This window comes from Bufo bufo, chromosome 3 (assembly GCF_905171765.1).
Source record: "Bufo bufo chromosome 3, aBufBuf1.1, whole genome shotgun sequence".
NCBI lineage: Eukaryota > Metazoa > Chordata > Amphibia > Anura > Bufonidae > Bufo > Bufo bufo.
In genome coordinates, this window is record NC_053391.1 from 706436048 (window position 1) to 706698051 (window position 262004).

The window sequence follows — 262004 nt, forward strand, 5'->3', positions numbered from 1 at the left end:
TTTTTAGTTGCCTGCTTGTATTTGCCTGTTTGTTATGTTTGCCTATGTACCGTCGGTACCTTCTGGTACCTGTTGTCCGTTTGCTCCTGTTGTCACTGTCTAGTTCACACTCCAGAGTGGACCCTGGCAACTCCCTGCGGCAAAGCCTAACCCTACCATCTGGGGCCCTAGTGAATACCAGGAGTTGCTTAGTCACACCCCTCTGGAGTATTGCTAGACAGTGGCGCAGTAGGGGTTTTCCTCCCACTGTGCGGACGGTACATAGAGCTCTCAATTTCCCTGTGTTTCCCTCCTTGGATTCTGTTTGTGCAATAAACTCTTGTGTGTCTGTACCTGATTTCCATTTGTTTTTGCTTGACGACGCAGAGGTCTCTCCTGGGACCTCCAACTCATGACAGGAAACAGCATTAAGAGGATAGCTTGATGTGTCTTAGACTCCTATTATGTACAACATACAATAGACAACCACACAAAGGCTATATGCCAAAAGACAGGTATGTACAAGCCATCAATCTATCCATGAGACAGATGACAGTCAGCATACCTTACAATGGCATCCTTGTGCACTATGAGACATTCCAAACCAGCTCTCATCTGACTGAGGGCTCTTTCACACCTGCGTTCTTGTCTTCCGGCATAGAGTTCCGTCGTCGGGGCTCTATGCCGGAAGAATCCTGATCAGGATTATCCCAATGCATTCTGAATGGAGTGAAATCCGTTCAGGATGCATCAGGATGTCTTCAGTTCCGGAACGGAACGTTTTTTGGCCGGAGAAAATACTGCAGCATGCTGCGCTTTTTGCTCCGGCCAAAAATCCGGAACACTTGCTGCAATGCCGGATCCGGAATTAATGCCCATTGAAAGGCATTGATCCGGATCCGGCCTTAAGCTAAACGTCATTTCGGCGCATTTCCGGAGCCGACATTTAGCTTTTTCTGAATGGTTGCCATGGCTGCCGGGACGCTAAGGTCCTGGCAGCCATGGTAAAGTGTAGCGGGGAGCAGGGGAGCAGCATACTTACCGTCCGTGCGGCTCCCGGGGCGCCCCAAGCGCATGGATCATGTGATCGCATTGGACACGTCATCCATGCGCATGGGGCGCCCTGACGTCATTCTGGAGCGCCCCGGGAGCCGCACGGACTGTAAGTATACTGCTCCCCCGCTCCTACTATGGCAACCAGGACTTTAATAGCGTCCTTTTGAAGACGGTTCCGTCTTCAAATGCTTTCAGTACACTTGCGTTTTTCCGGATCCGGAGTGTAATTCCGGCAAGTGGAGTACATGCCGGATCCGGACAACGCAAGTGTGAAAGAGCCCTGAGAGCCAGTAAGCCTCAAAGTTATTTTGCATCTGTTGGATAGACCTGCGCACCTAGATCAATATCATTAGGGCGACAAAAAGTTTTCAAATTGTCCTAACATAATATTCAATAACCTTTCTATACAGTTTTGTCATGTAAAAACGAATTTGCATAAACATGGGCTTATGGGAAATACATGCAAATGAGCAGAATCTGCCTTGTTTTTCAGCTGTCATAAGACTATGAAAACCAATAGATGCGCTATTGAGTTATGAACAGCGCCCTCTATTGGTTTCACAGTCTTATGACAAGACAAACATTATTTATTTATTTTATGCACTTATATAGCACTACTATATTCCGCAGCGCTTTACATCCAACTGTCCCCAATGGTGCTCACAATCTAAGGTCCCTATCAGTCTGTCTTTGGAATGTGGGAGGAAACCGGAGAACCCAGAGGAAACCCACGCAAACTCCATGTAGATGTTGCTCTTGGTTGGATTTGAACCTAGGACCCCAGCGCTGCAAGGTACCAGCACTAACCACTGAGCCACCGTGCTGAATATTATAAAAAACTAATATAGAGCAATATAGCGAATATTATGTAATAATTATGTAGTAAGTCAGTGATAATATCTGACACTGGAAAAGCTGGGTAATAACTCAGTGTAGATAGCGAGTTATTACCTAGCTTTCCCAGTGTCCGATTTTATCACTGAGTTATTACCCAGCTTTCCCAGTGTCAGATATCATCCTTGTGTAGATTGTGAATATTCTAATCACAAATTTTCCATGCAAAAGGCTACACTAATAAGCTTGTCATAAGAATCAGTCTAATATTCTTGTCAGAAGACTATGAAACCAATAGAAGGCACTATTGAGTTATGGATAGCGCCCTCAAATGGTTTCATAGTCTTCTGACAAGAATATTTGTCTTGTGATAAGACTGTGATACCAATAGAGGGCGCTGTTCATAACTCCATAGCACCCTCTATTGGTTTCACAGTCTTATGACAGCTAAAAAACAAGGCAGATTCGGCTCATTTGCATGTCTTTCCCATAAGCCCATGTTTATGCAAATGAGTTTTTACATGACAAAACTGTATAGAAATGTTATTGAATATTATGTTAGGACAATCTGAAAACTTACCCTAATGATATTGATCTAGGTGCACAGGTCTACCCAAGCCATCCAACAGATGTGAAGCAACTTTAAGGCTTACTGTCTCTCAGTTAGATGAGAGCTGGTTTGGAATGTCTCATAGTGCACACGGCTGCCATTGTAAGGTATGCTATCTGTCTCATGGATAGATTGATGGCTTGTACATACCTGTCTTTTGGCATATAGCCTTTGTGTGGTTGTCTATTGTATGTCATACGCAATATGAGTCTAAGACGCATCCAGTCATCCTCTTAATGCTGTTTCCAAACCATTTGATGGGGTTTTCATCAATTTCTAACCTTTTTTTATGTAAACCAGACATCCTTTTCTCTTCCGGGCAGGGGTGCCTGGTTGTCTCCCGTTGACTTCCATTATACTTGGGTGCTCAGCCGAGCACACGAATATAGCAATGTGTTCAGGCCAAACACCCGAATACTTTGGTGCTCGATCATCACTAGAATCTACCATCAACGATGGTCCCTTGTGCCTTCCTACACTAGGTATACACATCTCCCCCAAACAAAGGAATTATTCAAACTTAACTACATCCCTCGATTACAGCACATAAAGCAAGCCCTCCACTCTCGGTAATGCTCTTCTCCTCTTGGATTGGACGCAACACCTGATCTTCAGCTTAATACCACCCACATCACAGCTTCTATCTTTGATAAAGTCAAAAGTACTGTTCTGTCATTTATATGACGTTCTATATGGCCCCGCATTGCCTATTCAATGCTGTGGGGATTTGCTCTGGTAGACAGGCTGCGGACGCAGTATAGAGGCAACGACAACGTCTTTACTTAAACAGTTCGGTGTTTATTCACACATAAGGATAAGCAAAACAAAAAGTCAGTTTCAAGCAAACAGTCACCTTGACACATTTTTGATAGTCATCTTGGATGGATTTATTGGGTGGCTCCTATGAGTACCAGCATACTTGTTTCACTTATTTATTAGGAAGAAATTTCCCGTATCTTACTAATTGTCACTTTTCGTTTATAAATAAAAAATAAAATAAATTTTTTTTTGTATGCCCATATGATAGTTCCTTTTTTAATAATAATGAATATATGATGTTGCCCTGAATTATCATGTTTTGATGAATAATTATATATATATATGTTTTTTTGCTCGAATCTGGGCGTTTCATGGCATTTGATCATATGTTCATTATATATGGTAGTAACTTTATTCATTCTATACGGATTATGTCTTAATTATGTGATATATTGCTATTTATTGTGTACTGTACTGCTAATTTTGGCTATCCAATTATGTACCTGATATTTATTATTGATCGCATTGACAATATATATATCACTGCATGGCGTATGCATTTATTTATATATAATAATTTTTGTCTTTGTCATAATGTTTTATTTCACTATGTATTTATGGCACTTTGGCTCCATTTATTATGGTCCCTCTATATATGTCCTTTTCATTCACTTTTTGTTTCATTGTGTGGGTGGGCCAGAGTACCTATTTGCATATAAATGGGCTCTGCCCTATACACACACATACACATATTATATATTATATTTTATATAGTATAAATTTTTAATTTTCACTTCACTTGCAAGTATTTTTGCTGGTTCCAGGCCTTTTTTAACTTACATGGGACTCAATATGGATATACGGAGTGTGGATTTCGGAACACCGGCTCTGTCACTCACGTGATCACGTTGTTCATCGGCCCTCTATTCATCCACTGGGAGTTGCGGGTCACCTGCGTTCCACTGGGCCGCGAATTGTGCATGCGCTGCACGGCGCCATCTCGACGCGCTCGGTACGTCTGTAAGCGCCGCGCATGCGCGGTGAGCAGATGTGGACCCGCTGAGAGATGGCTCCGTGCATCATGGAGCTTTCCGTGCCCGATTATGTGGACCACAGGTGCCTCACATGCAGGTAATTCCTCCCTACCCACCCACCCCCATTTCAGCCTATATATACCCTGCTTGCACATCACTTAGTACCTCCTGACGAAGCCGTTGAGGTGAAACGCGCGTCGAGGTCTCGCGCTCAGGGTCTGGCATTCCATCCACCACCATGTCCTCAGGTACGTCCTGTCATTAGTACAGCTCCACACTGCCCATAGGGACCTCTGCTTATATCCATAGTGGGTCCCTTATATTCTTGTGCATGTTGTTATTATTTCTTTCCGACTGAGACATTGATTCTTATTTTGAGCACCGATTATTACATTGGTCTGTCTCGGCACCTATGCATTGTGGTATGTGTGGGATAGCTCATGGATCACCAGGTATGGTCACTTGTACTTGTTGTGCATAGCCTTATTGCGGCGACTTTGGTGTCCTGCTATCCTGGTCATCCTTGAGCTTTTATCCTGATTTATGGACTGTACCTATCTGTGTGCTATATTTCACAGATTTATTGGTGACTGTTTGGTGTCATTGACCCTGTGCTTCTCCGTATTTTTGTATGCCATCCTGTAGTTTCCCCATATTTTATATTTTATAATAAACAATATTTTGATAAATTATTTCCACTTGTTTGTTTTGGTCTAAACAGTCACCTTGAGTCTGGTGTTTGTTGACACCATGCAGCAAAGCAGAAGTCCTTGGACATAGCAGAAACCGCCTGCTCTCGCGCCAACAAGGTAGCAGGCCTTTACCCAGGCCCAAACTCCCAGGTCCTAACACAGAGACTGACAGAGCTTCACTGTCCGAGAGGAGTAAATTCTCACCACCTGACAGTGCTGCCTGTGTTTTATAGCCCAAACCAAGAATCGGCCTGGAAGGTGGGGAGCAGCCACCCACCCTGCACTTTGGCTTCTCCCAATAAGAGCCGGCCCGGATCGGCTTTACAGCCAGGGCCGGTGCCACCCATAAGCAGAGTAGTCCACCGCGTAGAGCGCACTCTTGCTGGGGGTGCCGCCGCTCTGGAGTCTGGCCGCAATAGAAGTCACAATAGCAGACTGCTACTAGCAGTGGCGTTGCGAGGGGGGTGCGGTGGGTGCGGGCCGCACCGGGTGACATGTCTGATGGGGTGATCCCGATCCGGACCCAACACGTACGCCTGTGCAGCCAGCCCCGCCCCTTTAAACTTACACTGTCCCAGTTCCCTGGCGGCAACGGTCCCGGCACTGCACTATCCTCCTGAGCGCGTAAAGCGTTAGGACGTAGTGTGCGCACTATGACCTGACGCTGCACACTGTCAGGTGACAGTGCATTGCCGGCGGGAAGACTGGAGCGCGAGGAAGAGGAACCGCAGCGTTCTAGGTAAGTATTGTAGTATGTAGTTAGTTCTGCCTGCCGCGATGATTTAAGTTTTGATGGGGGCATTGGGGGCTGAGTGGGGGGGTCTTTGGGTTTATCTGAGGTCTGAATGGGGGAGGAGTGGGGGTCTTTGGCTGATGTGAGGTCTGAAGGGAGCTGAGTGGGGGTCTTTGGGCTGATCTGAGGTCTGATGGGGGGTCTGTGGGCTGATCTGAGGTCTGATGGGGGGCTGAGTGGGCTGATATGAGGTTTGATAAGGGGCTGAGTGGGCTGTTATGAGGTCTCTCTGCAGTGGCAGGGAGACTCACTAAGGCCAGCAGCAGCCATTTTAGTCAGATTACAGCCACTCTACAGCTCATTATTTTGGCTCCTGTTGTATCACCAAGCATGAAACCAATTGACGTTCTGGGCTATGCTGTCAGGAATGGATTTGCTCCAAATGTAGCAATCGCACTTCGAATGCTGCTGACACTCCCCATCACAGTGGCTTCAGGTGAAAGAAGCTTCTCAAAACTGAAAATCATAAAAAATTATCTGCGGTCTTCAATGTCTCAAGAACGGCTGGCGGGTCTTGCCATGCTGTCTATTGAGAATGCCTTTGCTCAAGATATTGATTTTGAAATATTGCTGAAGGACTTTGTTAATGCTAAAGCTTAATTGTATTTAGTTTTGTACCGTTATGTTAGGGTTTGCACTTTGTTGTTTTGCACTATAATCTAATCACAATTTGCACTTTTGTACTTGTTTATTGACATTTTTATTTTTTGTACTATATTTGAGGTCTTTAATATCTATTTTACCATTCTATACTGTTTTAATATTTCTATTTATAATGGAATTTTTATGTTATGTTTGGAAATCTTGTTGGCACTTTATATATGTGCAATGCTGCTATTTTATGTTTTGCATATGAGAAAATGTTTACAATTAAAATGTTTTAATTAAATGTTCTATTTTACTATTTTATTATTTGATCGAAAGGCTGATTGGGGAGGAGGGGGGATTGTAACGGGACTGCTGTAGAATATCTAAAATTAGCTGGTCAAGTAAAATGTTGCATGCAACATTAAATAGGTGGCCGACAAAAAAGGGGCAGATCAAAGGGTGTGGTCAATGGGCGGAGTCAAGGGGCGGCAAAATTAGCTTTTGCCTAGGGTGGCAAAAATCCTTGCACCAGCCCTGTTTACAGCCACACTAAATAGCAAAACCATGTCAGCCAGCACTAGCTGCCGCTGACACATGAAATTACCGGCTCTTACCTCACCGAGGCCAGGAACCTCGGTGACACATACCTTCCGTCAATGACGGACCCTTGCGCCTTCCTACATACCTCCCCCTTTGTTCAACCCTGAGGGGGTGAACACCCGCCAGACATTGTACCCGGGACAGGGCATCTGCGTTTCCCTGTAACCTGCCTGCCCTGTGTTCCACGGAAAACTTGAAGTTCTGTAACGACAAGAACCATCTGGTGACCCGAGCATTCCTCTCCTTGGCCTGGCTCATCCACTTGAGATGGGAGCAGTCGGTCACCAGACGGAGCTTTCTCCCCAACAGATAACAGCGGAGAGACTTGAGTGCCCACTTGATGGCCAGGCACTCTCTCTCCACTATACTGTACCGGGTCTCCGCTGGGGTGAGTTTATGGCTGAGGAAAACAACAGTATGTTCCTCCCCGTTGATGTCCTGAGCGATTACAGCTCCGATTACAGTTCCTGCAGAAGTGGTAGCTGCAAATACAGTGAAGGAGTTTAAGCATGCATGGGATAGGCTTAAGGCCATCCTTCATATAAGATAGGGCCGGGGGCTATCCATAGTATTCAGTATATTGGGCAGACTAGATGGGCCAAATGGTTCTTATCTGCCGACACATTCTAGGTTTCTATGTTTCTATGTTTCTATGAGGCCTACTTCAGAGTCATCGGTCTGTACCACAAACTCCCTCTAGAAGTCAGGTGTCACCAATACCGGGGACCCGCACAGGGCAGACTTCAAAGCGGAGAAAGCCTTTTCCGCCTGGTCATTGCACTGAACCGTCACTGACTTGCGTCCCTTCAGAAGGTCTGTCAATGGTGCGGCGACTGTAGCAAAGTGGGGGACAAACCTCATATAGTACCCCACCATACCCAGGAACGACTTTACTTGCCGAGTAGTGACCGGTCGGGGCCAATTCAGAATTGCCTCAAATTTGTTCACCTGAGGTTTGATAACTCCGCGCCCAATTACATACCCCAGGTACTTGGTCTCTTCTAACCCTATCGAACACTTTTTTGGGTTATCGGTTAAGCCAGCCTTCCTAAGGGAGTCCACTACAGCCTGTACTATAGGTAGGTGACTTTCCCAGTCGGTGCTGTGGATAACGATATCGTTCAGGTACGCCGAAGCTTACCGACGATGTGGACGGAGTACAATGTCCATTAGCCTTTGAAACATGGCGGGAGGGCCATGTAAACCAAAGGGTAATACCTTGTACTGATACAGCCCCTCTGGTGTGACGAAGGACATTTTTTACTTGGCAGCCTCCGTCAAGGACACCTACCAGTACCCTTTGGTGAGGTCCAACACAGAAAAATACCGGTATTGGCCTAATTTCTAAATAAGCTCATGCACTCGGGGCATGGGATATGCGTCAAACTTGGAAACCTCATTAAGTTTGCGGAAGTCGTTACAGAACCGCAATGTCCCATCCGGCTTCGGTATTAAGACTATCGAACTGGCCCATTCACTTTTTGACTTCTCGATGACACCCAGCTGGAGCATTAGCTGCACTTCCTCTGCAATGGCTTGTCGCCGAGCCTCGGTGTCACGGCCTTTGGTTTGCGCTTTGACACTGTTGCCACACTTGCGGTTGCCCGCGGCAACGTGTTGCTGTGAGAGCATGCGGTGGCAGTGTCTCGGACTTCTAGGTGATTGCCGTGACATGGTTGCCATGCATGCTGTTGCCGGTGGTTATGTGTTTTGGTATGCTTGTGTGTGCACTTCCCCTTTAAGTTGTAGCCTCCCTCTGCCTGGTGTTGTAAGGGTTAACTCCCTGACTGGGTGCGGTCACTTGTGCTTCTTATACCTGTGGCTTTAGGTCAGGAGTCAGTGGTTCTCCAGCCTTGGTGTGTGCTGGAGTCATGCTCTGTCTGGTTGTTCCATCTGTCCAGTGAGGGCCACCCTTGTGGTCATAGATGTTCAATGTTATCCCGGTGTCTCCTTCCCTTCCTGTCCTTATTTGTATGGAGTGGGTTATGTTCAGGGTGTTGGTATGTTTAGTTTTGTGTTTCATGTCTGGTGGTGTTTGGTGTCCAGCATGTTTGGCTAGACATTCCCCTGTCTCACGTTTATTGCAGCTATGGTGTCCTGGGTTCCTGTGTGGTTTGTGCTGTGTCCTTTAATGTTGGTGTGGACACCAGCACTAGTGCACGGGTTCCAGTCAGTGTGTCTGTGGCAGGTAAGTGTGTTACTGGTCTCACTTACCTGCCATCTCTATAGCTGTATGTGTTCCCCTCTCCTTGCAGCCTGGCCTCAGATAGAGACTCCTCTTCCTCCATGACTGGGATGAACAGGTCGTCTCTCCCCTGCTTCTAAGTGAGGGATTTCCAGGGCGACTCAGGATATTAGGTATCCATGGTATGAGCCGTCCAACCATCAGGGTCCGTTCATAAGGTGCGGAGTCAGGGAGAGGATTAGGGATGTTGTAGGAGGTGACCTGCTCCCTTATTACTCCTTTTGGCCAGGCTGTCACCCCACTCCCCGCGGTGACACTCGGGCACCCGGTATGGTTTTAACAGGACTTTTGCCTGAGGCTCACTGATAATGTCATTCCGGATTATAGACGTGCGTCCAGGGAGGTCTGAGAACACATCCGTGTTCCGACTAACGAACTCCCTGGCCTCCTGAGCCTGTTTAGAGGAGAGGCTGTCAGCAACTTTCACTGTGACAGCCGCTTCCCCTGCTTCAGACTGAGGGACCGAATCTGCTTCCCCTAGGAACCCCGGCCGCGGGCTGTCTTCTGTACAGGTTTCCCGATCTTTCCAGTGTTTGAGCAGATTCACATGGTAAACCTGCTCCGGCTTTCGCCTCTCTGGCTGGTGTACCTTGTAATCTACCTCTCTACCTCGTAGGGCCCCTGCTACCTAGCTAGGAACTTATTAATAATATATACAGTATTTTTAGAATTCTTATATGTAATTTTAATAATTGTTGGATGATTTGCACCTTACATAAACGGTACTGATGAAGTGTTCCACAAAGAACATATTGGATATCCACTATAGGGACCCAATTACAATTTGGTCCCTGTTGTTGAATATCTGATATTCTCTGGATAACAAATTATCGCAAATATATATTGCATACCTACCTCATCTATTGTATTTCTACCTCATATATTGATACCTACGTGTATAAATAAATCATTTAACACTACAGGAACCTACGCACGAACGTGTTGGATGTATCTTTCCTAATGTACTTTTCCTAATGAGGTGTGCACAACCATTATATATTTTATATCTATTTACTGTCTTATAGACTGGGTGAGTCTATATTGGTTGGGGCACCCATTCCATACACAAATACCAGGTGAGCCATCACAAATTGCTATTGTTCTTCCTATTTGATCACCCACTGTGTATTGAGCTCCCCGGTTCTTGTAATATGGACATTTGGAAGAGAAACTGTCCAAGGCAGACTCATTCCAATTAAATATTGAAAACACTAAAGATAATCAATATTCAAGTCCCTTTTCAGCAGCAGAGATTTTAAAAAAACTAGAATTTCTCATGCATAAACAATTGGGACAACGGTGGGAGATTAGATCACTGAGTATATACAGTATATACAAGGTCAAATACCGAAAGGTTTGCAATTAATTAAATCCCCTGCCCAGGATCTAACTGATGTTGAATTTGACAAAGAATGGGACACATTCCTCAGGACCCAATCCATTGGTCTGATGGAGCTAATTATCAAAAGGAGATCCCAAATTTTGGAAACATTGACAACACAAATTGAACAGATGAAAGAAAAAGTTGAAAAACTCCCCAAAGATGAGGAGTATAACAAATGGCAGGAGAGATTATGTCATAGTTTAGATAAATTTGAACTAGAAATTATTTTTAAAAAAAAACAAAATTTTTTTTATAACACACTAAAACAGAATCCAAAAGGAAATATGAACAATACCACACATCCCTTAAGTTTAAGAAAGAGAAGAACCTTCAGAACCTACTAATAGAAATAAAAATGTAGATTATGACTCCCAGCCAACACAGGAAAAAATCATAATACCTACTAATAACCGTTACGAAGCATTATTGGAACAGCATTTTTTAGATTATACCCCTCCCCATCACAGAACACAGACACGACAAATATCGAGACACCAATCCCACAAACACAAATACGAATCCGACAGACACCACCAAGGCACAATCCCCCATACAATTTGAGACGACGTCACCACAATCCAGATCTTTATCACAACACAGATCAATATCAAAACTCCAGAGAAATGAGAAATTCAAGGACACAGCCCCAACACTGCCAAACACCGAGGAGGAACCACTTACCATACCAACACAGAGAAAGAGAAAACTACGGACAGGGAGACGATACATCGATGATGTGATTTTTAGATGGAAATATTATATGATTGCCCTCAATACCTTCTTGAAAGAAATCAATAACAATGCCTATAATTTACATTTCTCAGTGACCATTAGTCAGACATCTGTAGTGTTCTTGGATATAGAAATTTTAGTTGACAATAATAATCTTTCTTGTAAGACATATCAGAAAGAAGTTTCTAAAAATAACTATATACGGTTTGACAGCTGTCACTTACCTTAATGGTTATTAAATATCCCAAAGGGCCAATTTAGACGTATCAAGAGGAACTGCACTCACACTGAGACCTTTGAAATAGAAATGAAAAAAATGAGAGATCAATTTCAGAAGAAGAAATATCCACCATTACTATTGGACAAATCAGTAGAAAAAACCCGTCAGTTAGAACATCAATCGCTTTTTTTGAAGACAAAAACAGTAAATCCCAAACTGATACTGATGATATTAACATTAGATCGATTTTACCATTCAATCCACAATACAAAAGAATAAAATCGATTATTCAAAAACACTGGCATTTTGTCCAAGTTGATAAAGTTATAGGTCCACTGTTACCAAATATACCAAATATTATATTTACCAAAGCCCCGAATCTAAATTTATTGGTAGCTCCCACAGTTAAAATGAAAAGCACCAATAATATAAGGACATCTACTTTGACTGGATGGATGGGTCTCTCGTGTTTCCATCGATGTGGTAGATGTATGGGGTGTCGTCTGACCAAATTTCCGAAGACTACCCATTCTATAACATCCTCCACTAATAATCATGTACATAAAATTAAAGATTTCATAACATGTGATACTAACAGTGTGATATATGTGTTTCAATGTCCGTGTAAAAAGCAGAACTAAGAGGCCCCTCCGGAAACGTATTGCCGAACATATTAACAACATAAAAAAGGGATATGATAACCATTCTCTATCCAAGCATTTCAAAACATTTCATAACCAAGATCCCACAGGTTCAATTTTCTCTGCGCTCGAAAAGGTCCCCCTGCATTGGAGAGGAGGTAACCATATTTTAAGGATGTCCAGACTTGAATCAAAGAGAATTTATGAACTGGGCACCCTCCTCCACAATGGACTGAATGCAGACCTGGAAAATAAAGATGTGATACGCTCTTTGTTGATGCGAGATGGTAGTCAGGATGTTTTACCAGCACTGCCATCTCCCCTCGATACTTAGCGTACACATCCATCCGTCATATCTAACGCCCCACTATTCCCTTTGCCTGGTGAAAACCTTCTGAAGAATAATTATACAGCAGTAAAAACCACATAGAAAACGCAATGGATTTTGTTAAAATCGCATCGATCCCACATAAATCGCATCTACTTCATATATAGTGTTGATCACGAATATTCGAATTGCGAATTTTAATCGCGAATATCGGCACTTCGAGAATTCGCGAATATTTAGAATATCGCTAAATATATTCGTAATCGCGAATATTCGTTTTTTTAGGCGAATTTTATGCGACTTTTCGCAATCAAGAAAATAATGCCTGTAGATCATGAATTTGCGAATTCTCGAATATATGGCGAATATTCACCCAAATATTAGCGAAATATCGCGAATTGGAATATTGCCCCTGCCGCTCATCATATGAATCATATATAGTCTACAACAACTCGAGTGGAAGAACGAATCCACACCAGTTTTTCCACCTGACTTAATGGACTGACGCAATAGGACTACAAAAGGCTCATTATATCTGGGGGTCTCCGAACCACTGAGGAAGGAGACTGAGATCTCCGAAACGCGTATGGTGAGACAGGACCCCCAGCCAGACGCCATACACCAGCCGGACTTCTATTTTCTTTTTTATATCTTTTAACCTCTTCAGGACACATGACGTACGGTACGTTATGTTGTCCTGGTACTTAAGGACACATGACGTACCGGTACGTCATGTATGGTTCCGATCACCGCCACTGAGCAGGCACCTTGGCTAGATGCGCCGGGGGGTCCTGTGACCCCCCCATGTCAGCGATCGCAGCAAACCGCAGGTCAATTCAGACCTGCGGTTTTCTGCGTTTCTGGGTTATTCGGGTCTCTGGGGACCCGATAACCCAGAACAGGATGGTGATGGTGGTGTGATTTTACCCCACCAATCACCATCCTGCGATCCTGAGAGGTGATGGTGACATCACCTCTCAGGATCGCCTCTGATTGGTTGGTAGGCGGGCCGGCGGGAGATTCAATAGTTGCCAGCACTCCTCTCCTCCTCCTTTTGTGTTCCGGAGCCGGAGGAGAGAGGAGCTGCCTGCAGGTCGTCCATCGCTGCCATCATCACCCCATCTGTGCCCCCCAGGACCCGATCTGTGCCCCAGCACCCCCCATCTGATTAGCAGGTTCTTAGAGAAAGTCTAGGGAAAGGTTGGGCTAGGCAGGGATAATAAAGGGAAAGTTAGTTTGAAAAAACTTTTATTGCATCACGCTAAGTAGGGTGTCTGGGGTCCACAGCACAGCTGTGTGACCCTAGACCCCCCAGGGGTGCTGCCGCTTGCCCCCCCCCCTGCCCCCCCAACTTTTTTGGGGTGCAGGATTTTTTTTTCTGTGTACACTGACTGTGGCCGACACTCTTAGCGTCCGGCCACTGTTAGTGCATCCCAACACTGATCATCTTCGGATGGGTGATCAGCGGTTCAGAATTTTTTTTTTGCACATTTTTTGCCCTTTTTTTTAGTTAGTCTTTTTTTTTCCTGTTAGTTTTAGGGTGAGTTCGCGAACACCCATGCCCCCACACACACGCACACCAAATATAGATTTACACGCACGAACATACACACGCAGACACACACTCCCCTATGGCCCGCCGGACGTTCTCGGCCGAGGAGACATACGCCCAGGTTGCCTCCGACTCCGAGAGTCCCAGAGAGGACGAGGATGACCCCACTTTCCTGTTGTCATCCGCGTCCTCTTCATCATCTAGCGATGATGATGAGCCCCCAAGGCGTCGGAGGGGACGCCATGTTAGGAACCCTGTGGCCCACCCTAGTACGAGCAGCTCTGGGGCTCGTACTAGTTTTCCGGCCCACCAGTTAAATCCACCAGAGCCCCCTGCCGGTGAACTAGTCTGGTGTAGCCCAGTGCGATACGAGCCCGCGATTCCTGATTTTGTATTCCAATCAGGAATCCAGATTTCCACAGTAGGCTTCACTGAATATGACTTTTTTGTCATTTTGTCAGTGACCCACTGGTAAATCTGATGGTGGAGCAGACGAACCTGTACGCCCAACAGTTCGTTGCTCAACACCCGGGCTCCTTTTTGGCCAGGCCCGGTGGCTGAACGCCGGTCAGTGCAGCCGAGATGAGGACATTTTGGGGCCTCGTGCTGCATATGGGCCTGGTCAAGAAACGAAGTGTCAGGCTGTACTGGAGTGGGGACGTCCTCTACCAGACCCTACTCTACAGTACGGCCATGACACGCTCCCGGTTTGAGGCCATCCGGAAATGTCTGCATTATTCAGATAATGCAGCATGTCCCCCCCCCCCGAGGTGATAAGATACGGCCGGTCATCGATCACTTTGGGGCCAAATTTGTGCAGGCCTATGTACCTGGAAGGGAGGTCGCGGTTGATGAGTCTCTCATTGCGTTCAAAGGGAGACTCATTTTCCGCCAGTATGTTCCCTCTAAGCGGGCGAGGTATGGCGTGAAGCTATACAAACTTTGTGAGAGTACCTCAGGGTACACTTACAAGTTTTGTGTATACGAGAGGCGAGATTCCCGTATTCAACCCCCAGAATGTCCCCCACTCTGGGTGTTAGCGGGAAACTTGTGTGGGACCTTATGCACCCACTGCTAGATAAGGGTTACCACTAGAGTTGAGCGAACACCTGGATGTTCGGGTTCGAGAAGTTCGGCCGAACTTCCCGGAAATGTTCGGGTTCGGGATCCGAACCCGACCCGAACTTCGTCCCGAACCCCATTGAAGTCAATGGGGACCCGAACTTTTCGGCACTAAAAAGGCTGTAAAACAGCCCAGGAAAGAGCTAGAGGGCTGCAAAAGGCAGCAACATGTAGGTAAATCCCCTGCAAACAAATGTGGATAGGGAAATGAATTTAAAAAATAAATAAAAAATTAACCAATATCAATTGGACAGAGGTCCCATAGCAGAGAATCTGGCTTCACGTCAGCAGAGAATCAGTCTTCATGTCATAGCAGAGAATCTGGCTTCATGTCAGCAGAGAATCAGTCTTCATGTCATAGCAGAGAATCAGGCTTCACGTCACCCACCACTGGAACAGGCCACTGTCACATATTTAGGCCCAGGCACCCAGACAGAGGAGAGAGGTCCCGTAACAGAGAATCTGGCCTTATGTCAGCACAGAATCAGTCTTCATGTCATAGCAGAGAATCAGGCTTCATGTCACCCACCACTGGAACAGGCCACTGTCGCACATTTAGGCCCAGGCACCCAGACAGAGGAGAGAGGTCCCGTAACAGAGAATCTGGCCTTATGTCAGCACAGAATCAGTCTTCATGTCATAGCAGAGAATCAGGCTTCACGTCACCCACCACTGGAACAGGCCACTGTCGCACATTTAGGCCCAGGCACCCAGACAGAGGAGAGAGGTCCCGTAATAGAGAATCTGGCTTCATGTCAGCACAGAATCAGTCTTAATGTCATAGCAGAGAATCAGGCTTCACGTCACCCACCACTGGAACAGGCCACTGTCACACATTTAGGCCCCGGCACCCAGGCAGAGGAGATAGGTCCCGTAACAGAGATTCAGGCTTCATGTCAGCAGAGAATCAGTCTTCATGTCATAGCAGAGAATCAGGCTTCACGTCACCCACCACTGGAACAGGCCACTGTCACACATTTAGGCCCCGGCACCCAGGCAGAGGAGAGAGGTCCCATAACAGAGATTCAGGCTTCATGTCAGCAGAGAATCAGTCTTCATGTCATAGCAGAGAATCAGGCTTCACGTCACCCACCACTGGAACAGGCCACTGTCACACATTTAGGCCCAGGCACCCAGGCAGAGGAGAGAGGTCCCATAACAGAGATTCAGGCTTCATGTCAGCAGAGAATCAGTCTTCATGTCATAGCAGAGAATCAGGCTTCACGTCACCCACCACTGGAACAGGCCACTGTCACACATTTAGGCCCAGGCACCCAGGCAGAGGAGAGAGGTCCCGTAACAGAGAATCTGGCTTCATGTCAGCGCAGAATCAGTCTTCATGTCATAGCAGAGAATCAGGCTTCACGTCACCCACCACTGGAACAGGCCACTGTCACATATTTAGGCACAGGCACCCAGGCAGAGGAGAGAGGTCCCATAACAGAGATTCAGGCTTCATGTCAGCAGAGAATCAGTCTTCATGTCATAGCAGAGAATCAGGCTTCACGTCACCCACCACTGGAACAGGCCACTGTCACATATTTAGGCCCAGGCACCCAGGCAGAGGAGAGAGGTCCTGTTAGCGGTTTTCTTCCGGCAGGTTTATGCTGGTATAAGATGAGGCATCAGACCTCCAACCCGTGAATATTTCCCTGTGCAACGAATATCCCTTTGCTTCTGATCAGAGAGATAAATATCAGCCCAGACTGAACTTAGGTTGTTAAATATCTGACATCTTTATTTTTCATCACATACTGATAGGGCTTTTTGGGGGTGGGCGCATATTGTTTCTCAAGGTCCAATTGGAACAATCCTGGGGTATTTCTAAAGAGGCTCTGGGAACATGTGTCACCAAATTACAGTTGAAACTTTGTTAAACAATGCTGGTATCTGCTGTATACAATACTTGCAAAAGAGCTATTTTACATTGAACAGGTTTCCCTCTATATGCTAACAAGGTGAATAGGCTATCTTAGTTTGTTTCATTGTATGTGAGGTGAGATGTTAAATAGCTCCTTTGTTCAGAGATGCTGCTATTGTGTCCAGCACTGGCAGAGGGTGTGTTACGTGCTAATTCGATGTGATGCATGCATAAGAGATGAGGCTTGTATAATATATGTCTTATCTGTGATGTATCAAACGATTTATGAGAATCCCTTTCAGGTCCCGTAACAGAGATTCAGGCTTCATGTCAGCACAGAATCTGTCTTCATGTCATAGCAGAGAATCAGGCTTCACATCACCCACCACTGGAACAGGCCACTGTCACATATTTAGGCCCAGGCACCCAGGCAGAGGAGAGAGGTCCCGTAACAGAGAATCTGGCCTTATGTCAGCGCAGAATCTGTCTTCATGTCATAGCAGAGAATCAGGCTTCACGTCACCCACCACTGGAACAGGCCACTGTCACATATTTAGGCCCCGGCACCCAGGCAGAGGAGAGAGGTCCCGTAACAGAGATTCAGGCTTCATGTCAGCACAGAATCAGTCTTCATGTCATAGCAGAGAATCAGGCTTCACGTCACCCACCACTGGAACAGGCCACTGTCACACATTTAGGCCCAGGCACCCAGGCAGAGGAGAGAGGTCCCATAACAGAGATTCAGGCTTCATGCCAGCACAGAATCAGTCTTCATGTCATAGCAGAGAAACAGGCTTCACGTCACCCACCACTGGAACAGGCCACTGTCACATATTTAGGCCCCGGCACCCAGACAGAGGAGAGAGGTCCCGTAACAGAGAATCTGGCCTTATGTCAGCACAGAATCAGTCTTCATGTCATAGCAGAGAATTGAGGAATTTACTAAGTCATGACGTAAAGTCATGATTTTATGAAAGACACGGAGGCGAGTATTTGCTTAACTCTTTCTTTACTGAAATTTAGCAGCAAAGACAATTAAAGAAAAAACCATCAGAGTAACCATGGTAACAACTCCACCCCTTCAGTCCCTATATAAGGAGCATCACTGGCCGGACACTTCCTCTTTCTTTGCGGACTTCAAACAGCCGGAACCTCAGCCACGGAACAACCAAAACGGCACCTCTGGAAAATCGTGAAATCAACCTGGAAGGGAGAAAAAAGAACACATCATGGTGGTAAACTATAAAAAGTTTTGTTTTCTCGGACAATTACAGCCAACCAACCCGCAGCGCATAAGGAAACAACAGATAAATAATATCATACATTAAACATATGAGAGAAACAACACCACAGACCAGATGGGAGGGCGAACAAAATGTAACGGGAGGGAAATACTCGCCTCCGTGTCTTTCATAAAATCATGACTTTACGTCATGACTTAGTAAAATCCTCAATTTTATATCAAGACACGGAGGCTCATATTTGCAAGTTAAAGCTGAGCAATGACGGAGGTAAAAACGTGAGGATCAGGTCTGAAATAGAATTCCCGAAAGGTAGAGACCCGGGACCAATCTGCCAACTTCATGACATCCTCCAAACGAGCTCCGGCCACCGACATTGAGGTAGCCGCAGCCCCACGCACCGAATGCGCGGTAAAAATGGAAGTGTCAACTCCAGAGAGAGAAAGAATCCACTTCACCCACCGGGAAAGTGTAACACTGGTTACCGGGGCAAAGGGGCGCCGAAAGGAAATGAACAACTGAGGGGAATCCCCAGAGCGAAAAGGTAGGGTGCGAGACTCGTATTCCCTCAAGCAAGCAACGGGGCACAGTTGCAGGGAAGAAGGAAAAGACGGAAAGGTAACCGACTTAATACCAGTTTTAGTGCGCCGAGATATGTTGAACATAACGGCTTGCAGGGTAAAATAACACGCGTCAATGTCCAAAGCTCGGACGTCCGAGACGCGCTTACAAGACACCAAACAAAGAAGGGTCACTAACTTGGCTGAAAGCTGCCGAAGAGACAGAAGAGAGTTGAGGGGCCAACCCTCCAGAAATCGGAGAACTGTAGCGACATCCCAAGTGGTAGAGAAACGAGGTCTAGGAGGGCGCAACAAGCGAGACCCACGTAACAACCTACAAACCAAAGGGTGTTGACCGGCGGGACAACCGTCAAAACCGGAATGTCTAGATGAAATAGCAGAGCGGTATACGTTTAAGGTACGGTAAGCTTTACCCGCCTCAAATAGTGAAGTGAGGAACTGAAGAATAGCGGCTACAGGGGCATGAATGGAATCCAAGTCCCGTGAATCGCACCAACGTACCCAGACGTCCCACGCAGACTGATAGGCTCGTCTAGTGTCTGGAGCCCAAGCTGACTCCAACAGCTGCCTGGTTGCTGCTGAAAAATCAGAGGAATCCCAGGAACCCCTGAAACTCGGCAAGCTAGAAGCCGTCCAGCAGGAGTGGATGTTGGCAACCATAAGGGTCGAGTAACAGATGAGGAAAAAACGGTAGAAGACGAGGTACCTCCGTGAGAAGATTCAGTAACTGTGGAAACCACGATTGTGTCTGCCAGAAGGGTACCAAAAGTACTAACTGCGCCTGCTGGCGACGAACCTGAGCGAGTACACGAGGAATAAGTGCGAATGGGGGAAAGGCATAGTGGAGAGAGTTGCTCCAGTTCTGGAGGAAGGCATCCACGGCCTCCGCTTGCGGATCCGGACGCCAACTGAAGTACCTGGGTAGTTGTGTGTTCAGGCGTGATGCGAACAAATCGATGCAAAACGTGCCCCAAAGAGATAAAATATCTCGGAAGACCCTCGGATCCAACCTCCAGTCGCTGGAGTCCGAAATGTAACGAGAACTCCAGTCGGCTAAGGTGTTGTGGAGGCCTGGAATGTATTCCGCCACCACTGAAATTCTGTTGGAAAGACAAAACTCCCAAAAGTCCTTGGCCAGACAAGACAAAACCCTGGACCGAGTTCCCCCCAGGCAGTTCACGTACCGGACAGCAGAGACATTGTCCATACGTAGGCGAATACACGCCCGAACCGAACCCTGAGCGAAACTGCGGATCGCAAAAGAACCCGCTAAGAGCTCGAGGGCATTGATGTGAAGATGAGACTCATCCGGAGACCACGCTCCACCCGTGGAGATTCCCTGACAGTGCGCTCCCCACCCCATCAGACTGGCGTCGGACTCGATAACCATATCTGGCTGCGGGCCGAATATAGCCCGGCCGTTCCATACCGACAAATTGTGTATCCACCACACCAATTCGTCTCTGGTCTCCGTATCCAGAACCAGAGTATCTGAGTATGAGGCTCCCGCTCTCAGGTGAGCAATTTTTAGTCTCTGCAGAGCACGATAATGGAGGGGAGCCGGGAATATCGCCTGAATGGAAGAAGTGAGAAGACCGATCAGGCGAGCCAGGTGACGGAGAGATAATTGAGGGAGCAATAACGCATGATGAATCTCCTTGCGGATCGTTTTGACTTTGGATAAGGGGAGACTGAGAGATTGATCGAAAGAGTTTATGGCAAAACCTAGGAACTCTACAGTGGTGGCTGGTACGAGGCAAGACTTCTCGAAATTGAGAATAAAACCTAACCCCTGAAGAAGGGATTTGGCCATCTCCAAGTGATTCAACAGAAGAGGAGGATTCTGGGCCATGATCAGGATGTCGTCTAAATAGATGATTAGACGCACTCCTCTCGTTCTGAGCCAAGCCACTACCGGTTTCATGAGTTTTGTAAAACACCATGGGGCGGAAGATAGGCCAAATGGGAGGCAGGTAAACCGCCATGTCTGGCCGTTCCATAAAAACTGAAGGAGATTTCGAGACGAAAGAGCTACTGGGACCGTAAGGTACGCATCCTTTAGATCTAACTTGACGAACCAGTCTCTTGGAAGGAGCATATCTCTCAGAAGATGAATGCCCTCCATTTGAAATGTCTGTAACGAACGAAGACATTCAAATGTTTGAGATTTATGACTGGTCGGAATTGGCCACCTTTCTTCTGTACCAGGAAGATACTGCTCAGTACCCCCGAGTGGGGATCGGGAGACAATTCTATGGCCCCCTTGAATAGAAGGGATGAGAGTTCTGAATGCAGGAGCGTTTGGTCTGAAACTGGACCCCATAAAATAGTGGGAAGGTCCTTTGGGGTGGATATCAGTTCGATGGTAAAACCCCGGACCGTAGAAAGAACCCACTGGTCTGAGGTGATGCATGACCACACACGGGAAAAGAGACGGAGTCTTCCCCCAACCCGCTGGGAAATCAGAGACGACACACAAAGACGACTTACCATATGGGCGTCTTGATCCAGAAGCGCCTCGGAACCCTCTGAAGCGAGAAGGACCTCCGCGGGACGGGAAGAAAGTAGGTTGGTACTTGGAGTCCTGCAGCGACTGGCGGTAATTAAAGGAGCCACGGCCCGTACCTCTGGGCTGGAAATTGGATCGGCCGGACAGACTGCCGGCCCTGGAGGAAAAACGTGTTTGGAAAACGCGGCGCATGGAGCTTTGCGCCTTATCAAGGGCCGTAAAAGCACCCACATACTTTTCCAATTCTTTTATGAATGGGTCACCAAAGAGAAGGCCTTTCGCCTCTTTCCCAGATTCTGACAGGGATAAATTGGCCAATTTGGGCTCAATCTTCATTAAAATGGCCTTTCTCCTTTCTATGGCAATTGAAGTGTTCACATTGCCCGCCATACAAATAGCCCTTTGGGCCCAGCCACTGAGGGCCTCAGGGTCAACTTGTGTGCCCGCTGCTCTAGCAGATTCAGCGAGATCAAAGATTTTGGCTAAAGGCCCAGTCAAATCAAGCAGCTTGTCCTGGCAAGCCTTCAGAGCTGAGTCCAACCCCTTGCGCGGGTTGAACCCCGTCTTAGCAAGAAATTGAACCACCTTAGGGTTCACGATCGGGGTTTCACATATCTTGTGAGGAATCAGGGGTCGCGGACATTCAGCCCGTAGCTTACTGCGCGCCTCTTTGGAGAGAGGAGTACGGATCCTTGCTTCCAGGTGCTGAGCCACATGAGTGGCCGGAAGCCACTCTGAGGATCTCGGGTGGTGCAATTGGTCAGGATTGAATAGAGGGTCACCCATGGGATCTAGTATTGCGTCTTTGTCAGACTTCAGAGGGTTTAAACCCATCCCCGTTTCATTAGACGGGTCATCCTCAATAGCAGGATCAACTGCCACATCAATCAAATCATCCTCACCAGACTGGTGGGATCCATCATCATAAGCCTCCTCAACAGACTCTGCGTCTGAATCAGAAACCGGCTCCGGTTGGGACCGGGCGGTTTTCCATTATCGCACCCTTTCTGCCGGGCGCGGATTAGCTCTTTTACGCGACTTGATCGCGCATTCATTAGATGGGACAGAGCCCACATTCACATGTGTTCTGGAGGCAGGAGGGGGCATGTCAGTAATAGGTTGAGCCCTCAGGGCTTGGGATATAGAATGAGATAACGATACTGACACAGAACCCATAGCAGCTACTATAGCTTCAGAAATAGACTGCTGTAAACTAGCAGCCTGTAACTCCTGAGCAGAGGCTTCATTAACCCTATGAGGAGGGGATGGTGAAACCTGACCTGAGTGTCTCACCTGAATAGAGCTGGCTGGGGACACAGGGACGTTAGACATGATGAGGGAAAATCTGGAGGAGTAAGTCACCCCAACAGATAGGAATATAAATCGGCGCTGAAGAACTACAGTGATGTACAATCAGATCCGGAGACCGAAGTGAACGAACGGAGCAGAGCGGGGAAAAAGCAGGGACAAGACTCCTCCCTCTACACCCTAAGCATCCAATGAGGTGACTGGGAGAACCAAGATGGCGCCCGAGAATCTCGCTCAGTAGAGCGAGATCTCGGCGCCTGAAGAGATCTGTGAAGCAGAAGCCCGGGAAAACGGAGCGGGAACCAAGACAAGGTAATGAAGAAGGAAAGGGAGGGGGGGAAGTAAGGAAAATGGCCGCAAGACTCTCAGGGAAGCGAACGAAATCGGGTCACCGGAATGGGGTACTTAATCATGCGCGAACGGCGCGATTAGCCAGACAATAAAACCCCAAGTGATTAACCCTACAGGAGGAGGGAAATAAAAGGAAATCAAAAGGAAATCTAAGGAAGATAGGGGACAAAATCTTTGGAAAGATAGAAAGACTCCCCAGCAAGGGGTCAGAGTAGAAATACAACCTCAATAAAAAGGAATATCAACCAAATTCCCCCCAGAAAATTACCAAAAATATATATATACAATCTTAAGCAAGTGAGAACAGCGTGTAAAATTGACTACTTATCTGAGCTGGAGCAGCAAAGAAAGAGGAAGTGTCCGGCCAGTGATGCTCCTTATATAGGGACTAAAGGGGTGGAGTTGTTACCATGGTTACTCTGATGGTTTTTTCTTTAATTGTCTTTGCTGCTAAATTTCAGTAAAGAAAGAGTTAAGCAAATATGAGCCTCAGTGTCTTGATATAAAATCAGGCTTCACGTCACCCACCACTGGAACAGGCCACTGTCACATATTTAGGCCCAGGCACCCAGGCAGAGGAGAGAGGTCCCGTAACAGAGAATCTGGCCTGATGTCAGCGCAGAATCAGTCTTCATGTTATAGCAGAGAATCAGGCTTCACGTCACCCACCACTGGAACAGGCCACTGTCACACATTTAGGCCCCGGCACCCAGGCAGAGGAGAGAGGTCCCGTAACAGAGAATCTGGCCTTATGTCAGCACAGAATCAGTCTTCATGTCATAGCAGAGAATCAGGCTTCACGTCACCCACCACTGGAACAGGCCACTGTCACACATTTAGGCCCAGGCACCCAGGCAGAGGAGAGAGGTCCCGTAACAGAGAATCTGGCCTTATATCAGCACAGAATCAGTCTTCATGTTATAGCAGAGAATCAGGCTTCACGTCACCCACCACTGGAACAGGCCACTGTCATATATTTAGGCCCCGGCACCCAGACAGAGGAGAGAGGTCCCGTAACAGAGATTCAGGCTTCATGTCAGCAGAGAATCAGTCTTCATGTCATAGCAGAGAATCAGTCTTCATGTCACCCACCACTGGAACAGGCCACTGTCACATATTTAGGCCCAGGCACCCAGACAGAGGAGAGAGGTCCCGTAACAGAGAATCTGGCTTCATGTCAGCACAGAATCAGTCTTCATGTCATAGCAGAGAATCAGTCTTCACGTCACCCACCACTGGAACAGGCCACTGTCACTTATTTAGGCCCAGGCACCCAGGCAGAGGAGAGAGGTCCCGTAACAGAGAATCTGGCCTTATGTCAGCACAGAATCTGTCTTCATGTCATAGCAGAGAATCAGGCTTCACGTCACCCACCACTGGAACAGGCCACTGTCACATATTTAGGCCCAGGCACCCAGGCAGAGAGGTCCCGTAACAGAGAATCTGGCTTCATGTCAGCAGAGAATCAGGCTTCATGTCACCCAACACTGGAACAGGCCACTGTCACATATTTAGGCCCAGGCAGAGGAGAGAGGTCCCGTAACAGAGAATCTGGCTTCATGTCAGCAGAGAATCAGTCTTCATGTCATAGCAGAGAATCTGGCTTCATGTCACCCAACACTGGAACAGGCCACTGTCACATATTTAGGCCCCGGCACCCAGACAGAGGAGAGAGGTCCCGTAACAGAGAATCTGGCCTTATGTCAGCACAGAATCTGTCTTCATGTCAGCAGAGAATCAGGCTTCATGTCACCCACCACTGGAACAGGCCACTGTCACATATTTAGGCCCCGGCACCCAGACAGAGGAGAGAGGTCCCGTAACAGAGAATCTGGCTTCATGTCAGCAGAGAATCAGTCTTCATGTCATAGCAGAGAATCAGTCTTCACGTCACCCACCACTGGAACAGGCCACTGTCACTTATTTAGGCCCAGGCACCCAGGCAGAGGAGAGAGGTCCCGTAACAGAGAATCTGGCCTTATGTCAGCACAGAATCTGTCTTCATGTCATAACAGAGAATCAGTCTTCACGTCACCCACCACTGGAATAGGCCACTGTCACATATTTAGGCCCAGGCACCCAGGCAGAGAGGTCCCGTAACAGAGAATCTGGCTTCATGTCAGCAGAGAATCAGTCTTCATGTCATAGCAGAGAATCTGGCTTCATGTCACCCAACACTGGAACAGGCCACTGTCACATATTTAGGCCCCGGCACCCAGACAGAGGAGAGAGGTCCCGTAACAGAGAATCTGGCCTTATGTCAGCACAGAATCTGTCTTCATGTCAGCAGAGAATCAGGCTTCATGTCACCCACCACTGGAACAGGCCACTGTCACACATTTAGGCCCCGGCACCCAGACAGAGGAGAGAGGTCCCGTAACAGAAAATCTGGCCTTATGTCAACACAGAATCTGTCTTCATGTCAGCAGAGAATCAGGCTTCACGTCACCCACCACTGGAACAGGCCACTGTCACATATTTAGGCCCCGGCACCCAGACAGAGGAGAGAGGTCCCGTAACAGAGATTCAGGCTTCATGTCAGCAGAGAATCGGTCTTCATGTCATAGCAGAGAATCAGTCTTCATGTCACCCACCACTGGAACAGGCCACTGTCACATATTTAGGCCCCGGCACCCAGACAGAGGAGAGAGGTCCCGTAACAGAGAATCTGGCTTCATGTCAGCAGAGAATCAGTCTTCATGTCATAGCAGAGAATCAGTCTTCATGTCACCCACCACTGGAACAGGCCACTGTCACATATTTAGGCCCCGGCACCCAGACAGAGGAGAGAGGTCCCGTAACAGAGAATCTGGCTTCATGTCAGCAGAGAATCAGTCTTCATGTCATAGCAGAGAATCAGTCTTCATGTCACCCACCACTGGAACAGGCCACTGTCACATATTTAGGCCACGGCACCCAGACAGAGGAGAGAGGTCCCGTACCAGAGAATCTGGCTTCATGTCAGCAGAGAATCAGTCTTCATGTCATAGCAGAGAATCTGGCTTCATGTCACCCACCACTGGAACAGGCCACTGTCACACATTTAGGCCCCGGCACCCAGGCAGAGGAGAGAGGTCCCGTAACAGAGAATCTGGCCTTATGTCAGCACAGAATCTGTCTTCATGTCAGCAGAGAATCAGGCTTCATGTCACCCACCACTGGAACAGGCCACTGTCACACATTTAGGCCCCGGCACCCAGACAGAGGAGAGAGGTCCCGTAACAGAAAATCTGGCCTTATGTCAACACAGAATCTGTCTTCATGTCAGCAGAGAATCAGGCTTCACGTCACCCACCACTGGAACAGGCCACTGTCACATATTTAGGCCCCGGCACCCAGACAGAGGAGAGAGGTCCCGTAACAGAGATTCAGGCTTCATGTCAGCAGAGAATCGGTCTTCATGTCATAGCAGAGAATCAGTCTTCATGTCACCCACCACTGGAACAGGCCACTGTCACATATTTAGGCCCCGGCACCCAGACAGAGGAGAGAGGTCCCGTAACAGAGAATCTGGCTTCATGTCAGCAGAGAATCAGTCTTCATGTCATAGCAGAGAATCAGTCTTCATGTCACCCACCACTGGAACAGGCCACTGTCACATATTTAGGCCCCGGCACCCAGACAGAGGAGAGAGGTCCCGTAACAGAGAATCTGGCTTCATGTCAGCAGAGAATCAGTCTTCATGTCATAGCAGAGAATCAGTCTTCATGTCACCCACCACTGGAACAGGCCACTGTCACATATTTAGGCCACGGCACCCAGACAGAGGAGAGAGGTCCCGTACCAGAGAATCTGGCTTCATGTCAGCAGAGAATCAGTCTTCATGTCATAGCAGAGAATCTGGCTTCATGTCACCCACCACTGGAACAGGCCACTGTCACACATTTAGGCCCCGGCACCCAGGCAGAGGAGAGAGGTCCCGTAACAGAGAATCTGGCCTTATGTCAGCACAGAATCAGTCTTCATGTCATAGCAGAGAATCAGGCTTCACGTCACCCACCACTGGAACAGGCCACTGTCACATATTTAGGCCCCGGCACCCAGACAGAGGAGAGAGGTCCCGTAACAGAGATTCAGGCTTCATGTCAGCAGAGAATCAGTCTTCATGTCATAGCAGAGAATCAGTCTTCATGTCACCCACCACTGGAACAGGCCACTGTCACATATTTAGGCCCCGGCACCCAGACAGAGGAGAGAGGTCCCGTAACAGAGAATCTGGCTTCATGTCAGCAGAGAATCAGTCTTCATGTCATAGCAGAGAATCAGTCTTCACGTCACCCACCACTGGAACAGGCCACTGTCACTTATTTAGGCCCAGGCACCCAGGCAGAGGAGAGAGGTCCCGTAACACAGAATCTGGCCTTATGTCAGCACAGAATCTGTCTTCATGTCATAGCAGAGAATCAGGCTTCACGTCACCCACCACTGGAACAGGCCACTGTCACATATTTAGGCCCAGGCACCCAGGCAGAGAGGTCCCGTAACAGAGAATCTGGCTTCATGTCAGCAGAGAATCAGTCTTCATGTCATAGCAGAGAATCAGGCTTCATGTCACCCAACACTGGAACAGGCCACTGTCACATATTTAGGCCCAGGCAGAGGAGAGAGGTCCCGTAACAGAGAATCTGGCTTCATGTCAGCAGAGAATCAGTCTTCATGTCATAGCAGAGAATCAGGCTTCATGTCACCCAACACTGGAACAGGCCACTGTCACATATTTAGGCCCAGGCAGAGGAGAGAGGTCCCGTAACAGAGAATCTGGCTTCATGTCAGCAGAGAATCAGTCTTCATGTCATAGCAGAGAATCAGTCTTCATGTCACCCACCACTGGAACAGGCCACTGTCACATATTTAGGCCCCGGCACCCAGACAGAGGAGAGAGGTCCCGTAACAGAGAATCTGGCTTCATGTCAGCAGAGAATCAGTCTTCATGTCATAGCAGAGAATCAGTCTTCATGTCACCCACCACTGGAACAGGCCACTGTCACATATTTAGGCCACGGCACCCAGACAGAGGAGAGAGGTCCCGTACCAGAGAATCTGGCTTCATGTCAGCAGAGAATCAGTCTTCATGTCATAGCAGAGAATCTGGCTTCATGTCACCCACCACTGGAACAGGCCACTGTCACACATTTAGGCCCCGGCACCCAGGCAGAGGAGAGAGGTCCCGTAACAGAGAATCTGGCCTTATGTCAGCACAGAATCTGTCTTCATGTCAGCAGAGAATCAGGCTTCATGTCACCCACCACTGGAACAGGCCACTGTCACACATTTAGGCCCCGGCACCCAGACAGAGGAGAGAGGTCCCGTAACAGAAAATCTGGCCTTATGTCAACACAGAATCTGTCTTCATGTCAGCAGAGAATCAGGCTTCACGTCACCCACCACTGGAACAGGCCACTGTCACATATTTAGGCCCCGGCACCCAGACAGAGGAGAGAGGTCCCGTAACAGAGATTCAGGCTTCATGTCAGCAGAGAATCGGTCTTCATGTCATAGCAGAGAATCAGTCTTCATGTCACCCACCACTGGAACAGGCCACTGTCACATATTTAGGCCCCGGCACCCAGACAGAGGAGAGAGGTCCCGTAACAGAGAATCTGGCTTCATGTCAGCAGAGAATCAGTCTTCATGTCATAGCAGAGAATCAGTCTTCATGTCACCCACCACTGGAACAGGCCACTGTCACATATTTAGGCCCCGGCACCCAGACAGAGGAGAGAGGTCCCGTAACAGAGAATCTGGCTTCATGTCAGCAGAGAATCAGTCTTCATGTCATAGCAGAGAATCAGTCTTCATGTCACCCACCACTGGAACAGGCCACTGTCACATATTTAGGCCACGGCACCCAGACAGAGGAGAGAGGTCCCGTACCAGAGAATCTGGCTTCATGTCAGCAGAGAATCAGTCTTCATGTCATAGCAGAGAATCTGGCTTCATGTCACCCACCACTGGAACAGGCCACTGTCACACATTTAGGCCCCGGCACCCAGGCAGAGGAGAGAGGTCCCGTAACAGAGAATCTGGCCTTATGTCAGCACAGAATCAGTCTTCATGTCATAGCAGAGAATCAGGCTTCACGTCACCCACCACTGGAACAGGCCACTGTCACATATTTAGGCCCCGGCACCCAGACAGAGGAGAGAGGTCCCGTAACAGAGATTCAGGCTTCATGTCAGCAGAGAATCAGTCTTCATGTCATAGCAGAGAATCAGTCTTCATGTCACCCACCACTGGAACAGGCCACTGTCACATATTTAGGCCCCGGCACCCAGACAGAGGAGAGAGGTCCCGTAACAGAGAATCTGGCTTCATGTCAGCAGAGAATCAGTCTTCATGTCATAGCAGAGAATCAGTCTTCACGTCACCCACCACTGGAACAGGCCACTGTCACTTATTTAGGCCCAGGCACCCAGGCAGAGGAGAGAGGTCCCGTAACACAGAATCTGGCCTTATGTCAGCACAGAATCTGTCTTCATGTCATAGCAGAGAATCAGGCTTCACGTCACCCACCACTGGAACAGGCCACTGTCACATATTTAGGCCCAGGCACCCAGGCAGAGAGGTCCCGTAACAGAGAATCTGGCTTCATGTCAGCAGAGAATCAGTCTTCATGTCATAGCAGAGAATCAGGCTTCATGTCATCCAACACTGGAACAGGCCACTGTCACATATTTAGGCCCAGGCAGAGGAGAGAGGTCCCGTAACAGAGAATCTGGCTTCATGTCAGCAGAGAATCAGTCTTCATGTCATAGCAGAGAATCAGGCTTCATGTCACCCAACACTGGAACAGGCCACTGTCACATATTTAGGCCCCGACACCCAGACAGAGGAGAGAGGTCCCGTAACAGAGAATCTGGCTTTATGTCAGCAGAGAATCAGTCTTCATGTCATAGCAGAGAATCAGGCTTCATGTCACCCAACACTGGAACAGGCCACTGTCACATATTTAGGCCCAGGCAGAGGAGAGAGGTCCCGTAACAGAGAATCTGGCTTCATGTCAGCAGAGAATCAGTCTTCATGTCATAGCAGAGAATCTGGCTTCATGTCACCCAACACTGGAACAGGCCACTGTCACATATTTTGGCCCAGGCACCCAGGCAGAGGAGAGAGGTCTCGTAACAGAGAATCTGGCTTCATGTCAGCAGAGAATCAGGCTTCATGTCACCCACCACTGGAACAGGCCACTGTCAGATATTTTTAGGCCCCGACACCCAGACAGAGGAGAGGTTCATTCAACTTTGGGTTGCCCCGCAATATAATGGTAAAATGAAAATAAAAATAGGATTGAATGAGGAAGTGCCCTGGAGTAGAATAATATATTGTTAAGGGGAGGTAGTTAATGTCTAATCTGCACAAGGGTATGGACAGGTCCTGTGGGATCCATGCCTGGTACATTTTTATGAACGTCAGCTTGTCCACATTGGCTGTAGACAGGCGGCTGCGTTTGTCTGTAATGTCGCCCCCTGCCGTGCTGAATACACGTTCAGACAAAACGCTGGCCGCCGGGCAGGCCAGCACCTCCAAGGCATAAAAGGCTAGCTCTGGCCACGTGGACAATTTGGAGACCCAGAAGTTGAATGGGGCCGAACCATCAGTCAGTACGTGGAGGGGTGTGCACAGGTACTGTTCCACCATGTTAGTGAAATGTTGCCTCCTGCTAACACGTTCCGTATCAGGTGGTGGTGCAGTTAGCTGTGGCGTGGTGACAAAACTTTTCCACATCTCTGCCATGCTAACCCTGCCCTCAGAGGAGCTGGCCGTGACACAGCTGCGTTGGCGACCTCTTGCTCCTCCTCTGCCTTCGCCTTGGGCTTCCACTGGTTCCCCTGTGACATTTGGGAATGCTCTCAGTAGCGCGTCTACCAACGTGCGCTTGTACTCGCGCATCTTCCTATTACGCTCCAGTGCAGGAAGTAAGGTGGGCACATTGTCTTTGTACTGGGGATCCAGCAGGGTGGCAACCCAGTAGTCCGCACACGTTAAAATGTGGGCAACTCTGCTGTCGTTGCGCAGGTACTGCAGCATGTAGTCGCTCATGTGCCCAGGCTGCCCAGAGGTAAGGACAAGCTGTCCTCTGTGGGAGGCGTATCGTCATCGTCCTGTGTTTCCCCCCAGCCACGCACCAGTGATGGGCCCGAGCTGCTTTGGGTGCCACCCCGCTGTGAACCTGCTTCATCCTCATCCTCATCCTCCTCCACCTCCTCCTCATCCTCCAGTAGTGGGCCCTGTCTGGCCACATTTGTACCTGGCCTCTGCTGTTGCAAAAAAACTCCCTCTGAGTCACTTCGAAGAGACTGGCCTGAAAGTGCTAAAAATGACCCCTCTTCCTCCTCTTCCTCCTGGGCCACCTCCTCTTCCATCATCGCCCTAAGTGTTTTCTCAAGGAGACATAGAAGTGGGATAGTAACGCTGAGAACGGCGTCATCGTCACTGGCCATGTTGGTGGAGTACTCGAAACAGCGCAACAGGGCACACAGGTCTCGCATGGAGGCCCAGTCATTGGTGGTGAAGTGTTGCTGTTCCGCAGTGCGACTGACCCGTGCGTGCTGCAGCTGAAACTCCACTATGGCCTGCTGCTGCTCGCACAGTCTGTCCAGCATGTGCAAGGTGGAGTTCCACCTGGTGGGCACGTCGCATATGAGGCGGATGAGTGGGAAGGCCGAAGTTACGCTGTAGCGCAGACAGGCGTGCAGCGGCAGGGTGTGAACGCCGGAAGCGCGAACAGACGGCCCGCACTTTATGCAGCAGCTCTGACATGTCAGGGTAGTTGTGAATGAACTTCTGCACCACCAAATTCAGCACATGCGCCAGGCAAGGGATGTGCGTCAAACCGGCTAGTCCCAGAGCTGCAACGAGATTTCGCCCATTATCGCACACCACCAGGCCGGGCTTGAGGCTCACCGGCAGCAACCACTCGTCGGTCTGTTGTTCTATACCCTGCCACAACTCTTGTGCGGTGTGGGGCCTGTCCCCCAAACATATGAGTTTCAGAACGGCCTGCTGACGTTTACCCCGGGCTGTGCTGAAGTTGGTGGTGAAGGTGTGTGGCTGACTGGATGAGCAGGTGGAAGAAGAGGAGGAGGAAGCTGAGTAGGAGGAGGAGGAGACAGGAGGCAAAGAATGTTGCCCTGCGATCCTTGGCGGCGGAAGGACGTGCGCCAAACAGCTCTCCGCCTGGGGCCCAGCCGCCACTACATTTACCCAGTGTGCAGTTAGGGAGATATAGCGTCCCTGGCCGTGCTTACTGGTCCACGTATCTGTGGTTAGGTGGACCTTGCCACAGATGGCGTTGCGCAGTGCACACTTGATTTTATCGGATACTTGGTTGTGCAGGGAAGGCACGGCTCTCTTGGAGAAGTAGTGGCGGCTGGGAACAACATACTGTGGGACAGCAAGTGACATGAGCTGTTTGAAGCTGTGTGTGTCCACCAGCCTGAATGACAGCATTTCATAGGCCAGTAGTTTAGAAATGCTGGCATTGAGGGCCAGGGATCGAGTGTGGCTAGGTGGGAATTTACGCTTTCTCTCAAATGTTTGTGAGATGGAGAGCTGAGCGCTGCCGTGTGACATGGTTGAGATGCTTGGTGACGCAGGTGGTGGTGTTGGTGGTACATCCCATGTTTGCTGGGCGGCAGGTGCCAACGTTCCTCCAGAGGCGGAGGAAGAGGCCGAGGCGGCGGCAGCAGCAGAAGAGGCCGAGGCGGCAGCAGCAGAAGAGGTAGCAGGGGGAGCCTGAGTGACTTCCTTGTTTTTAAGGTGTTTACTCCACTGCAGTTCATGCTTTGCATGCAGGTGCCTGGTCATGCAGGTTGTGCTAAGGTTCAGAACATTAATGCCTCGCTTCAGGCTCTGATGGCACAGCGTGCAAACCACTCGGGTCTTGTCGTCAGCACATTGTTTGAAGAAGTGCCATGCCAGGGAACTCCTTGAAGCTGCCTTTGGGGTGCTCGGTCCCAGATGGCGGCGGTCAGTAGCAGGCGGAGTCTCTTGGCGGCGGGTGTTCTGATTTTGGCCGATGCTCCCTCTTTTGCTACGCTGTTGGCTCGGTCTCACCACTGCCTCTTCCTCCGAACTCTGAAAGTCAGTGGCACGACCTTCATTCCATGTGGGGTCTAGGACCTCATCGTCCCCTGCATCGTCTTCCACCCAGTCTTGATCCCTGACCTCCTGTTCAGTCTGCACACTGCAGAAAGACGCAGCAGTTGGCACCTGTGTTTCGTCATCATCAGAGACGTGCTGAGGTGGTATTCCCATGTCCTCATCATCAGGAAACATAAGTGGTTGTGCGTTAGTGCATTCTATCTCTTCCACCCCTGGGGAAGGGCTAGGTGGATGCCCTTGGGAAACCCTGGCAGCAGAGTCTTCAAACAGCATAAAAGACTGCTGCATAACTTGAGGCTCAGACAGTTTCCCTGATATGCATGGGGGTGATGTGACAGACCGATGGGCTTGGTTTTCATGCGCCATCTGTGCGCTTTCTGCAGAAGACTGGGTGGGAGATAATGTGAACGTGCTGGATCCACTGTCGGCCACTAATTGACTAATGCCTGTACCTGCTCAGGCCTTACCATCCTTAGAACGGCATTGGGCCCCACCAAATATCCCTGTAAATTCTGCTGGCTACTGGGACCTGAGGTAGTTGGTACACTAGGACGTGTGGCAGAACGGCCACGTCCTCTCCCAGCACCAGAGGGTCCACTAATACCACCACGACCATGTCCACGTCCGCGTCCGCGTCCCTTACTAGATGTTTTCCTCATTGTTCCCGTTCACCACAATTTTGAAAATGGCAAATTTGGGAATAGTTTTGCAACCCTGAACAAAAACTGTGCTTTTACGGTCACTACAAATAACTTGACCAGCTAAAACTGTGCAGATTTGGTTGAATAGAAATGTGAGGCCTGTTTTTTTTTGCGCTGTGTGACAGGTATACGTTTAATCACAGAATTAGACTTCTATCTGGACGGTAGCGTGTGTCTTAGGTTTTTCTAGTTTTTCTGAATCAGCACCTTCAATGTAAGATATCCTTTTTGGGATAGATTTCAAGTAGGCCTCATATAGCAGAAACTAGTTATTTTGAGAATGTCAAATTTGGGAATAGTTTTTCACCCCAGAACAAAAAGTCTGCTTTTACGGTCACTACAAATAACTTGACCAGCTAAAACAGTACAGATTTGGAGGAATATAAATGTCAGGGCTATTTTTTAGGCGCTGGGTGACACAGGCTCAACCTGCACCAGATGTAGTATATGGCCAAAAAATAACCAGACTGTTGATGGTTAAATGCACTTCGGTGACACAGGCTCAGCCTGCAGCTGATGTAGGATATAGCACAAAATAACCACACTATTGATGGTTAAATGTACTTGGTGGTAGCTTGTGCTGGCGCACCACAAGTCACAAAATGGCCGCCGATCACCCCAGAAAAAAGTGATCTAAAAACGCTCTGGGCAGCCTAAAAAAAGTGAGCAATTGAATATCAGCACTTCAATGATCCACAGCTGGAGATCGATCACAGAATTAAGTCTTTTGGAGGAGTTAATCTGCCTAATCTCGCCCTAACGTCGCAGCTGCAACCTCTCCCTACACTTGTATCAGCAGAGTGACGTGCAGCGCTACGTGACCCAAGCTTATATAGAGGCTGGGTCACATGGTGCACTGGCCAATCACAGCCATGCCAATAGTAGGCATGGCTGTGATGGCCTCTTGGGGCAAGTAGTATGACGCTTGTTGATTGGCTGCTTTGCAGCCTTTCAAAAAGCGCCAAGAAAGCGCCGAACACCGAACCCGAACCCGGACTTTTACAAAAATGTTCGGGTCCGTGTCACGGACACCCCAAAATTCGGTACGAACCCGAACTATACAGTTCGGGTTCGCTCATCCCTAGTTACCACCTGTACGTGGATAACTTTTATACTAGTATCCCCTTGTTCCAGTCCATTGCCGTAAAAATCAACGCGGCCTCCCTGCCCACCCCCTCCAGGTACCTATCCCCAGGGGTGCAACCCGTGCCCTTACCAGTGGAAACCTGTTGCTGGTCAGATATAAGGACAAGAGGGATGTCCTTGTACTGTCCACAATTCATGGTAACGGCATCACCCCTGTCCCTGTGCGAGGTACCGCGGCAACGGTCCTCAAGCCCGATTGTATCGTCGACTACAATCGGTATATGGGAGGAGTTGATCTCTCTGATCAAGTCCTCAAGCCATATAATGCCATGCGCAAAACCCGGGCATGGTACAAAAAAGTTGCAGTCTACTTGGTACAGGTTGCCTTGTACAACTCTTTTGTGCTGTCCCGGAGCGCTGGCAGCACAGGGACATTCCTCCAGTTCTATGAGGCAGTCCTCAAGGCCCTGATCTTTTCTGACCGGGAAAGAGCAGGCCGGAGTACTTCGGGAACTGGAGGCGCCCGGATCGTCCCTGGCCAACACTGTCCAGGTGTGGTCCCCCATACTAGAAAGAAGGGACGAACCCAAAAAAAGTGCAGAGTGTGTCACAGGAGGGGGATACGGAAGGACACCACCACTCAGTGTGACACGTGCCCCGATTATCCGGACCTCTGCGTTATCGATTGCTTCAGGGAGTACCACACTTCCATGGAGTACTACATTTATATCCCAATTTAGCACTGACATCGGATAAAAAACTGGTTCTCAGACTTGAGACACCCAAAAAAATTGTAAAAACTAAAATAATTTATTAAAAGTATACAAATTAGGTATCTCAGCTTTGGTAATAATCTCCTCTATAAAAATACCCCATGACCCAACCCCCAAGATTAATACGGTCCAAAAAAAAAAAAAAACGGTGCAAAAAAAGATTTTTTTTTTGTCACCTTGCATAACAAAAAGTTTAATAGCAAGCGATCAAAAAGTCATATAGCCCCCAAAATAGTGGCAATAAAACCATCCTCTCATCCCGCAAAAAATGAGCCCCCACATAAGATAATCGGGTAAAAAAAAAAAATAACTCTTAGACTTTAGAGATACCAAAAAAAAATTTTTGTATCAAAAAGGATAATATAGTCTAAAACCTAAATAATTGTAAAAAAAAGTAGACTTATTAGGTATCGCCGCGTCCATAAGAATCTCCTCTATAAAAATACCCCATGACCCAACCCCCCAGATTAACGCGGTCCAAAAAAAAAAAAACGGTGCAAAAAAATTATTTTTTTGGTCACCTTACATAAAAAGTTTAATAGCAAGCGATCAAAAAGTCATATAGCCCCCAAAATAGTGCCAATAAAACCGTCCTTTCATCCCGCAAAAAAAATAAATTAGCCCCCACATAAGATAATCGGCTAAAAAACAAAAAAAAATGACTCTTAGACTTTAGAGATACAAAAAAAATATTTTTGTATCAAAAAGGATAACATAGTCTAAAACCTAAATAATTGTAAAAAAAGTAGACTTATTAGATATCGCCGCGTCAGTAAGAATCTCCTCTATAAAAATATCCCATGACCTAACCCCCCAAATTAACACGGTCAAAAAAGAAATTAAAACGGTGCCAAAACCGCTATTTTTAGCACTTTTCCATTTCAATCCGTTTTTTCCGGTAACAAAGCAAGGGTTAACAACCAAGAAAAACTTAATATTTATTACCCTGATACTGCAGTTTACAGAAACGCCACATTTGTGGTCGTAAACTGCTGTATTAGTAAAAGGGAGGCCGCAAAAGGAAAGGACCGACATGGTTTCTGGAAGGCCGATTTTGATGGCCTATTTGAAGCCCCCCCCCCTGATGCCCCATGTCCCTAAAAGTGACCCCATCTAAGAAACTACACCCCTCAAGGTATTCAAAACTGATTTTACAAACTTAATTAACCCTTTAGGTGTTCCTCAACAGTTAATGGCAAATGGAGATGAAATTTCAGAATTTAAATTTTTGGTAACCATGCCTCACAAAAATGTAATATAGAGCAACCAAAAATCATATGTACCCTAAAAATAGTCGCAACAAAACTGCCACCTTATCCCGTAGTTTCGAAAATGGGGTCACTTTTTTGGAGTTTCTACTCCAGGGGTGCATCAGGGGGGCTTCAAATGGGACATGGTGTAAATAAACCGGTCCATAAAAATCAGCCCTCCAAAAACCACACGGCGCACCTTTCCCTCTACGCCCCGCTGTGTGGCCGTACAGTAGTTTACGGCCACATATTGGGTGTTTCTGTAAACGGCAGAGTCAGGGCAATAAAGATACAGTCTTGTTTGGCTGTTAACCCTTGCTTTGTTAGTGGAAAAAATGGGTTAAAATGGAAAATTTGGCAAAAAAATGAAATTCTCAAATTTCATCCCCATTTGCCAATAACTCTTGTGCAACACCTAAAGTGTTAACGATGTTTGTAAAATCAGTTTTGAATACCTTGAGGGGTGTAGTTTCTTAGATGTGGTCACTTTTAGGGAGTTTCTACTCTAGGGGTGCATCAGGGGGGTTGAAACAGGACACGTTGTAAATAAACCGGTCCATAAAAATCAGCCCTCCAAAAACCATACGGCGCACCTTTCCCTCTACGCCCCGCTGTGTGGCCGTACAGTAGTTTACGGCCACATATGGGGTGTTTCTGTAAACGGCAGAGTCAGGGCAATAAAGATACAGTCTTGTTTGGCTGTTAACCCTTACTTTGTTAGTGTAAAAAATGGGTGAAAATTAAAAATTTGGCAAAAAAATTTAATTCTCAAATTTCATCCCCATTTGCCAATAACTCTTGTGCAACACCTAAAGGGTTAACGACGTTTGTAAAATCCGTTTTTAATACCTTGAGGGGTGTAGTTTTTGAATGGGGTCATTTTTGGGTGGTTTCTGTAACTGATCCCCTGGCAGCCCGACCGGGTACCTCCGTCAATAGATGCTCCAAGTGCTTCGCGAGGACTCCAAGCACTCCGCTCTACACCAAAACCACCACAGGAACCAGGAACAGCTCTTACAAGAGCTAGTAGTTATAGCCAAGGGAGTATAGCAAATCTTCAGCGTATAGCAATCCCCAGCGTTGATCAGTTACCCAAACACCAGCCTCAACATGATGAAGGGTAAAACAGGAACTCTTTATTGAACACACAGCATTGACTTATATACACATGACATACTGTGGACATGACATAGCCGCCAGCTGTCCCCAGCTGTTGAGTGGGCATCTGCTACTCCTTGCTTCATTGTTGTTCTCTAGCTTTGAGCTGTAGGTACTTGGTGGGCCGAGGCCGACTGCGCTCTGCCCAGATGCCAGCTCTTCCGCTGGGGCAGCCAGTGGGGAGTCAGGCTTTGGACAAGAGGATAGGGGAGGGCAGAGGCCGACTTCGCTCTGACCAGATGCCAGCTCTTCTGCTGGGCAAGCCTGTGGGGAGTCAGCCTCTGGACAAGAGGATAGGGGAGGGCAGAGGCCGACTGCGCGCTGCCCAGATGCCAGCTCTTCCGCTGGGATGGGGTCAGGGAATCCTGCCCCCAGGACCTTGTTGCGGATCAGCTGTGGAGAGGAGGGATCGTTTACCTCCTCCTCCTGGCATTCCTGCGGGGTTGGTGGGGGATTCGTACCGGCCGTCCAGCATCCCGGTAGGCCTGGTGCAGAGACTGCGGTCTCATCTGCACCATCGGAGTTAGGGGTGCTGTCCCCCTGTGGTTGGGGAGAGAGACCGATTGTCTCCTCTCCCTTCAAGGTACACTGCCGCTGGGGAATGGAGACAATGCTCTCCTCTCTCTGCAAAACATACTGCCGCTGGGGAGCAGGACCGACTGTCCCTAGTTCCTGATACTCCGGCTGCCGTTGGGGATCTGGACCTCTGTAGCTGGTACTGAAGCAGGGGATACTTCAGTCGGCTCTTCCCAGCTGTAGGGTTGTAGGTCTGGGACTGCCACCGAGCTCTCTGGCAGTGTACATATTGTATACCTGCCTCATCTATTGTATTTCTACCTCATATATTGATACCTACGTGTATAAATAAATCATTTAACACTACAGGAACCTACGCACGAACGTGTTGGATGTATCTTTCCTAATGTATTTTTCCTAATGAGGTGTGCACAACCATTATATATTTTATATCTATTTACTGTCTACAGTCGGTACCAGAACCAATACCCGATCATCCAGGACCAGAGGACTATGGAAATGTGGCTGGGGGCTGGTTATCTGGCAGGTTGGGCAAGACTTGCAATACTCTTCCACCTCTCAGAACACTCTGGGCCAGTAGAACCGCTGTAGAATCTGGTCCTGCGTTTTCTGCTGGCCCAGGTGTCCCCCAAGAACAACACAAACTTGCGATATGCCTTGGGCACCACCAGCTGTTCAATATGCTCACCACATAGTTGATTTACTCGGTACAGCATCTCCTGTTGAACCGCAAAACGGGGGAACATAGTCTCGGCCCCCGGTTGAGTCCGGTCCTGGTGCTGTGCTGTACAAAAATTATCCCCAGACACATTGAGGTTTGCCAGCTCAGGACCCGGCGGCAAGTTCTCCACGTCTCCCACCATCACACTTTGCTGGGTTGTCTCCCCCTCTTCCACCGAAGCGGCGGTCACCCCTACCGATGGCCCTTCTGACTGAGGCTCCCAGGGTTCTGGTCTTGCCCCTGAGCCAGGCCACTCTGCTAGTGTTACATCTGTCTCCCGGGTATCGGTAACTTTCATTTTCGGCCCAATTATGAGTTCATACTGTAATTTTGTGGCGATGGCCACCTCATGGGTCCATCTGCCAGCCACCATTGATAGAGAGACCAGGGCGGTGGGATAGTCCTTTAAGTCTCGATGATTACACACTATGCCGACCCTTCGGCCAGTATACTCAGCGGGCCGCACCAGGGCAGCTCTTACCAGGGACACCAGGCTCCCTGAATCCAGCAGTGACACCGCCAGAGTGTCCCCCACTTCCACCTGGCACAGGTGGCTATTGTCTACAGTCTCGGAGGTTCCTGGCATATAATGAGTGGCGGAATCCATAGTTGGTGTCCATGGGTTCACCCCGATGGGGACAGTCGGCCCTTATGTGTCAAGGCTCCTGACATCGGCAGCAGACCACCGGGGCAAAGCCCTCCAGAACACGTCCGCCAAGAGACGGACCAGCATAGCAGTGGGGGTTAGTACGTCAGGCTGCAGCCATTTTTTGGCATATAATGAGTGGCGGAATCCATAGTTGGTGTCCATAGGTTCACCCCGATGGGGACAGTCGGCCCTTATGTGTCAAGGCTCCTGACATCGGCAGCAGACCACCGGGGCAAAGCCCTCCAGAACACATCCGCCAAGGGACGGACCAGCATAGCAGTGGGGGTCAGTACGTCAGGCTGCAGCCATTTTTGCAAGCAGTGTAGCAGACCATAATACTGCGGTCTGGCGGGTTCAGCCGGGTTAAATTCCCACTGATGCACTTGCTGAGCCTGGACCAACACATTCACCCCCAGTCTCGCCAGGATCTCACCTTTTACGTTCAGGTAGTTGGCCGCTTCATCATCAGGGAGATGGAAAAAAACTTGCTGGGGTCCAGATGCCAGGAACAGAGCGACAACCTCAGCCCACTGGTCTCGGGGTAACTTTTCCCTCACGGCCACCTTTTCAAACACCGCCAGATAGGTCTCAACGTCATCCGAGGGGGTTATCTTAGGGATCGTCGTACGGACAGCTTTCCGAGCATCGTGGACGTTCTGGGACGCTCCTGCCGCTTGTAATGCCATTACATGTTGCAATAGCAGCTGGTTAGTTTCCTGTTGCTGCTTGTTAGCCTCCGGCTGCTGAAGTTAGCCTCCACAATGGCCTTCACGACCGCCTCCATTTTGTCAGGAGACACGGGTCGTAAGTTTGCCGGCTTAATGTAGGACATGCACTTGTGTCAGGGAAAACAAAAGCTTTTCGGCCTTCAGGCCTGCCTCACTGTGTTTGCCCGCATCCTCCACCAATTGTGGGGATTTGCTCTGGTAGGCAGGCTTGAGGACACAGTATAGAGGCAACGGTGTTTATTCACACATAAGGATAAGCAAAACAAAAAGTCAGTTTCAAGGAAAACAGTCACCTTGAGTCTGGTGTTTGTTGAAACCATGCAGCAAAGCAGAAGTCCTTGGACATAGCAGAAACCGCCTGCTCTCACGCCAACAAGGTAGCAGGCTTTTACCCAGGCCCAAACTCCCAGGTCCTAACACAGAGACTGACAGAGCTTCACTGTCCGAGAGGAGTAATTTCCCACCACCTGACAGTGCTGCCTGTGTTTTATAGCCCAAACCAAGAATCGGCCTGGAACGTGGGGAGATGCCACCCACCCTGCACTTTGGCTTCTCCCAGTAAGAGCTGGCCCGGATCGGCTTTACAGCCATACTAAATAGCAAAACCATGTGAGCCAGCACTAGCTGCCGCTGACACATGAAATTACCGGCTCTTATCTCACCGAGGCCAGGAATCTCTGTGACACATACCTTCCATCAATGACGGACCCTTGCGCCTTCCTACAATGCTTATTAGACTCCATACTTTGGGACTACTAGATATACGATTGTACTATAAGGCAGAACATCCAACTAGAATTATAGACTGGCTACGACAACCGAGATATAAATACTGGGTCTCAATTGAGGAAGGTATTGCACAACTACCCCTCAGATGCCTTTATAATTGCCCTCCAGTTTCCATACCTCACAGCTTTTTACCTTTCACACTTGGAACATATGGAAGTCACTCAACCCCATTCATAAGTTCTTGCCAGAAGATTTACCTTTGCTTCAGGTTCTAGACATAGTGAACCCAGACATAGGCTGATTAATTAATGCTACACTGCCACTTCACTCACTCCTGCCCCAGGGGCTACTACCAACCATGGAAGAAGCCAAAATACTCCTTAATACCCCCTCACTGGACTTTCTCACTTACTCTACGCTCCAACATGCACTTAGCTCCCTACTCAAGAGTGGGGACCATATTAGACCACTAACTCGCTTTGAAACTCTGATACAACAAACTGCACCTCCTTCTCTTATTTCTACCATACCCTTTTATTGCATTATATAGCTAGACCCGCAGATCTCTCATACATGGAGGCATGGGAGGCTGACCTGCAGATAACGTTCTCTGACACCCACGTCTAGATGCGCACGTATACAAGAAAGCGGTTTCAAAATCATCTCATACCCTGCTACATGTTAGAAACAGGGTCCTACTTCCACATGTGGTGGTCCTGCGATAAATTATCAACATATGTATGCTGTACTTCTTTGAAGTGCTCCCCAGAGGTTTTCTTGTTGCTCCTACTGCCCGAGGACATCCCCCTCAACATCAAACCCCTTTGCCCTCTTATTGCAGCAGCCAATTCCTAAATGGATTGCAAAAGTAGATGAGATTTACAGAATAGAAGAATTATCCTTCTGGGAATTTCACGATCATGCTAAATTTGACGCACTTATAGAGGCTTCCAGGCAGGAGATACCAATGAGACAGCCCCATAGGGCAATACTACATAAATAATATAGCCTACGGCTCCAAGCCTAGACTTCGGCACGATATAACATACCTGAGGCCAGGTGTGGGATCTTTCATATTACGCAGCACATCTGCGGAAGCCTTCACTTCGCCTATAATGCCTTACCCTCCCTTCTTTCATGGTTCTGTTCAAGTTACCAATATTCAGCATTCTTTCATATCTTTACAATAAAAACTGAAAATACTGTTTACACAACTACAGATGGTCACATGTAACCCCCAATGTAAGATGTACATTGCCTATATTGCTAGGACTCACCAGATCATATAGTAATTAGTAGACTGGGAAGAAGTGTTTGCATAGACATTCACTGTACAAGCGTCCTGCGTGACGTCATAACATTTCACCCTATGCTTTAATCATCTGTGATATTGTTCTTATTATTACAATAAAAAGAGATATAAAAAGAAAAAAAATAGCTACTGATAAATTAACGTTTCCTGCTTGCACTTTTTGTTCTTGCCACAATTCCACCGTGGATAGCGCCTTTCAGTACTTGGGCCCCGCTCTTCTTCCTCGTTTCTGGAGGGTGACGAGGTTTCCTAGTGCGATTATTATATGTTTTCCTAAACTTAAACAAAAAAATAATGATAACTTTGTGATGATGCACCAACATGGGCTTCTGCCTAGTATTTCAGGTGTTTTTACTGATATTTTAAATGCTACATCTATTGCCAGGATAAAAAGAAATAGTGTTATACAGATTAGAGCTACAACACAACACACAAAATGTATTCCTGTTCTGTAGCAGCTGCAGCTTTGTTATGTGGCAGTGACTGCAGCCAGACTGTACTCAGCTCCACGCCTTCACCGACATTCTACACAAGTCTTCTTTCTAATTATGCCTTTCCCTTCACTCTCTCTGGCAGGAGAATACAAGCCTGACCGATTTCTGACTCTCCCTGATTGATCTCTGACTCTCCCTGATTGATCTCTGACTCTCCCTGATTGATCTCTGACTCTCCCTGATTGATCTCTGACTCTCCCTGATTGATTTCTGACTCTCCCTGATTGATCTCTGACTCTCCCTGATTGATTTCTGACTCTCCCTGATTGATCTCTGACTCTCCCTGATTGATCTCTGACTCTCCCTGATTGATTTCTGACTCTCCCTGATTGATCTCTGACTCTCCCTGATTGATCTCTGACTCTCCCTGATTGATCTCTGACTCTCCCTGATTGATTTCTGACTCTCCCTGATTGATCTCTGACTCTCCCTGATTGATCTCTGACTCTCCCTGATTGATCTCTGACTCTCCCTGATTGATCTCTGACTCTCCCTGATTGATTTCTGACTCTCCCTGATTGATCTCTGACTCTCCCTGATTGATCTCTGACTCTCCCTGATTGATCTCTGACTCTCCCTGATTGATTTCTGACTCTCCCTGATTGATCTCTGACTCTCCCTGATTGATCTCTGACTCTCCCTGATTGATCTCTGACTCTCCCTGATTGATCTCTGACTCTCCCTGATTGATTTCTGACTCTCCCTGATTGATCTCTGACTCTCCCTGATTGATCTCTGACTCTCCCTGATTGATCTCTGACTCTCCCTGATTGATCTCTGACTCTCCCTGATTGATTTCTGACTCTCCCTGATTGATCTCTGACTCTCCCTGATTGATCTCTGACTCTCCCTGATTGATCTCTGACTCTCCCTGATTGATCTCTGACTCTCCCTGATTGATCTCTGACTCTCCCTGATTGATCTCTGACTCTCCCTGATTGATCTCTGACTCTCCCTGATTGATCTCTGACTCTCCCTGATTGATCTCTGACTATCCCTGATTGATCTCTGACTCTCCCTGATTGATCTCTGACTCTCCCTGATTGATCTCTGACTCTCCCTGATTGATCTCTGACTATCCCTGATTGATCTCTGACTCTCCCTGATTGATCTCTGACTCTCCCTGATTGATCTCTGACTCTCCCTGATTGATCTCTGACTCTCCCTGATTGATCTCTGACTCTCCCTGATTGATCTCTGACTCTCCCTGATTGATCTCTGACTCTCCCTGATTGATCTCTGACTCTCCCTGATTGATCTCTGACTCTCCCTGATTGATTTCTGACTATCCCTGATTGATCTCTGACTCTCCCTGATTGATCTCTGACTCTCCCTGATTGATTTCTGACTCTCCCTGATTGATCTCTGACTATCCCTGATTGATCTCTGACTCTCCCTGATAGATCTCTGACTCTCCCTGATTGATCTCTGACTTCCCCTGATAGATTTCTGACTCTCCCTGATTGATCTCTGACTATCCCTGATTGATCTCTGACTCTCCCTGATTGATCTCTGACTCTCCCTGATTGATCTCTGACTTCCCCTGATTGATCTCTGACTCTCCCTGATTGATCTCTGACTCTCCCTGATTGATTTCTGACTCCTTCTGATTGATCTCTGACTCTCCCTGATTGATCTCTGACTCTCCCTGATTGATTTCTGACTTCCCCTGATAGATTTCTGACTCTCCCTGATTGATTTCTGACTATCCCTGATTGATCTCTGACTCTCCCTGATTGATCTCTGACTCTCCCTGATTGATCTCTGACTCTCCCTGATTGATCTCTGACTCTCCCTGATTGATTTCTGACTATCCCTGATTGATCTCTGACTCTCCCTGATTGATCTCTGACTCTCCCTGATTGATCTCTGACTATCCCTGATTGATCTCTGACTCTCCCTGATTGATCTCTGACTCTCCCTGATTGATCTCTGACTCTCCCTGATTGATCTCTGACTATCCCTGATTGATCTCTGACTCTCCCTGATTGATCTCTGACTCTCCCTGATTGATCTCTGACTCTCCCTGATTGATCTCTGACTCTCCCTGATTGATCTCTGACTCTCCCTGATTGATCTCTGACTCTCCCTGATTGATCTCTGACTCTCCCTGATTGATCTCTGACTCTCCCTGATTGATCTCTGACTCTCCCTGATTGATTTCTGACTATCCCTGATTGATCTCTGACTCTCCCTGATTGATCTCTGACTCTCCCTGATTGATTTCTGACTCTCCCTGATTGATCTCTGACTATCCCTGATTGATCTCTGACTCTCCCTGATAGATCTCTGACTCTCCCTGATTGATCTCTGACTTCCCCTGATAGATTTCTGACTCTCCCTGATTGATCTCTGACTATCCCTGATTGATCTCTGACTCTCCCTGATTGATCTCTGACTCTCCCTGATTGATCTCTGACTTCCCCTGATTGATCTCTGACTCTCCCTGATTGATCTCTGACTCTCCCTGATTGATTTCTGACTCCTTCTGATTGATCTCTGACTCTCCCTGATTGATCTCTGACTCTCCCTGATTGATTTCTGACTTCCCCTGATAGATTTCTGACTCTCCCTGATTGATTTCTGACTATCCCTGATTGATCTCTGACTCTCCCTGATTGATCTCTGACTCTCCCTGATTGATCTCTGACTCTCCCTGATTGATCTCTGACTCTCCCTGATTGATTTCTGACTATCCCTGATTGATCTCTGACTCTCCCTGATTGATCTCTGACTCTCCCTGATTGATTTCTGACTCTCCCTGATTGATCTCTGACTATCCCTGATTGATCTCTGACTCTCCCTGATTGATCTCTGACTCTCCCTGATTGATCTCTGACTCTCCCTGATTGATCTCTGACTTCCCCTGATAGATTTCTGACTCTCCCTGATTGATCTCTGACTATCCCTGATTGATCTCTGACTCTCCCTGATTGATCTCTGACTTCCCCTGATTGATCTCTGACTCTCCCTGATTGATCTCTGACTCTCCCTGATTGATCTCTGACTTCCCCTGATTGATCTCTGACTCTCCCTGATTGATCTCTGACTCTCCCTGATTGATTTCTGACTCCTTCTGATTGATCTCTGACTCTCCCTGATTGATCTCTGACTCTCCCTGATTGATTTCTGACTTCCCCTGATAGATTTCTGACTCTCCCTGATTGATTTCTGACTATCCCTGATTGATCTCTGACTCTCCCTGATTGATTTCTGACTCTCCCTGATTGATCTCTGACTCTCCCTGATTGATCTCTGACTCTCCCTGATTGATCTCTGACTCTCCCTGATTGATTTCTGACTATCCCTGATTGATCTCTGACTCTCCCTGATTGATCTCTGACTCTCCCTGATTGATTTCTGACTCTCCCTGATTGATCTCTGACTATCCCTGATTGATCTCTGACTCTCCCTGATTGATCTCTGACTCTCCCTGATTGATCTCTGACTCTCCCTGATTGATCTCTGACTTCCCCTGATAGATTTCTGACTCTCCCTGATTGATTTCTGACGATCCCTGATTGATCTCTGACTCTCCCTGATTGATCTCTGACTCTCCCTGATTGATCTCTGACTTCCCCTGATTGATCTCTGACTCTTCCTGATTGATCTCTGACTCTCCCTGATTGATTTCTGACTCCTTCTGATTGATCTATGACTCTCCCTGATTGATCTCTGACTCTCCCTGATTGATTTCTGACTCTCCCTGATTGATCTCTGACTTCCCCTGATAGATTTCTGACTCTCCCTGATTGATCTCTGACTCTCCCTGATTGATTTCTGACTCCTTCTGATTGATCTCTGACTCTCCCTGATTGATCTCTGACTCTCCCTGATTGATTTCTGACTCCTTCTGATTGATCTCTGACTCTCCCTGATTGATCTCTGACTCTCCCTGATTGATTTCTCACTCTCCCTGATTGATCTCTGACTTTCTCTGATTGATTTCTCGCTCTCCCTGATTGATCTCTGACTCTTCCTGATTGATCTCTGACTCTCCCTGATTGATCTCTGACTCTCCCTGATTGATTTCTGGCTCCTTCTGATTGATCTCTGACTCTCCCTAATTGATCTCTGACTCTCCCTGATTGATTTCTCACTCTCCCTGATTGATCTCTGACTTTCTCTGATTGATCTCTGACTCTCCCTGATTGATTTCTGACTTCCCCTGATAAATTTTCACTCTCCGATTGATTTCTGACTCTCCCTGATTGATCTCTGACTCCCCCTGATTGATTTCTGACTCCTTCTGATCGATTTTCACTCTCCCTGATTGATTTCTCGCTCTCCCTGATTGATCTCTGACTCCTTCTTATTGATTTCTGACTCCTTCTTATTGATTTCGGACTCTCCCTGATTGATTGATTTCTCTCTCTCCCTGATAGATTTCTGACTCCTTCTGATTGATTTTCACTCTCCCTGATAGATTTCTGACTTCCCCTGATTGATTTCTGACTTCCCCTGTTTGATTTCTCTCTCTCCCTGATTGATTTCTCACTTTCCCTGATTGATCTCTGACTCCCCCTGATTGATTTCTGACTCCTTCTTATTGATTTTGGACTCTCCCTGATTGATCTCTGACTCTCCCTGATTGATTTCTGACTCCTTCTTATTGATTTCGGACTCTCTGATTGATTTCTGACTTCCCCTGATTGATTTCTGACTCCTTCTTATTGATTTCGCTCTCCCTGATTGATCTCAGACTCCTTCTTATTGATTTCTGACTCTCCCTGATTGATCTCTGACTTCCCCTGATTGATTTCTGACTCCTTCTTATTGATTTCTGACTCTCCCTGATTGATCTCTGACTCCCCCTGATAGATTTCTGACTTCCCCTGATTGATTTCTCTCTCTCCCTGATTGATTTCTCACTCTCCCTGATTGATCTCTGACTCCCCCTGATTGATTTCTGACTCCTTCTTATTGATTTCGGACTCTCCCTGATTGATTGATTTCTCTCTCTCCCTGATAGATTTCTGACTCCTTCTGATTGATTTTCACACTCCCTGATAGATTTCTGACTTCCTCTGATTGATTTCTCTCTCTCCCTGATTGATTTCTCACTCTCCCTGATTGATCTCTGACTCCCCCTGATTGATTTCTGACTCCTTCTTATTGATTTCGGACTCTCTGATTGATTTCTGACTTCCCCTGATTGATTTCTGACTCTTTCTTATTGATTTCGGACTCTCCCTGATTGATCTCTGACTCTCCCTGATTGATCTCTGACTCCCCCTGATTGATTTCTGACTCCTTCTTATTGATTTCGGACTCTCTGATTGATTTCTGACTTCCCCTGATTGATTTCGGACTCTCCCTGATTGATTTCTCTCTCTCCCTGATGGTTTTCCGGGCAGACGGGCGTTCTGCTCGTTCCGCTCGGTCACCTTTCTGCTGCTGCAGCACTGATTGGCTGATCCAGACTGTCTGTCTGAGAGCCTATCAGATCAAGCCCCTCCCCCACTTCCTCTCAGGGTCATGTGAGACTCCGTCTTCTTCCTCCCTGGTCTGGTTAATATCCGAATACTTGGCCTCTTCCTGAACTTACTATATGAGGAATCCATTTCACAAGTGCCATAGATCTAGGGGGCGTTCAGAATGAATAAGGGGCAGGGAGCAGCTTCCTTAAAGGGGGTGTGCCGCCAAGGGGTTTTCTGTTAAATCTGGCCACACGCCTTGTAGAACGAGCTCCGCTGAATGTAATGACTTCACTTCTGATTCATTCTGCAGAAACAGTCCTTTGAATCCATATATAAGTGAGCAGTTAAGTGCACTGAGGGCGGCCCCAAGCCAATCTGTGCACCCTTGCTCTTCCTCCTTATTCTGTAAGCCTCTCCCTTTCTTTCTTGAAGGATGGACCAGGTGAGATGACAATGGAGGAATCTTGTTCTGTCAGTCAAGAAGGACAGAGGAGGGTGGCAGAGGAAGAACGCGGATCGAGGGTGCACCGAGTGAGTTGGACCTGTCCCCAGTGCACTTAAAGGGGTTGTCTGAATTCAGCAGATGGCGTTAATCATGTAGACACAGTTAGTACCAGGCCCTTACTAATATATTATCATTCTCCATATTGCCTCCTTTGCTTCATTCATTTTTCCATCACATTATACACGGCTTGTTTCCATGGTAACAACCACCGCTGCAGCGCAGATACGAGGGGGCCACAACGGGACCTGCTGAGCATGTATGGATATGCTAGCTTTCATAGTCCCGGCCACCAGAGAGGCTGGCGCCTTTATCTATAGTGTGCAAGCTTGACCACCGCTGAGGATTGCAGGGTAGTCGTAACCATGGAAACGAGCCGTGTGCAATGTGAAGGAAAAATACATGAAGCAAAGCAGGCAATATGGAGAATCCCAATCCATTAGTAAGGGTATCACCTGCGTCTGCTGGGGTGAGAGGGCCCTTTAAGGCGTTTTCTGGGCATTTGCTCCACTGCAGCTGAACAGGAAACGAAGCGGCCACATCCCGTCAGCACCCGATGAGAGAACTGGCAGCCTGCGGCAGTCAGTCCCATGTAAAACATCTTCCCTCCACAGGGGATTTCCAAGCACTCCATAGACACTTGCATGGAGAACCTGCTTATCCGGCCGGGCTACACTGCGGCCATTTGTAGTGCGACTGCTTGATTTTAACTATTGCACTACCGCTGCAGTCCTGATGAAGGCTTTCCTGTGGACTGCTGCTGTCGTATATGCATTAAAGGTCCTTCTGCAATACACTGCATTACAGTCAGTGGAGTTCACCCTCCAAGGCAACGGGCCCTCGGGGTGACAGGGCCCCTTTAATGGGACCTCTGCTCACCATATGTTAGTCGATGACCCTGGGTATCCTACTTTCAGGTCAGTGCAGATCCTCTGATACAAGTTCACCCCATCACGTCCAATGTGTGATATTTTGAGAACCCAGCCCTCATCCAGCCTGCTGCTCACAGATTATGGGCACCTTGCCCTGGCATGGAGAGGCTTCGTGCTCGGTCCTAGGACATACATTGTCTTCTCCTCCGACTATTGACATTGTAGGAGAGGAAGATACACGGAAAATGAATTGTGTCTGGCACCAGCAGAGTGTACAGGAGCTATGAATGTGCCAGGATGGTGGCCAGAAGTTTACACAAGAGCTTTCCTTCATTTACCCATCAGTGACAGCTTCTTCCTGTATGACAACCCAAGAGGAAACTGCTGCTGCCTACCTCGTGGCACAGGGCGCGGGACTTCCCGGATCGTTAGTGGAGCAGCGGGGCCAAAGTCATTTGTATCATTTATAGGGAACTTTCCCTTATTAGTCACTGAATAATGAGACAAATGTTTATTCTGAGCCTGAAAAACAAGGCTGGAAACTGAGGCCAGGATTCTCCTATTACTGGTTCTTCAGACAGTCCCATCTCTGTACAATTCTTTACTGGTTAAATGACCAGTTCCCTGGTGTTCATGGGTTTACTGACCTGTACCCTGGAGTTCATGGGTTTACTGACCTGTTCCCTGGAGTTCATGGGTTTACTGACCCGTTACGTGGAGTTCATGGGTTTATTAACCCGTTCCCTGGAGTTCATGGGTTTACTGACCCGTTCCCTGGTGTTCAGGGGTTTAGTGACCCGTTCCCTGGAGTTCATGGGTTTACTGACCCATTCCCTGGAGTTCATGGGTTTATTGACCTGTTCCCTGGAGTTCATGGGTTTATTGACCCGTTCCCTGGAGTTCATGGGTTTACTGACCTGTTCCCTGGACTTCAAGCGTTTAGTGTCCCGTTCCCTGGAGTTCATGGGTTTACTGACCAGTTCCCTGGAGTTCATGGGTTCACTGACCCGTTCCCTGGACTTCAGGGGTTTACTGACCAGTTCCCTGGTGTTCATGGGTTTACTGACCTGTTCCCTGGAGTTCATAGGTTTACTGACCTGTTCCCTGGTGTTCATGGGTTTACTGACCCGTTCCCTGGAGTTCATGTGTTTACTGACCCGTTCCCTGGAATTCAAGTGTTTTGTGACCTGTTCCTTGGAGTTCATGGGTTTACTGACCCGTTCCCTGGACTTCAGGCATTTCGTGATCCGTTCCCTGGAGTTCAGGGGTTTACTGACCCATTCCCTGGACTTCAGGCATTTCGTGATCCGTTCCCTGGAGTTCATGGGTTTACTGACCCGTTGCCTGGAGTTCATGGGTTTACTGACCCGTTCCCTGGAGTTCATGTGTTTACTGACCCGTTCCCTGGAATTCAAGTGTTTTGTGACCTGTTCCTTGGAGTTCATGGGTTTACTGACCCGTTCCCTGGACTTCAGGCATTTCGTGATCCGTTCCCTGGAGTTCAGGGGTTTACTGACCCATTCCCTGGACTTCAGGCATTTCGTGATCCGTTCCCTGGAGTTCATGGGTTTACTGACCCGTTGCCTGGAGTTCATGGGTTTACTGACCCGTTCCCTGGAGTTCATGGGTTTACTGACCCGTTCCCTGGAGTTCATGGGTTTACTGACCTGTTCCCTGGACTTCAAGCGTTTTGTCACCCGTTCCCTGGAGTTCAGGGGTTTACTGACCTGTTCCCTGGTGTTCATGGGTTTACTGACCCGTTCCCTGGACTTCAGGCATCTCGTGATCCGTTCCCTGGAGTTCAGGGGTTTACTGACAAGTTCCCCAGTGTTCAGGGATTTAGTGACCCGTTCCCTGGACTTCAGGCATTTTGTGACCCATACCCTGGAGTTCATGGGTTTACTGACCAGTTCCCTGGTGTTCAGGGATTTAGTGACCCATTCCCTTGTGTTCAGGACTTTAGTGTCCAGTTCCCTGGAGTTCAGGGGTTTACTGACCCGTTCCCTGGTGTTCAGGGGTTTAGTGACCCGTTCCCTGGAGTTCATGGGTTTACTGACCCGTTCCCCGGTGTTCAGGGGTTTACTGACCCGTTCCCTGGTGTTCAGGGGTTAGGTGACCCGTTCCCTGGTGTTCATGGGTTTACTGACCTGTTCCCTGGACTTCAGGCATCTCGTGATACGTTCCCTGGAGTTCAGGGGTTTACTGACCAGTTCCCCAGTGTTCAGGGATTTAGTGACCCATTCCCTGGACTTCAGGCATTTTGTGACCCGTTCCCTGGAGTTCATGGGTTTACTGACCAGTTCCCTGGTGTTCAGGGGTTTACTGACCCATTCCCTGGTGTTCAGGGGTTAGGTGACCTGCCCCCTTGTGATCAGGGGGGCAGTGACCCCTTTCTTAGTGTTCAGGAGTTTAGTGACTTGTTCCAAGGTGTTCAGGGGTTTAATGATCCGTTTTGTCTTGTTCAGAGATTTGGTGACCTATTCCCTGGATTTCATAGGTTTATTGACCCATTCCCTGGACTTCAGGCATTTCAGGACCCGTTACCTGGTGTTCATGGGTTTAGTGAGTCCTATCGATGTGTGTATATGTACCAGTAAAGAATTGAAGATTTTTATCCATCATTTTTATAATTTTATTTTATTTTTTTACAGATTTAACCCTTTCAGCCATTTTTCACCTTAAAGGGTTTCTATCACTTCATTTCACATATTTAGGTGTCAGACACTGGCGATCCGCTAGTGTCTGCTCTAACAAACCATCCTAATATAATAGGTTTTGGGGCAGCCGTTTCGCTAAAAAAAGAACTTATATCTATATGCTAATGAGCCTCTAGATGCTATGGGGGCGTCATTAGCACCTAGAGGCTCCGTCTACCTTCACAAACTGCCGCCGCCCAGCGCGTCCCTCCAGCCCGCCCATCTCCTCCTGAATGCGATCCTCCCCGTGCGCGTCTCTATTCGGCGCATGCGCAGTGAATGTCTGACCGCTTCCCTGCTCAGACATCTCCACTGCGCATGCGCCGAATACAGGCGCTCACAGGGAGGATCGCATTCAGGAGGAGATGGGCGGGCTGGAGGGACGCGCTGGGCGGCGGCAGTTTAGGAAGGTAGACGGAGCCTCTAGGTGCTAATGACGCCCCCATAGCATCTAGAGGCTCATTAGCATATAGATATAAGTTCTTTTTTTAGCGAAACGGCTGCCCCAAAACCTATTATATTAGGATGGTTTGTTAGAGCAGACACTAGCGGATCGCCAGTGTCTGACAGCTAAATATGTGAAATGAGGTGATAGAAACCCTTTAAGGATCAGGCTGACACGTGTCACTTTATGTGGTAATAACTTTGGAATGCTTTTACTTATCCAAGCCATTCTGAGATTGTTTTCTCATGACACATTGTACTTCATGATAGTGGTAAATGTCAGTCAATATTTAACATTTTTATTTTTTATTAAATCCCAAATTTACAAAAAAAAAATTGGAAAAAATTGCAACTTTCCAAATTTCAATTTCTCTGCTTTTAAAACAGATAGTGATACCTCATAAAATAGTTATTATTTTACATTCCCTATATGTCTATTTCATGTTTGGATCATTTTGTAAATTCAATTTTATTTTTTGGGACGTTATAAGGCGTAGAAGATTAGAAGCAAATCTTAAAATTTTTCAGAAAATGAAGGGAAGGAACGCCATGTGGTTTTTGGAGGGATAATTTTAATTTGCCATGTCACATTTGAAGCCCCCTGATGCACTACTAGAGTAGAAACTGCAAAAAAAGACCCCATTTTGGAAACTACGGGATAAGGTGGCAGTTTTGTTGGTACTTTTTTAGGGTAACAAAAAATAGCACCATTTTTATTTTTTATAGCTTTCATATGACAGGTTAGATCATGTGGTATTTTTATAGAGCAGGTTGTTACGGACGTTACAACACCAAATATGACTTTTTTTGGTTGTTTGTTTCAGTTTTGCATGCTAAAGCATTTTTTTTTTTATTGTCTCCATTCTCTGAAAGCCATCGTTTTTTTTTTTTTGGGCGACTGTCTTATATAGGAGCTCATTTTTTTGTGGGGGGGGGGATGGGATGATGGTTTGATTGGTACTATTTTAGGGTGCATATGACTTTTAGATCGCTTGGTATTACACATTTTGTGATGTAAGGTGACAAAAAATGGCTTTCTTGACAGGTTTTTTATTTTTGTATTTTTTATGGTGTTAGGTCATGTGATATTTTTATACAGCAGGTTGTTACGGACGCAGCAATAACTAATATGTCAACTTTTTAAATTTATTTCATTTTAACACAATAATAGCATTTTTGAAACAAAAAAATCAAGTTTTAGTATCTCCATATTATGAGAGGCATATTTTTTTTTTTTTTTTTAGCCCGATTGTATTATGTAGGGGCTCATTTTTTGCAGGAGAAGTCTTTACTGGAGGAATTCAGGTGCAGTGAGGCACAGGACTGGCTTCTCCAGTCTCCTCCCTCAGATGAGGTATAGGGCCGGCTTCTCCAGTCTCCTCCCTAGGACGAGGCATAGGGCTGGCTTCTCCAGTCTCCTCCCTGAGACGAGGCATAGGGCTGGCTTATCCAGTCTCCTCCCTGAGACGAGGCATAGGGCTGGCTTCTCCAGTCTCCTCCCTGAGATGAGGTATAGGGCTGGCTTCTCCAGTCTCCTCCCTGAGACAAGGCATAGGGCCGGCTTCTCCAGTCTCCTCCCTAGGACGAGGCATAGTGCTGGTTTCTCCAGTCTCCTCCCTGGCAGAATAAGGGTTTGATGCTGAGGAAAGGCCTGAGCTAGCTGTCCCTCTTTCTCTTCAGAAGGCTGGTACCCTGGTCCAAGGCTGGTGATCCAGGGTTTGTGGCAGCGTATCCCCGTTTCAGCATCTTCTTCTGGTCACTCAGTAGTCTGGTAGAGTCTCCTCTTTGCCTAACTGCAGCACACTATGGGTTCTGACTGTTCTCCTCGTATACAGCTTCTGGATGAACTACAGTTAGAACCTTCTAGTGGGAGGGTGGAGTGGAGAAGATCAGCACAAACAGATACATTGTTAACACTCCCATCTGGTATAGACTTACATTACAGCTTCAGTGACACTCGATGGTAATGACACAGCAGGTTTTCCAGACAAAAACAAGTTTCTAGACATAACAACAGAGCTAAAACCAGACATTCACAAGGTCAGTCTGTCTGGTTCTGGTGGTAAAAAATGTCAGTTTTTTCCCTCCAAAACATGGTCTTCTTTAAACCCTATGGTAGTTGTGGAAAATTAGCAGCTTCACATTCAAAGTCCCAAAAGTCTCTCAGTATTCATTAACCCTTTCCACAGAGCCTCAAAAATACAGGACAAATGAACAGGATATACAGTATCTCACAGTACACTCCTCATATTTCTGTAAATATTTTATTATCTTTTCATGGGACAACACTCAAAATATGACAGTTCGATACAATGTAAATTAGACAGTGTACAGTTTGTGTAACAGTGTAAATTTGGTGTGTCCCCAAAATTTCATTTTGCCCTATATATTTTATTTTTTGTCTCTCTCTGTATATATTTCATTTTGCCCCCTCATTATTTGCTGGCTGCTGCCCCCTGCCCTCATATGTCCGGTGTGGGCTCCCCCTTTCTAGACATTGATCACCCCCACTGATCACCCCCCCCCCCCCCGCATGGAGCCGCTGTGTGCCATACATTAAACAAAACAAAAAATTACTAACTGTTCCTCTCACAGCTCCCTACTCACGGGCTGAGAGCTTCAGTTGTGCAATCCCTTCGGTCACTCTGCAACGCGCCGCTGCGTCATTCCAGCTGTGATACCGCGAGACCGAGACCTGTGACCTCCCACGGCAGGTCTGTCTCGCGCTGACAAGTGAGAATTGAGTGCAGCGCACCGCCCGAGGACCCACCCCGGCGCACTTTTAAAAAAAATCACTTGCAGGGCTGCGGGCCTCCCCCCCGCTGGGCCCGGTCACGGTCGCACCCTCTGCGATCACGATCGTTATGCCCCTGGTGTGGAGCTCCTGGCTAAGTCTCCTATATATTCTCCGTTTACCTGCTGTTTTACTAGACAACTTACCACTAGCATGTGTAGAACTTCTCCCACTGCGACCCAGTACCTATCAGTGATAATATGACACGCCAAAAGTCCAGAGAAAAGGAAGGGAAGAAGTGCAGCCTTGCAACGGCGGCCAAGTAACATGGCACCATGCAAGCTGCGAAGATGTTGGAAGTGGCTGTATGGTTAGAAAAGTTTGCCCGCTCCTCGACACTCTCAGCAAGTGTCCCAGATCTGTAGGTAGACAAGACGCCACTGGAATGTCAGCTCCTGCCCCCATACCACTTACAGGAACAGAGGTCGGTACAGTGGTGGACATGGGAGCCTTCCTAAAATAGAACCCACCATGAAGGATGTCTTTGCATCGGTGGCGCAGTGCAACATGGCGCTTACCTCGATGAATACGCATATGGGGGGTCTCAAGGAGGACATTTTATGTATCAGACAAGACATGAAGCAAGTGAAGGAGTGGATTGGTGAGATGGAGGGCCGACTAAGTGCAATAGAAGACCAGGTACCGCCTGTTAAAAGAGACCTTCAACATGTAATACACAATGTCTCCCTGCTTATATCTAAATCTGATAATCTCGAGAATAGACTAAGACGTAATATTGTCCGAATAATTGGTGTGCCTGAACACGCTGAGGTGCACCCCCCTTTACAGTACGGCCATGACACGCTCCCGGTTTGAGGCCATCTGGAAATGCCTGCATTATTCAGATAATGCAGCATGTCCCCCCAAGGTGATCCTGCCTATGACCGCCTGTACAAAATCAGGCCGGTCATCGATCACTTTGGGGCCAAATTTTTGGAGGCCGATGTACCTGGAAGGGAGGTCGCGGTTGATGAGTCTCTCATTGCTTTCAAGGGGAGACTCATTTTCCGCCAGTATGTTCCCACTAAGCGGGTGAGGTATGGCGTGAAGCTGTACAAACTTTGTGAGAGTACCTCAGGGTACAATTACAAGTTTTGTGTGTACGAGGGGCGAGATTCCCGTAGTCAACCCCCAGAATGTCCCCCCACTCTGGGTGTTAGCGGGAAACTTGTGTGGGACCTTATGCACCCACTGCTAGATAAGGGTTACCACCTGTACGTGGATAACTTTTATACTAGTATCCCCTTGTTCCAGTCCCTCGCCGCCAGATCCACGTCCACTTGTGGGACCGTGCGAAAAATCAACGCGGCCTCCCTGCCCTCCCCCTCCAGGTACCTATCCCAAGGGGTGTGATCCGTGCCCTTACCAGTGGAAACCTGTTTCTGGTCAGATATAAGGACAAGAGGGATGTCCTTGTACTGTCCACAATTCATGGTAACGGCATCACCCCTGTCCCTGTGCGAGGTACCGCGGCAACGGTCCTCAAGCCCGATTGTATCTTCGACTACAATCTGTATATGGGAGGAGTTGATCTCTCTGATCAAGTCCTCAAGCCATATAACGCCATGCGCAAAACCCGGGCATGGTACAAAAAAGTTGCGGTCTACTTGGTGCAGGTTGCCTTGTACAACTCTTTTGTGCTGTCCCGGAGCGCTGGCAGCACAGGGACATTCCTCCAGTTCTATGAGGCAGTCCTCAAGGACCTGATCTTTTCTGACCGGGAAAGAGCAGGCCGGAGTACCTCGGGAACTGGAGGCGCCCGGATCGTCCCTGGCCAACACTTTCCAGGTGTGGTCCCCCATACTGGAAAGAAGGGACGGACCCAAAAAAAGTGCAGAGTGTGTCACAGGAGGGGGATACGGAAGGACACCACTACTCAGTGCGACACGTGCCCCGATCATCCGGGCCTCTGCGTTATTAGTTGCTTCAGGGAATACCACATGGAGTACTAAATTTATAATCTCCTTCCCCAATTTTAATTCTATTTGGCCACAGACAATCGCCCAGAAAAAATAAATAAATATGGCTCTGATGACCTAACCCCTCAGATGAACACAGTCAAAAAAATAAAATGAAAACATGTAAAAAAAAAATTATTTTTTTTTACACCGCTTTTAGTTAATTTTTTTGACTGTGTTCATCTGAGGGGTTAGGTCATGTGTTATTTTTATAGAGCAGATTCTTACGGATGCGGCAATACCTAATACACTGCGTGCAGAATTATTAGGCAAATGAGTATTTTGACCACATCATCCTCTTTATGCATGTTGTCTTACTCCAAGCTGTATAGGCTCGAAAGCCTACTACCAATTAAGCATATTAGGTGATGTGCATCTCTGTAATGAGAAGGGGTGTGGTCTAATGACATCAACACCCTATATTAGGTGTGCATAATTATTAGGCAACTTCCTTTCCTTTGGCAAAATGGGTCAAAAGAAGGACTTGACAGGCTCAGAAAAGTCAAAAATAGTGAGATATCTTGCAGAGGGATGCAGCACTCTTAAAATTGCAAAGCTTCTGAAGCGTGATCATCGAACAATCAAGCGTTTCATTCAAAATAGTCAACAGGGTCGCAAGAAGCGTGTGGAAAAACCAAGGCGCAAAATAACTGCCCATGAACTGAGAAAAGTCAAGCGTGCAGCTGCCAAGATGCCACTTGCCACCAGTTTGGCCATATTTTAGAGCTGCAACATCACTGGAGTGCCCAAAAGCACAAGGTGTGCAATACTCAGAGACATGGCCAAGGTAAGAAAGGCTGAAAGACGACCACCACTGAACAAGACACACAAGCTGAAACGTCAAGACTGGGCCAAGAAATATCTCAAGACTGATTTTTCTAAGGTTTTATGGACTGATGAAATGAGAGTGAGTCTTGATGGGCCAGATGGATGGGCCCGTGGCTGGATTGGTAAAGGGCAGAGAGCTCCAGTCCGACTCAGACGCCAGCAAGGTGGAGGTGGAGTACTGGTTTGGGCTGGTATCATCAAAGATGAGCTTGTGGGGCCTTTTCGGGTTGAGGATGGAGTCAAGCTCAACTCCCAGTCCTACTGCCAGTTTCTGGAAGACACCTTCTTCAAGCAGTGGTACAGGAAGAAGTCTGCATCCTTCAAGAAAAACATGATTTTCATGCAGGACAATGCTCCATCACACGCGTCCAAGTACTCCACAGCGTGGCTGGCAAGAAAGGGTATAAAAGAAGAAAATCTAATGACATGGCCTCCTTGTTCACCTGATCTGAACCCCATTGAGAACCTGTGGTCCATCATCAAATGTGAGATTTACAAGGAGGGAAAACAGTACACCTCTCTGAACAGTGTCTGGGAGGCTGTGGTTGCTGCTGCACGCAATGTTGATGGTGAACAGATCAAAACACTGACAGAATCCATGGATGGCAGGCGTTTGAGTGTCCTTGCAAAGAAAGGTGGCTATATTGGTCACTGATTTGTTTTTCTTTTGTTTTTGAATGTCAGAAATGTATATTTGTGAATGTTGAGATGTTATATTGGTTTCACTGGTAAAAATAAATAATTGAAATGGGTATATATTTGTTTTTTGTTAAGTTGCCTAATAATTATGCACAGTAATAGTCACCTGCACACACAGATATCCCCCTAAAATAGCTAAAACTAAAAACAAACTAAAAACTACTTCCAAAAATATTCAGCTTTAATATTAATGAGTTTTTTGGGTTCATTGAGAACATGGTTGTTGTTCAATAATAAAATTAATCCTCAAAAATACAACTTGCCTAATAATTCTGCACTCCCTGTATGTCTACTTTTTAAAATGTATATAGGTTTTACACTATAATTTCCTTTTTTAAACAAAAAAATATAAAAATTTTAGTACCGTATCTCCATAGTCTGAGAGTTATACAGTCATGTGAAAAAATTAGGACACCCTTTGAAAGCATGTGGTTTTTTGTAACATTTTTAATAAAAGGTTATTTCATCTCCGTTTCAACAATACAGAGAGATTAAAGTAATCCAACTAAACAAAGAAAACTGAAGAAAAGTCTTTTCAAGATCTTCTGTAAATGTCATTCTACAAAAATGCCTATTCTAACTGAGGAAAAAGATAGGACACCCTTGCCCCTAATAGCGAGTGTTACCTCCTTTGGCTGAAATAACTGCAGTGAGACGGTTCTTGTAGCCATCTACCAGTCTTCGACATCGGTCTGAGGAAATTTTACCCCACTCCTCAATGCAGAACTTTTTCAGCTGTGAGATGTTTGAGGGGTTTCTTGCACGTACAGCCCTTTTCAAGTCACCCCACAGCATCTCAATGGGATTCAAATCTGGACTTTGACTTGGCCATTCCAGGACTCTCCATTTCTTCTTTTTCAGCCAATCTTTGGTTGATTTACTAGTATGTTTTGGGTCATTGTCATGTTGCATGGTCCAGTTCCGCTTCAGCTTTAATTTTCTAACTGATGGTCTCACATGTTCTTCAAGCACCTTCTGATACACAGTAGAATTCATCGTGGATTCTATGATGGTGAGCTGACCAGGTCCTGCTGCAGCAAAGCAGCCCCAAACCATGACACTTCCACCTCCATGCTTCACAGTTGGTATGAGGTTCTTTTCTTGGAATGCTGTGTTTGGTTTACGCCAAACATGTCCTCTGCTGTTGTGTCCAAATAATTCAATTTTGGACTCATCTGTCCAAAGAACATTATTCCAGAAGTCCTGGTCTTTGTCAACTTTATCTCTGGCAAATGTCAGTCTGGCCTCGATGTTTCTCTTGGAAAGCAAAGGTTTCCTCCTTGCACACCTCCCATGCAAGTTAAACTTGTACAGTCTCTTTCTGATTGTAGAGGCATGTACTTCTACATCAACAGTAGCCAGAGCCTGCTGTAGTTCTCGAGATGACACTTTAGGGTTTTTGGAGACCTCTTTTAGCATCTTGCGGTCTGCTCTTGGGGTGAACTTGCTGGGGCGACCAGTCCTGGGCATGTTGGCAGTTGTTTTGAAAGCCCTCCACTTGTAGACTATCTTCCGGACAGTGGAATGGCTGATTTCAAAATCTTTTGAGATCTTTTTAAATCCCTTCCCAGACTCATAGGCTGCTACAATCTTTTTTCTGAAGTCCTCTGACAGCTCTTTTGCTCTCACCATGGTGCTCACTCTCACTTCAACAGTCAGGAGCACACCAAACTAAATGTCTGAGGTTTAAATAGGGCAAGCCTCATTCAACATGCAGAGTAACGATCTACTAATTATGTGCACCTGGTGTGATATACCTGTGTGAGATCTGAGCCAATTTAAGAGGGAATACATGTGAGGGTGTCCTATCTTTTTCCTCAGTTAGAATAGGCATTTTTGTAGAATGACATTTACAGAAGATCTTGAAAAGACTTTTCTTCAGTTTTCTTTGTTTAGTTGGATTACTTTAATCTCTCTGTATTGTTGAAACGGAGATGAAATAACCTTTTATTAAAAATGTTACAAAAAACCACATGCTTTCAAAGGGTGTCCTAATTTTTTCACATGACTGTATATTATTTTTTTTTTTTAGCTGATTGTCTTAAGTAGGGGCTAATTTTTTGCGGGATGAGAGGACGGTTTTATTAGCACTATTTTGGGGTGCATATGACTTTTTGATCGCTTGCTATTGCACTTTTTGTGATGTAAGGTGACCAAAAAATCACAAAAAGTGTAATAGCAGGCAATAAAAAAGTCATATGCACCCCAAAATATAGTGTATACATAGTGTAAAACCTAAGTAAATGTAAAAAAGTAGACATATTAGGTATTGCCGCATCCATACAAATCTGCTCTATAAAAATAACACATGACCTAACCCATCAAATGAACACAGTCGAAAAAATAAAAAAAGGTGCCAAAACAGCAATTTTTTGCCAAATTTTCCATCTTAATCAATTTTTTCCGTTAACAAATCAAGGGTTAACAGTCAAACAAAACTTTATATTTATTGCCCAGATTCTGTAGTTTTCAGAAACACCCCATATGTGGTTGTAAACTACTGTACGGGCACACGGCAGGGCGCAGAAGGAAAGGAATGCCATACGGTTTTTGGAAGGCAGATTTTGCTGGACTGTTTTTTTTTACACCATGTCCCATTTGAAGCCCCCCTGATGCACTCTTAGAGTAGAAACTCCATAAAAGTGACCCCATCTAAGAAACTACACACCTCAAGGTATTCAAAACTGATTTTACAAACTTTTTTTTAACCCTTTAGGAGTTCCACAAGAGTTATTGGCAAATGGAGATGAAATGTCAGAATTGAAATTTTTTGTAACCTTGCCTCACAAAAATGTAATATAGAGCAACCAAAAATCATATGTACCCTAAAAATAGTCCCAACTAAACTGCCACCTTATCCAGTAGTTTCCAAAATGGGGTCACTTTTTTGGAGTTTATACTCTAGGGGTGCATCAGGGGGTCTTCAAATGGGACATGGTGTAAATAAACCAGTCCAGCAAAATCTGCCTTCCAGAAACCATATGGAGCTCCTTTCATTCTGCGCTCTGCCGTGTGCCTGTACAGTAGTTTATGACCACATATGGGGTATTTCTATAAACTACAGAATCAGGGCAATAAATATTGAGTTTTGTTTGGCTGTTAACCCTTGCTTTGTTATTGGGAAAAAATGGATTAAAATGGAAAATTTGCCAAAAAAATTTAATTCTGAAATTTCATCTCCATTTGCCAATAACCCTTGTGGAACACCTAAAGGGTTAACAAAGTTTGTAAAATCAGTTTTTAATACATTGAGGGGTGTAGTTTCTAGAATGGGGTCACTTTTGGGGGGTTTCTATTATGTAAGCTTCACAAAGTGACTTCAGACCTGAACTGGTCCTTAAAAAGTGGGTTTTGGAAAATTTCTGAAAAATTTCAAGATTTGCTTTTAAACTTCTAAGCCTTGTAACATCCCCAAAAAATAAAATGGCATTCCCAAAATGACCCAATCATGAAGTAGACATATGGGGAATGTAAAGTAATAACTATTTTTTGAGGGATTACTATGTATTATAGAAGTAGAGAAATTGAAACTTGGAAATTTGCAAATTTTTCCACATTTTTGGTAAATTTAGTATTTTTTTATAAATAAAAAAGATTTTTTTAAATTCCATTTTACCAGTGTCATGAAGTACAATATGTGACGAGAAAACATTCTCAGAATGGCCTGGATAAGTAAAAGCGTTTTAAAGTTATTCACACATAAAGTGACACTGGTCAGATTTGCAAAAAATGGCGAAAATGAGCCCAGTCCTTAAGGGGTTAAAGGAGCCACGCACCAATTATGTCACTGTTGCCCATAGCAACACACGCTTAAATTGCAATCTAGCCTGCATTGACCCCTCTAGTCTGGTACAGGATATCAAAAGTCATGTCTGACAGCGAAGACAGCGCCCACTTGGACTGCAGTGATTCACCAGCAGCAGCTGCAGCCGCCTGCGTTATGCAGCTTACTATGCCGTAGTACTTTGGAGCACCCTGGTTCCCACATTATGCAGGAGAACCTCATTCACTCAGGGAATTCCGTGATAAAATGTTGGCTACGTTTAAGCTATATCCAGTATCTCAGGACCAGCGAGTGGAAATCCTGATTGGCCAGTTACAGGGAGCTGCGCTCCGGGAGGTCAATTCCTGGCCTCGGCCAGAGCTAAAAACAGCTGAACAGATCCTAGACCGACTCAGTACTACCTTTGACACTATGACCGCCTCTGAACTTAAGATGTGTTTCTTTGGGAAACGACAGCAGTCCAAGGAGACTTTAAGAGACTTTGCCCTATCCCTGCAAGAAGATTTGCGGGTAGTTATCCACCTAGATCCCCACGAAGAGGGACAAGACTAGACCCTCAGAGCAGTTTATCGAAGGTGTCCTTGACGAACCTCTCAAACGTCAGCTGAAGATGTTGTGAGCTCAGCACTCAGATGGTCCGTTCTTAGATTTTAAGGAGCTTGCTAATGGCATCCTGGGGAAAAGTCCCAATACTGAACCCCCTGAAGACAGGAGGGCATGGCCCGTCCTGCGACCTGCTGCCCATGGCCAGATAGCTGAGTATGGAGCTCAGACACCTGTCCCAGATGCTGTCACAGCCCTGACTGCTCAAGTCTCCCTCCTAGCTGAGAATATGGAGAAGATAAGGAAGCAGCTAGAGCGACTGGAACAGCAGTCCAAGACCGAGAAAGGGACCACTCCACCCGGAGACCGTCTTAAGTCTGGTCCAAGAGGAGATCAATGTCGGCTGAACGGTAGGTTGTCAAACCCCAGGCATCGTAACACCAGCAAACGCAGATGCCTGTATTGTTAGAAGTATGGACACACCGAAGAGAACTGCTGGCAGTTAAACAAATGTCCCCTGAGGCCAAGGACCACTCCTCAGGATGAAGAATACTGAAGGGTTAAAAAGAATTAGCTGTATGATCTGTATGAAGGACAGGAGGTTGGGTGACATCATATTGAAGGGTGACTATATATACATTTACCTCCTGTCTGTATAAGGAAAAGTTTCTAGTCAGCAGTATTATAACAAGAGCTGCTTGTCTGTAGAAGGAACTGCTACTATTGTAATGAGAGCTGCAGCTATTCTTGTATGTATGCATGGATGTATATAAGGCTCAGTATGACAAGCAATAAATAGAACTGTTACTGACATCATACTGCATTTGTCACTGACAAGTTCTCCAGACGTCTGTCTTCGGGGACAAAGGAAGGAATCAAGGTGCATTGAGAAGGAAATAACACTTTAAAATACTAGGTCCCGAAGATCCAGCCTTCATGCCTAGATATGTGGGAAGCCACCCCGTGATCAAAGTTAGCATCAATGGAGTAATGTTTTCTGCTCTGATTGATACCGGATCTCAAGTGACTACCATCCGTCAATTTGCATTTGTAAGATGCCGGAATGGAGCCCAGCTGACACAACCCCCGAAATCCTGGATCCACTTCAGAGCTACTGATGGCCAAACAGTACCCGTCTTAGGCTATTGGGAACCCACCTTACAGATCGAAGATACCAAACTCCTACACCAAGGAATAGTCGTGATTCAGGTTCCAGGTGACGGCGCTTGCCCTGTGGTCATCAGGATGAATGTAATCGGTAACTGTTACACTGAAGTGCAAAAAGCCTTGAAGAAAACCTTTCTAACTGCACCCTGTGTAACTCAACGGGTCATAACCCACACCATCCAAGTGCTGACCGCCCAACAAAAATTCTGCAACTGACAGGGAGAAATCTGCTGCGTTCACATCAAGGATTCTCAACCTATTAGACTCCAGCCTGGAGCAGAGACCCTGATATGGTGTAGGGCTTGCATCGGTGTCAAAGGTCAGGACTACCAGGCCCTCATGGAAACCCTACAGTTGCAAGATCACCCTCTTGCTCGGTCACTGTGTCACGCAGAAATGTACCCATACGCTTGGTCAATCTAAGTGATGAAGCTGTGGAATTAAAGAAGTACTATCCCATGGCGAGTCTACATCATGTCCGTCTGCAAGGCATCCTGGATTCCCCTACTGCTGCTGCACAACAATCGCTTCAAACAGCGGATGCAGCCAACAATCCGCCTGAACAACCCTGGTGGCCTGAACTGCATATTACAGATGCCACAACCTCTGCCAAACACCTAGCCAAGGAGCATCATCAAGTGTTCAGCAAACACCCCCTGGACTATGGTCAAACTAGCCTAATACAGCACACTATTCCAACAGGCACTCATCCTCCAATTAAAGAGAGATATAGGCCAGTGCCTCCAGCCGTATACCAGCAGGTAAAGAAGATGGTTCAGGACATGAAGACAGCTAATGTCATCCAGAATAGTTACAGCCCCTGGGCGGCCCCTTTGGCTCTAGTAAAAAAGAAGAATGGAACCATCCGTTTCTGTGTGGATTACCGCAAGATCAACAACATTACCCACAAGGATGCGTACCCCCTGCCACAAATTGAGGAATCTCTAGCAGCCCTGGGATCTGCTGCTTATTACTCAACCCTGGATCTAACCAGTGGCTATTGGCAAGTCCCCATGGCACCGGAAGATAAAGAAAAAACTGCTTTCACTACCCCAATGGGTCTGTTCGAGTTCAATTACATGCCATTTGGGCTGTGCAATGCACCTGGGACATTTCAGAGACTCATGGAGAGATGTCTTGGACACAAAAACTTCAAGTCCGTTTTGCTGTACTTGGATGATGTGTCTACTCCAAGACCTATGAAGAGCATATACAGCACTTGACGGAGGTGTTCTAGACTCTGACCCAGTATGGATTGAAAGTAAAACCTTCAAAGTGTCATTTACTGAAGACCCAAGTGAAATATCTGGGACATGTTGTGAGTGCGTAGGGCGTGAACACACGCCAGACAGTGTACCCGGGAAAGGGCATCCACATTTCCCTGTAACCGGCCTGCCCTGTGTTCCACCAGAGACAGAGAAGCCATCGGGTGACCCCGGCATTTCTGTCCTTGGGCTGGCTCATCCACTTGAGAGGGGAGTGGTCGGTCACCAGACAGAATTTCCTCCCAATAAATAATAGCGGAGAGACTCGAGTGCCCACTTTACTATACTGGGTCTCGGCTGGGGTGAGCTTACGGTTGAGGAAGACAATGGGATGCTCCTCCCCGTTGACTTCCTGAGACAATACACCACCAAGGCCCACTTCGGAGGCATCGTTCTGTACTATAAACACCCTTTTGAAGTCGGATGTCACCAAAACCGGTGACCCACACAGGGCCGACTTCAAAGCAGAGAAAGCCTCTTCTGCCCGATCATCCCAGCGAACCATCATTGACTTGTGTCCCTTCAAGAGTACTGTCAAGGGCACGACTAGAGTAGCAAAGTGGGGAACAAACCCCATGTAATAGCCCACCATTCCCAGGAATGACTTTATTTGCTTGGTGGTGACAGGTCGGCACCAATTCCATATCGCCTCAATTTTGTTCACTTGGGGTTTGATGACTCCGTGCCCAATGACATACCCCAGGTACTTAGTCTCTTCTAACCCTATCACACATTTTTTTAGGTTAGCGGTTAGGCCAGCTTTCCGAAGGGAGTCCACTACAGCCTGCACTTTGGGTAGGTGACTTTCCCAGTCGGTACTGTGGATGACAATATCGTCCAGGTAAGCCGAAGTGTACCGACGATGTGGACGAAGCACGATGTCCATTAGTCGCTGAAAAGTGGCGGGGGTGCCATGCAGACCAAAGGGTAAGACCGTATATTGATACAGCCCCTCAGGTATGATGAAGGCAGTTTTCTCTTTGGCAGCCTCCGGTAAGTGCACCTGCCAATACCCTTTCATGAGGTCCAAAACAGGAAAATACTGGGCTTGTCCTAACCTCTCAACAGGGCCGAACTGGGACAAAAAATAGGCCCGGGCATTTTTGACTGAGCAGCCCAATCACATGACCCCAAATAGGCCCCACCCCCTTGTCGTCTAGAGGCGGAGCCAAAACCGGAAGCACAATTGAGGGGCAGGGCCAGCCACCAGTAAGATAGGAAGGCTTCAGCCAACACACAAGCTTTCCAACAACCAACATACAGACCTTGCAACAATATAGGAAGCTACTGAAAAGTCTTATAATATCCTCAGTGGATCTCAACCTCCCCATCCTCCACACCCTGTACAGGAACTCACCCAAGTGCCTCCGCGTGATGTCACAGCGCGCGGCGTTCACAAAGGGCAGGGGAGGTCGGCTGGAGCAAGCAAGTACTGTATTAGACGCACCGGCCCATAAGACGCACCTAGGCTTTAGAGGGGGACAATAAGAAAAAAATATTTTTCATTACACCTCAGGTCAGACCACCAATCAGACCCCCAATGATAATCAGACCTCAGCTAACAGCCCCAATAAGATCCCCAATGTTAATAAGACCCCAATAAGACCTCAGATCAGACCCCAATATGAATGACCCCCAATCAGGCCTCAGATAATAGCCCCATGCCTCATAGCAGCCCCCAGTAGCCTCAAAGCAGCCCCCCAGTGCCTCTCCATCAGCCCCCCAGTGCCTCTCATCAGCCCCCAGTGCCTCTCATCAGCCCCCAGCGCCTCTCATCAGCCCCGCCAGCGCCTCTCATCAGTCCCCCAGTGCCTCTCATCAGCCCCCCAGCGCCTCTCATCAGCCTCCCAGTGCCTCTCATCAGCCTCCCAGTGCCTCTCATCAGCCCCCCAGCGCCTCTCATCAGCCCCCCAGCGCCTCTCATCAGCCCCCCAGCGCCTCTCATCAGCCCCACAGCGCCTCTCATCAGCCCCCCAGTGCCTCTCATCAGCCCCCCAGTGCCTCTCATCAGCCCCCCAGTGCCTCATCTCATCAGCCCCCCTGTGCCTCTCATCAGCCCCCCAGGGCCTCTCATCAGCCTCCCAGCACCTCTCATCAGCCCCACAGCGCCTCTCATCAGCCCCACAGCGCCTCTCATCATCCCCACAGCGCCTCTCATCAGCCCCCCTGCGCCTCTCATTAGCCCCCCTGCGCCTCTCATCAGCCCACTGCCCATAATATATATATTTAAAAAAAACACTTACCTCTCCTGCTCCTGGACGCAGACGCTCCTCTTCTCCTGCTGTCGGCTGTGCTGTGAAGTCTGCGCACAGCGTGACGTCACAGAGCGACTCCTGTGCGCACTGCGCAGCCTGCAGAGCCGACAGCCGAGGACCAGGAAGCGGTGAGTACAAAGCATTCACCGCTTCCTTCCTGGTCCTTTTGCCCTGAAACTTTGGGAACAGCGTTCCTGCCATGAAAAAAGTGCAGGAACGCGTTCCCACCCGTTCCCCCTCGACTCGAGCCCTGAGTCAGCCCAGCCCGAAGCACCGGGCAAATGTCCGGTCTGCCCTATGGCCAGTCCGGCCCTGCCTCTCAATAAGCTCATCCACTTGGGGCATGGGCTATGCATCGAATTTGGAAACCTCGTTAAAGTTTTCGAAAGTCGTTACAAAACCGCAACGTCCCGTCCAGCTTGGGTGTCAATACTATAGGACTGGCCCACTCACTTTTTGACTCCTCAATGACGTCTAGCTGCAACATTAGCTGCACCTCATCCGATATGGCTTGTCGCCGAGCCTCCAGCATCCAGTATGGTTTTAATCTGACTTTTGCCTGAGGCCCAGTGACAATGTCATGTTGGATTACGGAAGTGCATCCAGGGAGGTCCGAGAACACATCCGTGTTCCGACTAACGAACTCCCTGGTCTCCTGAGTCTGTTTAGAGGACAGACTGTCAGCAATTCTTACTGTGGCAGCCGCCTCTCTTGCATTAGTACCTCTTCTCCTAGAAAACCCGGCCGCGGGCTGTCTTCTGTACAAGTTTCCCTATCTTTCCATGGTTTGAGTAAATTCACATAGTAAACCTGCTCTGGATTTCACTGCCCTGGCTGGTGTAGCTTGTAGTTTACATCTCCAATTTTCTCGAGTACCTTGTAGGGCCTCTGCCACCTAGCCAGGAACTTACTGTCCATGGTCGGCACCAGAACCAAAACCCAATCAGCCGGGTTAAAGATCCTGACCCGAGCCTGCCGATTATAGACCCGACTCTGGGCTCGTTGAGCTGCCTCCATATGCTCCCTAACAAGAGGCAACACTGTCTCTATCCGATCTTGCATCTGGGTAACGTACTCAATGACACTTTTATGTGGAGTGGGTTCTTGTTCCCATGCCTCTTTGGCCACGTTCAACAGACCGCGAGGGCATGAGATAGGGCAGAAGAAGGTCCCAGTCCCTCCCATCTTTAGACACTACCTTTTTTAACCGATTTTTTTATGTTTGTTTAAACCGTTCTACCAGACCGTCCATTTGCGGATGGTAAACGGACGTCCATAGTTGTTTTATGTGCAGCAACTTACAGAGTTCCCTCATCACCTTGGACATAAAAGGGGTCCCTTGGTCGGTCAGAACCTCTTTAGGTAGTCCTACTCGGGAAAACATCTCCATTACCTCCTTAGCTATGAGTTTGGCCGAGGTATGTTGCAGTGGCACCGCCTCCGAGTACCGAGTGGCGTAGTCTAGAATGACTAAGACGTGTTGATGCCTTCTGGCGGACTTCGGTACTGGGCCTATGAGGTCCATAGGTATTCGGTCAAACGGTACTTCAATAATCGGAAGAGGTAATAGGGGACTACGGAAATGTGGCTGGGGGCTAGTTATCTGGCAGGTCGGGCAAGACTTACAAAACTCTTCCACTTCTTTGAATATGCTGGGCCAGTAAAACCGCTGTAGAATATGATCTTGAGTTTTCTGCAGCCCCAGGTGACCCCCGAGTGGTCTAGATCTAACACAAGCTTGCGATAAGCCTTGGGGAACACCAACTATTCAATAGGCTCACCCCGTAGTTGGTTTACCCGATACAACATATCCTTATGAACCACAAAATGGGGAAACAACAACTCTGCCCCAGGTTGTTGTGGTTCACCATCTACTATTAACTCTTTTTCCCGGGCGCGGGATAGGGTTGGGTCCCGATGCTGGGCGGTACCAAAATTATCCCCGGAGACATTGAGGTCTGCCAAGTCAGGACCCGGCGGCAAGTCCTCCACGTCTCCCACCATCACACTTAGCAGGGTTGTCTCTCCCTCTTCCACCAAAGTGGCAGTCACCCCTACCGCTGGCCCTTCGGTCTCAGGTTCCCAGCAATCTGGTCTCCCCCCTGAGCTTGGCCACTCTGTTAGGGTTACCCCTCTCTCATGGGTATCAGTAACTCTCATAGCAGGCCACAGTGCCGGGAAGCCCGGGAAGTCTCTCCCTATTAGGAGTTCATAATGTAGATTTGTGGCGACAGCCACCTCATGGGTCCATCTACCAGCCACCGTAGTTAGAAACACCAGCGCGATGGGGTAGTCTTTTAAGTTTCCGTGGATGCACATCACCCCAACTTTCCGGACAGTATACTCAGTGGACAGCACCAGGGTAGCCCTTACTAGGGTCACCAGCCTCCGACGGAGTGTCTCCCACTTCCACCTCGCACAAATGATCTAGAGACTCTGAGGTACCTGTTGCACACAGCCTCCTAGCATATAGCGACTGACGGTAGCCATAGTTAGTGTCCATGGGCCAAACCCGATAGGGACAGTCAGCCCGTACATGGCCAGGCTCCTGACACCGCTAGCAGACTATCGAAGCCAGGTCTGCCGTGAGCACATACCGGGCGGGTTTTATCGGCACAAATCTCTGGGCCTGGGGTGGAGATTTACGGGGTTTGCAGACCCCCCCCCTCCTGACAGAACCCTCCTTTAGATTCCTGGTAGCTTCATAGCGTTCCACCAGATCCACCATCTCAAGTGCATTGCCAGGAGACACCTGACCAATCCAGTGCTGGAGAGGGTATGGCAAAGCCCTCAGAACATAATGGCTAACAGACGATCCAGCATAGCAGTGGGACTCAGCACATCAGGCTGTAGTCATTTTTGCAAGACGTGAAGTAAGTTATAAAACTGGGGTCTTGCAGGCTCAGCCGGGTTGAACCCCCACTGATGCACCCGCTGGGCCCGGACCAACACATTCATTCCCAGTCTTGCCAGAATCTCACCCTTGACTTTCTGGTAGTCGGCCGCTTGATTGTCCGGCAAGTTGAAATACACCTGTTGGGAATTGGATGTCAGGAACGGAGCGACGACCTCAGCCCACTGGTCACGGGGTAGCTTTTCCCTGATGGTCACCTTCTCGTACTTCGCAATGTAGGTTTCAATGTCGTCTGCGGGGGTCATCTTAGGAATCGCGGCACGGACTGCTTTCCGGGCATCATGGACACTTGGGGTTGCTCCTGCTGTCTGCAATGCTATCACGTGTTGAAGAAGCAACTGGTTAGTCTCCTGCTGCTGCTTATTAGCCTCGCGTTGCTGCAGGTTTGTCTCTCGCTGCTGAAGATTAGCCTCCATGAGGGCCTTCACAACAGCCTCCATTTTATTGTGGGGCACTGGTTGTAATACAGCTGGTTTAATGTACGACATACACCCGTGCCTGAAAAATGCAGAAACCCCAAAAATCCACCAATTGTGGGGTTTCGCTCTGATAGACAGGATTAGCAGTATAGAGGCAACAACAAATTCTTTGGATCAAACAGTTCAGTGTTTTATTCACACTTTATGCAAGTGACCAAACAAGCCGTCATAATCAAACAAAAAGCCACCTTGCGGTGTTGGTGGTAATTCACACCATGCGGCAATTCTGCCTCAAAGAGTCCTTGCTTATACGGTAGCAGCACCAACCTGTTTTCACGCCAAATAGGTAGCAAGCCTTTATCCAGACACAAGGCTCCCAGATCCCAAGACAGAGACATGGCTTCTGAGCCCAGCTGCCTCTTTAAGGACAGCCAGGTGCTGCCAAAACCCAGACCGGCACTTAAAATCCAGTCTGGTATTTGACCTCACCTGGCTGTAAATCAGGTGAGGAAAATACCTGTTTTCCCAGACAAAACCTCTCACTGTGTCACACCCTGGAGACTCGGAACTGCCCTTGCTGAGGTCTCAACGGACCAATAAAGATAAACCACCGGCCCATTATTGGGAATTCTTTGAAACCAGCGTTTAGCTACAGAGACAATAGGAGCTAAGCCATGGACACATCTGGTTATACTTTGTCTGTTTCCTTGTCATCCACCCTTATGTGCCTGGACTTCATGGACTTTGTTCATCATCCTATGCAGTTTGACACCATACCCTATATGGATTACAAATATCAGTTTTGCGACCTCATCTGGATTACAAATTACTTTTGCATTATATGTTCCAGTTCTGCAATGTTACAAGCCAAGCACCCAAGGAATAGACTCAAACGTATACCTGAACTCTTTGTGATTTCTACTGTTATATTTTTGCACTATTTTTGCATTAACGTTTTAAAGTATCTGCAACGTTTAAGCACTTTAGCCCATTGTGTGTATTTCTTTTGCAGGTTCTGCAATGTGACCTCTTATGCACTTTTTATATGGACTTTGGACTTGCTGTTAGTCAGATAGTTAGCTTCTTTGCTTCAATTGCTCATATGGACTGCCTCTGATGATGTCAATACTTATGGTTCTTATGTTACCTTGTGTTAGTTTAGGAAGCCTAGGCATTGTATTTTATTGTTGCTAAACAAGGAGGACCAAGTCAAAAGCAGGTCTAACGACGCCAAGGGTAAAATGTGTGTTCAAGGGGAGTAATTAACCCTCAAGGGAGTTTTGGGAGAAAACCAGTATCTCCTCCTCTTAGTTTGTACCTTGTGCTTCGCCAAGGTTAAGTATGTCCTAAGGCCTTGCATGCCGCCTTAAGGAAATTTTGTAGCTGCCTGTACAGATATCAAGGTGACAACGCGTAACGCATGATTAGACCTTGGTGCTGGAGGTGAGTACAGAATTAGGCCACCCTTCTATTTGCGGGCGTTTCATTGCATAGTGGCGGGATTACAGAGTAAAGACACCCCCATGCTTTCTTCGGTATTCATGGCCAGAGTACTCAAAATAAAGCCAGTAATTAGCGCTTTTTGCACACCTTTTGGTTCTCTGGTTTATACCGAGAGAGATAGCAGTGAATGCATACCCTACTCCTATGGGCAGAGACCTTTTGGTAGACGTTGCTTTATCAATTAGTAAAAGTACATCGTTTACTGCAGCACCTTAACTTTTATTTGGTACCCTTAGAGCACTTCCTAAGCACAAGCCGAGGACGGCTTGCCTCTTAAGTAAGGGGGAATGTAATGCCCCGAGTGGCATTACCACACCTATTCCCTGTTTCTAAAAAAAAAATCAGGTCCCATATATTGTGCATTTCCTGTTATGCATCTGCTTTTTGTTCAAATATAATGTGCCTGGTTCACCAGTGGGTGGCAGCGAATATGGCAGAGCAGTATGTAGAATAGAATGGAACCTTCCTACACCTGGGTACCACCTATCACCATCACCATCTACTTAAGGGGACTTCATTCCCTGTTGCTGAACTGCAACTGGCGTCATGAAAAATTACATTTACCACATACTAAAAGGACCCTAGTCACACGTCCAGGCGTTGCACCAGCACCGTAAGGTGCAATTAGGTGATAAGTTCGCACAATAAGGAGACCAATTCTCTTAACAAACTCCCAGTACTGAAGCTGATCCAAAGGTCATCAATGTGCGCAAAAGTCATTTACAGCAAGGTGTCTTCTACAATGGCTCAGGTTTCATAAGGGGTAGTTTTCCTCTATAACAATCAATCCCTTGTTTCTCCAGGCTGGAGGGATGGACTATCTCTGCTGTACTGTATAGTCATATACCTCTGTATCCTCTCTAGTAATACTATCTCCTGACAGTTGACCTTTCTGTCCTTGGTTATGGTGGGCAGCTTGTAGCTTAGAATCTCTCCACCTAATGCAAAGGAGACTAGAACCTGATAAATGACAGTTACCTCCCTCTCTGGGTTGCCTGGATCTTCTGTAATCTTTCCCTTCTATGGGCTGGTACATGGAACTAACTCTGGAGTTTAGATAACTCTGAGATGCAGCTTTTCCCTCAGACATCCCACTGTCCTCCTTCTTCACTCCTCAGAGAGCGGAGTCAGCACTGGGTCTGCAGCTTTATGGGAACTCAGGCACAAGCACATTTTATGACACAATATTAGGCAGTGTGTTTCAGGGGGGGTTTTATTATGACCCCTTTTTTCAGCCGTTGTTCTCGGCTAGTTCCTATTATTCTGTACTGAGACAGGTTACAGTATTGAGTCGTGCCAGGTCCCACCGCGGTAGTAGCGCTGTTAGAGCAGATACTCCGCTAGTTCTGTTAGTCTGTATCTACATTCAGGGATCAGGAATTTCTTTTTCCCCAGCTTCTCCACTGCAGAGAGAAATGTCCGTCTGTTTTATTTGGGAGATAGGTGAGACATTTTGTATGTCTTCCATTGGGCTGTGCAGTGGCTCCCTTGGGGTAAGCGTCTCTGGGCTGGTTCTTTTCTGGAGATGGTTTGCTGATGGGTTTCCTTAAGATTATTGCTTGGAATGTGCTGGGATCAGGCCAGACTTCTAAAGGACATGCTGTCTTTCACGCTTTGCGAACGTACCACATCTTACTCCCGACATAACCCATCTAATTCATAAGGCATGGATGACGCATGAGTTCCACTCCACCTATTCCACACATGGCCGAGGAGTTAGTATCTTGGTACATAGAAGTCTTCCCTTTGCTGCTAGAGATACCTGTATCGAAAGTGAGGGGCTGTTTGTATGTGTTGAATGCGCCATACTCCACGTTAGCCTAATATTAGTGGCGGTGTACATCTCCCGCCGTATTCTAGTGAGATTCTGCAATATTCCCTAATATTCCTTAATATACCGATTCTGTTGGTAGGAGACTTTAATATGTATTTGGACAGGTTCCTAGATAAGTTTGACCCAGCTGCCCGTGGCTCTGGTGCCCCCCCCCCCCCCACCTCACTGGCTAGGTTACTGTGGGAGATTGATTTATGGGACCTATGGAGGGTTATGCACCAGGGGGAACGGCAGTACTCGTGCTACTCCTCCTCACATAACTCACTGTCCAGAATAGACCTGGTGATTGGAGCTCCATCTTTAATGGCTATAACTCAGAAGGTCACCTACCTTCCCCGCAGCATCTCTGATCACTCCCCGGCTCTGGTACAGCTGCGTCTGGGAAATTTAGGACACAGTCCGAGGCCCCTATGGCGTCTGAACCCGTTCTGGCTCTTGTGGACACGGGTACTGAAATTTCTCACGCATTGTAGACTTTTTCAGTCACCATATAGGATCTGTATCTGAACCCATGGTATGGGACGCTATGAAGGCATATGTTAGAGGATTATATATAGTATTAGTGTGCACAAGAGCAAGGCTCTGACAGTGGAGCTCTCCAATAGGAGTGTAAATATATTGCATTAACGTCACTGGAAAATGCAGCTAGTTGTGGAACAGTTACCACAGTTACCACTGCTGCACCCTGCTACTGTCTTTAATGGACTAACATAAATGTCATTGTTAGCCCAGCGGTTCGTGCCAGCGCCGCTGCCCCTAACCGCGGACACGGGCGCCGGGCTACCTCTGCTGACAAACGCAGGCAGCAGGTAGCTTAACTATGCTGTCTGTGTTCCATGCCAGAGTTTCCTTCCAGCTGGAGACTTGCACTGGTGTTTGAGCTTGCGTGGATGTGTCTCTCTTCACCTATGAGGGAGCACAAAGACGCCCTCTGTCTCACCAGCCTGAGGCTGGATTGCTGGAAGATGCCTGAGCAACCTCATGTTTTAGCTTGTCTATCTACAGGTGTCTCTCTTGTCTGCTTTGCTGTGTACGGGACCATGCTTATTGACCTCCTGGACTTGGCCTGTTTGCCGCCTGACCCTGACCTCAGATCTCGTTTATAGACTTTGTTTACCGCCTACCTCTGACCTCGGACTTCGTTTATGAACTTTGCCTGTTTATCGCCTACCTCTGACCTCGGACTTCGTTTATGAACTTTGCCTGTTTACCGCCTGTCTCTGACCTCGGACTTCGCTTACTGACTTCGATTGATTGCCGCCTGTCCAGACCCGGAACCTCCTGGCCATGCAAGTCCCCTCGGTGCTTGCACTGAGTACTCTGACCCCCTGGTCAGCTGCCACTGACTCAGGGACTGCTCTGGAGTAGCCCCTGGCAACTACCCTAACGGCCCAAGCCTATCCTCGCCATCAGAGGCTCTAGTGAAGACCAGTTAGTGGCTTAGTTACGCCCCTCCAGAATACACCCAGTCAGTGGCGCTGTGGGTCCACACCCGCTTGCATAACAGTTTGCTCAGGTCATGGACCCCGCTGATCTGAACCCTCCCAGTACCACCGAGTTACACCAGGAGTTGGCCCAGGAGCGTGAGCGTCAGGATCAAATATTGTCTTACCTACGCTATGTGAATATGCGTCTAAACAACCTGACATCTGCTAACCTAACATCATCTGGATTCTCGGCCGCTGTTTATCCGGCTCCTGCTCCACCATCTTCCCTCCTACCAGGATCCGAACCTCATCTCTCAGCTCCTCCACACTTCAATGGTGACCCTAAGCAGTGCCGGGAATTCATAAATCAATGCACCCTTCATTTTGAACTCTTGCCCCACCAATTTGCCTCGGACCGAGCCAAAGTGGCATTTCTTATGTCACGCCTTACTGGGGAAGCACTGGCCTGAATTAATCCTCTCTGGGAAAGAAACGACCCAGTTATAATGGATCTACAGGCCTTCCTAGAAGCCTTCCACATGGTGTTCAACAAGCCCGGATGCACCACCTCAGCCACATCCTCCCTACTGCGGTTGGTTGAAGGAAACCAATCCGTGGGCCGGTATGCAGTCCAGTTTCATACGCTCTGAACTTGGCTGGAATAATTAGGCACTTGTGGCTACTTTTTGAGAGGGCCTATGTGGGAGAATTAAAGACGAGCTGGCCAGACGGGATGTTCCTTCCAGCTTGGATGACCTCATTTCCCTGGCTACTCTAATTGATTTACGGTTCCAGGAGCGTGCCAGAGAAGTGGCACGTGAGGGGAGACCTTTTCGCCTGGCGTCTTCTTTTCAGCAAGCTCCTAACCCTCTGCCTTCCATGTTGTCTGCAGTTCCTGAGCCCATACAGGTCGATCGAGTTAGGCTGACTGAACAGGAACATCATCATCGCCGTGCCAAGGACTTTGTTTCTATTGTGGTGGTTCTGATTATGTGCTCCGTGCTTGTCCCCGGAAGCCAGGAAGTCTCCCGAGCCTAGGGTCCGTTGGAGAGGCGGCCATAGGTGAAGATAATTCCTTTCCACCCCTTACTCTGATGGCAACTTTGTCGTTTGGAGATAATCGTTAATGGAGACAGATTCCGGATCGGCAGGAAACTTCCTGCAGCAAGCCATAATGGATCAATATCGTATTCCAGTCTGACGCCTGCAGAAACCATTGATGGTGTCATCTTTCGATGGAAGGGCTCTATCTGAGTCCGTACAATTTTCTACTGAATCTGTGAAACTACAGAAAATTGTTTGTTCTTGATTCTTCAAAGTCTCTTTCATCCTCTCATTTAGTGGTGTCACGGGGTTCCGAAGGTGTACTCGGTCCCCCATTGCCCGCAGACCTGTTGCTTAACTTTTGGAATGAGGTTCTGTGTTTGACCTCATTCCCAGGGCGGCTTTACTAGCTGGGTGGCTCCCTGCTCCTAGTCTGCCTTGAGCGCCGAGCTGATCACTCGGTGCTCGACTGGTTGGTCTGTCGGTCATGTGACGCTGGCCACGTCACATGACCCTCACTCCCCACTATAAATACAGGCTATTTGTTGGACTGCTGAATACTTACCTGATCCTGTTCCCTGACCATCCTTTTGCCTGCTCCTCCTGTACTGCGCATCCGTCCTGGTATTGTGACTTCGGCTCCCACCTGACTACTCTCTTAGGACTCCTCTAGTACTTCTCTGCTCTCCTGGTATTTGACCCCGGCTTCTCCTGACCATTCTTTGCTTAATCCTTTGTACTGCGTAGCTCTCTTGGTTCTGACCCGGTCCGTTCATGTTCCGTATTTTGTCTTGTCTGTCTTCCCTGCACATATCCTAAGTTAGGGACTGTCGTCCAGTTGTCCCCTGTCCTCAGGACTCGTGAGGCAAGTAGGCAGGGCCAGGGGTGAGGGTGGAGCTCAGTGGTCACTATCCTTCCCCCTGTGTGTGTGTGGACGTGACCGTTACAAGTGGCTACCATGGCTCCGTACCCATGAACCTGTTCTTGATTGGAAGTCTGGAGAGGTGCTTCATTGGGGACAGTACTGCCTTGGGAAGTGTTTTTTTCCTGTTCAGCCTGCTCGGTTGCCTCGGGTACCACCAAATCTTGAAGATTTGCCTGCAGCATACCATGCGTATGTCGACGTCTTTGATAAGAAGGAGGCTGAGACGTTACTTCCACAAAGGCCCTATGATTGTCTTATTGATATGGTTCCTTTCTTCACCTCCCCATGGTCTCATTTCACCTCTGTCACTTGCAGAGACACAGGCCATGTCTGATTATATTAAAGAAAATCTTGACAGGATTTATCCGTAAATCATCTTCTCCGGCTGGCGCTGGCTTCTTCTTTGTAAAGAAAAAAGATGCATCGATTATAGGGCCATGCATCGATTATAGGGCCCCAAATAAAATCACAAACATGAACAAATACCCTCTTCCCCTTATTCCAGAGTTGTTTGACCTCTTCAGAGGAGCTAAGATCTTCTCTAAATTAGATCTGCGTGGGGCCTACAACTTGATTCGAATTCGTCAAGGGGACGAGTGGAAGACTGCCTTCATCCCCCGTGACGGTCACTATGAAAATCTGGTGATGCCCTTTGGACTAAGCAATGCTCCTACAGTGTTCCAAGAATTTGTTAATGATATTTTCAGAGACTTGTTATACTCTTGTGTTGTGGTTTATCTAGATGATATCCTTGTCTTTTCTCCAGATTTGGCTATTGTCTTTTCTCCAGATTTGGCTACTTACCAGGAGCAGTTTCGTTTGGTCCTTCAAAGGCTAAGAAAAAATCATCTGTATGCCAAGTTTGAAAAATGTCTTTTCGAACAAACCTCTCTTCCATTTTTGGGGTACATAATATCTGATACTGGCCTACAGATGGATCCTGAAAAGCTGTCTGCGATTTTGAAGTGGCCTCGTCCTTCTGGTTTTAAGGCTATTCAATGTTTCCTGGGGTTCACTAACTACTACCGCCAGATTGTGCCACACTTCTCTTCTTTGACAGCCCCCACCTCAGCCTTGACACGTAAAGGGGAGAATCCCAAAAATTGGACTGCTGACGCTGAATCAGCCTTTCAAACCTTGAAACAGGCCTTCTCTTTGGCTCCAGTACTCCATTGTCCTGATGCCAGTAAGCAATTTTTCTTGGTGGTGGATGCATCGTCTATTGGAGCTGGGGCGGTGCTTTCACAAAGATCTCCCTCAGGTAAGATGGCAACATGTGGCTTCTTCTCCAGGGCCTTCTCCACTCCTGAGTGCAACTACTCAACTGGGGGCAAAGAGTTGTTGGCCATCAAGATGGCATTGGAAGAATGGCGATACCTTCTGAAGGAGCCAGTCATCCAGTAGTGATCTATACTGACCACAGGAATCTCACCTACCTACAGTCTGCACAGAGACTTAATCCACGCCAAGCTTGATGGTCCCTGTTTATTGTTCGTTTTAATTTTGTTCTTTACTTTCGTGCTGCAGATAAGAACATCAAAGCAGATGCTCTTTCAAGATCATTTGTTTCCACTGACCAGAAGGAGGAGCCTCAATTCATTAATGATCCCGCTAAAATCTCAGCCTGTCCAGTCAAGCTATCCGAAATTCCTCCTGGAAAAACCTTTGTTGCAGAATCTCTCAGAGATCGAATCTTACTATGGTGTCATTCCTTTAAAGTGGCGGGTCATGCTGGTCAAAGAAAGACCTTCAGGTTCATTGCACAGCGGTACTTGTGGCCATTCTTGAGACAAGGCATCCAAGAATTTGTAGCTGCTTGTCCGTCCTGTGCGCAAAATAAAACTTCCAAACAGCGTCCAGCCGGCCTTCTGCTTCCTGTTCCTGAGGTTCCCTGGCAAAAAATAGCCATGGACTTTATCATGGATCTACCCATTTCCTCCGGTTGTTCTATAATTTGGGTACTGGTTGACCGCTTCTCTAAAATGGCACATTTCGTCCCTCTGCCTGGACTTCCTTCTGCTCCCCAACTGGCCAATAAATTTATCGAACACATTTTTCGTCTCCATGGCTTTCCACTCCGTATTGTGTCCGATAGAGGAGTACAGTTCACGTCATCATTCTGGAGAGCTCTCTGCAAGCTATTAAAATACCCTCCTACAAATTGGGTCCACGCTTCATCGGTCCATTTGAAATTCTTGAACAAATCAGTGATGTTTCCTACAAACTTAAGCTGCTGGCCTCCCTCCGGGTACTGAATTCCTTCAATGTCTCTCTGCTGAAGCCTGTCATACTGGATAGTTTTTTCAAGAAACCTGTCTCTGCTCCTGTTGCGGTCAGTGATGAGAACGTCTATGAGGTAAAGGCCATTCTGGGGATGAAGAAGAGTAGAGGGAAAACCCTGTTTCTGGTGGATTGGAAGGGGTTTGGCCCTGAGGAGAGATCTTGGGAACCCAGAGAGAACATCAATACCCCTCTTCTCCTGAAAAAATTATTGTCCAGGACCAGGCCTGAGGAGAGGAGGTGGGGGTACTGTTAGCCCAGCGGTCTGTGCTGGCGCCGCTGCCCCTAACAGCGGGCACGGGCACCGGGCTCCCTCTTTTTCCTCCTGCCGCCATGCTTAACTATGCTATCTGTGTTCCATGCCAGAGTTTCCTTCCTGCTGTAGACTTGCACTGGTGCTTGAGCTTGTGTGGATGTGTCTCTCTCCACCTATGAAGCAGCAAATACACGCCATCTGTCTCACCTGCCTATGGCTGGATTGCAGGAGGTATTTATAGGTGCTTCCTACTACAGGAAGATGCCTGAGCAACCTCATGGTTTTAGCTTGTCTATCTCCAAGTACTAAGGTGTCTCTCTTGTCTGCTTCGCTGTGTAACGGACCTTGCTTATTGAACTCCTGGACTTTGCCTGTTTGCCGCCTGCCTCTGACCTCGGACTTCGTTTATGAACTTTGCCTGTTTGCCGCCTGCCCCTGACCTCGGACTTCGTTTATGAACTTTGCCTGTTTGCCGCCTGCCCCTGACCTCGGATCTCGTTTATGGACTTTGTTTACCGCCTGCCTCTGACCTCGGACTTCGCTTACTGACTTTGATTGATTGCTTGCTCTGACCCCCTGGTCAGCTGCCACTGACTCGGGGACTGCCCAAGCCCAAGTCTATCATCACCATCAGAGGCTCTAGTGAAGACTAGGTAGTGACTTAGTTAGTTGGGCACTGTCTTATGGTTTTTGGTGGAGCGTGGCAGGTAGATGTGGCTTCCTGGTAGATGTCCCGTGTCCCTTCTTTTGGCAATGTCGCCCAGGTGTTCACCCAGTCTCCTGCGCATTTCGCGTCTGGTCTTGCCCACATACTCCTTATTGCAGTCACAGGTAATTTTGTAGATTACAACCTGCGTTTTACAATTAATGAAGTCCCTTATAGGGAATGTTCTTTTCAGGTTGGAACTATAAAAGGTTTTGCCTGTTTGGACAATACTACAAGCTACGCAGCCACTGCACCTAAAACAGCCAGTAGGCCTGCGATCAAGCCAAGTGCCCTGTCGGGGAGCAGGTGAAAAGTGGCTGTGTACGAGGAGGTCCTTAAGATTGCTGCCTCTTCTGAAGGTTATCTGGGGATAATCATGTATTATATCCCTGATATCCGGATCCATCAGTAAAATAGGCCAATGTTTCTTAAGGACCCCTTGCATGCGGTCAGCACAACCATCAAAAGTGGCTAACAGCCGGATCTTTTGGTCATCCATTGTTTTCGCTTTGGGTACCAAAAGATCTGAGCGAGCCATATCGGCCGCCCTATGATAGGCTTGTTTAAGTATATTAAAGCAGCAGTCCCAAAAAAAGGAGTAAGTCCCTTCTCCAGAAAGACAACCAAAGTACAGTACAGACCAAAAGTTTGGACACACCTTCTCATTCAAAGAATTTTTTTTATTTTCATGACTATGAAAATTGTAGATTCACACTGAAGGCATCAAAACTATGAATTAACACATGTGGAATTATATACATAACAAACAAGTGTGAAACAACTGAAAATATGTCATATTCTAGGTTCTTCAAAGTAGCCACCTTTTGCTTTGATTACTGCTTTGCACACTCTTGGCATTCTCTTGATGAGCTTCAAGAGGTAGTCCCCTGAAATGTTTTTCACTTCACAGGTGTGCCCTGTCAGGTTTTATAAGTGGGATTTTTTGCCTTATAAATGGGGTTGGGACCATCAGTGGCGTTGAGGAGAAGTCCGGTGGATACACAGCTGATAGTCCTACTGAATAGACTGTTAGAATTTGTATTATGGCAAGAAAAAAGCAGCTAAGTAAAGAAAAACGAGTGGCCATCATTACTTTAAGAAATGAAGGTCAGTCAGTCAGCCGAGAAATTGGGAAAACTTGGAAAGTAAGGGCTATTTGACCATGAAGGAGAGTGATGGGGTGCTGCGCCAGATGACCTGGCCTCCACAGTCACCGGACCTGAACCCAATCGAGATGGTTTGGGGTGAGCTGGACCGCAGAGTGAAGGCAAAAGGGCCAACAAGTGCTAAGCATCTCTGGGAACTCCTTCAAGACTGTTGGAAGACCATTTCAGGGGACTACCTCTTGAAGCTCATCAAGAGAATGCCAAGAGTGTGCAAAGCAGTAATCAAAGCAAAAGGTGGCTACTTTGAAGAACCTAGAATGTGACATATTTTCAGTTGTTTCACACTTGTTTGTTATGTGTATAATTCCACATGTGTTAATTCATAGTTTTGATGCCTTCATAGTCATGAAAATAAAGAAAACTCTTTGAATGAGAAGGTGTGTCCAAACTTTTGGTCTGTTCTGTACATGTAGATTGGTCCGCGCTAGGTTTCCACAGGCAGGAGTTTCACTCACAGGAAGATTCTATGGAGATTCCACGTTATCACCAGTGCATCTCCAATATCAATCCCGATACCGACCAGCAAAATTTTTTCTCTCCTTCAGGAGAAACAGAACATAGTGCAATACCCAGGGTGTTTAATATACAGTAAGATTTATTGTACTTACAAACATCCATTGGTAGAAAGCGTATATCGATGCCCGACCCGGGTTTCGCCTTAGCCGAAGCTGTGTTTTTATCCCTCCCAACTCTGATGTCATATCTGGTTTCCCGAATCAGGATTCATATATAATCGTATAACTTCATATCGATAAAACATTCGATTATTTAAAAATATCGATAAAACATTATTTAAAATCACAGATTTTTTTTAATCGCCGATTATTTTATTTTAGTCTTTTAAACAATTCTATAATCAAGATTCATATACTGTATAATCGTATACATTCATATCAATAAAACATTCGATTATTTATATCAATAAAACATTTGATTATTTTAAATCACCGGTTTTTTTTTTAAATCACAGATTTTTTTTAAACAATTGTATAATCGTATGTAGACATTGCACACATAAAATCGCCAACACATTGCTACATTCATAAAATAGTGTCTGACTTCAATGCCAATACAAATGTGCGTGTTCTGAGATGAACATGGGCCGCACATGTGATAAGGCGTCACTTTTCAATATCATTTGTACATATTGTATACGATCGGAAGATTGTACCTATTACCCAAATACCTCCATATATATAAACACGCCTACGGTAAGGATACTATTAATCTACTAAGGACCACATAAAACCCCAATATGCTGGATCCTCTGTCAACCCAAACCACCTATTTTCCTACACATACCATACAGAAGCCACTAATGGACACTGAGATCTATCTAAGCTGGTGATTGCATTCAATTCATGCTAACTGCCGTCATGTCCCATTCTATGCTGAGACCGTTAGGTTGTAGGGTGTTTAGTTCATATATCCATTTTGCTTTGATTTTACTAATCTGTTGTGCCGCATCTCCACCTCTCCAATTTTTTTGTACAAGTTTGACTCCTACAAATCTTAACCCTGCAGGATTCTTTTGGTGGACTCGTTTGAAGTGGGCAGATATTCTGTGTGTCTCGAGGCCTCTTTTTATATTACCTATGTGCTCACTGATCCTAGTGTTTTATTTTCTTAAGGCTCTGCCCACATATTGTAGCCTGCAGGGGCCCTGTACAACATAGATGACCCCTGCAGACGCACATGATGGTTGTCCTCTCAGGCGTAATTCTTTTTGATTTGAGGAGGAGGAGATGGTGTTTTGAGTGCTGCGTTTTTTATCCATCATGGATCTGTTTTTACAGGCCGAACAGAAGCCGCACCACACAAACTTATTTTTAGTGGACTTCTTGGTTTTTTCTTTTAGACATCCTCGTACTATTTTATTCCGTACAGTAGGTGCCCTTTTAAAAATGAAAGGTGGTTTATTTGGGATCAAAGGACCAATAACCTCGTCATTCTTCAATACTCTCCAGTTCTTCCTAATTACCTGCTTCCTCTCAGGACATGATGCCGTATGGTGGAAGTGGGTGGTTATTGCTGGATCCTCCTTCTGGACCGGCAGTTATTATTCTCTTCACCGGCGGTTCCCCACATATATATTGTGTTATTATATATGACCTACCTTCGTGATATCTATTGATTTATTATTTTTTATACACTAACTTATGACCATATTGCCTGTAGCCTGTGTCCCATCAGGATGGTGTTTTTCTCTGTCCACTAATGCTCATGTCCTTGATATACATCATGTTTTGTAATTAATAGGGTTATGATATTTGATAATGGTACGGAGTCAGCTTCGTTTCTTCTATAGGTTTTGTATTTTCATGGGAGCTGGTACTCGTGATTGTTTACAGGTTGATCCTCGTACTATTGCCGCAACATGGATTGTATATGCTAATGTTAGCTTGGGCATGAGGATCCCTTTAGTTTTTTTGTTTTTTGTATATTTACCTTGTCGGGATAGTGTAGTTCCTCCTACTTGAATGGTAGGTTCCCAGTAACCCAGTATTGGTACCGGTTTGCCGTTACTGGCTATGAGACTCAGACTGGGGCCTGGGTAAGCTGATTTTGGTCCCAGTATTTCTCAAATGGTGCTTGTTGGATGGTAGTGACTTGGGATCCTGTGTCATCTAGGGCAACAAAAGGAACTCCATTTATCTGAAGGGTCACTTCTCGACGGGATCCTACGTATCTTGGCATCCAATAGGGATCTTCTGGACCTATTGATCTACCTCCCGAGGGGTGGTCCTTGGCCTCGGGGGTCGCCCGTTTAACTGCCAGCAGGTTGCTTCAGTATGACCTGGCTTGTGACAGTATGTGCAGATAGGCCGTTTGGGGTGCTAGTGCGGTCAGGTGGGTGTCCGCCTGAATTTCTGGAATAAGTCTCTTAATGGTCAGGAGAGAAGAGCCTTCTGGACACAGGTTTCTCATCCTCCAGCAATAATGTTTTTAACCATTGTTCCAACTTTTGGTGGACTTTCTCCAGACTTTTAGGAATTGGACTTGCTCAGTGAGGGCAGCAACTGCGTCAGGAATTGGGGCTTGAGTTGCCTGACTGACGACAGGTAAAGGTTTTACAGGGGTGACCGGCTGTGCTACTGGCACTACAGCGGATTTAACGGGTTCTGTTGGTGGACTCTTTCCCAGTATACTGATAGCTAACTCCTTAAAGTCTAGGAAAGCAGCACTTGGATGCTGGGCGGCTAACATTCTTAGCTGGCTCTTTAGATTGTCTGTATTGACACCTTCAATAAACTGCTCTTTCAGGGTTTTGTCCTGATTCTCTGCCTCACGGAGGTCTACTTGGACAACAGCTCTAAGGGCTTCCTGTAAAGATAATGCACAGTCTCTGCACAGTGATAATGTACAGTGACTCACCCGATTGCTGTTTCTTACTGAAGAACCTCATCTTGACCTCTGACACGGTTCTGGGTTCAAAGGTGGTGCAGAGACGTTCAAATATCTGCCCCAGTGTCCTCCTCTCTGAGGTTGGCCAGGACTTCACTTCTCTGAGAGCAGCTCCTTCCAATTGCGCCAGAAGAATCTCCATCTGCTGTTCTGGGGATACAGGGAACAACCTGAACACAGCAAGCATTTTCTCTTTAAAGTCCCACCAGAATAACGTGGGAACCAGGGGGCCCCAAAATAATAAGCCATGGTTGAAGGCATTAAGCTTGGTGCTGCAGCAGTTGGTATTGCGCTGGGACCGGCTGCCGCAGGGGGTCCGCGGAGGTCAGGCTGCACGTTATCCTCCTGCACAGACATGGTAACAGCAAGTGAATTATGGTTAAGTAAGTTAACTGTGGCTGTAGACACTTTTTGTGCGGTGTTGCTATGGGCAACCGCTATCTTGCGGGTGTATGGCCCTTTAACCGCCTCCGGACCGCCTAACGCAGGATCGCATTCCGGAGGCGGCTGATTCATTCCTCCTTGACGCATATATGCGTCATCTGGCGAGACGCGAGATTTCCTTTGAACGCGCACACACAGGCGCGCGCGTTCACAGGAACTGCAGGTAAATGAGCTGATCTACAGCTTGCCAGCGGCGATCATTCGCTGGCATGCTGTAGATGCGATTTTTTTAACCCCTAACAGGTATATTAGACGCTGTTTTGATAACAGCGTCTAATATACCTGCTACCTGGTCCTCTGGTGGTCCCTTTTGCTTGGATCGACCACCAGAGGACACAGGCAGCTCAGTAAGCAGCACCAATCACCACTACACTACACCCCCCCTGTCACTTATTAACCCCTTATTAACCCCTGATCACACCATATAGACTCCCTGATCACCCCCCTGTCATTGATCACCCTCCTGTCATTGATCACCCCCCTGTAAGGCTCCATTCAGACGTCCGTATGTGTTTTGTTTTGCGGATTCACGGATCCGCAAAACACATACGGACGTCTGAATGGAGCCTTACAGGGGGGTGATCAATGACAAGGTGGTGATCAATGACAGGGGGGTGATCAATGACAGGGTGGTGATCACCCCATATAGACTCCCTGATCACCCCCCTGTCATTGATCACCCCCCTGTCATTGATCACCCCCCCTGTCATTGATCACCCCCCTGTCATTGATCACCCCCCCTGTCATTGATCACCCCCTGTCATTGATCACCCCCCTGTCATTGATCACCCCCCTGTAAGGCTCCATTCAGACATTTTTTTGGCCCAAGTTAGCAGAAATTATTATTTTTTCTTACAAAGTCTCATATTCCACTAACTTGTGACAAAAAATAAAATCTCACATGAACTCACCATACCCCTCACGGAATCCAAATGCGTAAACATTTTTAGACATTTGGATCCCAGACTTCTTCTCACGCTTTAGGGCCCCTAGAATGCCAGGGCAGTATAAATACCCCACATGTGACCCCATTTTGGAAAGAAGACACTCCAAGGTATTTTGTCAGGGGAATGGCGAGTTCATGTAAAATTGTATTTTTTGTCCCAAGTTAGCGGAAAGGGAGACTTTGTGAGAAAAAAAAAAAATAATCAATTTCCGCTAACTTGTGCCAAAAAAAAAAATCTTCTATGAACTCGCCATGCCCCTCACGGAATACCTTGGGGTGTCTTCTTTCCAAAATGGGGTCACTTGTGGGGTATTTATACTGCCCTGGCATTTTAGGAGCCCTAAAGCGTGAAAAGAAGTCTGGAATATAAATGTCTAAAAATGCCCTCCTAAAAGGAATGTGGGCCCCTTTGCGCATCTAGGCTGCAAAAAAGTGTCACACATGTGGTATCGCCGTACTCAGGAGAAGTTGGGCAATGTGTTTTGGGGTGTCTTTTTACATATACCCATGCTGGGTGAGATAAATATCTCGGTCAAATGCCAACTTTGTATAAAAAAATGGGAAAAGTTGTCTTTTAGAGAGATATTTCTCTCACCCAGCATGGGTATATGTAAAAAGACACCTGTCACGGATGGTGTACAGGAAACAAGACAATGCAATATAATCAATGACTCACTGGATCCACAACTAAGGAACAAAAGGGAGAGCCCTGCATGGACCTGACAGACTCTCCCTGACTGCTCAGCCTATGCGAACACCCCAAAGGTGAATGGTCGCATATCCACGTACCTCGACTATCTAACACCTGAAGACCCTACAATAGTGAGGCGACACGACCACCGGCTCCCTACACAGACACGGAGGGAGACAGGGTCACCTGGATCCAGCAAACAGAAAATCACAAATACATATACAGCACTTATCTTGCAGACTGGGAACTGGAAACTAGGAACTAGGAACAGCATGCACACACACTCCAGGAAGTTGTATAAGCCGCACACTACTGCATTATGGGGAGGAATTTAAAGGGAAGCAATCAGTCCAACTGCATGACAGCTGAGATAGGCTAACGAGGTGAGGAACTGAAACCAAAACAAGGAAAACTCAAGGAGGAGGTTCTGAACGGTTTCTGTCAGAGCTTCTCAGCTGTCTGGTTGTGACAGTACCCCTCCCTCTACGAGTGGACTCCGGAGACTCAGAGCCCACCTTCTCAGGATGGGACCTATGGAAAGCCCTGATGAGACGAGTGGCCTTAATGTCCGTCACTGGGACCCACATCCTCTCCTCAGGACCATAACCTTCCCAATGAACGAGGTACTGGAGAGAACCGCGGACAAGATGAGAATCCACAATCCTAGAGACCTGAAATTCAAGATTCCCATCAACCATAATCGGAGGAGGAGGCAAAGGCGAGGGTACAATGGGTTGAACATAAGGTTTCAATAAGGACTTATGAAAAACATTATGGATCTTCCAAGTCTGAGGAAGATCAAGACGGTAGGCAACAGGATTGATGACAGACAGGATCTTGTAAGGCCCAATAAACCTAGGACCCAACTTCCAGGAGGGAACCTTCAATTTGATATTCTTGGTAGACAACCACACCAGATCACCAACATTCAGGTCCGGACCAGGCACACGTCTCCTATCTGCCACACGCTTATATCTCTCACTCATGCTCTTTAGATTATCCTGAATCTTTTGCCAAATACACTGCGTGCAGAATTATTAGGCAAATGAGTATTTTGACCACATCATCCTCTTTATGCATGTTGTCTTACTCCAAGCTGTATAGGCTCGAAAGCCTACTACCAATTAAGCATATTAGGGGATGTGCATCTCTGTAATGAGAAGGGGTGTGGTCTAATGACATCAACACCCTATATTAGGTGTGCATAATTATTAGGCAACTTCCTTTCCTTTGGCAAAATGGGTCAAAAGAAGGACTTGACAGGCTCAGAAAAGTCAAAAATAGTGAGATATCTTGCAGAGGGATGCAGCACTCTTAAAATTGCAAAGCTTCTGAAGCGTGATCATCGAACAATCAGGCGTTTCATTCAAAATAGTCAACAGGGTTGCAAGAAGCGTGTGGAAAAACCAAGGCGCAAAATAACTGCCCATGAACTGAGAAAAGTCAAGCGTGCAGCTGCCAAGATGCCACTTGCCACCAGTTTGGCCATATTTCAGAGTTGCAACGTCACTGGAGTGCCCAAAAGCACAAGGTGTGCAATACTCAGAGACATGGCCAAGGTAAGAAAGGCTGAAAGACGACCACCACTGAACAAGACACACAAGCTGAAACGTCAAGACTGGGCCAAGAAATATCTCAAGACTGATTTTTCTAAGGTTTTATGGACTGATGAAATGAGAGTGAGTCTTGATGGGCCAGATGGATGGGCCCGTGGCTGGATTGGTAAAGGGCAGAGAGCTCCAGTCCGACTCAGACGCCAGCAAGGTGGAGGTGGAGTACTGGTTTGGGCTGGTATCATCAAAGATGAGCTTGTGGGGCCTTTTCGGGTTGAGGATGGAGTCAAGCTCAACTCCCAGTCCTACTGCCAGTTTCTGGAAGACACCTTCTTCAAGCAGTGGTACAGGAAGAAGTCTGCATCCTTCAAGAAAAACATGATTTTCATGCAGGACAATGCTCCATCACACGCGTCCAAGTACTCCACAGCGTGGCTGGCAAGAAAGGGTATAAAAGAAGAAAATCTAATGACATGGCCTCCTTGTTCACCTAATCTGAACCCCATTGAGAACCTGTGGTCCATCAGCAAATGTGAGATTTACAAGGAGGGAAAACAGTACACCTCTCTGAACAGTGTCTGGGAGGCTGTGGTTGCTGCTGCACGCAATGTTGATGGTGAACAGATCAAAACACTGACAGAATCCATGGATGGCAGGCTTTTGAGTGTCCTTGCAAAGAAAGGTGGCTATATTGGTCACTGATTTGTTTTTGTTTTGTTTTTGAATGTCAGAAATGTATATTTGTGTTGAGATGTTATATTGGTTTCACTGGTAAAAATAAATAATTGAAATGGGTATATATTAGTTTTTTGTTAAGTTGCCTAATAATTATGCACAGTAATAGTCACCTGCACACACAGATATCCCCCTAAAATAGCTAAAACTAAAAACAAACTAAAAACTACTTCCAAAAATATTCAGCTTTGATATTAATGAGTTTTTTGGGTTCATTGAGAACATGGTTGTTGTTCAATAATAAAATTAATCCTCAAAAATACAACTTGCCTAATAATTCTGCACTCCCTGAAGATGACAAAGACGAGGAGAATCTGTCCTCATCAGGTAAACCAGAAGACCCCTCTCCCGAGAAAGTCCCAAACTGCGGATGAAACCCATATGCACCAAAAAATGGTGACTTATCAGAGGACTCTTGACGACGGTTATTTAAAGCAAACTCAGCAAGGGACAAAAAAGAACACCAATCCTCCTGATTCTCCGCCACAAAACAGCGCAGATATGTCTCCAGATTCTGATTGACGCGCTCTGTCTGGCCATTCGACTGCGGGTGGAAAGCAGAAGAGAATGACAACCGAACCCCCAAGCGAGAACAGAAAGCCTTCCAGAATCTGGAAACAAACTGTGTGCCCCTATCAGAGACTATGTCTGAAGGAATACCATGCAATTTGACAATGTGGTCAATAAATGCCTGCGCCAGCGTCTTAGCATTGGGCAAACCAGGAAAAGGGAGGAAATGCACCATTTTGCTAAAACGGTCCACCACCACCAGAATCACAGTCTTCCCCGAGGAACGAGGCAGGTCCGTTATAAAGTCCATGGACAGATGTGTCCAAGGACGGGAAGGAATGGGTAAGGGAAGGAGAGGACCTGATGGCCGTGAATGAGGGACTTTGGCACGAGCGCAAGTCTCGCAGGCTGCCACAAAACCCTCAACTGACTTACGAAGCGCAGGCCACCAGAATCTCCGAGCGATGAGATCCAGTGTGGCTCTTGCCCCCGGGTGCCCAGCAAGGACCGTATCGTGGTGTTCCTTAAAAATCTTGTGTCTCAAAGCGAGAGGCACAAACAACCTCCCAGGAGGACAAAGATCAGGAGCCTCTGACTGGGCTGCCTGCACCTCTGCCTCCAATTCAGGAAAAAGAGCAGAGACCACCATACCTTCAGCCAAAATGGGACCCGGGTCTTCAAAATTCCCCCCTCCCGGAAAACAACGTGACAGGGCATCTGCCTTCACATTCTTAACCCCAGGGCGGAACGTGACAACAAAATTAAACCTTGAAAAGAACAAAGACCATCTGGCCTGTCTCAGGTTCAGACGCTTGGCTGACTCCAAGTAGGCCAGATTTTTATGGTCAGTAAACATGGTAATAGGGTGTCTGGCTCCCTCTAGCCAATGGCGCCATTCCTCAAAAGCCAACTTGATGGCCAACAATTCCCTATCTCCCACATCATAATTTCTCTCTGCGGAGGAGAGTTTCTTCGAGAAAAAGGCACACGGTTGCCATTTGGCAGGAGAGGAACCCTAAGACAAGACCGCACCCACCCCTACCTCAGAAGCATCAACCTCAACTATGAAGGGTAACGAAATATCAGGTTGTACTAGGATGGGAGCGGAAGCAAAACTCTCCTTGATATTAGAAAAAGCCTTACGCGCCTCTACCGACCAGGAAGAAAAATCTACCCCCTTTCTGGTCATATCAGTGAGTGGTTTAACAACAGAGGAATAATTCAAAATAAATTTCCTGTAATAATTGGCAAAGCCCAAAAAACGCATCAGCGCCTTCTGATTCTCAGGAAGCTCCCACTCAAGCACAGCGCGGACCTTCTCGGGGTCCATGCGAAAACCAGAAGCGGAGACAAGAAACCCCAGAAATTGGATTTCTGGAACCGCAAACACACATTTTTCCAGTTTAGCGAATAATTTATTCTCCCGCAGGATGAGCAAGACCTGACGTAAGTGTTCCTTATGAGTCTTGAAATCAGGAGAAAAAATCAAAATGTCATCCAAATACACTAATACAAATTTTCCCATTAAATGATAAAAAATGCTGTTGACGAAATGCTGAAAAACAGCTGGGGCATTCATCAAACCAAAAGGCATAACCAAATTCTCAAAATGGCCCTCAGGGGTATTGAAAGCCGTCTTCCATTCGTCTCCTTCTCTGACCCTAACCAGGTTGTATGCCCCTCTTAGGTCTAATTTGGAAAAGACTTTAGCCCCAACAACCTGGTTAAACAGGTCCGGGATCAGAGGAAGCGGATAAGGATCACGAATAGTGATACTGTTCAGCTCCCTGAAATCCAGACAAGGTCTTAAAGAACCATCTTTTTTCTTAACAAAGAAAAAACCAGCGGCAACAGGTGACTTCGAGGGTCGTATATGTGTCCTTTTCTCAGACTCTCAGAGATATAAGCACGCATAGCGACCCTCTCAGGTTGGGAGAGATTGTATAAACGAGATTTAGGCAGCTTGGCGCCTGGGATGAGATTAATAGGGCAATCGTACTCCCTGTGCGGGGGCAAACCCTGAACTCCACTCTCAGAGAAGACATCCAAAAATTCAGAGAGGAAAGGTGGTACAGTCTTAGTAGAAACCTCAGAAACAGATGTCGTGAGGCAATTCTCTCTGCAAAAGTCACTCCAACCATTTATTTGCCTCGCTTGCCAATCAATGGTGGGGTTATGTTTAGTGAGCCAGGGTAGCCCCAACACTAGAGGAGTAGGCAAACCGCTAAGGACGAAACATGACACATCCTCAACATGAGCATCACTCACAATTAAACGGATATTGTGAACTATGCCCTTTAATGATTTCTGAGAAAGTGGAGCGGAATCAATAGCAAAAACAGGAATATCCTTTCCCAAAGTGCATACCTGGAAACCATGAGTTATTGCAAATTGATTATCAATGAGATTGACAGCTGCTCCACTATACACAAAAATCTCACAAAAAATGCTCTTGCTCTCTAGCGCCACCCTAGCAGGCAGGACAAAACGGGAACTACAAGCAACCTGAAAACCTTCAATTTCTGCCTCAACCCTGCCAATAGTAACAGACAGAACATTTTTAAAAGATTTTTTCCTTTTTGTTTCTTTATTACTCCCAGAAGACTGCCTGAATCTCCTAGAGGGACAAACATTTGCCAGATGATTTATACCTCCTCAACAAAAACAAACCCTCCCCTGCGGGCTGAATCTTCTATTGTCAGAGGCAATCAACCCCAGCTGCATGGGCTCCTGCTCAGAAGCGGCTGACAGTGACTGAGACCCCTGCGCACAGAATGAGACCGCTGCATTGTCCCGGGACTGAGTATGACAGGAAGGAGAGATCTCTCCTCTCTCTCTAAGACGCCTGTCAATACGAACGGCCTGAGACATAGCAGAATCCAAGGAGGTAGGTCTCTCATGAAAGGCAAATGCATCTTTCAATCCCTCAGAAAGACCATGGCAAAATTGACTTCGGAGTGCAGCATCATTCCAACCAGTATCAGCTGCCCATCTCCGAAATTCTGAGCAGTATATCTCTGCGGACTGTTTACCCTGGCATAACAGACGTAGTCTAGACTCAGCCAGAACAATACGATCCGGATCATCATATATCTGACCCAGGGCTAAAAAGAATTCATCCACTGAACGGAGGGGCCGTGCCCCCTCCGGCAGCGAAAAGGCCCAGGACTGAGCGTTACCCCTGAGCAGCGATATAATGATCCCCACCCTCCGTTCCTCATCACCAGAAGAATGGGGAAGAAGGCGAAAATGGAGTTTGCAAGCCTCTCTAAAACGCACAAAATACTCACTACCCACGGAGAACGTATCCGGGAGCGAGATCTTAGGCTCAGAACAAACTCCATGAACGCAAGCTGAACCGGTCACTTGAAACTGAGAAAAAGTCTTATGGAGATCAGCTACCTCTAATGAAAGACCCTGGAAACGTTCAGCCAAAAGTGAAACCGGATCCATGCTTGAGACGATTTTGGCAGCTTATAATGTCACGGATGGTGTACAGGAAACAAGACAATGCAATATAATCAATGACTCACTGGATCCACAACTAAGGAACAAAAGGAGACCCCTGCAAAAGAACTGCCGCTCTCCCTCACTGCTCAGCCTATGCGAACACCCCAAAGGTGAATGGTTGCATATCCACGTACCTCGACTATCTAACACCTGAAGACCCTACAATAGTGAGGGGACACGACCACCGGCTCCTTACACAGACACGGAGGGAGACAGGGTCACCTGGATCCAGCAAACAGAAAATCACAAATACATATACAGCACTTATCTTGCAGACGACTGGGAACTGGGAACTAGGAACTAGGAACAGCATGCACACACACTCCAGAAAGTTGTATAAGCCGCACACTACTGCATTATGGGGAGGAATTTAAAGGGAAGCAATCAGTCCAACTGCATGACAGCTGAGATAGGCTAACGAGGTGAGGAACTGAAACCAAAACAAGGAAAACTCAAGGAGGAGGTTCTGAACGGTTTCTGTCAGAGCTTCTCAGCTGTCTGGTTGTGACAACACCCCAAAACACATTGCCCAACTTCTCCTGAGTACGGCGATACCACATGTATGACACTTTTTTGCACCCTAGGTGGGCAAATGGGCCCACATTCCAAGGAGCACCTTTCGGATTTCACAGGGCATTTTTTACACATTTTGATTTCAAACTACTTCTCACGCTTTATGGCCCCTAAAATGCCAGGGCAGTATAACTACCCCACAAGTGAGGAGAAGTTTGGCAATGTGTTTTGGGGTGTCTTTTTACATATACCCATGCTGGGTGAGAGAAAAGACAACTTTTCCCATTTTTTTATACAAAGTTGTCATTTGACAGAGATATTTATCTCACCCAGCATGGGCATGTGTAAAAAGACACCCCAAAACACATTGCCCGACTTCTCCTGAGTACGGCGATACCACATGTGTGACACTTTGGTTAAAGTAGGCGGAGTCTGCCCTTGTTCTGCTGGGCATCTCCTCCTCCCAGGCTGTGAGCTCTGTGATGCGATTGGCCAGCGCTACAGCCTAGGAGAAGGAGACGCCCAGCAGAACAAGGGCAGACTCCGCCTACTATAACCAAGTCCCCGAACATACCGGAGGACATAACGGGAGAACGGAGCGGCGCCCAGGGATAATAGTAAGTGCAGTGAGATCCCTGGGCGCCGCTGTATATGTCATGATACTTAGTTCACAATGTCAGGATCGGTGAAAGGTCCTCTTTAAGTGCATAGAAACAGTCCATTCAATTACAGCAAGCCATTTTAGTAACACACAAATATCTGATTTTCTCACTTTTGCCACTGCGAATTTTATGCTGAAGACTGGTATAACACTTCCATGCAGCTTCCAAACACTTAACAGTTCTGTGGCCCGACACAGCGTGCAATAAGCAAAAGTCTCTCAATGAAGCAAAGGGGCTTATTCTAATGCGTCAGTCTTTTAAATAAGGCGCAGGGGTTAATATACTGTTTTTAACGCCAAAATTCTTATGCGACGTGCCAGAACCGCAGGGGCGACACGTGAGGTGCACAGTGGGCCGGTGAGGGGGAGTAGTAATACAGTTCATCGGGTTACTCACGGTTAACAGGAAGCCTCCCTGGGCCGGCAGCACAGTGATGAGGAAGACAGCACGAAATCCTCCGGGGCACACTCTGTGTAGGGAAGCACCAGCCTAGGTCCTAGGTGGAAGTTGAGGTGCCCTTGATGACGGCGGTGTTTAGGGTGTTTGTGGCGGCTGGGTCCCTTGGTGGTATTTGTCGTGACGCCAGTACCGTTTATGGTGGTACAACCAGTTGTAGTGGTATTGAAGAATGAGGTAGACAGTGGTAGGATACAACTCACTGGTTTTAGTTGCAGCATTTACATCCGGACCGTATACAGTCTCTGGGTATATAGAGGAATTCTGTGAATCCACTGTTAATAGGTTTGCTAGGTCCTGACTCAGGCTGTGGTTCTGACTTTGCTTCCGGTCCCTTTTAAATCCAGTGAAGTTTGGTGAGGTTGCCCGTGGCTAGAGAATCCTTCACCTAGACTCCCAAAGGTCTTTGATGCCGGGGTAGTGGCTATTATCCCTTGGTTTAAGTCCTTTTTCTACTTTGTTGTCATGGTCTTACCTTCTTGCTGTTCTCCCTCGTTGGACATGTGCTGGCGGCCATCTTGGTTTCTGGGGTTCTTGTAGCCTTCCACCCCGCGGCTCCTCCTTCCCACTGGGAGGAGCTGGATGCCTAGCTCATATATATAGGAGGTCTGTGGCGTCAGTTCCTTGCTTGGTCCTCCTGTGTTCACATGCTTCCAAGACTGCTGCTGCTTCTGGTTCCTAATCCTGGCTTCGTCTGACTTCCCTGCTGGTTCCTGATCCTGGCTTCGTCTGACTACCCTGCTGGTTCCTGATCCTGGCTTCGTCTGACTACCCTTCCAGTTTCCTGACCTCTGGCTACGCAAAGACTCTGCTTCGGTTTCACCATCCGTTTGGACTTTTGCTTTATAGCTTGATTTGCAATAAAGCCTTCTTATTTTCACTTATCTCTTGTTGTACGTCTGGTTCATGGTTCCGTGACATTAGGACCAAGCCATGAATTCTGACGGTACAGGGCCATCCTCGCTACCCACGCTGGTTGCCAGACTTGATCAGCAGGATCACCTGTTGGGTCGGTTCGCTGTGGCGTTGCAAACCCTGCTTGAACGCACGGCTCATTTCGCTCCTACTGCCGCTCCGGTTGTTGCGCCAGAGTCTACCCCGACACCTGTTGTTGCGCCTGCGGTGTTTAGGGGTATGTCCGGTTCTGCCCCTCTTCCACAGCGCTTTGGGGGAGAGCCAACTCAGTGCCGAGGTTTCCTTAACCAGGTGGGCATTTATTTCGAGTTGCTGCCACATGCCTTTCCTACTGAGAGATCAAAGGTGGGCTTCTTGATCTCGCTGCTCGCAGACAAGGCCTTGGCCTGGGCCAGCCCTTTATGGGAGAACAACGATCCGGTGGTTGCCGAGTTTTCCGGTTTCATTGCTTCTCTTCGGAAGGTATTCGATGTGCCGGCTCGTGCTGCCTCTGCTGCGAAGCTCCTTATGTCCATCAGACAGGGTTCACGATCCGTAGCCGAATACGCCATTGAGTTTCGTACCCTGGCAGCAGAGGTGGGCTGGAATAATGAGGCTCTGGTCGCTGCTTTCTCTCATGGTCTCTCGGATGCCTTGAAGGATGAGGTTGCAGCTAAGGACCTACCAGTGGAGCTCGAGGCTCTTATTTCTTTCCTGATTTTGATTGACACCAGACTCAGGGAGAGACCTTCCTTTAAGGAGAGCCTGCGGAGGTCTTCTAACAGATTGGCGCCTACGTTTGCTATCCCACCCGTGCCTCCCTCTCCTCCCACGCCTCCTAGGGATGACTTGTCTGGGGGTGAACCCATGCAGCTGGGGTTTGCTCGCCTGTCCGAGGGGGAGAGGGCACTCCGGAGACGCGAGGGCCGATGCATGTACTGTGGTCTCGGTGGGCATTTTCGGTTGGCATGTCCGAACCGTCCGGGAAAACGCTCGTACCTGAGATCCTGTCGGGGGCAGATCTTGGGTGGAGTCTCCTCGTCCCCGGTTTCCCGTGTTGACAAACCACTGATCACTGTTGTCCTCTCCTGGGTCGGGGGCTCGGTGACGACCCAGGCGTTGGTGGACTCTGGTGCTGGTGGTTTGTTCATTGATAGTATGTTCGCTGCCGCCAATTCCATTCCTCTGCAAGCTCGAGGTTCCCCACTGGCTCTTGAGGCGATAGACGGCAGACCCCTTCTGCCGCCACACGTGACTCATGAGACCCTTCCAGTGGGGATAGCCATTGGTGCCGTTCACAGAGAGTCGGTCTGCCTCCAGGTTATTTCGTCTCCACACTACTCGGTGGTCTTGGGGTACTCCTGGCTCCAGAAGCATAATCCGACTTTCGATTGGAGATCGGCCGAGATCCTCTCGTGGTCACCGCAGTGTGGGGCTAGTTGCATCCATGGGCCTGCCAAGTTGCTGTGTACTTCCTCGGACTCTCTGTTGCCTCCTGAATACGAGGAGTACCGGGATGTATTCGATAAGGTGCGTGCGGTTGCCCTACCTCCGCACCGCCCATACGATTGTGCCATAGAGTTACAATCTGGTGCCGTTCCTCCCCGTGGCAAGGTCTATCCACTGTCGGTAGCGGAGAATGAGGCCATGGAGGAGTACGTGAGGGAGGCGCTTTCACGCGGACACATTCGCAAATCCTCGTCCCCGGCAGGGGCTGGATTTTTCTTTGTGAAAAAGAAGGGCGGTGAGTTGAGGCCTTGCATCGATTACAGGGGTCTCAATCGCATCACGATCAAGAACGCTTACCCGATACCCTTGATTTCCGAGCTGTTCGATCGCCTTAAAGGGGCCACGGTCTTTACCAAACTCGACCTGAGGGCGGCATATAACCTGGTAAGGATCAAGGCGGGCGATGAGTGGAAGACCGCGTTTAACACCAGGACCGGTCATTATGAATCCTTGGTTATGCCCTTTGGGTTGTGCAATGCGCCCGCAGTCTTTCAGGAATTCATCAACGATGTTTTCCGTGACCTGTTGCAGCAGTGTGTGGTGGTCTATTTGGATGACATCTTGGTATATTCTGAATCCATGGAGGCCCACATTCTGGATGTCAGACGAGTGTTGCAATGGTTACGAGAGAACAAGCTGTTCGGTAAGCTTGAGAAATGCGAATTTCACCGATCCCAGGTAACCTTCTTAGGGTACATCATTTCCGCTGAGGGGTTCTCCATGGATCCTGAGAAGGTTTCGGCTGTCTTACAGTGGCCCCAGCCCAGTGGTCTTCGTTCCCTGCAGCGCTTTTTGGGCTTCGCCAATTATTATCGGAAGTTCATCAGGGACTTTTCCATGCTGGCCAAGCCTCTCACGGATCTGACCAGGAAGGGCAGTAATTCCCAGGTCTGGCCGCTCGAGGCCATCCGAGCTTTTGAGACCCTAAAATCCGCCTTTGTGTCGGCTCCCATTCTGTCGCATCCCAACCCTGGGTTGCCCTTTGTCCTCGAGGTGGACGCGTCTGAGACGGGAGTAGGCGCCCTTCTGTCTCAGCGTAGTACACCAGAGGGTCCTCTGCTTCCTTGTGGGTTTTACTCCCGGAAACTGTCTCCCGCGGAGTGCAACTATCAGATTGGTGACAGGGAGTTATTGGCCATCGTGCAGGCCCTTAAAGAATGGAGGCACTTGCTCGAGGGTTCGGTGGTTCCGGTTCTCATCCTGACGGACCACAAGAATCTGACCTACCTTTCTGAGGCCAAGAGATTGACACCACGTCAGGCCAGATGGGCTCTGTTCTTGTCACGTTTTAATTACGTGGTCTCCTACCTACCCGGTTCCAAGAACATCAGGGCGGATGCCTTATCACGGCAGTACTCCGAGCTGTCCAGGGAGGAGTCGATTCCGACCTCGGTCATACCTCCGAATCAGATCTTGGCCGCCATTCGCACCAGCCTGACCTCTCCTCTGGGTGAGCAGATTTTGGCGGCTCAATCTGGTGCTCCCTCTGGGAGACCCAACGGCAGATGTTTTGTGCCTGAGGAGTTGCGCACTCGGTTGTTGCGAACCTACCATAACTCCAAGACCGCGGGGCATCCTGGAAAGAATCAGCTGTCCTGGGCTGTTTCACGTCTGTTCTGGTGGCCTTCCCTACGTTCCGACATCGCCGCATATGTAGCGGCATGCTCCGTTTGTGCCCAGAGTAAGTCCCCTCTGCACCTTCCGTTGGGGCTTCTGCAACCCATAGCTACCGGGGAGCGCCCATGGTCACACCTGGGGATGGATTTCATTGTGGACCTCCCTGCATCCCGAGGCCATACGGTCATTCTCATGATTGTGGATCGGTTTTCCAAAATGTGCCACTGTGTTCCTCTCAAGAAGTTACCCTCTGCACAAGAGTTGGCCACGATTTTTGCCAGGGAGGTCTTCCGGTTGCACGGTTTGCCCAAGGAGATTGTGTCGGATCGGGGGAGTCAGTTTGTGTCCAGGTTCTGGCGCGCCTTTTGCTCCCAGTTGGGGATTCATCTCTCCTTCTCCTCGGCCTACCACCCTCAGTCCAATGGGGCCGCAGAACGATCCAATCAGGCCTTGGAGCAATTCCTTCGTTGCTATGTCTCCGATCACCAAGACAATTGGGTTGACCTCCTGCCTTGGGCTGAGTTTGCCAGGAACACGGCGGTGAACTCTTCCTCTGGGACGTCTCCCTTCTTGGCCAATTATGGGTTCCAACCTGCCGTCTTACCGGAGGTATTCTCTCCCCAGGATATTCCTGCTGTGGAGGATCACCTTTCCGTCCTACGTGCTTCTTGGGTACAGATCCAGAGGTCCCTTGAGGTCTCTGCGCAGCGCCAGAAACTCCAGGCTGATCACAGACGAGCGCCTGCTCCTTCCTACCAGGTCGGAGACCGTGTATGGTTGTCCACCCGCAACCTCAACCTTCGAGTGCCCACTCCCAAGCTGGCTCCTCGCTTTGTTGGTCCCTTCCGAGTGCTTCGCAGGGTAAACCCGGTAGCCTATGCCCTTGCGCTTCCTCCTGGCATGCGGATCTCCAACGTGTTTCATGTCTCCCTGTTGAAGCCACTGGTGTGTAATCGTTTCACTTCCTCGGTTCCTCGGCCTCGTCCGGTCCAAGTGGGCAATCGTGAGGAGTATGAGGTGAGCAATATCCTGGACTCACGCCTGGTCCGCGGTCGGGTGCAGTTTTTGGTCCATTGGCGTGGTTATGGTCCAGAGGAGCGTTCCTGGGTTCCCTCCGCAGATGTCCATGCTCCTGCCTTGCTCCGAGCCTTCCACGCACGCTTCCCTCAGAAACCGTTTTTTGCTCCGCGGAGGAGGGGCCCTTGAGGGGGAGGTACTGTCATGGTCTTACCTTCTTGCTGTTCTCCCTCGTTTGACATGTGCTGGCGGCCATCTTGGTTTCTGGGGTTCTTGTAGCCTTCCACCCCGCGGCTCCTCCTTCCCACTGGGAGGAGCTGGATGCCTAGCTCATATATATAGGAGGTCTGTGGCGTCAGTTCCTTGCTTGGTCCTCCTGTGTTCACATGCTTCCAAGACTGCTGCTGCTTCTGGTTCCTAATCCTGGCTTCGTCTGACTTCCCTGCTGGTTCCTGATCCTGGCTTCGTCTGACTACCCTGCTGGTTCCTGATCCCGGCTTCGTCTGACTACCCTTCCGGTTTCCTGACCTCTGGCTACGCAAAGACTCTGCTTCGGTTTCACCATCCATTTGGACTTTTGCTTTATAGCTTGATTTGCAATAAAGCCTTCTTATTTTCACTTATCTCTTGTTGTACGTCTGGTTCATGGTTCCGTGACATTTGTCCCTTCTTGGACTAGACTTCACTCACCTTGAGCAGACTTGTGCTTGATCTGCACACTCACTAACTGGCAAAAACTGACCCCAGATTAGACCTGAGCTGGGCTAGATACCCCAGAGTGGTGCTATCCCCATCTAGTGGTGGGATGTATAAAGCACACTTGACCAGCCTATGAACAGGGATACAACAGATGTAGCAACACAAAATGACATGCCACACAGTAATGACAATGAAGCAATACATTTTCAGTTCCACGTGTCCTGAGTGGGACGCTGCACTACCCTGTGAGAGATCTGAGAAGATCGGATAGACTTGCAGCACGTGAGTCTATCTGACAGGTCGTTCTGTGTTTCCTTTCTGTTTGTTGTTGTGGGCAGGATCCCACCTCTCCACAGGTTCTGCTCGTTAGCTGTTAAGAAGCTCTATTTAAGTCCGCCTCTTACTGCTGACTTTGCAGTTGATATTTTCCTTCTGGAGTTCTATGCTGGTTGTTTGTGGATCTTTTACTTCCCACTCGTCTCAAGCTAAGTCCTCCTGTTTTCTCCTTTGTGCGTGTGTTGCTTCTAGGCCTCAGGGAGACGCTGGTCCCTTCACGGTGGAAGGTACCGGCTGTCTCATTCCCTGCTCCCTATGTTAGGGTTTGCAACAGTGTCAGCAGGGCTTAGGTTCCAGCGTATGAGTTCGTTCACCATCAGGACTTGCTCATACTGTCAGAAGTCCGGGAGAGGCCCAGGGATTGTTAGGAGGTTACCATTCCCTCCTTCCTAGCTTTGGGGCCTGGTCTGTTTTCCTGTTGCTGTTTGTTTATTTGGTGTTCCTCCTATCCCCACTTACCGTGACAGTAGTCCACACTGTCGTGAGCTAGGCGAGTCCGCTTATCGGTCACGATCCCCCCTGCTGCGCTGAACGTCCTTTCGGACAGGACACTGGACGAGGGGCAAGCCAAGAGTTCCATGGCAAATTGTGCCAGCTCTGGCCACAGGTCAAGCCTGCACACCCAGTAGTCCAGGGTCTCCTCGCTTCTCAGAGCGGCCACATCGGCAATTAACCCGATGTACTCGGAACACCTGTCGGTCTAGGCGTTCCCTGAGGCTGGATCCGGAGGGCAGCTGTCATTGGGTTGGTTGTAAGAATGATCTCATATTCGAAATGACCAACACATCTTCAAACCGCCCTCTTCTTGCATGCGCTGTGGGATTGGTGCCCGCAACTGTTTCTCTGTGGGTGGAAATTCCTCTGCCAGCGCCCGCAACAGCAGAATACAGCATCTCTCGCAGCAAGGCCTGGAAATGCTGCATTCTGACAGCGCACTGTGATGCTGGTAACATGTCCGCCATTTTGTGTTTGTACCGGGCGTCTAAGTAACTAACTGGTCCTTGCCCTTTATGCTTTTTATACGGGGTCCCTCTTCAACACTGGAGCATGAAGGCCCCCATTTGCACTAAATTAGAAGCGGTGGAGCGGCCTGGCTCCTGCTCATCGCCCAGGAGAATGTCGTCCTCGGTCTACTCCCCATCCATGGGCAAGCCTGTTCTTCTTGATCCTCCTCTGATTCCTCTTTAGACTCCTGCTAACGTGTCTCAGATGGAGTAGCCCCCCGGACCGCAATGTTCGGTAAGACCCAGTGTTTACGACATCTTCTGTACACCAGGTCTGCCTCAGAATCTTTGTATTACAATATCTTTTCGGGTATTCACCCCAGAGATTTCATCTTCCCGCCATCCACTTCGTCCCAATGTCCCACACACGTGCGAATTAAACATGGCGGAGGTAATGGCAGGATGGTGGGAGTTATCTGATTGCTCTCTGTTACTGAGCTGAGATCTTTTTGACTTTGATACTGAGGAAGCACGTGGACCAAATATGGATTAGGCCACGTATTTCTTTGATGTATATCGCAAAATAGGGGTTTCATGTGTGACCTCGGCTGGAGAGGACGCGAGCCTTCTCCTGACCCCTCTGATTCTGGTCTGTATAAGGTTTGTGTCTGATCCTGGAGCTTTCTTCAGGTTTTATAAGGGACTCTGTGAAGTGGTTCCATCTTACTGATTTTATGGCTATTCTTGACCTAGCTTTGAGCAGGGGTCATGGATGAGGTGATGATCAGTACTGGAATATGAAGGGAGCCTACTCCTAAAAATAATTTTGATATCTGTATACCTCTATCACCACACCTCCCTTTAATACTGAGGCACAGTAATTCTACATATAAACGGACAGATTAACTGGGATGTGTCAGCAGTAAAATGGAGATATATTAGACTGCACTTTAATACTGAGGCACAGTAATTCTATATATTAATTAACAGATTAACTGGGATTGTGTCAGCAGGTGAACAAGATGCCCATGGCGATTACATTCAATCTGCACTGTCCCTGCAATCTCTCTATGCTCCCCCAACACTGTCCCTGCACTCTCCCTGCACTGTCCCTGCACTGTCCCTGCACTCTCCCTGCACGCTCCCTGCACTGTCCCTGCACGCCCCCTGCACTGTCCCTGCACGCTCCCTGCACTCTCCCTGCAGTCTCCCTGCACTGTCCCTGCATTGTCCCTGCACTCTCCCTGCACGCTCCCTGCACTGTCCCTGCACTCTCCCTGCACTGTCCCTGCACTCTCCCTGCACTGTCCCTGCACTGTCCCTGCACGCCCCCTGCACTGTCCCTGCACGCTCCCTGCACTGTCCCTGCACTCTCCCTGCACTGTCCGTGCACGCTCCCTGCACTCTCCCTGCACTGTCCCTGCACTGTCCCTGCACGCTCGCTGCACTCTCCCTGCACTGTCCCTGCACTCTCCCTGCACTGTCCCTGCACTGTCCCTGCACGCTCCCTGCACTGTCCCTGCACGCTCCCTGCACTCTCCCTGCACTCTCCCTGCACTCTCCCTGCACTGTCCCTGCACGCTCCCTGCATTGTCCCTGCACTCTCCCTGCACTCTCCCTGCACTCTCCCTGCACTGTCCCTGCACTGTCCCTGCACGCTCCCTGCACTCTCCCTGCACTCTCCCTGCACTGTCCCTGCACTCTCCCTGCACTCTCCCTGCACTGTCCCTGCACGCCCCCTGCACTGTCCCTGCACGCTCGCTGCACTCTCCCTGCACGCTCCCTGCACTGTCCCTGCACTCTCCCTGCACTGTCCCTGCATTGTCCCTGCACTCTCCCTCTCCAATATTTAACAATTAATAGCTTTCTGTAACACTGTCCCTAGTGTATTAGCACTTGTCACATCTCTCCTTATGCTCAGCTCACTGTGAAATGATGAGGCTTTTAAAGGGCTGTGACATCACAAGGGATGGCTATCTGCAGATTTGCTGGCTGCACGGTATTATGGGTCATATTGCATTCCCGGGCTTCTTACTTTCACTTCGTAACACATGCAGCAACCATTTTAGAAAAAATCCAATTCATTACAACGAAGCATGAGGAAATTCAGCTTTGTGGCCAATGGAGTTTTTCCAAACTTCAGATCGAATTCCGCTTCAAATACCTTGATTCGCTCAACACTAGTCATAATCAATTCTTTATTCATGTCTCTTGGTTGGTTCTTCACTTGTGTCTCTTGGTTAGTCCTTTCTTCTTGTCTCTTAATTAGTCCTTCATTTGGGTCTCCAGTTAAGTTCTTCACTTGTCTACCTTTGCAACTCCTTATCTGTTGTGTCTTGGACTCTTCACTTCTGTATGTTTATATTTCCTTCACTTTAGCATCTGGGTCACTACTTCATTCTTGTGACTTGCCGATTCCGATTGGGGCAGTGACTTTGTCAAAGAATATAAATTAAATAATGACTGTGCTATGTTTTTACCCAGAATCCATTTGTCCTTTCATAGAGAGTGGAATATGGAGTAGTAATACATGGTATATTATTTTTCACCATGCTCTCCCACACCGCAGGGATGTGCTTACAATATATACAGTCTATGAAGTTTCAAATAAGCCCAGTTGGTAAAGGTGGTCGCATTCATAAGACATTATAGCTGTCTGAAGACATGAATTTCATGACTGCAATTACTGGAAGACAGCAGCAGCATAAGGGGGTATGCTTTAATGAGAAAACGGAGAACAAGAGGTCTGTATACTGTTCATGTGCTTGGGCCCAGCAGGTAACAATAATGTCATTTTTTTTATTTCAGATTACATGTTATAACTACATTACTGGGGGAGACATTCGCGGGTGCTGAGTGTGTCCACCCTTATCATGATAATCTGATGTATAGTAAATCAACTCTTTCTATATAATAAATGGGCAGCCCTGTGTCCAGGATGTTGGCGCCCAAGACTATTCACCCAGGAAATTCGAGGAGGCCACTGCACACAACCAGGATGACACACAATCAGTCAATCTTCCGCTTGGCACAGATTAATCTGAGTCGTGTTGTGTTCTGACTGTAGGAAGCTGAAGACTTCATTTGCATCTTGGATCTTCCTGAAGCTTCTTCTCTAGGTACATAAATATTCACAATCTCTTCCATCTGCACCCACAGACAGAGGGACCCAAAGACATCACAGCCTACAAGGTACAGTATATTCTACAGTAGATGATGTGTGGTGGGGCAGAAGGTCAGGGTTATAGACATCACAGCCCATAAGATACAGTATATTCTTCTGTAGATGATTTGTGATGGGCAGAAGGTCAGGGTTAAAGACATCACAGCCTATAAGATACAGTATATTCTTCTCTACATGATGTGTGATGAGGTAGAAGGTCAGGGTTAGAGACATCACAGCCTATAAGATACAGTATATTCTTCTGTAGTTGATGTGTGGTGGGGCAGAAGGTCAGGGTTATAGACATCACAGCCCATAAGATACAGTATATTCTTCTGTAGATGATTTGTGATGGACCAGAATGTCAGGGTTAGATACATTACAGCATATAAGGTACAGTATATTCGCAGTAGATAGCGCTTAGTGGGGCAGAAAATCAGGGTAACAGATATCATAGCATAAAAGGTACAGTATGTTCTTCTCTACATGATGTGTGATGAGGTAGAAGGTCAGGGTTAGAGACATCACAGCCTACAAGGTACAGTATATTCTTCTGTAGATGGATTCTGATGGGGCAGAAGGTCAGGGTTATAGACATCACAGCCTATAAGGTACAGTATGTTCTTCTGTAGATGGTGTGTGATGGGGCAGAAGGTCAGGGTTATAGACATCACAGCCTATAAGGTACAGTATATTCTTCTGTAGATGGTGTGTGGTGGGGCAGAAGGTCAGGGTTAGAGAAATCACAACCTATAAGGTACAGTATATTCTTCTATAGATTATGTGTGGTAGGGCAGAAGGTCAGGGTTACAGACATCACCGCCTATAAGGTACAGTATATTCTTCTGTAGATGGTGTGTGGTGGGGCAGAAGGTCAGGGTTAGAGAAATCACAACCTATAAGGTACAGTATATTCTTCTGTAGATGGTGTGTGGTGGGGCAGAAGGTCAGGGTTAGAGACATCACAACCTGTAAGGTACAGTATGTTCTTCTGTAGATGGTGTGTGATGGGGCAGAAAGTCAGGGTTAGAGACATCACAACCTGTAAGATACAGTATGTTCTTCTGTAGATGGTGTCTGATGGGGCAGAAAGTCAGGGTTATAGTCATCACAGCCTACAAGGTACAGTATATTCTTCTGTAGATGATGTGTGGTGGGGCAGAAGGTCAGGGTTAGAGACATCACAACCTATAAGGTACAGTATGTTCTTCTGTAGATGATGTGTGATGGGGCAGAAGGTCAGGGTTAGAGACATCACAACCTGTAAGGTACAGTATGTACAGTATGTTCTTCTGTAGATGGTGTGTGGTGGGGCAGAAGGTCAGGGTTAGAGACATCACAACCTATAAGGTACAGTATGTTCTTCTGTAGATGGTGTGTGGTGGGGCAGAAGGTCAGGGTTAGAGACATCACAACCTGTAAGGTACAGTATGTTCTTCTGTAGATGATGTGTGATGGGGCAGAAGGTCAGGGTTAGAGACATCACAACCTGTAAGGTACAGTATGTACAGTATGTTCTTCTGTAGATGGTGTGTGGTGGGGCAGGAGGTCCGGGTTATAGACATCATAGCCTATAAGATACAGTATGTTCTTCTGTAGATGGTGTGTGATGGGGCAGAAGGTCAGGGTTAGAGACATCACAACCTATAAGATACAGTATGTTCTTCTGTAGATGGTGTGTGGTGGGGCAGAAGGTCAGGGTTAGAGACATCACAACCTGTAAGGTACAGTATGTTCTTCTGTAGATGGTGTGTGGTGAGGCAGAAGGTCAGGGTTAGAGACATCACAACCTGTAAGATACAGTATGTTCTTCTGTAGATGATGTCTGATGGGGCAGAAAGTCAGGGTTATAGACATCACAGCCTACAATGTACAGTATATTCTTCTGTAGATGATGTGTGGTGGGGCAGAAGGTCAGGGTTAGAGACATCACAACCTGTAAGGTACAGTATGTACAGTATGTTCTTCTGTAGATGATGTGTGATGGGCGGAAGGTCAGGGTTAGAGACATCACAACCTATAAGATACAGTATGTTCTTCTGTAGATGGTGTGTGGTGGGGCAGAAGGTCAGGGTTAGAGACATCACAACCTATAAGGTACAGTATGTTCTTCTGTAGATGGTGTGTGATGGGGCAGAAAGTCAGGGTTAGATGTTCTTCTCTAGATGTTGTATCATTTATAAAATGTAACAAAGCTACTGGGTGCTGCGACAAGCAGGGGTTACATCGTGTATGAATGTACGAAAGCTGCATCACACAAGAAATTAGAGAATATAGAATAAAAAATGGAGGTAGGCCATAAGAGTTACTAACTACAAAGAGGGAGGAAGACAGAATAGTAGAAATTATGGTGTATACAGAGGTAGTGGAGAGGAGGTAGATGATAAGCGTGTCTGAAAAGATGGTAATAGGGAAAAGATGTTGTTATCATGTCTGGAGAGATTGTGGTAGCAGAAAGGTGGTAAGTCCTAGGGTGGTCATTGTGAAAATCAGAGAAACAGGGAAGCAGGGAGGGCAGATGCACATGTGATCATCATTACCCTCTATGAACAAGCAAATCGGAGAACAAAAACATGTTGTTAAGGTATCCAAAAGGAAGCCAACATTCAGAAACCAGAGTCAATGCCAGTCTAGGCATCGGGCTTGTGAGACTGGGCAGACAGATGGTTCTTGTAAGGACGGTTGCTGTAAGAGTGGCAAGATTATAATCAGGAAGCCAGCTGTCCTAGACCAAAGGTGTAGATAAAGGAGAGAAATTCAAGGGCAGAGTCTTGAGGAACACCAACAGAAGAAGAAGAGAAGAAGAAGAGTGGAAATGAAACACATAGTTGTAGAGGTGGATGAGATCCCTGACGCCGTTGCATCTGTAATACTGAGAGACAAAATGATCAGTACTGAATGGTCCACAGCGTCAGGAAAAGAGAACTGGTTTAGGAGGATGGAGTAGAGTCACGTGCTTGCAGCAGCTAGGAGATTGGGACTCATCTTAGGGCAAATTTAGTGCAGTGGTGGGTTTTAAAGGGGCTGTCTGGGCTTTTAGTATTGTGACCTATCCTCAGGATAGGTCATCAATATCAGATCGGCGGGGGTACGATCCCCGGCACCCCCACTGACCAGCTGTACTGGGAGACGGCGAGTGCAATGTGCACGTGCCGCCTCCCTTCTCCCTTCCTGTCCGTTGCTGTGGTCCCATAGACATACGGCAGCGGCGAACAGAAAGGGAGAAGAGATGGCGTCACGTGCACACTGTGCACGCCATCTGCGAGTACAGCTGGTCAGCGGGGGTGCCGGGGATCAGACCTCTGCCGATTTGATATTGATGACATTTACAGAGGATAGGTCACCAATACTAAAAGCCCGGACAACCCCTTTAAGGTAGAGATGAAAAAATCTATTCTATTTTCAAATAAAGCCAACATTTTGGAGATTCGATTTGGATAAATTGCGCAAAAAAGTGCGCACCATTTTCCATACCAAATTATGTACAGGGGAAACAGGGCAGAGAATATGAAGACGGGATAAGATCAGCCCTGGCAGGACACTGGATACCAACAATGCCCCAGCCTCACAGCCAATCAGTGTAAGGCCCTGCAGGGACAAGACGGCCAATGTAGGGTCCTGCAGGGACAAGACGGCCAATGTAGGGTCCTGCAGGGACAAGACGGCCATTGTAGGGTCCTGCAGGGACAAGACGGCCAGTGTAGGGTCCTGCAGGGACAAGACGGCCAATGTAGGGTCCTGCAGGGACAAGATGGCCAATGTATGGTCCTGCAGGGACAAGATGGCCAATGTATGGTCCGGCAGGGACAAGACGGCCAATGTATGGTCCTGCAGGGACAAGACGGCCATTGTAGGGTCCTGCAGGGACAAGACGGCCAGTGTAGGGTCCTGCAGGGACAAGACGGCCAGTGTAGGGTCCTGCAGGGACAAGACGGCCAGTGTAGGGTCCTGCAGGGACAAGACGGCCAGTGTAGGGTCCTGCAGGGACAAGACGGACAGTGTAGGGTCCTGCAGGAACAATACGGAAAATGTAGGGTCCTGCAGGGACAAGACGGCCAGTGTAGGGTCCTGCAGAAACAAGACGGCCAGTGTAGGGTTCTGCAAGGACATGACGGCCAGTGTAGGGTCCTGCAGGGACAAGACGGCCAGTGTAGGGTCCTGCAGGGACAAAACGGACAGTGTAGGGTCCTGCAGGGACAAGACGGACAATGTAGGGTCCTGCAGGAAAAATACGGCAAATGTAGGGTCCTGCAGGGACAAGACGGCCAGTGTAGAGTCCTGCAGAAACAAGACGGCCAGTGTAGGGTCCTGCAGGGACAAGACGGCCAGTGTAGGGTCCTGCAGGGATTGGAGGTTGATTGGAATTACTAAGTAGAAACACAGGTTTTATCATTGGGGACAGGACGAGGGCAGTTAGTGTACTGTGTGTTGGGATACAGACTCTGCTGCACTGCACATCAGTTTTTAAAGAGACAATACTCATATTTGATCTACAGGAGCTAGTTAGTAGCCCAATTACTGTAAATAAAACAATATATGGGCTGATGATGTCTTAAGCATCATAATTGCACTGGATATTGTGCAATTACACCGTTTTTTCCATAACCTGTTGCAAACCTTCTACAGTTAAAAAAAAAAAGCACAATGTGTATTTTCTAGCATTATCAGCAATGTATATTTTTGTGCAGACTATGTTCAACTGCGCATTTTTTCTACATCCCCTACACAGCCTGTTATCTCCTGCCTTGCTCGTCAGGTTCCATACCGTACTGCTACTACCACTACCCCTACATGGCCACACATCTCCTGCCTTGCCCATCAGGATCCATACCATACCGCTACTACCACTACCCCTACATGGCCACACATCTCCTGCCTTGCCCATCAGGTTCCATACCATACCGCTACTACCACTACCCCTACATGGCCACACATCTCCTGCCTTGCCCATCAGGTTCCATACTGTTCTGCCATTAATACTACCTCTATGCAGCTGCACATCTCCTGCCTTGCCCATCAGGTTCCATACTGCTCTGCCACTACTACTACCTCTATGCAGCCGCACATCTTCTGCCTTGCCCATCAGGTTCCATGCTGGACTGCTGCTGCTACTACTACCACAACCCCTAAATGGCCACACATCTCCTGCCTTGCCCATCAGGTTCCATACCATACTGCTACTACTACCCTTACATGGTCACACATCTCCTGCCTTGCCCATCAGGTTCCATACCATACTGCTACTACCGCTACCCCTACATGGCCACACATCTCCTGCCTTGCCCATCAGGTTCCATACTGTTCTGCCACTGCTACTACCTCTATGCAGCCGCACATCTTCTGCCTTGTCCATCAGGTTCTATGCTGGACTGCTACTACTACTACCACTACCCCTACATGGCCACACATCTCCTGCCTTGCCCATCAGGTTCCTTACTGTTCTGCCATTACTACTACCTCTATGCAGCCGCACATCTTCTGCCTTGTCCATCAGGTTCCATGCTGGACTGCTACTACTACTGCTACCCCTACATTGCCGCACATCTCCTGTCATGCATAGAAAATGGTAAATATGACAGGCATGCAGGCCCCTCACCTTCTCCACCCATTCCCACTTATTTAGAGCTGGCATAAGTAGGGTGAAGTCACAGACTGCAATAAAACTAGCTGTTGCGCTGTAATCTGCGCATAAAATATGACTAATTTAGATGTTTTTCAAAATGATAAATGACCCCCTTAGTGTCCAGTACTCTAGTAGCCAGTCCCTTGAGAACGTGGTACTAGTGTCCAGTACTCTAGTAGCCAGTCCCTTGAGAAAATGGTCTTAGTGTCCAATACTCTACCAGCCAGTCCATTGAGAACATGTCTAGTGTCCAGTACTCTAGTAGCCAGTCCTATAAGCACATGGTCTTAGTGTCCAGTACTCTCATAGCCAGTTACTTGAGATCATGGTCTTTGTGTCTAGTACTCTCATAGCCAGTCCCTTGAGAACATGGTCTTTGTGTCCAGTACTCTAGTAGCCAGTGCCTTGAGAACATTGCCTTAGTGTCCAGTACTCTAGCAGCCAGTCCCTTGAGAACATCTTATTAGTTTCCAGTACTCTAATAGCCAGTCCCTTGAGAACATGGTCTTAGTGTCCAGTACTCTAGTAGCCAGTCCATTGAGAACATGGCCTTTGTGTCCAGTATTCTCATAGCCGGTCCCTTGAGAACATGGTCTTTGTGTCCAGTACTCTAGTAGACAGTCCTTTGAGAACATGGTATTTGTGTCTAGAACTCTAGTAGCCGGTCCCTTGAGGACATGGTCCTAGTGTCCAGCACTCTAGTAGACAGTCCTTTGAGAACATGGTATTTGTGTCTAGAACTCTAGTAGCTGGTCCCTTGAGAACATGGTCTTAGTGTCCAGCACTTTAGTAGCCAGTACCTTAAGAACATGTTCTTAGTGTCCATTACTCTAGTAGCCAGTTCCTTGAGAACATGGTATTAGTGTCCAGTACTCTCATAGCCAATCCCTTGACCACACGGTCTTTGTGTCCAGTACTCCAGTAGCCAGTCCTTTGAGAACATGGTACTAGTGTCCAGTACTCTAGTAGCCAGTCCCTTGAGAACATGGTATTAGTGTTCAGTACTCTCATAGCCAGTTACTTGAGATCATGGTCTTTGTGCCTAGTACTCTCATAGCCAGTCCCTTGAGAACATGGTCTTTGTGTCCAGTACTCTAGTACCCAGTGCCTTGAGAACATTGCCTTAGTGTCCAGTACTCTAGCAGCCAGTCCCTTGAGAACATTTTATTAGTTTCCAGTACTCTAATAGCCAGTCCCTTGAGAACATAATCTTAGTGTCCAGTGCTCTAGTAGCCAGTCCATTGAGAACATGGCCTTTGTGTCCAGTACTCTCGTAGCCAGTCCCTTGAGAACATGGTCTTAGTGTCCAGTACTCTCATAGCCAGTCCCTTGAGAACATGGTCTTTGTGTCTAGTACTCTAGTAGACGGTCCCTTGAGAACATGGTATTTGTGTCTAGAACTCTAGTAGCTGGTCCCTTGAGAACATGGTCCTAGTGTCCAGCACTCTAGTAGCCAGTACCTTGAGAACATGGTCTTAGTGTCCAGTACTCTCGTAGCAGGTCCCTTGAGAACATGGTCCTAGTGTCCAGTACTCTAGTAACCAGTCCCTTGGGGACATGGTACTAGTGTCCAGTACTCTAGTAGTCAGTCCCTTGAGAACATGGTATTAGTGTCGAGTACTCTCATAGCCAGTCCCTTGAGAAAATGGTCTTTGTGTCTAGAACTCTAGTAGCCAGTTCCTTCAGAACATGATCTTAGTGTCAAGTACTCTCGTAGCCGATCACTTGAGGACATGGTCCTAGTGTCCAGTACTCTAGTAGCCGGTCCCTTGAGAACATGGTATTAGAGTCCAGTACTCTCGTAGCCGGTCCCTTGAGAACATGGTCTTAGTGTCCAGTACTCAAGTAGCCGATCCCTTGAGAACATGGTATTAGTGTCCAGTACTCTCGTAGCCAGTCCGTTGAGAACATGATCTTAGTGTCCAGTACTCTCGTAGCCAATCCCCTGAAGACATGGTTCTAGTGCCCAGTACTCTAGTAGCCAGTCCCTTAAGAACATGGTCTTAGTGTCCAGTACTCTAGTAGCCAGTCCCTTGAGAACATGGTCTTAGTGTCCAGTACTCTCATAGCCAGTCCCTTGAGAAAATGGTCTTTGTGTCTAGAACTCTAGTAGCCATTCCCTTCAGAACATGGTCTTAGTGTCCAGTACTCTAGTAGCCAGTCCCTTGAGAACATGGTCTTAGTGTCCAGTACTCTCATAGTAGGTCCCTTGAGAACATGTCTAGTGTCCAGAACTCTAGTAGCCAGTCCCTTAAGAACATGGTTTTAGTGTCCAGTACTCTCATAGCCAGTTAGTTGAGAACATGGTCTTTGCGTCCAGGACTCTAGTAGCCGGTCCCTTGAGAACATGGTATTAGAGTCCAGTACTCTCGTAGCCGGTCCCTTGAGAACATGGTCTTAGTGTCCAGTACTCTAGTAGCCGGTCCCTTGAGAACATGGTATTAGTGTCCAGTACTCTCGTAGCCAGTCCGTTGAGAACATGATCTTAGTGTCCAGTACTCTCGTAGCCAATCCCCTGAAGACATGGTTCTAGTGCCCAGTACTCTAGTAGCCAGTCCCTTAAGAACATGGTCTTAGTGTCCAGTACTCTAGTAGCCAGTCCTATGAGAACATGGTCTTAGTGTCCAGTACTCTCATAGCCAGTCCCTTGAGAAAATGGTCTTTGTGTCTAGAACTCTAGTAGCCAGTCCCTTCAGAACATGGTCTTAGTGTCCAGTACTCTAGTAGCCAGTCCCTTGAGAACATGGTCTTAGTGTCCAGTACTCTCATAGTAGGTCCCTTGAGAACATGTCTAGTGTCCAGAACTCTAGTAGCCAGTCCCTTAAGAACATGGTTTTAGTGTCCAGTACTCTCATAGCCAGTTAGTTGAGAACATGGTCTTTGCGTCCAGGACTCTAGTAGCCGATCCCTTGAGAACATGGTCCTAGTGTCCAGTACTCTAGTAGCCGGTCCCTTGAGAATATGGTATTAGTGTCCAGTACTCTCATAGCCGGTCCCTTGAAACCATGTCTAGTGTCCAGTACTCTAGTAGCCAGTCCCTTGAGATCATGGTCCTAGTGTCCAGTACTCTAGTAGCCTGTCCCTTGAGATCATGGTCCTAGTGTTCAGTACTCTCATAGCCGGTCCCTTGAGAACATGTCTAGTGTCCAGTACTCTAGTAGCCGGTCCCTTCATAATATGGTCTTAGTGCTGTAGCTGACGATCCCTTGAGTACACCGTTTTAGTGTCCAATCGTGTAGTAGCCAGTACCTTGTATATACTGTATGTCCTTAATGTTAACCCCTTAGTGACCAGCCTGCTTTGGACCTTACTGACCAAGCGTTTTTCTTCCTTTTTTCATAGTCGCGTTTCAATATCTATACCTTTATTATTTTTCTGTCTATGTAGCTGTGTGAGGGCTTTTTTATTTGCAGGAAAAGTTGTAGATTTTAATCGCGCCATGTTGGGGTAGACATAACTTTCTGATTAACTTTTATTAACTCTTTCTAGGAGGGAGATGGAAAAAACAACAATGCTGCCACTGTGTTTTTACCTTATAACTTTTACATCGTTCTTTTTTCAGCATAAGTAACACAATATCTGTATTCTCTGCGTCAGTACGATTGCAATGATACCAAATACATAGGTTTTTTAAGTTTTGCAACTTTTTTGCAATAAACCCCCTTTTTATAAAAGGAATAAAATGATTTTGCATAGCTGCTTCCCAAGACCCATAACTTTTATATTTTTCTTTCTATTGAGTTGTGTCAGGGCTTGATTTTTGCGAGATGACTTGTATTTTTCATTGGTATAATTTTGGAGTAAATGACGCTTTTTGATCACTTCTTTTTTTGCTGGCAACTAAGAATATGCGTTCACCGTAGGGGATAATTTACGTGATATTTATGTAGTATGGGTCGTTATGGACGCGGAAATACCAATCATATGGGGGAGATTTTTTTTTGCTATTTTTTTCATTGAAAAGCATATTTTCAATGGAAAAAAGCTTTTTTTATGGAATTTTTTATTTAATAAATGTTTTTTTCTTTTCTTTATTTACCACTTGATAGTCCCACAAGGAGACTATAACAGACAGTATTTTTATTGCTTTTAAAATGCAATGAGCTCTGCTACCCGATCTGCTGGCCACACCTCCTATACTACCCGATCTGCTGGCCACACCTCCTATACTACCCGATCTGCTGGCCACACCTCCTATACTACCCGATCTGCTGGCCACACCTCCTGCACTATTTGATCTGATGGCCATGCCCCCTGCACTATTTGATCTGCTGGCCATGCCCCCTGCACTGCCCGATCTGCTGGCCATGCCCCCTGCACTGCCCGATCTGCTGGCCATGCCCCCTGCACTGCCCAATCTGCTGAACACGCCCCCTGCACTGCCCGATCTGCTGGACACACCCCCTACAGTGCCTTATCTGCTGGCCACACCTCCTATACTACCCGATCTGCTGGCCACACCTCCTGCACTATACGATCTGTTGGCCACGCCCCCTGCACTATCCGATCTGCTGGCCATGCCCCCTGCACTGCCCGATCTGCTGGCCATGCCCCCTGCACTGCCCGATCTGCTGGCCATGCCCCCTGCACTGCCCGATCTGCTGGCAATGCCCCCTGCAGTGCCTTATCTGCTGGCCATGCCCCCTGCACTGCCCAATATGCTGGCCATGCCCCCTGCACTACCCGATCTGCTGGCCACACCTCCTGCACTATACGATCTGCTGGCCACGCCCCCTGCACTATCCGATCTGCTGGCCATGCCCCCTGCACTGCCCGATCTGCTGGCCATGCCCCCTGCACTGCCCGATCTGCTGGCCATGCCCCCTGCACTGCCCGATCTGCTGGCAATGCCCCCTGCAGTGCCTTATCTGCTGGCCATGCCCCCTGCACTGCCCGATCTGCTGGCCATGCCCCCTGCACTACCCGATCTGCTGGCCACACCTCCTATACTACCCGATCTGCTGGCCACACCTCCTGCACTATTTGATCTGATGGCCATGCCCCCTACACTGCCCGATCTGCTGGCCATGCCCCCTGCACTGCCCGATCTGCTGGCCATGCCCCCTGCACTGCCCGATCTGCTGGCCATGCCCCCTGCACTGCCCAATCTGCTGGACACGCCCCCTGCACTGCCCGATCTGCTGGACACACCCCCTACAGTGCCTTATCTGCTGGCCACACCTCCTCTGCTACCCGATATGCTGGCCACACCTCCTATACTACCCAATCTGCTGGCCACACCTCCTATACTACCCGATCTGCTGGCCACACCTCCTATACTACCCGATCTGCTGGCCACACCTCCTGCACTATTTGATCTGATGGCCATGCCCCCTGCACTATTTGATCTGCTGGCCATGCCCCCTGCACTATTCGATCTGCTGGCCATGCCCCCTGCACTGCCCGATCTGCTGGCCATGCCCCCTGCACTGCCCAATCTGCTGAACACGCCCCCTGCACTGCCCGATCTGCTGGACACACCCCCTACAGTGCCTTATCTGCTGGCCACACCTCCTATACTACCCGATCTGCTGGCCACACCTCCTGCACTATACGATCTGCTGGCCACGCCCCCTGCACTATCCGATCTGCTGGCCATGCCCCCTGCACTGCCCGATCTGCTGGCCATGCCCCCTGCACTGCCCGATCTGCTGGACACGCCCCCTGCACTGCCCGATCTGCTGGACACACCCCTTACAGTGCCTTATCTGCTGGCCACACCTCCTATACTACCCGATCTGCTGGCCACACCTCCTGCACTATACGATCTGCTGGCCACGCCCCCTGCCCTATCCGATCTGCTGGCCATGCCCCCTGCACTGCCCGATCTACTGACCATGCCCCCTGCACTGCCCGATCTGCTGGCCATGCCCCCTGCACTGTCCGATCTGCTGGCAATGCCCCCTGCAGTGCCTTATCTGCTGGCCATGCCCCCTGCACTGCCCGATCTGCTGGCCATGCCCCCTGCACTACCCGATCTGCTGGCCACACCTCCTATACTACTCGATCTGCTGGCCACACCTCCTGCACTATTTGATCTGATGGCCATGCCCCCTACACTGCCCGATCTGCTGGCCATGCCCCCTGCACTGCCCAATCTGCTGGACACGCCCCCTGCACTGCCCAATCTGCTGGACACGCCCCCTGCACTGCCCGATCTGCTGGACACACCCCCTACAGTGCCTTATCTGCTGGCCACACCTCCTATACTACCCGATCTGCTGGCCACACCTCCTGCACTATCCGATCTGCTGGCCACGCCCTCTGCACTATCCGATCTGCTGGCCATGCCCCCTGCACTGCCCGATCTGCTGGCCATGCCCCCTGCACTGCCCGATCTGCTGGCCTTGCCCCCTGCACTACCCGATCTGCTGGCCATGCCCCCTGCACTGCCCGATCTGCTGGCCATGCCCCCTGCACTGCCCGATCTGCTGGCCATGCCCCCTGCACTGCCCGATCTGCTGGCCATGCCCCCTGCACTGCCCGATCTGCTGGCAATTCCCCCTGCACTGCCTTATCTGCTGGCCATGCCCCCTGCACTGCTTGCTCTGCTGGCCATGCCCCCTGCACTGCTTGCTCTGCTGGCCACACCTCCTGCACTACCTGCTCTGCTGGCTTAGCTTCTGCCCTGAGTCTCCCCCTACCACTAGATTCTTCAGTCTTTAAAGGGTTTCTGTCATCCAAAAAATGGTTCTGTATCTGGCTGAGATTAGCGATGTGCTGATGTCAGCAGAACATAACGCTCTGACTTATAACTCCCTGCCTGCCGCCGTTCCCTCAAAATAATGACTTTTATCATATGCTAATGAGCCTCTAGGTGCAAGTAGTGGGGCGTTGCTGCAGCACCTAGAGGCTCCGTCCTCTCACCGTTTGGCACGCCCTTGTAAAGGTGAATGACTTCCTTGGTCTCCTCCGTGCCCCGTAAATCACCCGCCTGCTGCCGTACTTCACTCACTGAACCTGCGCCTAATACTAAAATGGACGGCGCAGGCGCGTGATTTGCAGGGCACGGAGGAGACCGAGAATGTCAATCACCTTTACAAGGACGCACCAAAATTTGCATCTCTAATTTCTAAGCATAGCATTAGCAATATAATACATTGTTGTACTTTATTTGGTTTGCAGGGAGCTGTTGCATTGTATGTTTTGTTTTATGTTGTGTTTTCAGCCATGGCGATGTGCACCTGCGCATTGGGATGTGCTGACTGACCCCCTTTTTTTCTGATGACGAAACACAGGTGTCATCTGGGACAGCCTCTCTAACCCCCCCCCCCCACACACACACACACATTATTATACTCCCGCTCACTTTTTGTGTTCTCTTTGCCATTTTCCAATGTTTTGGGGCCTACAGTACAAAAAAAATATATATTAAATTTAAATTAAAAATAAAATGCATTTTTAATTCGGAGCACCCCTCAATCTGTCTAACTGTTGTAGGAGAGGAAGTTCCTCTGTGGATGTGTCTGTGACCCCTTTGGCATCCGTCTTACTGATGCAGGAGAAATATTTTTTTAATATATAGTCTCCACCTCGTCCCCCTCCTACTCCACTCGGACCTCCACTCCAGGCTCAAGATTATTATGTCTTATATTAGCAGTTTAGACAAATATACCGGCCGCACCCCAAAAATGTCTAAAGGTCACACACAGAACTGACAGACACATATAAAAAAACAGAAAGAGTGTGGGCTTCTTCCTCCACCTCCTCCGTGCAGTGGCCGGGTTTGGGGGGGACCCAACGCTACACTGGGTCCGCCAGACACCATCGAGGTGTCACCACGTGTTCCTGCTCTCCAGAAGGGATGGTAAGGCGTGGTGCACCCCAATGGGAAATAAGTTCAGAGAGTCGGGGTCTGCAGTAAACAGGACTGGCTTCTCCAGTCTCCTCCATGAGACAAGGCATTGGGCTGGCTTCTCCAGTCTCCTCCGTGAGACGAGGCATAGGGCTGGCTTCTCCAGTCTCCTCCCTGAGACGAGGCATAGGGCTGGCTTCTCCAGTCTCCTCCCTGAGATGAGGCATAGGTCCGGCTTCTCCAGTCTCCTCCCTGAGACAAGGCATAGGGCTGTCTTCTCCAGTCTCCTCCCTGAGACGAGGCATAGGGCTGACTTCTCCAGTCTCCTCCCTGAGATGAGGCATAGTGCTGGCTTCTCCAGTCTCCTCCCTGAGACGAGGCATAGGGCTGACTTCTCCAGTCTCCTCCCTGAGACGAGGCATAGGGCTGACTTCTCCAGTCTCCTCCCTGAGATGAGGCATAGGGCTGGCTTCTCCAGTCTCCTCCGTGAGACGAGGCATAGGGCTGGCTTCTCCAGTCTCCTCCGTGAGACGAGGCATAGGGCTGGCTTCTCAAGTCTCCTGCCTGAGATGAGGCATAGGGCTGGCTTCTCCAGTCTCCTCCCTGAGATGAGGCATAGGACTGGCTTCTCCAGTCTCCTCCCTGAGATGAGGCATAGGGCTGGCTTCTCCAGTCTCCTCCGTGAGACGAGGCATAGGGCTGGCTTTTCCAGTCTCCTCCCTGAGATGAGGCATAGGGCTGGCTTCTCCAGTCTACTCCTGAGATGAGGCATAGGGCTGGCTTCTTCAGTCTCCTCCCTGAGATGAGGCATAGGGCTGGCTTCTCCAGTCTCCTCCGTGAGACGAGGCATAGGGCTGGCTTCTCAAGTCTCCTCCGTGAGATGAGGCATAGGGCTGGCTTCTCAAGTCTCCTCCCTGAGATGAGGCATAGGGCTGGCTTCTCCAGTCTACTCCTGAGATGAGGCATAGGGCTGGCTTCTCCAGTCTCCTCCCTGAGATGAGGCATAGGGCTGGCTTCTCCAGTCTCCTCTGTGAGACGAGGCATAGGGCTGGCTTCTCCAGTCTCCTCCCTGAGACGAGGCATAGGGCTGTCTTCTCCAGTCTCCTCCCTGAGACGAGGCATAGGGCTGGCCTCTCCAGTCTCCTCCCTAGGACGAGGCATAGGGCTGGCTTCTCCAGTCTCCTCCCTGGCAGAAGAAGGGTTTGATGCTGCCATTAAGTATAGGTTCCACAAGGGCCTGGTAAGCTTGTTCATGTAGTCCTATATGTGCTTTACAACAAATTAATGTCTCTGAGTGAGCTTGTAATGGGTTTAGCATCAGTAAACCTTACATCTCCAATCTCACCCTTGTGATCACTGAGATGTTTATGCCCTCGGAGCGCCCCCCAGTGTCTGCTGTAGCACTCTGCGGTCCGGCAAAGGGATTGTAACTAACTGCAAAATATTCATTCCCAATACAACTTGGGAAAAACCTCATCATGCACATGCACAACTATTAACCCTTGCCTCTGTAATCCAGTGTTTCCAGTTTGCACAGTGGGCTCCCAGTATCCCTCGCTATGGGCTGGCCATAGCTGGTGATTATATTGATCTTCCGCTGAGTAGGATGGATAAGATGGTCTTGCTCCCAATGCCGCTGATAGGATGGCAGGTGCATCACAGTCACTTGTGACCCAGTGTCCACTAAAGCCAGGCAGGACACACCATTAATTCTGACAGTAATTGTAGGACATTCACCAATATATGCAGAAAAGTCGGACCCAGCAGTCTCCCCCTGAGGGTTGGTCCATTGCCCCAGGAGACACTAGTTTAACTTCTTGCATTCCCGATCCACATGACCAACTTTTTGACACTTACGACATATCGTTTGGCCACTGGCATCAAACTGGTCAGGGGGTAATCAACCATAATTCTTAGGATTACCATTAGGACCATATCTCGGTCTACATCTAGGACACCAAGCACCTCTATCAGGCTGGCGGCCATGTTTAATGCCCTGGACCTCTTTTTGTAACACCTCAATATTTTTTGCAGCTTGGTGAATTTCACCCAAATATGTAACAGACAAATTAGTGAAATGTTACCGGTCTACTAGGTAGAGGAGGGGTATATCACACCCAAAAATTGGTGAATTTCACCCGAAAATGTAACAGACAAATTAGTGAAATGACAAAATAAAATACGTACAAATAAAAAAAATACTCTTGATGTATGAGGTGGAGATTTATATGTAGTAGGAGGTTGAGGAGGCTGTGGACGTAGCGGAGTAGGTGGAAGCGGCGGTGGAGGAGGACGAGGTAGCCAACACTGGTTTTTGGTTTTAATTAAATTTTGTAAAATTAAGGTACACTCCAAAAGAGTGTGAAATATCCAAAATACAAACATGAGCAATTGCGCTGCAGTATAACAATGGCTGCTTAGTGCCGGTATAAATGTCTATTCTGCACAAGGTACGGACAAGTCCTGTGGGATCCATGCCTCGTTCATTTTAATGACCGTCAGCTTGTCCACATTGGCTGTGGACAGGCGGCTGCGCTTGTCTGTGATGACGCCCCCTGCCGTACTAAACACACGTTCAGATAATACACCGGCTGCAGGGCAGGCCAGCACCTCCAAGGGGTAAAGGGCAAGCTCAGGCCATGTGCCCAATTTAGAGACCCAGAAGTTGCAGGGGGCAGACCCGTCATTCAGTACGTGTAGGCGTGTGCACACATACTGCTCCACCATGTTGGTGAAATGCTGCCGCCTGCTAAGACGTTCCATATCAGCTGGTGGTGCTGGTTGTTGTGGCGTGCTGACAAAGCTTTTCCACATGTCGGCCATGCTAACCCTGCCTTCTGAGGTGCTGGCGGTGCCCCAGCTGCGTTGGCGACCTCTTCCTCCCCCTCTTCCTTCGCATTGTGCTTCCACTGTGCCCCCGCTGTCAGGTGGGAATGCCACCAGCAGCCCGTCTACCAGCGTGCGCTTGTACTCGCGTATCTTACGATCACGCTCCAGTGAGGGAATTAAGGACGGTACGTTGTCCGTGTAACGGGGATCCAGCAGCGTGGCCACCCAGGAATCAGCACAAGTTAGAATGTGGGCAACTGGGCGGTCGTTGCGGAGACACTGCAGCATGTAATCGCTCATGTGTGCCAGGCTGCCCAGAGGCAACGACAAGCTGTCCTCTGTGGGAGGTGTATCGTCTGTGTCCTCTGTATCCCCCCAGCCACGCACCAGTGATGGCCATGAGCTGGTCTGGGTGCCACCCTGCTGTGAACACGGTTCCTCCTCCTCCATCTCCTCCTCCTCCACCTCCTCATCCTCCAGAACTGTGCCCTGGCTGGACAATTGTGTACCTGGCATTTGTGGGTGCAGGAACCCACCCTCGGAGCCACTTGGGAATGACTGGCCGGAAACCCTATGAAATGACCCCTCTTCCTCTTCCTCCTCCTGTGCCACATCCTCTTCCATCATCGCCAGGAGCGTTTTTTCAAGGAGGCATAGAAGTGGGATAGTAACGCTGAGAACGGCGTTATCGGCACTGGCCATGTTGGTGGAGTACTCGAAACAGCGCAACGAGGAACACAGGTCTTGCATGGAGGCCCAGTCATTGGTGGTGAAGTGGTGCTGTTCCGCAGAGCGACTCACCCGTGCGTGCTGCAGCTGAAACTCCACTATGGCCTGCTGCTGCTCGCACAGTCTGTCCAGCATGTGCAAGGTGGAGTTCCACCTGGTGGGCACGTCGCATATGAGGCGGTGAGCGGGAAGGCCGAAGTTACGCTGTAGCGCAGACAGGCGAGCAGCAGCAGGGTGAGAACGCCGAAAGCGCGCACAGACGGCCCGCACTTTATGCAGCAGCTCTGACATGTCGGGGTAATGTTTAAGGAATCTCTGCACCACTAAATTCAGCACATGCGCCAGGCAAGGGATGTGTGTCAAACCGGCTAGTCCCAGAGCTGCTACGAGATTTCGCCCATTATCGCACACCACCAGGCCGGGCTTGAGGCTGACTGGCACCAACCACTAATCGGTCTGTTGTTCAAGGCCCGTCCACAGCTCCTGCGCGGTGTGGGGTTTGTCCCCCAAACAGATACGTTATAAAACTGCCTGCTGTCGTTTACCCCTGGCTGTGCTGAAGTTGGTGGTGAAGGGGTTACTGTCACGAGGGTGTCGAGGACCACGCCTGACTCCGTTATACCCGGGGTCAGGAAGTCGCAGCGGTTGGCTGCACGCTCTATTTAAGATAGGGCTGTTTTCCTTATGGCAGCTTTCTGGGTTTGCCTTGCAACCCTTTTTGGCTCACTCAGGGATCCGTAGCTCCTTCTCCTCAGCTGTTCCTTGTCCAGCACTCCCAGACCTCCTTATATTTCTCTCTCACACTTCTCTGGTTGCCAGAGATAGAGCTTCCTGCCTCGACATCTATTCTGACCCTCTGGAGCTGTGTTGCTGCGTTCGCTGGTAGTTGGTCCAGTACGCTACCCTCCAGATCCCTGTTGGACCTTTTTGGTTTATTGTGGTCGCCCACCTGGGTGTATGTGTTTGTATGTTTTGTCTGTCCTCTCCCTGGTGTTTCCCTCTTAGTGATAGTGGTGTGGACTAGCGATCCCACCGGCCTGTTCACTATCCAGGGCTCATATTAGGGAAAGCCAGGGTTTAGGCACGCGATCGCCGCACGGGTGAGGAACCCGTCTAGGGACGTCAGGGCAGTCAGGTGCCAGCCGCAAGGTGAGTTAGGGGTCACCACCTTTCCCTCTCCCTTGGGCAGGGCTTTCCCTTTTCCCTCCCTGTGCGTGTCGTCGGTCATTACATTATCTCTGGCCATTATTTTGTGTAGGTAAAAAAATAAAAAAAATATTTTTTTACCTACTTAGAATCCAGTATGGATCAAATTGCTGTTCTGTCCAAACAATTTCATGGCCTGTCTTTGGAGGTGGTAGGATTGAAGGCGTCGGTCCTCCAGCAACAGCAGCAATTACAACTGACTGCAAGCCCAGCGGTTGCTACTGGTAACCAGGTTGTTGCGGAACCCAAGGTCCCTCTCCCTGACAGATTTTCTGGGGGAAGGGACAAGTTTTTGACATTCCGTGAGGCCTGTAAGTTATATTTTAAACTGCGCCCTTACTCCTCTGGTAATGAAGAACAGCGGGTGGGGGTTGTTATTTCCCTGCTGCAGGGGGATCCGCAATCCTGGGCGTTCTCTTTACCTACTGATTCCCAGGCTCTTCGGACAGTGGATGAGTTTTTTGGGGCCTTGGGTCTCATATATGATGATCCTGACCGAGTCGCCCTGGCTGAATCAAGATTACGGAGACTCTTACAAGGAGAGCGGCCGGTAGAGGAGTATTGCTCTGAATTCCGTAGGTGGGCTACGGATACCCAATGGAACGACCCGGCTCTCAGGAGTCAGTTCTGCTCTGGATTATCCGAAAGGGTTAAGGATGCGCTTGCATTATATGAGACTCTCTTTTCCCTTGATGCAGTGATGTCCCTTTCTATCAGAATAGATAGACGCCTTAGGGACAGATTGAAAAAACCGGAGCCATTGGTAACCCCTCCCAAGCAGCAGTTAGTCTGTACGGACTTAGACGAGCCTATGCAGCTAGGAGGAACTACTCGTCAGGTCCGTCCTCCTGAGGCTCGCCGTAGGGGGGGGTATGTTTTTTTTGTGGGGAGAGGGATCATTTCATTAATGTCTGTCCTTCCTTCCTCAGAAACAAAAGACCGTCGGAAAACTACTAACCCCGGGCTGTGCGGAGGATGTCAGCCGGGGGGTATACGTTTCCTCCATACGTACATCGCAATTTGTGTTGCCAGCGGTTATTATTTTTGGTGATAAGACGGAGACTATTTCTTTCTTTCTAGACAGTGGAGCAGGGGTAAATTTGATAGATGCCCATTTTGCCCGCACTTTGGGTTTGTCTCTCTGTACTTTACAGAGACCTATTCCCGTATTCGCTATTGATTCTGCTCCCCTGTCTCAGAGAAACCTCACGCACATGGTTCATAATTTACACCTTCGGGTAGGGGACCACCATAACGAGATGCTTTCAGGTTATGTTCTGGAGGGCCTTCCCTCTCCGGTGGTATTGGGTCTTCCCTGGTTGGTAGTGCACAATCCAGTGGTGGATTGGCAGGCCAGGGAGATATTGGAGTGGAGTGAGCAGTGCAGAGAAAATTGCTTAAATAACAATTGCTTAATCGCCTCCATAGCTTCCCTACCTACATTTATTTCGGACTTTGAGGATGTTTTTTCTGAAAAGGGTTGTCAGAAGTTACCACCTCATCGTCCTTATGATTGCCCGGTTAACCTTATTCCCAGCGCAAAATTACCCAAGACCAGGTTATATAATCTTTCGGGTCCCGAGAGACAAGCCATGAAAGATTATATCTCCGAGAGCTTGGCTAAGGGACACATCAGACCCTCTTCTTCACCCGTGGCTGCAGGGTTTTTCTTCGTTAAAAAGAAAGATGGGGGCCTGCGTCCTTGCTTAGATTTTCGCGAATTAAATCAGATAACCATCCGAGACCCATACCCTCTTCCTCTTATTCCTGACCTGTTTAACCAGATTGCGGGTGCTAGGTGGTTCTCCAAACTTGATCTTAGGGGGGCCTACAATCTGATTCGTATCAAGGAGGGGGATGAGTGGAAGACAGCTTTTAACACCCCTGAGGGGCATTATGAAAATCTAGTTATGCCTTTCGGTCTGACCAATGCTCCTGCTGTCTTCCAACATTTCGTTAATGACATTTTTAGTCATCTAATCGGCAGGTTTGTGGTAATATACCTAGATGATATTTTAATTTATTCGTCTGATCTGAGAACACATGAGGTGCATGTCAGACAAGTACTGCAGGTCCTACGGACGAATAAATTATATGCGAAAATTGAAAAATGTGTCTTCGCCGTTCAGGAATTACAATTCCTGGGTTATTTTTTATCTGCGTCAGGTTTCCGTATGGATCCTAGGAAGGTCCAGGCAATTTTAGATTGGGATCTTCCTGAGAACCTTAAAGCTCTGCAACGGTTCTTGGGCTTCGCGAATTTTTATAGGAAATTCATTAAAAATTATTCACTTATTGTAAGACCGCTTACTGACATGACTAGGAAGGGGACTGATTTTTCTAAATGGTCTGACGCCGCTAAAGTTGCTTTTTCCTCTCTAAAAAAGAGGTTTACCTCAGCACCTGTACTAATCCAACCGGATGTCTCTCAGCCTTTTATTGTTGAAGTCGATGCGTCAGAGGTGGGAGTGGGGGCGGTGCTGTCTCAGGGTCCGTCTCCTGGCAAATGGCGTCCTTGTGCTTTCTTTTCTAAAAAACTATCTGCAGCAGAAAAGAACTACGATATTGGCAATAGGGAACTATTAGCAATTAAACTTGCGTTTGAGGAGTGGCGTCATTTCTTAGAGGGGGCAGTCCACCCCGTCACTGTAATTACGGACCACAAAAATCTTCTGTACTTTCAAAGAGGGGGGGTCTTCTGGGGTTCCCGAAGAGGAACGGTTTTCGTCATCTCTTTCATCGGTATGGCAGAAGGTGCAAGCTAACTTGAAAAATATGGGAGGTAAATACAAATGCATGGCTGATAAGAGACGGTCGCCAGGTCCGGACCTAGGAGTGAATGACTATGTGTGGTTGTCTACTAGGAATATTAAATTGAAGGTTCCCTCTTTGAAACTGGGTCCTAGGTTTATTGGCCCTTACAAAATTGTAGCCATCATCAACCCCGTGGCTTTTCGCCTGGAGTTACCTCAGACTTTTAAAATCCATAATGTTTTTCATAAGTCGTTACTCAAAAAATATGTTCCACCTCTAGAACCATCACCGCTGCCACCCCCTCCTGTTGTCGTGGATGGTAACCTAGAATTTCAGATATCCAAAATTGTTAATTCTCGTCGGGTCCGCCGCTCTCTTCAATATCTGGTGCATTGGAGAGGTTACGGTCCCGAGGAAAGAATGTGGGTCCCTGCGTCTGAGGTAAACGCCGACAGGTTAGTTCGGGTTTTTCATGCCTCTCATCCTGGGAGACCTGGTCCTGAGTGTCCGGAGGCCCCTCGTAGAGAGGGGGGTACTGTCACGAGGGTGTCGAGGACCACGCCTGACTCCGTTATACCCGGGGTCAGGAAGTCGCAGCGGTTGGCTGCACGCTCTATTTAAGATAGGGCTGTTTTCCTTATGGCAGCTTTCTGGATTTGCTTAGCAAACCCTTTTGGCTCACTCAGGGATCCGTAGCTCCTTCTCCTCAGCTGTTCCTTGTCCAGCACTCCCAGACCTCCTTATATTTCTCTCTCACACTTCCCTGGTTGCCAGAGATAGAACTTCCTGCCTGGACATCTATTCTGACCTTCTGGAGCTGTGTTGCTGCGTTCGCTGGTAGTTGGTCCAGTACGCTACCCTCCGGATCCCTGTTGGACCTTTTTGGTTTATTGTGGTCGCCCACCTGGGTGTATGTGTTTGTATGTTTTGTCTGTCCTCTCCCTGGTGTTTCCCTCTTAGTGATAGTGGTGCGGACTAGCGATCCCACCGGCCTGTTCACTATCCAGGGCTCATATTAGGGAAAGCCAGGGTTTAGGCACGCGATCGCCGCACGGGTGAGGAACCCGTCTAGGGACGTCAGGGCAGTCAGGTGCCAGCCGCAAGGTGAGTCAGGGGTCACCACCTTTCCCTCTCCCTTGGGCAGGGCTTTCCCTGTTTTCCTCCCTGTGCGTGTCGTCGGTCATTACAGTTACGCTGACCGGATGAGGAGCTGGTAGAGGATGAGGAAGCGGAGTAGGAGGAGGAAGCAACAGGAGGAAACTGAAGCGCCCTGCAATCCTCGGTGGTGTAAGGACATGCGCCAAACTGCTATCCGGCTCAGGCCCAGCCGCCACTGCATTTACCCAGTGTGCTGTTATGGAGATATAGCGGCCCTGACCGTGCGGTCCACGTATCCGTAGTCAGGTGCACCTTGCCACAGATGGCGTTGCGCAGTGCACACCTGATTTTGTCCCCCACTTGGTTGCGCAGGGAAGGGATGGCTCGCCTTGAAAAGTAGTGGCGGCTGGGCACGACGTACTGTGGGACAGCCACCGCCATAAGGCCTTTAAAACTCTCCGTCTCCACCAGACGGAATGACAGCATTTCAAAGGCCAGTAATTTAGAAATGCTGGCATTCAGGGCCAGGGATGGCGGGTGGGTAGGGGGGTACTTCCTCTTCCTCTCCAGCGTTTGGGAGATGGAGAGCTGAACGCTTCCGTGGGACATTGTGGAGATGCTTGGTGACCCAGGTGGTGGTGTTGCCTGCAGATCCTCTGCGGGGTGGCAGGTGGCACTGTCACTCCAGAGGTGGATGAAGAGGTCGAGACTGCAGCAGAAGAGGAAGCAGGAGGAGTCAGAGACCTTTCTTGGTTTTTGAGGTGTCTTCTCCACTGCAGCTCGTGCTTTGCACTTAGATGCCGGGTCATGCAGGTTGTGATCAGGTGGAGAACGTTTATGCCTCGCTTCAGGCTCTGATTGCACAGCGTGCGAACCACTCGTGTCTTCTCGTCAGCACATCGTCTGAAGAACTGCCACTTCAGGGAACTCCTTGGAGCTGGCTTTGGTGTGCTCGGTCCCTTGCTGCGGTGGGCAGTAGCAGGCGTACTGTCTAGAGGACGGCCGCTCCGCTTTTGCACCCCGCTCCCTCTTCTGCTGTGCTGGTGGCTCTGTGCGACCACCGCCTCTTCCTCCGAACTACAAAGGTCACTCGCATGACCTGGATTCCATGTGGGGTCGAGGACCTCATCGTCCTCCACATCATCTTCCACCCAGTCTTCACCCCTGCCCTCCTTGTTGGTCTGCAAACTTTCGAAAGCCCCAGCAGTTGACACCTGTGTTTGGTCATCATCTGAGACGTGCTGCGATGGTCCTCCCATGTACTCATCTTGAAAGATAAGTGGTTGGGCATCGGTGCACTGAATCTCTGCCACTTCTGGGGCAGGGCTAGGTGGACGGCCCTGGGAATGCAGCCAGCCAGTCACAGGGGCAACACGTGAGGTGCATGGTGGGCCAATGAGGGGCCAAATATTAACACACAGTTCATCAGTTTACTCCTGGTTAGCAGAAAGCCTCCCTGGGCCGGCAGCACAGTGTTGAGGTGGACAGCACGAAATCCTCCGGGGCACGCTTTGTGGTAGGAAGCATCAGCCAAGATGGAGGTTGAGGTGCCCTTGGTGTCAGGGGTGTTTAGGGTGCTTGTTGCGGCTGAGTCCCTTGATGGTATTTGTCGTGACGCCAGTACCGTTAATGGTGGTACAACCAATTGTAAGAATGAAGTAGACAGTGGTAGGATACAACTCACAACTTTTACTGATGTTGGTTCCAGTTGCAGCATTTACATCTAGACAGAATACAGTCTTTTGCAATTTTGAGGAATTCTGTTGATCCACTGTTAATAGGTTTGGCTGGGTTTAGCTTAGCTTGAACGTTCTGTAGAAGTTTTTCTGGTAGGTGACTCTGCTTCAGGTCCATAGTATTTGGTAAGGTTGCCTGTAATGCTTATTTGGTATGCTTAGTCCTTTTGTTTCTGTATCTTCCAAGCCCTTAAACAGGTAGCTAATCTGTCTTCTATACTGTATGGTGAGGCCGCCTGTAGCTAGATTGTCCTCCACCATGTGCAAAGGTGCCCATTAAGCCTTTAGTAATGGCTGTTATCACCGATGTCTCTCTTTAGCTTGGTTAATTTTTTTCCAGGGACGAAAACGCTATCCTCTGGTTATAGGATCTAGTATCTAAGAAGGTCACAGGAGGAAAACGCTCTCCTGCGCCTCATACCTCGGCTCTACCTCATTTCTGCATTTGGCTTCACCCACTGATCTGTGGTGTGTAGCTCCAGAGTAACCACTGACTCTGACCTTCACTAACCTCCTAATGACTTTAGAACCATCTCTCAACTATCCTATCTCACTAGGCCTGACCTAAGTATATATATGACCTAAGTGCTACCCCCATCTAGTGGTGGGATGTATAAATTACACCAGACCAGCCCATGAACAGGGATACAACAGGTGTTGTAATACAAAATTGACATGCACTATGATAACGCCGTTTCACAGTAATTTAGCAGTTCCCACGTGTCCTGAGTGGGACGCTGCAGGAAACCCGGCTAACAGAGTCATCAAAAAGCAGAAGAGACTGCTGCATGACTTGGGGCTCAGACTGCTTGGCTGATGTGCAAGGGGGCGAGGTGAAAGACTGATGGACATCGGCTGCAGGTGCCAACTGTGGTCTTTCAGCAGGAGACTGGGTGGGAGACAATGTGAAGGAACTGGATCCACTGTCAGCAACCCAATCTACTATCGCCTGTACTTGTTCAGGCCTCACCATTCGTAGAGCAGCATTAGGCCCGACCAAATACCGCTGCAGGTTCTGTCGCCTACTCGCACCTGAGGAAGGGGTTTCACTTGTGCGTGTAGCTGGCACAGATCGACCACGTCCTCTCCCTGCAACAGGAGCTCCCCCAGCAGCACCACGACCGGGGCCACGTCCCTTATTTGACGCTCTCCTCATATTTCTTAAATTTAGGATCTTGCCCTAAATGTTTTTTTTTTTTATGACAGAATATGACAGCAGTATGTAACGTTTGAATTTCACACGTGCAGATGCAGCTAGGGCTGTAAAATTGTGTATTTTGCCCAAAAAGGGTGTTTTTTAAAACCCAGAAAATTATAGCTGTATTTCTAGCTTAAATTGCACACTGACTAATCCTACAGAGGCCCCAGATGTTGGATATTGCCAAAAAAGGGTATTTTATTAAAACCAGATTATTAGTGCAGTATTTCAAGCTTGGATTTGAATATCACAAAAGCTCAGATGCGGTGCTGGTGCTCAGATGCGGTGCTGGTGCTCAGATGCGGTGCTGGTGCACAGATGCGGTGCTGGTGCACAGATGCGGTGCTGGTGCACAGATGCGGTGCTGGTGCTCAGATGCGGTGCTGGTGCACAGATGCGGTGCTGGTGCACAGATGCGGTGCTGGTGCTCAGATGCGGTGCTGGTGCACAGATGCGGTGCTGGTGCTCAGATGCGGTGCTGGTGCTCAGATGCGGTGCTGGTGCACAGATGCGGTGCTGGTGGTCAGATGCGGTGCTGGTGCACAGATGCGGTGCTGGTGCTCAGATGCGGTGCTGGTGCACAGATGCGGTGCTGGTGCTCAGATGCGGTGCTGGTGCTCAGATGCGGTGCTGGTGCACAGATGCGGTGCTGGTGCTCAGATGCGGTGCTGGTGCTCAGATGCGGTGCTGGTGCACAGATGCGGTGCTGGTGCTCAGATGCGGTGCTGGTGCTCAGATGCGGTGCTGGTGCACAGATGCGGTGCTGGTGGTCAGATGCGGTGCTGGTGCACAGATGCGGTGCTGGTGCTCAGATGCGGTGCTGGTGCACAGATGCGGTGCTGGTGCTCAGATGCGGTGCTGGTGCTCAGATGCGGTGCTGGTGCTCAGATGCGGTGCTGGTGCACAGATGCGGTGCTGGTGCACAGATGCGGTGCTGGTGCACAGATGCGGTGCTGGTGCACAGATGCGGTGCTGGTGCACAGATGCGGTGCTGGTGCACAGATGCGGTGCTGGTGGTCAGATGCGGTGCTGGTGCACAGATGCGGTGCTGGTGCTCAGATGCGGTGCTGGTGCACAGATGCGGTGCTGGTGCTCAGATGCGGTGCTGGTGCTCAGATGCGGTGCTGGTGCACAGATGCGGTGCTGGTGCTCAGATGCGGTGCTGGTGCACAGATGCGGTGCTGGTGCACAGATGCGGTGCTGGTGCTCAGATGCGGTGCTGGTGCACAGATGCAGTGCTGGTGCTCAGATGCAGTGCTGGTGCACAGATGCAGTGCTGGTGCTCAGATGCGGTGCTGGTGCACAGATGCGGTGCTGGTGCACAGATGCGGTGCTGGTGCACAGATGCGGTGCTGGTGCACAGATGCGGTGCTGGTGCTCAGATGCGGTGCTGGCGCACAGATGCGGTGCTGGCGCACTGAGCTTGCATATAATGGCCGCCGCCGCCCACCTAACTAACAGACGGATAGAAGTTATTTTTCTGGGTCACTGGGCTCAGGGCAGGGTAAAAATATTGTGCCCTGCACCCACACAACTAAATGTATGTAGATCACTGAGTTCAATTGGAGTTCTGATACCAGATTATTTCCTATTCTCTCCCTCACAGCAGCAGCATCCTCTCCCTACACTTGTAACAGCAGATTGACGTGCAGCGCTACGTGACTGCAGCTTATATAGAGCCCGGGTCACATGCTGCTCTGGCCAATCACAGCCATGCCATTAGTAGGCATGGCTGTGATGGCTTCTAAGGTCAGACAGTTAACCGCTTGTTGATTGGCTGCTCTGCAGCCTTTCAAAAAGCGCCAAGAAAGCGCCGAACACCGAACCCGAACTTTTACTGAAATGTTCAGGTTCGGGTTCGGGGTCCAAAAATCCTAAAGTTCGGTACGAACCCGAACTTTACAGTTCGGGTTCCCTCAACCCTACTCACTAATCCTGGCACAGCACATTGTTACAGGGCACCCATGAGCTATGCCAGTATTTAGTAGACCTTGTGAACCATTGTTACAGGGCACCCATGAGCTATGCCAGTATTTAGTAGACCTTGTGAACCATTGTTACAGGGCACCCATGAGCTATGCCAGTATTTTGTAGACCTTGTGAACCATTGTTACAGGGCACTCATGAGCATGCAAGACATCACAGGAAACTTAACAGAATTGGAAGACGTCTGCAAAGAAGAATGGAGGAAAATCCCTCAAACAAGAATCCTTCGGTTGCTACTAGAGTTGAGCGGACACCTGGATGGGGTTCGGCCGAACTTGAAAAATAAGTTCGGGTTCGCGACCCGAACTTGACCCGAACTTGAACCCGAACTCAAACCCCATTGAAGTCAATGGGGACCCGAACTTTTGGGCACTAAAATGGCTCTAAAATAGTCCTGGAAAGAGCTAGAGGGCTGCAAAAGGCATCAAAATGTGCTTAAGAGCATGGCAAGTGTTCTGCAAATAAATGGATAGGGAAATGACTTAAAATAACATAAAACACCATAAAAAATAAAAATTAGGAATGATGTAGGAGGAAGAGGTTGAGGAGGCGGTGAATGGGTGGATGTGGCGGTGTAGGCTCACGTGGCGGTCTAGGTGGCAGCGGCGGCTAAGGAGGAATAGGTAGCCAACACTGATGTGTGTTATTTTTTATTTTTACATAGGAGTATCCCCCAAAATATTGGGACATATAAAAAAAAAAAAAGGAATAAGTGCACTTGAGGCTGTTAGAACTGTCTAATCTGCACAAGGGATGGACAGGTCCTGTGGGATCCATGCCTGGTTCATTTTTATGAACGTCAGCTTGTCCACATTGGCTGTAGACAGGCGGCTGCGTTTGTCTGTAATGACGCCCCCTGCGGTGCTGAATACACCTTCAGACAAAACGCTGGCCGCAGGGCAGGCCAGCACCTCCAAGGCATAAAAGACTAGCTCTGGCCACGTGGACAATTTGGAGACCCAGAAGTTGAATGGGGCAGAACCATCAGTCAGTACGTGTAGTCGTGTGCACACGTACTGCTCCACCATGTTGTTCAAATGCTGCCTCCTGCTAACACGCTCCATATCAGCAGTTGGGGCCGGTTGTTGCGGCGCCGGCGAGGTGACAAAGTTTTTCCACATCTCTGCCATGCTAACCCTGCCTTCTCAGGTGCTGGCGCTGACACAGCTGCGTTGGTGACCTCTTCCTCGTCCTCTGCCTTCGCCTTGGGCTTCCACTTGTCCCCAGGCGTCAGTCGGGAATGCTCTCGGGAGCGTGACTAACAAAGTGCGCTTGTACTCGCGCATCTTCCTATCACGCTCCAGTGAGGGAATTAAGGACGGTACGTTGTCCGTGTACCGGGGATCCAGCAGGGTGGCAACCTAGTAGTCCGCACACGTTAAAATGTGGGCAACTCTGCTGTCGTTGCGCAGGCACTGCAGCATGTAGTCGCTCATGTGTGCCAGGCTGCCCAGAGGTAAGGACAAGCTGTCCTCTGTGGGAGGCGTATCGTCATCGTCCTGCGTTTCCCCCCAGCCACGCACCAGTGATGGGCCCGAGCTGCGTTGGGTGCCACCCCGCTGTGAACATGCTTCATCCTCATCCTCCTCCACCTCCTCCTCATCCTCGTCCTCCTGTAGTGGGCCCTGTCTGGCCACATTTGTACCTGGCCTCTGGTGTTGCAAAAAACCTCCCTCTGAGTCACTTCGAAGAGACTGGCCTGAAAGTGCTAAAAATGACCCCTCTTCCTCCTGGGCCACCTCCTCTTCCATCATCGCCCTAAGTGTTTTCTCAAGGAGACATAGAAGTGGTATTGTAACGCTGATAACGGCGTCATCGCCACTGGCCATGTTGGTGGAGTACTCGAAACAACGCAACAGGGCACACAGGTCTCACATGGAGGCCCAGTCATTGGTGGTGAAGTGTGTCTGATCCGCAGAGCGACTGACCCGTGCGTGCTGCAGCTGAAACTCCACTATGGCCTGCTGCTGCTCGCACAGTCTGTCCAGCATATGCAAGGTGGAGTTCCACCTGGTGGACACGTCACATATGAGGCGGTGAGCGGGAAGGCCGAAGTTACGCTGTAGCGCAGACAGCTCTGACATGTCGGGGTAGTTGTGAATGAACTTCTGCACCACCAAATTCAGCACATGCGCCAGGCAAGGAATGTGCGTCAAACCAGCTAGTCCCAGAGCTGCACCGAGATTTCGCCCATTATCGCACACCACCAGGCCGGGCTTGAGGCTCACCGGCAGCAACCACTCGTCGGTCTGTTGTTCTATACCCCACCACAACTCCTGTGCGGTGTGGGGCCTGTCCCCCAAACATATGAGTTTCAGAACGGCCTGCTGACGTTTACCCCAGGCTGTGCTGAAGTTGGTGGTGAAGGTGTGTGGCTGACCGGATGAGCAGGTGGAAGAAGAGGAGGAGGAAGCTGAGTAGGAGGAGGAGGAGACAGGAGGCAAAGAATGTTGGCATTTGACCAAGATATTTCTCTCACCCATCATGGGTATATGTAAAATGACACCCCAAAACACATTCCTCAACTTCTCCTGAATACAGAGATACCAGATGTGTGACACTTTTTTGCAGCCTAGGTGGGCAAAGGGGCCCATATTCCAAAGAGCACCTTTCGGATTTCACAGGTCATTTTTTACAGAATTTGATTTCAAACTCCTTACCACACATTTGGGCCCCTAGAATGCCAGGGCAGTATAACTACCCCACAAGTGACCCCATTTTGGAAAGAAGAGACCCCAAGGTATTCGCTGATGGGCATAGTGAGTTCATGGAAGTTTTTATTTTTTGTCACAAGTTAGTGGAATATGAGACTTTGTATGAAAAAAAAATAAAAAAAAAATCATCATTTTCCACTAACTTGTGACAAAAAATAAAAAATTCTAGGAACTTGCCATGCCCCTCACGGAATACCTTGGGGTGTCTTCTTTCCAAAATGGGGTCACTTGTGGGGTAGTTATACTGCCCTGGCATTCTAGGGGCCCAAATGTGTGGTAAGGAGTTTGAAATCAAATTCTGTAAAAAATGACCTGTGAAATCCGAAAGGTGCTCTTTGGAATATGGGCCCCTTTGCCCACCTAGGCTGTAAAAAAGTGTCACACGTGGTATCTCCGTACTCAGGAGAAGTTGGGCAATGTGTTTTGGGGTGTCATTTTACATATACCCATGCTGGGTGAGAGAAATATCTTGGCAAAAGACAACTTTTCCCATTTTTTTATACAAAGTTGTCATTTGACCAAGATATTTCTCTCACCCAGCATGGGTATATGTAAAAAGACACCCCAAAACACATTCCTCAACTTCTCCTGAATACAGAGATACCAGATGTGTGACACTTTTCTGCAGCCTAGGTGGGCAAAGGGGCCCATATTCCAAAGAGCACCTTTTGATTTCACTGGTCATTTTTTACAGAATTTGATTTCAAACTCCTTACCACACATTTGGGCCCCTAGAATGCCAGGGCAGTATAACTACCCCACAAGTGACCCCATTTTGGAAAGAAGACACCCCAAGGTATTTATTGATGGGCATAGTGAGTTCATAGAAGTTTTTATTTTTTGTCACAAGTTAGTGGAAGATGAGACTTTGTAAGAAAAAAAAAATAAAATCATCATTTTCCGCTAACTTGTGACAAAAAATAAAAAGTTCTATGAACTCACTATGCCCATCAGCGAATACCTTAGGGTGTGTACTTTCCGAAATGGGGTCATTTGTGGGGTGTTTGTACTGTCTGGGCATTGTAGAACCTCAGGAAACATGACAGGTGCTCAGAAAGTCAGAGCTGCTTCAAAAAGCGCAAATTCACATTTTTGTACCATAGTTTGTAAACGCTATAACTTTTACCCAAACCATTTTTTTTTTTTTACCCAAACATTTTTTTTTTATCAAAGACATGTAGAACAATAAATTTAGAGCAAAATTTATATATGGATCTCGTTTTTTTTGCAAAATTTTACAACTGAAAGTGAAAAATGTCATTTTTTTGCAAAAAAATCGTTAAATTTCGATTAATAACAAAAAAAGTAAAAATGTCAGCAGCAATGAAATACCACCAAATGAAAGCTCTATTAGTGAGAAGAAAAGGAGGTAAAATTAATTTGGGTGGTAAGTTGCATGACCGAGCAATAAACGGTGAAAGTAGTGTAGGTCAGAAGTGTAAAAAGTGGCCTGGTCATTAAGGGGGTTTAAGCACTGGGGGCTGAGGTGGTTAAACAAAATTATTATTTTTTTAACTCTATATGACAGCGGTATTGGTGGCCTAAATTTCACAATCACTTATGCACGTGTAATCCCAGATGTGCAGTATATAAAACACAGTGGCCCAGATTCAAGAAGCACTTGCGCGGGAACAAGTGTGATTTGCGCCGCGCAAGTACTGATTTGCTCCTATGCAAATTTGCGGCTGATTCTGTAAACCAGTTAAGCCTGAAATGCGGCCATTTTCCCGCGCACGCAGCCTAGCTGTTCCTGCGCAATTTTCGTGCAATTTTGCGCGGGGTGTAAGTTGCGCCTTCATGGAATTCCCTCAGCGAATATGCAAATTAGGTACTGCCGATGATTCAGAAACATGCGCGTGTGATGCGCATCTTGCGCTGGAAGCGTGCAAGCTTTTTTCCCTGGGCAAACTTGCTCCTGTTAAAAGCAGGGGCAAGTTAGCAAAAGATGGCCAAATGTCATCTGAAGGAGCGCGCAACTTCAGCAGCACCTAGACAGACGATCTGAACAAGCAGAGCACCCACATTTTCGGGACCTCACATCTGTGCACCAACATGCCAGGGGCAGCTATGGTTCTTGATATTCTATTCCAAATAAATATAAAAACTCATATCCTGAGCATATAAAAAAAATAATCTCATACCCTGAGCATATAGAAAAATAATAAAAAAATCTTATTGTGTTGAGCAAAAAAATGTAGACATAAAATTATTTTTTTGTTTTTTTCTTTGGGCCAAGGGTGCCCCGGCTCTGGCTCCTCAATCTCCGTGGTGCGGAGGAGGCATGGGGTGGGGATGGAGGGGTGGGGGGAGGAGGGGGGGTAGGAAAAAGCAGGATGAAATTCAGCAAAGAACCTGCGCAAGTCTGCTCCTATTTATTTGCTCAGTGCAAGCAGCTGAGCAGGATTTGCCCTGAAATTATGCTAGCAAACCTCTGCTGAGCCGAAAATTCCTCATTTACATAGGGGCACACCCACTTTGACTTGCACGGCCTTGCGCCCTCAGCTTTGCCTTAAACAGGAGCAAATTAAATGAACAAACGATTCCTGAATCAGGTGGCAATTTGGCAAAATTGCTCCAGCGCAGAGAAATACAGCTGAGCGGCTCAGGTGTAAGTAATGGGCAAATCTACCTGAATCTGGGCCAGTGTTTTTTCCACCCTGGTATGCGAAAGCCGTATTTCTGGCCTAAAATGAACAGTCCCTCATGCACCTATAATCCTAGATGTGCACTATATGAAACAGATGTTTTTTTTTCACCCCAGTATGAGAAAGCCGTATTTCTGGCCTAAATGTGACAGTCACTTATGCACGTGTAATCCTAGATGTGCAATATATGAAACAAAGGTTTTTTTTAACCCCAGTGTCTCAAAGCAGTATTTCTGGACTTGCAGACATGCAGATAGCCTGTGCTGGTGCACTATTGTTGCATAAAATGGCTGCCGATTATGTATTGATATTGACAAACTGAAGGAAAAAAAGTTTGTTTTCAGTAGTAGTTGCTACAAAAAGCGTTTACAAACTGTGATTCTTGTCAAAGGGGGCGCTACTAGGTACTAACCAGGCAGGGGTCTCAAAGTTCTGCTTCAAGCTCCGTTCTTTTTTTGTTATTTTGAAAATGTAAAAGATGAAATTAATTTTATTTTTTTTTACCTAAAATGCAATTGGAATGTGTCATCTGTCGCTTTATGCCTTTTGGAGATTTTTTCATTATCAACTTGCTTTTGACTATTTACAGTAACAGTAATTTTGACCAGGGGCGCCCAAACTTTTGCAAGCCACTGTATTTTCTTCATGTGTCTTTTTGTAATGGTTTTTGATGCTGTACTCCTACATCCCTTCCAGAGTAGCACAGCCTGAGTCAGGACAATATGAGGGTGCACTGCATGATGCACAGCTAATGAGTTGGTTTGGATGGACTAGTCTTCTTTAGATCAGGGTTCCACATGTTCAATTACTTTTCTCATCGCTTCCATGTCTTTGTCTTCCCAGCAGACGTATCATCCTGAGGATCCAGAGATGCTGTTCCTTAGTGTCTTCCTGCTTTCCCTGGTAGCTACAGATGCTGAGATTTTCCCCAAAGCTTGTATAACTCCTGGAAACAATGACTTTCCGGTCCCTTGCTGTCCTATGTACAAAGGAACTCCTTGTGGATCGGGAGAGAATAGGGGCAGTTGTGTGTCTACAAGTCTTAGCCGGTCAGTGCCACCACCAGATATTCTCAATGATGACAGAAAAGAATTCCCTGCACATTATTTCAGTTCAATATGTCAATGCAAAGACAACTTTTATGGCATCAACTGTGGTGAATGTGCGGATAACCGTTGGGGAGATAATTGTGAAAACCAAAGAATCCTCATCAGGAGCGACTTAGGACAGAGGAGTGAAACTGAACAACAATTATTCTTGGCTCAACTGGATTTCTGCAAACATGAAATGGATCCAGACTATTACATCCTTAAAGCAGGAGATCGTTTACGCAGCTGGACCTACGAGTTCCTCAATGCCTCTTATTATGACGTGTGGTGTTATGCTCATTACTACACTACAAAGTCATTCCTTATCAATGGAACAGAAACCGCTAAGATAGACAGTGGACACCGCAGCACCGCATTCCTGACCTGGCATCGACTGTACTTAATTCATCTGGAAAAGCGAATGCAAAGATGCCTCAAAGATCCAACATTTGCTCTTGCATATTATGACTGGCGATCAGATAAACATTGTGCCATGTGCAATAATGATCTTCTGGGAGCCAACGATGACCAGGGTAACCTCCATCCACAAAGTGTCTTCTCAGAATGGAGGGTGAGTAACATGGTAGACGTTTGGGGTAATATTGGGCGGATTTATCAAACCTAATGCAGGGAAGATTTGAGAGCAGACACCCAAGTCAAGCATGTTCTAAAACACTTCTATAAAAGATTTACTATGTCCAAATGATATGGTCCGTCAAGGAGGACCTGCCTCCAGCAGCAGAGACATAGACACCATGGTGTGAGCGCAGTGTTAACGGGGATGTAGGAATTACGTGGATGTGGGAATTCTAGAGATGAGCAAAGCTCTTAATTTGATTCGGCTGCTTCACCAAATTTTACAAAAAAATTCTTTGTAAGTAGCGGGCACAATGGCGGGGAACGGCGTTTTAACTGCCCCCTGTCATTGAACCCCTCAGATGTCGTGTTCATCGCTGATCGCGGCATCCGAAATGAATAATAAGGCGTTTCACGGGTTGATCAGTTAAAAAAAAACATTAACTTGCACTAACCTCATCCATTTAAGCAAGAAGAGGCGGCCGTGGCCATCTTGCTTGAAGATGCACTGTGTTATCTTGCACGGCGTGTGATGACGTTATCACGCTGGCTGGCGTCATACGTCACTGCGCACGAGATTTTGCGTAGGATCTTTAAGCAAGATGGCCACAGCGGCCTTTTCACTCTCAAATGGATGAGGTGATTTTTATTTTTATTTTTACTGCCATGTCAGGGAAAATTGATTCATTAACACGAAGCACCAGGAAATTTGGCTTCGCGGTGAATGAAATTCTCCCTGTATCCACATCGGATACTTCGATTCGCTCAACAGTAGTGAAGGTATAGTGATATGTTTATGGTTCCCAGTACGGGTATACGTGTGTCTCTTACCTCCCAAGTTCAAGATTCCTCTGTCTGACTAGTCTGAAGATATTGTCTTGCCCTAGTGTACATTCACATGGGGAGCCTTCCCCCCACATGTCGAAGCCGTTGGCCTATTTATGTCAGCCGTAACATGGCTAGTCTGTCTGGAGGCCAGTAAGAGGAGCGACAGCTGCAGCGACCATCAGTGACATCGTACTGATGCAAGAGTTGGAGGAGAGGGAGTCAGATGAGAAGCTGGGTCAGAAAGGAGTCTATGCCCTGGGAGGATTGGAGCAGCATGAATGGGTTATTGTGCATTCCCCCGGGGCCTACTTACTCCACATAAAACTCCACCCTTTTTACCCCCCAACCTCTCACACCCCCTTAAATGACCACACACAGTCTGAGTTGGATTAAATCGGACACAGCAGCCGTTTATTAATAAATAAATAAATACATAACATATATAAATATATAACCATAACTTTTCCATACCCCCTGACGAGGGAGGTCATAGAAGCCCCAAATTCCTCACATATATGTATAAACACGCCAACCCGGCACTTCCATCTTGCCTCCAGCCGCAAAACTCCAGCTCGGAGACACCAACTGATGGACGCCTCTTTGAACGAACCAAAAATGCCCCAACTATGAGAGTCCAGCCCCCCCTCCTGGGGGCCCTCCCATTTTTCACACCATTCAAGACTAGGGATCGACCGATTATCGGTTTTACCGATATTATCGGCCCATATTCAGGATTTTGACCGTTATCGGCATCTATTTTGCCGATATACCGATAACGTATTGGGAACACAGAACGCGCTGCTCTCAGCGCTCTCTGTGTTCCCTCCGCAGCACAGGGGAGAAGGAAGCAGTGTCTCCCCCCCTGTGCTGCTGCTGCCGCTGCCGCCAATGAGAGGAGAGAAGATAAGAGGAGGTGAGGGGCTGTGGCCGCTGCTCCACCAATGAAGATAAGTCTTTCATTAATTCATATACAGGAGGCGGGAGCTGCCGAATCACATAGCCGGCTCCCGACCTCTATGAACTGTAGCTGTGATCTGCGGTAGTTAACCCCTTAGGTGCCGCGGATCGCAGCTACCGCTCATAGAGGTCGGGAGCCGGCTATGTGATTCTGCAGCCAGCTCCCGCCTCCTGTATGTGAATGATTGAGAGACTTATCTTCATTGGTGGCGCAGTGCGCCCCCCCCCCAAGCCCCCCAGTATTAATCATTGGTGGCGCAGTGCGCCCCCCACACCCATCCCAATCCCAATAGTAAAAACATTGGTGGCGCAGTGTGCCCCCCCACCCAGTATTAATCATTGGTGGCAGTGGCCACAGGGTCCCCTGCTCCTCCGATCGGAGCCCCAGCTGTGTAAGCCTGGGGCTCCGATCGGTTACCATGGCAGCCAGGACGCTACTGAAGCCCTGGCTGCCATGTTCAGCTCCCTGCTGCTGTGTGCACAGAGCAAAGAGCAGCAGGGACAGTGTGAGCTCCTATTCACCCTGATAGATCTCTATCAGGGTGAATAGGACAAGGGTTCTAGTCCCTAAGGGGGCTAAAAGTTAGTAAAAAAAAAAAACAACAAAAAAACCCACAAAAATATTAAGCATAAATGAAAAAGATTTACAAAAAAAAGTACACGTTAACAATAAACATTAATTTTCAGCAGATTTGTGTAGGAAAATAAAAATACCCAGAATATCGGTATAAATTATCGGCTATCGGCCTGAAAGTTCACTAATTATCGGTATCGGTATTGGCCCTAAAAAATCAATATCGGTCGATCCCTATTCAAGACCACCAGCTTCTATGACCTTCCCCCGCCAACAACGCGCGGCTTGACTCCTCCCTCAAGCCCGCGCGTTCCTCCACATGCAAAGCGCCCTCTCGATGCCTCCCTGCAGGCCCAAAGACCACAAGTCAATCCCCACCGCGTTCAAATGAACACCAGCAGCCCTCCAAAATCCTCCTGTACCCACCTCCAACTCCACATGCCGAACCACCACCGCCCCATACCTGGCCACAAACTTACCCACCGCCCTGTTCACCTTCACCCTCGTCTTATCCACCCTCTCAAACGACCTGGCCTCTCGCCATGACTGCCTATAGACCATATCCGACCAAACCGTGATCATCCCAGGAAACAAGGACCACAATCGCAACAAGTCAAACTTGATATCCTTGATCAAATCCCGACAAGACCTCACCCCCAAGTCATTACCACCCACATGCAGCACCAGAATATCCGGGGCCCTATCCAACCTCGCATGTCTATGAACCTCACTTATCACACTCCCCCACAACATCCCCCTGCGTCCAATCCATCTCACCACCGCCTCATCCCTATCTATCCCCAACTGCCGCCTGTTAGGCCTCACATCCGCCCGCAAAGCACCCCAAAAAACAAACGAATGCCCCAGGATCCAGACTAACGCCGCCTCACCACCTGCAACAAGAAAAAACGAGAATGAAAATACGAACAAGAAAAACCACTGCGCCCTGCAACCCCAACTCACAAGCCCCCCAGACGCACATACGACTTAAAACGGGCTGACTCCCACAACCCAATCTTCTTAATCACCTCGTCCCCCAATCTGGCAGCCTCCATCGCAGCCCCAATACGAAAGGAATGACCCGTAAAGCCACTAGAGTCCATTCCCAGCACCGCCATACACTTCTTGAATACCGCCACAAACTGGAACCTTGACAAAAAAGAACCATCCTGATGCCTCAACAACGGACCCCCCTCACCCAACCCCCCCCCCTCCCTATATACCCTCAAACAATTTACTGGACAAACCAAGCACCCCGCCACTGCATACAGACACATGTTCCGACCCCTTCCATCCCTGTCCATCTTAGATACCCTAATCCGTACAACCACCCTATCCTCGAATAAATCCACATCATCACTCGCAAACCGCCCCCACACACCGTACTCTTACTCACCAGCTCCCCCAGCCGAAAAGCCCCGAAAAAAGCCAACGCGAATGCAAGCCTGAATAACCTGACCTCACTCTCCGAGCTACAGACCGACTCCACACAAACCCCCACTCTCAACAGCAACTCAAAGGACACCGGCCTCCGCCCGGCCCCCACGATGAAAACCCTTCAGTACCTGCTTAACCAAAAACGATTTGGTAACATCCGGAAGGCCCCTCAACCTAAAACCAAAAACTAAACCAGCAAAACACCGGTTAACCCTCGCCACTGCCAACCCTCCTCCACCATATGTCCCAAAAACAACACCAATGGGATCTCCCCCCCATCAACACCAACCCCCATACTCACACACCACTGTTCCCAAGAATGCCACGCCTTACCATAGTCAGACCAAGTACCTTCACTCAAAGACCTCCTAAACAAATCCGCTATAGTACCTCCAATAAGTCCCAGAGCCATGCCGGGCACTCCAACCCCTCCTCCACCGCCTCTGGAGCCAGCTGACGAAAACTCTCCCACTGCAAACGAGAAAGAGAGTCAGCCACCCCGTTATGAACCCCCGGCACATGCACTGCCACAACCCACGTGTTCAAAGGCAAACACATCAGCACCAAGTGCTGCAATAACCTAACTACTGGAGGCGAAGATGCAGTCAGACTATTAACGGCCTGCACCACACCCAAGTTATCGCAATGCCACCTCACTTTCCTATCCTTAAACTTGCCCCCCCACAGCACCACCGCCAGCACTATCGGGAACAATTCAAGCAACGCCACGTTCCTAACCCAACCCCTCTCAAACCAACTCACCGGCCATTTACCCGCACACCACTGACCTTCACAATACCCCCCAAAACCCACCCCCCCAGCAGCATCTGAAAATAAGTTAAAACTTTCCACCACATCCCCCATAACCAACGTCCTGCCATTAAATTGTCCCAAAAAACCGTCCCAAACCTCCAAGTCCCTCCTCAATTCCTTCCCCAGCCGAATAAAATGGTGACCCGACACCACGCCTGCCGTCGCCGCCGCCAACCTCCTACAGAATATTCTGCCCATCGGAATAATCCTACAAGACAAATTCAACTTCCCTAATAAGGATTGCAACTCCCTCAAACAAATCTTCGGCCCCACCCTCGCCGACCGCACCGCAGACCGCACATCAATCAATTTGTCCTCAGGTAACCTGCATTCCATCCGAACCGTATCCAGCACTATACCCAAAAAACATAACTCTGTAGTGGGGCCAACCGTCTTCTCAGCCGACAACGGAACCCCGAACTCTCTAAACACCGACTGCAACGAGGCCAACAGCAACCCACACACCCCGGAACCAGCCGGCCCCAAACAAAGGAAGTCATCCAAGTAATGAATGAGCGACTGACACCCCGCCACATCCTTCACTACCCATTCTAAGAAGGAGCTAAACTTCTCAAAATAAGCGCAAGAGATCGAAAACCCCATCGGCAAACACCTGTCCACATAATAACCCCCCTCCCAAAAACATCCCAACAAGCGTAAACTATCCGGATGAACCAGTAACAAACGAAAAGCGGCCTCAATGTCCGCCTTTGCTAACATCGCACCCGGCCCCAACTTCCTAACCCAACTAACCGCCGTATCAAAAGAGGTGTAAACAACCGAACACAATTCCGGATCAATCCCATCATTTACCGATGACCCCTTTGGGAAAGACAAATGGTGAATCAGCCGGAAAGCATTCGGCTCCTTCTTTGGAACCACCCCCAACTGCGAAACCACCAAGTCCCCCAAAGGTAACTCCACAAACGGCCCGTACATTCTCCCTAAACTCACCTCCTTAGCTAGCTTCTGAGACACCACTTCCGGGTGCATCAAAGCTGACCTCAAATTCTTACATCCCCCACCCCCAAGATCCCCATGACCAGACGGAATCACAAACCCCTCCTCAAATCCCTTACGCAACAGCTCTGCCCCCATCCTATCTGGGTACCTACTTAAATACGGCCCCATCGCGTCCACCCTGACCGGAGTCCGCCTCTTTTCCAACCGTCTCTCCCCCCCTTTGCCTATTACCCTGGAAACACCTGCTGACCCCGTGGCTCCCCCCACACCCCGAACACTCGTGCTTAAACTTGCATTTTTGGCCGAACTTGCAACTCCCCTCATTGAACAAAAAGCACAAGCCCTTTGCCGAGGCAGCGGCAAAACTCGACTGCCCCGCCCCCCCCCTCCCACCCATCCCCTCCCCCCTGCTCCGCACGAAAAGGCTGCCCCTGTCTACCAGCCCCCATCACCCTCATCCATAGTCCTATGTCTTTATGGTCCCACCGCATACTGGAGCGGACCGCCTTCCTCTGACGAAACTGTTTGTCATAACGCAACCACCCGTAACCTCCATAAACACGATAAGCTTCCCCTATCGCATCCATGTAGCAAAACAGAGGCGAACAACTATCTTGCGCCTTCTCCCCGATCACACTCGCCAAAATAGCAAACGCCTGAAGCCAATTGCTAAACGTACGAGGTATCAGCCTATACCGCTTCTTCTCCTCCTCCTCCTTCTTACCCAAATCCTTCCTCACAACATCCAAATTAAAGCGCTCCAACGGGAGAAGGGAAATGATATCCACATACTCCCCCTTCCAAATTCGCTCCCTCACTTCCTGCTTCAAATGCGCCCCCAACGGGCCCTCAAAGCACACATACACCTCGCCCTTTGCCGCATCATCAACCCTCGGCCTATCTTCCTCCCCACCTACCTGCGTCTGCACTGACACCCCCCTCCCCCCACTCACCACCAACCCTGTGCCCACCCCCCCTGAAACCTGCTCAGATCCCCCAGCCACGGTTTCAACCTCGCTCCCTCTCCCTAAACCCCACGCTTGTAAAGGCCCTGCCCCGCCGTGTCCTACACCAGCCAAGCCGCACAGCAACCGCCCCAAACCACCAAATAAATCAGCCTGACCACCCCCGCTGGCCCCCAACCCCACACCTTGCAATAATGTAAACAGTGTCCCCAAGGTTGCCTCACCTGGCTGCCCGAGCACTGTGAACCCCGCAGCCGTTGATCCGGATTCCCGCCGCTCCACTTCAGATCGCACCATCCTGGACTCCCCCTCCGGTAATCTTCCACTGTAGCCCGGCGTCCCAGCACTCTCAGGGCTGGACGCGTCTTGTTCAGCCCCTGCCATCTGCTCGCCCAACTCTTCAATAGGACCAGCCGCCGGCTGTCCGTCATCCAAAAGGGGCCTGTGCACCCGCTCCGCCTCCCGGTGCACAGCCCCGCAGACCCTCGCACCACTTGCTCTCCCACGTCGAGCAGGCCTCCCCCCAGGCCTAGGAGAGGAGCCTGCAGTCCCTGGTCCTGCATTCCCGCCGTCTGCAGCCGCACGTGATGAAGGGGGCCGCCCCCCTCCCTTCACTGAATCCCACCGTGCTTGTGGATTCCTCCCGAGCCATGAGGACTTAGGGAGGGGTTGAGAGTGTCCCCCACGGCCCGGAGGGTCCCTAGAGGGGCTCCTAACTCGGCGCTGGACTCTGGGGGTGTCCTCCTCTATCAGGCGCGCCGGCGGCCTAGCCCGCCGCGGCCGTTTTTCATATGACGGCGGACAAACTGCACCCGCTGCCTCCCCCTGCAGCAAGCTGGCTACCTGGTCTTCAAGCCAGCCCGGACCATGGGCCTCCGCCGCTGCCCGCAGCCTCGCCAGGACCTCCTCAACACCGGACATGGTAAGCTGGGAGCTGGAGAGGATGCTGAGATGTCCGCTCTCCTGCTCCTCTTCTCCCAAAATGGCGCCGGTCTGCTTGCTCCGCCCCCTCTTGAAACTCCTGCCCTCCCGCACCACTCCGCCCACCCCACTATCTTAACCCTTCCTAGCCACACCTCGGCCCCGGAGCCCAAAACCCTTCATGCAGGGCCTACCTCCAGCGTCCGGCCTTTCTAGAGACAGCACCAAGCTCCTTTTGGAGCTGAGAGTCTTTGTCTGGAGCTGAGGGTCCTCATTTGAAGCTGAGAGACCTTGGAGCTGAGGGATTTTGTCTGGTGCTGAGGGTCTTTATTTGGAGCTGAGGGATTTTGTCTGGTGCTGAGGGTCTCTATTTGGAGCTGAGGGATTTTGTCTGGTGCTGAGGGTCTTTATTTGGAGTTGAGGGATTTTGTTTAAACTGAGGCTCTTCCCTTGAAGCTGAGGAAGTTTGCTTGTAGTTGAGGGTCTTTGGTGCTGAAAGTCTTGGTTTGGAGCTGAGCCCTTCCTCTGGAGCTGAGGGAAGTCCTTTGGAGCTGAGGGTAATTTATATTGGAGCTGAGGGACCTAATTTAGAGGGCTGTTTCCACCAGGATCAAGGGAGCTACTTTTTATCATAAGATACACATTTTTTTTTTATCATTGATGTTTCTCAACTTTGTATAATTAACATAGATCACATGATCTCTGACTATCTAATGGGGTTCTCCTCTCCTTTACAAGTTGTGGCCTGACCTCAGGAGCAGCGCTGCAGTTACTACCTTGGTCCACTGCATAACAAAAGGAGCTGTGTAGTTTCAGTGCTGGACATACTTCGGAACAGTTTGTTGGTGCGAATGTGGGGTGTCAAACCCGCATCCATCAGATAAAGATCACCTATCCTGAGGATAGGTCATCACTTGTAAGGCGAGGACAACCCCTTTGAAGGCTATGTACACCTTCAGTGACAATACATTTTTTTTTTTTATAATTGCATTTTATTCATTTGGGGCAACCAATCATTTTTTTCAGTTGGTCTTTATTAAAAAAAAAAAAAAAAATGGGTTAGACAGTCGTGGTCAGACGGTCATGGAGTGTTTCTCAAGAGATTGCTCCATGACCTAGTGGTGAGAATAGATTCCGGTCCAGGTTTTCCTGCTCAGGTTTGCGATCCTTTTTGTCCCATTTAGGAACCTGTAGCTTTTCCTTTCAGCTGTTCTGTCAGCCGCTCCCAGCTACTATATATTCTCCCTTTCTGCTTCCCTTGTTGGCAGACATAGACCTTCCTTACAGATCTTCTATTCTGACCTCATGTGGCGTTGGAGTTGCTGTGGAGCCATTGGATCTCTAGTTCTCTCCTGTTGTTGTCTCCCTTCTGGGATTGTTTGTGGTGTTTGTCCTTTCCCTGTTGTTCCCCGAGGTGTGAGTGGTGAGGACTACTGCTCTCACCGTCCTACTCACTACCTAGGGCTTATTTCAGAGTAAGCAAGGGACGAGGCATGTGATCGGCGTACTGGTGAGCCGCCCGTCTAGGGATGTCAGGGCAGCCAGGTGCTAGGTAAGTTAGGGGTCACCACTCCTCCCTCTCCCTAGTGGAAGGGTTCTCCTCTTCCCTCCCCTCTGTGCCGCACGTCTGTTTCCTGCCATATCAGACGTGATATGACCTTGTATAATTTAAAGGGAACCTGTCATCAGCTGTGTGCTGACCTCACTGGGGGCGGTATAAAGTAGTGACAGACATGCTGATGTCAGCGCTGGGTCACTCATCAGCTAATAGTCAGTGGTTGCCGAGAACCAGAATCATAATCACTGCAGCCAGGGCCTTGAGAAGAGTCCCATCCCCCTGAGAAGAGTCCCATCCACCTGAGAAGAGTCCCATCCACCTGAGAAGAGTCCCATCCCCCTGAGAAGAGTCCCATCCTCCTGAGAAGAGTCCCATCCACCTGAGAAGAGTCCCATCCCCCTGAGAAGAGTCCCATCCTCCTGAGAAGAGTCCCATCCTCCTGAGAAGAGTCCCATCCCCCTGAGAAGAGTCCCATCCCCCTGAGAAGGGCCCCATCCCCCTGAGAAGGGTCCCATCCCCCTGAGAAGAGTCCCATCCCCCTGAGAAGAGTCCTATCCCCCTGAGAAGAGTCCTATCCCCCTGAGAAGAGTCCTATCCACCTGAGAAGAGTCCTATCCACCTGAGAAGAGTCCCATCCACCTGAGAATAGTCCCATCCACCTGAGCAGAGTCCCATCCACCTGAGCAGAGTCCCATCCACCTGAGCAGAGTCCCATCCACCTGAGCAGAGTCCCATCCACCTGAGCAGAGTCCCATCCACCTGAGCAGAGTCCCATCCACCTGAGCAGAGTCCCATCCACCTGAGCAGAGTCCCATCCACCTGAGCAGAGTCCCATCCACCTGAGCAGAGTCCCATCCACCTGAGCAGAGTCCCATCCACCTGAGAAGAGTCCCATCCACCTGAGAATAGTCCCATCCACCTGAGAAGAGTCCCATTCCACCTGGTCCTGGTCATTATAATCTCCTGCTCTCCCATCTGCTGATGATTGACAGTTCCCTCTTAGAAAGAAGGGGAGAAAACCGTATAGAAGCCGGTCAGTCATCAGCAGGTGGGCGGGAATATCCAGGACTCTTCTCAGGAGGCCAGGACTCTTCTCCAGGCCCAGTCTGCAATGATTACGATGTTGGTTCTTGTCAACCACTTATTTTTAACTTATAAATGACCAACAGCTGAAATCCACTCACCTGTCTGTACCTTATACTGCCGTTAGTATGGGCAGCACAGAGGTGAGGACAGGTTTCCTTTAAAGTGTTTTTAGTTTTTTTTCTGGTGTAATCTACATTTGCAAGTGGCTCAAGAACTGGTGTAGGAGTTTGGGTTCCTGGAGAACTGGGTGACTTCTCTGTACAGGCTCTATCGTAGGGATGGGCTGCACCTCAATGGGGAAGGGGCAGCTGTGTTGGGGGGGGGGAGATGGCGAGAAGGTTGGAGGAGTGTTTAAACTAGGGACTGGGGCAAGAGAAGCAGCTGCTACAGGTCCCAAACTCAGAAGGGGCCCCATGGGAGGAGGACTGAAAGAGTTTATTGTAAAGACCCCTTCAGCTGTATGGCAGTATAAAGAGTAGATGCAGGGCCTGGTCTGAGAGGAGGGGGAGATAGTGCAGATAGAGACTGGGGGAGGTAATGGGACTGGGGGGTAATTACATTATAGGAGGGGGAGATAGTGCAGATAGAGACCGGGGGGGGGGGGGGGGGGGGTAATGGGACTGGGGGGGGGGTTATTACATTATAGGAGGGGGAGATAGTGCAGATAGAGACTGGGGGAGGTAATGGGACTGGGGGGTAATTACATTATAGGAGGGGGAGATAGTGCAGATAGAGACTGGGGGGGGGCTAATGGGACTGGGGGGGTAATTACATTATAGGAGGGGGAGATAGTGCAGATAGAGACTGGGGGGGGTAATGGGACTGGGGGTAATTACATTATAGGAGGGGGAGATAGTGCAGATAGAGACCTGGGGGGAGGTAATGGGACTGGGGGGGTAATTACATTATAGGGGGGGGGGAGATAGTGCAGATAGAGACCTGGGGGGGTAATGGGACTGGGGGGTAATTACATTATAGGAGGGGGAGATAGTGCAGATAGAGACTGGGGGGGGGGTAATGGGACTGGGGGGTAATTACATTATAGGAGGGGGAGATAGTGCAGATAGAGACCGGGGGGGGGGGGGGAGTACATTATAGGAGGGGAAGATAGTGCAGATAGAGACCGGGGGGGGGGGGGAGTACATTATAGGAGGGGAAGATAGTGCAGATAGAGACCGGGGGGGGGGGGGGGGGAATTACATTATAGGAGGGGAAGATAGTGCAGATAGAGACCGGGGGGGGGGGGGGGAATTACATTATAGGAGGGGAAGATAGTGCAGATAGAGACCGGGGGGGGGGGGAATTACATTATAGGAGGGGAGGATAGTGCAGATAGAGACCGGGGGGGGGGGGGGGAGTACATTATAGGAGGGGAAGATAGTGCAGATAGAGACCGGGGGGGGGGGGGAGTACATTATAGGAGGGGAAGATAGTGCAGATAGAGACCGGGGGGGGGGGGGGGGGGAATTACATTATAGGAGGGGAAGATAGTGCAGATAGAGACCGGGGGGGGGGGGGGAATTACATTATAGGAGGGGAAGATAGTGCAGATAGAGACCGGGGGGGGGGGAATTACATTATAGGAGGGGAAGATAGTGCAGATAGAGACTGGGGGGGGGTAATGGGACTGGGGGGAAATTACATTATAGGAGGGGAAGATAGTGCAGATAGAGACCTGGGGGGAGGTAATGGGACTGGGGGGGTAATTACATTATAGGAGGGGAGGATAGTGCAGATAGAGACCTGGGGGGGGTAATGGGACTGGGGGGGTAATTACATTATAGGAGGGGAGGATAGTGGAGATAGAGACCGGGGAGAGGTAATGAGACTGGGGGGGTAATTACATTATAGGAGGGGAAGATAGTGCAGATAGAGACCTGGGGGGGGGGGGGGTAATGGGACTGGGGGGGTAATTACATTATAGGAGGGGGAGATAGTGCAGATAGAGACCGGGGAGAGGTAATGAGACTGGGGGGAAATTACATTATAGGAGGGGAAGATAGTGCAGATAGATACCTGGGGGGGGGGGTAATGGGACTGGGGGGGTAATTACATTATAGGAGGGGGAGATAGTGCAGATAGAGACCGGGGAGAGGTAATGGGACTGGGGGGGGTAATTACATTATAGGAGGGGAGGATAGTGCAGATAGAGACCTGGGGGGGGGGGGGTAATGGGACTGGGGGGGTAATTACATTATAGGAGGGGGAGATAGTGCAGATAGAGACCTGGGGGGGTAATGGGACTGGGGGGGTAATTATATTATAGGAGGGGAAGATAGTGGAGATAGAGACCGGGGAGAGGTAATGGGACTGGGGGGGTAATTACATTATAGGAGGGGGAGATAGTGCAGATAGAGACCTGGGGGGGTAATGGGACTGGGGGGGTAATTACATTATAGGAGGGGAAGATAGTGCAGATAGAGACCGGGGAGAGGTAATGGGACTGGGGGGGTAATTACATTATAGGAGGGGAGGATAGTGCAGATAGAGACCTGGGGGGGTAATGGGACTGGGGGGGTAATTACATTATAGGAGGGGAAGATAGTGGAGATAGAGACCTGGGGGGAGGTAATGGGACTGGGGGGTAATTACATTATAGGAGGGGAAGATAGTGCAGATAGAGACCTGGGGAGGGGGGGGTAATGGGACTGGGGGGGGGTAATTACATTATAGGAGGGGAGGATAGTGCAGATAGAGATCTGGGGGGGTAATGGGACTGGGGGGTAATTACATTAGAGGAGGGGAAGATAGTGCAGATAGAGACCGGGGGGAGGTAATGAGACTGGGGGGGTAATTACATTATAGGAGGGGAAGATAGTGCAGATAGAGACCTGGGGGAGGTAATGAGACTGGGGGGGTAATTACATTATAGGAGGGGAAGATAGTGCAGATAGAGACCTGGGGGGGGGGGGGTAATGGGATTGGGGGGTAATTACATTATAGGAGGGGAGGATAGTGCAGATAGAGATCTGGGGGGGGGGTAATGGGACTGGAGGGGTAATTACATTATAGGAGGGGAGGATAGTGCAGATAGAGACCTGGGGGGGGGGCTAATGGGACTGGGGGGGTAATTACATTATAGGAGGGGAGGATAGTGCAGATAGAGACCTGGGGGGGAGGTAATGGGACTGGGGGGGTAATTACATTATAGGAGGGGAAGATAGTGCAGATAGAGACTGGGGGGGGGTAATGGGACTGGGGGGGTAATTACATTATAGGAGGGGAGGATAGTGCAGATAGAGATCTGGGGGGGGTAATGGGACTGGGAGGGTAATTACATTATAGGAGGGGAAGATAGTGCAGATAGAGACCTGGGGGGTGGGCTAATGGGACTGGGAGGGGGGGGTAATTACATTGTAGGAGGGGAGGATAGTGCAGATAGAGACCTGGGGGGGGTAAATACATTATAGGAGGGGAGGATAGTGCAGATAGAGACCGGGGGGGGGGGGGGGAAGGAAATGGGACTGGGGGGGTAATTACATTATAGGAGGGGAAGATAGTGCAGATAGAGACCGGGGGGGGGGGGGGGAAGGAAATGGGACTGGGGGGGTAATTACATTATAGGAGGGGAAGATAGTGCAGATAGAGACCGGGGGGAGGTAATGGGACTGGGGGGGTAATTACATTATAGGGGGGGAAGATAGTGCAGATAGAGACCGGAGGGAGGTAATGGGACTGGGGGGGTAATTACATTATAGGGGGGGGAGATAGTGCAGATAGAGACCGGGGGGAGGTAATGGGACTGGGGGGGTAATTACATTATAGGGGGGGAGATAGTGCAGATAGAGACTGGGGGGGGTAATGGGACTGGGGGGGGTAATTACATTATAGGAGGGGGAGATAGTGCAGATAAAGACCTGGGGGGGGTAATGGGACTGGGGGGGGTAATTACATTATAGGAGGGTGGATAGTGCAGATAGAGACCTGGGGGGGAGGTAATGGGACTGGGGGGGGGGTAATAGTGCAGATAGAGACCTGGGGGGGGGGGGTAATGGGACTGGGGGGTAATTACATTATATGGACTTTTTACTGTAAGAGCAGTGAGACTATGGACTCTTTACTGTAAGAGCAGTGAGACTATGGACTCTTTACTGTAAGAGCAGTGAGACTATGGACTCTTTACTGTAAGAGCAGTGAGACTATGGACTCTTTACTGTAAGAGCAGTGAGACTGTGGACTCTTTACTGTAAGAGCAGTGAGACTAAGGACTCTTTACGGTAAGAGCAGTGAGACTATGGACTCTTTACTGTAAGAGCAGTGAGACTATGGACTCTTTACTGTAAGAGCAGTGAGACTATGGACTATTTACTGTAAGAGCAGTGAGACTATGGACTCTTTACTGTAAGAGCAGTGAGACTATTGACTCTTTACTGTAAGAGCAGTGAGACTATGGACTCTTTACTGTAAGAGCAGTGAGACTATGGACTCTTTACTGTAAGAGCAGTGAGACTATGGACTCTTTACTGTAAGAGCAGTGAGACTATGGACTCTTTACTGTAAGAGCAGTGAGACTATGGACTCTTTACTGTAAGAGCAGTGAGACTATGGACTCTTTACTGTAAGAGCAGTGAGACTATGGACTCTATACTGTAAGAGCAGTGAGACTATGGACTCTTTACTGTAAGAGCAGTGAGACTATGGACTCTTTACTGTAAGAGCGGTGAGACTATGGACTCTATACTGTAAGAGCGGTGAGACTATGGACTCTTCACGGTAAGAGCAGTGAGACTATGGACTCTTTACTGTAAGAGCAGCGAGACTATGGACTCTATACTGTAAGAGCAGTGAGACTATGGACTCTTTACTGTAAGAGCAGTGAGACTATGGACTCTATACTGTAAGAGCAGAGAGACTGTGGACTCTATACTGTAAGAGCAGTGAGACTATGGGGTCTTTACTGTAAGAGCAGTGAGACTGTGGACTCTTTACTGTAAGAGCAGCGAGACTATGGACTCTTTACTGTAAGAGCAGTGAGACTATGGACTCTTTACTGTAAGAGCAGTGAGACTATGGACTCTTTACTGTAAGAGCAGTGAGACTATGGACTCTTTACTGTAAGAGCAGTGAGACTGTGGACTCTTTACTGTAAGAGCAGCGAGACTATGGACTCTGTACTGTAAGAGCAGTGAGACTATGGACTCTTTACTGTAAGAGCAGTGAGACTATGGACTCTTTACTGTAAGAGCAGTGAGACTGTGGACTCTTTACTGTAAGAGCAGTGAGACTATGGACTCTTTACTGTAAGAGCAGTGAGACTATGGACTCTGTACTGTAAGAGCAGTGAGACTATGGACTCTGTACTGTAAGAGCAGTGAGACTATGGACTCTATACTGTAAGAGCAGTGAAACTATGGACTCTTTACTGTAAGAGCAGTGAGACTGTGGACTCTTTACTGTAAGAGCAGTGAGACTATGGACTCTTTACTGTAAGAGCAGTGAGACTATGGACTCTATACTGTAAGAGCAGTGAGACTATGGACTCTGTACTGTAAGAGCAGTGAGACTATGGACTCTGTACTGTAAGAGCAGTGAGACTATGGACTCTTTACTGTAAGAGCAGTGAGACTGTGGACTCTTTACTGTAAGAGCAGTGAGACTATGGACTCTGTACTGTAAGAGCAGTGAGACTATGGACTCTGTACTGTAAGAGCAGTGAGACTATGGACTCTTTACTGTAAGAGCAGTGAGACTGTGGACTCTTTACTGTAAGTGCAGTGAGACTATGGACTCTGTACTGTAAGAGCAGTGAGACTATGGACTCTGTACTGTAAGAGCAGTGAGACTATGGACTCTATACTGTAAGAGCAGTGAGACTATGGACTCTATACTGTAAGAGCAGTGAGACTATGGACTTTTTACTGTAAGAGCAGTGAGACTATGGACTCTTTACTGTAAGAGCAGTGAGACTATGGACTCTACTGTAAGAGCAGTGAGACTATGGACTCTGTACTGTAAGAGCAGTGAGACTATGGACTCTTTACTGTAAGAGCAGTGAGACTGTGGACTCTTTACTGTAAGTGCAGTGAGACTATGGACTCTGTACTGTAAGAGCAGTGAGACTATGGACTCTTTACTGTAGGAGCAGTGAGACTATGGACTCTGTACTGTAAGAGCAGTGAGACTATGGACTCTATACTGTAAGAGCAGTGAGACTATGTACTCTTTACTGTGAGAGCAGTGAGACTATGGACTCTTTACTGTAAGAGCAGTGAGACTATGGACTCTATACTGTAAGAGCAGTGAGACTATGGACTCTTTACTGTGAGAGCAGTGAGACTATGGACTCTTTACTGTAAGAGCAGTGAGACTATGGACTCTATACTGTAAGAGCAGTGAGTCTATGGACTCTATACTGTAAGAGCAGTGAGACTATGGACTCTTTACTGTAAGAGCAGTGAGACTATGGACTCTTTACTGTAAGAGCAGTGAGACTATGGACTCTATACTGTAAGAGCAGTGAGACTATGGACTCTTTACTGTAAGAGCAGTGAGACTATGGACTCTTTACTGTAAGCGCAGTGAGACTATGGACTCTTTACTTTAAGAGCAGTGAGACTTTTGACTCTTTACTGTAAGAGCAGTGAGACTATGGACTGGCCGAGGGGCAAGCCAAGAGTTCCATGGCAAATTGTGCCAGCTCTGGCCACAGGTGAAGCCTGCGCACCCAGTAGTCCAGGGGTTCCTCGCTTCTCAGAGCGTCCACATTGGCCGTTAACCCGATGTAGTCGGACACCTGTCAGTCTAGGCGTTCCCTGAGGCTGGATCCGGAGGGCGGCTGTCGATGGGTTGGCTGTAAGAACGATCTCATATCCGAAGTGACCAACACATCTTCAAACCGCCCTCTTCTTCTTGCATGTGCGGTAGGATTGGTACCCGCAACTGTTTCTCTGTGGGTGGAAATTCCTCTGTCAGCGCCCACAACAGCAGAATGCAGCATCTCTCGCAGCAAGGCCTGGAAATGCTGCATTCTGACAGCCCTCTGATGGTGGTAACATGTTCGCCATTTTGTGTATGTACCGGGGGTCTAAGTACGTTGCCACCCAGTACTGGTGCTTGCCCTTTATGCTTTTTATACAGGGGTCCCTCTTCAAACACTGGAGCATGAAGGTTTCCATTTGCACTAAATTGGAAGCGGTGTAGCGCCCTGGCTCCTGCTCATCGCCCAGGAGAATGTCGTCCTCGGTCTCCTCCCCCCAGCCACGGACAACACCAGGGATCCCCGAAATGTTTAAAGCATGCTCTTCTTGCTCCTCCTCATCCCTCCAGCCACCATCCTCCTCTGACTCCTCTTCAGACTCCTGCTGACTTCTCTCAGATGGAGTAGCCCCCCTGGGAATTCATCCAGCATTGCGACTTCCTCATCTTCCTGCTCCTGCTACTCAGCGGCTTGATCAATGACATGACGCAATGCACGCTCCAGAAAGAAGGTGTAAGGTACGATGTCACTGATGGCGCCCTGGCTGCAACTGACCAGTTTGGTGATCTCATCAAATGGCCGCAGAAGTCTGCATGCATCGCGCATGAGCAGCCACTGGCTCCCAGAACCTGTCCTTCCGCAGAGTTCGTACAGGTAGTCGTTAACGGCACGTTTCTGCTGGAGCAGTCTTTTGAGCATATACAAGGTGGAGTTCCATCGCATCGGGCAGTCACAAATCAGACGTCTGACGGGCAGGTGGTGTCGCCGCTGAATGTCAGCAAGGCGAGCCATGGCCGTGTAAGATCTTCTAAAATGGCCAGAGATTTTCCTGGCCTGCCGCAAGACGTCCTGGACCCCGGGGTATTTGGCAACGAATCGCTGCATGACTAAGTCCAGGACGTGTGCCATGCACGGCACGTGTGTCATTTTGCCCTGTTTCAGCGCGCTCAGCAGATTGGCACCATTGTCGCACACCACTTTTCCAACTGTCAAATTGAGCTGGGTTAGCTACTGATCGGCCTGTGACCGCAGAGCTGAAAGCAGTGCAGGACCGGTGTGGCTCTTGGCTTCCAGGCACAACAGATGCAGCACAGCAACGGAACACCAAATCCACACGGATGCCACGGGTTACATGCTTGACAGCCATCAGAAGGTTCACCCAGTGGGCAGTAAAAGTTATGGACCTTTCCTGACGGTGTTTGCTAGACCATGTGTCTGTGGTCAGATGTATCTTGGCACCGACGCTGTGTGCCAGAGATACATTCACTTGCCGCTGAATGTGGCCATATAACTCTGCGATGCCTTTCTGGGAGAAATATTTCCTTCTGGGGACCTTCCATTGCGGTGTTCCATTGGCCACAAATTTTCTAAAGGCCTCCGAGTCCACCAGTTTATATGGCAGTAGTTGGCGGGCTAGCAGTTCCGACAAGCCAGCGGTCAGCCGTTGGGCAAGAGGGTTATCTGGCGTCATCAACTTTTTTCGCTCGAACATTTGGGCCACGGAAGCCTATCTTTTGCCAGATGAATGTGGTGAGTGGAGGACAAATGGGAGGAGAGGAGAGAGGAGAAGAGGCAGGACGGGGAGCGCCGGCAGTGTGGCTTTGTGGGTCCTGACGGCGTTGCTCCCGCTGGGCTCGGTGAGAGGCCAGGTGCCTTCTTAAGGCGGTCGTCCCTAGGTGAGTGTTGGGCTGCAGAAGGCAACACTATTGACAGTAGCGGACACGTTAAAAAAAGCCCACACTGCGGAGCCATGTGCCGGCGTCCTGGGAGCGCCAGATGTGACCGTGCATGATGGGTGGCTCGCTCCAGATACATTTGCAGTCTGCTTTTTGCCTCCTGTGCATTGTGAGTTCTACCTGCTTCTCCTCCCTCTCTGCTGCTCCGTCTCTCCCTCTGAACTCCGCTCCATCGACACCTTCACCGCCACTGACATTAGAGATCTCGGAGTAGGCATCGGGGACCACCCTCCTTGGGCTGATCTCGGTACTGTCGGCAGACCGCTGGGTGTCGGCTGTTGCTACCTCCTTGAGTGGAGGGGACATGGTGGTGGTGGTGGTGGTGGTGTCTTTGGGGGTGCACACAGCAGAGAGTGAGGACGGTGCAGATAGAGAGGATGAGGAGGGTGCAGAAGCGGAAGGGTGAGTGAGCCACTCAACCAAGTCTGGTGCGTCCTTTGACGTAATCGCACGCACCTTCTCCAACTTCCCACTTAGGCTCCGGCCTGGTGCACCTGCCCGACCGCTACCACCCCTGCGGAACGGCCTGCCTCTGCCTGTCATTTTCAAAGTGACCCTGTGACAAAAGTCCCTAGAGAAGAGCAGTATTTGTGGAAGCAGGTATATCAAACCCCTGCCTCAATCAGCTTTTTTGGGGGGCAACTGGTAAATCACACCAGTAGAAATTATTTAGTTAAATAGTGTTTTTCACTCTGTGTAGATGTGGTGACGCAGCAAAACCGCAGACAACTGGCGCACAATACAAATGCACTATAATATACTTTCTATGTTAGAAAGTATATTATAAGTATATTACACCCCTCAGTGTGTCAAACCTATCAATAGTAACATAGTAACATAGTACATAAGGCCGAAAAAAGACATCTGTCCGTCCAGTTCGGCCTGTTATCCTGCAAGTTGATCCAGAGGAAGGCAAAAAAAACTGTGAGGTAGAAGCCAATTTTCCCCACTTTAGGGGAATAAAAAATTCCTTCCCGACTCCAATCAGGCAATCAGAATAACTCCCTGGTAGAGTTGAGCGAACACCTGGATGTTCGGGTTCGAGAAGTTCGGCCGAACTTCCCGGAAATGTTCGGGTTCGGGATCCGAACCCGACCCGAACTTCGTCCCAAACCCGAACCCCATTGAAGTCAATGGGGACCCGAACTTTTCGGCACTAAAAAGGCTGTAAAACAGCCCAGGAAAGAGCTAGAGGGCTGCAAAAGGCAGCAACATGTAGGTAAATCCCCTGCAAACAAATGTGGATAGGGAAATGAATTAAAATAAAAATAAAATAAATAAAAATTAACCAATATCAATTGGAGAGAGGTCTCATAGCAGAGAATCAGGCTTCATGTCAGCAGAGAATCAGTCTTCATGTCATAGCAGAGAATCAGGCTTCACATCACCCAACACTGGAACAGGCCACTGTCACAAATTTAGGCCCCGGCACCCAGGCAGAGGAGAGAGGTCCCGTAACAGAGAATCTGGCTTCATGTCAGCAGAGAATCAGTCTTCATGTCATAGCAGAGAATCAGGCTTCACGTCACCCACCACTGGAACAGGCCACTGTCACATATTTAGGCCCAGGCACCCAGGCAGAGGAGAGAGGTCCCGTAACAGAGAATCTGGCCTTATGTCAGCACAGAATCAGTCTTCATGTCATAGCAGAGAATCAGGCTTCATGTCACCCACCACTGGAACAGGCCACTGTCACACATTTAGGCCCAGGCACCCAGACAGAGGAGAGAGGTCCCGTAACAGAGAATCTGGCCTTATGTCAGCACAGAATCAGTCTTCATGTCATAGCAGAGAATCAGGCTTCACGTCACCCACCACTGGAACAGGCCACTGTCACATATTTAGGCCCCGGCACCCAGACAGAGGAGAGAGGTCCCGTAACAGAGAATCTGGCTTCATGCCAGCACAGAATCAGTCTTCATGTCATAGCAGAGAATCATGCTTCACGTCACCCACAACTGGAACAGGCCACTGTCACATATTTAGGCCCAGGCACCCAGACAGAGGAGAGAGGTCCCGTAACAGAGAATTTGGCTTCATGTCAGCAGAGAATCAGTCTGCATGTCATAGCAGAGAATCAGGCTTCACGTCACCCACCACTGGAACAGGCCACTGTCACACATTTAGGCCCAGGCACCCAGGCAGAGGAGAGAGGTCCCGTAACAGAGAATCTGGCTTCATGTCAGCAGAGAATCAGGCTTCATGTCAGCACAGAATCAGTCTTCACGTCACCCACCACTGGAACAGGCCACTGTCACATATTTAGGCCCCGGCACCCAGACAGGGGAGAGAGGTCCCGTAACAGAGAATCTGGCTTCATTTCATAGCAGAGAATCAGGCTTCATGTCATAGCAGAGAATCAGGCTTAATGTCACCCACCACTGGAACAGGCCACTGTCACATATTTAGGCCCCGGCACCCAGACAGAGGAGAGAGGTCCCATAACAGAGATTCAAGCTTCATGTCAGCAGAGATTCAGTCTTCATGTCATAGCAGAGAATCAGGCTTCACGTCACCCACCACTGGAACAGGCCACTGTCACAAATTTAGGCCCCGGCACCCAGGCAGAGGAGAGGGGTCCCGTAACAGAGAATCTGGCTTCATGTCAGCAGAGAATCAGGCTTCATGTCACCCACCACTGGAACAGGCCACTGTCACATATTTAGGCCCCGGCACCCAGGCAGAGGAGAGGTTCATTCAACTTTGGGTTGCCCCGCAATATAATGGTAAAATGAAAATAAAAATAGGATTGAATGAGGAAGTGCCCTGGAGTAGAATAATATATGGTTAAGGGGAGGTAGTTAATGTCTAATCTGCACAAGGGATGGACAGGTCCTGTGGGATCCATGCCTGGTACATTTTTATGAACGTCAGCTTGTCCACATTGGCTGTAGACAGGCGGCTGCGTTTGTCTGTAATGACGCCCCCTGCCGTGCTGAATACACCTTCAGACAAAACGCTGGCCGCCGGGCAGGCCAGCACCTCCAAGGCATAAAAGGCTAGCTCTGGCCACGTGGACAATTTGGAGACCCAGAAGTTGAATGGGGCCGAACCATCAGTCAGTACGTGGAGGGGTGTGCACAGGTACTGTTCCACCATGTTAGTGAAATGTTGCCTCCTGCTAACACGTTCCGTATCAGGTGGTGGTGCAGTTAGCTGTGGCGTGGTGACAAAACTTTTCCACATCTCTGCCATGCTAACCCTGCCCTCAGAGGAGCTGGCCGTGACACAGCTGCGTTGGCGACCTCTTGCTCCTCCTCTGCCTTCGCCTTGGGCTTCCACTGGTTCCCCTGTGACATTTGGGAATGCTCTCAGTAGCGCGTCTACCAACGTGCGCTTGTACTCGCGCATCTTTCTATCACGCTCCAGTGTAGGAAGTAAGGTGGGCACATTGTCTTTGTAACGGGGATCCAGCAGGGTGGCAACCCAGTAGTCCGCACACGTTAAAATGTGGGCAACTCTGCTGTCGTTGCGCAGGCACTGCAGCATGTAGTCGCTCATGTGTGCCAGGCTGCCCAGAGGTAAGGACAAGCTGTCCTCTGTGGGAGGCGTATCGTCATCGTCCTGTGTTTCCCCCCCAGCCACGCACCAGTGATGGGCCCGAGCTGCTTTGGGTGCCACCCCGCTGTGAACCTGCTTCATCCTCATCCTCCTCCTCCTCATCCTCGTCCTCCTCGTCCTCCAGTAGTGGGCCCTGTCTGGCCACATTTGTACCTGGCCTCTGGTGTTGCAAAAAACCTCCCTCTGAGTCACTTCGAAGAGACTGGCCTGAAAGTGCTAAAAATGACCCCTCTTCCTCCTGGGCCACCTCCTCTTCCATCATCGCCCTAAGTGTTTTCTCAAGGAGACATAGAAGTGGTATTGTAACGCTGATAACGGCGTCATCGCCACTGGCCATGTTGGTGGAGTACTCGAAACAGCGCAACAGGGCACACAGGTCTCGCATGGAGGCCCTGCTGACGTTTACCCCGGGCTGTGCTGAAGTTGGTGGTGAAGGTGTGTGGCTGACTGGATGAGCAGGTGGAAGAAGAGGAGGAGGAAGCTGAGTAGGAGGAGGAGGAGACAGGAGGCAAAGAATGTTGCCCTGCGATCCTTGGCGGCGGAAGGACGTGCGCCAAACAGCTCTCCGCCTGGGGCCCAGCTGCCACTACATTTACCCAGTGTGCAGTTAGGGAGATATAGCGTCCCTGGCCGTGCTTACTGGTCCACGTATCTGTGGTTAGGTGGACCTTGCCACAGATGGCGTTGCGCAGTGCACACTTGATTTTATCGGATACTTGGTTGTGCAGGGAAGGCACGGCTCTCTTGGAGAAGTAGTGCCGGCTGGGAACAACATACTGTGGGACAGCAAGTGACATGAGCTGTTTGAAGCTGTCTGTGTCCACCAGCCTGAATGACAGCATTTCATAGGCCAGTAGTTTAGAAATGCTGGCATTCAGGGCCAGGGATCGAGGGTGGCTAGGTGGGAATTTACTCTTTCTCTCAAATGTTTGTGAGATGGAGAGCTGAACGCTGCCGTGTGACATGGTTGAGATGCTTGGTGATGCAGGTGGTGGTGTTGGTGGTACATCCCATGTTTGCTGGGCGGCAGGTGCCAACGTTCCTCCAGAGGCGGAGGAAGAGGCCGAGGCGGCGGCAGCAGCAGAAGAGGCCGAGGCGGCGGCAGCAGAAGAGGCAGCAGGGGGAGCCTGAGTGACTTCCTTGTTTTTAAGGTGTTTACTCCACTGCAGTTCATGCTTTGCATGCAGGTGCCTGGTCATGCAGGTTGTGCTAAGGTTCAGAACGTTAATGCCTCGCTTCAGGCTCTGATGGCACAGCGTGCAAACCACTCGGGTCTTGTTGTCAGCACATTGTTTGAAGAAGTGCCATGCCAGGGAACTCCTTGAAGCTGCCTTTGGGGTGCTCGGTCCCAGATGGCGGCGGTTAGTAGCAGGCGGAGTCTCTTGGCGGCGGGTGTTCTGCTTTTGCCCACTGCTCCCTCTTTTGCTACGCTGTTGGCTCGGTCTCACCACTGCCTCTTCCTCTGAACTCTGAAAGTCAGTGGCACGACCTTCATTCCATGTGGGGTCTAGGACCTCATCGTCCCCTGCATCGTCATCCACCCAGTCTTGATCCCTGACCTCCTGTTCAGTCTGCACACTGCAGAAAGACGCAGCAGTTGGCACCTGTGTTTCGTCATCATCAGAGACGTGCTGAGGTGGTATTCCCATGTCCTCATCATCAGGAAACATAAGTGGTTGTGCGTTAGTGCATTCTATCTCTTCCACCCCTGGGGAAGGGCTAGGTGGATGCCCTTGGGAAACCCTGCCAGCAGAGTCTTCAAACAGCATAAGAGACTGCTGCATAACTTGAGGCTCAGACAGTTTCCCTGGTATGCATGGGGGTGATGTGACAGACCGATGGGCTTGGTTTTCATGCGCCATCTGTGCGCTTTCTGCAGAAGACTGGGTGGGAGATAATGTGAACGTGCTGGATCCACTGTCGGCCACCCAATTGACTAATGCCTGTACCTACTCAGGCCTTACCATCCTTAGAACGGCATTGGGCCCCACCAAATATCGCTGTAAATTCTGCTGGCTACTGGGACCTGAGGTAGTTGGTTCACTAGGACGTGTGGCTGTGGCAGAACGGCCACGTCCTCTCCCAGCACCAGAGGGTCCACTAACACCACCACGACCATGTCCGCGTCCCTTACTAGATGTTTTCCTCATTGTTACCGTTCACCACAATAATAAAAATATTATTTGGTAAAATGTATTGAATTCAAATTCAGGCCTTTTTTTACAGGCACCTAACACTATCTGGCTATCTATTTAGGTACCGTATTACACTAATACAGGCACAGCAGTAACCACAGATTTAGCTGAATATAAATTGTACTTGGCCTGATACAGCAGAAAAAAATTATTTAGGAAATTGCTAAGTTGGGAATTGTATTCAACCCAGAACAAAAACTGTGCTTTGGCGGACACTAAATTAATTGACCAGCCTCAGCAATAAACACAGATTTAGCTGAATATAAATTTTAGGCCTATTATTTAGGCGCTGGGTGACAGGTATAGGTTTACGGACAGAATTAAACTTGGAAATGCACGGTAGCGTGTGAAGTAATTGAGGATGACACTATCCGCACCTTAAATCTAATATACCCTTTTATGGATCGATTTAAACTTGGCCTGATACAGCAGAAACCACTGATTTAGGGAATTGCTAACTTGGGAATTGTATTTCAACCCAAATCAAAAATATATCCTTTGCCAGACAGCAGACAGTATTACAATTGGCTGGCCACAGCTGAAACACCAGATTTAGGGTACTGCTATTTTGGCAATTGTATATTTCACCCCTCAATAAAATAGCAAGCACAGCCAAGCCCCTGATGTAGGATATAGCAAAAAAATAACCACACTATTGATGGTTAAATGCACTTGATGACAGCTTGCCCCTGATGTAGGATATAGCAAAAAAATAACCACACTGTTGATGGTTAAATACACTTGGTGATAGCTCGTGCTGGTGCACCACAAGACACAAAATGGCCGCCGATCACCCAAGAAAAAAGTGACATAAAAACGCTCTGGGCAGCCAAAAAACAGTGAGCAATTGAATATCAGCACTTCAATGATCCACAGCTGTAGATCGATCACAGAATGAAGTCTTTTGGAGGAGTTAATCTGCCTAATCTCGCCCTAACGTCGCAGCTGCAACCTCTCCCTACACTTGTATCAGCAGAGTGACGTGCGGCGCTACGTGACTCCAGCTTATATAGAGGCTGGGTCACATGCTGCACTGGCCAATCACAGCCATGCCAATAGTAGGCAAGGCTGTGATGGCCTCTTGGGGCAAGTATTATGACTCTTGTTGATTGGCTGCTTTGCAGCCTTTCAAAAAGCACCAAGAAAGCGACGAACACCGAACCCGAACCCGGATTTTTACGAAAATGTTCGGGTTCGGGTCCGTGTCACAGACACCCCAAAATTCGGTACGAACCCGAACTTTACAGTTCGGGTTCGCTCATCCCTACTCCCTGGATCAACGACCCCTCTCTAGTAGCCATAGCCTGTAATATTATTACACTCCAGAAATACAGTCATGTCCATAAATATTGGGACATGGACACAATTCTGACATTTTTGGCTATATACCACCACAATGGATTGGAAATGAAACGAACAAGATGTGCTTTACCTGCAGACTGTCAGCTTTAGGGTCCATTCACACGTCCGTGTGTGTTTTGCGGATGCACGGATCCGCAAAACACATACATCGGCGATAGAATAGAAAATGCCTAATCTTGTCCGCAATTGCGGACAAGAATAGGACATGTTCTATATTTTTCGGGATCGGAATTGTGGACCCGTAAGTGCAGATCCGCAATTCCGGATCCGGGCAGCACAATGTGCTGCCCCATAGAAATGAATGGGTCCGCAATTCCGTTCCGCAAAATGTGGAACGAAAGTGCGGACGTGTGAATGGACCCTTAATTTGAGGGTATTTTCATCCAAATCAGGTGAACGGTGCAGGAATTACAGCAGTTTGCATATGTGCCTCCCACTTGTTAAGGGACCAGAAGTAATGGGACAGAATAATAATCATAAATCAAACTTTCACTTTTTAATACTTGGTTGCAAATCCTTTGCAGTCAATTATAGCCTGAAGTCTGGAACGCATAGACATCACCAGACGCTGGTCTCATCCCTGGTGATGCTCTGCCAGGCCTCTACTGCGACTGTCTTCAGTTCCTGCTTGTTCTTGGGGCATTTTCCCTTCAGTTTTGTCTTCAGTAAGTGAAATGCTCAATCGGATTCAGGTCCGGTGATTGACTCGGCCATTGCAGAACATTCCACTTCTTTCCCTTATAAACTCTTCATGTCCAATGAGTTCTGAAGCATTTGGCTGAATATAAGCAGATAATATTGCCCGAAACACTTCAGAATCCATCCTGCTGCTTCTGTCAGCAGTCACATCATCAATAAATACAAGAGAACCAGATCCATTGGCAGCCATACATGCCCACGCCATGACACTACCACCACCAGGCTTCACTGATGAGGTGGTATGCTTAGGATCATGAGCAGCTCCTTTCCTTCTCCATACTCTTCTCTTCCCATCACTCTGGTACAAGTTGATCTTGGTCTCATCTGTCCATAGGATGTTGTTCCAGAACTGTGAAGGCTTTTTTAGATGCCGTTTGGCAAACTCTAATCTGGCCTTCCTGTTTTTGAGGCTCACCAATGGTTTCCATCTTGTGGTGAACCCTCTGTATTCACTCTGGTGAAGTCTTCTCCTGATTGCTGACTTTGACACACATACACCTACCTCCTGGAGAGTGTTCTTGATCTGGCCAACTGTTGTGAAGGGTTTTCTTCACCAGGGAAGGAATTCTTCGCTCATCCAGCACAGTTGTTTTCCGTGGTCTTCCGGGTCTTTTGGTGTTGCTGAGCTCACCGGTGCGTTCCTTCTTTATAAGAATGTTCCAAACAGTTGTTTTGGCCACGCCTAATGTTTTTGCTATCTCTCTGATGGGTTTGTTGTGTTTTTGAGCCTAATGATGGCTTCACTGATAGTGACAGCTCTTTGGATCTCATCTTGAGAGTTGACAGCAACAGATTCCAAATGCAGATAGCAGACTGGAAATGACCTCTGACCTTTTATCTGCTCATTGTAATTGGGATAATGAGGGAATAACACACACCTGGCCATGGGACAGCTGAGAAGACAATTGTCCCATTACTTTTGGTCCCTTAACAAGTGGGAGGCACATATGCAAACTGTTGTAATTCCTGCACCGTTCACCTGATTTGGATGTAAATCCTCTCAAATTACAGCTGACAGTCTGCAGGTAAAGCACATCTTGTTTGTTACATTTCAAATCCATTGTGGTGGTGTATAGAGCCAAAAATGTTAGAATTGTGTCCGTGTCCCAATATTTATGGACCTGACTGTAAGTGTTGAAAGCATGGCTGGTGGTCAGCAGGGTGGCAGCAGTGGGAGGTCGGGAGCCAAATGTGCCCACGGTAGAACACCTGCTTTGCAGCAACCTACCTACCTGGGAAGTAGCAGGGGTTTACGGAAGCAGTGGCGGTAGCAGTCAGTCAGTGCGGACTGTTGGGGAGAAATCACCTACTCGGCAGATTGGCAGTTTTTTGTTAAGCCGCCAGAGGAGGTTAACATGGCCATATGTAGAATCTGTGGGCGGAAGGTGAAGCGTAGCCAGAATGCCAATGTTGGCACCACAGCCCTGCGTCAACATATGCAGCGTCACCATATGTGGTATCCTGATGCTGCTGCAGCTACTGCCATCTCCACACTATGTCACCTTTCCACTCTGTGGTGTCCTGATGCTGCTGCTACTGCCATTTCCACACTATGTCACCTTGCCACTCCGTGGTATCCTGATGCTGCTGCTGCTACTGCCATCTCAACATTATGTCACCTTGCCACTCCGTGGTATCCTGATGCTGCTGTTACTGTCATGTGCACACTATGTCACCTTGCCACTCTGTGATATCCTGATGCTGCTGCTACTGCCATCTCCACACTATGTCACCTTGCCACTCTGTGGTATCCTGATGCTGCTGCTACTGCCATCTCCACACTATGTCACTGTAACGGATCCGCTTCCGTTAATGGACGCTTCCTAGCTTGCGCCGAGGACCACAAGCACCGCACTGGACACCACAACCTCCGCAGACTCCACAACCGCCGTAGCTTAACTGGAGCCGCGCCGTCTTCCTTCCACCCTGAATGAACCTCCAGCATTCAGGACCGTGTGGGAAAGATCTCTCCTCCAGGGAATATGCAGAGCATAGCAATCCCCAGCGTGACACAGCAATTCCCTCCAATAACGAGACGAGGCTGCGTTTTGAAGGGTTAGCAAAACATGAACTGAACATGAACTCTTTATTGAGGGCTACCCGCCCATATTTATACAGGTCCCCACAATGCATCATGGTCTCCTCCTCTCTGCCCTAGAGACACCCGAAGTGCAATTTAATTATCTCCTAGGACAAAGGGAGACCACCAATACACACGTGGGAACAATAGGAGAGGAATTTCCACCCAAATACACAAAAACCTCCTTTCTGTCTGGGATATAATTATGGGTTAACATAACTATCACAGACAGTAAAAATACAGTTTTTAAACATACACTGTAACTTTAAAACTATACATTCTATCTCCATAAAAATTACATATTTAAACTCAGAATACATCAAACATAAACACTTCCAAAAATCACCCAAATCCCTCCAGCGGATCAAAAGTTCAGTGGAAGTCCTTTATCACCGACCGCAAGCACAACTTCCTGCCCCAAAACAGTTCCATAGATTCTTTACTATACACCGCTGACCGCGTTTGGTCCTAAGAACAGTCCAGACATGCGGCATAGTTCTGTTCTTGAAGGGTAATATGTTCCGGGGCCATAGTCGTAGGGCAGGAGGCTAGCCATAAGTCCTCTACGATGCCCAGTGGCAAATGGCAGTTTGTCACACATCTCCCCTTTGGGGGGAAGACTAACCAGGCACCTGACCTTCTGTCGGTCAGTGCCTCCGTTAGTCGATCCCCCAACCCACAGTAACCAGATGCCCGAGTAGCCCACCCACAACAAACAGGTACAAGGGTGACCCACCCACAAGAAACAGTTACTGCACCTGGGTATTTTGCTGTGGTGATGGGGAAACATGCTGTGGGGACTTGAGGGAGGGCAGAGGCCGACTGCACTCTGCCCAGCTGCCAGCTCTTCTGCTGGGGTGCTGAGACCATAGTCCGGCTCAGTAGCCAGAGGAACATGGGAGTCAACAGGGGTTAACATCGCCTCTGTTAACCCTGAGGCCACGTTAGGAGTTAACTGGGGAGGGGAATTTGTACTTACCCCCTCCTCCTGTTGTCCTGGTGAGGGTAGTGGGGGATCTGGACAGGCTGTCCAGCATCCCGGTAGGTCAGGCTGCCGCTGGGGAGGAAGTACGACACCTTCAGCTCCCTGGGGTTCACACTGCCGCTGGGGGGGAAGGACGACACCTTCGGCCCCCTGGGGTACGCACTGCTGCTGGGGGGGAAGGACGACACCTTCGGCCCCCTGGGGTACACACTGCCGCTGGGGGGGAAGGACGACACCTTCGGCCCCCTGGGGTACACACTGCCGCTGGGGGGAAAGGACGACACCTTCGGCCCCCTGGGGTACACACTGCCGCTGGGGGGGAAGGACGACACCTTCAGCTCCCTGGGGTTCACACTGCCGCTTGGGGGGAAGGACGACACCTTCGGCCCCCTGGGGTTCACACTGCCGCTGGGGGGGAAGGACGACACCTTCGGCCCCCTGGGGTACACACTGCCGCTGGGGGGGAAGGATGACACCTTCGGCCCCCTGGGGTACACACTGCCGCTGGGGGGGAAGGACGACACCTTCGGCTCCCTGGGGTTCACACTGCCGCTGGGGGGGAAGGACGACACCTTCGGCCCCCTGGGGTTCACACTGCCGCTGGGGGGGAAGGACGACACCTTCGGCCCCCTGGGGTACACACTGCCGCAGGGGGGGAAGGACGACACCTTCGGCCCCCTGGGGTACACACTGCCGCTGGGGGGGAAGGACGACACCTTCGGCCCCCTGTAACTCACATTTTTGCTGGGGCGCAGGGACGGAATACTTCGCCATCTCTGCCCGATATTCTGCTTCCTGCTGCAGATACTCCGCCAGTTCTCTCCTCACTTCCGGTACAATTTCCTCTGTTAGGTGGGGCCCGTAGATAGCCAACCGCCTCTTCAGCATAGCGTCAAACCGTACGTGACTATACCAATAGTCCAGTTTTGCTTGGTGTTCCCAGGATGCTGCTCCTCGCACTAGGGAAGCCATCCCACTGCTGCCACCAATGTAACGGATCCGCTTCCGTTAATGGACGCTTCCTAGCTTGCGCCGAGGACCACAAGCACCGCACTGGATACCACACCAACCGCAGACTCCACAACCGCCGTAGCTTAACTGGAGCCGCGCCGTCTTCCTTCCACCCTGAACGAACCTCCAGCATTCAGGACCGTGTGGGAAAGATCTCTCCTCCAGGGAATATGCAGAGCATAGCAATCCCCAGCGTGACGCAGCAATTCCCTCCAATAACGAGACGAGGCTGCGTTTTGAAGGGTTAGCAAAACATGAACTGAACATGAACTCTTTATTGAGGGCTACCCGCCCATATTTATACAGGTCCCCACAATGCATCATGGTCTCCTCCTCTCTGCCCTAGAGACACCCGAAGTGCAATTTAATTATCTCCTAGGACAAAGGGAGACCACCAATACACACGTGGGAACAATAGGAGAGGAATTTCCACCCAAATACACAAAAACCTCCTTTCTGTCTGGGATATAATTATGGGTTAACATAACTATCACAGACAGTAAAAATACAGTTTTTAAACATACTCTATAACTTTAAAATTATACATTCCATCTCCATAAAAATTACATATTTAAACTCAGAATACATCAAACATAAACACTTCCAAAAATCACCCAAATCCCTCCAGCGGATCAAAAGTTCAGTGGGTCCTTTATCCCCGACCGCAAGCACAACTTCCTGCCCCAAAACAGTTCCATAGATTCTTTACTATACACCGCTGACCGCGTTCGGTCCTAAGAACAGTCCAGACATGCGGCATAGTTCTGTTCTTGAAGGGTAATATGTCCCGGGGCCATAGTCGTAGGGCAGGAGGCTAGCCATCAGTCCTCTACAATGCCCAGTGGCAAATGGCAGTTTGTCACAGTCACCTTGCCACTCTGTGGTATCCTGATGCTTCTGCTACTGCCATCTTTACACTATGTCACCTTGCCACTCCGTGGTATCCTGATGCTGCTGCTACTGCCATCACCACACTATGTCACCTTGCCACTCTGTGGTGTCCTGATGCTGCTGCTGTTACTGCCATGTGCACACTATGTCACCTTGCCACTCTGTGATATCCTGATGCTGCTGCTACTGCCATCTCCACACTATGTCACCTTGCCACTCTGTGGTATCCTGATGCTTCTGCTACTGCCATGACCACACTATGTCACCTTTCCACTCTGTGGTGTCCTGATGCTGCTGCTACTGCCATTTCCACACTATGTCACCTTGCCACTCCGTGGTATCCTGATGCTGCTGCTGCTACTGCCATCTCAACACTATGTCACCTTGCCACTCCGTGGTATCCTGATGCTGCTGCTGTTACTGCCATGTGCACACTATGTCACCTTGCCACTCTGTGATATCCTGATGCTGCTGCTACTGCCATCTCCACACTATGTCACCTTGCCACTCTGTGGTATCCTGATGCTGATGCTACTTCCATCTCCACACTATGTCACCTTGCCACTCTGTGGTATCCTGATGCTGCTGCTGCCATCACCACACTATGTCACCTTGCCACTCTGTGGTATCCTGATGCTTCTGCTACTGCCAATCTTTACACTATGTCACCTTGCCACTCCGTGGTATCCTGATGCTTCTGGTACTGCCATCTTTACACTATGTCACCTTGCCACTCTGTGGTATCCTGATGCTGCTGCTACTGCCATCACCACACTATGTCACCTTGCCACTCTGTGGTGTCCTGATGCTGCTGCTGTTACTGCCATGTGCACACTATGTCACCTTGCCACTCTGTGATATCCTGATGCTGCTGCTACTGCCATCTCCACACTATGTCACCTTGCCACTCTGTGGTATCCTGATGCTTCTGCTACTGCCATGACCACACTATGTCACATTTCCACTCTGTGGTGTCCTGATGCTGCTGCTACTGCCATTTCCACACTATGTCACCTTGCCACTCCGTGGTATCCTGATGCTGCTGCTGCTACTGCCATCTCAACACTATGTCACCTTGCCACTCCATGGTATCCTGATGCTGCTGCTGTTACTGCCATGTGCACACTATGTCACCTTGCCACTCTGTGATATCCTGATGCTGCTGCTACTGCCATCTCCACACTATGTCACCTTGCCACTCTGTGATATCCTGATGCTTCTGCTACTGCCATCTTTACACTATGTCACCTTGCCACTCCGTGGTATCCTGATGCTGATGCTACTTCCATCACCACACTATGTCACCTTGCCACTCTGTGGTGTCCTGATGCTGCTGCTACTGCCATCTCCACACTATGTCACCTTGCCACTCTGTGGTATCCTGATGCTGATGCTACTTCCATCTCCACACTATGTCACCTTGCCACTCTGTGGTATCCTGATGCTGCTGCTACTGCCATGACCACACTATGGCACCTTGCCACTCTGTGGTATCCTGATGCTGCTGCTGTTACTGCCATCTCCACACTATGGCACCTTGCCACTCTGTGGTATCCTGATGCTGCTGTTACTGCCATGTGCACACTATGTCACCTTGCCACTATGTGGTATCCTGATGCTGCCATATCCACACTGTCACATTGCCACTCTGTGGTATCCTGATGCTGCTGCTGCCATCTCCACAATATGTCTCCTTGCCACTCTGCGGTATCCTGATGCTGCTGCTGCCATATCCACACTATGTCACCTTGCCACTCTGTGTTATCCTGATGCTGCTGCTGCCATCTTCACACTATGTCACCTTGCCAATCTGTGGTATCCTGATGTTGCTTCTGCCATATCCACACTATGTCACCTTGCCACTCTGTGGTATCCTGATGTTGCTTTTGCCATGTCCACACTATGTCACCTTGCCACTCTGCGGTATCCTGATGCTGCTGCTACCATATCCACACTATGTCACCTTGCCACTCTGTGGTATCCTGATGTTGCTTCTGCCATGTCCACACTATGTCACATTGCCACTCTGTGTTATCCTGATGCTGCTGCCATATCCACACTATGTCAGCTTGCCACTCTGTGGTATCGTGATGCTGCTGCCATATCCACACTATGTCACCTTGCCACTCTGTGTTATCCTGATGCTGCTGCTGCCATCTTCACACTATGTCACCTTGCCACTCTGTGGTATCCTGATGCTGCTGCTGCTACTGCCATCTCAACACTATGTCACCTTGCCACTCTGTGGTGTCCTGATGCTGCTGCTGCCATATCCACACTATGTCACCTTGCCACTCTGTGGTATCCTGATGCTGCTGCTGCTACTGCCATCTCAACACTATGTCACCTTGCCACTCTGTGGTATCCTGATGCTGCTGCTGCCATATCCACACTGTCACATTGCCACTCTGTGGTATCCTGATGTTGCTTCTGCCATATCCATACTATGTCACCTTGCCACTCTTTGTATCCTGATGCTGCTGATGTTACTGCCATCTCCACACTATGTCACCTTGCCACTCTGTGGTATCCTCCCGATGCTGGTGCTGTCGCCACCTCCACACTCTGTCATTGTGCTACTCAGCAACCTCCTCATACTGCTGCCAACTCCATACTTGGTCATTGTACGACTTGGTGGCCTCCTCATACTGCTGCCAACTCGAGACTCTGCTGCCACCTCCAGAACCTGTCATTGGGCCACTCTATGGTCTCCTCATGCTGCTTCCACCTCACCACTATGTCATAGGGCCACTCTGTGGACTTCTCCTACTGTTCCCACCCTCTCCACTTTATGATGGGCCAGTATTTTGCCTTTTGGCCTGGCTGACATCATCATTTATTTGACCCTTCTTCTGTTCTGTCAGAGGGAAGGTAAAATGAGATGCACAACGGATCTTGTCTGTGTAGCAGCTGTCAGATCCCAGCAGAATTGGCTTGGGTACAAAACACAGAAGACATGCAAATATTCTGGTCACGTGTCATCTCTGTTTTGGATCCACTCCTGTTTTTTTGGCATTAGCAATGCTGATGGATTACTGACCAAATGCTGACCGAGTGAAGGCGGATGCTCCACAGACAGGATCCGTTTTTTTGGGGTTATTGTTCTGATGAATCAGAGGAAGGGCAAAATAATCAGTGACGTCACCACAATCTTACTGCTGACCCCCTCTGCACTCTGTCGGGGGCTCTACTTGTATAAGGGGTTAATAGAACAGGTTCTGTAGACCTCTATGTGGAATCAGCTGACGACGGTATAAAAGGAGCGCGCTTCTTCTTGGCGCTAACATCGACCTGTAAGGCTGAGTTCACACTGGAGTTATTTGGTCAGTTTTGGCCCCGTGACTGCCCCAATAAGTGAGGTGTGCAGTGATTCTAAGAGCGACGTCTGTCATCTGCATGTCGTACTGACTACAGTATTGTTTCACTCCCACAGCAGACTCCCTATGTGTGTTACTGCAAGGCACAGTGTTCTACACCGCTATACAGGCACAGTGTTCTACACCGCTATACAGGCACAGTGTTCTACACCGCTATACAGGCACAGTGTTCTACACCGCTATACAGGCACAGTGCTCTACACCCCTATACAGGCACAGTGTTCTACACCGATATACAGGCACAGTGTTCTACACCGCTATACAGGCACAGTGTTCAACACCGCTATACAGGCACAGTGTTCTACACCACTATACAGGCACAGTGTTCTACACCGCTATACAGGCACAGTGTTCTACACCGCTATACAGGCACAGTGTTCTACACCGATATACAGGCACAGTGCTCTACACCGCTATACAGGCACAGTGTTCTACACCACTATACAGGCACAGTGTTCTACACCACTATACAGGCACAGTGTTCTACACCACTATACAGGCACAGTGTTCTACACCGCTATACAGGCACAGTGTTCTACACCGCTATACAGGCACAGTGTTCTACACCGCTATACAGGCACAGTGTTCTACACCGCTATACAGGCACAGCGTTCTACACCGCTATACAGGCACAGTGTTCTACACCGCTATACAGGCACAGTGTTCTACACCACTATACAGGCACAGTGTTCTACACCGCTATACAGGCACAGTGTTCTACACCGCTATACAGGCACAGTGTTCTACACCGCTATACAGGCACAGTGTTCTACACCGATATACAGGCACAGTGTTCTACACCGCTATACAGGCACAGCGTTCTACACCGCTATACAGGCACAGCGTTCTCCACCGCTATACAGGCACAGTGTTCTACACCGCTATACAGGCACAGTGTTCTACACCGCTATACAGGCACAGTGTTCTACACCGCTATACAGGCACAGTGTTCTACACCGCTATACAGGCACAGTGTTCTACACCGCTATACAGGCACAGTGTTCTACACCACTATACAGGCACAGTGTTCTACACAGCTATACAGACACAGTGTTCTACACCGATATACAGGCACAGTGTTCTACACCGCTATACAGGCACAGTGTTCTACACCACTATACAGGCACAGTGTTCTACACCACTATACAGGCACAGTGTTCTACACCGCTATACAGGCACAGTGTTCTACACCACTATACAGGCACAGTGTTCTACACCACTATACAGGCACAGTGTTCTACACCGATATACAGGCACAGTGTTCTACACCACTATACAGGCACAGTGTTCTACACCGCTATACAGGCACAGTGTTCTACACCACTATACAGGCACAGTGTTCTACACCGCTATACAGGCACAGTGTTCTACACCACTATACAGGCACAGTGTTCTACACCACTATACAGGCACAGTGTTCTACACCACTATACAGGCACAGTGTTCTACACCGCTATACAGGCACAGTGTTCTACACCACTATACAGGCACAGTGTTCTACACCGCTATACAGGCACAGTGTTCTACACCGCTATACAGGCACAGTGTTCTACACCGCTATACAGGCACAGTGTTCTACTCCACTATACAGGCACAGTGTTCTACACCGCTATACAGGCACAGTGTTCTACACCGATATACAGGCACAGTGTTCTACACCGCTATACAGGCACAGTGTTCTACACCGCTATAAAGGCACAGTGTTCTACACCGCTATACAGGCACAGTGTTCTACACCGCTATAAAGGCACAGTGTTCTACACCGCTATACAGGCACAGTGTTCTACACCGCTATACAGGCACAGTGTTCTACACCGCTATACAGGCACAGTGTTCTACACCGCTATACAGGCACAGTGTTCTACACCGCTATACAGGCACAGTGTTCTACACCGCTATACAGGCACAATGTTCTACACCGCTATACAGGCACAGTGTTCTACACCGATATACAGGCACAGTGTTCTACACCGCTATACAGGCACAGTGTTCTACACCGCTATAAAGGCACAGTGTTCTACACCGCTATACAGGCACAGTGTTCTACACCGCTATACAGGCACAGTGTTCTACACCGATATACAGGCACAGTGTTCTACACCGCTATACAGGCACAGTGTTCAACACCGCTATACAGGCACAGTGTTCTACACCGCTATACAGGCACAGTGTTCTACACCGCTATACAGGCACAGTGTTCTACACCACTATACAGGCACAGTGTTCTACACCACTATACAGGCACAGTGTTCTACACCGCTATACAGGCACAGTGTTCTACACCGCTATACAGGCACAGTGTTCTACACCACTATACAGGCACAGTGTTCTACACCACTATACAGGCACAGTGTTCTACACAGCTATACAGGCACAGTGTTCTACACCGCTATACAGACACAGTGTTCTACACCGCTATACAGGCACAGTGTTCTACACCGCTATACAGGCACAGTGTTCTACACCGCTATACAGGCACAGTGTTCTACACCACTATACAGGCACAGTGTTCTACACCGCTATACAGGCACAGTGTTCTACACCGCTATACAGGCACAGTGTTCTACACCGCTATACAGGCACAGTTTTCTACACCGCTATACAGGCACAGTGTTCTACACCGCTATACAGGCACAGTGTTCTACACCGCTATACAGGCACAGTGTTCTACACCACTATACAGGCACAGTGTTCTACACCACTATACAGGCACAGTGTTCTACACCGCTATTCAGGCACAGTGTTCTACACCGCTATACAGGCACAGTTCTCTACACCGCTATACAGGCACAGTGTTCTACACCGCTATACAGGCACAGTGTTCTACACCGCTATACAGGCACAGTGTTCTACACCACTATACAGGCACAGTGTTCTACACCGCTATACAGGCACAGTGCTCTACACCGCTATACAGGCACAGTGCTCTACACCACTATACAGGCACAGTGTTCAACACCGCTATACAGGCACAGTGTTCTACACCGCTATACAGGCACAGTGTTCTACACCGCTATACAGGCACAGTGTTCTACACCGCTATACAGGCACAGTGTTCTACACCGCTATACAGGCACAGTGTTCTACACCGCTATACAGGCACAGTGTTCTACACCGCTAAACAGGCACAGTGTTCTACACCGCTATACAGGCACAGTGTTCTACACCGCTATACAGGCACAATGTTCTACACCGATATACAGGCACAGTGTTCTACACCGCTATACAGGCACAGTGTTCTACACAACTATACAGGCACAGTGTTCTACACCGCTATACAGGCACAGTGCTCTACACCGCTATACAGGCACAGTGTTCTACACCGCTATACAGGCACAGTGTTCTACACCGCTATACAGGCACAGTGCTCTACACCACTATACAGGCACAGTGTTCTACACCGCTATACAGGCACAGTGTTCTACACCGCTATACAGGCACAGTGTTCTACACCCCTATACAGGCACAGTGCTCTACACCGCTATACAGGCACAGTGCTCTACACCGCTATACAGGCACAGTGTTCTACACCACTATACAGGCACAGTTTTCTACACCGCTATACAGGCACAGTGTTCTACACCACTATACAGGCACAGTGTTCTACACCGCTATACAGGCACAGTGTTCTACACCACTATACAGGCACAGTGTTCTACACCACTATACAGGCACAGTGTTCTACACCGCTATTCAGGCACAGTGTTCTACACCGCTATACAGGCACAGTTCTCTACACCGCTATACAGGCACAGTGTTCTACACCGCTATACAGGCACAGTGTTCTACACCGCTATACAGGCACAGTGTTCTACACCGCTATACAGGCACAGTGCTCTACACCGCTATACAGGCACAGTGCTCTACACCGCTATACAGGCACAGTGTTCTACACCGCTATACAGGCACAGTGTTCTACACCGCTATACAGGCACAGTGCTCTACACCACTATACAGGCACAGTGTTCTACACCTCTATACAGGCACAGTGTTCTACACCACTATACAGGCACAGTGTTCTACACCGCTATACAGGCACAGTGCTCTACACCATTATACAGGCACAGTGCTCTACACCACTATACAGGCACAGTGTTCTACACCGCTATTCAGGCACAGTGTTCTACACCGCTATACAGGCACAGTGTTCTACACCGCTATACAGGCACAGTGTTCTACACCGCTATACAGGCACAGTGTTCTACACCGCTATACAGGCACAGTGTTCTACACCGCTATACAGGCACAGTGTTCTACACCGCTATACAGGCACAGTGTTCTACACCGCTATACAGGCACAGTGTTCTACACCGATATACAGGCACAGTGTTCTACACCGCTATACAGGCACAGTGTTCTACACAACTATACAGGCACAGTGTTCTACACCGCTATACAGGCACAGTGCTCTACACCGCTATACAGGCACAGTGTTCTACACCGCTATACAGGCACAGTGCTCTACACCGCTATACAGACACAGAGTTCTACACCGCTATACAGGCACAGTGTTCTACACCGCTATACAGGCACAGTGCTCTACACCGCTATACAGGCACAGTGTTCTACACCGCTATACAGGCACAGTGCTCTACACCGCTATACAGGCACAGTGCTCTACACCGCTATACAGGCACAGTGTTCTACACCGCTATACAGGCACAGTGCTCTACACCGCTATACAGGCACAGTGTTCTACACCGCTATACAGGCACAGTTTTCTACACCGCTATACAGGCACAGTGTTCTACACCGCTATACAGGCACAGTGTTCTACACCGCTATACAGGCACAGTGTTCTACACCACTATACAGGCACAGTGTTCTACACCACTATACAGGCACAGTGTTCTACACCGCTATTCAGGCACAGTGTTCTACACCGCTATACAGGCACAGTTCTCTACACCGCTATACAGGCACAGTGTTCTACACCGCTATACAGGCACAGTGTTCTACACCGCTATACAGGCACAGTGTTCTACACCACTATACAGGCACAGTGTTCTACACCGCTATACAGGCACAGTGCTCTACACCGCTATACAGGCACAGTGCTCTACACCGCTATACAGGCACAGTGTTCTACACCGCTATACAGGCACAGTGTTCTACACCGCTATACAGGCACAGTGTTCTACACCGCTATACAGGCACAGTGTTCTACACCGCTATACAGGCACAGTGTTCTACACCGCTATACAGGCACAGTGTTCTACACCGCTATACAGGCACAGTGTTCTACACCGCTATACAGGCACAGTGTTCTACACCGCTATACAGGCACAGTGTTCTACACCACTATACAGGCACAGTGTTCTACACCGATATACAGGCACAGTGTTCTACACCGCTATACAGGCACAGTGTTCTACACAACTATACAGGCACAGTGTTCTACACCGCTATACAGGCACAGTGCTCTACACCGCTATACAGGCACAGTGTTCTACACCGCTATACAGGCACAGTGCTCTACACCGCTATACAGGCACAGTGCTCTACACCGCTATACAGGCACAGTGTTCTACACCGCTATACAGGCACAGTGCTCTACACCGCTATACAGGCACAGTGTTCTACACCGCTATACAGGCACAGTGTTCTACACCGCTATACAGGCACAGTGTTCTACACCCCTATACAGACTCTCTGCAGCCAGAAAATAGCCTTTTTTTTAACTTGATTTGCAGCGAATAAATTCGGATCAAACCAAATTTTTCCCGAAAAATTCGGCGAACCCGCGAATAAAATTTTTTAAAAATTCACTCATCTCTAGTGACAATACCACGTTCAAGCTAGGACCATAAAGTCTGTCATCCTGGCTCTTGAACAAATCAAAGGAAATAATCTTAAAGGTGCATATACACGTACCAAGGAGCAGCAGGACGCGTTCCATCCCGACATTCGGCTGCTCGTTCAGTGGAGGTGAAGCGGTGTATTTACATGCAGCGATCACCGCCACGGTATAAGAATGAGTATTGTGACAGCAGAGGCTGTTTAGACTGCACGATCTGCTGCCCAGAAACAATAATTTACGTGCCTGCAAAAATGACAGTTTTGCCTGATGAACAAACTTTTCGCTCATTCATCGGTTACACGAGCAGATTGTCAGGAACGAGACTTCACAGGATAGTCCCCGATTAAATGCACTGTGTAAATCCACCTTTAGCCTAAGCTCTAAACTGTCCGAGAGTTCTTCATAAGCATAAAAACAAAAAACATGCCTCCAGTGATGAAAACATCCCAAATCCTCAAGCACGGACCCTCTGAGGACTCTGTCCCTTCATAGTTCAGATGCTTCAGTCCTTTCCTTTCTTCCAGTTCACTAACAGAAAGATGCTGATTGTCTGTGCATTCCGTGTACTGCGGAGCTGGATCCCGTTTACCGGTCAATGCCTCTATAAGCTCCCTAACTTACATTATAGTACCTTCCTCCCTTGTTAATAGACACATATAGACAGGTTGACTCAGTGCAGAGGCTGCTGTGATTACAGGACTTGAATTTCTAGGATAGAAATGCACTCTATGCATTTCCTATTATTTACTCTCAAGGTTGCAAAAGTCTGACAAACAAAAAAATCTAAAAACAATGAGGCTGTAGAAATAGTAGAGAATAAAAAATCTTTTCTTCTCTTTTTTAGATAATTTGTGCAAGTTATAGATATAGCACAACATATTGCCTAATGTCCGACTGCATTTGTGAACGACCAAAGATTACCCGACGACCCGGAGCAGCAGTATCCTCTGGCATACCAACCATGGAGGATGTAGACTACTGCCTGAACCTTCCAGATCTGGACACCGAACCTTACACTACCAGTTCAAGAAGAAGTGCTCGAAACTGCTTTGAAGGTAAAAAAAAAACTCACCAGTCATGTCAGGTCCAAATGTGAATGAAAAAGACATGGCATTATACAATTAATGAGCATTACTTTAGACAATTAGAGGGTCATTTGGTCTACATGTAAGCAAAATTCTACGCCTAAAACAGAGGCAGAAAATGATGAATGAGACAGGCCAGCCAACCCGTCCTCTTCCCCGCCCGTACCATTACAGCTCATTGGCCACGTTCCTGCTCCCGCCTGCGAGGTCCTTGTCTTAAATGTGAAAATTAAGCATTTGCCATAGACCTGTATCATCAGCAAAAAGTTACGCTTTACTCTCAAGCCCATCCACAAGAGCATTCATAAAGAGATTAAAGAGAACTGGGCCGAACACATATCCTTGTAGCCTCCACTGCCCAATTACAGATCCTTGTGGTCTCCATTGCTCCCAGTACAGATTCAGTGGTTTCCATGGCTTCTGGTACAGATCCTTTTGGTCTCATCTGCTCCCAATGCAGTTCCTTGTGCTCTCCTCTCCACCTCTCCCAGTACAGATCCTTGTGGTCTCCACTTCTCCCGTACAGATCCTTTTGGTCTCATCTGCTCCCAGTACAGATCCTTGTGGTCTCCACTGCTCCCAATGTAGTTCCTTGGCCTCTCCACCTCTCCCAGTAGAGATCCTTGTGGTCTCCACTACTCCCAATGCAGTTCCTTGGTCTCTACACCTCTCCTAGTACAGATCATAGTGGTCTTCACTGCACCCAGTACAGATCCCTGTGGTCTCCACTGCTCCCAGTGCAGTTTCTGTGGTCTCCACTGCTCTCAGTGGAGATCCTTGTAGTATCCACCTCTCCCATTACTGATCCTTGTGGTCTCCACTGCTCCTAGTGCAGATCCTTGTGATATTTACTGCTCCTGGTACAGATCCTTGTGGTCTCCACTACTCCTAATGCAGTTCCTTGGGCTCTCCACTTCTCCTAGTACAGATCATAGTGGTCTCCACTGCTCCCAGTACAGATCCTTGTGGTCTCCACTGCTCCCAGTGCAGATTCTTGTGGTCTCCACTGCTCTCAGTGGAGATCCTTGTAGTATCCACCTCTCCCATTACTGATCCTTGTGGTCTCCACTGCTCCCAGTTCAGATCCTTGTGATCTTCACTGCTCCTGGGACAGATCCTTGTGTTCTCCACTACTCCTAATGCAGTTCCTTGTGCTCTCCTCCTCTCCCAGTACAGATCCTTGTGGTCTCCACTGCTCCCAATGTAGTTCCTTGGACTCTCCTCCTCTCCCAGTAGAGATCCTTGTGGTCTCCACTACTCCCAATGCAGTTCCTTGGCTTCTCCACCTCTCCTAATACAGATCATAGTGGTCTCCATTGCGCCCAGTACAGATCCCTGTGGTCTTGACCGCTGCCAGTGCAGACTCTTGTGGTCTCCACTGCTCCCAGTGCAGATCTTTGTGATCTTCACTGCTTCTGGGACAGATCCTTGTGGTCTCCACTACTCCCAATGCAGTTCCTTGGGCTCTCCACCTCTCCTTGTACAGATCATAGTGGGTTCCTCTGCGCCCAGTACAGATCCCTGTGGTCTCCACTGCTCTCAATGGAGATCCTTGTAGTATCCACCTCTCCCATTACTGATCCGTGTGGTCTCCACTGCTCCCAGTGCAGATCCTTGTGATCTTCACTGCTCCTGGGACAGATCCTTGTGTTCTCCGCTACTCCCAATGCAGTTCCTTGTGCTCTTCACCTCTCCCAGTACAGATTCTTGTGGTCTCCATTGCTCCCAATGTAGTTCCTTGGACTCTCCTCCTCTCCCAGTATAGATCCTTGTGGTCTCCACTACTCCCAATGCAGTTCCTTGGTCTCTCCACCTCTCCTAGTACAGATCATAGTGGTCTCCACTGTGCCCAGTACAGATCCCTGTGGTCTCCACTGCTCCCAGTGCAGATTCTTGTGGTCTCCACTGCTCTCAGTGGAGATCCTTGTAGTATCCACCTCTCCCATTACTGATTCTTGTGGTCTCCACTGCTCCCAGTGCAGATCCTTGTGATCTTCACTGCTCCTGGTACAGATCCTTGTGGCCTCCACCTCTCACAATACAGATCATTTTCATCTGTACTGCTCCCAGTTCAGATCTTTGAGCAAGTTGAAAAAAGGAAGCATGCGCTCACCATGCGCAATACATTAACTCATAGACGTCGACAGAATCCAAAAACCGCAGACCAGCGGCAATGCGTCCAAAAACTTCCAAAAAATTATAGCTTTAGAAAACTATAAGTCTTTATTGATTCATCATGTTAAATACAGGGATGTTTCAAAAACCTATTTGTTTCAGGCTACACAAGATTCCTTGTTCACAGTATGTAGGTTTTTGAACTATCGCTGTATTTTTTAACATGATGAATTAATAAAGACTTATGGTATTTTAAAGCTCCAAATTTTTGGGGACGTTTTTTGGTAGATCCTTGTGTTCTCCACTGCTGATGTTAGCTCATTCTGAGTATATACCATCTACAATAACTCTTTTGGGGTCATTTATCAAATTGGTGTAAAGTAGAACTGGCTTAGTCGCCCATAGCAACCAGTCAGATTCCACCTTTCCTTTTGGACAGCTCCTTTGGAATATGAAAGGATCAATCTGATTGGTTGCTATGGGCAACTAAGACATTTCTACTATACACCAGTTTGATAAATGACCCCATTTGTGTTTTCTATCCTGCAAACAGTCCTTCACCCATGTGCATACATTGTCCCCATTGCCCTGCATTTGTAACTTCAGCACAAGGCTCTTGTGTGGTAATCTATCAATGCTTCAGCAAGATTCAGATATACCCCATCTGCCTCATGACCAGCATCCAGATTTGCACTTGCCTCATCATAGAAACCCTGGTTAGGCAAGACCTGCTGGTTATCAGTTATTAATTTATTCGTCAGCTCATCTCTTAGAATACCTTCAAATATTTTAGTATCACAGATGTCAGACTTACTGGACCATAGTTACTCTGTTCCATCTTTTTACTTTTCAGTCCTGAGGCTCTGATCCTGTAACAAGTCTAAGAAGAGTAGATACAATGGTCTATCAATTACTGAGCTCAATTCCCTCAGTACCCATGGGTGAATGCAATCTAGACCAAGAGCTTTATCAATATTTCATGTGTTCAGACACAGCTGTTCTTCTTCTTGTGTTAAGCGATATCTGATGGAGGACCTTGATTAGGGTGTGCTGGTGCACACGAGGTTAATATCTCTGCCTTCCTTGGTCCTCTACAGTTATATTCCTTTGATCATCTTTTAGAGGGCGTAGATTACTACATTTTTTCATTTTGGCATTTATATTTTTGAAAGTTTTGGAGATTTTAATGTTGTTATTAGAGATGAACAAATTAATTCTAAACTAATCATATTTGTTTAGAATTTCCTAAAAATGTATCTTCCAAATGAAGCCAAAGTTTTTCAGATTTGTATCATACGAAAGACTTAAAATGGCATCTGTCATTTTACACATCACAGTACAGTAGTGAGCCCAGCAGGGAAGGTCAAGATGGAGGATCACATACCCTCAGGTGGGGCCCCAGCCTGCGGGATCACCTATGATGCCCTGCAGTCCGCCTTAGCTAAAAAGGAGGGAAAATATAGAGATATGTCACAGGCATTATGGTCCCAAACAAGGAAATGCACTATAAGATGCACCTATGTTTTACAGGAGGAAAATAAGAAAAAAATATTTTTCATCAGACCTCAATTCAAGCCCACAGTCTTCATCAGACCCCCAAACTTGACCCTCAATATTCATTAGACCTCAGATCAAACTCCCAAATCAGACCCCCATTCCTCATGAGACCCCCAGATCACAACCCCACTCCTCATCACACCTCAGATTAGAACACCATTCCTCATGAGACCTTAGATCACAACACATCTGCTCATCAGACCCCATTCCTCATCAGATCTCAGATCACAACCCTACTCCTCATCAAACCCCCATTCCCCATTAGACCTCAGATCAAACCCCCATCAGACCTCGGGTCAGAGCTCAGGTCAGACCCCAATCAGACCTCGGATCAGAACCCCATCAGACCTTAGATCAGACCTCTATCAGACCTCAGATAAGACCCCCATTCCTCATCAGACCTCAGATCAGACCCACATGAGACCTTAGATTCTTATCAGACCCCCATTGCTCATGAGACCTTAGATCAAAACACCCCTGCTCATCATACCCCCATTCCTCATCAGGTTAGATCGCCATCAAATTTCAGATCAGACCCCTATCACTCCTCAGATAAGACCCCCATTAATCATTAGACCCCCATTAGACCTCAGATCACATTGCCATCATACCTCCATTGCTCATCAGACCTCAGATCAGACCCCCAATCCTCATCAGACCCTAGATCAAACCCCCATCAGGCCATAGATAAGATCCCCATTAGACCTCAGTTAAGACCCCTATTCCTCATCAGACCGCAGATCACACCACCACACATCAGGACTACATTTCTCATCAGACCTCCGATCAGACCTCCATTCCTCATCAAACCTCAGATCACAATCAAACTCCTCATCAGACCCCCATTTCTCATCAGACCTCAGATCAGACCCCCATTCCTCATCAGACCCCCATCAGACTTCAGATCAGACTCCCATGAGATCTCAGATCAGACCCCCATCAGATCTCAGGTAATATCCCCATTAAACCTAAAATCACAACCCCATTACTCATCAGACCTCAGATCATTCCACTATTCCTCATCAGATTTTAGGTAAGACCCCCATCAGGCCTTAGATCACATCCCCATCAAACCTAAGATCAGACCCCTATCAGACCTCAGATAAGACCCCATTCCTCATTAGACCCCCAATAGACCTCAGATCACACCACCATCATATCTCCATTGCTCATCAGACCTCAGATCAGACCCCCAATCCTCATCAGACCCTAGATTAAACCCCCATCAGGCCTTAGATCAGATCCATATTAGACCTTAGTTAAGACCCCCATTCATCATCATGCTGCAGATCAGACCCCCATCAGACCACAGATAAGACCCCCATTTCTTATAAGACCCCACATTCCTCATCAGACCTCAGATCAAACCCCCATCAGACTACAATACCATCAGACCTCAGATCAGATCCCCATCAAACCTCAGATCAGATCCCCACCAAACCTCAGATCAGACCTCAGATCAGATCCTCATCAAATCTCAGATCAGAAGTCGACCGGAGGACCTGATGTTATATACAGAGGACAGACAACGAATGAAAGACCTGTTGTTATATTGTATACAGAGGATGGACAGTGACCGGAGGACCTGATGTTATATACATAGGATGGACAGTGACCGGAGGACCTGATGTTATATACAGAGGACGGACAATGAGCGGAGGACCTGATGTTATATACAGAGGACGGACAGTGACCGGAGGACCTGATGTTATATACAGAGGACGGACAGTGACTGAAGGACCTGATGTTATATACAGAGGACGGACAGTGACCGGAGGACCTGATGTTATATACAGAGGACGGACAGTGACCGGAGGACCTGATGTTATATACAGAGGACGGACAGTGACCGGAGGACCTGATGTTATATACAGAGGACGGACAGTGACCGGAGGACCTGATGTTATATACAGAGGACGGACAGTGACCGGAGGACCTGATGTTATATACAGAGGACGGACAGTGACCGGAGGACCTGATGTTATATACAGAGGACGGACAGTGACCAGAGGACCTGATGTTATAAACAGAGGACGGACAGTGACCGGAGGACCTCATGTTATATACAGAGGACGGACAGTGACCGGAGGACCTGATGTTATATACAGAGGACAGACAGTGACCGGAGGACCTGATGTTATATACAGAGGACGAACAGTGACCGGAGGACCTGATGTTATATACAGAGGACGGACAGTGACCGGAGGACCTGATGTTATATACGGAGGACGGACAGTGACCGGAGGACCTGATGTTATATACAGAGGACGGACAGTGACCTGAGGACCTGATGTTATATACAGAGGACGGACAGTGACCGGAGGACCTGATGTTATATACAGAGGACGGACAGTGACCGGAGGACCTGATGTTATATACAGAGGACGGACAGTGACCGGAGGACCTGATGTTATATACAGAGGACGGACAGTGACCGGAGGACCTGATGTTATATACAGAGGACGGACAGTGACCGGAGGACCTGATGTTATATACAGAGGACGGACAGTGACCGGAGGACCTGATGTTATATACAGAGGACGGACAGTGACCGGAGGACCTGATGTTATATACAGAGGACGGACAGTGACCGGAGGACCTGATGTTATATACAGAGGACGGACAGTGACCGGAGGACCTGATGTTATATACATAGGATGGACAGTGACCGGAGGACCTGATGTTATATACAGAGGACGGACAATGAGCGGAGGACCTGATGTTATATACAGAGGACGGACAGTGACCGGAGGACCTGATGTTATATACAGAGGACGGACAGTGACTGAAGGACCTGATGTTATATACAGAGGACGGACAGTGACCGGAGGACCTGATGTTATATACAGAGGACGGACAGTGACCGGAGGACCTGATGTTATATACAGAGGACGGACAGTGACCGGAGGACCTGATGTTATATACAGAGGACGGACAGTGACCGGAGGACCTGATGTTATATACAGAGGACGGACAGTGACCGGAGGACCTGATGTTATATACGGAGGACGGACAGTGACCGGAGGACCTGATGTTATATACAGAGGACGGACAGTGACCGGAGGACCTGATGTTATATACAGAGGACGGACAGTGACCGGAGGACCTGATGTTATATACAGAGGACGGACAATGAGCGGAGGACCTGATGTTATATACAGAGGACGGACAGTGACCGGAGGACCTGATGTTATATACAGAGGACGGACAGTGACCGGAGGACCTGATGTTATATACAGAGGACGGACAGTGACCGGAGGACCTGATGTTATATACAGAGGACGGACAGTGACCGGAGGACCTGATGTTATATACAGAGGACGGACAGTGACCGGAGGACCTGATGTTATATACAGAGGACGGACAGTGACCGGAGGACCTGATGTTATATACAGAGGACGGACAGTGACCGGAGGACCTGATGTTATATACAGAGGACGGACAGTGACCGGAGGACCTGATGTTATATACAGAGGACGGACAGTGACCGGAGGACCTGATGTTATATACAGAGGACGGACAGTGACCTGATGTTATTTACAGAGGACGGACAGTGACCGGAGGACCTGATGTAATATACAGAGGACGGACAGTGACCGGAGGACCTGATGTTATATACAGAGGACGGACAGTGACCGGAGGACCTGATGTTATATACAGAGGACGGACAGTAACCAGAGGACCTGATGTTATATACAGAGGACGGACAGTGACCGGAGGACCTGATGTTATATACAGAGGACCTACAGTGACCGGAGGACCTGATGTTATATACAGAGGACGGACAGTGACCGGAGGACCTGATGTTATATACAGAGGACGGACAGTGACCGGAGGACCTGATGTTATATACAGAGGACGGACAGTGACCCGAGGACCTGATGTTATATACAGAGGACGGACAGTGACCCGAGGACCTGATGTTATATACAGAGGACGGACAGTGACCGGAGGACCTGATGTTATATACAGAGGACGGACAGTGACCGGAGGACCTGATGTTATATACAGAGGACGGACAGTGACCGGAGGACCTGATGTTATATACAGAGGACGGACAGTGACCGGAGGACCTGATGTTATATACAGAGGACGGACAGTGACCGGAGGACCTGATGTTATATACAGAGGACGGACAGTGACCGGAGGACCTGATGTTATATACAGAGGACGGACACTGACCGGAGGACCTGATGTTATATACAGAGGACGGACAGTGACCGGAGGACCTGATGTTATATACAGAGGACAGACAGTGACCGGAGGACCTGATGTTATATACAGAGGACGGACAGTGACCGGAGGACCTGATGTTATATACAGAGGACGGACAGTGACCGGAGGACCTGATGTTATATACAGAGGACGGACAGTGACCGAAGGACCTGATGTTATATACAGAGGACGGACAGTGACCGGAGGACCTGATGTTATATACAGAGGACGGACAGTGACCGGAGGACCTGATGTTATATACAGAGGACGGACAGTGACCGGAGGACCTGATGTTATATACAGAGGACGGACAATGAGCGGAGGACCTGATGTTATATACAGAGGACGGACAGTGACCGGAGGACCCGATGTTATATACAGAGGACGGACAGTGACCGGAGGACCTGATGTTATATACAGAGGACGGACAGCGACCGGAGGACCTGATGTTATATACAGAGGACGGACAGTGACCGGAGGACCTGATGTTATATACAGAGGACGGACAGTGACCGGAGGACCTGATGTTATATACAGAGGACGGACAGTGACCGGAGGACCTGATGTTATATACAGAGGACGGACAGTGACCGGAGGACCTGATGTTATATACAGAGGACGGACAGTGACCGGAGGACCTGATGTTATATACAGAGGACGGACAGTGACCTGATGTTATTTACAGAGGACGGACAGTGACCGGAGGACCTGATGTAATATACAGAGGACGGACAGTGACCGGAGGACCTGATGTTATATACAGAGGACGGACAGTGACCGGAGGACCTGATGTTATATACAGAGGACGGACAGTAACCAGAGGACCTGATGTTATATACAGAGGACGGACAGTGACCGGAGGACCTGATGTTATATACAGAGGACGGACAGTGACCGGAGGACCTGATGTTATATACAGAGGACGGACAGTGACCGGAGGACCTGATGTTATATACAGAGGACGGACAGTGACCGGAGGACCTGATGTTATATACAGAGGACGGACAGTGACCCGAGGACCTGATGTTATATACAGAGGACGGACAGTGACCCGAGGACCTGATGTTATATACAGAGGACGGACAGTGACCGGAGGACCTGATGTTATATACAGAGGACGGACAGTGACCGGAGGACCTGATGTTATATACAGAGGACGGACAGTGACCGGAGGACCTGATGTTATATACAGAGGACGGACAGTGACCGGAGGACCTGATGTTATATACAGAGGACGGACAGTGACCGGAGGACCTGATGTTATATACAGAGGACGGACAGTGACCGGAGGACCTGATGTTATATACAGAGGACGGACACTGACCGGAGGACCTGATGTTATATACAGAGGACGGACAGTGCCCGGAGGACCTGATGTTATATACAGAGGACAGACAGTGACCGGAGGACCTGATGTTATATACAGAGGACGGACAGTGACCGGAGGACCTGATGTTATATACAGAGGACGGACAGTGACCGGAGGACCTGATGTTATATACAGAGGACGGACAGTGACCGAAGGACCTGATGTTATATACAGAGGACGGACAGTGACCGGAGGACCTGATGTTATATACAGAGGACGGACAGTGACCGGAGGACCTGATGTTATATACAGAGGACGGACAGTGACCGGAGGACCTGATGTTATATACAGAGGACGGACAATGAGCGGAGGACCTGATGTTATATACAGAGGACGGACAGTGACCGGAGGACCCGATGTTATATACAGAGGACGGACAGTGACCGGAGGACCTGATGTTATATACAGAGGACGGACAGCGACCGGAGGACCTGATGTTATATACAGAGGACGGACAGTGACCGGAGGACCTGATGTTATATACAGAGGACGGACAGTGACCGGAGGACCTGATGTTATATACAGAGGACGGACAGTGACCGGAGGACCTGATGTTATATACAGAGGACGGACAGTGACCGGAGGACCTGATGTTATATACAGAGGACGGACAGTGACCGGAGGACCTGATGTTATATACAGAGGACGGACAATGAGCGGAGGACCTGATGTTATATACAGAGGACGGACAGTGACCGGAGGACCCGATGTTATATACAGAGGACGGACAGTGACCGGAGGACCTGATGTTATATACAGAGGACGGACAGCGACCGGAGGACCTGATGTTATATACAGAGGACGGACAGTGACCGGAGGACCTGATGTTATATACAGAGGACGGACAGTGACCGGAGGACCTGATGTTATATACAGAGGACGGACAGTGACCGGAGGACCTGATGTTATATACAGAGGACGGACAGTGACCGGAGGACCTGATGTTATATACAGAGGACGGACAGTGACCGGAGGACCTGATGTTATATACAGAGGACGGACAGTGACCGGAGGACCTGATGGTATATACAGAGGACGGACAGTGACCGGAGGACCTGATGTTATATACAGAGGACGGACAGTGACCGGAGGACCTGATGGTATATACAGAGGACGGACAGTGACCGGAGGACCTGATGTTATATACAGAGGACGGACAGTGACCGGAGGACCTGATGTTATATACAGAGGACGGACAGTGACCGGAGGACCTGATGTTATATACAGAGGACGGACAGTGACCGGAGGACTTGATGTTATATACAGAGGACGGACAGTGACCGGAGGACCTGATGTTATATACAGAGGACGGACAGTGACCGGAGGACCTGATGTTATATACAGAAGACGGACAGTGACCTGATGTTATTTACAGAGGACGGACAGTGACCGGAGGACCTGATGTAATATACAGAGGACGGACAGTGACCGGAGGACCTGATGTTATATACAGAGGACGGACAGTGACCGGAGGACCTGATGTTATATACAGAGGACGGACAGTGACCGGAGGACCTGATGTTATATACAGAGGACGGACAGTGACCGGAGGACCTGATGTTATATACAGAGGACGGACAGTGACTGGAGGACCTGATGTTATATACAGAGGACGGACAGTGACCGGAGGACCTGATGTTATATACAGAGGACGGACAGTGACCGGAGGACCTGATGTTATATACAGAGGACGGACAGTGACCCGAGGACCTGATGTTATATACAGAGGACGGACAGTGACCCGCGGACCTGATGTTATATACAGTGGACGGACAGTGACCGGAGGACCTGATGTTATATACAGAGGACGGACAGTGACCGGAGGACCTGATGTTATATACAGAGGACGGACAGTGACCGGAGGACCTGATGTTATATACAGAGGACGGACACTGACCGGAGGACCTGATGTTATATACAGAGGACGGACAGTGACCGGAGGACCTGATGTTATATACAGAGGACGGACAGTGACCGGAGGACCTGATGTTATATACAGAGGACGGACAGTGACCGGAGGACCTGATGTTATATACAGAGGACGGACAGTGACTGGAGGACCTGATGTTATATACAGAGGGCGGACAGTGACCGGAGGACCTGATGTTATATACAGAGGACGGACAGTGACCGGAGGACCTGATGTTATATACAGAGGACGGACAGTGACCGGAGGACCTGATGTTATATACAGAGGACGGACAGTGACCGGAGGACCAGATGTTATATACAGAGGACGGACAGTGACCGGAGGACCTGATGTTATATACAGAGGACGGACAGTGACCTGAGGACATGATGTTATATACAGAGGACGGACAGTGACCGGAGGACCAGATGTTATATACAGAGGACGGACAGTGACCGGAGGACCTGATGGTGGTGTATTCTACAAATGTCTCACTAGCCTTGGATTGTGCTGCTGTTTTCTTGATTTCCCCTTACCCTTGACAGCACCCTTGCGACTAAGACCTCCTATCCAGGGGAAACAGGGGAATCATGGCAAACAGTGATTCAGTATTGGGACAACCGATGGTATAACAATCACTCATCCCCATACTGAGGAGAGATCACTGATTGTAATAACAGTGGTCTCCTCCACTAACAAGCAGATGATTGCCGTGAAGAAATGCTTCATTCCCGCCAATGGCCTGCTTCATCTGCTGGTGTAGTAGGGCCCTTTTATGTTTTGTAGGTAACATAAACACCTAAGGGCACTTTCACACTAGCGTTTTTCTTTTCCGTCACAGGGGCTCTATACCGGAAAAGAACTGATCAGGCATATCCCCATGCATTCTGAATGGAGAGTAATCCATTCAGGATGCATCAGGATGTCTTCAGTTCAGTCATTTTGACTGATCAGGTAAAAGAGAAAACCGCAGCATGCTACGGTTTTATCTCCGGCGAAAAAAACTGAAGACTTGTCTGAATGCCGCATAGGAATGTGATAGTGCCGGATCCGGCATTCAAAATACCAGAATGCCGGATCCGGTATTTTGAATGCGAAAAAATATACAAAACGGATCCGAAAAAAGATACAAGACGAATTTCTTGTGAAAAAAGATCCGGATGCGTCTCACAAATGCTTTCAGTCAGCGGCAGATTGGCGGATCCGGCGGGCAGTTCCGACGACGGAACTGCCCGCTGGATCACACTGCCGCAAGTGTGAAAGTAGCCTAAGAAGGCGTCTGGCATATCTGAACCTAAGGAATGTGGTGGATGTAGGGCATCATTACCAGTATCTCATGTTAGACCATTATCTCACGCTTGTGTGAATAAGTTGGCGTTGGAGGAGTCACACAATATGTCTAAAAGTATTGAAGCAATGGTGAGGTTGGAAGTGAAAGTGTCATTTGAGTCCTTTAAGCAAAGTCTACCTCAAACTTCTGAGAGGGCCAGCCATACTAAAGATTTGCACTCTGAGTCTTCTGGTGAAGAAAATTCTGAATTAGATTCTAGACAAAATGATTCTGGTGATTATTCTTCACCAGATGAAGACACAGAGATAAGGGCTCTGTTTCTGTCCGAGGATACAGAACTTTTGTTAAAAGCCATCAGATCAATTATGCAGCTAGAAGATGTCAAACAGTCCAACTCTATAGCAGACCAGGGCTTTGAAGGGTTAGGTCCAGGACGTCACAGGGTGTTTTCGGTGCTAAACACGAAAGCCCTTATCAAAAAAGAATGGAAAACTCCAGATAGGAAGTTCTTTATCCCTATGATGGTTAAGAGGAAATATTTCTTTGAGGAATCAGCATCTGCCATGTGGGATAGAGCTCCCACAGAGGACACTCCAGTAGCAAAAACCGCAAAGAAATCTGTGCTTCCCTTTGAAAACCTGGGCTGTCTAGGAGATCCTTTAGTTAAAAGGCAGACGTGCACCTTAAGAGGTCATGGAATCAGCATCCACTAGTCTTGGACTTAGCATCGCTGCCTGATGGGTTTCTACATCCCTGAAATTGTGGTTGGGAAAATTTGAATCCCACATAAAAGATAAGGCGCCAGGGGAAGAATAATTAGTATCTTTCCCTACATTCCAAAAAGCAGACAATTTTCTTGCAGATGTATCTTTGGATGCAGTCCATTTTGTAACTAGATGAGTGATCTGGTTATAGTCCTGAAAAAGGGATGTAGGAGCTAGGGCTAGACTCGGTGCTATTCCCTGTGAGGGAACCAGGTTCATTCTTAGATGATATACTGGAAAAAGCCTCAGACAAAAAGAAGACCTTCCCAGTAAGTTACCTTTGTTTGTAGGCCCCAGCCTCCTTTCAGGAAACAAAATGGCAGACAGAATAATAGGAGAGATAAGTTCCCAAAAAGATCAGGTTTTATTCAGCTTCACCACAAGGTTGAATTTCCTCACACTTCGTGGTAAGGAATCCGATTTTTTCTAAAACGGCTGCTGCACATGTTACAAAGTGCAAGTAAGAAGCCTGGGAACGCGATTTGACCCATAATGCTGTGCAGCCAGCCAATCTGCAGATAGCCATCCCCTATGATGTCACAGCCCTATAGAAAGCCTCATCCCGCACAGTCTCCGGCATTTCATAGTGAGCTGAGCCTAGGCAGAGACGTGGCAAGTAGAGTTGAGCGAACACCTGGATGTTCGGGTTCGCTCATCCCTAGTGGCAAGCACTTATCAGCTAGGGACAGCTGAAAGCTTTAGAATGTTAGAATATTGGAGAGTGAGAGTGCAATATACGGAGATTATAGGGAGAGCATAGGGAGACTGCAGGGACAGTGCAGGTTGAGTGTGATTGCCATGTGCATCTTATTCAAATGCTGACACAATCTCCGTTAATCTTTTAGTTTATACTGTATATAGAGTTATTTTGCCTCAGTATTAAAGGGCGGTATAATATATCACCGTCTGCATCTTGTTCAACTGCTGCCACATTCTTAGTTTTCTGTCACATTACTGGTAAAGTTATTGTAGCTGTCTGGGCCATCCATAGGAACTGCTGCATCTGCCTCCCGCACCGCGGTCAGGGCTCGTCCACCTCAGCAGAAGGAAGCTGTCTTTTCTTCCCATTGACATCAATGTCGTCTTTAGCAGTGATAAGCATCAGGGGCAATATTCAAATTTGCAATATTTTGCGAATATTTGGGCGAGTATTCGTCATATATTCGAGAATTTGTGATCTCCAGTCATTATTTTCTTGATTGCGAAAATCGGCAATCAGAAAATTCGCAATACAAATTTGCGATCAATACTACTCCTAAATAGAGATGGCCCGAACTATCCGATGGCGAACAGTTCCCGGCGAACATAGCTTGTTCGCGTTCGCCTCTGCCGGGCGAACACATGCGATGTTCGGTCCGCCCCCTATACATCATCATTGAGCAAACTTTGACCCTGTACCTCACAGTCAGCAGACACATTCCAGCCAATCAGCAGCAGACCCTCCCTCCCAGACCCTCCCACCTCCTGCACAGCATCCATTTTAGATTCATTCTGAAGCTGCAGTCTCAGTGAGAGGAGGGAGACTGTAACTGCTGCTGATTTAATTGGGAAATCGATAGCTAGGCTAGTGAATTCAGTGTCCACTCCAGTCCTGAAAGACTCATCTGATCTCTGCTGTAAGGACAGCGTCCTGACAGCACCCCAAAAAGCCCTTTTTAGGGCTGCAACATTAGTCTGCTTTTTTTTTTCCTTTATATACATATTGCAGTTGCCTGGCCTGCCTGTGTGTGAGGAGCTGCAGGCCCACAGACTGTAGTGTGCCCACTGCCAGTGCTCACCCCTGTCATTCCGTGTGGCACAGGACTTTGCTTAAAAAAAGGCACTTAATTTTTACACTTTAATCTAAGGTTAGTTGCCTGCCAGTGTGTGTCAGGCTGACTTCCACTGACTGTAGTGTGCCCACTGCCAGTGCCCACCACTCATACCGGCTGGCACAGGACTTTGCATAAAAAAGGCATTTAATTTTTACACTTTAGTGTAATTTCAGCTGCTTGCCTGCTGCTAGTGTGTGTCAGGCCGACTTCAACTGACTGTAGTGTGCCCACTGCCAGTGCCCACCCCTGTCATCCCGTGTGGCACAGGACTTTGCTTAAAAAAAAGGCACTTCATTTTTACACTTTAATCTAAGGTTAGTTGCCTGCCAGTGTGTGTCAGGCTGACTTCAACTGACTGTAGTGTGCCCACTGCCAGTGCCCACCCCTGTCATCCCGAGTGGCACAGGACTTTGCTTAAAAAATAGGCACTTAATTTTTACACTTTAATCTAAGGTTAGTTGCCTGCCAGTGTGTGTCAGGCCGACTTCAACTGACTGTAGTGTGCCCACTGCCAGTGCCCACCCCTGTCATCCCGAGTGGCACAGGACTTTGCTTAAAAAATAGGCACTTAATTTTTACACTTTAATCTAAGGTTAGTTGCCTGCCAGTGTGTGTCAGGCTGACTTCCACTGACTGTAGTGTGCCCACTGCCAGTGCCCACCACTCATACCGGCTGGCACAGGACTTTGCATAAAAAAGGCATTTAATTTTTACACTTTAGTGTAATTTCAGCTGCTTGCCTGCTGCCAGTGTGTGTCAGGCCGACTTCAACTGACTGTAGTGTGCCCACTGCCAGTGCCAACCACTGATACCGGGTGGCACAGTAGCTTGCCGATAAATAAGGCATTTAATTTTTAGACAGTAGTCTAAATTCAGTTGCTTGCCTGCTGCTAGTGTGTGTCAGGCCGACTTCAACTGACTGTAGTGTGCCCACTGCCAGTGCCAACCACTGATACCGGGTGGCACAGTAGCTTGCCGATAAATAAGGCATTTAATTTTTAGACAGTAGTCTAAATTCAGTTGCTTGCCTGCTGCCAGTGTGTGTCAGGCCCGCTTCCACTGACTGTAGTGTGCCCACTGCCAGTGCCAACCACTGATACCGGGTGGCACAGTAGCTTGCCGATAAATAAGGCATTTAATTTTTAGACAGTAGTCTAAATTCAGTTGCTTGCCTGCTGCCAGTGTGTGTCAGGCCCTCTTCCACTGACTGTAGTGTGCCCACTGCCAGTGCCAACCACTGATACCGGGTGGCACAGTAGCTTGCCGATAAATAAGGCATTTAATTTTTACACTTTAGTGTAATTTCAGTTGCTTGCCTGCTGCCAGTGTGTGTCAGGCCCGCTTCCACTGACTGTAGTGTGCCCACTGCCAGTGCCAACCACTGATACCGGGTGGCACAGTAGCTTGCCGATAAATAAGGCATTTAATTTTTAGACAGTAGTCTAAATTCAGTTGCTTGCCTGCTGCCAGTCAGTGTGTCAGGCCCTCTTCCACTGACTGTAGTGTGCCCACTGCCAGTGCCAACCACTCATACCGGGTGGCACAGTAGCTTGCCGATAAATAAGGCATTTAATTTTTACACTTTAGTGTAATTTCAGTTGCTTGCCTGCTGCCAGTGTGTGTCAGGCCCGCTTCCACTGACTGTAGTGTGCCCACTGCCAGTGCCAACCACTGATACCGGGTGGCACAGTAGCTTGTCGATAAATAAGGCATTTAATTTTTACACTTTAGTGTAATTTCAGTTGCTTGCCTGCTGCCAGTGTGTGTCAGGCCCGCTTCCACTGACTGTAGTGTGCCCACTGCCAGTGCCAACCACTGATACCGGGTGGCACAGTAGCTTGCCGATAAATAAGGCATTTAATTTTTAGACAGTAGTCTAAATTCAGTTGCTTGCCTGCTGCCAGTGTGTGTCAGGCCCACTTCCACAGACTGTAGTGTGCCCACTGCCAGTGCCAACCACTCATACCGGGTGGCACAGTACCTAGCACGCGTAGTACCACTTATCTAAAAAAAAAATGACAGGCAGAGGCAGGCCACCCCGCAGGGGCCGTCGTGGTCGTGGTGCTGTGATTTCCACTGTCCCTGGAATAATGCCCAGTTTTCAGAGGCCACGTACCCTGAACCCGAAAAATTCAGAGGACGTAGTTGACTGGCTTAGACAGGACACCCAATCTTCAACAGCTTCCGCTAAGAACCTTGACGCACCATCCTCCTCCAACTCAGCTTCGGTCACCTGCTCTCAAGTTACCACGCACCCGCCCGTCGCCACTACCACCACAGCCACCACAGCCGCTTCACTTGATCCGTCAGAGGAGTTATTTACACATCAGTTGGATGCAATTAGTGATGCGCAACCATTATTGCCAGATGATGTAGATTACGGGGATATGTCTCAGTCAGGCAGGATTACACACATGGACGTACAGTGTGATGATGATGATGTTGTACCCGCTGCTGCTTCCTTTGCTGAGGTGTCAGATACAAGTGAAGCGGTTGATGATGACGATGTGTCCACGGATGCCACGTGGGTGCCTGCTCGAAGAGAAGAAGAGGGGGAAAGTTCTGAAGGGGAGACAGAGAGAATGAGGAGACGAGTTGGAAGCAGGGGGAGGTCGTCGCAAGGAGTTAGTGGCACAGTCAGACAGCATGTATCGGCACCTGGGGTCAGCCAGACAGCACGCCAGTCAACGCATGCTGTTGCCACCACTAGAATGCCGTCATTGCAAAGCTCAGCAGTGTGGCATTTTTTTTGTGTGTCTGCCTCTGATAAAAGCAATGCCATTTGCAACCTGTGCCAAAAGAAACTGAGTCGTGGGAAGTCCAACACCCACCTTGGTACAACTGCTTTGCGAAGGCACATGATCTCACATCACAAACGCCTATGGGATCAACACATGAGTACAAGCAGCACACAAACTCAAAGCCACCATGCTCCTCCTGGTCCTGCATCTTCAGCCACGTCAACCACTGCTGTCCTCCCTGCCCCCTCTCAACCACCCGCCACTCCATCTCTCACCTTCAGCAGTTCCTGCTCATCTGCCCACAGTCAGGTGTCTGTCAAGGACATGTTTGAGCATAAGAAGCCAATGTCACAAAGTCACCCCCTTGCCCGGCGACTGACAGCTGGCTTGACGGAACTCTTAGCCCGCCAGCTTTTACCATACCAGCTGGTAGAGTCTGAGGCCTTCAAAAAATTTGTCGCTATTGGGACACCACAGTGGAAGGTACCCGGCCTAAATTTTTTTTCATAAAAGGCAATTCCTGATATGGGACGTAACAGGGATTAAACTGATGAGAATAATACTACAGAAAATACCACTCATATCGGTGGAGGGAGCCAGCGTTTTTTTAACCATCTCCCCGTTCGAAAAATCTATTTAATAAATGGCCCCCAGATTGGGGACGTTAGAGGGATTAAACTGATGAGAATAGTACTACAGAAAATACCACTCATATCGGGTGTGACAGTAAATTGCACGGCGCAGACGCAGTCACCGTGGTTTAAAACAGAGTGGAGGGAGCCAGGTTTTTTTTAACCATCTCCCCGTTCGAAAAATCTATTCAATAAATGGCACCCAGATTGGGGACGTTAGAGGGATTAAACTGATGAGAATAGTACTACAGAAAATACCACTCATATCGGGTGTGACAGTAAATTGCACGGCGCAGACGCAGTCACCGTGGATAAAAACAAAGGGGAGGGAGCCAGCGTTTTTTTAACCATCTCCCCGTTCGAAAAATCAATTCAATTGACCTTTCGGGGACCCTTGGTGTTGTACGTGGCTGGGTGGAGGAAGAAACCTTCAATGACATCACCGGGACGTGGCTAGCTTGGTATCCAACCTTGTGCAAATGAACTGTTTGCGGTGCATTAAAAGGGGAGTTTGGTCTGTCAATGTCTGTGATGCGGGCGTAACCCTTACACTACCTGATCGATACAACATCATACCTGATCGTATACACACACTGGATGTTTTAAAGCACGTTATTCCAAACAATTTAGGAATGTTAGTTGATTTATGCCCTTTATGGATTAAAACCCGACTCTGCGTCCACTACGTAATTTTCCATGGGAGTTTTGCCATAGATCCCCCTCCGGCATGCCACAGTCCAGGTGTTAGACCCCTTGAAACAACTTTCTCATCACTATTGTGGCCAGAAAGAGTCCCTGTGGGTTTTAAAATTCGCCTGTCTATTGAAGTCTATGGCGGTTCGCCCGGTTCGCCAGTTCGCGAACATTTGCGGAAGTTCGCGTTCGCTGTTCGCGAACTGAAAATTTTATGTTCGCGACATCACTACTCCTAAAGTAAAAGATATTGCAGCCTCCTCATTGGCCCACAAGCAAGAAGCAGTGAGGGATCATGGGTAATGATTAAAAAAAATCTAGAATATTCGTGATTGTGAAGATATAGCACTATATTCTAGATATTTGCGAATTCTCGAAGTGGCAATATTCGCTATAAAAATTTGTGATTATAATATTCGCGATCAACACTAGTCTTTAGCACCTGATGCTCCTCCTCCTACTCCTCGTCACGAATTTTGTCAGCAATCGATCACCGAGGTGACTGCAAAGAGACAGCAGTAAGCGTGCACTCATTCAACGGAGCAGAAGCTGAACGTGCTCCTGGTCACGTTGCTGGAACTACAGTCCCTGCCTTTCCACGTGGTTGACTATGGACGTAGTATGTAATAGAATATGGAAATCATTCCTTTTTATGTACCCCTTAGGGGGTCCAGGTCTCAATGATGACCATCCTCATCTTTTGCTGGCTTTACTTCTTCCAATTGAAAGTCTCCATGTCCTAAAAAAGTCAGCAAAATACAGAGAGAGGAGGAGCTCCTGATGACATATTCTCATCGATATTAGATGATGTGGAAAAGGAGGAAAAGCAGACGGCAGAAGAAGGGCTTCCACCTGTAGGGCAGCTCCGGGAATGTCCCATGACCGTTTTTAGCAGTTCGTTGTATCCAACTGCCGGTCACCTGCTGCCCCACAAGGTGTTCTTCATATGTACTTTCAGGATGCAAGGGTTAAAGGTACCGTAAGTGTAACTTTTAATTATTAGGTAAAATGTTTATAGCAGTCACTATTGGCCCCATGGGGCCCCTTTCTGTAATTCTCATACAAAGTGGCGTTTTCAGGAGATTGCAGCCACGACAGCAATAATTGGCATCTTGTGCCCCCAACCCAACCAGCCAAACCCCAGACCATCATATTATATGGCAGCTACTGGCTTTCAGGCTCCTGCCCCTTACGGCAATAATCCTGCGGCGTGTTTGATCCATCCGCCATCTGGTATTAACCGTAATACATGTTGAAAGTGAAATCCCATCCGGGTCACAGCAGATATTTGTAGAGTTTTTGATTTTACACTTGGAATATGGAAATCTCGAGCATTAATCATTTCTGTTCTTTCCGCAGTTTTCCATGTGACATTTACATTTAATATTTCTTCTCAGTAAGTTTCTGAAAGTTCTTCATTGTTTGTGTTGGTTTCAGAGTGTAGAGTACGGGGCCTATTTTTGGTTTTGCATTTTGGTTTTTTACTCCCTACGTTCCAATAGCCATAACTTTTTTCATTTTCCATTCATATCGCTGTATCAGGGCTTATTTTTGGGGGATAAGTTGTATTATTTAAGGGATTCATTCAATTTACCATGTCTTTATTGGAAGATTGGGAAAAAAATCTTTGTGGGGTTAAATAGAAAAAACTAATATTCCGCCAAGGTTTTTGAGGTTTTGACATCACGATGTTTACGTGTCATAAAATCCTTATTCTACGGCTCAATATGAATATGGTGATAGCAAACTTGTATTTCTTTTTTTTATCTACTATATTTAAAAAAATAAAAACCTTTGGAAAAAAATCTAAATGTTCTTTCCATCACTATTTTCTGACAGCCAGAAATTTTTAATATTTTGGTCTACAGAGCTGTATGAGCTGTATGTTTGTGGTATATACAACTTTTGATTTTTGTTTGGGGGGGGGATTGACAAAAATTTGTGTGCATTTAATTTTTTTATCATTATGGTGATCAGCGCACAGGAAATTTTTATTAATATTTTAATAGTTCGGACATTTTCAAACAAGGTGATACCTAATGTGTTTTTTTGTTTATATATTTCTATATATAAAATTTAAAATTGTGGGGGGGGGTGATTTAATCTTTTATTTTTTTATTTTTTTTACTTTTACAATGAGTTTTACAGTAACTTTGAACCCCCTTGGGGATCTTTTAATCCCTTGTGCTCTTCACCCTAATTGCTGTTCCCCATCAATGCAGCCAGGCACCCACTGCTCAATGTAGCCGCCCGACCCATACATTCCCTCAGCCGCCATGACGTACGGGTATACCTGATTTATAGCAATTTGTGACTAATCAAATTACTTGTTGAAGTTTGGTGAATCGAGCAAATCAAACTTTTCAAAAGCTCATTACTAGGTTTTATGTTCAAATCCCCCCAAGAAAATAAATCGAAGGACAAGCAACATTGATGCCAGAAGTTGGGTGTCTGGAGGTAGTAAGCCAGGGTTATTCCACCCCTCCACAGGGTCTTTTTCTTCAAAGTGCCCCAAAGTTCAGGAGAAGAGGGGGCTTTGGAGTCAGAGGTTCTCACACTATTGAACAAAATAATAGCAAACACAGGTGCACTCTGCGGTCTTACTAAACCCTCAAACTGATTTTAAAATTGAGAGATTAGTCAACATGTCCTACGGTGTAGAACATGTCTAAGCCCGGGCACCACGCCAAGGTTTCTCAAGTAGCCCGGGACCTAACACTCTCCTACCTGAGCCGTATGGGCGATACCAGGAGCCAGTGGGCAAATTACAGGAGCATAAGGCCGACTCACAAACAGCTCACCAGTTACCTCCAGCATAAAACCATTCTTGCAGTGGGAGGAGGGAGGAGTCTGCAAGTCCCACTCAAGACTGGCTGGTATGGCCCAGGCCTCACAGGTGCACCTAAATGTAGCCTTTCTTTTCAGTTTGTATATATAGAGATGCCTGGAGGTGTATAAACTCCAATGTAAATGTGCCTGTTTTCCATCTACAGGCCACATTTAGGTGCACCTGTGAGGCCTGGGCCATATCAGCCAGTCTTGAGTGGGACTTGCAGACTCCTCCCTCCTCCCATTGCAAGCATGGTTACATGCTGGAGGTAACTGGTGAGCTGTTTGTGAGTCGGCCTCATGCTCCTGTAATTTGCCCACTGGCTCCTGGTATCGCCCATACGGCTCAGTTAGGAGAGTGTTAGGTCCCGGGCTACTTGAGAAACCTTGGCGTGGTGCCCGGGCTTAGACATGTCCTACACCGTAGGACATGTTGACTAATCTCTCAATTTTAAAATCAGTTTGAGGGTTTAGTAAGACCGCAGAGTGCACCTGTCTTTGCTATTATTTTGTTATATTGTTATATTGATTATCACATCCACATAATTGCTATCTTATGTAGGATGTCTATTGTGGTACTTGTGGTTCGCTGCGGGCATCCTCCACTGTATGCATTTTTGCTAGGGATCGTCATTAGCAACGGGCCACAAGTGCAGGATTTGCTCCCCTGTATATATGCACAACTGCATGTGGGTTTGAGCACCTCCTGCTTGTTTAATACCACAGCATTCTTTTCTGTCTCGCACTATTGAGTAAAGCTTGTACAGTTCCCAGGGAGGAAAGAGAGAAGGGCTTCTCTTCCCCCTTATTTTTAGTGAGAAAAACCGAATGGATATTTTCAGGTGATATTAAACCTAAAGAGATTGAACAAGTCTCCGACGTACAAATCCACAATAAATCTGCTCTTCCAAAATTGGTGGATGGTGAGCTTGGAAGATGCTCACAACCATATACCAATACATGCTTCTTCAGAAAAAATTCTGAGAAGGAATCAGAAGAAAAAATTTAAATCTCAACAAAGAGACCTAGGAATTCAAGAAGAATGTCATTAATAAGGTTCTGGAAAGCTGCTGGGACATTACACAACCCAAAGGGCATTACTAGGTGTTATGGCACCCCGAGTAGGTAAAGGGGTTAACGCCGCCAAAGCTGTTCCTGTCCCCGAATATGACGTCAGCTACCGAACTCTCCTAGGCGTCTAACAGGAATCATACGAATTATCCACCCCCAAAGTATGAGACGAGGCTCTGTATTTTGAGTAAAACAGGAACACTTTAATGGGGCTACATGTTAGCCTTTTATGCAGGTCTTCCAGCAAGAGACACTCCCAGCAAATGTACACAACCCCCCCTTACCCCCTCTGCCCGTGATACCATTAACAAACACAATGGGCTAACTTAATTACTCACGGACAGAGAACACAAACATTTTCCCTCTGCCTGTGACTCTATTAACAAACACAATGGGCTAACTTAATCACTCTCAGACAGAGAACACACATTTTTCTCAAACACAGAAACCCCCACATATCCCCATAAACTACACATCCCTGGACAGCTATGATCTGGACGAACAACCAGCAAACGCTGAACAAACAGACGAATCAGGTTTTATATAGTAATTCAAAGGCAGAGAGGTCTGCCACACTAGGTGCTGCTGATGTGACCATCTAAAACATTAGGGGTGAGGGCCTGCTGCTGATGTGACCATCTAAAACATTAGGGGTGAGGGTCTGCTGCTGATCTGACCTTCTAAAACATTAGGTGTGAGGGCCTGCTGCTGATGTGACCATCTAAAACATTAGGGGTGAGGGCCTGCTGCTGATCTGACCATCTAAAACATTAGGGGTGAGGGTCTGCTGCTGATCTGACCCTCTAAAACATTAGGGGTGAGGGCCTGCTGCTGATCTGACCATCTAAAACATTAGGGGTGAGGGTCTGCTGCTGATCTGACCCTCTAAAACATTAGGGGTGAGGGCCTGCTGCTGATCTGACCATCTAAAACATTAGGGGTGAGGGCCTGCTGCTGATCTGACCATCTAAAACATTAGGGGTGAGGGTCTGCTGCTGATCTGACCCTCTAAAACATTAGGGGTGAGGGCCTGCTGCTGATGTGACCATCTAAAAAATTAGGGGTGAGGGTCTGCTGCTGATCTGACCTTCTAAAACATTAGGGGTGAGGGCCTGCTGCTGATCTGACCATCTAAAACATTAGGGGTGAGTGCCTGCTGCTGATCTGACCTTCTAAAACATTAGGGGTGAGGGCCTGCTGCTGATCTGACCTTCTAAAACATTAGGGGTGAGGGCCTGCTGCTGATCTGACCTTCTAAAACATTAGGGGTGAGGGCCTGCTGCTGATCTGACCATCTAAAACATTAGGGGTGAGGGCCTGCTGCTGATCTGACCATCTAAAACATTAGGGGCGAGGGCCTGATGCTGATCTGACCATCTAAAACATTAGGGGTGAGGGTCTGCTGCTGATCTGACCATCTAAAACATTAGGGGCGAGGGCCTGCTGCTGATCTGACATCTAAAACATTAGGGGTGAGGGCCTGCTGCTGAGCTGACCATCTAAAACATTAGGGGTGAGGGTCTGCTGCTGATCTGACCTTCTAAAACATTAGGGGCGAGGGTCTGCTGCTTATGTGACCATCTAAAACATTAGGGGTGAGGGTCTGCTGCTGATCTGACCATCTAAAACATTAGGGGTGAGGGCCTGCTGCTGATCTGACCTTCTAAAACATTAGGGGCGAGGGTCTGCTGCTGATCTGACCATCTAAAACATTAGGGGTGAGGGTCTGCTGCTGATGTGACCTTCTAAAACATTAGGGGTGAGGGCCTGCTGCTGATGTGACCATCTAAAACATTAGGGGTGAGGGTCTGCTGCTGATCTGACCATCTAAAACATTAGGGGCGAGGGTCTGCTGCTGATCTGACCTTCTAAAACATTAGGGGTGAGGGCCTGCTGCTGATCTGACATTAAAACATTAGGGGTGAGGGTCTGCTGCTGATCTGACCTTCTAAAACATTAGGGGCGAGGGTCTGCTGCTTATGTGACCATCTAAAACATTAGGGGTGAGGGTCTGCTGCTGATCTGACCATCTAAAACATTAGGGGTGAGGGCCTGCTGCTGATCTGACCATCTAAAACATTAGGGGCGAGGGTCTGCTGCTGATCTGACCATCTAAAACATTAGGGGTGAGGGTCTGCTGCTGATGTGACCTTCTAAAACATTAGGGGTGAGGGCCTGCTGCTGATGTGACCATCTAAAACATTAGGGGTGAGGGTCTGCTGCTGATCTGACCATCTAAAACATTAGGGGCGAGGGTCTGCTGCTGATCTGACCTTCTAAAACATTAGGGGTGAGGGCCTGCTGCTGATCTGACATCTAAAACATTAGGGGCGAGGGCCTGCTGCTGATCTGACCATCTAAAACATTATGGGCGAGGGCCTGCTGCTGATGTGACCCTCTAAAACATTAGGGGCGAGGGTCTGCTGCTGATCTGACCATCTAAAACATTAGGGGTGAGGCCCTGCTGCTGATCTGACCATCTAAAACATTAGGGGTGAGGGTCTGCTGCTGATCTGACCATCTAAAACATTATGGGCGAGGGCCTGCTGCTGATGTGACCCTTTAAAACATTAGGGGTGAGGGTCTGCTGCTGATCTGACCTTCTAAAACATTAGGGGTGAGGGCCTGCTGCTGATGTGACCATCTAAAACATTAGGGGTGAGGGCCTGCTGCTGATCTGACCATCTAAAACATTAGGGGTGAGGGTCTGCTGCTGATCTGACCCTCTAAAACATTAGGGGTGAGGGCCTGCTGCTGATCTGACCATCTAAAACATTAGGGGTGAGGGCCTGCTGCTGATGTGACCATCTAAAACATTAGGGGTGAGGGTCTGCTGCTGATCTGACCTTCTAAAACATTAGGGGTGAGGGCCTGCTGCTGATCTGACCATCTAAAACATTAGGGGTGAGTGCCTGCTGCTGATCTGACCTTCTAAAACATTAGGGGTGAGGGTCTGCTGCTGATCTGACCTTCTAAAACATTAGGGGTGAGGGCCTGCTGCTGATCTGACCTTCTAAAACATTAGGGGTGAGGGCCTGCTGCTGATCTGACCATCTAAAACATTAGGGGTGAGGGCCTGCTGCTGATCTGACCATCTAAAACATTAGGGGCGAGGGCCTGATGCTGATCTGACCATCTAAAACATTAGGGGTGAGGGTCTGCTGCTGATCTGACCATCTAAAACATTAGGGGCGAGGGCCTGCTGCTGATCTGACATCTAAAACATTAGGGGTGAGGGCCTGCTGCTGATCTGACCATCTAAAACATTAGGGGTGAGGGTCTGCTGCTGAGCTGACCATCTAAAACATTAGGGGTGAGGGTCTGCTGCTGATCTGACCTTCTAAAACATTAGGGGCGAGGGTCTGCTGCTTATGTGACCATCTAAAACATTAGGGGCGAGGGTCTGCTGCTGATCTGACCATCTAAAACATTAGGGGTGAGGGTCTGCTGCTGATGTGACCTTCTAAAACATTAGGGGTGAGGGCCTGCTGCTGATGTGACCATCTAAAACATTAGGGGTGAGGGTCTGCTGCTGATCTGACCATCTAAAACATTAGGGGCGAGGGTCTGCTGCTGATCTGACCTTCTAAAACATTAGGGGTGAGGGCCTGCTGCTGATCTGACATCTAAAACATTAGGGGCGAGGGCCTGCTGCTGATCTGACCATCTAAAACATTATGGGCGAGGGCCTGCTGCTGATGTGACCCTCTAAAACATTAGGGGCGAGGGTCTGCTGCTGATCTGACCATCTAAAACATTAGGGGTGAGGCCCTGCAACTGATCTGACCATCTAAAACATTAGGGGTGAGGGTCTGCTGCTGATCTGACCATCTAAAACATTATGGGCGAGGGCCTGCTGCTGATGTGACCCTCTAAAACATTAGGGGCGAGGGTCTGCTGCTGATCTGACCATCTAAAACATTAGGGGCGAGGGTCTGCTGCTGATCTGACCTTCTAAAACATTAGGGGCGAGGGCCTGCTGCTGATCTGACATCTAAAACATTAGGGGTGAGGACCTGCTGCTGATCTGACCTTCTAAAACATTAGGGGCGAGGGCCTGCTGCTGATCTGACATCTAAAACATTAGGGGTGAGGGCCTGCTACTGATCTGACCATCTAAAACATTAGGGGTGAGGGCCTGCTACTGATCTGACCCTCTAAAACATTAGGGGTGAGGGCCTGCTACTGATCTGACCATCTAAAACATTAGGGGCGAGGGCCTGCTGCTGATGTGACCATCTAAAACATTAGGGGCGAGGGTCTGCTGCTGATCTAACCTTCTAAAACATTAGGGGCGAGGGTCTGCTGCTGATCTGACCATCTAAAACATTAGGGGCGAGGGTCTGCTGCTGATCTGACCTTCTAAAACATTAGGGGCGAGGGCCTGCTGCTGATCTGACATCTAAAACATTAGGGGTGAGGACCTGCTGCTGATCTGACCTTCTAAAACATTAGGGGCGAGGGCCTGCTGCTGATCTGACATCTAAAACATTAGGGGTGAGGGCCTGCTACTGATCTGTCCCTCTAAAACATTAGGGGTGAGGGCCTGCTACTGATCTGACCCTCTAAAACATTAGGGGTGAGGGCCTGCTGCTGATGTGACCATCTAAAACATTAGGGGCGAGGGTCTGCTGCTGATCTGACCTTCTAAAACATTAGGGGCGAGGGTCTGCTGCTGATGTTACCATCTAAAACATTAGGGGTGAGGGCCTGCTGCTGATGTTACCATCTAAAACATTAGGGGTGAGGGCCTGCTGCTGATCTGACATCTAAAACATTAGGGGTGAGGGCCTGCTGCTGATCTGACCATCTAAAACATTAGGGGCGAGGGTCTGCTGCTGATCTGACCATCTAAAACATTAGGGGTGAGGGTCTGCTGCTGATGTGACCATCTAAAACATTAGGGGCGAGGGCCTGATGCTGATGTGACCATCTAAAACATTAGGGGCGAGGGTCTGCTGCTGATCTGACCATCTAAAACATTAGGGGTGAGGGTCTGCTGCTGATGAGACCATCTAACACATTAGGGGTGAGGGCCTGCTGCTGATGTGACCATCTAAAACATTAGGGGTAAGGGTCTGCTGCTGATCTGACCTTCTAAAACATTAGGGGTGAGGGCCTGCTGCTGATCTGACATCTAAAACATTAGAGGCGAGGGTCTGCTGCTGATGTGACCATCTAAAACATTAGGGGTGAGGGTCTGCTGCTGATGTGACCTTCTAAAACATTAGGGGTGAGGGCCTGCTGCTGATCTGACCATCTAAAACATTAGGGGCGAGGGTCTGCTGCTGATCTGACCATCTAAAACATTAGGGGCGAGGGTCTGCTGCTGATCTGAACATCTAAAACATTAGGGGTGAAGGCCTGCTGCTGATCTGACCATCTAAAACATTAGGGGTGAGGGCCTGCTGCTGATCTGACCCTCTAAAACATTAGGGGTGAGGGCCTGCTGCTGATGTGACCATCTAAAACATTAGGGGCGAGGGTCTGCTGCTGATCTGACCTTCTAAAACATTAGGGGTGAGGGCCTGCTGCTGATGTTACCATCTAAAACATTAGGGGCGAGGGTCTGCTGCTGATGTGACCATCTAAAACATTAGGGGCGAGGGTCTGCTGCTGATCTGACCATCTAAAACATTAGGGGTGAGGGCCTGCTGCTGATGTGACCATCTAAAACATTAGGGGCGAGGGTCTGCTGCTGATGTGACCATCTAAAACATTAGGGGCGAGGGCTTGCTGCTGATCTGACCATCTAAAACATTAGGGGCGAGGGTCTGCTGCTGATCTGACCATCTAAAACATTAGGGGCGAGGGTCTGCTGCTGATCTGACATCTAAAACATTAGGGGTGAGGGTCTGCTGCTGATGAGACCATCTAACACATTAGGGGTGAGGGCCTGCTGCTGATGTGACCATCTAAAACATTAGGGGTGAGGGTCTGCTGCTGATGTGACCATCTAAAACATTAGGGGTGAGGGCCTGCTGCTGATCTGACCTTCTAAAACATTAGGGGTGAGGGCCTGCTGCTGATCTGACCATCTAAAACATTAGGGGTGAGGGCCTGCTGCTGATCTGACCATCTAAAACATTAGGGGCGAGGGCCTGCTGCTGATCTGACCCTCTAAAACATTAGGGGCGAGGGCCTGCTGCTGATCTGACCTTCTAAAACATTAGGGGCGAGGGTCTGCTGCTGATCTGACCCTCTAAAACATTAGGGGTGAGGGCCTGCTGCTGATCTGACCTTCTAAAACATTAGGGGTGAGGGCCTGCTGCTGATCTGACCCTCTAAAACATTAGGGGTGAGGGTCTGCTGCTGATCTGACCTTCTAAAACATTAGGGGTGAGGGCCTGCTGCTGATCTGACCTTCTAAAACATTAGGGGTGAGGGCCTGCTGCTGATCTGACCATCTAAAACATTAGGGGTGAGGGCCTGCTGCTGATCTGACCATCTAAAACATTAGGGGCGAGGGCCTGCTGCTGATCTGACCCTCTAAAACATTAGGGGCGAGGGTCTGCTGCTGATCTGACCCTCTAAAACATTAGGGGTGAGGGCCTGCTGCTGATCTGACCTTCTAAAACATTAGGGGTGAGGGCCTGCTGCTGATCTGACCCTCTAAAACATTAGGGGTGAGGGTCTGCTGCTGATCTGACCTTCTAAAACATTAGGGGTGAGGGCCTGCTGCTGATCTGACCTTCTAACACATTAGGGGGCGAGGGTCTGCTGCTGATCTGACCATCTAAAACATTAGGGGTGAGGGTCTGCTGCTGATGTGACCATCTAACACATTAGGGGCGAGGGTCTGCTGCTGATCTGACCTTCTAAAACATTAGGGGTGAGGGTCTGCTGCTGATCTGACCCTCTAAAACATTAGGGGCGAGGGTCTGCTGCTGATGTGACCATCTAACACATTAGGGGGCGAGGGCCTGCTGCTGATCTGACCATCTAAAACATTAGGGGTGAGGGTCTGCTGCTGATGTGACCATCTAAAACATTAGGGGCGAGGGTCTGCTGCTGATCTGACCATCTAAAACATTAGGGGTGAGGGTCTGCTGCTGATGTGACCATCTAACACATTAGGGGGCGAGGGCCTGCTGCTGATCTGACATCTAAAACATTAGGGGTGAGGGCCTGCTGCTGATGAGACCATCTAAAACATTAGGGGTGAGGGCCTGCTGCTGATCTGACCTTCTAAAACATTAGGGGTGAGGGTCTGCTGCTGATGTGACCATCTAAAACATTAGTGGTGAGGGCCTGCTGCTGATCTGACCTTCTAAAACATTAGGGGCGAGGGTCTGCTGCTGATCTGACCTTCTAAAACATTAGGGGTGAGGGCCTGCTGCTGATGTGACCATCTAAAACATTAGGGGTGAGGACCTGCTGCGGATGTGACCATCTAAAACATTAGGGGCGAGGGTCTGCTGCTGATCTGACCATCTAAAACATTAGGGGTGAGGGTCTGCTGCTGATGTGACCATCTAACACATTAGGGGGCGAGGGCCTGCTGCTGATCTGACATCTAAAACATTAGGGGTGAGGGTCTGCTGCTGATGTGACCATCTAAAACATTAGGGGCGAGGGTCTGCTGCTGATGTGACCATCTAACACATTAGGGGCGAGGGTCTGCTGCTGATGTGACCATCTAACACATTAGGGGTGAGGGCCTGCTGCTGATGTGACCATCTAAAACATTAGGGGTGAGGGTCTGCTGCTGATGTGACCATCTAAAACATTAGGGGTGAGGGCCTGCTGCTGATCTGACCTTCTAAAACATTAGGGGTGAGGGCCTGCTGCTGATCTGACCTTCTAAAACATTAGGGGTGAGGGCCTGCTGCTGATGTGACCATCTAAAACATTAGGGGTGAGGGTCTGCTGCTGATGTGACCATCTAAAACATTAGGGGCGAGGGCCTGCTGCTGATGTGACCATCTAAAACATTAGGGGCGAGGGTCTGCTGCTGATCTGACCATCTAAAACATTAGGGGTGAGGGCCTGCTGCTGATGTGACCCTCTAAAACATTAGGGGCGAGGGTCTGCTGCTGATCTGACCTTCTAAAACATTAGGGGTGAGGGTCTGCTGCTGATGTGACCATCTAAAACATTAGGGGTGAGGGCCTGCTGCTGATCTGACCTTCTAAAACATTAGGGGTGAGGGCCTGCTGCTGATCTGACCTTCTAAAACATTAGGGGTGAGGGCCTGCTGCTGATGTGACCATCTAAAACATTAGGGGCGAGGGCCTGCTGCTGATGTGACCATCTAAAACATTAGGGGCGAGGGTCTGCTGCTGATCTGACCATCTAAAACATTAGGGGTGAGGGTCTGCTGCTGATCTGACCTTCTAAAACATTAGGGGCGAGGGTCTGCTGCTGATCTGACCATCTAAAACATTAGGGGCGAGGGTCTGCTGCTGATCTGACCATCTAAAACATTAGGGGTGAGGGTATGCTGCTGATCTGACCATCTAAAACATTAGGGGTGAGGTCCTGCTGCTGATGTGACCATCTAAAACATTAGGGGCGAGGGTCTGCTGCTGATCTGACCATCTAAAACATTAGGGGCGAGGGTCTGCTGCTGATCTGACCATCTAAAACATTAGGGGCGAGGGTCTGCTGCTGATCTGACCTTCTAAAACATTAGGGGCGAGGGTCTGCTGCTGATCTGACCATCTAAAACATTAGGGGTGAGGGTCTGCTGCTGATCTGACCATCTAAAACATTAGGGGCGAGGGTCTGCTGCTGATCTGACCTTCTAAAACATTAGGGGCGAGGGCCTGCTGCTGATCTGACCATCTAAAACATTAGGGGTGAGGGCCTGCTGCAGATCTGACCATCTAATACATTAGGGGTGAGGGTCTGCTGCTGATCTGACCATCTAAAACATTAGGGGCGAGGGTCTGCTGCTGATGTGACCATCTAAAACATTAGGGGTGAGGGTCTGCTGCTGATGTGACCATCTAAAACATTAGGGGCGAGGGCCTGCTGCTGATGTGACCATCTAAAACATTAGGGGCGAGGGTCTGCTGCTGATGTGACCATCTAAAACATTAGGGGCGAGGGTCTGCTGCTGATCTGACCATCTAAAACATTAGGGGTGAGGGCCTGCTGCTGAGCTGACCATCTAAAACATTAGGGGCGAGGGCCTGCTGCTGATCTGACCATCTAAAACATTAGGTGTGAGGGTCTGCTGCTGATCTGACCTTCTAAAACATTAGGGGCGAGGGCCTGCTGCTGATCTGACCATCTAAAACATTAGGGGTGAGGGCCTGCTGCTGATCTGACCATCTAAAACATTAGGGGTGAGGGCCTGCTGCTGATCTGACCTTCTAAAACATTAGGGGCAAGAGGCTGCTGCTGATTTGACCATCTAAAACATTAGGGGTAAGGGCCTGCTGCTGATCTGACCATCTAAAACATTAGGGGTGAGGGTCTGCTGCTGAGCTGACCCTATAAAGCATTAGGGGTGAGGGCCTGCTGCTGAGCTGACCCTCTAAAACATTAGGGGTGAGGGCCTGCTGCTGAGCTGACCATCTAAAACATTAGGGGTGAGGGTCTGCTGCTGATGTGACCATCTAAAACATTAGGGGCAAGAGCCTGCTGCTGATCTGTCCCTCTAAAACATTAGGGGTAAGGGCCTGCTGCTGATCTGACCATCTAAAACATTAGGGGCGAGGGCCTGCTGCTGATCTGACCATCTAAAACATTAGGGGTGAGGGTCTGCTGCTGATCTGACCCTCTAAAACATCAGGGGTGAGGGCCTGCTGCTGATCTGACCATCTAAAACATTATGGGCGAGGGCCTGCTGCTGATGTGACCATCTAAAACATTATGGGCGAGGGCCTGCTGCTGATCTGACCCTCTAAAACATTAGGGGTGAGGGCCTGCTGCTGATGTGACCTTCTAAAACATAACGGACAAGGGCCTGCTGCTGATCTGACCTTCTAAAACATTAGGGGCGAGGTCCTGCTGCTGATCTGACCATCTAGAATATTAGGGGCGAGGGTCTGCTGCTGAGCTGACCATCTAAAACATTAGGGGCGAGGGCCTGTTGGTGACCCTTAAAAACATTTAGGGGCGAGGGTCTGCTGATGACCCTCTAAAACATTATGGATGAGGGCCTGCTGGTGACCCTCAAAAACATTATGGTTGAGGGTCTGCTGAGGAGTGAGGGCAGCCTAATAAGCATGTTGATATGATGGAGGAGGATGAGAAAAGGGAGATTGAACCATATACCCTTTTTTTGTGGTGGAAGGGGTGCAGGGAATACAGTGTATTCAATACACCATGAAAGCCACATGTAAAGTTCCTTTATGTTCAGTCGCGTTCCTCTGGTGGAGTGGAGAAGTCAGGGGCAATCCAGGCCTTGTTAATTTTTATAAGAGTTAACTTATCAGCATTGCCAGTGGACAGGCGGATACGCTTATCTGTTATGATGCCACCAGAAGCACTAAATACCCGCTCAGACAAAACTCTGGCGGCAGGGCAGGCCAGCACCTCCAAGGCGTAGAGCGCCAGTTCGTGCCACTTGTCCAGTTTGGACACCCAGTAGTTGTAAGGCACTGAGGGATCACTGAGGACACTGACACGGTCTGCTATATACTCCTTCACCATCTTCCAAAACTTTTCTCTCCTTGTGACAGTAGGCCGCGCATCAGGGTGAGGTTGCTGGCGGGGTGTCATGAAAGTGTCCTAGGCCTTGGAGAGTGTTGCCCTGCCTCTGTTGGAACTGCTGTGTGTTCCCCTCGTCTCCCCTCCTTGGTTGCCCAAAGAAACTACGGACTCTGCCACCAGTGCTGTCAGCTGGGAATTTTTCTGGTATTGCACCATTTTGCCCATCGTCTCTACCACAGGGATGAGAGATGAGAAGTTCTCTTTGTAGAGGGGGTCGAGAAGGGTGAACAACCAGTAATCCGTGTTGTCTAAAATGCGTATAACACACGGGTCATGGGAAAGGAAGCCTAACATGAAGTCAGCCATGTGTGCCAGAGTACCAACAGGCAAGACTTCACTGTCGTCATCAGGAGGATCACTCTCAATCTCCTCATCCTCTTCCTCCTCTTCGGCTCATCCACGTTGAACAGATGGAATTAAACCTACATGGGTACTACCCTCTGTAGCGGAGACAACCGTCTCCTTCTCCTCCTCCTTCTCATCATCCAATTCTTGCTGAGAAGATGAACTGAGGGTGGTCTGGCTATCACCCTGTGCAATGTCTTCCCCCATTTCCACCTCTTCCACATGCAAAGCGTCGTCCTTCATTGTGAGCAGTGAGCGTTTCAGTAGACACAGCAGTGGGATGGTTACGATGATAGTAGCGTTAGCGCCGCTCACCATCTGTGTTGATTCCTCAAAGTTTCTTAAAACCTCACAGAGGTCAGACATCCATGCCCACTCCTCGCTTGTGAAGAGCGGAAGCTGACTGGAAAGGCGACGACCATGTTGCAGCTGGTATTCCACTACTGCCCTCTGCTGCTCACAAAGCCTGGCCAACATGTGGAACGTCGAGTTCCAGCGCGTGCTCACGTCGCACAACAGCCGGTGAGCTGGCAATTTCCAGCGCTGCTGCAGTGTTGACTATGCGGAAATGTGCACACATGGGGCGCACCTTCACTAGTAGCTTAGGCAAATTAGGGTAGATTTTGAGAAACCGCTGAACCACCAAGTTACAGCCATTATCAGACACAATCACACAACCATGCCTGGTTCTAGGTTGAGTGGTGAGAACCACAGCTCAGTCTGGTCTCTTATCCCCTGCCACAGCTCTGCGGCGGTGTGCTGTTTGTCCCCTAAGCAGATCAGCTTCAGCCCGGCCTGTTGCCGCTTCCCCACTGCAGTGCTACACTGCTTCCAGCTACTGACTGATGACTGACTGGTGCTGCACATGGATAATTCTGAGATGGAAGTGGAGGAGGAGGCGGAGGAGGAGAAGTGGGGGTTGGAGCCACTAACGTTAGTGCTGGCGGAAACCCTGATGGACGTAGGGCCCACAATCCTTGGCGTCGGTAGCACCTGTGCCATCCCATGGTACGACTCGCTTCTCCACAGCGTTCACCCAGTGTGCCATCAAGGAAATGTAGCATCCCTTGCCGAAAGCACTTGTCTATGTGTCAGTGGTTAAGTGGACCTTCCCAATAACTGCGTTGGTCAGGGAACAGGTTATGTTACGGGACACATGCTGGTGTAAGGCTGGGACTGCACACCGTCAAAAATATTATCAGCTGGGGACTGAGTAACGAAGGACCACGGGTTGCGGAAAGCCTCAGTGTCCACAAGCCTAAATGGAAACATTTCCAGGGCCAGCAATTTGGAAAGGTGCACATTCAGTGCTATGGGCTGTGGATGGGTGGCTGGGTATTTGTGCTTTCATTCAAAGGCCTGGGGTAAGGACATTTGGACGCTGCGCTGGGACACAGAAGTGGATGTGCTAGCTGATTATGCTTGCGAAGGTCCGGGTGAAGGGCGGGAGGCATCCGGGCCTGCGTCTTGGACAGGGGATTCGCTAGCACGTTACACAGGGGAAGAGGAGGCAGTGGTGTGACCCGCAGACACTCATTGTCGACCCAGGCGTTTGGCCCATCTATTACGGTGCTTTGATGCCATGTGGCGGATCCTGCTGGTGGTGATGAGGTTGCTAGTGTTCACGCCCCTGCTCATTTTGGTATGGCACAGGTTGCAAATGACAATTCTTTTATCGTCCGCACTTTCCTCAAAAAAGCGCCAGACTGCGGAAAACACCTACCTCTTGGCAAGGGAGATTTACGCAGGGGGGTGCTCTGGGTAACAGTTGCAGTCCAGTTTGGTGTGGCCCGCCTTCTCCCTTTTGCCACCCCACTGCCTCTTCCAGCTTATTGCGGTGCTGCGGATCCTTCCCCCTCTGTACTGCTGTCCTCGCTCAGCTTTACGCCTTCCCAGGTTGGGTCAGTGACTTCATCGTCCACCACCTCCTCTTCCACTTCCTCACTCTGCTCATCCTCCTTACTTGTTGACCTAACCACAACCTCAGTTATTGATAACTGTGTCTCATCCTCATCATCAACTTCCTGAGACAGTAATTGCAGTTGACTTATTGGGAACTATGTCTCATCATCATCCACCTCGTAAAACACTAATTGCGTTCCCCACCATCATCTTCCTGTAACTGTGTCTGCTCAAGAGTTTGGGAATCAGGGCACAAGATCTCCTCATGTCACTCTTCAAGCGGGCTTGGCGAGAGGGCCAAATGAAGGAATGGCAATGAAAAGAGATCCTCGGAATATCCGAGTGTGGGATCACTTGTTTGCCCAGACTCTCTGTGGTGGGAGGAAGGAGGAACAGGGTGAGGATTGTGTTGACCAGACTCTTGGCTACTGAGACTGGATTTGGTGGAAGACAGGGTGGTGCTTAACTGACGGGAAGCATTTTCTGCTGCAATTCAATCGACCACCTGGTCGCACTGGTCTGACTTTGAGAATGGTGTCCTGCGCCGCCCTGCAAACTGGGACATGAAGCTAGGTATTATGGATGACTGTGTTTCTTGTGCTCTGGCAGCAGGCACAGTTTCACCGCGCCCAGGGCCACGGCCTCTGCGTGCACCATCAGCATCAGGGCCACTTCCCCGTCCCTTACTTCTCGCCTTCTGCATATTAAATGGTATACATGCTTGCAAGTCTGTCACACGTACAGTAGTGTAGGATTTTTAAGTGTATGCACAAATAAAGTACACAGAATGTCACAGATATTTAGGATGCGCTAATGTTATACAGGAGATGTAGCGCAGGTAATGTCGCTGTCACCAGCAGCAAAAAAATTACACTGAATGTCACTGATATTTCGGATGCGCACAAGTTACACTGGAGATGTAGCGCAGGTAATGTACCTGTCCGCAGCGGACACCGTCCACGGAAAAAGTATAATTGATATTTCACTCCCTACATTATCTCTCCCTTCTGCTCTTCAGCTCTCCCTGACTAATACTGAGCCGAACACGTGTCATCGGGTGCTATATGGCGTGATGACGCGTTCCGGCCAGCCAATCACTGTAATGCCAGTAACCAACATGGCTACGGCATTACAGTGAGGGCAGTACTTACCTGCATGTTTATTGGCTGCTTAGAGCCAACAAATGTGCGGGAAGAGACTTGAGCATCGCGCTCGAGCACACACTGTGTTCGGCCGAATACCGCCATGTGCTGCAGAGCATCGCGATGCTCGAGCGAAATTAGTGTTTGGCCGAGCATGTTACCTAGTTACTATCATTCTGTCCAAACCCGATGAATCATTTGGAAAAGAAGTTCCACTGCCTAGACGTCAGGAGAATCCACGGCGGCCAGGATGGTGGACAAATTGCTTTTATTGCAGTTTCAGGGCAAATTCAAAGGTCACAAAGCTTCTACAGCTCCAATTGCTAGATGGGTCAAGAATACGATCTCCTTAGCCTATTTGTCTTTAGGTTTGTCTCCGCTGGAGCGGTGCGGAGCTCAATCTACCAGGGCAATAGTTGCTTCATGAGCAGAAAAAGCAGATGCTTCCCTTTCTCAAATATGTAGAGCAGCCACACAGCGCTCTCCACATAGAAGCCTAGAATGTGTTGGCAGATAAGAACCATTTGGCCCATCTGGTCTGCCCAATATACTGAATACTATGGATAGCCCCCGGCCCTATCTTATATGAAGGATGGCCTTATGCCTATCCCATGCATGCTTAACCTCCTTCACTGTATTTGCAGCTACCACTTCTGCAGGAAGGCTATTCCATGCATCCACTACTCTCTCAGTAAAGTAATACTTCCTGATATTACTGTTAACCCTTTGCCCCTCTAATCTAACACTATGTCCTCTTGTAGCAGTTTTTCTTCTATAAATCTTCTCTCCTCTTTTACCTTGTTGATTCCCTTTATGTATTTAGCAGTTTCTCTCATCTCCCCTCTGTCTCATCTTTCTTCCAAGCTCTACATGTTAAGGTCCTTTAATCTTTCTGGTAAGTTTTATCCTGCAATCCATGTACTAGTTTAGTAGCTCTTCTCTGAACTCTCTCCAAAGTATCAGTATCCTTCTGGAGATATGGTCTCCAGTACTGAGCACAATACTCCAGATGAGGTCTCACTAGTGCTCTGTAGAGCGGCATGAGCGCCTCCTATACATTCCTTAAGCACTATAGGTTGCATCTAAGCTCTGATGTGGCCTTTGGGAGGAAAATACTACAAACAGTCCCCGCCTAATTTTTGGCTTCATAGTTTAGTCTCACATGGGGGCATTCATGGGTGATGGGAAAACATAAATTGCTCTTACCAGTAATAGTTTTTCTCGAAACCCATGACGGTACCCTTGCGACTCAGACCTCCCATCCTGGACAGGACATTTGTGTTTTCAGAACCCTAGATTTGGACCCTGCCTTTTACCTTGCTTGATCCTCTTCTGGATATGACGTATGCAGTGCACCACGGGTGAGACGTCAGCCACTGGGCCCTTTAAGATGTTATCAGTGCTTAAAAGTTTTTGTCATGACACCAGTTGCATTTCAACAATGGAGGACTAGGTCCCTCTAAGTAGATGGTGTTGGTGGTACCCAACTGTAGGAATGCCAGAGTGGTTTAAGGGTAGCCTATAGTAGCCCTTTAGGTGCGGCTTTTGCACTTGTCACGGTGCTCCTACCTGGATATCCTGAACCCCGGGCGTAGTTGTCAGCAGCGGAGTCCAGACTTGTATTAACATTGAAAACAGCTTTAAGTTTCATCAAGGGACAATCTTCCAAACTTTATCTTGGCTACCAGCAGCTTTTGGCTGGCAAACACATTCGGCTCTGCTACGTCTGAACTCTTCAGCTCTGTATACTAACTAAATTAAATAGGAACTTTTTCTCTTGCTTTTTGCTGCAACTTCTCCCTGTCTGACTCTCTTTATCTTAGGCTTATCCCTGGAATCTTTCCTCCTGGCTCTGAAGCTCTTTACGTCTCTTTGGGCCTAGCCTAGCAGAAGGTGCTCTCCTGGCTGGCACACAGGGGCTGATCTGAACTCTATTCACAAGGAGGGGAAGGGTAGACTGACCTCCACTAACCTAAACTCCTCCCTCTCTAGAGAGGGCGAGAATGGAAAGAAGAGTTCCATTCTATGCAAACTAGCTCTGCCTTAGATGCCGCCATCTGCTGGTAAACCAGGCACATTACACTTTAACAGTTGCAAAATAGGAAATACATATACACATTATGCAGGCCATGGAAATAAATATGTAAGATGACACAGGATCAACCATAGGAGATGGTGGGGGTACAAAAAGGTGGTAATGCCCCCTAGTGGGTCGTTACACGTGCTATCTTGGTATTGACCCCTGGCTATTGCTAATTTCTGCCTTCTGGTTCTGATCTGATTCTCCTGGCATTGACCTCGGCTTGGTACGTTTCTGGATTTGACTTCTGTTTTCTGCGTATTTCTGTCGTTTGTTATTTTGTCTCCCTTGTACTTCTCCCTATTCGAACCCTGCACTTATATAGGAAGGGACTGACGACCAGTTGGGGCCACTGTTTAGGGCGGAGATCAAGTCTCACGTGCGTCACCTTCTCCTCCTTGCCTTTTCTTAGTAGAAATATAGAGTAGTGGGGACAGCGGGATAAGCGCTGATGGCAGTTTTATAATGGTATAAATACATTTATTGCAGATTTACTAAGGATCATGAATTCTTGGGGTCCTGACTCTACATCTTCCACTCTATGCACCAGGCAATGTTATCTCTGATATGACCTTCTTATTCTCCCACAGGATTCATGAATCGGTTTGAGCTTCCAGTCTTATCTATGCACAATGTGTTTCACATATACTGTGGAGGAACAATGAGTCAAGTCCCCATCTCCTGCAGTGACCCCATGTTTGTACTTCACCACACAATGCTCGACAAGTAAGTGAGAAGACACCATTATAGACAGCCTCGTCCGCTCACTGAACCCCAATGTTTATTACCTCGCTATCAGGTCCTTCACTTATATATTGGTTTTAAGAGCGGAAAGACCAGAAATACTGTTATGAAATGTGGTCGTCTCGCTGATTGGTGGGGGTCCTACCAATGCGATGAGGATGGGGAGTTCCAGAGTCCTCCAAGTGAACAGAACCATGGTCAAGCCTGCTGGGACTGCGGAGCTATCCACGGACTGTACCATAGTGAGACACTGAGTGGACACTGAACATACTGTATGTAATGTTGGCTCCATTCACTCACAAGCCTCCAGAACATATCTTCCATATCTTCACATGATCAGAACCAGAAGTTCCACTCACCGAAGGAACCAGTAAAAAAATGGTGAATTCGAAACACCAATTTTACTGGAGCTTAGGTGCAGGCGTACACTGAGGCTACCACATCCAGGCGTACACTGAGGCTACCACATCCAGGCGTACACTGAGGCTACCACATCCAGGCGTACACTGAGGCTACCACATCCAGGCGTACACTGAGGCTACCACATCCAGGCGTACACTGAGGCTACCACATCCAGGCGTACACTGAGGCTACCACATCCAGGCGTACACTGAGGCTACCACATCCAGGCGTACACTGAGGCTACCACATACAAATGTAAACTGAGGCTAACATACAGTTGTACAGTAATAAAGAAGAAGTTATAATTGGACAGTTTGTGGTTTAGTTTTTGTGCAGTTAAAATTTCTGCAGTGTTTGATTCAGGTTCCCACCATGTTGAAAGTCTTTGTTTGCTGTAGGTGAATGGTATCACTCGTGGTCCAGAAAATTTAGAAGCTGAACTTCTAGTCCGCAGAAAGTTTAAACAAACCCTTACAGTAGTTCACACAAAGGAAATTGGGGTTGATTCATGCAAAAAAAAAAACTAAAAAACAAACAAATGCAGCCTGTCATACAGAAACCGCCTCCCACTCAGTTAAATGCACCGCTATTCATGCAGCCATGAGCAAATCAATAAAGCATAAGTATTCTCTTGGTGCCCACACATGAGCACATGTATTCTCTTGGTGTGTTGTCCACTCATGAGCACATGTATTCTCTTGATGTGGTGTCCACTCATGAGCACATGTATTCTCTTAGTGTGGTGTCCACTCATGAGCACATGTATTCTCTTGGTCTGGTGTCCACTCATGAGCACATGTATTCTCTTGGTGTGGTGTCCACTCATGAGCACATGTATTCTCTTGATGTGGTGTCCACTCATGAGCACATGTATTCTCTTAGTGTGGTGTCCACTCATGAGCACATGTATTCTCTTGATGTGGTGTCCACTCATGAGCACATGTATTCTCTAGGTGTGGTGTCCACTCATGAGCACATGTATTCTCTTGGTGTGGTGTCCACTCATGAGCACATGTATTCTCTTGATGTGGTGTCCACTCATGAGCACATGTATTCTCTTGGTGTGGTGTCCACTCATGAGCACATGTATTCTCTTAGTGTGGTGTCCACTCATGAGCACATGTATTCTCTTGATGTGGTGTCCACTCATGAGCACATGTATTCTCTAGGTGTGGTGTCCACTCATGAGCACATGTATTCTCTTAGTGTGGTGTCCACTCATGAGCACATGTATTCTCTTGATGTGGTGTCCACTCATGAGCACATGTATTCTCTAGGTGTGGTGTCCACTCATGAGCACATGTATTCTCTAGGTGTGGTGTCCACTCATGAGCACATGTATTCTCTTAGTGTGGTGTCCACTCATGAGCACATGTATTCTCTTGATGTGGTGTCCACTCATGAGCACATGTATTCTCTAGGTGTGGTGTCCACTCATGAGCACATGTATTCTCTAGGTGTGGTGTCCACTCATGAGCACATGTATTCTCTTGGTGTGGTGTCCACTCATGAGCACATGTATTCTCTTGATGTGGTTTCCTTCATGAGCACATGTATTCTCTAGGTGTGGTGTCCACTCATGAGCATATGTATTCTCTAGGTGTGGTGTCCACTCATGAGCACATGTATTCTCTGGGTGTGGTGTCCACTTATGAGCACATGTATTCTCTTGGTGTGGTGCCCACTCATGAGCACATGTATTCTCTTGATGTGGTGTCCACTCATGAGCACATGTATTCTCTTGGTGTGGTGTCCACTCATGAGCACATGTATTCTCTTGATGTGGTGTCCACTCATGAGCACATGTATTCTCTAGGTGTGGTGTCCACTCATGAGCACATGTATTCTCTTAGTGTGGTGTCCACTCATGAGCACATGTATTCTCTTGATGTGGTGTCCACTCATGAGCACATGTATTCTCTAGGTGTGGTGTCCACTCATGAGCACATGTATTCTCTAGGTGTGGTGTCCACTCATGAGCACATGTATTCTCTTGGTGTGGTGTCCACTCATGAGCACATGTATTCTCTTGATGTGGTTTCCTTCATGAGCACATGTATTCTCTAGGTGTGGTGTCCACTCATGAGCATATGTATTCTCTAGGTGTGGTGTCCACTCATGAGCACATGTATTCTCTGGGTGTGGTGTCCACTTATGAGCACATGTATTCTCTTGGTGTGGTGCCCACTCATGAGCACATGTATTCTCTTGATGTGGTGTCCACTCATGAGCACATGTATTCTCTTGGTGTGGTGTCCACTCATGAGCACATGTATTCTCTTGATGTGGTGTCCACTCATGAGCACATGTATTCTCTAGGTGTGGTGTCCACTCATGAGCACATGTATTCTCTGGGTGTGGTGTCCACTCATGAGCACATGTATTCTCTGGGTGTGGTGTCCACTCATGAGCACATGTATTCTCTGGGTGTGGTGTCCACTTATGAGCACATGTATTCTCTAGGAGTGGTGTCCACTCATGAGCACAGGTATTCTCTTGATGTGGTGTCCACTCATAAGCACATGTATTCTCTAGGTGTGGTGTCCACTCATGAGCACATGTATTCTCATGGTGTGGTGTCCACTCATGAGCACATGTATTCTCTTGGTGTGGTGTACACTCATGAGCACATGTATTCTCTTGGGGTGGTGTCCACTCATGAGCACATGGATTCTCTTGGTGTGGTGTCCACTTACCAGCACATGTATTTTCTTGTTGTGATTCACTCTCATGAGCACATGGATTCTCTTGATGTGGTGTCCACTCATGAGCACATGGATTCTCTAGGTGTGGTGTCCATACATGAGCATATGTATTCTCTAGGTGTGGTGTCCGCTCATGAGCACATGTATTATCTTGTTGTCCGCTCATGAGCACATGGATTCTCTTGGTCTGCTGTCCACTCTTGAGCACATGTATTTTTTTGGTGTGTTGTCCACACATGAGTACATGTATTCTCTTGATGTGTTGTCCACTCATGAGCACATGTACTCTCTTGGTGTGGTGTCCGCTCATGAGCACATGTATTCTTTTGGTATCTGCTCATGAGCACACAGATTCTTTTGGTCTGGTGTCCTCTCATGAGCATATGTATTTTTTTGGTGTGGTGTCCACTCATGAGCACATGTATTCTCTTGGTGTGGTGTCCGCTCATGAGCACATATATTCTCTTGGTGTGGTGTCCACTCATGAGCACATGTATTTTTTTGGTGTGGTGTCCACTCATAAGCACATGTATTCTCTAGGTGTGGTGTCCACTCTTGAGCACATTTATTCTCTTGGTGTGGTGTCCACTCATGAGCACATGTATTCTCAGTGTGGTGTCCACTCATTAACACATGTACTCTCTTGGTGTGGTGTCCGCTCATGAGCACATGTATTTTCTTGGTGTCTACTCATTAGCACATGTATTCTCTTGGTGTGGTGACCACTCATGAGCACATGTATTCTCGGTGTGGTGTCCACTCATGAACACATGTACTCTCTTGGTGTGGTGTCCGCTCATGAACACATGTATTTTCTTGGTGTCCGCTCATGAGCACATGTATTCTCTTTATGTGGTGTCCATTCATGAGCACATGTAATCTCTTGGTGTGGTATCCGCTCATGAGCACATGTAATCTCTTGGTGTGGTATCCGCTCATGTAATCTCTTGGTGTGGTGTCCACTCATGAGCACATGTAATCTCTTGGTGTGGTATCCGCTCATGAGCACATGGATTCTCTTGGTCTGGTGTCCACTCATGAGCACATGTACTCTCTTGGTGTGGTGTCCACTCATGAGCACATGTATTCTCTTGGTGTCCGTTCATGAGCACATGGATTCTAATGGTGTGGTGTCCACTCATGAGCAAATTTATTCTTTGGCGTGGTGTCCGCTCACTCTCAGCAGACATAAGAATTTTGGGGGTATTTATCGAACTGGCATAAATTAGCTCTGACTTATCAGATTTCACCTTTTATTCTGGACAGCTCCTTTGGATAATGAAAAGTGGAATCTGGTTGGTTGCTTTGGGAAACTAATCCAGTTCTATTTTACAGCAGTTTGATAAATGACCCCCTGTGTGTCTTTTCTACCTAGTGGTAAATTATTACCCAAATACCCCGCTGGTATGTTGCTGTATTATGTTCTTTCCTAAGTTTTGGGGTCAGAGGAAGATGCTGTGCCTGCAGACAGAGTTTCCTTGTTTCGATGATCAATCTTCAGGATCGGAACAGCCAATCAGCTGTTCCAGGGAGCTGCCGCGCTCACCGGAGCTCTACTGAGCACTGGCCGGATCCTGGCATCTCTCCAAGCACAGCGCCATACATTGTATAGTGGCAGTGCTTGGTATTGCAGCACAGCCCCAGTCACTTTAGGCCATGTGACCAGTGATGTCACTGGTCTAGGAACAGAGCACCCGGCCTCCTCTAACAGTTGGCGTTAGGGGGTCCTGGGTGTCGGACCCCCGCCAATCTGATATTAATGATTATTCTGAAGATAGGTCATCAATATACAAGAAATTACTGGATAATCCTATAACCCCAACTCTGTTTGAAGTTCTGATAAGACCCCACAGGGCGCGGTCACCGAGTCCTGTCCATTTATCCCAAGTGTAATGTTTGATCCATCATGAAGAGCGAGTCCAGCAGCCAGCAGTCTCTGATAGTACGGCTCCTGCACTATACTGAAGCTGTGTTTCTCTCCTGTGCCCTTCTGGGTCCTTCCATGCACTGCAGTCTCTGACCCTGCGCAGACTTATTGCTTACGGTATGTATGGCTCCCCCGTCTCCTCATTATAACACGCCTCTTTCTCTCTCATTTACCAGATTATTTGAGAAATACATTTTGAAGTGGGGGCTCAACAAATCCAGTTATCCCGACAACCCCATTGACGGGCACGGACCATATGACTGCATCAGGCCATTCTGTCAGTGCACTCGAAACCGCGAAATGCTTGTACCCAGTACCACACTTGGTTTTAATTATTCAACTTATAATGATTTTTGAAGCAGCGGAATGTGATTCTCATGAGACGAACAGGACTAATCAAGAATCGGACGTCCACGGCGTGAAGCCACCTCATTACCGATGATTCAGAGCAAATGACCAGAAAATGCACAACCAATCACCGATGATTCTGCACAATAAAGTGATCTCTGCAACCTCTGTGTGGTCTCATGATTACCGCCGGGGCCGCCTTTAGTGCTCGCTCTTGGAGGGGTTCGCTGGACTTTGTGTCTCAGAACTAATTCGGGAGATGAGATATTTGTAGGGACCATCCCAGGTAACTGGTGTAGACACATCAAAAATGAAAACATCCAGTGAACCTTCACTGATCTGCCCCATCAATCGTAGTAACATGTGGCGTGCCCAGGGGCTGGCGCACAATGGGACCTGTTCCTCTGTATAAAGGTGCTATAGATCATGTTATGGGGTTAAAGGTCAGGACTGTGAGATTCTGGGAGATTTCAGAAGGTTTTATATATTAGACTCCAGAAATGCAAATATTTGAATCCATAGGGTAAAAAAACAGCAATCTGGATTGAAGTTGTCTGAGAGCAGCCGGCTAAAAACGCGAGTTTGATTTCAAGTGTGTGTCTTAAAGGGAATGTTTAGAAAACATAGTAGGTAAGACAGCACTACTTACTGATACTTTCTCAGAACATCCATTTAGTGGTGGTGCCAGCAGCATCCAGTCCCGGCCCAATGGACTCCCGCAGCACTCCAATGTCTTCAAAAACTGTTATTGTGTTTTATTCCCCCCGGACCAGCCAGTACGGTGGAGACAGACATTGGAGGGCCGCGGTTCTTTTCTACATATTTTTATTAAAGGAAATGTGTCATCAGAAGGTCATGTAAGTCAGAATGACCTATTTTTTAAGTCATGTTTTTATGTTTAACATATTTTTAAAGAGTTTTGGGTGATTTTATTTTCAATTTTCTATGACTATTTATATTAAAAGAAAAACAATTCCTGCAGTTTTCCCACTGACCACTAATAGTCTGCGCCACTTCTTGGTCTGTACAGATCACTTTACTGCAGTTACCTGCTTATCTGTCTGTAACGGATCTCCTAGCACCCCGACCGGGCACTTCCGTTGATGGATGCTCCTAGTGCTTTCCGAGGACTCCAAGCACTCCACTTGACACCGTCAGCGCTGCAGACCCCACGAACCGCCGAAGCTTGGTGGAGGTCTCACCGTCTCCTACCCACCCTGGACCTACGACAAGGCTCCAGGCTCCAGTGGGTGAACCTCTCCACAGATTTAAGCTGTGCGGCCGGTCTGTCTTCTCCTTCAAGGTTAGTATGGGCCATAATCCTGGGGCAGGAGGCTGGTAAACAGCCCCCTCCAAAACACCGTGGCGAGGTTGGTTTCGCCACACTGTCATTTTAATCCTGCCTGTAATAATGATATCACCTCTTTGTATAGATAGGACATCATTTGCCATAGGTGATTGTCAAAGCTTATCTACTCCACCTCCCTTCACAATGACCTCTGCACAGGTCACAGAACATGTCTGGAAAACTCATGAAGTCAGTGAGGTCCCCTCCTTACCATTGTGTCTATGGCCCTTGGGGCGGCCTTAAAGCAATTTTCCTACTGCTTTCTAAATGCTGTTAAGAACATCTCAGGAAAGATGGCCATCCCCAAAATCAGTTTAGGAAATAGAATTAAAAAAATTGCCATCAGAAAATAAAAAACAGATTAGAAAAAAGTCTTGGAACAGCCGTGTGAGGTGCAAATTGGCCGTTTGAAATCCCAGATCCTGTAGCTAAACAAGAAAATTTCAACGCTGAGATATTGAGGCAATATTAAAAGGGCTTGCTGCTCACTGAGCAGATACAGGGAAGGTGGTAGCATGAGTGAGGTAGCTAGCTAGGTAACAGAAAGCGGGGTGGAGGGAAGAGTGCCAAGGAGGCTAGCCTGGATCTGACGCAAGGTTGGCAGATGAGGGGAATGTCAGGTTTAGGTTTAGCGCTTTGCAGTGGTCAGGTTTGGGTGGTCCCAACGGCATGCTGGGTCCCCCGGACACCGTCGAGGTGTCACCACTAGTGTTGATCACGAATATTCAAATTGCGAATTTTTATCGCGAATACAGGTACTTCAAAAATTCGTGAATATTTTGAATATAGTAAAATATATTCGTAATTTCGAATATTTGAGATTTTTTTTATTGCAAATTTTCGTAATGCGAATTTTTATCGCAAATTTTTCAATTGCCGAGTAAAAACATGATTCTTCCCAGCTTCTTGCTTGTGGGCCAATGACTCATTGGCCCACAAGCAAGAAGCAGGGAGGAATCATGACTTTAAATGGGAAAAATTTGGAATATTCTAAAAAATGAATATATAGCAGTATATTGAATATATTCGTTTTTTTCGAATATTCGTAATATTCTATAACAAGAATATATAGAAATACAGCGAATATTCGAAAAAAAACGAATGTAGAGCAATTTAGCTAATAGTGCTATAATCTTCTCATAGTTGTAATTTTTTTCTCGTCTGAAGCTCATCTGAAGCCCAAATTACTATTAAAAAAAAAGATTATAGCGCTACATTAGCTAAATTGTTCTACATTAATTTTTTTCAAATATTCGCTGTATTTCTATATATTCTTGTTTTAGAATATTATGAATATTTGAAAAAACGAATATATTCGATATAGTGCTATGACTCATTGGCCCACAAGCAAGAAGCAGGGAGGAATCATGTTATTGCTCGGCAATTGAAAAATTAGCGATAAAAATTTGCATTATGAAAATTTGCATATTCCACGATCATTACCTTGTTGATTTTTCGAGTGGAAAAAATCGTAGAATATAACGAATATTCGAATGTGCGAGTATTCGCCGAATATTCTACGAAATATTCGCGAAATATTGCAAATTCGAATATGACCCCTGCCACTCATCACTAGTCACCACATGTTGCTGCTCTCTAGAAGGGATGGTAAGGCGTGGTGCACCTCAATGGGAAATAAGTCCAGAGAGTCAGGGTCTGCAGTAAACCAGGGTGCTTCTTTACTGGAGGAATTCAGGTACGAAACAATATAGGCAAGGCATAGGGCTGGCTTCTCCAGTCTCCTCCCTAGAACGAGGCATAGGGCTGGCTTCTCCAGTATCCTCCCTGAGATGAGGTATAGGGCTGGCTTCTCCAGTCTCCTCCCTGAGACGAGGCATAGGGCTGGCTTCTCCAGTCTCCTCCCTAGGACGAGGCATAGGGCTGGCTTCTCCAGTCTCCTCCCTGAGACGAGGAATAGGGCTGGCTTCTCCAGTCTCCTCCCTGAGACGGGGCATAGGGCTGGCTTCTTCAGTCTCCTCCCTGAGACGAGGCATAGGGCTGGCTTCTCCAGTCTCCTCCCTGAGACGAAGCATAGGGCTGGCTTCTCCAGTCTCCTCCCTGAGACGGGGCATAGGGCTGGCTTTTCAAGTCTCCTCCCTGTGACGAGGCAAAGAGCCGGCTTCTCCAGTCTCCTCCCTGAGGCATAGTGTTGTAGAAATATTATTAGAAGAAATCCGCTCGCATCAGGCTTTGTGTAAGCAAACGTAAATCTCTCAACCGCAGTCAGACAAAGGTGTTAACCATCTTGAATTCTTGCTGAGCACTGCCCAGCTCCCGCCCAGTCTGTACACTTTTATTGTTTACTCACAAAAGGTGTAACAATAGAAAAGGGGCTGGCCCATCACCCGACCACTTACTTCATGTAACAATCATACAGGAAGTGATGACATACAGGAAGCGATGACATAGGAAGACAAGACACCATCATTTAGAATAACATAGCCAGCTAACACCCATTACAACTGGAGTGAACTTTATCCAGTGATCGATGCCAGATAAAGTTACAATGATCCTCATGCATGTTTATTTACAGGACAACGTCATTATCTCCAGCGGCTGATCAGGCGCACTAGAGACAACAAACGCACGTTCCTTTCATATATTGTTCTCTTAACAAATGCATCCACACCAAGCCAATAAATCGGCGTCTTACGCGGGGGCCCTAGCCGGCGTCCATACATCAGCCAACAAAACACTGCTCTGCTGAACACATCAGTCTCCCCCGGCCCACAGCCCAGTGCTTAGCACATGGACCATTTGCCGACGGAGACCTCTGCGCCCAGCAGCTGTGACAGGACATACACGGGAAGATATCCACTCCAATGGTTTACCCTGACACTGAGAGACATGGTGACAATACACAATATATTAGAAACACATCCTAATAAAATTTCCACAACAGTCCCTCCTCTTTGTCATATGCTCCCCAGTGTCCCTCGACGAATCTCGATCTTCTTCTTTGAAAAGTCCTGAATCCATAAAACAAAACAGATGATGGAAAACAGAAAGTCAATCTTGACACGTAGCTCAAAAACAAATCTTGACTCAGAGATTATTTTCTTCGCGAGCTGACTCAGGAGGTGGTGTTTCGTGCTGGTCGCCGGCTGGTTTGGAATCCTCTGCATCTGGTCCATGGTTTGGTCTTCAGGGCATCTTGTCTGTTCGGGCTTCGGTAACTCAGTCGATTAGACATCAGGAACATCTCACTCCGGCGTATAGAAGGAATGGAAACAAAAAAAACATAAGTACATGTCCTATTTCCTTTCGCCCGGATCCAATGGAAAACCAGTGAGCCCCAAGACCTCCTAAAGCTTTAAAAAGGATTCCAACCCTCACTAGTCATGGCTCTGCCTCTGCCCTGCTCCTGTCAGTATGGGCCTGACCCTTGTCAATGGTGTCTGCTAGCCAGGCATAACCGTCATCTAATTCACAGAAACCCTCCTCTGGACGCTTTACTGATGTTTCTCGGTGATCTCTCTCACTGCCTCAAAGGTTTCTTTGAACATCTCATCCACTATGGACGAGAAATTGTTCAATCGCTTCATAAGTCCAACTCCCCATCCTGTCCAGCCAGAAAACAACTCCCTTCCAGCTCTCCGTGCCCTTCTTACCTCCTTCTACACCATCAGTTTCTTCCAATCGGCTGCAACGTAAGATGCAGGGACAAGCTTCACCAGGACACATGAACCTCTGGCATTAGGGGGAATTACCTTATAAGTGGCTAACCCGCATAGTAAATAGTATGGACCCGTCAACTCCACACAAGAACTTCTGACAGTCACGGGCTTCCAGTAATAACTGAATAGACTGAGGGATCGCTCCCTGAGTCTGAACGTCACACCCTTCTTTCCAGCAGATATAATTTGGTCTATGGGTGTGTAAAGAGATCGGGGGTTTCATGATAAGGTTGACCGTTATACCTTTCTCACAACTGGAGGATCCCACAAACTTATGCCCTTTACCACATCTACACCTAGCTGCCCGGACACCCATACAGGATTAACAAGCGAGGAGCAGGAGCCAGAGCTATTATTAAACCTATAACTGATATTACCCTTTAGGAATGTAAAATCAGTGCTATCAACAAATGTCTCCTTGTGGCCCTGGCTAGTTTGATGTGCGTCTCCCTTCCTAAAAATTTAACTAAACAAATAAACAAAAGTGATACTCTTCATTCTTTGACTTAGTTGAGCAGCTTCTTGCAGTGACCGGTGTGGATCCAGTTGTCTCATCCCTTGAACTTCAGAGAGGTTGGCGTCATCAGCAGCACCTGGAATGGCCCAAGATATCTCAGCTCTAGTCCCGTCCTCGGATGTTTCTTTAGCACGACCCAATCACATGATTGACTAGAATGAACACTGGTTATTGAGTCTGGGTCCGGGAGAGACTCCCGAACCCGGTGGTGGACATCGGGTGATAACCCGTGGGGCTGCCTGGGGGCATACCTGATGGAATAAAGGGTTACAGCGAAACAATCAGGCCATGGATCGGCAGTGATTTTTACCTTCTTTGCAAAAATCAGACTCAAGTACTGTCAAAGAAGAGGCAGGTGATGGTTCTCAACGTAATTCCCTACTAGGTTAGAAATTGATTGACATTTGAGAGGTTAGAATGGTTAGTAAAAAGTTTGAAGATTGTTGTTTTCTGCACCACTTTCCCCCCTTCTCATCGTCCTTAACACCAGGATGAAGAGAAGCTGGATTCAACATGGTGCATCGTCTCAAGGTTAGATGGAGAGATGAGGGTGGGATGAGAGAGAAAGAGAGAGAAAGGGAGAGAGAGAGAGACAGTTGGGGACTCACTTACCTCGGGTACTGGTTGTTTCAGTAGGCCCGGGTTTAGTGGATCCGGCCTGTTTCAGCAAAGTCAGCCCAGATAGAGCCTCCACTGCTTCCTGCATCGGATCCCTAAATTCAGTTTACCCCTCAGGCCTGGCGTACATCACTCGGTTCTTCCGGATTGAAACTGGGTTCTGTACGTCCTGCTTAATTACCATGATTGACTTTTGCAGCCACAATTGCACTACCTAACTTCCAGAGGGATACTCCAATTAGTTCCCTTGGACCACCTATTCCATTCTTTAAGGGGGTTTTGTGGCCTTCACCCCATAACTAGATCTCATGTACTGAGCAGCCGTCTGACCACACAAGGGATCTATGTCCCCCCCCCCCCCCCCCCCCCGAAAATGGATCTGCAACAACCCATCCTTGGTTAACCAAGTTTTACTAGTGTTGCCTGCGTCCAGGGACACGCTTTTGACCGTACACGGAGGGTACCGCCCGGCTCCTTACGGTACGTCTGTCTGACCCCGACTTTTACACAGTCTATGTCGGACAGCTAGAAATCTCTTGCACTGAGGGCGGCCTATTGCTACTCTCAATGCTATTTCCACTCCCACAGGGCATTTAAGCCAGAGCTCCTTTTGCTGGATTCCCAGTATGCCTCCTAAAGGGCTATACACACAGCTGAGCTACGCCTGTGTTTGGTCAGCAACGACCAGCCAATAAATGAGACCCGCTTTTCTCTAGCTCAATGTGGCTCCTCCAGTCAATCTCCTGCTGATAAAGTAAAAATAAATACGGGGTTAACCTCTGGTTGTTAAAGAGAGAAGAGTCCTGGAATGGAGAACTGTCACTTGGAAAAGAGAAATAGAAGGAAAAAAAGTATGCTAAGATCGAATATACAGTCGTGGCCAAAAGTTTTGAGAATGACACAAATATTAGTTTTCACAAAGTTTGCTGCTAAACTGCTTTTAGATCTTTGTTTCAGTTGTTTCTGTGATGCAGTGAAATATAATTACACGCACTTCATACGTTTCAAAGGCTTTTATCGACAATTCCATGACATTTATGCAGAGTCAGTATTTGCGGTGTTGGCCCTTCTTTTTCAGGACCTCTGCAATCCGACTGGGCATGCTCTCAATCACCTTCTGGGCCAATTCCTGACTGATAGCAACCCATTCTTTCATAATCACTTCTTGGAGTTTGTCAGAATTAGTGGGTTTTTGTTTGTCCACCCGCCTCTTGAGGATTGACCACAAGTTCTCAATGGGATTAAGATCTGGGGAGTTTCCAGGCCATGGACCCAAAATGTCAACGTTTTGGTCCCCGAGCCACTTAGTTATCACTTTTGCCTTATGGCACGGTGCTCCATCGTGCTGGAGAATGCATTGTTCTTCACCAAACTGCTGTTGGATTGTTGGAAGAAGTTGCTGTTGGAGGGTGTTTTGGTGCCATTCTTTATTCATGGCTGTGTTTTTGGGCAAAATTGTGAGTGAGCCCACTCCCTTGGATGAGAAGCAACCCCACACATGAATGGTCTCAGGATTAGGGATGAGCGAACGCGAACTGTATAGTTTGGGTTCGTACCGAATTTTGGGGTGTCCGTGACACGGACCCGAACCCGAACATTTTCGTAAAAGTCCGGGTTCGTGTTTGGTGTTCGGCGCTTTCTTGGCGCTTTTTGAAAGGTTGCAAAGCAGCCAATCAACAAGCGTCATACTACTTGCCCCAAGAGGCCATCACAGCCATGCCTACTATTGGCATGGCTGTGATTGGCCAGAGCAGCATGTGACCCAGCCTCTATATAAGCTTGGGACACGTAGCGCCGCACGTCACTCTGCTCTGATCAGTGTAGGGAGAGGAAGCAGCTGCTGCTGTTAGGGCGAGATTAGGCAGGGATTTACTTACTGAAGTGATCGATCTATAGCTGTGGATCATACAACCTCTGCTATTCAATTGCTCAGTGTTTTTAGGCTGCCCAGAGCGTTTTTCAGTCACTTTTTTCTGGGGTGATCGGCGGCCATTTTGTGTCTTGTGGTGCGCCAGCACAAGCTGCCACCAAGTCCATTTTTAACCATCAATAGTGTGGTTTTTTTTTTTGCTATATCCTACATCAGGGGCTTGGCTGTGCTTGCTATTTTATTGAGGGGTAAAATACAATTGCCAAAATAGCAGTACCCTAAATCTGGTGTTTTAGCTGTGGCTAGCCAATTGTAATACTGTCTGCTGTCTGGCAAAGGATATATTTTTGTTCTGGGTTGAATACAATTCCCAACTTAGCAATTCCCTAAATAATTGTTTTCTGCTGTATCAGGCCAAGGTTAAATCTATCCATAAAAGGGTATATTAGATTGAAGCTGCAGATAGGGTCATCCTCAATAACTTCACACGCTACCGTGCATTTCCAAGTCTAATTCTGTCCGTAAACGTATACCTGTCACCCAGCGCCTTCAATTCATATTCAGCTAAATCTGTGGTTACTGCTGTGCGTGTATTAGTGTAATACGGTACCTAAATAGATAGCCAGACAGTGTTAGGTGCTTGTAAAAAAAGACCTGAATTTGAATTCAATACATTGGGCCAAATAATTATTTTCTTATTGTGGTGAACGGTAACAATGAGGAAAACATCTAGTAAGGGACGCAGACGCGGACGTGGACATGGTCGTGGTGGTGTTAGTGGACCCTCTGGTGCTGGGAGAGGACATGGCCGTTCTGCCACAGCCACACGTCCTAGTGAACCAACTACCTCAGGTCCCAGTAGATGCCAGAATTTACAGCGATATTTGGTGGGGCCCAATGCCGTTCTAAGGATGGTAAGGCCTAAGCAGGTACAGGCATTAGTCAATTGGGTGGCCGACAGTGGATCCAGCACGTTCACATTATCTCCCACCCAGTCTTCTGCAGAAAGCGCACAGATGGCGCATGAAAACCAAGCCCATCAGTCTGTCACATCACCCCCATGCATATCAGGGAAACTGTCTGAGCCTCAAGTTATGCAGCAGTCTCTTATGCTGTTTGAAGACTCTGCTGCCAGGGTTTCCCAAGGGCATCCACCTAGCCCTTCCCCAGGGGTGGAAGAGATAGAATGCACTAACGCACAACCACTTATGTTTCCTGATGATGAGGACATGGGAATACCACCTCAGCACGTCTCTGATGATGACGAAACACAGGTGCCAACTGCTGCGTCTTTCTGCAGTGTGCAGACTGAACAGGAGGTCAGGGATCAAGACTGGGTGGAAGACGATGCAGGGGACGATGAGGTCCTAGACCCCACATGGAATGAAGGTCGTGCCACTGACTTTCACAGTTCGGAGGAAGAGGCAGTGGTGAGACCGAGCCAACAGCGTAGCAAAAGAGGGAGCAGTGGGCAAAATCAGAACACCCGCCGCCAAGAGACTCCGCCTGCTACTGACCGCCGCCATCTGGGACCGAGCACCCCAAAGGCAGCTTCAAGGAGTTCCCTGGCATGGCACTTCTTTAAACAATGTGCTGACGACAAGACCCGAGTGGTTTGCACGCTGTGCCATCAGAGCCTGAAGCGAGGCATTAACGTTCTGAACCTGAGCACAACCTGCATGACCAGGCACCTGCATGCAAAGCATGAACTGCAGTGGAGTAAACACCTTAAAAACAAGGAAGTCACTCAGGCTCCCCCTGCTACATCTTCTGCTGCTGCTGCCGCCTCGGCCTCTTCCTCTGCCTCTGGAGGAACGTTGGCACCTGCCGCCCAGCAAACATGGGATGTACCACCAACACCACCACCTGCGTCACCAAGCATCTCAACCATGTCACACAGCAGCGTTCACCTCTCCATCTCACAAACATTTGAGAGAAAGCGTAAATTCCCACCTAGCCACCCTCGATCCCTGGCCCTGAATGCCAGCATTTCTAAACTACTGGCCTATGAAATGCTGGCATTCAGGCTGGTGGACACACACAGCTTCAAACAGCTCATGTCGCTTGCTGTCCCACAGTATGTTGTTCCCAGCCGCCACTACTTCTCCAAGAGAGCCGTGCCTTCCCTGCACAACCAAGTGTCCGATAAAATCAAGTGTGCACTGCGCAACGCCATCTGTGGCAAGGTCCACCTAACCACAGATACGTGGACCAGTAAGCACGGCCAGGGACGCTATATCTCCCTAACTGCACACTGGGTAAATGTAGTGGCGGCTGGGCCCCAGGCGGAGAGCTGTTTGGCGCACGTCCTTCCGCCGCCAAGGATCGCAGGGCAACATTCTTTGCCTCCTGTCGCCTCCTCCTCCTACTCAGCTTCCTCCTCCTCTTCTTCCACCTGCTCATCCGGTCAGCCACACACCTTCACCACCAACTTCAGCACAGCCCGGGGTAAACGTCAGCAGGCCGTTCTGAAACTCATATGTTTGGGGGACAGGCCCCACACCGCACAGGAGTTGTGGCGGGGTATAGAACAACAGACCGACGAGTGGTTGCTGCCGGTGAGCCTCAAGCCCGGCCTGGTGGTGTGCGATAATGGGCGAAATCTCGTTGCAGCTCTGGGACTAGCCGGTTTGACGCACATCCCTTGCCTGGCGCATGTGCTGAATTTGGTGGTGCAGAAGTTCATTCACAACTACCCCGACATGTCAGAGCTGCTGCATAAAGTGCGGGCCGTCTGTTCGCGCTTCCGGCGTTCACACCCTGCCATTGCTCGCCTGTCTGCGCTACAGCGTAACTTCGGCCTTCCCGCTCACCGCCTCATATGCGACGTGCCCACCAGGTGGAACTCCACCTTGCACATGCTGGACAGACTGTGCGAGCAGCAGCAGGCCATAGTGGAGTTTCAGCTGCAGAACGCACGGGTCAGTCGCACTGCGGATCAGACACACTTCACCACCAATGACTGGGCCTCCATGCGAGACCTGTGTGCCCTGTTGCGCTGTTTCGAGTACTCCACCAACATGGCCAGTGGCGATGACGCCGTTATCAGCGTTACAATACCACTTCTATGTCTCCTTGAGAAAACACTTAGGGCGATGATGGAAGAGGAGGTGGCCCAGGAGGAAGAGGAGGAAGAGGGGTCATTTTTAGCACTTTCAGGCCAGTCTCTTCGAAGTGACTCAGAGGGAGGTTTTTTGCAACAGCAGAGGCCAGGTACAAATGTGGCCAGACAGGGCCCACTACTGGAGGACGAGGAGGATGAGGAGGAGGTGGAGGAGGATGAGGATGAAGCATGTTCACAGCGGGGTGGCACCCAAAGCAGCTCGGGCCCATCACTGGTGCGTGGCTGGGGGGAAACACAGGACGATGACGATACGCCTCCCACAGAGGACAGCTTGTCCTTACCTCTGTGCAGCCTGGCACACATGAGCGACTACATGCTGCAGTGCCTGCGCAACGACAGCAGAGTTGCCCACATTTTAACGTGTGCGGGCTACTGGGTTGCCACCCTGCTGGATCCCCGGTACAAAGACAATGTGCCCACCTTACTTCATACACTGGAGCGTGATAGGAAGATGCGCGAGTACAAGCGCACGTTGGTAGACGCGCTACTGAGAGCATTCCCAAATGTCACAGGGGAACCAGTGGAAGCCCAAGGCGAAGGCAGAGGAGGAGCAAGAGGTCGCCAACGCAGCTGTGCCACGGCCAGCTCCTCTGAGGGCAGGGTTAGCATGGCAGAGATGTGGAAAAGTTTTGTCACCACGCCACAGCTAACTGCACCACCTCCTGATACGGAACGTGTTAGCAGGAGGCAACATTTCACTAACATGGTGGAACAGTACCTGTGCACACCCCTCCACGTACTGACTGATGGTTCGGCCCCATTCAACTTCTGGGTCTCCAAATTGTCCACGTGGCCAGAGCTAGCCTTTTATGCCTTGGAGGTGCTGGCCTGCCCGGCGGCCAGCGTTTTGTCTGAACGTGTATTCAGCACGGCAGGGGGCGTCATTACAGACAAACGCAGCCGCCTGTCTACAGCCAATGTGGACAAGCTGACGTTCATAAAAATGAACCAGGCATGGATCCCACAGGACCTGTCCATCCCTTGTGCAGATTAGACATTAACTACCTCCCCTTAACCATATATTATTCTACTCCAGGGCACTTCCTCATTCAATCCTATTTTTATTTTCATTTTACCATTATATTGCGGGGCAACCCAAAGTTGAATGAACCTCTCCTCTGTCTGGGTGCCGAGGACTAAATGTGTGACAGTGGCCTGTTCCAGTGGTGGGTGACGTGAAGCCTGATTCTCTGCTATGACATGAAGACTGATTCTGCGCTGACATAAGGCCAGATTCTCTGTTACGGGACCTCTCTCCTCTGCCTGGGTGCCAGGGCCTAAATGTGTGACAGTGGCCTGTTCCAGTGTTGGGTGACGTGAAGCCTGATTCTCTGCTATGACATGAAGACTGATTCTGTGCTGACATGAAGCCAGATTCTCTGTTACGGGACCTCTCTCCTCTGCCTGGCTGCCTGGGCCTAAATGTGTGACAGTGGCCTGTTCCAGTGGTGGGTGACGTGAAGCCTGATTCTCTGCTATGACATGAAGACTGATTCTGTGCTGACATAAGGCCAGATTCTCTGTTACGGGACCTCTCTCCTCTGCCTGGGTGCCTGGGCCTAAATGTGTGACAGTGGCCTGTTCCAGTGGTGGGTGACGTGAAGCCTGATTCTCTGCTATGACATGAAGACTGATTCTGTGCTGACATGAAGCCAGATTCTCTGTTACGGGACCTCTCTCCTCTGCCTGGGTGCCTGTGCCCAAATATGTGACAGTGGCCTGTTCCAGTGGTGGGTGACGTGAAGCCTGATTCTCTGCTATGTCATGAAGACAGATTCTGTGCTGACATGAAACCAGATTCTCTGTTACGGGACCTCTCTCCTCTGTCTGGGTGCCGGGGCCTAAATGTGTGACAGTGGCCTGTTCCAGTGGTGGGTGACGTGAAGCCTGATTCTCTGCTATGACATGAAGACTGATTCTGTGCTGACATGAAGCCAGATTCTCTGTTACGGGACCTCTCTCCTCTGTCTGGGTGCCAGGGCCTAAATGTGTGACAGTGGCCTGTTCCAGTGGTGGGTGACATGAAGCCTGATTTTCTGCTATGACATGAAGACTGATTCTGTGCTGACATGAAGCCAGATTCTCTGTTACGGGACCTCTCTCCTCTGTCTGGGTGCCGGGGCCTAAATATGTGACAGTGGCCTGTTCCAGTGGTGGGTGACGTGAAGCCTGATTCTCTGCTATGACATGAAGACTGATTCTGTGCTGACATGAAGCCAGATTCTCTGTTATGGGACCTCTCTCCTCTGCCTAGGTGCCTGGGCCTAAATATGTGACAGTGGCCTGTTCCAGTGGTGGGTGACGTGAAGCCTGATTCTCTGCTATGACATGAAGACTGATTCTGTGCTGACATGAAGCCAGATTCTCTGTTATGGGACCTCTCTCCTCTGCCTGGGTGCCAGGGCCTAAATGTGTGACAGTGGCCTGTTCCAGTGGTGGGTGACGTGAAGCCTGATTCTCTGCTATGACATGAAGACTGATTCTGTGCTGACATGAAGCCAGATTCTCTGTTATGGGACCTCTCTCCTCTGCCTAGGTGCCTGGGCCTAAATATGTGACAGTGGCCTGTTCCAGTGGTGGGTGACGTGAAGCCTGATTCTCTGCTATGACATGAAGACTGATTCTGTGCTGACATGAAGCCAGATTCTCTGTTATGGGACCTCTCTCCTCTGCCTGGGTGCCAGGGCCTAAATGTGTGACAGTGGCCTGTTCCAGTGGTGGGTGACGTGAAGCCTGATTCTCTGCTATGACATGAAGACTGATTCTGCGCTGACATGAAGCCAGATTCTCTGCTATGGCATGAAGAGACTGATTCTCTGCTGACATGAAGCCAGATTCTCTGCTATGGCATGAAGAGACTGATTCTCTGCTGACGTGAAGCCAGATTCTCTGCTATGGGACCTCTGTCCAATTGATATTGGTTAATTTTTATTTTTTTTAATTTTTATTTTAATTCATTTCCCTATCCACATTTGTTTGCAGGGGATTTACCTACATTTTGCTGCCTTTTGCAGCCCTCTAGCTCTTTCCTGGGCTGTTTTACAGCCTTTTTAGTGCCGAAAAGTTCGGGTCCCCATTGACTTCAATGGGGTTGGGGTTCGGGTTCGGGATGAAGTTCGGGTAGGGTTCGGATCCCGAACATTTCCGGGAAGTTTGGCCGAACTTCTCGAACCCGAACATCCAGGTGTTCGCTCAACTCTAGTTCTGGGGTACTTAACATACCTGTGTCTGTTGCTATTAGCAATGTCACAATATCGTGCAATGTGCCCGACTTCCCTGCATGCAAAACAACGAATATCTTGTCTCCCTGCACAATATCTTCTCTGGGCACATGGTTATCTGACTTGGTGCACAACATTAACCATCCCAGCATGACTAGATCCCACACTACCATCTGTATTGAGTCCTCTTACCACGGATTCATCTGAGGAATCTTCTGCCATTGTGTTAACACTTCCAACTCCAGGGTCAGACACATTGTCCATCTCCATCCCTGAGTCGGATCCACTATGTGACCCACAGTCCTCAGACTTCTCCATACTTACAGCCCATACATTTCCTCTAACCCCAGACACATTACTCTCTAATGGTTGTTTCAATGACTCTGGCTGCGCTAAGCACTGAGAATGTTCATCCTCTATCCTCCTGCAGAGAGCAGACAATTCCCTTACAGCACCCTGTGCGTGCGTCAGGCTTTCAGACAACCATCCATTCTCCTTGCACAGCTCAGTATTACACCTCACAGTACATTCATACTCAGAGCTAGCTTCAACTGCCTGCTGGATATTGAGTTCTCAAATTATCAATTTCCACTTTTAAATCTTCCACTTCTCCTTTCAAACTCAGCTTCAGCCTACAAGACTCCTGATATTTATCCGCTATCCACCCAGCAGCAAAAATCAGAGCATACTTGCCTTTCCTTTTGTGCCATTTTCTGGTACCGATCAGGTTTGCTACACAATTCTGGGCCTGCAGCCATGGATCAGTAGATCCCTGCATAGCTTGAAGAATGGCCGCCGTGTCCTTCAACTTTGCAACTTCTTTAAAAATACTTTCCATTCTACAGGAATACAAACACCACAATGGTTGCTACAAGAAACAAAACACTGGTACCGATCTCTAGGAGTTGTCCCAATACTTCTGGCACAGAACTACAAGCACCTCCTTTCTACACTGTAGTACCCGTATTAACTATGCTAAACAAGTCTACAATCCAGTGTAACAGCCACAGATATACAAACATTAAGCAGAATCATCAACTATAGGACAATTTCACCGCTAAACTGCCACTAATGGGTCACACAATGATTCCTGTATCAGACTGGTCACTGCGCTATACCATAACCGAACACTTAACCGATATCCACCACAAAACTTACCAAAACAAAATCAAACTGTACATAGAAAGGTTACAAAAAGACAAGATAACTATTCTGAACAAAACTGACATTAGAGGCAAAAACAACCAAATTGCCTTCCATAGACACCAATACTAAAAGTGAACCAGCTCAAACTGAAATGAATTCCTTGTTAAAACCTGCAGCACCAAACTAACCAAGATGTCTGCCAAAGCCACATGTTCTTCACGCAAAGGAAATCAAAGATGGCCGACAAAACCACATGGTCTTCACACAAAGGAAATCAAAGATGGCCGACAAAACCACATGGTCTTCACACAAAGGAAATCAAAGATGGCCGACAAAACCACATGGTCTTCACACACACAAAGGAAAATAAAATGGCCGACAAACCCACATGGCCTTCACACACAAAGGAAGACAAGACGGTGTCTACAAAATCCAGCAATAGGAAAACCAAACTAAACAAAACTGTTTCTCTATTCCCTGTGCCCCACCCCCGAAACAAGAGCAAACCTCCACTCTGCGGGTGATTTACAGGCTAAGGCCTCATGCACACGACCGTTGTGTGCATCCGCGTCCGTTCCGTCATTTTTCACAGTTTAGCGGAGGTCCTATTTATTTCTATGGAGCTGTGAAAAAAAACTGATAGTCCTCCGTTTTTTCTCCGCGTCCGTGATCCGTGATTCCAGTCTGTCAAAAAAATATAACCTGTCCTATTCTTGTCAGTGGAAAACGGAGGACGAACCAATTCAAGTCAATGGGTCCATCAAAAAAAACGGATGCACAACTGGTATGTCACCCGTGTCCGCGTCCGTGTCCGTTTTTTTCTACAAGACCTTGGTGCAATAAAATTACACTTTTCATTAACCTTCTTTTTTTCCCCCTGTCAGACAAAAAAAAAGGAAGACACAAGGAAACACAACTGAAGCCAAATTGGACACGGACCACTGAAGCCAAATCACTGACAGTGAAAAAACAGCAGATAAAATTACAGTTTACTTTTTCTCTTCCTTTTTACCTGCTGTGCAGAGAAAAAAAAATCTGTTGGATCCTCCCAGCTCGCCATCTGTTATAGAAATATTAATAGTAGAAATCCCCTCGCATCAGACTTTGTGTAAGGAAAGGTAAATCTCTCAACCACAGTCAGACAAAGGTGTTACCATGTTGAGTTCTTGCTGAGCACTCCTCCTCCTCCTGCCCAGTCTGTTTACTTTTATTTAGTCACACTAACAATAGAAAAGGGGCCGGCCCGTCACCCGACCACTTACTTTATGTAACAAGGATACAGGAAGTGATGACATACAGGAAGTGATGACATACAGGAAGTGATGACATAGGAAGATGAGAACATAGCCAGCTCACAAACACATGTATCCTATAACCACTGGAGGTAACCCCATCCATCCTCGCTCAGTGATCAATGCCAGATAAAGTTACTATGATCCTCATGCATGTTTATTTACAGGACAACGTCATTATCTCCAGCGGCTGATCAGGCGCACTAGAGACAACAAACGCACGTTCCTTTCATATATTGTTCTCTTAACAAATGCATCCACGCCAAGCCAATAAATCCGCGTCTTGCGCGGGGGCCCTAGCCGGCGTCCATACATCAGCCAACAAAACACTGCTCTGCTGAACACATCAGTCTCCCCCGGCCCACAACCCAGTGCTTAGCACATGGACCGTTCGCCAACGGAGACCTCTGCGCCCGGCAGCTGTGACAGGACATACACGGGAAGATATCCACTCCAATGGTTTACCCTGACACTGAGAGACATGGTGACAATACACAATATATTAGAAACACATCCTAATAAAATTTCCACAACAAGGACAACGACCCAAAGCATAGAAGTAAATCAACAACAGAATGGCTTAAACAGAAGAAAATCCGCCTTCTGGAGTGGCCCAGTCAGAGTCCTGACCTCAACCCGATGGAGATGCTGTGGCATGACCTCAAGAAAGAGATTCACACCAGACATCCCAAGAATATTGCTGAACTGAAACTGTTCTGTAAAGAGGAATGGTGAAGAATTACTCCTGACCGTTGTGCGCGTCTGATCTGCAACTACAGGAAACATTTGGTGGAAATTATTGCTGCCAAAGGAGGTTCAACCAGTTATTAAATCCAAGGGTTCACATACTTTTTCCACCTGCACTGTGAATGTTTACATGGTGTGTTCAATAAAAACATGGTAACATTTAATTCTTCGTGTGTTATTAGTTTAAGAAGACTGTGATTGTCTATTGTTGTGACTTAGATGAAGATCAGATCACATTTTATGACCAATTTGTGCAGAAATCCATATAATTCCAAAGGGTTCACATACTTTTTCTTGCAACTGTATAAGGCCTTTACATTCAGGCAAAAATACAAAATAAATTCCTGCTCGGCTGAGCACTAACTAAACATAAAGTCACCCTTTCTATACGGGCGGCCTACTACCAGCCACACGACACAATTCAAAAGAAACTCACAGTGTCCTTTTTGTTGTTTGCACAGACTTCAGCAGCAATGGTGAAAGCCAGTCAGTTCAACCAGTCCCCACCCAGACATGCTCATAGTGCAAACCTTTATAGCCCAGAAATGAGCTGCGCTCCATCACCTGGCTGAGAGCTCTTTAGGAAACCTGTTCTGGACAGGAAGGGAATGACGAGCCCCGCTACCAACCTGCATCCTCATTCCATTAAAATCCAGGCCCGACAACACCATTTACCAAAGTCCTCAGCAAACTATGTTTTACTAAGGCAGACCATATTTCCTGGATTTCTGATATCTCACCCAGCTTTCCTAGTTGAGATATCCACCTCTTGTAGCCTAGTACATGGTATATGAAAGAAACCTAGGCAAAATATACTGATTCTCTACTACTTTTCCAGTCACTGTCTCACAATATATTTACTAAATGTGATTAAGTATACGATAGCACAAGCAAATCACATACTAAATAATAAAAAGTAAATATCTTCGGGGCGGTAATAATTCAATTAAGAATTATTAATTATGGTCATAAAAATAATTAACCATGAAAATATAAAATTTTTCATAAATTCTTAAAATCAGGACCTGGTGAATTGTAGACAACCTAATGATACAATTCACATCTGAGTCCGACTATTTCCTCAGATAATAAGTTCTTTTGACGTGAGATGACGTTAATGATAAAATGTAGTCCTACATTATACAATAATACACAGGTTTTATAAACATATGCAGATTTATTGGTTACAAGATTATAAACATATATAAGTAAAAAACACAATGATACATGCAAATGAGCATATACAGCATTGATATAAAGCATTACAAGCTTAACAATACATGTGAGTGGAAATAACTTGTCACATTATAACCAAGCTATTATTAGGTTAGGATGTCAAAATAGGAACATAAGTTATATACATTACTTCTGTTCAGAGAAAACCTCATGATATAAATAAAAAATGGGTATGTCTAATTCTAGACATCAATATGGAATGCTGAATACATTCCGCCCCCTTCTAACCAACTACACATCACATGACTTCCAGAGTGGGCAAATCCATCCAAGGATATGACTTTGAAGAGATAACTGTATCCTTCCGCCCCATCCTGGACTATTTTCACACATATGACTTTGGTAAGGCTATTAAGACAAATAAAAGGGATCTAGGATCTTTGCTAGACCATATCTTAAATTAGAAGGACTTGAAACAAGTCTTTCCTGTGGGAATCCATCATTTAGCTTGGCGAAGAATGTTCTATCAATATATATATATAAGCAATCATTTAATGCTTTGCTAGATTATGAGTCTAGATTCTTCTGCAGGTAGAATGAAGCCTCACAATATCCTAATACTACATCTCAATATGGAGATGATCAATTTATTTATTTATTTATTTGCCAATCTAGATGGTATAATTTCATCCACACTATCAAATTAGTCTTAATAAAATGAAATATCATTCTCTGTGTCTCTTACCAAGTCCTAGTAGGAATCTCACTTCTGCTCCTAGGAAAGCTGGGTGGTCCATCATAGTGCATCTCACCATGGCTTTCATCTTGATAGACCCCTCTAGAGAGCTCCTCTTCTCCCTCTCTCTCTTTGTGTGGTTTATGATCACAAACTTATCAGTTAGACCCACCTTCCTAGTTTGGAACTTTCCAATAATTGTCGGATAGGCGTGACCATTGATAAGAAATAGATCCAAGAGAAGATACAAGCGGCACTTCTGCTTTCAGCGGTGCGGTGCGCGCGTCCCGGGAGGAAGATCCACAGATAATGGTATAGTAAGGACCAGCACTCGCTTCAGTAATAATTTCAAATAGATTTAATGGTCACATACAAATGATAAGTGACGCGTGCGTTTCGGCTACTGTGAGCCTATGTCAAAAAAACATCTTGTTTTTTTGACAAAGGCTCACAGTAGCCGAAACGCACGCGTCACTTATCATTTGTATGTGACCATTAAATCTATTTGAAATTATTACTGAAGCGAGTGCTGGTCCTTACTATACCATTGATAAGAAATGTGACATCATAACCAAACCCAGAATGCACTTTTGCTACTGTTGTAATGTCACCTACTCATACCTAGGTGGCACTGCTATGTAAGCTATTTGCATCATAGTATAAAGGGTTAACTATGTAAGTCTGATTAAAACGTATTCTATACATTTGACCTTAGAAGCTTTAATTCAAAGCTATAGGGATTAATTCTGACACTTGTAGCAATTAGAGACAGACCTCTAGGCGTCTCTCTGAATGTTTCTCACACTGTTGATCTATGGACCGTAATGATATGAATGGGCCTTGTTTTCTCACAGAGATATCAGTACCTCCTGTCATACCAAAGATGTGATTAATTGTTACAAAACACACATATTTACAGACACTCTTTTAGAGACGAATATTCTCCTAATGAGAAATATATATAATATACTGGATGCATTTTGTCTTCATAACATACAACCATATAATATAAACTAATATATATATATATATATATATATATATATATACACTGCTCAAAAAAATAAAGGGAACACTTAAACAACACAATGTAACTCCAAGTCAATCCCACTTCTGTGAAATCAAACTGTCCACTTAGGAAGCAACACTGAGTGACAATCAATTTCACATGCTGTTGTGCAAATGGGATAGACAACAGGTGGAAATTATAGGCAATTAGCAAGACACCCCCAATAAAGGAGTGGTTCTGCAGGTGGTGACCACAGACCACTTCTCAGTTCCTATGCTTCCTGGCTGATGTTTTGGTCACTTTTGAATGCTGCCCGTGCTTTCACTCTAGTGGTAGCATGAGACGGAGTCTACAACCCACACAAGTGGCTCAGGTAGTGCAGCTTATCCAGGATGGCACATCAATGCGAGCTGTGGCAAGAAGGTTTGCTGTGTCTGTCAGCATAGTGTCCAGAGCATGGAGGCGCTACCAGGAGACAGGCCAGTACATCGGGAGACGTGGAGGAGTCCGTAGGAGGGCAACAACCCAGCAGCAGGACCGCTACCTCCGCCTTTGTGCAAGGAGGAACAGGAAGAGCACTGCCAGAGCCCTGCAAAATGACCTCCAGCAGGCCATAAATGTGCATGTGTCTGCTCAAACGGTCAGAAACAGACTCCATGAGGGTGATATGAGGGCCCGACGTCCACAGGTGGGGGTTGTGCGTACAGCCCAACACCGTGCAGGACGTTTGGCATTTGCTGGAGAACACCAAGATTGGCAAATTCGCCACTGGCGCCTTGTGCTCTTCACAGATAAAAGCAGGTTCACACTGAGCACATGTGACAGACGTGACAGAGTCTGGAGACACCGTGGAGAACGTTCTGCTGCCTGCAACATCCTGCAGCATGACCGGTTTGGCATTGGGTCAGTAATGGTGTGGGGTGGCATTTCTTTGGAGGGCTGCACAGCCCTCCATGTGCTCGCCAGAGGTAGCCTGACTGCCATTAGGTACCGAGATGAGATCCTCAGACCCCTTGTGAGACCATATACTGGTGCGGTTGGCCCTGGGTTCCTCCTAATGCAAGACAATGCTAGACCTCATGTGGCTGGAGTGTGTCAGCAGTTCCTGCAAGACAAGGGATTGATGCTATGGACTGGCCCCCCTGTTCCCCAGACCTGAATCCAATTGAGCACATCTGGGACATCATGTCTCGCTCTATCCACCAACGTCACGTTGCACCACAGACTGTCCAGGAGTTGGCAGATGCTTTAGTCCAGGTCTGGGAGGAGATCCCTCAGGAGACCATCTGCCACCTCATCAGGAGCATGCTCAGGCGTTGTAGGGAGGTCATACAGGCACGTGGAGGCCACACACACTACTGAGCCTCATTTTGACTTGTTTTAAGGACATTACAGCAAAGTTGGATCAGCCTGTAGTGTGTTTTTCTACTTTAATTTTGAGTGTGACTCCAAATCCAGACCTCCATGGGTTGAAAAATTTGATTTCCATTTTTTAATTTTTGTGTGATTTTGTTGTCAGCACATTCAACTATGTAAAGAACAAAGTATTTCAGAAGAATATTTAATTAATTCAGATCTAGGATGTGTTATTTTTGTGTTCCCTTTATTTTTTTGTGCAGTGTATATACAGTCATGTGAAAAAATTAGGACACCCTTTGAAAGCATGTGGTTTTTGGTAACATTTTTAATAAATGGTTATTTCATCTCCGTTTCAACAATACAGAGAGATTAAAGTAATCCAACTAAACAAAGAAAACTGAAGAAAAGTCTTTTCAAGATCTTCTGTAAATGTCATTCTACAAAAATGCCTATTCTAACTGAGGAAAAAGATAGGACACCCTCACATGTATTCCCTCTTAAATTGGCTCAGATCTCACACCAGGTGCACATAATTAGTAGATCGTTACTCTGCATGTTGAATGAGGCTTGCCCTATTTAAACCTCAGACATTTAGTTTGGTGTGCTCCTGACTGTTGAAGTGAGAGTGAGCACCATGGTGAGAGCAAAAGAGCTGTCAGAGGACTTCAGAAAAAAGATTGTAGCAGCCTATGAGTCTGGGAAGGGATTTAAAAAGATCTCAAAAGATTTTGAAATCAGCCATTCCACTGTCCGGAAGATAGTCTACAAGTGGATGGCTTTCAAAACAACTGCCAACATGCCCAGGACTGGTCGCCCCAGCAAGTTCACCCCAAGAGCAGACCGCAAGATGCTAAAAGAGGTCTCCAAAAACCCTAAAGTGTCATCTCGAGAACTACAGCAGGCTCTGGCTACTGTTGATGTAGAAGTACATGCCTCTACAATCAGAAAGAGACTGTACAAGTTTAACTTGCATGGGAGGTGTGCAAGGAGGAAACCTTTGCTTTCCAAGAGAAACATCGAGGCCAGACTGACATTTGCCAGAGATAAAGTTGACAAAGACCAGGACTTCTGGAATAATGTTCTTTGGACAGATGAGTCCAAAATTGAATTATTTGGACACAACAGCAGAGGACATGTTTGGCGTAAACCAAACACAGCATTCCAAGAAAAGAACCTCATACCAACTGTGAAGCATGGAGGTGGAAGTGTCATGGTTTGGGGCTGCTTTGCTGCAGCAGGACCTGGTCAGCTCACCATCATAGAATCCACGATGAATTCTACTGTGTATCAGAAGGTGCTTGAAGAACATGTGAGACCATCAGTTAGAAAATTAAAGCTGAAGCGGAACTGGACCATGCAACATGACAATGACCCAAAACATACTAGTAAATCAACCAAAGATTGGCTGAAAAAGAAGAAATGGAGAGTCCTGGAATGGCCAAGTCAAAGTCCAGATTTGAATCCCATTGAGATGCTGTGGGGTGACTTGAAAAGGGCTGTACGTGCAAGAAACCCCTCAAACATCTCACAGCTGAAAAAGTTCTGCATTGAGGAGTGGAGTAAAATTTCCTCAGACCGATGTCGAAGACTGGTAGATGGCTACAAGAACCGTCTCACTGCAGTTATTTCAGCCAAAGGAGGTAACACTCGCTATTAGGGGCAAGGGTGTCCTATCTTTTTCCTCAGTTAGAATAGGCATTTTTGTAGAATGACATTTACAGAAGATCTTGAAAAGACTTTTCTTCAGTTTTCTTTGTTTAGTTGGATTACTTTAATCTCTCTGTATTGTTGAAACGGAGATGAAATAACCATTTATTAAAAATGTTACAAAAAACCACATGCTTTCAAAGGGTGTCCTAATTTTTTCACATGACTGTATATATATATATATATATACACTCACCTAAAGAATTATTAGGAACACCATACCAATACGGTGTTGGACCCCCTTTTGCCTTCAGAACTGCCTTAATTCTACGTGGCGTTGATTCCACAAGGTGCTGAGAGCATTCTTTAGAATTGTTGGCCCATATTGATAGGATAGCATCTTGCAGTTGATGGAGATTTGAGGGATGCACATCCAGGGCACGAAGCTCCCGTTCCACCACATCCCAAAGATGCTCTGTTGGGTTGAGATCTGGTGACTGTGGGGGCCATTTACAGTGAACTCATTGTCATGTTCAAGAAACCAATGTGAGATGATTGGAGCTTTGTGACATGGTGCATTATCCTGCTGGAAGTAGCCATCAGAGGATGGATACATGTTCTCATTTTGTTTACGCCAAATTCGGACTCTACCATTTGAATGTCTCAACAGAAATCGAGACTCATCAGACCAGGCAACATTTTTCCAGTCTTCAACAGTCCAATTTTGGTGAGCTCGTGCAAATTGTAGCCTCTTTTTCCTATTTGTAGTGGAGATGAGTGGTACCCGGTGGGGTCTTCTGCTGTTGTAGCCCATCCGCCTCAAGGTTGTGCGTGTTGTGGCTTCACAAATGCTTTGCTGCAGACCTCGGTTGTAACGAGTGGTTATTTCAGTCAACGTTGCTCTTCTATCATCTTGAATCAGTCGACCCATTCTCCTCTGACCTCTAGCATCCACAAGGCATTTTCGCCCACAGGACGGCCGCATACTGGATGTTTTTCCATTTTCACACCATTCTTTGTGAACCCTAGAAATGGTTGTGCGTGAAAATCCCAGTAACAGAGCAGATTGTGAAATACTCAGACCGGCCCGTCTGGCACCAACAACCATGCCACGCTCAAAATTGCTTAAATCCCCTTTCTTTCCCATTCTGACATTCAGTTTGGAGTTCAGGAGATTGTCTTGACCAGGACCACCCCCCTAAATGCATCGAAGCAACTGCCATGTGATTGGTTGACTAGAGAATTGCATCAATGAGAAATAGAACAGGTGTTCCTAATAATTCTTTAGGTGAGTGTATATATATGTCCTACTAATTTTTTTATGCTAAGGACTAACTAAGGCTCATTAAATGAATACATAAATATTATATATTTTGCGTCATTAATAAATACCTAATTGTATAGGTAATGATCACCAGCTGCTTCTTATCTTACCTCCCGTCATACATTTATAAGTAGACAAGGAGGCCTCTTCTCAGACTGGTAGATTCATGAGAAGTATAACACTAAAGAGCAGAAACCTTTGTGTGACCTTACTTCGGCCTACTCAAGACATACAAAATTGTAACTATAGTCGAGCATGGCTCTTAAAGGCAATGAACATCCATCTTGACTGGAATAATTGGATATCAATGCATTTACCTATGAAAAGGCACAACAATATATCACTAGTTTAAATATGCAATATGGGGTGAGACTATGGGGTGAGACTCCATCAGTCATGCTATAACACACCACGTTATAATATATGACCAACACCCCAGGGTGTACAGAGATTTGGCAAATTAATACTTACAATCACAGATAATGTCGGTTCTAAAACTAAAAATAACAAAACATTATTATTACATCAATCTTAACCTCTTAAGGACATAGGGCGTACAGGTACGCCCTTGTGCCCTGGTACTTAAGGACACAGGGCGTACATGTACGCCCTGTGTATTTTCGATCACTGCCGTGCGGCTGGCAGTGATCGGAACCCGGTGCCTGCTCAAATCATTGAGCAGGCACCTAGGCTAAATGCGCGGGGGGGTCCCGTGACCCCCCCATGTCGGCGATCGCGGCAAACCGCAGGTCAATTCAGACCTGCGGTTTGCTGCGATTTCTGCATTTTCTGATCCCCGCGGTCCCTGACGTTATATGCCTAAAATATCGTTTTATTCACCCCCCCTGCACCCCCGAATGATTTTATGGTGGCGGGAGGTGCAGGGGGAGGGTTGCGGGCGGTGCGGGCGGTGCGGGAGGCGGGCGGTGTGGCAGGCGGGATCGCGATCCCCCGCCCGCCTCCCCTTGAGGCGATCCCCCGCCCGCTCCGTACGGACCGATGTATGGAAAAGGTTAACAGCTCAGGGAGCTCCCTCCCTCTCCCATCGGCGGGCTGCAGTGCCTTTGCAGCCCTCCGATGGGAGAGGGAGAGAGCACCCAGACAGCCCCCCGACAGCCCCGTCCTTACGCTTCCCCGTCTGCGCAGTTCTGACCACTACTGAGCAGACGGGGAAGGTTCCCATGGCAACAGGATGCCGTCTCAGGCATCCTGCTGTCCATGGTGCTGAACAGATCTGTGCTAAAAGGCAGAGATCTGTTCAGACAAAGTGTAAAATACAATATATATTGTACTGTACTGTATTATACAGACATCAGACCCACTGGATCTTCAAGAACCAAGTGGATCTGGGTCAAAAAAAAGTGAATAAAAGTGAAAATAAAGTAAAAATCAAAAAACACATTTATCACTGATTAAAAATGAAAAAAAATAAAATTCCCTACACATGTTTGGTATCGCCGCGTCCGTAACGACCTGATCTATAAAACGGTCATGTTACTTTACCCGAACGGTGAACGCCATAAAAAAATTAAAAAAAACGATGATGAAATTGAAATTTTGCCCACCTTAGTTCCCAAAAAAGGTAATAAAAGTGATCAAAAAAGTCGCATGTACGCCAAAATTGTAACAATCAAACTGTCATCTCATCCTGCAAAAATCATTCAATACCCAAGATAATCGCCCAAAAACTGAAAAAACTATGGCTCTTAGACTATGGAAACACTAAAACATGATTTTTTTTGTTTCAAAAATGAAATCATTGTGTAAAACTTACATAAATAAAAAAAATATACATATTAGGTATCGCCGCGTCCGTATCGGCTCTATAAAAATATCGCATTATCTAACCCCTCAGATGACCACCGTAAAAAAAAACAAAAAAAAACGGTGTGAAAAAAGCCATTTTTTGTCATCTTGTGTCACAAAAAGTGTAATAGCAAGCAATCAAAAAGTCATATGCACCCTAAAATAGATGCCAATCAAACAGACATCTCAGCCCGCAAAAAATGAGACCCTACTTAAGATAATCGCCCAAAAACTGAAAAAACTATGGCTCTTAGACTATGGAGACACTAAAACATTTTTTTTGTTTTAAAAATGAAATCATTGTGTAAAACTTACATAAATAAAAAAAATTGTATACATATTAGGTATCTCCGCGTCCGTGACAACCTGCTCTATGAAATTACCACATGATCTAACCTGTCAGATGAATGTTGTAAATAACAAAAAAAAAAAACGGTGCCAAAAAATCTATTTCTTGTTACCTTGCCGCACAAAAAGTGTAATATAGAGCAACCAAAAATCATATGTACCCTAAACTAGTACCAACAAAACTGCCACCCTATCTGTAGTTTCTAAAATGGGGTCACTTTTTTGGAGTTTCTACTCTAGGGTTGCATCAGGGGGCTTCAAATGGGACATGGTGTAAAAAAAAAACAGTCCAGCAAAATCTGCCCTCCAAAAACCGTATCGCATTCCTTTCCTTCTGCGCCCTGCCGTGTGCCCGTACAGCAGTTTACGACCACATATGGGGGGTTTCTGTAAACTACAGAATCAGGGCCATAAATAATGAGTTTTGTTTGGCTGTTAACCCTTGCTTTGTAACTGGAAAAAAAATATTAAAATGGAAAATCTGCCAAAAAAGTGAAATTTTGAAATTGTATCTCTATTTTCCATTAAATCTTGTGCAACACCTAAAGGGTTAACAAAGTTTGTAAAATCAGTTTTGAATACCTTGAGGGGTGTAGTTTCTTAGATGGGGTCACTTTTATGGAGTTTCTCCTCTAGGGGTGCATCAGGGGGGCTTCAAATGGGACATGGTGTCAAAAAAACAGTCCAGCAAAATCAGCCCTCCAAAAAACAAACGGCGCACCTTTCCCTCTACGCACCGCTGTGTGCCCGTACAGTAGTTTACGGCCACATATGTGGTGTTTCTGTCAACAGCAGAGTCAGGGCCATAAATATACAGTCTTGTTTGGCTGTTAACCCTTGCTTTGTTAGTGGAAAAAATGGGTTAAAATGAAAAATTAGGCAAAAAAATGAAATTCGCAAATTTCCTCCCCATTTGCCAATAACTCTTGTGCAACACCTAAAGGGTTAACAACGTATGCAAAATCAGTTTTAAATACCTTGAGGGGTGTAGTTTCTTATATGGGGTCATTTTTGGGCGGTTTCTATTATGTAAGCCTCGCAAAGTGACTTCAGACCTGAACTGGTCCCTAAAAATTTAGTTTTTGTAAATTTCTGAAAAATTTCAAGATTTGCTTCTAAACTTCTAAGCCTTGTAACATCCCCAAAAAATAAAATATCATTCCCAAAATAATTCAAACATGAAGTAGACATATGGGGAATGTAAAGTCATCACAATTTTTGGGGGTATTACTATGTATTACAGAAGTAGAGAAACTGAAACTTTGAAATTTGCTAATTTTTCCAAATTTTTGTTAAATTTGGTATTTTTTGGTGCAAAAAAAATAATTTTTTTGACTTCATTTTACCAGTGTCATGAAGTACAATATGTGACGAAAAAACAATCTCAGAACGGCCTGGATAAGTCAAAGCATTTTAAAGTTATCAGCACTTAAAGGGACTCTGGTCAGATTTTCAAAAAATGGCCTGGTGCTAAGGTGTAAAAAGGCTGTGTCCTTAAGAAGTTAAAAGTAGTGGGAAGGGAATAACTCAAAAATAATTTTAATCCTCCTTGGGTCTGAAAAGTTTGCCTCCAATAATGACAGTGCTCCCGGCCAAGGCCAAATAATCACAGAAAATATTGGAGAAGCATCAGACCATAAAGAGGCAGATAAGTATCTACACTTGACCCTCTTTCTCATGTGACATCGATCTGCCATCACTGCAGTACTATGTGAAGGGCCAATATAATTACAATGTAGCTATATCACTCAACTCCCTCATAACGGTGAAATACTAGCTACGTATGTATCTCTGCTAAGGCTAAAGCGTCTGCAATCTGAGAGAGATCACATGCCCCGACCCTGTGCTCCTACACTGACTGAACGGACTCATTGTTGCATTGTATCTATGTTATCTAAAACATCCTCTGGCTCAACGCGTTTCTCTCTATCTCATCAGGAGCCCATAGATCAAGAAGATAGTATGACTTAGTGTTCTAACAGCAACAATGCGCTCACCACTAGAGATGGCCTTGTGGTTCGCCCGGCGGTCGTTGCGCGGCGAACTTTGCTCATTCGCGGTTCGCCAAACGGGCGAACATATGGCGATGTCCGCCGGCGCAATATTCTTTTACATTGTGAAGAACTTTGACCCATGACTAGGGTTGAGCGAACCTGAACTGTAAAGTTCGGGTTCGTACCGAACTTTAGGATTTTTGGACCCCGGACCCAAACCCGAGCATTTCAGTAAAAGTTCGGGTTCGGTGTTCGGCGATTTCTCTGCGCTTTTTGAAAGGCTGCAGTGCAGCCAATCAACAAGCGGTTAACTGTCTGACCTTAGAAGCCATCACAGCCATGCCTACTAATGGCAGGGCTGTCATTGGTCAGTGCAGCATGTGACCCAGCCTCTATATAAGCTGCAGTCACGTAGCGCTGCACGTCACTCTGCTGTTACTAGTGCAGGGAGAGGATGCTGCTGCTGCTGTGAGGGAGAGAATAGGAGAGAATCTAACTCAGCGATCTACAGACAAATAGTTGTGTGGGTGCAGGGCACAATCGTTTTACCCTGCCCTGAGCCCAGTGACTGGAAAAAATAACTTTTATCCGTCTGTTAGTTAAGTTGGCTGCGGCGGCCATTCTATGCAAGCTCAGTGCACCAGCACTGCATCTGTGCACCAGCACTGCATCTGTGCACCAGCACTGCATCTGTGCATTTGTGACATTGAAATCCAATCTTGGAAAACTGCACTAATAATCTGGTTGTAAAAAATCACCCTTTTTTGGTAATATACAACATCTGGTGCATTTGCAGGATTAGTCAATGTGCAATTTAAGCTATAAATACAGCCATAATTTTCTGGGTTTTTTAAAACACCCTTTTTGTGCAAAATACACTATTTTACAGCAAGTGTGCATCTGAACGTTTGAAATTTAAACGTTATATACAGCTGTCATATTCTGTTAGTAAAAAAAAACACTTTTTTGGCAACATACAACATCTGGATTAGTCAGTGTGCAATTTAAGCTAGAGATACAGCCATATTTTTCGGGGTTTTTAAAAACACACTTTTTTGCCAGATTCCACTATTTATTAGGCCTTGCAGCATCAGCACGTGTAAAATTACAGGCTTATATACTGCTGTCATATTCAGTTATTAAACAAACACCGGTTTGGCAAATAAAATGTAGTTGGCAGCCTTGGATGCAGATGTCATTGTGAGATACACCCTTAATACATTTGGGTTACATTCAGAGATTTTAAATACCGCCATTTTGGTGCACCAATATTGAATTCAGGCCGACACTGGTTCAGTGTGAGATACACCTCTACATACAGGGGTTTGAATAAGGCATTTGAAATACAGCCATTTTGGGCACAAACCTTTAATTGAGGCCTAGTGTGGGTCAGGGCGTGTGAGATACACCCTTTATATTCAGGGCTTATTTTATTCTATTAATAAAACACCCTTTTTTGGGCAAAATACACAATTGTTGCGCCCTTGCAGCATCAAGACGTTTGAAATTCCAGGGTTATATACTGCTGTCATATTCAGTTAATAAACAAACATGCGTTTGGGCAAAAAAAAAATATTTGTCAGCCTTTGCTGCAGATGTCATTGTGAGATACACCCTTTCTATATTTGGGTTCTATTCAGTTACTTGAAATACAGCCATTTTGTGCACAAATCTTTAATTGCGGCCTAGTGTGGGTCAGGGCGTGTGAGATACACCCTTTATATACAGGGGTTATATTCAGGTATTTGAAATACAGTCATTTTGAGCATAAATCTTTAATTGAGGCCTAGTCTGGTTCAGGCCGTGTGAGATTCACCCTGTATATACTGTCGTTCTATTCTACTATTAATTAAACACCCATTTAGGTAAAGATCCTAAATTCGAGAAATATGGGGAAAGCTTCAAATAAGGGACGTGGCCCAGGTCGTGGTGCTGCTGGTGGAGCTCCTGTTGCAGGGAGAGGACGTGGTCGATCTGTACCAGCTACACGCACAAGTGAAACCCCTTCCTCAGGTGCGAGTAGGCGACAGAACCTGCAGCGGTATTTGGTCGGGCCTAATGCGGCTCTACGAATGGTGAGGCCTGAACAAGTACAGGCGATAGTAGATTGGGTGGCTGACAGTGGCTCCAGTTCCTTCGCATTGTCTCCCACCCAGTCTCCTGCTGAAAGACCACAGTTGGCACCTGCAGCCGATGTCCATCAGTCTTTCACCTCGCCCCCTTGCACATCAGCCAAGCAGTCTGAGCCCCAAGTCATGCAGCAGTCTCTTCTGCTTTTTGATGACTCTGTTAGCAGGGTTTCCCAGGGCCGTCCACCTAGCCCTGCCCCAGAAGTGGAAGAGATTGAGTGCACCGATGCCCAACCACTTATCTTTCAAGATGAGTACATGGGAGGACCATCGCAGCACGTCTCGGATGATGACGAAACACAGGTGCCAACTGCTGGGGCTTTCTGCAGTGTGCCGACCGACAAGGAAGGCAGGGGTGAAGACTGGGTGGAAGATGATGTGGAGGACGATGAGGTCCTCGACCCCACATGGAATCAAGGTCATGCGAGTGACCTATGTAGTTCGGAGGAAGAGGCGGTGGTCGCACAGAGCCACCAGCACAGCAGAAGAGGGAGCACGGTGCAAAAGCGGAGCGGCCGTCCCCTAGACAGTACGCCTGCTACTGCCCACCGCAGCAAGGGACCGAGCACACCAAAGCCAGCTCCAAGGAGTTCCCTGGCGTGGCAGTTCTTCAGACAATGTGCTGACGAGAAGACACGAGTGGTTTGCACGCTGTGCAATCAGAGCCTGAAGCGAGGCATAAACGTTCTCAACCTGATCACAACCTGCATGACCAGGCATCTAAGTGCAAAGCACGAGCTGCAGTGGAGAAGACACCTCAAAAACCAAGAAAGGTCTCTGACTCCTCCTGCTTCCTCTTCTGCTGCAGTCGTGGCCTCTTCATCCACCTCTGGAGTGACAGTGCCACCTGCCACCCCGCAGAGGATCTGCCAGCAACACCACCACCTGGGTCACCAAGCATCTCCACAATGTCCCATGGAAGCGTTCAGCTCTCCATCTCCCAAACGCTGGAGAGGAAGAGGAAGTACCCCCCTACCCACCCGCCATCCCTGGCCCTGAATGCCAGCATTTCTAAATTACTGGCCTTTGAAATGCTGTCATTCCGTCTGGTGAAGACGGAGAGTTTTAAAGGCCTTATGGCGGTGGCTGTCCCACAGTACGTCGTGCCCAGCCGCCACTACTTTTCCAGGAGAGCCATCCCTTCCCTGCACAACCAAGTGGGGGACAAAATCAGGTGTGCACTGCGCAACGCCATCTGTGGCAAGGTGCACCTGACTACGGATACGTGGACCAGTAAGCACGGTCAGGGCCGCTATATCTCCATAACAGCACACTGGGTAAATGCAGTGGCGGCTGGGCCTGAGGCGGATAGCAGTTTGGCGCATGTCCTTCCACCACCGAGGATTGCAGGGCGCTTCAGTTTGCCTCCTGTTGCTTCCTCCTCCGACTCCGCTTCCTCATCCTCTACCGGCTCCTCATCCGGTCAGCGTAACCCCTTCACCACCAACTTCAGCACAGCCAGGGGTAAACGACAGCAGGCAGTGTTATAATGTATCTGTTTGGGGGACAAACCCCACACCGCGCAGGAGCTGTGGACGGGCCTTGAACAACAGACCGATGAGTGGTTGGTGCCAGTCAGCCTCAAGCCCGGCCTGGTGGTGTGCGATAATGGGCGAAATCTCGTAGCAGCTCTGGGACTAGCCGGTTTGACGCACATCCCTTGCCTGGCGCATGCGCTGAATTTAGTGATGCAGAGATTCCTTAAACATTACCCCGACATGTCAGAGCTGCTGCATAAAGTGCGGGCCGTCTGTTTGCGCTTTCGGCGTTCTCACCCTTCTGCTGATCGCCTGTCAGCGCTGCAGCGTAACTTCGGCCTTCCCGCTCACCGCCTCATATGCGACGTGCCCACCAGGTGGAACTCCACCTTGCACATGCTGGACAGACTGTGCGAGCAGCAGCAGGCCATAGTGGAGTTTCAGCTGCAGCATGCACGGGTGAGACGCTCTGCGGAACAGCAACACTTCACCACCAATGACTGGGCCTCCATGCGAGACCTGTGTTCCTCGTTGCGCTGTTTCGAGTACTCCACCAACATGGCCAGTGCCGATGACGCCGTTCTCAGCGTTACTATCCCACTTCTATGCCTCCTTGAAAAAACGCTGCAGGCGATGATGGAAGAGGATGTGACACAGGAGGAGGAGGAGGAAGAGGAAGAGGGATCATTTCATAGGGCTTCCAGCTAGTCATTCCCAAGTGGCTCCGAGGGTGGGTTCCTGCACCCACAAACCCAAGGTACACAATTGTCCAGCCAGGGCACAGTTCTGGAGGATGAGGAGGTGGATGATGAGGAGGTGGAGGAGGAGGAACCGAGTTCACAGCAGGGTGGCACCCAGACCAGCTCATGGCCATCACTGGTGCGTGGCTGGGGGGATACAGAGGACACAGACGATACACCTCCCACAGAGGACAGCTTGTCGTTGCCTCTGGGCAGCCTGGCACACATGAGCGATTACATGCTGCAGTGTCTCCGCAACGACCGCCCAGTTGCCCACATTCTAACTTGTGCTGATTCCTGGGTGGCCACGCTGCTGGATCCCCGTTACAAGGACAACGTACCGTCCTTAATTCCCTCACTGGAGCGTGATCGTGAGATGCGCGAGCACAAGCGCACGCTGGTAGACGCGCTGCTGATGGCATTCCCACCTGACAGCGGGGGCACAGTGGAAGCACACGAGGAAGAGGTCGCCAACGCAGCTGGGGCACCGCCAGCACCTCAGAAGGCAGGGTTAGCATGGCCGACATGTGGAAAAGCTTTGTCAGCACGCCACAACAACCAGCACCACCAGCTGATATGGAACGTCTTAGCAGGAGGCAGCATTTCACAAACATGGTGGAGCAGTAAGTGTGCACACGCCTACACGTACTGAATGACGGGTCTGCCCCCTGCAACTTCTGGGTCTCTAAATTGGGCACATGGCCTGAGCTTGCCCTTTACCCCTTGGAGGTGCTGGCCTGCCCTGCAGCCAGTGTATTGTCTGAACGTGTATTCAGCACGGCAGGAGGCGTCATTACAGACAAGTGCAGCCGCCTGTCCACAGCCAATGTGGACAAGCTCACGGTCATTATAATAAACCAGACATGGATCCCTCAGGACTTGTCCGTACCTTGTGCAGAATAGACATGTATACCGGCACTAAGCAGCCATTGTTATACTGCAGCGCAATCGCTCATTCTTGTATTTTTGATATTTCACACTATTTTGGAGTGTACCTTCATTTTACTAAATTAAATTAAAACCAAAATCCTGTGTTGGCTACCTCGTCCTCCTCCACCGCCGCTTCCAACTCCACCGCTACATCAACGTAAAAA

General features: G+C 48.2%; 1 protein-coding gene across 1 annotated transcript; it reads left to right on the plus strand.

Moving 5' to 3' along the window:
- The first annotated feature begins 107092 nt into the window (after window positions 1-107092).
- On the plus strand, window positions 107093-227768 carry LOC120996663 (tyrosinase-like). The gene is made up of 5 exons (XM_040426771.1): window positions 107093-107105; window positions 139724-140539; window positions 182104-182314; window positions 222069-222204; window positions 227433-227768. Exons 2-5 carry the CDS (start codon window positions 139751-139753, stop codon window positions 227611-227613), a joined length of 1317 nt encoding a protein of 438 aa, XP_040282705.1. The 5' UTR covers window positions 107093-107105; window positions 139724-139750; the 3' UTR covers window positions 227614-227768.
- The last annotated feature ends 34236 nt before the right edge of the window (window positions 227769-262004 follow it).

What these genes read in the sequence shown, in the direction of transcription:
- LOC120996663 (XM_040426771.1), top strand. Translation starts at nt 139,751, where the DNA reads ATGCTGTTCCTTAGTGTCTTCCTGCTTTCCCTGGTAGCTACAGATGCT. An exon ending in TGCTCGAAACTGCTTTGAAG is followed by an intron (nt 182,315 to 222,068) that starts GTAAAAAAAAAA and finishes ATTCTCCCACAG; the next exon opens with GATTCATGAATCGGTTTGAG. An exon ending in CACCACACAATGCTCGACAA is followed by an intron (nt 222,205 to 227,432) that starts GTAAGTGAGAAG and finishes CTCATTTACCAG; the next exon opens with ATTATTTGAGAAATACATTT.